Genomic DNA, 288358 nt, shown 5'->3' on the forward strand with positions numbered 1-288358 from the left:
TGGGACTTGCTCCCGGTCTAAACCTTGTTCTCGCTCTAGTGGGTTGTTGATGCCTTTGCCGGTCCCCAGGAGGCCATGGACCCATATTTCAATGGATTTCATCTCTGATATGCCTGTCTCTCAGAGAATAAAGTATAGGAGTAACCCCGGCACACTAATAACATGAAAGTAAAGTCTTCTCAACGACAGTCTTTAATTGTTGTGATTTTATTGATTGTGAAAAAAAAAAAAGGGTGGTGTTACAATCCAAAAAAGGGTGGTGTTACAATCCAACGTTTCAGCTCTACATCTCGAGCTTTCATCAGGGATATGACTAGATCCTTGGTTTTGAGGTGTGTGTATAAGTGGTTTAGGTTTGCCTTTGTAATCCAGCTGCTGGAACGGTACCTATAGTAACCACGATGTGTAGGGTCAGCACGTGACTCCCGTCCTTGTGTCCTAAATCTAGTCAGGTGTGGAGCACTTCCGGCCTCCTCCACACCTGACTAGATTTAGGACACAAGGACGGGAGTCACGTGCTGACCCTACACATCGTGGTTACTATAGGTACCGTTCCAGCAGCTGGATTACAAAGGCAAACCTATACCACTTATACACACACCTCAAAACCAAGGATCTAGTCATATCCCTGATGAAAGCTCGAGATGTAGAGCTGAAACGTTGGATTGTAACACCACCCTTTTTTGGATTGTAACACCACCCTTTTTTTTTTCACAATCAATAAAATCACAACAATTAAAGACTGTCATTGAGAAGACTTTACTTTCATGTTATTAGTGTGCCCGGGTTACTCCTATACTTTAGTCTTGTTTTTTCCCAGAGCACCTAAGTTGGGGTTTGAGCCTGTCATATCTACTTTATATATGTCTCTCAGAGAATGACTGTTATTTGGGTGATTTGTGATAGGTTCTCTAAGATGGTTCATCTTGTACCACTCCCTAAGTTGCCATCTTCCTTTGAGTTGGTGCCCCTGTTTTTGCAACAGGTGGTTCGCTTGCAGGGGATTCCTGAGAACATTGTATCTGACAGAGGAGTTCAGTTTGTGTCTAGATTTTGGAGGACTTTCTGTTCCAAACTGGGAATTCAGTTGTCCTTCTCCTCTGCTTTTCACCCTCAGACCAATGGGCAGACGGAGAGAACAAACCAGACCTTGGAGTCGTATTTGAGATGTTTTATTTCCGCTGATCAGGATGATTGGGTTTCATTTTTGCCCTTGGCCGAATTTGCTTTAAATAATAGATATAGTTCTGCAACTTTGATGTAACCTTTTTTTTGTAACTTTGGTTTTCATCCTCGATTTTCTTCAGGGCAGGTGGAGCCTTCTGCCTGCCCAGGTGTTGACACTGTGGTGGAGAGAATGCACCAGATCTGGGACCAAGTGGTGGATAAGTTATCTCTCTCCCAGTTAAAGGCCCAGCGGTTTTCCAACCGACATAGGACCATTGGTCCCCAGTTTAAGGTTCGTGATATGGTTTGGTTATCATCAAAAAATATCGCTATGAAGGTGGCTTCTCCTAAGTTTAAGCCTAGATTTATTGGACCTTACAAGATTTTGGAGATTATTAATCCAGTCTCTTTTCGTTTGGCTCTTCCTGTCACATTTAAAATCCATAATGTGTTTCATAAGTCCTTGTTGAAGAGGTTTGTTGAACCAGTTGTTCCTGGGGTGGCACCTCCGGACCCTGTATTGGTTGAAGGTAACATGGAATATGAGGTAGAGAAGATACTGGATTCCCGTCTGGCTAGACGGAGACTCCAGTATTTGGGTAAGTGGAAGGGTTATGGTCAGGAGGATAATTATTGGGTCTCTGCCTCTGATATTCATGCCAAAAGATTGGTGCGTGCCTTTCATCGGGCTCACCCTGATCGCCCTGGTGGCGTGGATGAGGGTTCGGTGACCCCTCCTCAAGGGGGAGGTACTGTTGTGAGTTCATTGTCCCCTTCACCATTGAGGTCTCATGAACTCCCTCTTCTGGTGAAGGAAGGTAGTGAGGCTGATTACCAAGCACCTGAGCAGGATGATGATGACTGGGTGACTGGAATTGCTGACTGGATATAAGGCAGCCAACGCCCTTCTGCCTGGCTGGTGATTTCTCTGAGGGATTCTAGGAGGCTAGTCTGATTTCTGCTCCTCAAAAGCTAAGTTTTCTGCTCTGCTTTTTTCATTTGTGTTTTGGTTTTGTTTTGCCTTGTTTTTCTGGATTTCTGCTATTCCCGGCTGGGGTGAGCTGAATTCCTTTTTGCTCTGTCTTCAGAAAATACCTGAGTACTGATATAGTCTTTTTGAAGCCTAGCGTCTTCAGGGCTTTTTTCCCTATCAGTCTGTTGGCTCTTGTTTTGATAGGGTTTTGGTGGATTGCAGACAGCAGCTTTTCTATCCTGTCCTATTTAGTTAGCTTGGGCCCCATCATTTGCTCAGCCTATCTTTCTATCTGTGTGAGTGTTTTTTCATCTTGCTTCACCGTCATTATATGTTGGGGGCTGCCTATTGCTTTGGGGTCTGCTCTGGGGCAGTTTAGATTTCCCTTTCTGTCTTTAGGCTATTTAGTTCTCCGGCTGTGATCGAGGGGTCTAGGGCACCGTAGGAACCCCCCACGGCTACTGCTAGTTGTTGTTGATAGGTTCAGGGGTCTGCAATCCGATAGCTGCCAACTTCTCTGGTTTTCTGGACTTAGCTAGTATTTCTGTTTTTGCCTCCTACGGTGACTCATTCATAACAGTGGACTCTCTTTGCTCTTTAAGTGAACATTTTCTTGTGTTGCTGTTTATGGGGGCACTCTCTTATTCTTATGGCTGTTTATGTGGGCACTCTCTTTTTCCTTTCACTGTTTATGTGGGGACTCTCTTTTTCCTTTCGCTGTTTATGTGGGCACTTTCTTTTTCTGCCTGTTTATGTGGATACTCCCTTCTTCCTGTCACTGAATATGTGAGCACTCACTTCTTTCTGTCACTGATTATGTGGGCATTCTGTTCTTACTGTCTTGTTTATATGAGCACACTCTTCTTCCTGTCACTGTTTACATGACAGTGACTTCTTACTGCTACTGATTATGGGGGAACCCTCTTCTTCCGCTAGCTGTTTATGTGGGCACTCTCTTCATTCTGTGGCTGTTTATGTGGGCACTTTCTTCCTATTGCTGTTTATGTGGGCACTCTCTTCTTTCTGTGGCTGTTTATGTGGGCACTTTCTTCCTATTGCTGTTTATGTGGGCACTCTCTTCTTTCTGTGGCTGTTTATGTGGGCACTTTCTTCCCTATTGCTGTTTATACGGGCACTCTCTTCTTCTGTCCCTGATTATGGGGGCACTCACTATTTATGAAGACATTCTGTGCCTGACACTAATGTCGCCACCCCTGCCTGCCACTCTATGGGGGCAGTTTTTCTGGCACAGTTTAAACTTTACAGGTGCCACCATTGATGAGGTCACTGTCTGGTCCTCACTTGTAGTTGTGGCAGTCCTCTCTGACCTTGAGGCAATCCTACTGGTGACTGTCTCATTTGGTGCGGCACTCTTACTGGTGACTGCAGGGCCGGACTGGATATCTGGCAATTCTGGCAAATGCCATAAGGGCCTGTCTGGTCATGGGCTGCCATGTTTACTAGGTTGTTAGCAGAATCTGTGTTCTCAAGGCACCCATACTGTTAAGAGTTGTGACGTAGAACAAAGTCGCTGATTTTGTCACTTACCCCTGTAGGTATCAAAAGAAATATTGGTCTTGCTTTTCCCCATCCAGGCTAATATTAGTAATACATCCCCATCTGGTGCTTTTGAATGGGGACAGCATGGGCCTGTGTGATTTCAAATGCCAGGGCTGAATTTTAGCCCCAGTCCGTACCTGGGTGACTGTCTCGGTTAACTGGGGCACTGTATTGTGGGCACTCTTGCTGGTGACTGTCTCGGTTAGCTGGGCACTGTAACATGGACACGCTTGCTGGTGACTGTCTTGGTTAGACGGGGCACTGTAACTTGAGCACTCTTACTGGTGACTGTCTCGGTTAGCCGAGGAACTGTAACGTGGGCACTCTTACTGGTGACTGTCTCAGTTATCCGGGGCACTCTTGCTGGTGACTGTCTTGGTCAGCCGGGGCACTCTTACTGGTGACTGTCTCGGTTAGCCGGGGCACTCATACTGGTGATTGTCTCGGTTAGCCGGGGCACTGTAACTTGGGCACTCTTACTGGTGACTGTCTCAGTTATCCGGGGCACTCTTGCTGGTGACTGTCTTGGTCAGCCGGGGCACTCTTACTGGTGACTGTCTCGGTTAGCCGGGGCACTCATACTGGTGATTGTCTCGGTTAGCCGGGGCACTGTAACTTGGGCACTCTTGCTGGTGACTGTCTCGGTTAGCCGGGGCACTGTAACGTGTGCACTCTTACAGGTGACTGTCTCGGCTCTCTGGGGCACTGTAAAGTGGGCACTCTTGCTGGTGACTGTCTTGGTCAGCCGGAGCACTCATACTGGTGACTGTCTCGGTTAGCCGGGGCCTTGTAACTTTGGCACTCTTACTGGTGACTGTCTCGGTTAGCCGAGGCACTGTAACGTGGGCACTCGTCTCTTACTGGTGACGGTCTCGCTTAGCCGGAGCACTCATACTGGTGACTGTCTCGGTTATTTGAGGCACTGTAACGTGGGCACTCTTACTGGTGACTGTATCGTTTAGCCTTCGCACTTTTGCTGGTGAATGTCTCTGTTAGCCTTGGCACTGTAACGTGGGCACTCTTGCTGGTGACTGTCTTGGTCAGCCGGGGCACTCTTACTGGTGACTGTCTCGGTTAGCCGGGGCACTCATACTGGTGATTGTCTCGGTTAGCCGGGGCACTGTAACTTGGGCACTCTTGCTGGTGACTGTCTCGGTTAGCCGGGGCACTGTAACGTGTGCACTCTTACAGGTGACTGTCTCGGCTCTCTGGGGCACTGTAAAGTGGGCACTCTTGCTGGTGACTGTCTTGGTCAGCCGGAGCACTCATACTGGTGACTGTCTCGGTTAGCCGGGGCCTTGTAACTTTGGCACTCTTACTGGTGACTGTCTCGGTTAGCCGAGGCACTGTAACGTGGGCACTCGTCTCTTACTGGTGACGGTCTCGCTTAGCCGGAGCACTCATACTGGTGACTGTCTCGGTTATTTGAGGCACTGTAACGTGGGCACTCTTACTGGTGACTGTATCGTTTAGCCTTCGCACTTTTGCTGGTGAATGTCTCTGTTAGCCTTGGCACTGTAACGTGGGCACTCTTGCTGGTGACTGTCTCGGTTAGCCGGGTCACTCTGGCTGGTGACTGTCTCGGGTAGCCGGGGCACTCTGGCTGGTGACTGTCTTGGTTAGCCGGGGCACTCTTGCTGGTGACTGTCTCGGTTAGCCGGGGCACTCTTGCTGGTGACTGTCTCGGTTAGCCGGGGCACCCTTGCTGGTGACTGTCTCGGTTAGCTGGGGCACTCTTGCTGGTGACTGTCTCGGGTAGCCGGGGCACTCTTGCTGGTGACTGTCTCGGGTAGCCGGGGCACTCTTGCTGGTGACTGTCTCGGGTAGCCGGGGCACTCTTGCTGGTGACTGTCTCGGGTAGCCGGGGCACTCTTGCTGGTGACTGTCTCGGTTAGCCGGGGCGCTCTTGCTGGTGACTGTCTCGGGTAGCCGGGGCACTCATACTGGTGATTGTCTCGGTTAGCCGGGGCACTGTAACTTGGGCACTCTTGCTGGTGACTGTCTCGGTTAGCCGGGGCACTGTAACGTGTGCACTCTTACAGGTGACTGTCTCGGCTCTCTGGGGCACTGTAAAGTGGGCACTCTTGCTGGTGACTGTCTTGGTCAGCCGGAGCACTCATACTGGTGACTGTCTCGGTTAGCCGGGGCCTTGTAACTTTGGCACTCTTACTGGTGACTGTCTCGGTTAGCCGAGGCACTGTAACGTGGGCACTCGTCTCTTACTGGTGACGGTCTCGCTTAGCCAGAGCACTCATACTGGTGACTGTCTCGGTTATTTGGGGCACTGTAACGTGGGCACTCTTACTGGTGACTGTATCGTTTAGCCTTCGCACTTTTGCTGGTGAATGTCTCTGTTAGCCTTGGCACTGTAACGTGGGCACTCTTGCTGGTGACTGTCTCGGTTAGCCGGGTCACTCTGGCTGGTGACTGTCTCGGGTAGCCGGGGCACTCTGGCTGGTGACTGTCTCGGTTAGCCGGGGCACTCTTGCTGGTGACTGTCTCGGTTAGCCAGGGAACTCTTGCTGGTGACTGTCTCGGTTAGCCGGGGCACCCTTGCTGGTGACTGTCTCGGTTAGCTGGGGCACTCTTGCTGGTGACTGTCTCGGGTAGCCGGGGCACTCTTGCTGGTGACTGTCTCGGGTAGTCGGGGCACTCTTGCTGGTGACTGTCTCGGGTAGCCGGGGCACTCTTGCTGGTGACTGTCTCGGTTAGCCGGGGCACTCTTGCTGGTGACTGTCTCGGTTAGCCGGGGCGCTCTTGCTGGTGACTGTCTCGGCTAGCCGGGGCACTCTTGCTGGTGACTGTCTCGGGTAGCTGGGGCACTCTTGCTGGTGACTGTCTCGGGTAGCCGGGGCACTCTGGTGACTGTCTCGGTTAGCCGGGGCACTCTGGCTGATGACTGTCTCGGTTAGTCGGAGCACTCATACTGGTGACTGTCTCGGTTAGCCGGGGCACTCTGGCTGGTGACTGTCTCGGTTAGCCGGGGCATTCTTGCTGGTGACTGTCTCGGTTAGCCGGGGCACTCTGGCAGGTGACTGTCTCGGGTAGCCGGGGCACTCTTGCTGGTGACTGTCTCGGGTAGCCGGGGCACTCTTGCTGGTGACTGTCTCGGGTAGACGGGGCACTCTGGCTGGTGACTGTCTCGGTTAGCCGGGGCACTCTGGCTGGTGACTGTCTCGGTTAGCCGGGGCACTCTGGCTGGTGACTGTCTCGGGTAGCCGGGGCACTCTGGCTGGTGACTGTCTCGGGTAGCCGGGGCACTCTTGCTGGTGACTGTCTCGGGTAGCCGGGGCACTCTTGCTGGTGACTGTCTCGGGTAGCCGGGGCACTCTTGCTGGTGACTGTCTCGGGTAGCCGGGGCACTCTTGCTGGTGACTGTCTCGGGTAGCCGGGGCACTCTGGCTGGTGACTGTCTCGGGTAGCCGGGGCACTCTGGCTGGTGACTGTCTCGGGTAGCCGGGGCACTCTTGCTGGTGACTGTCTCGGGTAGCCGGGGCACTCTGGCTGGTGACTGTCTCGGTTAGCCGGGGCACTCTGGCTGGTGACTGTCTCGGTTAGCCGGGGCACTTTGGCTGGTGACTGTCTCGGTTAGCCGGGGCACTCTGGCTGGTGACTGTCTCGGTTAGCCGGGGCACTCTGGCTGGTGACTGTCTCGGGTAGCCGGGGCACTCTTGCTGGTGACTGTCTCGGGTAGCCGGGGCACTCTGGCTGGTGACTGTCACGGGTAGCCGGGGCACTCTGGCTGGTGACTGTCTCGGGTAGCCGGGGCACTCTGGCTGGTGACCGTCTCGGGTAGCCGGCGCACTCTGGCTGGTGACTGTCTCGGGTAGCCGGGGCACTCTGGCTGGTGACTGTCTCAGGTAGCCGGGGCACTCTTGCTGGTGACTGTCTCGGGTAGTCGGGGCACTCTGGCTGGTGACTGTCTCGGTTAGCCGGGGCACTCTGGCTGGTGACTGTCTCGGGTAGCCGGGGCACTCTGGCTGGTGACTGTCTCGGGTAGCCGGGGCACTCTGGCTGGTGACTGTCTCGGGTAGCCGGGGCACTCTGGCTGGTGACTGTCTCGGGTAGCCGGGGCACTCTGGCTGGTGGTGACTGTCTCGGGTTGCCGGGGCACTCTGGCTGGTGACTGTCTCGGTTAGCCGGGGCACTCTGGCTGGTGACTGTCTCGGGTAGCCGGGGCACTCTGGCTGGTGACTGTCTCGGTTAGCCGGGGCACTCTGGCTGGTGACTGTCTCGGTTAGCCGGGGCACTCTGGCTGGTGACTGTCTCGGTTAGCCGGGGCACTTTGGCTGGTGACTGTCTCGGGTAGCCGGGGCACTCTGGCTGGTGACTGTCTCGAGTAGCCGGGGCACTCTTGCTGGTGACTGTCTCGGGTAGCCGGGGCACTCTGGCTGGTGACTGTCTCGAGTAGCCGGCGCACTCTGGCTGGTGACTGTCTCGGGTAGCCGGGGCACTCTGGCTGGTGACTGTCTCGGTTAGCCGGGGCACTCTGGCTGGTGACTGTCTCGGGTAGCCGGGGCACTCTGGCTGGTGACTGTCTCGGGTAGCCGGGGCACTCTGGCTGGTGACTGTCTCGGGTAGCCGGGGCACTCTGGCTGGTGACTGTCTCGGGTAGCCGGGGCACACTGGCTGGTGACTGTCTCGGGTAGCTGGGGCACTCTGGCTGGTGACTGTCTCGGGTAGCCGGGGCACTCTGGCTGGTGACTGTCTCGGTTAGCCGGGGCACTCTGGCTGGTGACTGTCTCGGTTAGCCGGGGCACTCTGGCTGGTGACTGTCTCGGGTAGCCGGGGCACTCTGGCTGGTGACTGTCTCGGTTAGCCGGGGCACTCTGGCTGGTGACTGTCTCGGTTAGCCGGGTCACTCTGGCTGGTGACTGTCTCGGTTAGCCGGGGCACTCTGGCTGGTGACTGTCTCGGTTAGCCGGGGCACTCTTGCTGGTGACTGTCTCGGTTAGCCGGGGCACTCTTGCTGGTGACTGTCTCGGTTAGCCGGGGCACCCTTGCTGGTGACTGTCTCGGTTAGCCGGGGCACTCTTGCTGGTGACTGTCTCGGGTAGCCGGGGCACTCTTGCTGGTGACTGTCTCGGGTAGCCGGGGCACTCTTGCTGGTGACTGTCTCGGGTAGCCGGGGCACTCTTGCTGGTGACTGTCTCGGTTAGCCGGGGCACTCTTGCTGGTGACTGTCTCGGTTAGCCGGGGCGCTCTTGCTGGTGACTGTCTCGGGTAGCCGGGGCACTCATACTGGTGATTGTCTCGGTTAGCCGGGGCACTGTAACTTGGGCACTCTTGCTGGTGACTGTCTCGGATAGCCGGGGCACTGTAACGTGTGCACTCTTACAGGTGACTGTCTCGGCTCTCTGGGGCACTGTAAAGTGGGCACTCTTGCTGGTGAATGTCTTGGTCAGCCGGAGCACTCATACTGGTGACTGTCTCGGTTAGCCGGGGCCTTGTAACTTTGGCACTCTTACTGGTGACTGTCTCGGTTAGCCGAGGCACTGTAACGTGGGCACTCGTCTCTTACTGGTGACGGTCTCGCTTAGCCGGAGCACTCATACTGGTGACTGTCTCGGTTATTTGGGGAACTGTAACGTGGGCACTCTTACTGGTGACTGTATCGTTTAGCCTTCGCACTTTTGCTGGTGAATGTCTCTGTTAGCCTTGGCACTGTAACGTGGGCACTCTTGCTGGTGACTGTCTCGGTTAGCCGGGTCACTCTGGCTGGTGACTGTCTCGGGTAGCCGGGGCACTCTGGCTGGTGACTGTCTCGGTTAGCCGGGGCACTCTTGCTGGTGACTGTCTCGGTTAGCCAGGGCACTCTGGCCGGTGACTGTCTCGAGTAGCCGGGGCACTCTTGCTGGTGACTGTCTCGGGTAGCCGGGGCACTCTGGCTGGTGACTGTCTCGAGTAGCCGGCGCACTCTGGCTGGTGACTGTCTCGGTTAGCCGGGGAACTCTGGCTGGTGACTGTCTCGGGTAGCCGGGGCACTCTGGCTGGTGACTGTCTCGGGTAGCCGGGGCACTCTGGCTGGTGACTGTTTCGGGTAGCCGGGGCACTCTGGCTGGTGACTGTCTCGAGTAGCCGGGGCACTCTGGCTGGTGACTGTCTCGGGTAGCCGGGGCACTCTGGCTGGTGACTGTCTCGGGTAGCCGGGGCACTCTGGCTGGTGACTGTCTCGGGTAGCCGGGGCACTCTGGCTGGTGACTGTCTCGGGTAGCCGGGGCACTCTGGCTGGTGACTGTCTCGGTTAGCCGGGGCACTCTGGCTGGTGACTGTCTCGGGTAGCCGGGGCACTATGGCTGGTGACTGTCTCGGTTAGCCGGGGCACTCTGGCTGGTGACTGTCTCGGGTAGCCGGGGCACTCTGGCTGGTGACTGTCTCGGGTTGCCGGGGCACTCTGGCTGGTGACTGTCTCGGTTAGCCGGGGCACTCTGGCTGGTGACTGTCTCGGTTAGCCGGGGCACTCTGGCTGGTGACTGTCTCGGTTAGCCGGGGCACTCTGGCTGGTGACTGTCTCGGTTAGCCGGGGCACTCTGGCTGGTGACTGTCTCGGTTAGCCGGGGCACTCTGGCTGGTGACTGTCTCGGTTAGCCGGGGCACTCTGGCTGGTGACTGTCTCGGTTAGCCGGGGCACTCTGGCTGGTGACTGTCTCGGTTAGCCGGGGCACTCTGGCTGGTGACTGTCTCGGTTAGCCGGGGCACTCTGGCTGGTGACTGTCTCGGGTAGCCGGGGCACTCTGGCTGGTGACTGTCTCGGTTAGCCGGGGCACTCTGGCTGGTGACTGTCTCGGGTAGCCGGGGCACTCTGGCTGGTGACTGTCTCGGTTAGCCGGGGCACTCTGGCTGGTGACTGTCTCGGTTAGCCGGGGAACTCTGGCTGGTGACTGTCTCGGGTAGCCGGGGCACTCTGGCTGGTGACTGTCTCGAGTAGCCGGGGCACTCTTGCTGGTGACTGTCTCGGGTAGCCGGGGCACTCTGGCTGGTGACTGTCTCGGGTAGCCGGCGCACTCTGGCTGGTGACTGTCTCGGGTAGCCGGGGCACTCTGGCTGGTGACTGTCTCGGTTAGCCGGGGCACTCTGGCTGGTGACTGTCTCGGGTAGCCGGGGCACTCTGGCTGGTGACTGTCTGGGGTAGCCGGGGCACTCTGGCTGGTGACTGTCTCGGGTAGCCGGGGCACTCTGGCTGGTGACTGTCTCGGTTAGCCGGGGCACACTGGCTGGTGACTGTCTCGGGTAGCCGGGGCACTCTGGCAGGTGACTGTCTCGGGTAGCCGGGGCACTCTGGCTGGTGACTGTCTCGGTTAGCCGGGGCACTCTGGCTGGTGACTGTCTCGGTTAGCCGGGGCACTCTGGCTGGTGACTGTCTCGGGTAGCCGGGGCACTCTGGCTGGTGACTGTCTCGGTTAGCCGGGGCACTCTGGCTGGTGACTGTCTCGGTTAGCCGGGGAACTCTGGCTGGTGACTGTCTCGAGCAGCCGGGGCACTCTGGCTGGTGACTGTCTCGGGTAGCCGGGGCACTCTGGCTGGTGACTGTCTCGGGTAGCCGGGGCACTCTGGCTGGTGACTGTCTCGGGTAGCCGGGGCACTCTGGCTGGTGACTGTCTCGGGTAGCCGGGGCACTCTGGCTGGTGACTGTCTCGGGTAGCCGGGGCACTCTGGCTGGTGACTGTCTCGGGTAGCCGGGGCACTCTGGCTGGTGACTGTCTCGGGTAGCCGGGGCACTCTGGCTGGTGACTGTCTCGGGTAGCCGGGGCACTCTGGCTGGTGACTGTCTCGGGTAGCCGGGGCACTCTGGCTGGTGACTGTCTCGGGTAGCCGGGGCACTCTGGCTGGTGACTGTCTCGGGTAGCCGGGGCACTCTGGCTGGTGACTGTCTCGGGTAGCCGGGGCACTCTGGCTGGTGACTGTCTCGGTTAGCCGGGGCACTCTGGCTGGTGACTGTCTCGAGTAGCCGGGGCACTCTGGCTGGTGACTGTCTCGGGTAGCCGGGGCACTCTGGCTGGTGACTGTCTCGGGTAGCCGGGGCACTCTGGCTGGTGACTGTCTCGGGTAGCCGGGGCACTCTGGCTGGTGACTGTCTCGGGTAGCCGGGGAACTCTGGCTGGTGACTGTCTCGGGTAGTCGGGGAACTCTGGCTGGTGACTGTCTCGGGTAGCCGGGGCACTCTGGCTGGTGACTGTCTCGGGTAGCCGGGGCACTCTGGCTGGTGACTGTCTCGGGTAGCCGGGGCACTCTGGCTGGTGACTGTCTCGGTTAGCCGGGGCACTCTGGCTGGTGACTGTCTCGGTTAGCCGGGGCACTCTGGCTGGTGACTGTCTCGGTTAGCCGGGGCACTCTGGCTGGTGACTGTCTCGGTTAGCCGGGGCACTCTGGCTGGTGACTGTCTCGGTTAGCCGGGGCACTCTGGCTGGTGACTGTCTCGGTTAGCCGGGGCACTCTGGCTGGTGACTGTCTCGGGTAGCCGGGGCACTCTGGCTGGTGACTGTCTCGGTTAGCCGGGGCACTCTGGCTGGTGACTGTCTCGGGTAGCCGGGGCACTCTGGCTGGTGACTGTCTCGGTTAGCCGGGGCACTCTGGCTGGTGACTGTCTCGGTTAGCCGGGGCACTCTGGCTGGTGACTGTCTCGGGTAGCCGGAGCACTCTGGCTGGTGACTGTCTCGAGTAGCCGGGACACTCTTGCTGGTGACTGTCTCGGGTAGCCGGGGCACTCTGGCTGGTGACTGTCTCGGGTAGCCGGCGCACTCTGGCTGGTGACTGTCTCGGGTAGCCGGGGCACTCTGGCTGGTGACTGTCTCGGTTAGCCGGGGCACTCTGGCTGGTGACTGTCTCGGGTAGCCGGGGCACTCTGACTGGTGACTGTCTCGGGTAGCCGGGGCACTCTGGCTGGTGACTGTCTCGGGTAGCCGGGGCACTCTGGCTGGTGACTGTCTCGGTTAGCCGGGGCACACTGGCTGGTGACTGTCTCGGGTAGCCGGGGCACTCTGGCTGGTGACTGTCTCGGGTAGCCGGGGCACTCTGGCTGGTGACTGTCTCGGTTAGCCGGGGCACTCTGGCTGGTGACTGTCTCGGTTAGCCGGGGCACTCTGGCTGGTGACTGTCTCGGGTAGCCGGGGCACTCTGGCTGGTGACTGTCTCGGTTAGCCGGGGCACTCTGGCTGGTGACTGTCTCGGTTAGCCGGGGCACTCTGGCTGGTGACTGTCTCGAGTAGCCGGGGCACTCTGGCTGGTGACTGTCTCGGGTAGCCGGGGCACTCTGGCTGGTGACTGTCTCGGGTAGCCGGGGCACTCTGGCTGGTGACTGTCTCGGGTAGCCGGGGCACTCTGGCTGGTGACTGTCTCGGGTAGCCGGGGCACTCTGGCTGGTGACTGTCTCGGGTAGCCTGGGCACTCTGGCTGGTGACTGTCTCGGGTAGCCGGGGCACTCTGGCTGGTGACTGTCTCGGGTAGCCGGGGCACTCTGGCTGGTGACTGTCTCGGTTAGCCGGGGCACTCTGGCTGGTGACTGTCTCGGGTAGCCGGGGCACTCTGGCTGGTGACTGTCTCGGGTAGCCGGGGCACTCTGGCTGGTGACTGTCTCGGGTAGCCGGGGCACTCTGGCTGGTGACTGTCTCGGGTAGCCGGGGCACTCTGGCTGGTGACTGTCTCGGTTAGCCGGGGCACTCTGGCTGGTGACTGTCTCGGGTAGCCGGGGCACTCTGGCTGGTGACTGTCTCGGGTAGCCGGGGCACTCTGGCTGGTGACTGTCTCGGGTAGCCGGGGCACTCTGGCTGGTGACTGTCTCGGGTAGCCGGGGCACTCTGGCTGGTGACTGTCTCGGGTAGCCGGGGCACTCTGGCTGGTGACTGTCTCGGGTAGCCGGGGAACTCTGGCTGGTGACTGTCTCGGGTAGCCGGGGCACTCTGGCTGGTGACTGTCTCGGGTAGCCGGGGCACTCTGGCTGGTGACTGTCTCGGGTAGCCGGGGCACTCTGGCTGGTGACTGTCTCGGGTAGCCGGGGCACTCTGGCTGGTGACTGTCTCGGTTAGCCGGGGCACTCTGGCTGGTGACTGTCTCGGGTAGCCGGGGCACTCTGGCTGGTGACTGTCTCGGTTAGCCGGGGCACTCTGGCTGGTGACTGTCTCGGGTAGCCGGGGCACTCTGGCTGGTGACTGTCTCGGTTAGAAGGGGGCACTCTGGCTGGTGACTGTCTCGGGTAGCCGGGGCACTCTGGCTGGTGACTGTCTCGGGTAGCCGGGGCACTCTGGCTGGTGACTGTCTCGGGTTGCCGGGGCACTCTGGCTGGTGACTGTCTCGGTTAGCCGGGGCACTCTGGCTGGTGACTGTCTCGGTTAGCCGGGGCACTCTGGCTGGTGACTGTCTCGGGTAGCCGGGGCACTCTGGCTGGTGACTGTCTCGGTTAGCCGGGGCACTCTGGCTGGTGACTGTCTCGTTAGCCGGGGCACTCTGGCTGGTGACTGTCTCGAGTAGCCGGGGCACTCTGGCTGGTGACTGTCTCGGGTAGCCGGGGCACTCTGGCTGGTGACTGTCTCGGGTAGACGGGGCACTCTGGCTGGTGACTGTCTCGGGTAGCCGGGGCACTCTGGCTGGTGACTGTCTCGGGTTGCCGGGGCACTCTGGCTGGTGACTGTCTCGGTTAGCCGGGGCACTCTGGCTGGTGACTGTCTCGGTTAGCCGGGGCACTCTGGCTGGTGACTGTCTCGGTTAGCCGGGGCACTCTGGCTGGTGACTGTCTCGGGTAGCCGGGGCACTCTGGCTGGTGACTGTCTCGGTTAGCCGGGGCACTCTGGCTGGTGACTGTCTCGGGTAGCCGGGGCACTCTGGCTGGTGACTGTCTCGGTTAGCCGGGGCACTCTGGCTGGTGACTGTCTCGGTTAGCCGGGGCACTCTGGCTGGTGAGTCTCGGTTAGCCGGGGCACTCTGGCTGGTGACTGTCTCGGTTAGCCGGGGCACTCTGGCTGGTGACTGTCTCGTTAGCCGGGGCACTCTGGCTGGTGACTGTCTCGAGTAGCCGGGGCACTCTGGCTGGTGACTGTCTCGGGTAGCCGGGGCACTCTGGCTGGTGACTGTCTCGGGTAGCCGGGGCACTCTGGCTGGTGACTGTCTCGGGTAGCCGGGGCACTCTGGCTGGTGACTGTCTCGGGTTGCCGGGGCACTCTGGCTGGTGACTGTCTCGGTTAGCCGGGGCACTCTGGCTGGTGACTGTCTCGGTTAGCCGGGGCACTCTGGCTGGTGACTGTCTCGGTTATCCGGGGCACTCTGGCTGGTGACTGTCTCGGGTAGCCGGGGCACTCTGGCTGGTGACTGTCTCGGGTAGCCGGGGCACTCTGGCTGGTGACTGTCTCATTAGCCGGGGCACTCTGGCTGGTGACTGTCTCGAGTAGCCGGGGCACTCTGGCTGGTGACTGTCTCGGGTAGCCGGGGCACTCTGGCTGGTGACTGTCTCGGGTAGCCGGGGCACTCTGGCTGGTGACTGTCTCGGGTAGCCGGGGCACTCTGGTTGGTGACTGTCTCGGGTAGCCGGGGCACTCTGGCTGGTGACTGTCTCGGGTAGCCGGGGCACTCTGGCTGGTGACTGTCTCGGGTAGCCGGGGAACTCTGGCTGGTGACTGTCTCGGGTAGCCGGGGCACTCTGGCTGGTGACTGTCTCGGGTAGCCGGGGCACTCTGGCTGGTGACTGTCTCGGGTAGCCGGGGCACTGGCTGGTGACTGTCTCGGGTAGCCGGGGCACTCTGGCTGGTGACTGTCTCGAGTAGCCGGGGCACTCTGGCTGGTGACTGTCTCGGGTAGCCGGGGCACTCTGGCTGGTGACTGTCTCGGGTAGCCGGGGCACTCTGGCTGGTGACTGTCTCGGGTAGCCGGGGCACTCTGGCTGGTGACTGTCTCGGGTAGCCGGAGCACTCTGGCTGGTGTCGGGATCCCTCAGATTACTCTTTCATCTGAAGGACCGATGTTCTTGGGTGTGAAGCATCATATGTCTCTAATTAAATCAGCTCCGTGGAGAAGAACTACACAGACACCAGCTGTATGGTACAACTCAGGATGCCTCCAAGACGCCTCTGGCTTATCAGTTAGGCTTCCGTCTTTTATAGTAAAGAATTTAAACATTTTACAGACATGCGCAGTACAAATGATTTTACAACTTGTTTTAGACAAAGAAAGTCATTTAGGCGAAAAAGCAGAGGTATTTGACCTTGGTTCACAAGGGAGATGTCTGAGACATCTCCTCGAAGAACAGATAAGGTTTTAAACAAGAGAATGCAACATAGACAGAACTCAATTTAACTCCTTCAGTTCCTATCATTCCCCCCTTTGACATCTTCATTTTCCACAATCTGGAACACTGGATCCTGCAACAACAGCGGATAGTGGCTCGTTCACCAGGTACTATCCCAGGCCGACGGGTTGCCTGAGGGAGACAGGTCTTCTACCTTCTCCATCCCCCAGATACTGAAGCCACGTCCATCATTGCAAGAGTACGCTCCTTCATGCCAGAAATGAGATGTCAATCTAGGACTCAAAGGAATAATAGTTAAATTCTTGTTGTTTACAGTCAAACTTCCTTATCTATTTCTACATCTTTTCTTGCATACAGAGATACACCAAAAAACAAGTTTCAATAGCACATATATTACGAAGATACAAACAACAATGATTTTGGACAGCAACGGTGGTGTTCAATATCTCCAATATATCCCATATTTGGTCATCTAAGTAATCTGTAGCCCTGACTAATTTATCCCACATTTGAGTAATCATAGGATAAATAAAAATAGAGCTGACAATTTTATTAGCCACACTCATCTGCACTATATGTGGTCTCCCAGAGAGGCGAGGTGTATTGTCAGCAGCTCTTTTGTACAACGTGTGTTTAGGTATGCTCTGAGTATTCAACTGGTCATTCGGAATAACAAAGGTAGCTGGAGTCAAACGACCCAGAGTACAAGCACCTTTTACCCCTACTGGCAACCATTTATATGCATTGTCTCCACATACCCAGTACATGTCACTAGGTAGGTCCCATAGGGCTGAATGTTGTAATACCAGTCCATGAACTAAATCTATGAACGCAGATACATTCTGAAGCATACACCAATTTGGAAGTTGTCCTAAAGGGCTACAATACCCTACATCGGGATTTCCACAGGTGGGAGTTCCTTTCTCATATCCAGATGACTCGTTGCAAGGTATATTACCTGAAATATTAAAACAAGTTTCATTATTGCCCTGGGGAAATAAATTGGAATACTCCCAGGACGTGTTATGCAACCTTCTTTCTAGCAGTATTGGTTTGAAGGCATCAGTAGAGTGGGAAGTTACATTAAAACTAACTTGTAGGCCATACATTGGAATTTGCCCCAGGTAGGTTAATCGAGTTCTATTCCTGGGTACCCAAGCCCCCCCTTTATATGCCAGATATTGAAGGTATGTATTACTTCCTGAAAGATTACCCTGCCACCAAGGGTATCCTACCCATCCCACAATAGGTATACCAACAGTTGTGTTCCATAACTTCACATTATTTGTGGCATTATTAGCAAGTGTATCAGAACAACTGGTCCAGGCAAATAATTCCTCGGGTGGCATAGGAATAACAAGGAACGGAATACTAGTGGCTGATACTGGTGAATGTGTGCAGATCCAGCAAATGATTTGACCAATCATTCAGTAATTTTTCATGATGTTGTATAAACTTATTATTCAAGGACATTGGAGAATTTAGATTGTCCCACGCAGCTACCATTATTACAGATAATGCAACAAAACCAAACCAAAACATTATGCACTCTTATGCTTTGTTAATTCCTGTGGCTAGTTTGCAATGCGATGCGTGGATCCAGGTTGGTCGTCCTTCCAACTTAACAGAAGTAGGCGTTGTTAGGAGTACTTGATAAGGTCCTTGATATCGGGGTTCAAGGGTCTTTCTGGAGTGTTTCTTGACATATACGTAATCACCAGGTTGTAGACAGTGATTCCTTCCACACTATCTGGATCTGGAATGGAAGAGAAAACTAGAGAATGCATTTGAGTTAAATGCTTTTGCAACTGGATTACATAACTTGTCAAATTATCCACATTGAGTGTTAAGACCTGTGGGTAGTACAACCCTGTGTTCGGTGGTCTTCCAAACAGTATCTCGAAGGGTGACAGTTTAGTTTTCCCCGTGGGTGTGTACCTTACTGAGAATAATGCTAATGGGAGACACTCTGGCCATGGTCTATGGGTCTGCTCCATGGTTTTCTGTATTTTCAATTTCAGTGTCCCTTTCATTCTTTCTACCTTCCCTGAACTCTGTGGGTGGTAGGGTGTATGAAATGCCTGTTCTACACCTATCATTTGCATGACATTTTGCATTACCTCAGCAGTAAAGTGTGTACCTCTGTCTGATTCAATTGTTTCAGGGACACCGAATCGTGGTACTAGTTCCATCACCAGTTTCTTTGCAGTGGCTCGAGCTGTAGCCGTTTTCACCGGGTAGGCCTCTGGCCATCCAGAGAAGAGATCTACACATACTAGGATATTTGCATACACTCCTACCTTGGTAGCTGTATGTCGTCAATCTGCCGTCTCTGAAACGGGTAGAGAGGCCTAGGTGTCGCTTTCTTAGGGACTTTTACTGTTTTACCTGGGTTGTGCTGTGCACAGATGAGGCATGATTGTACAAGTTTCGCGGCTGCGCAACTGAAGCCAGGAGCGATCCAGAAGGCATCTACCATGGCACACATGTGACTTTTTGAGGTGTGATTGGGGCCATGTGCTGCTTGCGCCATGATTGGGAACAGGGACTTTGGTGGGCACATTTTATCCTTATTCTCCCATACTCCATTTGAGTTCAGCTCAACTCCCAGTCTCCCCCGGTGTACCTTCTCTGTTTGGGCAGCCTTTTGCTGGAGGGATTTCAGGACATCTAGACCCAATGTGGCTGGAATACGCTGACTCCCCGCCACCGTCCACTGCTCTCTCTAGGCCGCCTTGTGCTATTTTAGCAGCCTCGTTCGCCCTTCTATTGCCCTCTACCTCCACGGAGTCACCTTTGTGTGTGCTTTTACCTTGACAATGCCAACCTGGACTGGTAACATCAATGCCTCCATCAATTGTTTCACCAGCTCTGCATTTTTAATGGGCTTCGAATCTGTGAAAATATTAGCGACTTTACCTGCAGCGGCTCTACACGCCTCAGTGAGTGCCTTCAACTCTGCCTCCTGCGCCGACATGTGAGGAGAGAGTGGTTCCGCTCGGATTACCTCATGTGAGGATACTACTGCATACCCAGTGTAGAATCGTCCATCCTGGTGGTATCTGGGGCCATCTACAAAAAAGAAACTCAAAGTCTGCATTAGGAACAGGTTTTTCATGAATGTGTGCAAACCCAACTGTCTCCTGACTCATCAGTTCTATGCAGACATGTTCATGCGTCATGTCAAAGTATCCTTCCTCACTTGCCAATACGGTCACCAATTCCCCCTTTTCTGAATCCATAGGCAGGAGGGTGGCTGGATTCAGAACGTTACATCTTTTGAGGAGTGACATACTCAGGAATTAGTAGAGCACACTCAAGTCGGAGCTGTCTGGCCCTAGACAGATGTTTTGGTTGAACTTGTAGGAGTATGGCATGGATGTCATGTGGGGAATAGATTGTCAAAAGAAACGTCAGTGTCATCTCACATGCCTTTCCTATTACGTCTCCACTTTTTTCCTTGTGCTCCAGCATACATGACAGGTCGTTTTATTATCCTTGTTTGCTCAATTTCTTTAGCTACCTTAAGGAGGTCTTTCGGATCTACATGTCTCCATTCAGGTCTGGCTGTCTGTACTGCGTCTCGTAAGTCTTTGTTCATACCGTCAATGAATGCATTCACCAGTATTCTAACATCAAGTGGGTTTATGCAAATGTACCCCATGTCTGCCCATTTCAGCTGTAACCGTCCAAGGTATATCTCTACCCTCTCTCCTCTTTGCTGTGTCACATTAGTCAGGAGTACAGACTGCTCTGATTGTTCCACTGCAGCCCATTGTCTTAGTGACTCACAGTACGTCTCCCCAGATCGTGCAGATTTATCATCCATGCCCCAAGCCTGATTCTTTGTCACATCTGTGTGTCTTAATTATATGATCTAGTGCGTCACCTGCCTTTAAACTCATCAACCTCTCTAGGTCTGCCCAGGTACACTTATATGTCTGCTGTACTTCCTTTATGTGTCTGTAAAACGGGAATGGTTGGTCTTCAGGGGCAGGCAGCTGCTTCAGCAAAGCTAGCTGGTCAGAGGGGCTCCAGGGATAATACACCTGTATCTTTCTTATTCTAGTCACACTTCTAGGTCCTCATGGGGTTGGCCGTCTGATGTCTACTGTCAGCTTACTCCTCAAGGGCCAATGTCCCTACTACCCACTATCCACACTATTATGTCAGCTTCTTATGATCTTGTCTGGATAGGATTTAGTGCAATTCTCTTAGGTCAGTAGCACAGGTCACACAAGTAGCTATTCAGTCTGGGTTTGTCTGAGTCTGACCACAGTGTTTACAAGTCCATCTGTTTTGTCTGGGTCTCTGGTTACACTTTGTCAATCAAACATTCATAATACACCTTCCATACTACTGCACATTCTCAAGCATCATTTATTCACTTGCTATTTTCTTCCCTTGTCTGTGCCTTTTTGTACATCCAAACATTCACACTCTGGTATTTTTGCCTTTTTCAATATTTGTCCCACTTGTTTTACTGCTTCCTTCCTTCTCTGTCTCTTGTAATTTGACACAATTTGCTATACAAATCAATCACACAACTAGAAGCAGGTTCAAACACATTAATGACCAAGCAATCACTTACAATTCCCTTCTAAATTAGGCACCAAATCTTACTTTTAACTTCCAATCTTCAATTAAGTACTGTTGCTTTAAAATGCACAAATCTTTCAGCGTGTACCTTACGGATAGAATTACAGAGAATTTTGAGCACAGCTCACACTCAGCAGAGATAAGAGCGAAGGGAGAAGAAAAACTACGCAGCGGTATCCTTCACCCCTCCCGTCAGAATGCAGCGTCGTCCTTCACAGAATTCTGTAGTTCTTTAGACTTATCAAAATCAATTTCTACAAAGAAACTCAAAATCACGGGATTTCACTGTAAGGGCAGATAACTGTATAATGAGATTAACCATGTCTTGCCCTTTTTCTGGCCAAATGCATTCAGGAAACTTTACAATGTAATGCCACATATAACACGAACTATATCATTACTCAATTCATTCAGTCTCAGATGTAGATTTGAAATATCTATAACGCATCTGTCCGGGATTCCACCACAACTAGAAAGGTCACAAATCTCTTGACACAAAAATGATGTGTGATGATTCATTCATACGTGCTCATTCACTGATTTTTTTTTTTTTTTTTTTTACTCAATTACTCATCTCTCATCTTATTCAGAGGTTCTCATAGACATATATACAAGGATTCACACAGCCTGCCTATCTTGCACTTTGGATTTGATTAATACTTTTTCCAGGTTCTTTGCTGCACTACTTCCATATCTATCCTCAATTATATCACATAACCGATTTCCTTCTTCAGGTGTCTTTCCCTGACTGTTCCCCATCTTATCTTTTATTCTTATCCTGTCTCTCTTGTTGTCTTCCTGTTAGTCCCCTGCCTTAGGTGGTGTATTGGGTAAGCTCAAGACTAGGCTCTACTATACCTCGTTACCTTCTTCCTAAGGTGCTAACAGGCTAAATGGAGTGTCTGTTCCTCGGTGTACTACGTGTTTCGTGTACTTATATGCTATGTAGCATCCGAACAGAAATACTCCCACAACACACAGGATTGTAAATAAAGTGTCCATCTACTGGGGTTCTTCAGTCATATCCTGTCACAGGCTCATTTCACGGTCCTGTGCTCATTCGGTCACACTCTTATCTGTCACAAGGTTTATTCGTAAAGGGTGTTGATTTAAGCTTAGGCGGTGACCTCCCCGAAAGGACGCTGTCACATGACCCAGTTAGGCAATATCACCACTCTTTGAACGAATACCTACTGTGCAGCTTATTTGTCTACTTTCCACAACCTTTCAAATCAAAGTAGCCATTCAACAACCTCCTCTATTCCTAGTGCGGAACCGTCTATTGTGAAAAACTTGTCCGTCCGGGCTGCGCAGTATGAACTGTTCACCCAGCCTTATATTCCATAATGTCAGACCTCTCCCATTTTGATTTGCATCAGCTCTTTTTCTAAAAATAGCTGTGCACACACAGAACCTACAGTAACCTCTCATTCGAGCAGAAATTACATATGCGTGTCACACCCGATTTCCTCAGAGTTCTTATATGGACCTGATTTTACGGCCCCCTCCTCTACTAGATTCCCCTTTATACGGACCTTAGTTATAATGATAGATTATGAAGAGCAGAGAAGAGAAAAATTGATCTCTTACCTGGCCAGGTGTTTAGGTCTGCTGTTCACAATTTCATCAGTAACTGGTGTGGTCTGTAGATCGGGTAGTCTTGGAGAGGTGCCTATATCAGGTCCCTGTTTCGGGCGCCAGGAAACTGTCGGGATCCCTCAGATTACTCTTTCATCTGAAGGACCGATGTTCTTGGGTGTGAAGCATCATATGTCTCTAATTAAATCAGCTCCGTGGAGAAGAACTACACAGACACCAGCTGTATGGTACAACTCAGGATGCCTCCAAGACGCCTCTGGCTTATCAGTTAGGCTTCCGTCTTTTATAGTAAAGAATTTAAACATTTTACAGACATGCGCAGTACAAATGATTTTACAACTTGTTTTAGACAAAGAAAGTCATTTAGGCGAAAAAGCAGAGGTATTTGACCTTGGTTCACAAGGGAGATGTCTGAGACATCTCCTCGAAGAACAGATAAGGTTTTAAACAAGAGAATGCAACATAGACAGAACTCAATTTAACTCCTTCAGTTCCTATCACTGGTGACTGTCTCGGGTAGCCGGGGCACTCTGGCTGGTGACTGTCTCGGGTAGCCGGGGCACTCTGGCTGGTGACTGTCTCGGGTAGCCGGGGCACTCTGGCTGGTGACTGTCTCGAGTAGCCGGGGCACTCTGGCTGGTGACTGTCTCGGGTAGCCGGGGCACTCTGGCTGGTGACTGTCTCGGGTAGCCGGGGCACTCTGGCTGGTGACTGTCTCGGGTAGCCGGGGCACTCTGGCTGGTGACTGTCTCGGGTAGCCGGGGCACTCTGGCTGGTGACTGTCTCGGTTAGCCGGGGCACTCTGGCTGGTGACTGTCTCGGGTAGCCGGGGCACTATGGCTGGTGACTGTCTCGGTTAGCCGGGGCACTCTGGCTGGTGACTGTCTCGGGTAGCCGGGGCACTCTGGCTGGTGACTGTCTCGGGTTGCCGGGGCACTCTGGCTGGTGACTGTCTCGGTTAGCCGGGGCACTCTGGCTGGTGACTGTCTCGGTTAGCCGGGGCACTCTGGCTGGTGACTGTCTCGGTTAGCCGGGGCACTCTGGCTGGTGACTGTCTCGGTTAGCCGGGGCACTCTGGCTGGTGACTGTCTCGGTTAGCCGGGGCACTCTGGCTGGTGACTGTCTCGGTTAGCCGGGGCACTCTGGCTGGTGACTGTCTCGGTTAGCCGGGGCACTCTGGCTGGTGACTGTCTCGGTTAGCCGGGGCACTCTGGCTGGTGACTGTCTCGGTTAGCCGGGGCACTCTGGCTGGTGACTGTCTCGGGTAGCCGGGGCACTCTGGCTGGTGACTGTCTCGGTTAGCCGGGGCACTCTGGCTGGTGACTGTCTCGGGTAGCCGGGGCACTCTGGCTGGTGACTGTCTCGGTTAGCCGGGGCACTCTGGCTGGTGACTGTCTCGGTTAGCCGGGGAACTCTGGCTGGTGACTGTCTCGGGTAGCCGGGGCACTCTGGCTGGTGACTGTCTCGAGTAGCCGGGGCACTCTTGCTGGTGACTGTCTCGGGTAGCCGGGGCACTCTGGCTGGTGACTGTCTCGGGTAGCCGGCGCACTCTGGCTGGTGACTGTCTCGGGTAGCCGGGGCACTCTGGCTGGTGACTGTCTCGGTTAGCCGGGGCACTCTGGCTGGTGACTGTCTCGGGTAGCCGGGGCACTCTGGCTGGTGACTGTCTGGGGTAGCCGGGGCACTCTGGCTGGTGACTGTCTCGGGTAGCCGGGGCACTCTGGCTGGTGACTGTCTCGGTTAGCCGGGGCACACTGGCTGGTGACTGTCTCGGGTAGCCGGGGCACTCTGGCAGGTGACTGTCTCGGGTAGCCGGGGCACTCTGGCTGGTGACTGTCTCGGTTAGCCGGGGCACTCTGGCTGGTGACTGTCTCGGTTAGCCGGGGCACTCTGGCTGGTGACTGTCTCGGGTAGCCGGGGCACTCTGGCTGGTGACTGTCTCGGTTAGCCGGGGCACTCTGGCTGGTGACTGTCTCGGTTAGCCGGGGAACTCTGGCTGGTGACTGTCTCGAGCAGCCGGGGCACTCTGGCTGGTGACTGTCTCGGGTAGCCGGGGCACTCTGGCTGGTGACTGTCTCGGGTAGCCGGGGCACTCTGGCTGGTGACTGTCTCGGGTAGCCGGGGCACTCTGGCTGGTGACTGTCTCGGGTAGCCGGGGCACTCTGGCTGGTGACTGTCTCGGGTAGCCGGGGCACTCTGGCTGGTGACTGTCTCGGGTAGCCGGGGCACTCTGGCTGGTGACTGTCTCGGGTAGCCGGGGCACTCTGGCTGGTGACTGTCTCGGGTAGCCGGGGCACTCTGGCTGGTGACTGTCTCGGGTAGCCGGGGCACTCTGGCTGGTGACTGTCTCGGGTAGCCGGGGCACTCTGGCTGGTGACTGTCTCGGGTAGCCGGGGCACTCTGGCTGGTAACTGTCTCGGGTAGCCGGGGCACTCTGGCTGGTGACTGTCTCGGGTAGCCGGGGCACTCTGGCTGGTGACTGTCTCGGTTAGCCGGGGCACTCTGGCTGGTGACTGTCTCGAGTAGCCGGGGCACTCTGGCTGGTGACTGTCTCGGGTAGCCGGGGCACTCTGGCTGGTGACTGTCTCGGGTAGCCGGGGCACTCTGGCTGGTGACTGTCTCGGGTAGCCGGGGCACTCTGGCTGGTGACTGTCTCGGGTAGCCGGGGAACTCTGGCTGGTGACTGTCTCGGGTAGCCGGGGAACTCTGGCTGGTGACTGTCTCGGGTAGCCGGGGCACTCTGGCTGGTGACTGTCTCGGGTAGCCGGGGCACTCTGGCTGGTGACTGTCTCGGGTAGCCGGGGCACTCTGGCTGGTGACTGTCTCGGTTAGCCGGGGCACTCTGGCTGGTGACTGTCTCGGTTAGCCGGGGCACTCTGGCTGGTGACTGTCTCGGTTAGCCGGGGCACTCTGGCTGGTGACTGTCTCGGTTAGCCGGGGCACTCTGGCTGGTGACTGTCTCGGTTAGCCGGGGCACTCTGGCTGGTGACTGTCTCGGTTAGCCGGGGCACTCTGGCTGGTGACTGTCTCGGGTAGCCGGGGCACTCTGGCTGGTGACTGTCTCGGTTAGCCGGGGCACTCTGGCTGGTGACTGTCTCGGGTAGCCGGGGCACTCTGGCTGGTGACTGTCTCGGTTAGCCGGGGCACTCTGGCTGGTGACTGTCTCGGTTAGCCGGGGCACTCTGGCTGGTGACTGTCTCGGGTAGCCGGAGCACTCTGGCTGGTGACTGTCTCGAGTAGCCGGGGCACTCTTGCTGGTGACTGTCTCGGGTAGCCGGGGCACTCTGGCTGGTGACTGTCTCGGGTAGCCGGCGCACTATGGCTGGTGACTGTCTCGGGTAGCCGGGGCACTCTGGCTGGTGACTGTCTCGGGTAGCCGGGGCACTCTGGCTGGTGACTGTCTCGGGTAGCCGGGGCACTCTGACTGGTGACTGTCTCGGGTAGCCGGGGCACTCTGGCTGGTGACTGTCTCGGGTAGCCGGGGCACTCTGGCTGGTGACTGTCTCGGTTAGCCGGGGCACACTGGCTGGTGACTGTCTCGGGTAGCCGGGGCACTCTGGCTGGTGACTGTCTCGGGTAGCCGGGGCACTCTGGCTGGTGACTGTCTCGGTTAGCCGGGGCACTCTGGCTGGTGACTGTCTCGGTTAGCCGGGGCACTCTGGCTGGTGACTGTCTCGGGTAGCCGGGGCACTCTGGCTGGTGACTGTCTCGGTTAGCCGGGGCACTCTGGCTGGTGACTGTCTCGGTTAGCCGGGGCACTCTGGCTGGTGACTGTCTCGAGTAGCCGGGGCACTCTGGCTGGTGACTGTCTCGGGTAGCCGGGGCACTCTGGCTGGTGACTGTCTCGGGTAGCCGGGGCACTCTGGCTGGTGACTGTCTCGGGTAGCCGGGGCACTCTGGCTGGTGACTGTCTCGGGTAGCCTGGGCACTCTGGCTGGTGACTGTCTCGGGTAGCCGGGGCACTCTGGCTGGTGACTGTCTCAGGTAGCCGGGGCACTCTGGCTGGTGACTGTCTCGGTTAGCCGGGGCACTCTGGCTGGTGACTGTCTCGGGTAGCCGGGGCACTCTGGCTGGTGACTGTCTCGGGTAGCCGGGGCACTCTGGCTGGTGACTGTCTCGGGTAGCCGGGGCACTCTGGCTGGTGACTGTCTCGGGTAGCCGGGGCACTCTGGCTGGTGACTGTCTCGGTTAGCCGGGGCACTCTGGCTGGTGACTGTCTCGGGTAGCCGGGGCACTCTGGCTGGTGACTGTCTCGGGTAGCCGGGGCACTCTGGCTGGTGACTGTCTCGGGTAGCCGGGGCACTCTGGCTGGTGACTGTCTCGGGTAGCCGGGGCACTCTGGCTGGTGACTGTCTCGGGTAGCCGGGGCACTCTGGCTGGTGACTGTCTCGGGTAGCCGGGGAACTCTGGCTGGTGACTGTCTCGGGTAGCCGGGGCACTCTGGCTGGTGACTGTCTCGGGTAGCCGGGGCACTCTGGCTGGTGACTGTCACGGGTAGCCGGGGCACTCTGGCTGGTGACTGTCTCGGGTAGCCGGGGCACTCTGGCTGGTGACTGTCTCGGTTAGCCGGGGCACTCTGGCTGGTGACTGTCTCGGGTAGCCGGGGCACTCTGGCTGGTGACTGTCTCGGTTAGCCGGGGCACTCTGGCTGGTGACTGTCTCGGGTAGCCGGGGCACTCTGGCTGGTGACTGTCTCGGTTAGCCGGGGCACTCTGGCTGGTGACTGTCTCGGGTAGCCGGGGCACTCTGGCTGGTGACTGTCTCGGGTAGCCGGGGCACTCTGGCTGGTGACTGTCTCGGGTTGCCGGGGCACTCTGGCTGGTGACTGTCTCGGTTAGCCGGGGCACTCTGGCTGGTGACTGTCTCGGTTAGCCGGGGCACTCTGGCTGGTGACTGTCTCGGGTAGCCGGGGCACTCTGGCTGGTGACTGTCTCGGTTAGCCGGGGCACTCTGGCTGGTGACTGTCTCGTTAGCCGGGGCACTCTGGCTGGTGACTGTCTCGAGTAGCCGGGGCACTCTGGCTGGTGACTGTCTCGGGTAGCCGGGGCACTCTGGCTGGTGACTGTCTCGGGTAGACGGGGCACTCTGGCTGGTGACTGTCTCGGGTAGCCGGGGCACTCTGGCTGGTGACTGTCTCGGGTTGCCGGGGCACTCTGGCTGGTGACTGTCTCGGTTAGCCGGGGCACTCTGGCTGGTGACTGTCTCGGTTAGCCGGGGCACTCTGGCTGGTGACTGTCTCGGTTAGCCGGGGCACTCTGGCTGGTGACTGTCTCGGGTAGCCGGGGCACTCTGGCTGGTGACTGTCTCGGTTAGCCGGGGCACTCTGGCTGGTGACTGTCTCGGGTAGCCGGGGCACTCTGGCTGGTGACTGTCTCGGTTAGCCGGGGCACTCTGGCTGGTGACTGTCTCGGTTAGCCGGGGCACTCTGGCTGGTGAGTCTCGGTTAGCCGGGGCACTCTGGCTGGTGACTGTCTCGGTTAGCCGGGGCACTCTGGCTGGTGACTGTCTCGTTAGCCGGGGCACTCTGGCTGGTGACTGTCTCGAGTAGCCGGGGCACTCTGGCTGGTGACTGTCTCGGGTAGCCGGGGCACTCTGGCTGGTGACTGTCTCGGGTAGCCGGGGCACTCTGGCTGGTGACTGTCTCGGGTAGCCGGGGCACTCTGGCTGGTGACTGTCTCGGGTTGCCGGGGCACTCTGGCTGGTGACTGTCTCGGTTAGCCGGGGCACTCTGGCTGGTGACTGTCTCGGTTAGCCGGGGCACTCTGGCTGGTGACTGTCTCGGTTATCCGGGGCACTCTGGCTGGTGACTGTCTCGGGTAGCCGGGGCACTCTGGCTGGTGACTGTCTCGGGTAGCCGGGGCACTCTGGCTGGTGACTGTCTCATTAGCCGGGGCACTCTGGCTGGTGACTGTCTCGAGTAGCCGGGGCACTCTGGCTGGTGACTGTCTCGGGTAGCCGGGGCACTCTGGCTGGTGACTGTCTCGGGTAGCCGGGGCACTCTGGCTGGTGACTGTCTCGGGTAGCCGGGGCACTCTGGTTGGTGACTGTCTCGGGTAGCCGGGGCACTCTGGCTGGTGACTGTCTCGGGTAGCCGGGGCACTCTGGCTGGTGACTGTCTCGGGTAGCCGGGGAACTCTGGCTGGTGACTGTCTCGGGTAGCCGGGGCACTCTGGCTGGTGACTGTCTCGGGTAGCCGGGGCACTCTGGCTGGTGACTGTCTCGGGTAGCCGGGGCACTGGCTGGTGACTGTCTCGGGTAGCCGGGGCACTCTGGCTGGTGACTGTCTCGAGTAGCCGGGGCACTCTGGCTGGTGACTGTCTCGGGTAGCCGGGGCACTCTGGCTGGTGACTGTCTCGGGTAGCCGGGGCACTCTGGCTGGTGACTGTCTCGGGTAGCCGGGGCACTCTGGCTGGTGACTGTCTCGGGTAGCCGGAGCACTCTGGCTGGTGTCGGGATCCCTCAGATTACTCTTTCATCTGAAGGACCGATGTTCTTGGGTGTGAAGCATCATATGTCTCTAATTAAATCAGCTCCGTGGAGAAGAACTACACAGACACCAGCTGTATGGTACAACTCAGGATGCCTCCAAGACGCCTCTGGCTTATCAGTTAGGCTTCCGTCTTTTATAGTAAAGAATTTAAACATTTTACAGACATGCGCAGTACAAATGATTTTACAACTTGTTTTAGACAAAGAAAGTCATTTAGGCGAAAAAGCAGAGGTATTTGACCTTGGTTCACAAGGGAGATGTCTGAGACATCTCCTCGAAGAACAGATAAGGTTTTAAACAAGAGAATGCAACATAGACAGAACTCAATTTAACTCCTTCAGTTCCTATCATTCCCCCCTTTGACATCTTCATTTTCCACAATCTGGAATACTGGATCCTGCAACAACAGCGGATAGTGGCTCGTTCACCAGGTACTATCCCAGGCCGACGGGTTGCCTGAGGGAGACAGGTCTTCTACCTTCTCCATCCCCCAGATACTGAAGCCACGTCCATCATTGCAAGAGTACGCTCCTTCATGCCAGAAATGAGATGTCAATCTAGGACTCAAAGGAATAATAGTTAAATTCTTGTTGTTTACAGTCAAACTTCCTTATCTATTTCTACATCTTTTCTTGCATACAGAGATACACCAAAAAACAAGTTTCAATAGCACATATATTACGAAGATACAAACAACAATGATTTTGGACAGCAACGGTGGTGTTCAATATCTCCAATATATCCCATATTTGGTCATCTAAGTAATCTGTAGCCCTGACTAATTTATCCCACATTTGAGTAATCATAGGATAAATAAAAATAGAGCTGACAATTTTATTAGCCACACTCATCTGCACTATATGTGGTCTCCCAGAGAGGCGAGGTGTATTGTCAGCAGCTCTTTTGTACAACGTGTGTTTAGGTATGCTCTGAGTATTCAACTGGTCATTCGGAATAACAAAGGTAGCTGGAGTCAAACGACCCAGAGTACAAGCACCTTTTACCCCTACTGGCAACCATTTATATGCATTGTCTCCACATACCCAGTACATGTCACTAGGTAGGTCCCATAGGGCTGAATGTTGTAATACCAGTCTATGAACTAAATCTATGAACGCAGATACATTCTGAAGCATACACCAATTTGGAAGTTGTCCTAAAGGGCTACAATACCCTACATCGGGATTTCCACAGGTGGGAGTTCCTTTCTCATATCCAGATGACTCGTTGCAAGGTATATTACCTGAAATATTAAAACAAGTTTCATTATTGCCCTGGGGAAATAAATTGGAATACTCCCAGGACGTGTTATGCAACCTTCTTTCTAGCAGTATTGGTTTGAAGGCATCAGTAGAGTGGGAAGTTACATTAAAACTAACTTGTAGGCCATACATTGGAATTTGCCCCAGGTAGGTTAATCGAGTTCTATTCCTGGGTACCCAAGCCCCCCCTTTATATGCCAGATATTGAAGGTATGTATTACTTCCTGAAAGATTACCCTGCCACCAAGGGTATCCTACCCATCCCACAATAGGTATACCAACAGTTGTGTTCCATAACTTCACATTATTTGTGGCATTATTAGCAAGTGTATCAGAACAACTGGTCCAGGCAAATAATTCCTCGGGTGGCATAGGAATAACAAGGAACGGAATACTAGTGGCTGATACTGGTGAATGTGTGCAGATCCAGCAAATGATTTGACCAATCATTCAGTAATTTTTCATGATGTTGTATAAACTTATTATTCAAGGACATTGGAGAATTTAGATTGTCCCACGCAGCTACCATTATTACAGATAATGCAACAAAACCAAACCAAAACATTATGCACTCTTATGCTTTGTTAATTCCTGTGGCTAGTTTGCAATGCGATGCGTGGATCCAGGTTGGTCGTCCTTCCAACTTAACAGAAGTAGGCGTTGTTAGGAGTACTTGATAAGGTCCTTGATATCGGGGTTCAAGGGTCTTTCTGGAGTGTTTCTTGACATATACGTAATCACCAGGTTGTAGACAGTGATTCCTTCCACACTATCTGGATCTGGAATGGAAGAGAAAACTAGAGAATGCATTTGAGTTAAATGCTTTTGCAACTGGATTACATAACTTGTCAAATTATCCACATTGAGTGTTAAGACCTGTGGGTAGTACAACCCTGTGTTCGGTGGTCTTCCAAACAGTATCTCGAAGGGTGACAGTTTAGTTTTCCCCGTGGGTGTGTACCTTACTGAGAATAATGCTAATGGGAGACACTCTGGCCATGGTCTATGGGTCTGCTCCATGGTTTTCTGTATTTTCAATTTCAGTGTCCCTTTCATTCTTTCTACCTTCCCTGAACTCTGTGGGTGGTAGGGTGTATGAAATGCCTGTTCTACACCTATCATTTGCATGACATTTTGCATTACCTCAGCAGTAAAGTGTGTACCTCTGTCTGATTCAATTGTTTCAGGGACACCGAATCGTGGTACTAGTTCCATCACCAGTTTCTTTGCAGTGGCTCGAGCTGTAGCCGTTTTCACCGGGTAGGCCTCTGGCCATCCAGAGAAGAGATCTACACATACTAGGATATTTGCATACACTCCTACCTTGGTAGCTGTATGTCGTCAATCTGCCGTCTCTGAAACGGGTAGAGAGGCCTAGGTGTCGCTTTCTTAGGGACTTTTACTGTTTTACCTGGGTTGTGCTGTGCACAGATGAGGCATGATTGTACAAGTTTCGCGGCTGCGCAACTGAAGCCAGGAGCGATCCAGAAGGCATCTACCATGGCACACATGTGACTTTTTGAGGTGTGATTGGGGCCATGTGCTGCTTGCGCCATGATTGGGAACAGGGACTTTGGTGGGCACATTTTATCCTTATTCTCCCATACTCCATTTGAGTTCAGCTCAACTCCCAGTCTCCCCCGGTGTACCTTCTCTGTTTGGGCAGCCTTTTGCTGGAGGGATTTCAGGACATCTAGACCCAATGTGGCTGGAATACGCTGACTCCCCGCCACCGTCCACTGCTCTCTCTAGGCCGCCTTGTGCTATTTTAGCAGCCTCGTTCGCCCTTCTATTGCCCTCTACCTCCACGGAGTCACCTTTGTGTGTGCTTTTACCTTGACAATGCCAACCTGGACTGGTAACATCAATGCCTCCATCAATTGTTTCACCAGCTCTGCATTTTTAATGGGCTTCGAATCTGTGAAAATATTAGCGACTTTACCTGCAGCGGCTCTACACGCCTCAGTGAGTGCCTTCAACTCTGCCTCCTGCGCCGACATGTGAGGAGAGAGTGGTTCCGCTCGGATTACCTCATGTGAGGATACTACTGCATACCCAGTGTAGAATCGTCCATCCTGGTGGTATCTGGGGCCATCTACAAAAAAGAAACTCAAAGTCTGCATTAGGAACAGGTTTTTCATGAATGTGTGCAAACCCAACTGTCTCCTGACTCATCAGTTCTATGCAGACATGTTCATGCGTCATGTCAAAGTATCCTTCCTCACTTGCCAATACGGTCACCAATTCCCCCTTTTCTGAATCCATAGGCAGGAGGGTGGCTGGATTCAGAACGTTACATCTTTTGAGGAGTGACATACTCAGGAATTAGTAGAGCACACTCAAGTCGGAGCTGTCTGGCCCTAGACAGATGTTTTGGTTGAACTTGTAGGAGTATGGCATGGATGTCATGTGGGGAATAGATTGTCAAAAGAAACGTCAGTGTCATCTCACATGCCTTTCCTATTACGTCTCCACTTTTTTCCTTGTGCTCCAGCATACATGACAGGTCGTTTTATTATCCTTGTTTGCTCAATTTCTTTAGCTACCTTAAGGAGGTCTTTCGGATCTACATGTCTCCATTCAGGTCTGGCTGTCTGTACTGCGTCTCGTAAGTCTTTGTTCATACCGTCAATGAATGCATTCACCAGTATTCTAACATCAAGTGGGTTTATGCAAATGTACCCCATGTCTGCCCATTTCAGCTGTAACCGTCCAAGGTATATCTCTACCCTCTCTCCTCTTTGCTGTGTCACATTAGTCAGGAGTACAGACTGCTCTGATTGTTCCACTGCAGCCCATTGTCTTAGTGACTCACAGTACGTCTCCCCAGATCGTGCAGATTTATCATCCATGCCCCAAGCCTGATTCTTTGTCACATCTGTGTGTCTTAATTATATGATCTAGTGCGTCACCTGCCTTTAAACTCATCAACCTCTCTAGGTCTGCCCAGGTACACTTATATGTCTGCTGTACTTCCTTTATGTGTCTGTAAAACGGGAATGGTTGGTCTTCAGGGGCAGGCAGCTGCTTCAGCAAAGCTAGCTGGTCAGAGGGGCTCCAGGGATAATACACCTGTATCTTTCTTATTCTAGTCACACTTCTAGGTCCTCATGGGGTTGGCCGTCTGATGTCTACTGTCAGCTTACTCCTCAAGGGCCAATGTCCCTACTACCCACTATCCACACTATTATGTCAGCTTCTTATGATCTTGTCTGGATAGGATTTAGTGCAATTCTCTTAGGTCAGTAGCACAGGTCACACAAGTAGCTATTCAGTCTGGGTTTGTCTGAGTCTGACCACAGTGTTTACAAGTCCATCTGTTTTGTCTGGGTCTCTGGTTACACTTTGTCAATCAAACATTCATAATACACCTTCCATACTACTGCACATTCTCAAGCATCATTTATTCACTTGCTATTTTCTTCCCTTGTCTGTGCCTTTTTGTACATCCAAACATTCACACTCTGGTATTTTTGCCTTTTTCAATATTTGTCCCACTTGTTTTACTGCTTCCTTCCTTCTCTGTCTCTTGTAATTTGACACAATTTGCTATACAAATCAATCACACAACTAGAAGCAGGTTCAAACACATTAATGACCAAGCAATCACTTACAATTCCCTTCTAAATTAGGCACCAAATCTTACTTTTAACTTCCAATCTTCAATTAAGTACTGTTGCTTTAAAATGCACAAATCTTTCAGCGTGTACCTTACGGATAGAATTACAGAGAATTTTGAGCACAGCTCACACTCAGCAGAGATAAGAGCGAAGGGAGAAGAAAAACTACGCAGCGGTATCCTTCACCCCTCCCGTCAGAATGCAGCGTCGTCCTTCACAGAATTCTGTAGTTCTTTAGACTTATCAAAATCAATTTCTACAAAGAAACTCAAAATCACGGGATTTCACTGTAAGGGCAGATAACTGTATAATGAGATTAACCATGTCTTGCCCTTTTTCTGGCCAAATGCATTCAGGAAACTTTACAATGTAATGCCACATATAACACGAACTATATCATTACTCAATTCATTCAGTCTCAGATGTAGATTTGAAATATCTATAACGCATCTGTCCGGGATTCCACCACAACTAGAAAGGTCACAAATCTCTTGACACAAAAATGATGTGTGATGATTCATTCATACGTGCTCATTCACTGATTTTTTTTTTTTTTTTTTTTTACTCAGTTACTCATCTCTCATCTTATTCAGAGGTTCTCATAGACATATATACAAGGATTCACACAGCCTGCCTATCTTGCACTTTGGATTTGATTAATACTTTTTCCAGGTTCTTTGCTGCACTACTTCCATATCTATCCTCAATTATATCACATAACCGATTTCCTTCTTCAGGTGTCTTTCCCTGACTGTTCCCCATCTTATCTTTTATTCTTATCCTGTCTCTCTTGTTGTCTTCCTGTTAGTCCCCTGCCTTAGGTGGTGTATTGGGTAAGCTCAAGACTAGGCTCTACTATACCTCGTTACCTTCTTCCTAAGGTGCTAACAGGCTAAATGGAGTGTCTGTTCCTCGGTGTACTACGTGTTTCGTGTACTTATATGCTATGTAGCATCCGAACAGAAATACTCCCACAACACACAGGATTGTAAATAAAGTGTCCATCTACTGGGGTTCTTCAGTCATATCCTGTCACAGGCTCATTTCACGGTCCTGTGCTCATTCGGTCACACTCTTATCTGTCACAAGGTTTATTCGTAAAGGGTGTTGATTTAAGCTTAGGCGGTGACCTCCCCGAAAGGACGCTGTCACATGACCCAGTTAGGCAATATCACCACTCTTTGAACGAATACCTACTGTGCAGCTTATTTGTCTACTTTCCACAACCTTTCAAATCAAAGTAGCCATTCAACAACCTCCTCTATTCCTAGTGCGGAACCGTCTATTGTGAAAAACTTGTCCGTCCGGGCTGCGCAGTATGAACTGTTCACCCAGCCTTATATTCCATAATGTCAGACCTCTCCCATTTTGATTTGCATCAGCTCTTTTTCTAAAAATAGCTGTGCACACACAGAACCTACAGTAACCTCTCATTCGAGCAGAAATTACATATGCGTGTCACACCCGATTTCCTCAGAGTTCTTATATGGACCTGATTTTACGGCCCCCTCCTCTACTAGATTCCCCTTTATACGGACCTTAGTTATAATGATAGATTATGAAGAGCAGAGAAGAGAAAAATTGATCTCTTACCTGGCCAGGTGTTTAGGTCTGCTGTTCACAATTTCATCAGTAACTGGTGTGGTCTGTAGATCGGGTAGTCTTGGAGAGGTGCCTATATCAGGTCCCTGTTTCGGGCGCCAGGAAACTGTCGGGATCCCTCAGATTACTCTTTCATCTGAAGGACCGATGTTCTTGGGTGTGAAGCATCATATGTCTCTAATTAAATCAGCTCCGTGGAGAAGAACTACACAGACACCAGCTGTATGGTACAACTCAGGATGCCTCCAAGACGCCTCTGGCTTATCAGTTAGGCTTCCGTCTTTTATAGTAAAGAATTTAAACATTTTACAGACATGCGCAGTACAAATGATTTTACAACTTGTTTTAGACAAAGAAAGTCATTTAGGCGAAAAAGCAGAGGTATTTGACCTTGGTTCACAAGGGAGATGTCTGAGACATCTCCTCGAAGAACAGATAAGGTTTTAAACAAGAGAATGCAACATAGACAGAACTCAATTTAACTCCTTCAGTTCCTATCACTGGTGACTGTCTCGGGTAGCCGGGGCACTCTGGCTGGTGACTGTCTCGGGTAGCCGGGGCACTCTGGCTGGTGACTGTCTCGGTTAGCCGGGGCACTCTGGCTTGTGACTGTCTCGGGTAGCCGGGGCACTCTGGCTGGTGACTGTCTCGGTTAGCCGGGGCACTCTGGCTGGTGACTGTCTCGGGTAGCCGGGGCACTCTGGCTGGTGACTGTCTCGGTTAGCCGGGGCACTCTGGCTGGTGACTGTCTCGGGTAGCCGGGGCACTCTGGCTGGTGACTGTCTCGGGTAGCCGGGGCACTCTGGCTGGTGACTGTCTCGGGTAGCCGGGGCACTCTGGCTGGTGACTGTCTCGGGTTGCCGGGGCACTCTGGCTGGTGACTGTCTCGGTTAGCCGGGGCACTCTGGCTGGTGACTGTCTCGGTTAGCCGGGGCACTCTGGCTGGTGACTGTCTCGGTTAGCCGGGGCACTCTGGCTGGTGACTGTCTCGGTTAGCCGGGGCACTCTGGCTGGTGACTGTCTCGGTTAGCCGGGGCACTCTGGCTGGTGACTGTCTCGGGTAGCCGGGGCACTCTGGCTGGTGACTGTCTCGGTTAGCCGGGGCACTCTGGCTGGTGACTGTCTCGGGTAGCCGGGGCACTCTGGCTGGTGACTGTCTCGGTTAGCCGGGGCACTCTGGCTGGTGACTGTCTCGGTTAGCCGGGGCACTCTGGCTGGTGACTGTCTCGGGTAGCCGGGGCACTCTGGCTGGTGACTGTCTCGAGTAGCCGGGGCACTCCTGCTGGTGACTGTCTCGGGTAGCCGAAGCACTCTGGCTGGTGACTGTCTCGGGTAGCCGGCGCACTCTGGCTGGTGACTGTCTCGGGTAGCCGGGGCACTCTGGCTGGTGACTGTCTCGGTTAGCTGGGGCACTCTGGCTGGTGACTGTCTCGGGTAGCCGGGGCACTCTGGCTGGTGACTGTCTCGGGTAGCCGGGGCACTCTGGCTGGTGACTGTCTCGGGTAGCCGGGGCACTCTGGCTGGTGACTGTCTCGGTTAGCCGGGGCACACTGGCTGGTGACTGTCTCGGGTAGCCGGGGCACTCTGGCTGGTGACTGTCTCGGGTAGCCGGGGCACTCTGGCTGGTGACTGTCTCGGTTAGCCGGGGCACTCTGGCTGGTGACTGTCTCGGTTAGCCGGGGCACTCTGGCTGGTGACTGTCTCGGTTAGCCGGGGCACTCTGGCTGGTGACTGTCTCGGGTAGCCGGGGCACTCTGGCTGGTGACTGTCTCGGTTAGCCGGGGCACTCTGGCTGGTGACTGTCTCGGGTAGCCGGGGCACTCTGGCTGGTGACTGTCTCGGTTAGCCGGGGCACTCCGGCTGGTGACTGTCTCGGTTAGCCGGGGCACTCTGGCTGGTGACTGTCTCGGGTAGCCGGGGCACTCTGGCTGGTGACTGTCTCGAGTAGCCGGGGCACTCCTGCTGGTGACTGTCTCGGGTAGCCGGGGCACTCTGGCTGGTGACTGTCTCGGGTAGCCGGCGCACTCTGGCTGGTGACTGTCTCGGGTAGCCGGGGCACTCTGGCTGGTGACTGTCTCGGTTAGCTGGGGCACTCTGGCTGGTGACTGTCTCGGGTAGCCGGGGCACTCTGGCTGGTGACTGTCTCGGGTAGCTGGGGCACTCTGGCTGGTGACTGTCTCGGGTAGCCGGGGCACTCTGGCTGGTGACTGTCTCGGTTAGCCGGGGCACACTGGCTGGTGACTGTCTCGGGTAGCCGGGGCACTCTGGCTGGTGACTGTCTCGGGTAGCCGGGGCACTCTGGCTGGTGACTGTCTCGGTTAGCCGGGGCACTCTGGCTGGTGACTGTCTCGGTTAGCCGGGGCACTCTGGCTGGTGACTGTCTCGGGTAGCCGGGGCACCCTGGCTGGTGACTGTCTCGGTTAGCCGGGGCACTCTGGCTGGTGACTGTCTCGGTTAGCCGGGGCACTCTGGCTGGTGACTGTCTCAAGTAGCCGGGGCACTCTGGCTGGTGACTGTCTCGGGTAGCCGGGGCAGTCTGGCTGGTGACTGTCTCGGGTAGCCGGGGCACTCTGGCTGGTGACTTTCTCGGGTAGCCGGGGCACTCTGGCTGGTGACTGTCTCGGGTAGCCGGGGCACTCTGGCTGGTGACTGTCTCGGGTAGCCGGGGCACTCTGGCTGGTGACTGTCTCGGGTAGCCGGGGCACTCTGGCTGGTGACTGTCTCGGGTAGCCGGGGCACTCTGGCTGGTGACTGTCTCGGGTAGCCAGGGCACTCTGGCTGGCGACTGTCTCGGTTAGCCGGGGCACTCTGGCTGGCGACTGTCTCGGGTAGCCGGGGCACTCTGGCTGGCGACTGTCTCGGTTAGCCGGGGCACTCTGGTTGGCGACTGTCTCGGTTAGCCGGGGCACTCTGGCTGGCGACTGTCTCGGTTAGCCGGGGCACTCTGGCTGGCGACTGTCTCGGGTAGCCGGGGCACTCTGGCTGGTGACTGTCTCGGGTAGCCGGGGCACTCTGGCTGGTGACTGTCTCGGTTAGCCGGGGCACTCTGGCTGGTGACTGTCTCGGTTAGCCGGGGCACTCTGGCTGGTGAGTCTCGGTTAGCCGGGGCACTCTGGCTGGTGACTGTCTCGGGTAGCCGGGGCACTCTGGCTGGTGACTGTCTCGGTTAGCCGGGGCACTCTGGCTGGTGACTGTCTCGTTAGCCGGGGCACTCTGGCTGGTGACTGTCTCGTTAGCCGGGGCACTCTGGCTGGTGACTGTCTCGAGTAGCCGGGCACTCTGGCTGGTGACTGTCTCAGGTAGCCGGGGCACTCTGGCTGGCGACTGTCTCGGGTAGCCGGGGCACTCTGGCTGGCGACTGTCTCGGTTAGCCGGGGCACTCTGGTTGGTGACTGTCTCGGTTAGCCGGGGCACTCTGGCTGGCGACTGTCTCGGTTAGCCGGGGCACTCTGGCTGGTGACTGTCTCGGTTAGCCGGGGCACTCTGGCTGGTGAGTCTCGGTTAGCCGGGGCACTCTGGCTGGTGACTGTCTCGGTTAGCCGGGGCACTCTGGCTGGTGTCTGTCTCGGTTAGCCGGGGCACTCTGGCTGGTGACTGTCTCGGTTAGCCGGGGCACTCTGGCTGGTGACTGTCTCGGGTAGCCGGGGCACTCTGGCTGGTGACTGTCTCGGGTAGCCGGGGCACTCTGGCTGGTGACTGTCTCGGGTAGCCGGGGCACTCTGGCTGGTGACTGTCTCGGTTAGCCGGGGCACTCTGGCTGGTGACTGTCTCGGTTAGCCGGGGCACTCTGGCTGGTGAGTCTCGGTTAGCCGGGGCACTCTGGCTGGTGACTGTCTCGGGTAGCCGGGGCACTCTGGCTGGTGACTGTCTCGGTTAGCCGGGGCACTCTGGCTGGTGACTGTCTCGTTAGCCGGGGCACTCTGGCTGGTGACTGTCTCGGGTAGCCGGGGCACTCTGGCTGGTGACTGTCTCGTTAGCCGGGGCACTCTGGCTGGTGACTGTCTCGAGTAGCCGGGGCACTCTGGCTGGTGACTGTCTCGGGTAGCCGGGGCACTCTGGCTGGCGACTGTCTCGGGTAGCCGGGGCACTCTGGCTGGCGACTGTCTCGGTTAGCCGGGGCACTCTGGTTGGCGACTGTCTCGGTTAGCCGGGGCACTCTGGCTGGCGACTGTCTCGGTTAGCCGGGGCACTCTGGCTGGTGACTGTCTCGGTTAGCCGGGGCACTCTGGCTGGTGACTGTCTCGGGTAGCCGGGGCACTCTGGCTGGTGACTGTCTCGGGTAGCCGGGGCACTCTGGCTGGTGACTGTCTCGGTTAGCCGGGGCACTCTGGCTGGTGAGTCTCGGTTAGCCGGGGCACTCTGGCTGGTGACTGTCTCGGGTAGCCGGGGCACTCTGGCTGGTGACTGTCTCGGTTAGCCGGGGCACTCTGGCTGGTGACTGTCTCGTTAGCCGGGGCACTCTGGCTGGTGACTGTCTCGGGTAGCCGGGGCACTCTGGCTGGTGACTGTCTCGTTAGCCGGGGCACTCTGGCTGGTGACTGTCTCGAGTAGCCGGGGCACTCTGGCTGGTGACTGTCTCGGGTAGCCGGGGCACTCTGGCTGGCGACTGTCTCGGGTAGCCGGGGCACTCTGGCTGGCGACTGTCTCGGTTAGCCGGGGCACTCTGGTTGGTGACTGTCTCGGGTAGCCGGGGCACTCTGGCTGGTGACTGTCTCGGTTAGCCGGGGCACTCTGGTTGGTGACTGTCTCGGGTAGCCGGGGCACTCTGGCTGGTGACTGTCTCGGTTAGCCGGGGCACTCTGGTTGGTGACTGTCTCGGGTAGCCGGGGCACTCTGGCTGGTGACTGTCTCGGGTAGCCGGGGCACTCTGGTTGGTGACTGTCTCGGGTAGCCGGGGCACTCTGGTTGGTGACTGTCTCGGGTAGCCGGGGCACTCTGGCTGGTGACTGTCTCGGGTAGCCGGGGCACTCTGGCTGGTGACTGTCTCGGGTAGCCGGGGCACTCTGGCTGGTGACTGTCTCGGTTAGCCGGGGCACTCTGGCTGGTGAGTCTCGGTTAGCCGGGGCACTCTGGCTGGTGACTGTCTCGGGTTGCCGGGGCACTCTGGCTGGTGACTGTCTCGGTTAGCCGGGGCACTCTGGCTGGTGACTGTCTCGTTAGCCGGGGCACTCTGGCTGGTGACTGTCTCGGGTAGCCGGGGCACTCTGGCTGGTGACTGTCTCGTTAGCCGGGGCACTCTGGCTGGTGACTGTCTCGAGTAGCCGGGGCACTCTGGCTGGCGACTGTCTCGGGTAGCCGGGGCACTCTGGCTGGCGACTGTCTCGGGTAGCTGGGGCACTCTGGCTGGCGACTGTCTCGGTTAGCCGGGGCACTCTGGTTGGTGACTGTCTCGGGTAGCCGGGGCACTCTGGCTGGTGACTGTCTCGGTTAGCCGGGGCACTCTGGTTGGTGACTGTCTCGGGTAGCCGGGGCACTCTGGCTGGTGACTGTCTCGGTTAGCCGGGGCACTCTGGTTGGTGACTGTCTCGGGTAGCCGGGGCACTCTGGCTGGTGACTGTCTCGGGTAGCCGGGGCACTCTGGTTGGTGACTGTCTCGGGTAGCCGGGGCACTCTGGTTGGTGACTGTCTCGGGTAGCCGGGGCACTCTGGCTGGTGACTGTCTCGGGTAGCCGGGGCACTCTGGTTGGTGACTGTCTCGGGTAGCCGGGGCACTCTGGCTGGTGACTGTCTCGGGTAGCCGGGGCACTCTGGTTGGTGACTGTCTCGGGTAGCCGGGGCACTCTGGCTGGTGACTGTCTCGGGTAGCCGGGGCACTCTGGCTGGTGACTGTCTCGGGTAGCCGGGGCACTCTGGCTGGTGACTGTCTCGGGTAGCCGGGGCACTCTGGTTGGTGACTGTCTCGGGTAGCCGGGGCACTCTGGCTGGTGACTGTCTCGGGTAGCCGGGGCACTCTGGTTGGTGACTGTCTCGGGTAGCCGGGGCACTCTGGCTGGTGACTGTCTCGGGTAGCCGGGGCACTCTGGCTGGTGACTGTCTCGGGTAGCCGGGGCACTCTGGTTGGTGACTGTCTCGGGTAGCCGGGGCACTCTGGCTGGTGACTGTCTCGGGTAGCCGGGGCACTCTGGTTGGTGACTGTCTCGGGTAGCCGGGGCACTCTGGCTGGTGACTGTCTCGGGTAGCCGGGGCACTCTGGTTGGTGACTGTCTCGGTTAGCCGGGGCACTCTGGCTGGTGAGTCTCGGTTAGCCGGGGCACTCTGGCTGGTGACTGTCTCGGGTAGCCGGGGCACTCTGGCTGGTGACTGTCTCGGGTAGCCGGGGCACTCTGGTTGGTGACTGTCTCGGGTAGCCGGGGCACTCTGGCTGGTGACTGTCTCGGGTAGCCGGGGCACTCTGGTTGGTGACTGTCTCGGGTAGCCGGGGCACTCTGGCTGGTGACTGTCTCGGGTAGCCGGGGCACTCTGGCTGGTGACTGTCTCGGGTAGCCGGGGCACTCTGGTTGGTGACTGTCTCGGGTAGCCGGGGCACTCTGGCTGGTGACTGTCTCGGGTAGCCGGGGCACTCTGGTTGGTGACTGTCTCGGGTAGCCGGGGCACTCTGGCTGGTGACTGTCTCGGGTAGCCGGGGCACTCTGGCTGGTGACTGTCTCGGGTAGCCGGGGCACTCTGGCTGGTGACTGTCTCGGGTAGCCGGGGCACTCTGGCTGGTGACTGTCTCGGGTAGCCGGGGCACTCTCTGGCACATGAGGTAGACCCTGTGCACGTTGTGTCACTCCTGCCCGTGTGACTGTCATGGAGGAGGGAAGGAGGGTGCAGCTGCTCTCTGCTGTCCCTGTGCTGTACAGGGAGTGACCGCGCCGCCATACAGCAGGTGTCTGTCCCCTCCCCCGGAGAGAGGAGTTATCCCCGCCCTGTCCCGGAGCTCTGCCAGCCCCGCCCGGGAGCTCGTCCTGCAGGTGACCGTGAGGGGACAGCGCGGAGAGGAGCCGAGTGGCCGGTGAGTTCTGGGCCTCTTGTCGGCCCGTCCTGTCAGCTGGCACCACGCTGTGCTGATAACACGGGGAGGACATGGCACGAAGTCCCCGTGACAAGCCCCCGGCAGCACCCTGTGGAGGTCGGAGGCACAGCTGACACTTGGCGACAATGTTTATGGCCGCGACACTGGTAACTTCTGGGGCTGCAGGGATCTGCGCCATTCACGGGGGCTGCAGGCTTGGGAAGACCACCACCTCAGTCCTGCACCGCTTAATGACCTTTTTTGTGTTTTATTTTATTATTTTCAGTTTGTGTTTATTTGTTTTTTACTTTTGTTTGTAGCAAGTTTTGTTACATGGAGCGTCCACGAGAGGTTTTACCAGGACGCGCACGTTATCCTGTTAGGGTATGTGCACACGCTGCGGATTCTGCTGCGTTTCCGCAGCGTTTTTGGCTCTGCAGAAACGCTGCAGATTCTGCTGCGTTGTACAGTACCTTTATTTCCTATGGAAATAAAAAAAAGCTGTGCACATGCTGCGTTTTTTTCCGCGCGGTTTTGCTGCGGTTTACAATACGCAGCATGTCAATTGTTTGGTGCAGAAACGCTGCGGTTTTACACCTCATCCATTATGAGGTGTAAAACCGCAGGGCAAAACCGCAGAAAAAACGCAGATAATCCGCAGATAAACCGCAGAAAAACCGCAGCACTTTGTCCTGCGGATTTCCTGCGGTTTTCTCTACAAAATCCGCAGAGACTAAAAACTACGTGTGCACATACCCTTATAGTAGCTTTATATTGGCGCTGACCTGTGACCTCTAGTCACTGGAAGAGATGAGTTGGGTTTACTAAGACCAAGCAACTCTGCCATGCCAGCAGGCGCCAGCAATCAGGAGGTGCTGCACCTATAGCGAAGACCGCAGCGATGTGATCGGCTCCTCTGCTCTCCAGTCCTGTGTTTCTGACAGCCGGGCATCCCACCTGCTACATTGTATGGTGGACGGTTTGGGGTACGTGCCCCGATCAGGGGTAGCAGCGTTTTGGACTCAGTGCGCTTGCGCTACTTTCAAATTGCTGCATTGTACAGTACAAGCACAGTGGATGGGATTTATAGAAATACGCTCCTATGTACCGCGCCACTACAGTTGCGGAGAGATTATGCTCTGCTACAGACATTTCCACAATAGAAGGTATTGGATGCGGTAAAACTGCACGGTTCAGTGAACACAAGTGGCTTTACCTGCGTGATTAGAACGCAACGCTTTGGACACAGTGAAAATATTCTGCGTCCAAAGCGCTGCTGCTGCATGATCATTTTGACGCGCCCGCCGACCGCACGGGAACACAAGATGTTGCGTTCCCGTGTGGTCGGTGGGCGCGTCAAAACGACGCAACAGCATACATCCGCATGTCCTGCGTACCCAGTGTTAAAGATAGTACACAGGACACATGCAGAAGTAGGCGGGGCTTAATGGAGGAAGTACGCAGCCCTCCGCAGAGCCCCCAAACGCTGATGTGAACTTAGCCTTACATATTGCGCCAACCATTCGCTAGTTCTCACTGGTCTTACATCAGAGCTCCAATGATTTATCATCCAGCCAAATAATGGAGACAGATAACAGAGGCGGAGTTGGTGACAGCCGACCTCTGTGGCCTAGGATTGATCACCATGTGGAGAGAAACAGCCGGTGACCATGACCATTGTGCAACCGTAATGTTTCTTTATAGTGAAAACAGTCACAACTGGGAAATATTTAGGTTGTCGTATGGTAAACTGCTTTTACTTTGGTCACGAGACCAAGAAGTCACCATAGTCTTAATAATTCATACAATAATGCACCTGAACATCATATTAAGAGATATGGGCACCTATAGGCCACAGTTCCAAAAATTTTCTGCAATCATGCAGTCAAGTGTCGCCATAGAGGCACCGCCTTAAAGGGAACCTGTCACCAGAAAAAAATGCTATTAACCTGCAGATATGGGGTTAATCTGCAGCTTAATAACGTTATTATGCTGCCTGGAGAAAATGAACTTCATTCTCTATGGCAGCGTTCCCGTTTCAGTCACAGGGGCGACACTGGCACTGGTTCAGTCACCACTCTGAGACTACAGAGCATCTGTAACTGCGCCCCTGGCCCTGACTTACAGCCAGTCCTATTGCCGGGGGTGTAGTTACAGCCACTCTGTAATCTCAGAATGAAACTGAACTAGCGCTGGTGCCGTCCCTCCGTGATTGAAACCACACCCCCGACCCTGACTGACACTCCCTCTGCATTGGGGCAGCTGTCCGTCAGGGCCGGGGGTGCTCTGTATTGTCAGAGCGGTGACTAAACTTGCTCTGGCGCCACCCTTGTGACTGAGCCCGCACTGGTGCAGTACCTGTGAGACTTAAACCTGAACGCTACCGGGGAGAATAAAGATCATTTTCTCCCCGTAGGGTTCGGCTACATGCAGGCGCCAGGCAGTATTATAACGCTATTAGCCTGCAGATAATCCCCATATCTGTAGGTTAATAGCGTTTTTTCTGGTGACAGGTTCTCTTTAAATCTTTTTCGAATATGAGCTGTCGGCACCGACATCAGGGGCTTAGCTACAGCATTCTGTAATGCTGTAGATAAGCCCCCGATGTAACCTGAAAGATAAGAAAAAAGAGTTAGATTATACTCACCCTGGCGTTCAGTCTGGTCCGATGGGTGTCGCAGTCCGATCCGGCGCCTCCCATCTTCATACGATGCCGTCCTCTTCTTTCCTGTTGTGGCTCCTGCGCAGGCGCACTGCTCTGCCCTGCTGAGGGCAGAGCAGAGTCCTGCAGTGCGCAAGCGTCGGGAGAGGTCCGGAGCCACGACGGTCAGGAATGAAGAGGACGTCATCGCTGCAAGATGGGAGGGGCCGGACCGCGACTCCGTCCGGACCCGAACTGACCCGGAACGCCCCTGGGTGAGTATAATATAACTCATTTTTCTTATCTTTCAGGTTACATCGGGGGCTTATCTGCAGCATTACAGAATGCTGTAGCTAAGCCCCTGATGGCGGTGCCGGCAGCTCATATTCGAAAAAAGGGTGAAAAAAAGGATGACAGATTCCCTTTAAATACAGTACTGTGTAGTCAACTGGCCATAGAAATGAGATTTGTCTCCTCACACACGGCCTCCTTGTCAGGACTCCATACTATCCTATTGTTTATCCTTTGATTGCACCTTCATCATAGAACGTACGTGCATGTTCCGCTGATCCAGACGGTCCGTTTGTGGGGAAAGTGAATGTGTTCACGAATGAGCACCTTGGTACAATTTGTATTACAAGATCAGCATATGCCGATAATGGGAATTGAAAGTTAATAAGAAGCTATTTCTTCAGACCTATCGGCCCACCTAAACAGACCTGCAAACATCTGACGAACAAGCAAAAAGCTCCTTTGTCGGATGCAAATATTTTTAAGCAGGTTTAAATCTTTTTTTTTGCTTTTGCCATCAGCACATTGTCAGTCACTTGTACACAGGTGATGTGCCTCCGATAACATGCCATTCTATGGGCACAGAACGATCAATGATCATTATGTGCACAAAGTTTCAAAGTATTAAGGTTGAAGGTAGACAAAGTCCATCCAGTACAATACAACCTATAACTTAAGATGCTGATCCAGATGAAGGAAAAAAACCCATGAAGAAGATGCTAGTTGGCCCATGTTTTGGAAGTGTGGTCAGCCAGTCTACCGGCTATTAAACCACCATAGAACGGCTTTAGAAATAGCTACTAAAACGCTTAGCTTTTACTGATCCTGAGATGCAACCTATGTTATATTGCATAATTCTGCTTGTTATTAAAGGAAATAGTCACAAATAGTGTTATCTCTACGGCTTAGCTGAGCTCTTGCAACACACAAGATCAAATAGAGAAGGCAGTTTTCTTACCTGCTGCTCCCCTGAGTAATTCTATATCAGAGATATGGGTCCTTTGTTTTCTCCTAATCTTTACGGTCTTTACCAAGGAGGCATCATTGCTCATAGGATTCTCTGTGGTCTGCTCTGCATAACTCCACCATTGAGCAACACCCCCTTAGTAAAGACCACAAAAATCAGCAACTTGTATGTTGCCGTCTTGCATTATATCGCCCGTCTAAATGGACTTTTAGTTTCCTGGGGTAAAGTGCAAAATTGTCACAGCTAGCTCTGCATGGGAAAACATGGAAAAATAATTCTGGGAGATTTCAGCTCTGAGGTGTACAGACTTCCGAATCTCTGGGCTATAATACATGATGTAACTCAAAGGATCTCTCATGGTAACATTTTTCCCGGGGTTTCAGAGCTCAAGTTTAAAAACACCCTGAATTTTTAATAATATTCTCAAAGTTTGATATAGAACTTAATGCCATACGCAGAACAAACACAGTTTCGAGAAAAATCCCACTGACCCCAAAACCCAAAGTGTTGTATGTGGAAGAACTAGTACTTGGCTCCAAATTTTTTGGCTACTTACAATCCCATTCCCTCCAAAAAAGAAACAAAAAATAATCACATAAAAAATAGCATATGTAGATTACAGAAGTTTGTATAGGTGGCCTAACGCAGGTGTCCTAAGGCGAGCTTAGGGAGGCCAGAAATCTCCCATGGAGTTCTGCTTGAATTTAGACTGATTTGTATAGATTCATTTTTGTAGCAGCACCAGTGATAGTTATTTATGTCATGCATCCATATTATTATATATGATGTTTGGCCAATTATGCGACGAGCGCAGACCAATAATGCTTATAGGGTACGTCTCCACGGGCCGTATTGTTGACGCTTTGAAGGAGTGGAAACCCCGTTCCGCCCAAGGCACCGCCCCCTTCTGTACACGCGGTGATTCCGGATGTGTTCATTGAACACATCCGGATTTGTCACACCCAATACATAGGACTGTGTTATTTACCTTGTGGAGACGGAGCGTCGCCGCAAGGTAAACAGACACGCTGCGGTCTAAAAAGACGCACCGCGTGTCCGGAAACGCAGGGCCACCTGATGCGTGTTTGCATGCATAGTGGAGACGGGATTTCATAAAATCCCCTCCACTATGCTGTAACATATGGACGCTGCGGGTTGAACTCTGCGGCTGTACGCAGCGTCAATTCGCAGCTAATCCGGATGTAATCCGGCCCGTGGAAACATACCCATAATGATTTACAGACTCTGTAGACCCAGAATACCGGCTGCGATCTGACGAGGGCATGCAAATTCAGCTTAGAATGGCTGTTGACCCAGAATACCGTACATAGTGCATATATTGTTTATCAGTGCTGTCGCTCATTTATGGCATTTGAGTCACTGTCTAAGTCGTCATTCAGGGTGATATAGAGGGATCACTGATGTACTTTGTGCCTTACACTGTTGTGCATTCTGCTGTTTCCAAAGATTACATTATTACTGTGTTGTAGTTATAGATTGTCTGATCAGATTGTTTATTAGTGGTTGGTGCAAATATTGTGAACTTCAGGGGTTTTCCAGATTTCGAATATTGAGGGTCCTTAGGCAAGGTCATCAATATCAAATTAATGGGGATCGACACCAGTACCCCCACCGATCAGTTGGTTCCAGCAGTAGCCTTATTTAAATAGTATATGAAGCTGCTCACTATTTAGTGGTCATTTCCAGGCTCAGATCCTTTAACACTTTAACTGTATCTCTATGTCAGAATTAGGGCCAGTGGTAGCCCAGTGGTTAGCACTGTAGCCCTGGGGCCTTGATTCAAATCTTATCAAAGACAACATCTATATGGCGTTTATATTCAGGGGGGTTTCCTCTAGGTACCCTTCTATACCTCATGCAAAACATTTTTCAACTGATAACCCGTTTCCTAGACTTGGTTGAAGCTCAAAGGAAAGGCTGAATATTCTCATTGGAAGACATGCTGGCCCAGTTCTGCACCATTTCAATGTGGGTCATCATAATCCATAGTTACAGAGAGAGAAAGATTGGAAACTTGCTGTTCAGATAGTAAACCTCTGGGACTTGTAGTTCGCTGTGCATTGTGCAGTCATCTTGGCACTTGCGCTATACCTGCCCGGTTTTGCCACAAGTAGAAACAAAATCATACATTAGGATTTTTACATGTTTGGGTTGAAACCCTTTAATAGGGGTCATGCCACAATAGATATTTATCACCTGTCCTTAGTCTTGACTCTAGAGCCCCCTCCCCAAATACACGTGTGCCTCATAGATTGAGTCGATCATGCTCTGTGCTGCTCTATTCAGTGTCTATGGGACTGATGGAAGCTGTGGAGTGCAAGGCTCTGCGGACCAAAGGTGTTCAATAAAGTAGCAGACTATTCTACTGTATATACGGTGTATTTATCACTATACAAAATATAGAACAGTAAAATGTGGCCACTGGGCAGTTATTGTAATAAAGTGACTCTCAAGCATAATAACTGCCCAAGGAAATGATCTAATAGACCAATAGTAATTATTTCTTTCTGTGCTGATTTGCATACATTAGATTGTGCCAAGCTGAGAATTATTAGCTTTGGCAGCGCATAGTGATATGTACAATACATGTGCCAGCCGAGTGCATTGATCTCTCAAAGGCAAATGTGCCAATCAGAGGAATAATACAATGTAATAGCAGTTGTGTAATTATCCGGAAGATTATGACACAGTAGAGTGTATGAGACACTGTAACATGATGCAATGAGTATTATGGCCTGCTGGTGCCTTCAGTCATTGCTCTTTATGGAGTCAGTGCGGCCTCCCTGCAGGGAAGCTTTCAGTGTACAGGTACGGAGCAGATTTTACTGGTATAGTAAGTTATTTCAAGCTTCGCTTTGTACTGATGCATTGTTATAGTGAGTTGGTATACCCTCCTCCATGCTGCTGTCTCAGATTATATTAAACGATACTCAATGCTCTGCTCAATTCAGCGCTTGGTAACTCCATTCTATAGCAACATCATAGGGGCAGAATAATGAAACTAACAGAAAAGACGGACACCAGCGCCGCTCGATGGAACCCTTTGACTATAATTGGGCCTATCCCAAAGCCACCAATTCTCATGTAAAAATAGCCTTAGCTAGGTTCCTCCCAACCACCCAAAACACCTTTATGCGCAGTTTCATGGAGTGTGCATGTGTGTGTGCAATAGAAGAGAAGGCAGGGGATAGGATAGCGGATATTGATCAAGTGGGACCCCCACAAAATAGGACAGAGATTGAGCATGCGCTCCTCCTCTCCATTCATCCTATATGGGACTGACAGCGATTACATACAAATGAGAGGTAGCTGCTCATCTATAATACAGTTCTCTGTAGTGCCTCCTGTGAACTTTTTTCTCTAACCCTGTGTATTTGCGCATGTACTGTAGTGTCAGTGTGGTAATATACTCACCTACTGCTGTCTTCTCCGAGATCCAGCGACGTCCCGCTCCTCTTCTGAGTGATGTCACCGCACTTCAGTCTCTGCAGATAACTCTCTCTGTGGACCTTTAAATCTGCAGCTTGGCATATGGCAGTAAGTCTGGACTAGTCCGGCGAGGCATCACTTGCCCTAAACATGTCCTGCCTCCCGGTCATGGATGGATCGCCCACAGGGAAGATGTTGCACACATGTGCAAGATTTCCAACAGTCCTATCATCATTCTGGTGATTTTGGCATGCTGATTTCTGCCCCTATGTAACAAGTGATCCTGCTCTCGCTCACTGGCTGGTTTATACATGGTGATGAACAATGATGCTGCATCACGTTATTGGCAGCACGTGTATACTGTATGATGTGATGATTTTTGCTGGTATAAACTATCTGATCACCTGACAAACAAGAGCTTTATTTGTCTGTCGGGGGCTCGCTGACATTTTTACATGGACGAATAATTGGGAATGCTTATTCCCCAATTATGTACCAGTATAAATGCATCATAATTCTTGATAATCTGCCGAGTGTGTGTTACAAAAAGTAGGATCCATTATTAACATTATATTTTCTGGTTAAACAGCACAGCTTTCATCTTTGGAGTCAATGGAAATTTGCATTTCCAGCTCCAGGGTTACATGTAGGCACCACACTAGTGTAGTAAAGCCTCCCCTGTACACTTACTACAGAAGGCGCAGAATGGGAATACACGAGTCTGCTGCTTCTCATGCAGACGCATACTGTATGTTAATTACATGTGCTCTTCATCATGTGCTAACATGTTTTACCTAAAGCATATGTAAGAACAGCATTAATTGGCTTAACCCAAGAACGTGGAAGAGAAAGCCAGTTATCGTCATATCATGTACCTCCCAAACATTGCGGTTATCATTATGTGGATGAAGCTTTACAGGACCTGACCATAGAGTGACTAGCCTGTGCTAGATCATACAGGTCACAACCACTAACAGAGTGTATGTGGAGAAGCCGGCGAAGTTGTAGTTATGCCATGACTTCACCTGGACGGTCTTCACCCCTGGCTGCAGGCTTTACACATGGTGACATTGACTAAACATTATCTGTATACATACATGGCAATAGGTGAAATCCGTGCTGACAGTCACTGCATAAGGTCTAAATCCTCAGCGCCAGCCAATTTATATGGTAGATTCTCTCTGCAGCGTGAAAACGTGATTTTGTGAAATCTAATTCACAATGCTGCTACTGTAATACAAAGCAGCTTTTCCGCTTGTAAGCCGGCATCGGAAAATCCTCTGCATATTTCTCCCGTGGGAGCTAAGCCAAAAAGTTCTGGACAATTACTTTAATTAAAGCAGGTTGACAAGAGATATGGCTCAGATTACAGCTCTAACATTGGTTGTCATTCACGCTTTCTCAGTCCTAAATATCAAAGTTATACATATAGAGTAACGATTTCCTTCAGATGATCATGCTATACAGCAGTGTTCAGGATTTCCCTTAAAATTGCACAGGTGAGATCTGCTCACCTGCACAGGCAATAATTCTGCCATCTGGGCGATACTAAGGCTATGTGCACACGTAATTTTAGGTGCTGCAGATTTTTCAGCGCAGATTTGGAAAAATCCGCAGGTAAATCCACGGGTCAAAAGACCTGCGGATTAGCCTGCGGTTTCACACCTCTACAATGGAGAAGGTGTGAAACCGCTGCAGATTCCGCACAAAGAATTGACATGCTGCAGATTTGAACCCGCAGCAAATCCGCGTGGAAAAATCTGCAGCATGTGCACAGCGTTTTTCAGTTTAGCATTGAAAATAATGGTACTGTACAACGCACATAAATCGGCTGCGGACCCGCAGAGCATGAAACTCTGCGGATCCGCAGCAGAATCCGCAACGTGTGCACATGGCCTAAGGATATCCTTAAAACCTACCCTGTTGGTGGCTCTTGAGGACGGGAGTTGGAGAACACTGCTATACAGTGTGCTGTCCCCAGTTACCGTATATTGGACAGCACACTGACCAATGTTATTCAATAGGGGTGTGAAGATGAATACGAACCAAGTGTCTGTGAGAAAAATTGGCAGCATGCTGCACTCTTTTCTGTATTTTGAATGATAAATCAATGGGTGACAAATAAAACGGATCCCATATGCATTAAGCATATAGCATCCGATATATGGATACATTGCTGTTATTAACAAGGGAAACTGTATTTGATCATGTGGAAAATAAGGGGCGATGCTGCGGGCCCCAGGCTGGTAGGACGGATGTTCGGCGGTGCGGGGGCTTGCTGACATTTTGTGAAAGCCCGGAGCCCCGCACCTTCCAAACGTTTTAATGCACGGGACTCCGGAAAAATGGCGAAGGTGGCGCATGCGCGACCTAGATCTCGGGAGCCCAGATGTCAGGAGACAAGATCTCGGTGCCGAGATCTCAATCAGCGAACGGGCCGCCTCTGGCAGCCATTTTCCCACCACATTGAAGAGTATGGCAAGTTCGGGGTTGCGAGCTTTCACAAAATGTCGGTGGTGCTGAACACCCTGTCCTACCAGCCTGTGGCCTGCAGCATCGCCCCACTCCTGCCTCCACTACCCACTACCACCAGAAGCTTTTGGCAGCAGCGATCCTGGGACCCCGCTCCATCTGAATAATCTACAGAGACTAAAAAACTCTTTACATTTTGTTAATCTGTGGCATCTACAGTACATTCTTTGTGCAGATTCTGCAATTAAAATAGATTTGCTAATAGATATTCAATGTCTCTAAGCCGTGGGAGAATGAGTATAGATTTACAAATTGGCTACAAATTGGCTATGGTGGAATGGAAAATGATCACACTGAGTTTTTCATCTGGCAGTCAAAAACTAGCGGAAACTGCTTCAATCCATCAGTCTTGTCCAATTGAAAACCTCACATGAGAAAACTGGTTTTCTATTGGAGGAGACTGATGGGCAGGTCTGGTCACATGCTCTTCCACAAGTGGCCATTGTATGGACTGGAGAGTTGTGCAGTCTTTGAAGAAAGCTGCACTAACAAGAGCAAGACGAGAAGCGGTCATATCTATATTATAGTAAGTGCCACAAATCATGTCCCCAACACATCGGTTGAAATAAAGTTAAGGTGGCCAACCTCACTGGCTTATTCTGCAGCCAGCAATAGACAATGTATTACAGAGGCTATAGTAAGTGAACTGTGCAAAATGTTTAATGAACTCCAATTGAAAAACTATTTCTAGCCCCAATTGCATGCATATAAGTAAGACAATAAAGTTAGCACTGTGTTTAATAAAGGAACTCAAATGCAGGAAGGAAACTTCCCAAATGCCTGATATTGTAATGAAGTCATGGGTGTCCCAACTTCCACATGGAATAGAAGGAGGGTGTGCTGCGTGTCCTCTCAACATTCCTCTGTAGGGAGATCCTTGCCAAAAGTGATGTAATGTCCAGCATCTAATTAGATTACACTTCTGTATGATCAACATGAATGCTGGGAGAGAAAAATAATTAGATGTAATAAAAAAAAATATATTAATAGTTAAAATATATAAAGCAAAAATTATAGAAGCTTAATAAGTAATAAGTGTTAGTTACTGAATAGAGAAACCATGTTCATTATAACTGCAAATAGCAGAATATATTTATACAGCTCTGGCAAAAAATTAAGAGACCACTGCACAGATTTATAAAAATCGGCTTCTCTACATGTCTGACAGCCATTCCATTCTGATGTCAGTTGAATTCCAACGAGAGTACACCTCATTCTACTTAATGTACTTCTGATTAGTTGATCACCTGAACCACATCTTATTTAACGAAGGAAAGTATAAAAAACCCTGCTGTGGTGTTCACAATCCTCTTGCAATAGGACAAGCTGGATGGCAAAACAAGTGCTTGTAATATCCCAAAAGTAATAGGAATGAAAAAATAACTTTTATCCATGTCAAAGGAGTTGAAAAGTCTTGATAGAGGAAAAGAACGGCTCAATTCTGGATTTACTAGCAGAGGGATACAGTGAACGTCATGTTGCCTCCATCCTTAACATTTCTAAGACGGCAGGCCATTACAACAAGGTAAAGCAGCAGTCATTGGGGACAACAAAGCTACAGACTGACAGAGCGCGAAAACGATTCTCCACTGACCGGTATGACAGTCATCTTATTCGTAGGTCATGTCATGATACCAGTGCTGGTGGACCGGCACTTCTGGGGTTAATGGTTTGATCTCAGTGCAGACTCTTACCTGCACACCTGGGACTTATTATGGTGGCCTCTCATTGGTTCTGGGAAAGCGTCTTATAGCCTCAGGAAGCTCCCATCCCCCGTCAGTTATACTTTCGCCCTTGGCATTGTGTGGTGACCCCTGAGTGTGTTTGTGCTGTGTTCTGGTTTCTGTCTCATCCCTCGTTCTTTACTGCTATCTCTGTGTATGACCTCCGTTTTGCCTGACTCTGAGTATTTCTGTATAGTGTCCTGCCACCTCTGAAAGCAGGATGCTAAGCCCCGCCCCTTTGCAGCCACATGACCGTAGGTCCTTCACTGCTTGCTAAACTTAAGCGTCTCCAGGTCCTGTGTATCTGTACTTCCTGGCTGTACCTGACCCCGGGCCCCCCTACAGTGCGGGTGAGTCCCTGCTCAGCTGAGGCTGCACGCCGGCGCTGGCAGGATCCTGACATGTCACTCAGCAACCGCAGTATGACATCAAGTGACCTACAAAAGGAATGGCAAATGGCAGCTGGGGTGAAGTGCATGGCAAGAACAGTTCGTAACAGGCTCTTAGAGGCAGGGCTCAAGTCATGTAAAGCTAGAAAAAAGCCTTTCATCAATGAGAAGCAAAGGAGAGTCAAGCAGGAAGTTTGCCAAAGTATTGGACCATAGAGGACTGGAGTAAGGTAATCTTCTCTGAGTCTAATTTTCTGCTTTGCCAACACCTAGTCGTCTAATGGTTAGATGGAGACCTGGAGAGGCATACAAGCCACAGTGTCTTGCACCCACTGTGAAATTTAGTGGCGGATCGGTGATGATCTGGGGATGCTTCAGCAAGGCTGGAATTGGGCAGGTTATTCTTTGCGAAGGACGTATGAATCAAGCCGCATACAAGGTTATCCTGGAAAAACAGTAAATTCTTTCTGCTCAGGCAATGTTCCCCAACTCTGAGGACAGGTTTTTCCAGCAGGACAATGCGCCATGCCACACAGCTAGAGTAATCAATGTATGGATGAAGGACCACCACATCAAATCCCTGTCATGGCCAGCCCAATCTCCAGACCTGAACCCCATGGAAAACCTCTGGAATGAAATCAAGAGGAAGATGGATAGTCACAAGCCATCAAAGAAGAACTGCTTACATTTTTGTACCAGGAGTGGCATAAGGTCACCCAAAAGCAGTCTGAAAGACTGGTGGAAAACAGCCAAGACACATGATATCTGTGAGTAAAAATCATGGTTATTCCACAAAATATTGATTTCTGAACTCTTCCTGAGTAAAAACATTAGTATTGTTGTTGCTAAATGATTATGAACTTGTTTTCTTAGCATTATTTCAGGTCTGCAAGCACTGCATTTTTTTTGTTATTTTGACCATTTCTCATTTTCTGAAAATGAATACAAAATTTAGTGCTTGGAAATTCGAACACATGTTGTCAGTAGTTTATAGAATAAAAGAACAATTTACATTTTACTCAAAAATATACCTATAAAGAGAAAAATCAGACTAACTGAAAATTTTGCAGTGGTCTCTTAATTTTTGCCAGACCACTTCCAAATGTTGTTTGTCTGATTTTTCTCTTTATAGGTATATTTTTGAGTAATAAGTAAATTGTTCTTTTAGTCTACAAACTTTTGACAACATGTCTCTGAATTTCCAAGCAATAAATGTTGTTTTTTTTTTCTGAAAAGGAGAAATGGTCAAAAATAATTAAAAAAAACCCCAGTGCTTTCATACCTCAAATAATGCTAAGAAAACAAGTTCATAATCATTTAGAAACAACAATACTAATGTTTTAACTCAGGAAGAGTTCTGAAATCAATATTTTGTGGAATAACCATCATTTTTTAAAACAGCTCTCATGTGTCTCGGCATGCTTTCCACCAGTCTTTCACACTGCTTCTGGCGCAAAAATTTAAGCAGTTCTTTGTTTGATGGCTTGTTACTATCCATCATCCTCTTGATTACATTACAGAGGTTTTCAATGGGGTTCAGGTCTGGAGAATGGGCTGCCTGTGACAGGGTTTTGATGTGGTGGTCTCTTAATTTTTGCCAGCGCTGTATATTAGATTTATTTTTATATTCGATGCCTGTAAAATACAGTCTGACTGTTTGATGCTAGAAATATATATTTTGTTTGGAATCTACCTAAATATCTGCATTAAAACTAATTTAATGTACAAATTCCATTGACATGGGTGCAGTGATTTGGTTTTCACCCTTACGTCTCTACGGCTGCCAATGACATGTGCGTTACTCTGCTTTTCTGTATATTCAGCTGCTCCATATGACAGGACACATAAACAACAGATGTCAATGTAACTCTGTAGCTGTTTGGAGTCAGGTTCCTGCGTCTGCTCTGCAGGAATCCAGATCCTTACATTCTGCGGTCTCTTGCTCTTTATCTACCGCAGAGGAGATTGCCTTGCAGCAAATCTCTCCGGGGGCTAAGTCCCTCTGTCCTCCTACTGAGCATGCTCATCAGACGATTTCCCATTGGAGATCGGGAGTCATGTGCTCAGGTCCTGCTCCAGATCTCATTGGTCCATCTCGGAGATCTGGAAGCTTCCGGAAGGTCCCGGCTGCTATAAAAAGCGCGCATGGCCGTTCCGCCATGCGCTAGTATAGACTATACTGCTATGTGTGAATGGTGACAGATGTATGATTCTCGTGACTGACTTATTATGAAACCCCTTCCCTCTGATATTACGTATGTGGTTAGGGAATTAGTTCAGCAGTCTGCGCCAGTCTGTGGCAAGCCTTAGGCTATATGCACACGTTGCAGATTCACCTGCGTTTTTTTCCGCGCGGATCCGCAGGTAAAACTGCAGGTAAAGTGACCTGCGGTTTTCCTGCAGATTATCCTGTAGTTTTGCCCTGCGGTTTCACACCTCTACTATATTAAAGGTGTGAAACCGCTGCGGAATCCGCCCAAACAATTGACATGCTGCGGTTTGTAAACCGCAGCAAGACCGCGCGGAAAAAACCGTAGCGTTAGCACAGCGGATTAGAAAGTCCATAGGGTAACATGGTACTGTACCATATCTGCAGAACTGCTGCGTTTCCGCAGGGCCAAAACCGCTGCGGAAACGCAGCAGAATCTGCAACGTGTGCACATAGCCTTAGGCCACTGTGCACACCGCACCTCTGCGCTAGCGTCCCACTTAGCGCCTCCACTGGCTTCCGAGCTGGAGTGGTCTGACAAAGCCCTCATCCCTGTGTTTTGGAGAGGTTTAGCTGAGCATGTTAAGGATGCTCTTTCTACCAGAGAGGTTCCTGCAAGTCTGGAGGAGCTGATTGCCATTGCCACCCATATTGATCTCCGTTTTTCAGAGCGCAGGCTGGAGCGTGCTCAATCCAAACGGAAGGTTACTCCGGCTTCCAACCTCTTTGAACCTCTGGAATCAGCCAAGCCAGTGTTCACTCCCAGAGCCCATGGAGGTGTCTCATGCCAGTCTCGAGGCGCGTCCGACACTAAGTTCCACTTGCGGCTGCCACTGTCAGCACTCTGTTCACTAGGATAACGGGGCCCCGCAATGGCCAAACTCTGTGCCGCCGGGCAAGACCTTTGTCCCCCCTCGCCTTCGGCCGAAGGTCCTCGCGTGGGCACACGCGTGCAGGGCGGGTGGTCACTGTGGCTACATGCAGACCACAAAACTCCTGGCAGGGTCGTTTTGGTGGCTGCACAGGGCTCGGGACATTAAGAAATATATTCAGGCATGCGCCTTGTGTGCTCGGGTAAGCTTCCTTAAAAAGAGAGTGGAGACGTTCGCCGACACACCGCGGCATCCCACTTCAACTTATGCTCCGGGCGGTTTTGCCGCTCCCGTTGTCTCCCATGTGTCCCTTCTTAAGCCTGGCGATCTTGCCGCCTCTGATACCTTCCACGTGTCCCGGTTTTCCGTGTCACCTACCGGGACATCAGACTGGCCTTCGGACGAGTCTGATGCCTATGCCTCTGATAGGCACAGGGTGGTGGATTGGAAGGCTCAGAGAGGAGGGGGCCCTAGGAGGGGGGGTAATGTTAGGAGTCAGGTTCCTGCATCTGCTCTGCAGGAATCCAGATCCTTACATTCTGCGGTCTCTTGCTCTTTATCTACCACAGAGGAGATTGCCTTGCAGCAAATCTCTCCATGGGCTAAGTCCCTCTGTCCTCCTACTGAGCATGCTCATGAGACGGTTTGCCATTGGAGATCGGGAGTCATGTGCTCAGGTCCTGCTTCAGATCTCATTGGTCCATCTCGGAGATCTGGAAGCTTCCGGAAGGTCCCGGCTGCTATAAAAAGCACGCATGGCCGTTCCGCCATGCGCTAGTATGGACTACACTGCTGTGTGTGAATGGTGACGGATGTATGATTCTGGTGACTGACTTATTATGAAACCCCTTCCCTTTGATATTACGCATGTGGTTAGGGAATTAGTTCAGTAGTCTGCGCCAGTCTGTGGCAAGCCTTAGGCCACTGTGCACACCACACTTCTGCGCTAATGTCCGACATAGCTCCTGCTTTGTAGCTGTGTCATCCAGTGGCAGTGTCCTGCGCCGCTCTGCAGTTGCAGCCCTTCTTGGTGTTCGCAGTAGCGACGCCGCGCACACGGTAGGTCTAGATGGATGCAGCCCCTCTGTCTTAGTTCCTGCTCCTGTGACCTTATACCGTGTGTGCATTTACCTGAGGCCTGTGACTCTAACAGGCTCAGCCTTTTGTATGTTTTTGTTGTGGTGCCTCTGTGTGTGAACAAAGCCCGCTCTGCGCACTTCGGGTGAAGTTGAACCCGTGCGCATTATATCACCATATTGCTCGTCTGCCGTTACTCAGCAGCGGTTGTAACACCTACTGCACTGTGGACCCCGAGCGGCGAACGCACTTTATTATTTTTATTTAGTGCGTTCCGCCGTTCCTAACAGTAGCGAACTGCAGACATTTGCATGTTGGCCAGCAGAATATTAAAAAAAAAACCCTAACAAGTTTTAACCCTTGGTTACCACCAATCATCCTTTTTACATAAGTCATCTTTTCTACATAGAATAATTGCTGCGCGGGTGTCCATTATGTATTATCTAAGAGACTGTCTATATCCAACAGTTTGAAACAATAATCAAATAGCACAGTTTATGTAATAGGGCTGAGAACATGTTAAAGTACTGCGTTCCCTACATATAAGAGGGTACAAGCAAGTAGTGGAGTACTCCCAAAAACATTACAAAACCAGAGAGAAAATGGAGTAAGCCATGAACCACCGCAAGGAGGGTTACAGAAGTCTAGACTTATTATGGGTAAACAGATGTGACTTTATGGCAGCTCTTGCATTTGGTGCCACGGTGCACTCTATAGCTAGCTGAGACCTAGTGTTAGGCGTCAGGTTCCTGCAGCTGCACAGTGGGAATCTAGAGCCTTGCATTCGGCGGTCTCCCATTCTCCATCGACCGCAGAGGAGCCTGCTCAGACCAGCTCTGTGGGTCTGGCTGTTGCTGCCACCTCTGGGCCAGTAATAGCAACGCAGGCTGCTCATCAGCAAGCCACTCCAGAGGCTAAGTCCTTCCGTCGCTCCACTGAGCATGCTCACGAGACGATCTCCCATTGGACATCGGGAGTCACATGCACAGGTCCTTCTCCAGATCTGATTGGTCCATCTCAGGGATCTGGAAGCTTCCGGAAGGTCCCGGCTATAAAAGGTTTGCATGGCCACTCGGCCATGTGCTAGTATAGACGCTAGTTGCCACCTGTGTGAATGATGGCGGATGCATGGACTTGCAAATGACTCATTAAGTAAGATTCCCCTCCCTCTGAAATTACGTGTGTGGATAGTGAACTAGTGATAGAGTCAGCGTCAGTCAGTGGCAAGCTACAGGCCACAGTGCATATCATCCACGGTACTAGCGTCCGACAGTATGCCTGCTACTGGGCATTGTGGTACAGCGGCAGTGTCTGCCGCCGCGCTGCAGTCAGCAGTACTTATTGGCGTCCGCGGTTGCGACGCCGCACGCAAGGTAGGTCTAGAGGGACGCTGACCCTGTGTCTTGGGCCAGAGTCCTGTGACCATATACCGTGTGTGCATTCCGCTGAGCTCTGTGAGTTCAACAGGCTCAGCATTTGTGTTTAACGCTTCGGCGTCTCTGTGAAGTAACAGAGTCCGCCCAACGCACTCCGGGTGACGTTCAACCCGCGTGCACAATACCGCCATATTGAGCGTCTGCCATTACGTAGTAGCAGCGTAACACCTCTGCACGGTGGACCCCGGGTGGCGAGCGCACTTACTATTATTTATTATTTAGTGCCTTCTGCCGTCCCTAACACCTAGTAATGTTCTGGGCAAATTCACTCTTCACTATTTAGGTGCTGCCCTCATATGTCCTGGTGACTCTCTTGATTTTGGTTTGCCATGTCCTATTGAACCGCTATCCTCTCCTTGCCTACTTACATGCCTCCTCCACAGTTTCTGATTTTTGTCATTTATTTGTATTCAGTATATTTTTAATGTAAAGTTCCAATAAAATTTATCTTTTTATATACCATTTTCTGGTGGTTCATGGCTTACTCCATTTTCTCTTTGGTGTTGTATCTTCAACAGTTGTATACACAGTGCATGGGGTGATGTAATGAATGGGCAGACACCACTCCATTTTAAGAGGCATTTCAGTGGCTTGTTCCCGAGATTAGTGGGGGTCCCAGGATTCGGAACTCCACTGTTATCACCACTCCTATAGATAACGTACCAAACTGGAACAGTCTCTTTAGGCAGCCATATACTTGATGTGATTGGGCAAATGTGACTTCAGTGTCTGTCCAGCTTTTGACAGAAGAGGTCATAATACTGAATATAAATATCCTGCATTGTTGATGAGTATTAACTCTTCATATGAATATACAAATCACAGCAGTTGTTCATGAACTTGGCGTCTCCTAGAAAAGACATCAGATAATGCAGGAGGTATCAGCGGGGCAAATAGGGTTGGTAGGTTTGCACCCGATAGATCAGGACACTTCACAGAAAAAGGAACGCCTGGCCTAATGATTACTTAGTATCTACCGTAGTTCATTTTCTCAGGTAAGCTTGGTTCATTATATCACATGTGGATATTTACCCCCTCAGTATCAAACAGAGCTCACTACAGGTTTGTATGTGAGGCCTAATATTGCAATGAGCTGGTGACATTGCCCCCTGACCAACCAGGCATGTGTAATCAAGGTAAAGGGCTATTAGAATCAAATAGGTGAGATTATCACTGCAGCCGCAATCTTAATAGTTTGTGTCCTGCTGCGCTGACATCTGTAATGTGAACCCTGCATATAAATAAATCATTTAGCCTTTAATGAACGGTATAAAAATGGTTTTCACAATACCACAAATGACAGCAATTATAGGCAACATATAATTTATCGTAATTGCTACAAACAGCACTGTAATTTCTACTAATAATGCCCTGACATTGCCGGCCGCTCACATGTAGGTTCATACTTTTCAATATGTAATTAATCTCGAGGAATAATTAGTGTAAGGCTGTGTGCCCACGTAGCGTTTTTAAGCGTTTCCGCTGCGTTTTAAACGCGCGATTCTGCCGTGGAAACGCTTTAAAAAAGCATTCCATGCATTTGTAATAGAAAACGAACATGTTGTGCCAATGGTGCGTTTTTTACCGCTGCGGAATCGCTTAGCGGTAAAAAACGCAGCATGTTCATTAATTTTGCTGAATCGCCCGCGATTCCGCATACCATCAATTATATGGGCAAAAACGCATGGGAAAATGCATGTCAAAACGCTTGACAATCGCGTCAAAAACGCGTGTCAAAAAGCGCATGCGTTTTCCCTGGCAAGGGCATGCGTTTCTGCTCAGGAAAAAATCGCTTGAAAAACGCTACGTGGGCACATAGCCTAAACCTATGTTTAGTAGAATGAAAAGTTATGACAATGATTTGTATAAAGAGCTCATTTATAGGTGATGCATTTACTTTATCTGAAGCTTACACATAGTGCAAGATATACAGTATATCGAGAGTACACATATTTGTTGGAAATCGGAAATATTGTGTAAAATTTTAGCAGCAATTCCACCAGATAATACAGGCACCTTAGCAAATTCATAACAAATTGTGCAAATTTTGGAGAACATTTGACTGCACTTTTGCTGCTTTGTTTGTGGTAAGATTACAATAAAATACCAAAATTACTTCTCCTACAACCGGGCCTCCCATGATGACGACTTGTCCCACATGGCCATGGCAGTATGTAACTGGGGTGAGACATCCCCAGAGGACCAGGCAAAGGTGCCACGGAAATGCCAGGTAAGATGAGTACCGGTATATAGGTTTTTTATTTTATTTTTTTAATTTTAAACTTTGTGCGTTTTTTTTCCCCTGGAGTTGCAGATTTTGCTGTGGCAGGTAATCTGCAGTAATATTCATAACTGATAGGCTGAGTTCACACGTGGCGTTTTTTTTCGCGTTTCCGCAGTGGTTTTAACAGCGCAATTTTGCCTCATAAACGCGAAAAATAAGCATCCCATGCATTCCTATGGGATTCCGCAATGCTGTGCTAATTCTGCGTTTTTTTACCGCGGCGGAATTGCTTCGCGGTAAAAACAGCAGCATGCTCATTAATTTCGCGGAATCACGGCGAACCCGCACCCATAGGAATGCATTGTTCTGCTTACTTTCCGCATGTGGCTGTGCACACCATGCGAAAAGTAAGCAGAACATTTGCAGATGGTACCCACGGCCTGGAGGAGAGGAGACTGTCCTCCGGGCTTTGGGTACCATATCCCTGTAAAAAAATAGAATTTAAAATAAAAAATATTGTTATTCTCACCTTCCGACGTCCCGCGCAGCCTTCCTGCCTCTCGCCACGCTCCCGGTCCCAGTAAGCCTTTGCGAGTGATGACGTCTGTTCTCGCGGGATCGCGAAGTCTCGCGGTCATTCGCGCGACAGCATCGCGAATGACCGCGAGACTTCGCGATCCCGCGAGAACGGACGTCATCGCAGTAATTCGCGCAAAAGACTACTGGGACCGGGAGCGTGGAGAGAGGCAGGAAGGCAGCGCGGGACGTCGGAAGGTGAGAATAGCAATATATATTTTTTTATTATTATTATTTTTTACATCCTATCTTTTACTATTGATGCCGCACAGGCGGCCTCAATAGTAAAAAGTAGGTCAAACACTATGTTTGACGAGTGTGACCAACCTGTCAATCAGTTCTCCAAGCGATGCTCCAGTTCGCTTGGAAAACGCTAGCAATTCTGCAAGCTAATTACGCTTGCAAAATGCTAGTTTTTCAGCCGGAAAATCGCGGGAATTTAAAATACGATTTTCCCGCGGAATGAAATTCCGGAATTCTCGCGGTAATTTCCGCGAGAGTTCCGTTACGTGTGAACCCAGCCTTAGAGTATGTTGCAGATTGTGAGTAGTCATTAAAGGGAAACACAGGCAACATGAATCAGACTGCCAGATCTAATGCAGCCATGTACATGTGCTTCTCACAAAATTAGAATATCATCAAAAAGTTAATTTATTTCAGTTCTTCAATACAAAAAGTGAAACGCATATATTGTATAGAGTCATTACAAACAGAGTGATCTATTTCACGTGTTTATTTCTGTTAATGTTTATGATTATGGCTTACAGCCACTGAAAACCCAAAAGTCATTATCTCAGTAAATTAGAATAATTAACAAAAAACACCTGCAAAGGCTTCCTAAGCATTTAAAAAGGTCCCTTAGTCTGTTTCAGTAGGCTCCACAATCATGGGGAAGACTGCTGACTTGACAGATGTCCAGAAGGCAGTCATTGACACACTCCACAAGGAAAGTACATTTTGCATTTCATTTGGAAATCAAGGTCTCAGAGTCTGTAGGAAGGGTGGAGAGGCCACAATCCAAGCTGCTTGAGGTCTAGGGTGAAGTTTCCACCATCAGTGATGGTTTGGGGAGCTATGTCATCTGCTGGTGTAGGTCCACTGTGTTTTATCAAGACCAAAGTCAGCGCAGCAGTCTACCAGGAAATTTTGGAGCACTTCATGCTTCCCTCTGCCGACAAGCTTTTTGGAGATGGAAATTTAATTCTCCAGCTGGACTTAGCACCTGTCCACTCTGGCAAAAGTACCGTATTTTTCAGATTATAAGACACTCCTAATCGCACCCCAAATTTTGAGGCAAAAAATAGGAAATTATTTTTTTTTAATAAAATGGTGCTTCTTATAATTTATGCGTCCAGGGGTGTTGGCTGCTGTCAAGCGGGGTCCCAGGGTTGCTGCTGAAGGAGGCAGGAGTGGGGTGATGCTGCAGGCCGCAGGCTGGGATGAGGGGGTGTCCAATGTGCAGTGCGCCACTGCGGGTGTCCCCGGCGCTGCTACCTAAGGTGTCCGGTGCTGTGGGGGGCTCTGCCGACATTTCATGAAAGGCCAGAGCCCGCCACAGTTCCGTGGTTTTCTGTACAGTGAACTCCGGGAAAATTGCCACCGGGGGCCGTGCATGCACAGATGGAGATCTCGGCATCAAGATCTCGGGAGATGAGATTGCAGCGCTGAAATCTAAGAGGTTGGAAAGGGGAGAAACAACCAATTCACAACTGATCTTCAACATAAATTAACATATTTGTATTTAAATCTGAAGCGCAGTCAATTTCCATGCAGATTCTGTTTGAATTTTGTGCAAAAATAGATACGGCACACCCAATTCAGATGCAGAAAAATAGAAATAATTTTAGTGGTATAGGTACATCCACTGCTTGAAAATGTTTGGCGCCTTATCCTTTGCACAGTAGTGCGTGTCCCTAGCGCTCTATTCAGCTCCTCTATGACTCCTCTGCTCAGGTGTACCTGATCTTTTTTTCACCCTCAAGAGTGGAAGATAATTTCTGATGAAGGCTTAGTTCTGGCCGAGACGTCAAACATTTTCAAGCAGTGAATGAACCTATACCAGTAAAATTATTTCTGTTTTTCTCCATCTGAATTAGGTGTGCCAAATCTATTTTTGCACAATATTGGAGTAGTATCCTATTCGTGCATCCCTGAATATTGGAGTGCCGCACAGCCTTGTTTTGTCTGTTTGGATTTTGTCTTTGCTGATATTGTAACACTGCCAATTTTTCACTTGTAAAATGTGGATGTAAAGTCCACAGCTTAACCACCCTGTGTGAACATGACCTGATGTATACTGATACACTACAAGTTGTTTTTTTCCTATCAATCATGTTCAAATGTATATTGAACGTAGAGCATCCTGCTGTGTTCTATGGGTGACACATGCCAAAATGTGTCATATTGGCATATTTTTGTGCCAATCTTTTATGCTTGGTGCACGACTTACAGATTTTCACTAAAAAACATAAATGTTTAAGATGTATAAATATTTTAGAATAAACATTGATGAGGTTATTTACATACAGTGCTGTGGTAGAAAACCCAGTTTTTGAAGGGAAGTAAGTAATATTTGTTCTGTACAAGCAGCTCATTATATAGCTGTTGATAAAGTCGTCGACTCTTATAACTTGGTAACTGATGAGACAGTTAAATCCTCTGGTGCTGTTAGACGTCTTCATTGGTTACACCACATGGACTATTCGACAGATTGTCCCTGTGTAGGGTCGAGCAGGTCCTCAGGATGCAGTGACGAGACACCAGACAGGGTATGACTTGTATAATAAACTTTTATAAATTGGAGCCACTAGGGCTATGCTGAACAGGCAAAAAGGGGTAACACAAATCTGTCCTCGCAGGGACTCAATAAAATAAACAATACTTTTCTCAGTAACTGGAAGTAACCTGGCTAGTCCAGGTGTCGAAGGTCGGAATATGGCCAAACTATGGTACTTATTGCTATAGTCCACTTATCCCTCCATGCGTCACTCGGGATCGCAGATGCGGCCGCTTAGAGATCGTTGATGCGGCAGCCTTGACGCCTCGATATTCCGGGAAGATTTAGGCTCGACAGACCCTGAAGAAACGGTGCCGGTGGGGTGCAATAGGCCCTGAAGAAACGATGGCGGTGGGGCGCGACAGGCCCTGAAGAAATTATGCCGGTGGGCCGCAACAGGCCCTGAAGAAGTGATGCCGGTGGGGCGCAACAGGCCCTGAAGAAGTGATGCCGGTGGGGCGCAACAGGCCCTGAAGAAACGGTGCCGGTGGGGCGCAACAGGCCCTGAAGAAACGGTGCCGGTGGGGCGTAACAGACCCTGAAGAAGCGTTGTCGGTGGGGCACAACAGGCCCTGAAGAAACGATGCTGTTGGGGCGCGGTAATGACGCAGTTCCCCCAAATGACCGATGGCCGTCCTCCGCTAAGGGTCCCTCTGTAACCGGGACATGCGCCTCTAACGTCGCCTATGGCGAAGTGGCGTCCCCTGAGGCCGGTGATGACGGGGTCGCCGCGGTGGGAGCAGGCTGGGGGACAGTGTCCAGGCCTCTGTGGCCGTTTTATGTGTAGTCGCAGCCGCGACCCGAGGTAAAGGATCTGTCCCACAAGGGCGGGGGACGGCGGGCGTGACTCTCTGGGAAAGTGGGCAGGAAGCGGCCTCCGGTAAAAGTCTCTCACGTCTCACTTGTCGGTGAGTGCGCAGTATCCTCCTTACAGGCTCCTGTCGGTGTCCCCTCAGGTCACCCAGCTTCCTGCCTCCTGTCACACTCTCTCCCAAAAGCCAACTGAGCGCGCCCCCTGCTCCTTTTAGCCTCGCCCTGCCCCCTGTTTCCCTGACAACTTCGGTCATGTCTCTCCCTTTACTGTTCTCCCAGTATTGTTCCCTCAGGAACCCTGATGGCGGCCCCCTGGGTACCGGCCCGGTCACTGTCTGGGAGTCCTCCTCCCCACACCTGCAAATGGCATGACTGGACATTTTTATGGTTTGTACATTGTAAAGAATGTTTTAAGTTCCTTTCACCTGACAGTGGCACCATAGCAAATGCATGTATCCATCACGTATTGTATATACTTGACTTTATTGTGTTACTTGGCCTTTGAAACAACTGCACTTCGAAAGGAGACTTATCTAAAGCATACATTTTCACAGTCCATTGGCAGCGGGAAGTAACAGTTCCTGTGACAGATGGGTGCGCACAGCAGCTCAGGTGGAATTTAACACTAAGAACTTAGAGATGATGTACTCAAACATCTGGGAAGACTGAACATTGCTTTAGGCATCAGCAATGAACACAGGATGCCTGTGTATAACAGGGGCAATAAGAATGAACTTTACAAAATACAAGCCTGTTACTGATTGCCTGTCGTAGCACCAATGTTTGTATCTGGCACAAAAAGACTATTCAAAGCAAGCACGGTCGCTCGGTGTACCCTTGGCTAAACAGTTCAATACACCTTCCCACCTACTTGTTTTCTATCTATCTTGATCCTGCACGGTCTCCTGTAAAGTCAGACCTGTCAAGTGAAGGAAGAATTAGATACATAACGAGTAGAGGGTATGGTTCACTAAACTGTTTGGTCAAGCCAATGATGCACCAAGCGCCTGTGCTTGGTTTGAACAGTCATTTTGTGCAGACAAACCCCTTTAATATGGTTGTACATATTCCATTTAAATTTTCTTTTCAAAAAGGCAGAGAATGTTAAAGCAAGGTATACAACCCAACTCTCACCCCCATCGCTGCAGTGCAGACCGTTCTAGGGATCTCTGGGACATATAGTGATGACGATCCTTTCTTTGGTCACCTGACCACTGTAGCTTCTGATTGGTGCCACAATCAGGTGACTAACATTACGTGAATCGCCATTAATGCCATAGCATATCATAAACACACTTTCGACAGTTATTGTTCCATATCCATAGAAGATGTACACAATATTCTGACATTAAATTCTGTAATATTAAATGCTCTTATGTTATCTTCTAGGAGTGACAAGCAGTATCCTGAACCATGCCAGTCCCTCCACCACCTCCGGCACCGCCGCCACCTGCACCCCCTCCACCATTTGCTTCCTCCCAGGTATTGCTTTTCCATCAAATGTAGACTATATTCACATTCCTGTGATATTATTAGAGGGGTTTTCTCAATAAGCTAGTTTCTGTCAGCCTCATGAACATTGATTGGAACAGGGGGACGCATGGGTGAACACGAGCCCATTAAAGCTCTTTCTAGGGCTTGGACCCTTGTTGTAGTGATCAGTGGATAGGTGATAAATGCTCTTTGTGGGACAACAACTTCAAAATCGTTACCAATGTATAAATGTAGAATACAGGCAATATTACATAGTTCTAAAAATGTAAGATATTAGAACACAATCTATTTTTTATTAGCCAGTCTACTGTCCAAAGCAGTAGTTTAGATGGCTGTGATACATACAAGTGGACAACACCTGGTTCTACATTTTATTTGCCAGTTTCTTTGCTCCTGAACTACGATTACTAGAAATAAGATGTTCCTTGAGCTGTAATTGATCCTACAATGACAGAGTAGCATTACATATTTGTGGCTGGTCTTTCTAGTTGAGAGAAGTTTGTTATAATGTCTAATGGAGGGATAACCCTTTCTGTGATATACACAGGCTCTAGTGTCTCTACAGGACAGCACTCTTATGTGGATATCTTTCTTATGCAAATGTTACTACATGATGGTGCAAATGACTTATGACGCTTACCATACACATGAAATGGCTATTGGCAGACTGCTATCTATTATGAATGACCGTATATACATTCAAACACGAGAAATGCCTCACCTTCACCCATCTGGTCCCTGTACAGACTAGAAAGGCTCTAGCCACCAGGGCTGTCTAGTCGGGAGTCATGGATTCAGAGTCGGTGCCCATGTTGTTGGAGTTTGTGTCGGTATAAAATAAACCAACTCCGACTCCTAAAATATATAATAAATTGGGTACAGTAGTACAATGCACGATGTGCTGTAAATGTTTTCATAATAATTTGTGAAAGTTAAAAAATTTCCTATAAATGTCTGTTTTATTCCTGATCTATGGATCTAGGCTTTTAATTGAGATGAATCTGTGCTGCACTTTATGTACATGCTCAGTAGTGAGACAGTGCTGTGGAGTCGGAGTCGTGGAGTTGCAGTTGGGGTCAGAAGTCGGAGTCGGTGGTTTGGCTTACCGAATCCACAGCCCTGCTAGCCACACAACTAAAAACATTACCTCAGAACTAACTCCCTAAAATCCTAAAAGGTCGTAGAGGGGCTTCTCGTACCTCCTGAGGAACCAGAGGGGAGACTGCAACATACTGACAACCAGTTGAAAGGAAAGTGTGAAGAAAGATACTAAAACCCAAAAAACATATAGGGTAGCAAGGGAACATTAAGGACAATCAAACATAAAAGGAACAAGCATAACCTCCCAGAAACCCAAACAGACTCACTGCAAGAATACAACTGGAGTTTACCAAGCAAGGTAAACCCTTTAGCTGAAGAGCTGGAACTCCTGAACACACATCCATCAAGAGGTATAGCCAGCAAGGAAGTGCAGTGAGGGTGAGCATATAAAATCTAGAATGTGATAAGGCAAACCAAAAATGGAAAAATGAGAAACACCGTGAGAGGATCAAACCAAGAAATAAAAACAAAGACAGAGGAACCGACCAAGCAGCAACAGGCAACGGGATCAAATCCCCAAACCGAACCATGACACTATCTTTCCGTACTCCTTCATACACATAAGCGCTTGAGTGTTCATGTGTTTTCAGTGGGGAGGGAGAAAAAAAGCCACTGATAGAGCTCATCTTACCCTGAAAACAAAAGAGTGGAATCGAAAGTGCAGCTGGCCGATCCTTCCTCCCCCAGTCACCATACTTATGCCTATTGTGCTCAGGGCAATTTGTAATCGCTCTGCACTGAGATCAGAGCAGAAATATCCCACAACAGACAGGCTGTTCTTATGTGATATAATGACAGCTCCAATCTCTCTGCAGAGCAACTACAAGATGCTTGAGCTCAACAGATATGTGTGATTACACCTCACATACTGAGAAACCTGCATCTATTGTGGGAGCATGCTCTTTTTCTGTTGTATGTTTGTGCCTGCTTATGATAAGTAAGCTCAAATAAGAAGTGCACGCCACCAGTGAACACTGTCTGATAACACCTACCTGAACGTTAAAAGTTAACTCATTGGGTGCCAAATACTTTGATTGCTAAAAACCCTGCAACAGAGAGGCGGAAAAAACTCCCCCCCCCAAAAAAAAACCCAACATTTTATTCCACTGTACAGCCACTATTACATCGTGTGTCCAGTTAAACATGGAAAATTTAGTGGAAAGTCCTCTTTAATTGAAAGGGAACAGCTTCTTGAAATAGCACTGAAAAATAACATGCGACCTTTCATGATCTTGGAAATTACTTTTCCATCAGAGGCAGTTGCTGCAGTTAGTAAAAACAATGACTTTAGCACAGGGCGTCTTCTCATGTAACAGAGGAATGTGACAGCTGGGTACATTTGTTCCTGGTCCAGTTGTCTTGTGCTGTGATGGCCTCAGAGCAGATTTACTACTTCTTGCTGTAGTATTGGTGCATAAAGTGCACAGCTGTCCACAAGACAATATGGAAGACTGATTTAGACCATGTCTCCTTACGGCATTTAGATCTAATGGATTGTAAATGAGAGTGACATTTGGCACTTCCAGTTCACTGATAATAATATCATTTCTACTTGGGTCCATCTTAGAAAATGTACAAGAAAAGAAGAAAACTAGCTTTCATTTTGAAAACTGGACCAATAAAAAGTTCTTCTTAGTTGATCTGATGTAGTGTAAAATCCTTCATTGTAAAGTTTTGTTAATGTTCCCTTCAGCTCACTACCAATCTAATGTGCGTCAGTGTCAATCTGTAGCATCATGTGTTTTAGTTTATGATATGATTATTGCTGCGATTTTACGTTACACTCCAGACAAAAAGAACCAAACTGAAATTTAGAATTTAGCCTTACATTTATGGCATACAGTTACAAATATTTATTTTTAAAATCGCATATACTCCCGTGCAGTCCGTCCTGTGGTCCTCTGCCTGTATCTGTGCATTACTGCAGTAATGACAGCAATTACCTTACATGCCCTAAAACCTAGCTTCACCACTGTAGCTAGTGATTGGTTTCAGTGGTCAGATAGAAGAAAAGTGGGTTGGTTATCCGTCTTCAGGCCACACCTGTGGAAGTCTGTGCCGCCTCCTAACTGCTCCCATGGAGTTCCTTATTGGCAGGGCTGCAGCAGTAACTTCCCATATACTACACGTGACCGCCGCAGCCGATCCCTAAGTCTTGTGGTGTCTTTCTCTGCATCATCACCAATTTGGCCTAAAGATAGGCAGCCCATCTAACTCCCGTAGAGTTGTCTCATTATGGCAGCCTTTATCTGGATGTCTTATTATGGCATCTGAATATCATTGGTTATTTGTCAAAATGGACAGCTGCTCGATTTCATTTTAGAGGAGCTTGGCTTTTAAATTAGCACATCTATAGACTTATTTACTACTGCTTTTTGTTTTACATTGACTAGGATGTCATGAGATAAACTAAGTACACCATCTTTGAATTCAATTGTTTTTGCGAATCAGGACGTAATAAAAAAAACATCTAGTCGTTATAAGGTCTTAAAATAAGAACTAAAAACAATCTCAGATGAACAACACAAGAGAAATTTTACTGTCATTTATCAAAAAGTAGGACAAAATATAGAAACAGTGGGTGAAAAATTAATTACACCCCATGAATCAATAGTCTGTAGAGCCACTATTAGCAGCAATACGTAGAAGTAATCATTGTCTTTGTGATTTTACCAGTTTCTGGGGGATTCTCAGTTATTCTAGGGTATTTCTTGCAACTCTTCTTTAGAATGTTGCTTGAGTTTACCGAGGTTTATGGGCGTTTGTCAATGCACAGCTTCCCCTACTGCAGCATTTTAATTGGGCTAAGGTCTGGGCTGGACCATTGCAACACCTTTATTCTGCATCTTCCTGATGGCTGTAAATCCCAAGCGTTCTAACTTTCAGCTTCTTAGATAATTGTATAAAGGCCCCGTCACACTAAACGATGGACCAGCGATCCCGACAACGATACGACCTTGTCAGGATCGCTGGTGCATCGCTACATGATCGCTGTGACCTGTCAAACAGGCAGACTCACCAGCGATCAGGACCAGCGAAGACGCTGGTATCCAAGGTAAATATCGGATAACTAAGCGAGCGCGTCGCTTAGTTACCCGCTGTGTACCTTAGATACCTGTGTACTGGAGCTGGTACACAGCGGTAACTAAGCACGCGTGTCACCTAGTTACCCGCCGTGTACCTTGGTTACCAGCTCCCTGCGCGAGCACGCAGGTATCTATGGTACACAACGGGTCGCTTAGTTACCCGATATTTACCTTAGATACCAGCTCCCAGCATCTACTTACAGTGCTGGGAGCTTGCTGATCGTTGCTCTCCCGCTGCCACATGCAGCGATGCGTGCTGACCAGCAGGAGACTAACGATCAAAAAACGGCCCAGGACATTCGTGCACGATCAGCGATACCCGGTGGGGGGCCGGTCGCTGATGCGTGTCACACACAGCGAGATCGCTAGCAAGATCGCTGATGCATCACAAGATCAGCAATCTCGCTAGCGATCTCGCTGTGTGTGACGGGGCCTTTGCTCAAACTCACACCACCAGGTGTCCGCAGATAGTTTAACTACACCGGCAATGCAACTGTAGAAAGACAAGAAGAAACTATGCTGTTTTCTTCCAAAATCTTGTATTAGTTACAATGAACAGTAGGTAAAAAGGAGTAATCTGTACAGGGCAGTACACATGTGTCTAGAGTAATGGCTGCTGTAGACTAAACTGAAGAAGAAGGGAGAAGCAACCTAATACACAGCCCAATTACGGGAGGCACATAGGGACAATCTTCACACAGTCAAATTCTACCTAGCAACAACAGGGAATTTTGCTGATTGGAGGAAAAACTCAACACAGAGAATATATTACGGGTTGTTCCCATTTGTGGGACACAACAACCTTGATTCTGTTCTTTTTTAGTCATTCTGATACCGATTTGCTGTTGGCTTGCAATCATTGTCCAGTTGCATTACCCATTTTCAAATAAGCCTTAGCTTTTGGAAAGATGGCCTTACTTTTGAATCTGGAATGCTTTGGTATACAGAAGAGTTCATCGCCGACTCAAAACTGCAAGGTGCCCAGGTCCTGTGGCTACAAAACAAGTTCAAATCATCTTCCCTCAACCACGCTAAGCATTTGGTATGAGGTGTTTGTGCCGATATTCCATATTTGGTTTTTATACCAATTGTGGTGCAGATCGTTGTGGCCAAACATCTCCACTTTGATCTCATGTGTCCACAGGACATTGTTCTATAAGTTTTGTGGTTTGTTCAGATTAAATTTTGCAAGTTTTAACCATGCTGCCATTTTTATTTTAGACAGAAAAGATTTTGTACTAACAACCCTTCCAAACAAGCCATAATTGTTAAGATTTTTTTTAATTATACTGCCATGAACTGTAGCATTTTCCATGCTAATTGAGGCCTTTTGAGTCTGAGCTGTACCTCTTGAGTATTTTGCAATTACTCTCAGCATTGCTGGATGCCATTCTGGGGTAAATTTGCTGGGACGTCCACTCCTGAGAAAATGATCAACTGTCTTAAAGGGGTTATCGATTACTAAGTTAACCCCGTCTAAATGTTTGGCCCCGATAAAATAATAAAGTCTATACTCACCTCTCGTGCCGGCGCTGTTCACGCGGTGTCGCCCTCCCCGGGCTGTGATGCGATGTTGTGACACATGACACTGGCCCCCAATCAGCGCTGACATCACTGTCTCTACCTTTGGACAAAACTGAACATGAAGCGGAAGCTGGCACCACTGGAACAGAGCTGGCATGGGAGGTGAGTATAGGCTGTATTATTGTATCGGGGCAGATCATTTAGTTTAAGAAGGAGTTGTCCTAGTAGTGGACAACCCCTTTAAATGTTTTCTACTTTCTTGCTGTAGAATGATAGACTCCAAATAGTTCGGAAATGGCTTTATTAGCCTTGTCAGATCGTTGGCCAGGAACAATTGCTTCTCTAAGATCATTGCTGGTGATTTTCCTCATTGGCAGTGTGTTAGCGCATATCTAGTGGCTCCAGACCAGCATTCTGCATTTTGGCCTAGTTTTTGTTAAATAATGACCTAATGTACAGTGGGGCAAAAAAGTATTTAGTCAGTCAGCAATAGTGCAAGTTCCACCACTTAAAAAGATGAGAGGCGTCTGTAATTTACATCATAGGTAGACCTCAACTATGGGAGACAAACTGAGAAAAAAAAATCCAGAAAATCACATTGTCTGTTTTTTTTTCATTTTATTTGCATATTATGGTGGAAAATAAGTATTTGGTCAGAAACAAGCAATCAAGATTTCTGGCTCTCACAGTCCTGTAACTTCTTCTTTAAGAGTCTCCTCTTTCCTCCACTCATTACCTGTAGTAATGGCACCTGTTTAAACTTGTTATCAGTATAAAAAGACACCTGTGCACACCCTCAAACAGTCTGACTCCAAACTCCACTATGGTGAAGACCAAAGAGCTGTCAAAGGACACCAGAAACAAAATTGTAGCCCTGCACCAGGCTGGGAAGACTGAATCTGCAATAGCCAACCAGCTTGGAGTGAAGAAATCAACTGTGGGAGCAATAATTAGAAAATGGAAGACATACAAGACCACTGATAATCTCCCTCGATCTGGTGCTCCATGCAAAATCCCACCCCGTGGGGTCAGAATGATCACAAGAACGGTGAGCAAAAATCCCAGAACCACGCGGGGGGACCTAGTGAATGAACTGCAGAGAGCTGGGACCAATGTAACAAGGCCTACCATAAGTAACACACTACGCCACCATGGACTCAGATCCTTCAGTGCCAGACGTGTCCCACTGCTGAAGCCTGTACATGTCCGGGCCCGTCTGAAGTTTGCTAGAGAGCATTTGGATGATCCAGAGGAGTTTTGGGAGAATGTCCTATGGTCTGATGAAACCAAACTGGAACTGTTTGGTAGAAACACAACTTGTCGTGTTTGGAGGAAAAAGAATACTGAGTTGCATCCATCAAACACCATACCTACTGTAAAGCATGGTGGTGGAAACATCATGCTTTGGGGCTGTTTCTCTGCAAAGGGGCCAGGACGACTGATCCGGGTACATGAAAGAATGAATGGGGCCATGTATCGTGAGATTTTGAGTGCAAACCTCCTTCCATCAGCAAGGGCATTGATGATGAAACGTGGCTGGGTCTTTCAACATGATAATGATCCAAAGCACACCGCCAGGGCAACGAAGGAGTGGCTTCGTAAGAAGCATTTCAAGGTCCTGGAGTGGCCTAGCCAGTCTCCAGATCTCAACCCTATAGAAAACCTTTGGAGGGAGTTGAAAGTCCGTGTTGCCAAGCGAAAAGCCAAAAACATCACTGCTCTAGAGGAGATCTGCATGGAGGAATGGGCCAACATACCAACAACAGTGTGTGGCAACCTTGTGAAGACTTACAGATAACGTTTGACCTCTGTCATTGCCAACAAAGGATATATCACAAAGTATTGAGATGAAATTTTGTTTCTGACCAAATACTTATTTTCCACCATAATATGCAAATAAAATGAAAAAAAAACAGACAATGTGATTTTCTGGATTTTTTTTTCTCAGTTTGTCTCCCATAGTTGAGGTCTACCTATGATGTAAATTACAGACGCCTCTCATCTTTTTAAGTGGTGGAACTTGCACTATTGCTGACTGACTAAATACTTTTTTGCCCCACTGTAATTTATCTTGTTGTTCATCAGAGGGTGCATTTACCTGTGGTAATTTTAGGATTTTTTAAATTATGTCCTGATAAGTAAAATCCATAGAATTTTACGTTTTAGGTTATAGGTGTGAATCATGATTACACCAGTCCTGGATTCGGCGCAATCAAGCTTTGGTTTAGTAATCCTGTTTTTGCAGGAGAAGCTTCTGATTTTATAGGCAATAAACATCACCTCATTTCTCATTTTTTCCCTTACTGATCAATAACAAGCATTGATTTATCTTAGGTCTCTATTAGGAGATGCACTTGCTTTACAGTGAAGACAACAGTGCTATTTTTGGAACAAAAACTCCTGGCAAAGGCTTTGTCCTATGATAGCCATGCAGAGCTTATCTCTGCAGAAGCAGCAAGGGAAGAGGAAGAGTGACTGTAGTGGAATCTATTGCTCTGAGCAGTATGCTCACAAAGAAGGGACTATGGGGAAGTCCAAAGTGTGAAAAGGTCAAATCCTGATGTTTTTTCCATGCTTATTTTCCGCATATCATTTATCTGTACACAATATAACAATACCGGTTCAGAGTTTACTCTCTCATTATGTTGTCAGCATATCTGTAACAATAAAACACACCTTAGTATTCAGTGGTAGTTATTCCTTTATCTGCAGGCTTGAGTTCTCTCTAAGGGTACCGTTACACTAAGCGATGCACCAGCGATCCCGACAACGATATGGATCGCTGGTGCATCGCTAAGTGGTCGCTAGTGAGCTGCCACACAGGCAGATCTCACCAGCGACATAGCAGCGGTCGGGGGTTGCTACTTACCTGTCAGACGCGGCAATCCTGACGTCCTCCCGCCCGCGTCCACGCGTCGCTCGTCGGCGCCACAGGAAGCCCAGCAGGAAGCGCCCAACGAGAAATGGTCCAGGATGTTCTCGCGCGATCAGCGATAGCCAGCGGGGGAGCCGGTCGGAAGTAAGTATCACACATAGCGATATCGCTAGCAATATCGCTGCTACGTCACAAAACCAGTGACGTTACAGCGATATTGCTAGCGATATCGCTATGTGTAACGGGCTCTTAAGGCTGGAGTCACACATAACGTATAAAAATACAGTCCGTTTTTCAATGACCAGAATCGCGCAAAAGTTTAATGAACAGTGATCCGTATGTCATTCGACTGTCATGCGAGGATGTGATTTTCTCGCATCTAAGCATCCGTGTGACATCCGTATGGCATTCGTATGACGAGATTTTCTCGCCGCCTTGCAAAATCGACATATAATGGATCCCAATGACAGTTTAAATCCCAAACAAAAGAATAGATATATACACATAGAATATATATATATATATATATATATATACATATATACATATATATATATATACACATGTCATTGTGACATATATATATATATATATATATATATATAGATTTATATTTCATAGAGTTTCACATAGCATAATAGCCGCTAAATCAATTGCCGGCTTCTGTAAAATCATTACAATACCCAACATGAAATGACACATGGTTTACATACAGTAAACCATTTCATTTCATTTAGTTTTTTATATGTCTTTGACTAATAATTAGATTAGGGTATGTGTGTAAAATTTTGGACATGTAGGTGTTAAATTAACAGTTACATTCGTTGAAAAAAATTTTATGGGCTCCCACGATAATTTCTCCGCCAGAGAGGGAAAGCCAGTGAGTGAGGGCAGATATTAATAGCATAGAGAGGGACCATTGTTTTTAGCACCCCCTCGGCTAAAAAAATCTGCCCCCAGACACCCCAGAAAAGGCACATCTATAAGATGCGCCTTTTCTGGCCTGACACTTAGCCTCTCTATTCCCATTGTTTTTAGTGGTGGCTCATGGGTTAATAATAATGGGTTAATGTCACCTTGCTATTGAAAGGTGACATTAAGCCAGGTTAATAATGGAGAGGTGGTAAGCTGGTAAGATTTTGTCAATATCCACAATGAAACGAGTGCTGTATCAACATGGGTTGAAAGGCCACTATGCCAGAGAGAAGCCATTACTCCAAAAGAAACATAAAAAAGCCAGATTAATGTGTAAAAATGCACACGTTAACAAAGACCTTTATTTTTGGAGACATGTCCTGTGGTGTGATGAAACTAAAATTGCACTTTTTGGGCATAATGAGCATCATTACTTTTGGAGGAAAAAGGGAGGAACTTGGAAGCCTAAGAACACCATCCCAACTGTGAAATATGAGGGTGGCAACATCATGTTGTTGGGTTGTTTTGCTGCAGGAGGGACTGGGGCACTGACATCATGAGAAAAGATTGTGGCAATACTGGAGCAACATTTCAAGACATCAGCCATGAAGTTAAAGCTTGGTTAGAAATGGGTCATCCAAATCGACAATGACCCAAAGCATCCTGCCAAAATGGTAACAGCGCGGCTTAAGAATAACAAAGTCAATGTTTTGGAGTGGCCATCACTAAACCCTGATCTCAATCCTATTGAAAATGCATGGGCAAAGCTGAAAAGGCCGATGCAAGCAAGGCGACCTACAAACCTGGATCAGCGTGGAAGGATATCCCAAATGTTTGGCCCAAGTCATTCAGTTTAAGGGCGATGGTACCAAATACTAATGAAATGTTTGTAATAAAAATGCCTTAAAACATTCTCTCTCTGATTATTCTGGCATTTGGCAAATATTAATAATTATGGTAATCCTAATTGACTTAAAATAGGAAAGGTTTATCCTGTTTTCTATCAGATATTGAGAAAAACATGCATATGTGTATTTTTATATAGCGTATGTAAACTTCTGCTTTCAAAAATATAAGAAAAAACAAGAGCAGCACTAGTATATGCTATTTGGGTGCCAACCACCCCCAGGTATCCACCAAACCTTCAATATGTATCCAGAAATTAGGGGCAGCAACCATACAAAGTGAAAAAAGCTTCCATTTAATGGCCCATCATGGTGACGTTTCGGTTCTTTAGTGATAACCTTTCTCAAACACCTTTTATGCAATTGAATTGGAGTGCTGCTTTAATTTTCTATTTTTATCTTATAGGACCTATGGGTCCATTTTCTACTGTGTGTTCCTTTTATGGTGCAAAATAAGACTACTGTTTTCTGTAAGGTATTAAAAAAGACATGTTGAGGTGGCACGACAAATTTTGTCATTACACAGATCGTGTGGTCAAAGATTATATTGCAGCAAGGTGCAAGTGACTGGTATCGCATTGTTACCCACAGGGTGCTGCAACATGCAAGTCACAAAAAATCAAATATGTTCCAACATTTTGCAACTTGCATATTGCATGATTTTGCCAGTTCCAATGCAACCACATTCACTTGCAGCATGCTGCAATGTAGCTATGGCCACGACAAGCTGTATGACCTGTGTCGTGGCCAAAGTCGCTGTGTAGCCGCAGCCTAATTCAGCAGTGGCCATCTTCATAGTGCACTATGGGTATATTCAGTGTATACAACAGATTGATTTTTTTTTTAAAGTGACCACAGCATAAATTACATGTGTAATTTATTTAGGGCACGTTCAGTATTAGGTTAGTATTTTACCTCAGTATTTGTAAGCCAAAACCCGGAGTGGGTGATAAATACAGAAGTGGTGACGTGTTTCTATTATACTTTTCCTCTGATTGTCCCACTCCAGGTTTTGGTTTACAAATATTGAGGTAAAATGCTGACCAAATACTGAGCGTGGTCAAAATTACTGTTATTGTGAACAGTTAAGCAAGTTGAAGATGAAATGATCTCCAATAGGGATAACATTGAAGATGACACATTTACTTTGTATTTTAGGCAACAAAAAAATATATTGTCATTTTTTACATTTTAAAAATTACAAAAAGGAAAATGGGCGGATACAAACGTTTAGGCACCCTTAGTGATTTGTGTACTCAGATAACTTTGACCAAGGTTTCAGACCTTAATTAGTCTGTCAGGATTATGGCTTGTTCACTATCATCGTTAGGAAAGGCCGGCTGATGTTAATTTAGCAGCTTTATAAAAACCCAGTCTCCACTTATATTGTGCCAAAAAACAGCAGCCATGGGTCCTTCTAAGCAGCTACCTAGCACTCTAGCACTCTGAAAATGGTGGATGGCCACCAGGAGAGGACTGTAAGAAGATATAAAAGAGTTTTCAAGTTGCCCTTTCCTTAGTTCGAATTGTAATTAAGAAATGGCAGTTAACAGTAACAGTGGAGGTCAAGATAAGGTCTGGTAGATCAAGCAAAATTTAAGTGAGCGCTTCTAGTAGGATTGCTAGAGATGCAAACCAGAAACCTACTTAACTGCAAAACACCTTCAGAAAGATTTATCAGACTCTGGACTTGTGGTACATTGTTCCAAGACACCTGCACAGATATGCTCTTCATGGAAAAGTCATCAAAAGAAAACCTCTCTTCTAATTCTCACCATAAAATTCAGCATCAAAAGTATGCACAAGAACATTTAAATAAGCCTGATGCATTTTGGAAACAAGTCCTGTGGACCGATGGGGTTACAATAGAACTCTTTGGCCCCAATGATCAAAGGTATGTGTGGAGGAAAAAGGGCACAGAATTTCAGGAAAAGAACATGTCGCCAACCATTAAGCATGAGGGTGGATCAATCATGCTTTGGTGTTATGTTGCAGCCAATGGCATGGGGAACATTTCATGGGTAGAGGGATGAATTGATTCAATGAAATTTCAAGAAATTCTTGATGCAAACATAACAGCATCTGTAAAAAAGCTGAAGTTTAAAAGAGGATGGCTTCTACAAATGGATAATGATCCTAAACACACGTCAAAATTCACAATAGACTACCTCAAAAGGCGCAAGCTGAAGCTTACACAATGGCCCTCACAGTCCCCTGATCTGAACATCATTGAAAATCTGCGTCTAGACCTCAAAATAGCAGTACATGCAAGACGACCCAGAAATCTCACAGAACTGGAAGAATTTTCCAAGGAAGAAAGGATGAAAAGCCCTCAAACAAGAATTGAAAGTCCCTTAATTGGCTACAAAAAGCATTTACAAGCTGTGATACTTGCAAAAAAAGGGGATGCTACAAGGTACTAATGATTCACGGTGCCTAAACTTTTGCATTTGCCCATTTTCCTTTTTGTAATTTTTAAACTGCAAAAAATGTCTACTTGTATTTTTTTTTTTTTACCTAAAATACAAAGTAAATGTGTCATCCTTAACTTTAGGCCTTTTAGAGATCATTTCATCTTAAACTTGCTTAACTGTTCACAATAACAGTCATTTTGACCTAAACTTTTGCATGCCACTGTATATTTTTGCAACTTTTTTTTCTCCCTGGTGTAAATAATACAACCACTGCTCAGGCCATGCATTTAGCCCCTTCTCTGTACCGCAGGAGGTCACTTTGCTGCTAGCAGTAATAGTACAAATACATATGACAAGGTGGTGTGTGACTGTACAGAGTGTACGGAGGTAAAAGAGGGAGGCAATGTACAGGCTGAGCTGCGTGTGCATTGGCGGCAGCCCAGCAGATCATAAAGACAGAAGCCTAGACCTCTCCTTTAAGTGTGTATCTTATTGGTAGCACAGCCATTATGTACCACCACCCATCTGAATCATAAGCCGTCGTCTTCACCTTTGCTCCCTGCTGCAGGTTAGTTACATTAGTCACCTCCTCGTCTGTACAGTGCTGCACATATCCCAGGAGATACAGCAGGGAACATGGATTATTTATTTGTGGATCTGTTTCCGCGCAGAACATGAGCTGTGTAATCAGACTGTTCTTCTCCTTCCTCCCACCGTTCTCAGTTGACATTCCTTGTCATGCCCCCACTCTTTGTCAGCGGAAATGTGCTGGCACCGTCCCTCATAACACATACATGCTGCCATGAAAACCGCCAGTCCTTAAAGGAGAATGTACTCCTATCCTCACATTACTGGATGTCTGCAAGCCTCAGCAAATGATAACAATAATATAGTACACAGAGAAGATGGTTATCGCCACTAAAATTGCTAGTCTCTACTCTGGTACTTGTAGTTCCACATTACACAGTTTTTTTTCCCAGTAAGTTTTTATAATTTTATACATCCTGATATGAGGTACCTATGTACACACACTAGTCTGTATATTGTTCCCAAGAGATGTCAGGCCACAGGTTGTATTTGGTAACATCGGGCGTGTATGCATACGTGGAAGGCAGGTTCCATGTCTGTGACCACAGGACATCCTCTTGTGCTGTGCACAGTCCCATTTACATTTTCAGATTTCTGAATATTAATAATTTAATTGGTCAACCATTGATCATTTAAAGGGAATCTATCAGCAGGCTTCTGCTATGTAATCTGAGGGCAGAATGAGACACAGATATCAGGGATGTGTCACTTATTAGTCTGTGCGCTGTTGTTTCCATACAATTAATGTTTTATCATCTGGAGATTATCGTTTCAGGACTAGGTGCCCGAGTGCCAAGTGGTTTTTTCTCTGATATATTATTTTTTTTCTATAAAGCATGTTTTAGTTATGTAAAAGTAAAAAACTTAACTCATAATCGTTATCGTTATTTTGTATTTTAAAAATCAATAGTACACATGAAAATAAGCAATTATGTAATATATCTTATCAGAGAAATCTGCATCTTTCTCTGCCAGAATTGATCAGTTATCAAAATTCTCAATGTTTGTGTAAAGTCTGTATTCAGTGAAGACTTTCCCATTACTGAGAGAGGAGATGGCGGCTGCTACTGATGACAGTCTATGTCATGGAGGAGGAGGGGGACCTAGAGGCAAATTTTACACAAGAATTGAGAATTTTGATAATGACTGATCAAAAACAGTTACTAATTTTCACGTGTACTATGGATTTCCATAATAAAAATGTAAAACAACATTAACACTTTTAAAAATTAGAAAACTCAGTAAATGGTAAAATAAAAATGCTGGGCACAGTGGGTGAATCGTGGGTTATTATTGCATTAAAAATATTAATAAAAGCTAATAATGCTAAAAATGCTGCTATTAAAAAATATTAATCATCCCACAAGGCAAAACTATTTTCAGTGAAGTGAGTGACAGAAGACATACCGTAGTAGATAACGGAAAAACTGTACAGTCATGGCCAAAAGTTTTGAGAATTACACAAATATTAATTTTTACAAAGTCTACTGCTTCATTTTTTCTAATGGCAAATTGCATATACTAAAGAGTGATCAGCTTAACAGCAATTACTTGCAAAGTCAATATTTGCCTAGAAAATGAACTTTATCCCCCAAAACACATTTCAACATCATTGCAGCCCTGCCTTAAAAGGACCAGCTAACATCATTCCAGTGATTGCTCCATTAACACAGGTGTGGGTGTTGATGAGGACAGGGCTGGAGATCAATCTGTCATGATTAAGTAAGAATGACACCACTGGACACTTTAAAAGGAGGCTGGTGCTTGGCATCATTGTTTCTCTTCTGTTAACCATGGTTATCTCTAAAGAAACACGTGCAGTCATCATTGCACTGCACAAAAATGGCCTAACAGGGAAGAGTATCGCAGCTAGAAAGATTGCACCTCAGTCAACAATCTATCGTATCATCAAGAACTTCAAGGAGAGAGGTTCCCTTGTTGCCAAAAAGGCTCCAGGGCGCCCAAAAAGACCAGCAAGCGCCAGGACTGTCTCTTAAAAGTGTTTCAGCTGCGGGATCAGCCACCAGCAGTGCAGAGCTTGCTCAGGAATGGCAGCAGGCAGGTGTGAGTGCATCTGCGCGCACTGTGAGGCGGAGACTCTTAGAGCAAGGCCTGGTCTCAAGGAGGACAGCAAAGAAGGCACTTCTCTCCAGGAAAAACTTCATGGACAGACTGATATTCTGTAAGAGGTACAGGGAGTGGACTGCTGAGGACTGGGGTAAAGTCATTTTCTCTGATGAATCCCCTTTTCGATTGTTTGGGACATCTGGAAAACGGCTTATTCGGAGAAGACCAGGTGAGCGCTACCACCAGTCTTGTCTCATGCCAACTGTCAAGCATCCTGAAACCATTCATGTGTGGGGTTGCTTCTCAGCCAAGGGAATGGGCTCTCTCTCAGTCTTGCCTAAAAACACAGCCATGAATAAAGAATGGTACCAGAATGTCCTCCAAGAGCAACTTCTCCCAACCGTCCAAGAGCAATTTGGCGATCAACAATGCCTTTTTCAACATGATGGAGCACCTTGCCATAAAGCAAAGGTGATAACCAAATGGCTCAGGGAACAAAACAGAGATTTTGGGACCATGGCCTGGAAAGTCCCCAGATCTTAATCCCATTGAGAACTTGTGGTCAATCATCAAGAGACGGGTGGACAAACAAAAACCTTCAAATTCAGACAAAATAAAAGCATTGATTTTGCAAGAATGGACTGCTATCAGTCCGGATTTAATCCAGAAGTTGATTGAGAGCATGCCAGGGAGAATTGCTGAGGTCCTGAAGAAGAAGGGTCCACACTGCAAATATTGACTTGCTGCATTAACTCATTCTAACTGTCAATATAACCTTTTGTTACTCATAATATGATTGCAGTTATATTTCTGTATGTGATAAAAACATCTGACAAACACACATAAAAAACAGAGGCCAGCAGATCATGTGAAAATATAATATTTGTGTCATTCTCAAAACTTTTGGCCATGACTGTACTATTAAAATTATGGAATATATTGCCTGTACCAAAAATGGTATTTCTGGTAAGGTCCAGACTAGGGACATTGTGAAGATCCTGAGTTACAAAGAAAAAGGTAAAATGGAGTCTAACTTATGCAAATGAGGGGGCTTTGGTGCACCCTTAGCGTGGCCACGAGCACGCTGCACCATTACACCATCCTCCATTTTGGTGTACAATGACTGTGATGGCCAAGTGAGTGCTGTCAGAGCAAGCACTGCCTGAACCCTAACTGCGGTGGTGCGTGTGCACACTGACAATGAGTCAGCGGTGCGCTCACAGTACGGGGGGGCAGGTCAGCCCTTTCTTCATTGCGTCCTCTTGTGGCACCCAGAAGTGTAGCAAACAGCTTCAGAGATGAGGAGAGGTCAGTTACATGGTCCTTCTACCTTCCGTGCGGACCTACTGTGTCACTTATGGCCAAGCGTGCGCTGTCAATCAGAGTCGGTAAACTGCTCAATGAGCAAATTGAGGGTGGCGTAACGGTGCACCGAGCTCGTGGCCACGCCAAGGCAGCACCAAAGCCCCTTCATTTGCATATGGGATTTAAAACATTTTCAAACTAATGACAACAATTAAATGTATACTGCTAGTATGAATTTTATAGGGGCTAAGTCCCCAACATAACTGTTTAATTAGTTCACTTTGCATTTCGGGGGTGACAGACTCATTCACACTATCATATAGTACTATCTATGAAGCATCTTCCATTGTGGTCAGTACTGCCATCTTGTGGATGAATTAAGTTATGTAGTAAATATAATTTTGGTCAATTTATTTATCTCATGTATTTCTGTGTGTTTTAGATTATTCCACAATTTGGCTTTCCATATCTTTTTAGTAGCTCATTGAGGCCATATTAAAAATAATCCAGTCAGTAGGTACTCACCCTCCCTAGTTCTGCACATCTACTCCAGTGATTGGCTGCAGTGCTGTTGCTGGTAAACAATCACTGGGCTGTGTAATAAATGACACAAAACGCTGAGCTCAATGACTGGCTGCAGCACTGTTGATGTGATGTCATTGCTAGAGCCAGTAAGCAATCACTTGAGAGGCGGTAAATAAAAATAGCATTATATTCTGAACTACTTAATGCCAAACTAAGGCATTTCTGGATCTCTCAGGATGTGTCTGAAATAGGTTTTTATTAGCCAGGATGGTAGCAAATACTTGTCGTATTAAAGAGGTTAAAAAAAACAGTCCTGCAGGTCTTTGTGACATGTCCTGCAGGAATGATGTCCAGTCCATGTGTATGTGACTGCTGCAGCCAATCACTGGTCATGTTCTGGCCATGCCATGATAACCACTGAGGCTAGTGATTAGCTGCAGCGGTCATGTGGTAAACATGGTAAACACACAGGGCCTGATTCATTAAGACTGGTTTTGGCTCACCAGTCTTAAAGGGTAGCAAAGTATCTAAAAACACCACTCAAAAAGAGATAGTAAAGATATAGATAAAAGAATCAATTTTTATTCAAAAAATAATACACCTTAAAAAAAGACATGAATCAAAAGTAGACGTGATACATGTAGGAGGGATCAAAAAATGGAGGAAGTAATCAAGTCAACATAGGTGGTGAAGCGGAGTAAGGTCAAGCTGCAAGTACTAATGGTAGTGCTACAGATAAACCCATATCGCCCAGAATACAAAAAGTTATAAGCAAGTGCATAAAGTAAAAAAACATTTTAAACCAACCACATGGAGAAAGGTGAAGTGTAGAGCTTACCCATAATGCTGTAAACCACCCGTCCGTGACATCACAGACACCCCGACGCGTGTTTCGCGGATGTGCTTTCTCAAGGGGAGTCTGTCTGAACTTAGCTCATATCATCCATATATACCATATTTCATTAAAATCAGCGAATCGCAAGTAGTGCATGCCAGCAACACCACCAGGTCACATCTGCTTATTACTTTTTGTGTTCCGGGCCATATGGGTTTATCTGTAGCACTACTATTACTACTTGCAGCCTGACCTTACTCCGCTTCACCACCTATGTTAATTTGATTACTTCCTCCATTTTTTGATCCCTCTTACATGTATCCTGTTTACTTTTGATTCATGTCTTTTTTGTTTTAATGTGTATTATTTTTTTTAATAAAAATTGATTATGTTAGCTATATCTTTACTATCTCTTTTTGAGTGGTGTTTGCTATCCTTTTTTTGGTTATATATGCTTATAAAGCACCCTCTTACTTTTTCTATTGATTATGATGGGCATACTGATTTTTATGTTCTAAAGCCATCTTACATTTAGGATATGTTTTTGGATATTTTTATGGTCACCAGTTTTAATGTAGGAAGCACTGGTGTAAGATGCACTGAAATCATTAGGCGGCACTCACCACTTAGACACATGTTACATCTGCCGTACTCCACTATGTTATTTCAGAAAGAGGCTGGCGTTTATTTCTGGCATAATTTGTGCCATTAGAATGGCGTAAAATGTGATGAATTTGAAGTGCCCCTGCTCCATTACACTCCTGTGAATGGGAGAGGTGGCTGGTGGCGGAATGGTTGGTCGAAGCACGTTTGCCTGACAGCCATCTACTGTGTATGGCCACCATTAAACTTCTTAAAAATATGATAAAAAACATTTTCACTCACTCCCTTCCATTTTAGGGACTTACTAGGGTTCCGTCAAATAGTTTTGGATTTGGTTTCCCACTGTAAACAAAGCAGAGATTCACAGATATGCTCAGACCAACATCTCTAGTGCCAGTCTAAATAAAAAGATACTGATGTGTTACAAATTTAATAAAAGTCACACACTCCTCCTAATGTGGAAAATCACATTTACACCTGCTCTGAGCTTCTGTATTATTTCACCATTTTCAGTCTTTCCCTTAATAAATGCGACTAAAACTTCATCTTACCGACCTCGCCGCTTTTCAGTTTTGTCAAGTGCAGAGAAGAGCTGCCAGTTTGTTTCAGATAATCATTTGTGACTTATGAGCATCGTTGATGCCAAAAATGAATATGAACTGCTTGAATGGTTTGTGTAAGCTGTGGGCAGGGAAAACTGGAGTGGATTACAATATGGGTCAGAACCGAACCTGACAAGAGGACATCAGATACTTCTGTCCCATTTAATGGTCTAAACTACTGAAAAGAAGATAGAATAAGTTAATTTTTCAATGTTAATAAAAATAAGCACAATTGTATATTTTACATCTCTGATTTGATTTTTTTTTTTATATAACAGGACCGATCAGCACCTCCAAAACTGAAACAGGAGACCGGAGGAGGAGGGAGATCCGCATTACTATCAGACATTCAGAAAGGAGCGCGCTTAAAGAAAGTCACGGAAGTCAATGACCGGAGTGCTCCAGTAATAGAGAGTGAGTGCTTTCCTCCCAACTCCATTATGGCAGAGGATTTCAGTTTTTATGCATCTCTAATGCACACTCCTATCAGATCAGCACAATGTGCCACTTATCTGGCCAAAATTAGCTAATACACTTTGCTAAAAGCTGCTTTACTTGAAAATCTGGATTTCAGCTACAGAGGGCAGGGTTTACAGCATGGCTGAGCAAATACAACTGATCTGTAAAATACCGCATTTACTTTTGTTTATTATGATGGGAAAGAACAAATAAAAACCTAAAACTTTTATTATAGTTGTGAATAAAAAAGCTGTCTGACTAAAGTGAAAACATGATGGTGGTTAGGACAGGAATACAGGCATGGGGAAAATACAGGGAGATTCTGTCTGGTCCGAACGAGGAAATTCTTTCTATAAAATCAGAATTCAGAAATTTGAAAACGGGTCTATTAAACTGCACAATACCTTCTTTATCTTATGTCAAAGGAGTGGTCCGAAACTAACATTGATTACGGTAATCCTAAATTATCTAAATAATGTAATAATCTAATAGCTTTTAATATACTTTAATTAAAAAGTTCCTGCCGTTCCATCTCTGCTCTATGTAACTGCTTTATTTTTTATTTACTTACGGTATGATGACATTTCATTTAAGAATCCCCAGTGGATGCTGGAACACTCAAATAAGACGTCATCGCGTCTGTTCCCACCTGAAATGAAGTATGACAGTGACATACGTTTCAGGGGCTGGGCTAGTCCCAGTTCTACTCAGCATGCATTGCTTGTCAATTCTGACGTAAGCTTAGTACAAGCTCCTTTTTCACGTTGAGTTATCCTTTTCAAGGCACAGGGACGGAGCTCTCACTCGCTGGCGCTGCTGAAAAGTAATAAGAATTGCAAAGGGAGAACGAGGCATGCAAGGAGAGGAGAAACCAGCCAAGCACCCAAAAGTGTTTCAGGGGAAGGATTGGTCTTTGCTTTTCCTTGTCGCTGGATTCTCTTCCGCACACTGACAAAGGAGCTTGTACTGCACATACATTGGAATTCAACGCATGCTCAGTAGAGCTGGGACTAGCCCAGCCACTGATGATGCTTCATTTCAGGATGGGGACTGTAACGCACAGTGTGGGAAGACTAAGTGCAACACGAGGAGAAGGAAGCCCAAACACTAAGGAAAGGGGAAGTGGAGACCACTAGGCAGATCTAATAGCACCCTGCCTCCCCTACCATTCCTATATCGTCTCCACACCAATCGCCAAGCAGGAACATAAGCCCTGTATACCCCTAGAGCTAGACAATGAATAGGGAAGGGTGGGATGAGTATTGGTCAGTCTCCACTGTACACTATAGAGAAGAAGGGAGACAAACAAGGGGGAAGCAACTTAGCTTGAGCAGACTCAGAGAGGTAACACCAAATATCCCCCAACAGTACCAGAAAGGAAGTAAGCCGACTTCTACAGCTTCAAGCCTTCACAAGGGAAAAATCTGAATATCTCTGACGACTCCCTGAAGCAGACTGGGAGTCTATATACACCGAGGTCCAGGTGTGTCAACTAGAGCAGGAGGGAGGTTGCCACTGGGTCCAAAAGTCAGAAGGATTAAGAAGGTGTCTGCAGTGCCAAGAGCAGAGACCTTCTGCATCCAGATGCAGAGCGACTGTAGCATCTGACACACCCATGACAAGGACAGAGGCTGAGATTATTACATTAAACTGCCACTACTTTACAAGTCCCTTTCATGTGAGCCACCATAGATAAGCTCTTTTACAAATATGTAGCTTTCCCAAATCCTTCTGTAACCTGGTCACATGATCTCTTGCTGAAAACAACTGACTTCCAGTGATGTCGCATCAGATTTTCCCTGACTTCCTGGTTTTGGAATCTGACATGACATTAGTGTCATGTGACTTTCATGCTATGTTTGGGCAGAGCTTTTTTCAGCAGAGCTCACTCATTGCTTCTCTACCTAAGGCTACAGACACAGCTCTGCCATCTCTGCACTTTTCTCCCACCAAAGCTCTCTTTTGTATCTTGTACAGCACATTATACTGAAGCTGTGTGTGATGCTGCTGAGGTATGGGAGGTGTTCAGGCACAATTACACTGGTGTGCTCACCGGTGACTTGTAGCCCTGCACAAGGAATGATGGGACTTGTAGTCAGAAAAGAGAAGAGGACTCTGAAAAGCAAGTGATAGATGTAAATATCAGTACTGAAGCCAGGGCAGAGGAAGTGAAGCAGAAAAGTATAAAACATACAAATTGTCAGAAAAGGTATACGGCGAACGTTATGGTATTATCCTTAGGCATGTATGGCAAGACCGGTAATTGAGTTAGAGTGGCGGACATCTTCTTAAATATGCACAACAAAGTCCAGAATACATATAGGACTGGCTCTTCAAATCAACAATGTAAGCAACACTTCTGATGACTGTCATCAACAGAAAAGAGAAGAGATCCAGAAAGTGTAAAATATATAATATTCATTAATAATAGTTTAAAAAATATGATCAAGAAAAAGTTAAAAAAGCAGAAAATGTCTCACATGAGAGATGCCACTAAATGATATAAGCGTAGTAAATCATGACCTAAAACCAGGTTTTAAGCCTGTTGGCAACAATGTTATATATGTATATCAAAATGAAGTGCAAATGGATCAGGTAATCCCCTATTGCTAAATGTTCATAAAAAACTTCACAGAGAAGAGGAAAAAAACTGCAGCCAAATAGAATGAGAAAGAAACTACCTGGAGATCAAGTGAGTGGCGACTCCCCACCCCGACGCGCGTTTCACCGCTGGCTTTTTCCGGGCGCGTGTGTATTTATCAAAGACTTTGTGTACAGTATGGAGAAAGTGTCTTTGTCATGAAGAAGTGTATATTAATGGATAGAAAAGTTGAAGGAAGGTCTCAAAGATGTCAGCAGTGAAGAAGGAGCCAGACTCCCATCCACTTCCACCACTTATGACAGCATTGAACTGATTCTGTTGGATACACGAGTTACAGTGGATTATGTCGCAAATCATTTCCAAATCAGTTTCATGTCTGATAAAGAGGTGAAGACAACGGTGCATTTGTGGCTCGCAGCTCAACCAAAAATATCCTTTAATGAGGGAATACAAAAGCTTGATGACACATGGACAAAATGTATTGAAAAGCAGGGAGATTATGTTGAAAATTATGACTTTTCTGAAAGCTGAATAAAATAAATTCCACAGCGAGGGTACAGATAATTTTTGACTCACCTTTGGATTTTTGAAATTGCATTTTTCAATATCGAGTGATCTGGTATAATGATCTAACAAACACTGCACGAGGGCAATATTATCTGCTTGGGAATAATCTAATTCACATAGTGTGGTTATGAATATTTCATTGTATTTTCTATATTGCTTTGTTGTACAGGTGCCAAGAAAAATGGTGGCACAGGAAATAGTAGGAGTGCAGTGGCTCCACCTGCTGGCGGTCTTTTTGCTGGAGGATTTCCAGTTCTTAAGCCTACAAACCAAAGGGATCCAACAGGTAACAATACAAATATATAATATTAACTTAACTTAAGTCTTTGAAAAATATTCACTTCATTAAAGGAAATTTGTCACCAGCTTTTCACTAAACTAAAAGCACTACCTTTAAGCCCTATAACATAGCAGTCCAACAACAGGTATATAAATCTACAGCTACCCTGCACGTCAAAGAAGAAACCTTATATAATTCCCATGTGTCTTATGGATTTCAGTCCTATGGACGTAGCTGGTATGTTCTCGGTGCCTCCTCTGTCGCCATAATAGCTGGCCTTCCTGCTTTTAGTTCATGTTAGGAAAACATGCTGACAGGTTCCCTTTAAGGGCTATGACCATATATTCACTGAAAATGTTTTTTTGTTTACATTTCCTGCTTATATGTAAGCTTAAGGACCTTTCTTATTAATCTCTATTAACAATTAACTACAATTTTTCCACTGTGGACTCTGTACAACCCTTTCACATAAATGGTTATCCTGCTACTTGTGACATAGATTTAGTATTCAAGACATCACCAGGGAGAAGGAGGAGGTTGTAAATGACAGAGAGGGAAAGCATGGAAAAAGTTCAGGGGTAACAGATCACACAAACTGAACTTTAGAGATCTAGATAGGAAGTCTGCAGTGGTAACTCTACAGGCTATCAGGAGTGTACTTGACTTTGCCAAAAAGGGAGAGGGAATCATATAGCAGTACTAAGCATCATTGCTTTTTAGTATAAGGAAATCCCTTATGGGACATAGAAGCAAAAATCAATATGAAGTTGTACTTATGATAGCTATTTTGCAGCATCTTGGACACTGAGACCTTATATGTAGCATATCTTATTAGGAGGGATACATCCAGACAAGAAAAGTTAATTAGGAGCAGGTTGCAGACATCATATCTTGGGGTCTGTGTGTAAATAAAGAAAGTGAATTGCAGCCATTGTAGCTGCATTTACAATACAATGGTGTATCGTTCTTTGTAAATATTGCACTTCCGAGAACTATGGCAGCCTATGCACATTGAGCGACCTAGTATAGATTGCTCTGTGCACATCGTTTCATTTGGTCTGCTTGTGTAAACAGGCATGTAAACGACCTCCAATCGGTAAAAATTACCGATCAACTGTTGTAAACGGACCTTAAAAGGGTATTCCCATGTCCAATGTCCTATCCCGATATGTAGTAGGTATAATAATATTAGCAAATACTCCTAATTAGGAATCATAGAATCATAAAGTTGGAAGGGACCTCCTTGGCCATCTGGTCCAACCCCCTGCTCAAAGCAGGATTCGCTAAATCATCCCAGTCAGATGTCTGTCCAGCCTCTGTTTGAAGACTTCCATTGAAGGACAACTCACAACTTCTCGTGGCAGCCTGTTCCACTCATTGATCACTCTAACTGTCAAAAAGTTTTTTCTAATATCTAATCTGTGTCTCCTCCCATTCAGTTTCATCCCATTGCTTTTAGTCTTTCCTTGTGCAAATGAGAATAAAGATGATCCTTCTACAATGTGACAGCCCTTTAGATATTTGTAGATATCTATTAAGTCTCCTCTCAGTCTTCTCTTTTGCAAACTAAACATTCCCAAATCCTGCAACCTTTCCTCATAAGACAGGGTTTGCAGACCGGTCACCATTCTGGTCGCTCTTTTCTGAACTTGCTCCAGTTTGTTGATGTATTTTTTAAAATGTGGTGCCCAAAACTGGACACAGTATTCCAGATGAGGTCTGACCAAAGAGGCGTAGAGGGAAATAATGACTTCACGTGATCTAGACTGTATGCTTCTGTTAATACATCCTAGAATTGCATTTGCCTTTTTTGCTGCTGCATCACACTGTTGACTCATATTCAGTCTGTGATCTATTAGTATACCCAAGTCTTTTTCACATGTGCTGTTGCTTAGCCCTATTCCTCCCATTCTATAAATGCTTTTTTCATTTTTATTGCCCAGATGTAATACTTTGCATTTTTCCCTGTTAAAAACCATTCTGTTAGTTGCTGCCCACTGCTCCAGTTTATTTATATCTTTTTGAATCCTCTGTCTTTAGTATTAGCTATTCATCCTAGCTTTGTGTCATCAGCAAATTTAATCAGTTTACCCTCAATTCCTTCATCTAAATCGTTGATAAAGATGTTGAACAATACAGGGCCCAGGACAGAGCCCTGTGGTACCCCACTTGAGACATTCTTCCAACTGGATGTACAGCCATTTACGACCACTCTTTGGGTCCGATCACTAAGCCAGTTATGAATCCACCTAACAGTTGCCTTGTCCATTCCATACCTAGTCATTTTTTCAATAAGGATTGTGTGAGATACTTTGTCAAATTCTTTGCTGAAGTCAAGATATACTATATCTACAGCATTTCCTTGATCCACCCAATCAGTGATTCCGTCATAGAAGAAAATTAAGTTAGTCTGACATGACTTATTAGTTACAAACCCATGCTGACTCTGTTTAATCCCTTCATTCTTATCCAGGTACTGACATGCATGTTGTTTAATAATTTTTTCAAAGATCTTTCCTGGTATAGAAGTCAGATTCACCGGCCTATAGTTGCCTGGGTCCACCTTCTTCCCCTTTTTGAAGCTAGGAACAACATTTGCTCTTCTCCTGTCTTCTGGGACTTCTCCTGTTCTCCAAGAATTTTCAAAGATTATGGAGAGGGGTTCAAAAATGTCTTCTGCTATCTCCTTCAGTACTCTGGGGTGTAATTCATCTGGACCTGGAGACTTGAATTCATTTAGGTTAGCTAAGTGTTTCCTCACTATCTTTCTGTTTATAGATATCCTGGATTCTTCTATTCCCTTAATAGGACAGTGAAGAACAGTTGATGTTACATTTCCTTTCTGAGAGAAAACAGATGCAAAATAGGAATTTAAAAGTTCGGCCTTCTAAACATCCTGTCTTACCATTTCATCATTTTCATCCTGTAAAAATCCTATAGCATCTGTGACTTTTCTTTTACTTTTGACATATCCCCAAAATCCTTTATTATTGCTTTTGATGTCTCTTGCAAGCCTCAATTCATTGTCAGCTGTAGCTAATCTGATTTGTGCCCTTCAGGTTCTGCAGACAGCATTATATTCTTCTTTAGAAATGCCTCCCTCTTTTCATTTTATAAACATTTTTTTCTTCCTTTTTAGCATGTGCTTAAGTTCTGTGTTCATCCATCCTGGTTTCCTTAAATGCTTCCTATTCTTCCCTCTTTTCGGAATTGTTAACAATTGTACTTTGAGAATTTCATTTTTCAAGATTTCCCATCCTTCCTGGACATTTTTGTCTTTAAGGATATCCAGCCATTGGATCCCTCCAAATCTCTTTCTGAATCCCTTAAAATCTGCCTTTCTGAAATCTAACCTTGACGTCTGAGTCTTCACAGGTCTTCCTCCTCTAGTTATCCAAAATTCTAAAATAGCATGGTCGCTACCTCCTAGGGTCCCAGCCACTTTTACCTCCTCAACCATTTCCTCCCTGTTTATAAGGATTAGATCCAAGGTAGCAGATCCCTTTGTTTTCTCCCCTACCTTTTGGAAGATAAAGTTGTCAGCAAGAGAGGATAAGAATTTCCTTGACCTGTTAGTTTTGCCCGAGAGAGATTCCCAACAAATGTCTGGATAGTTGAAATCTCCCATGAAAACTATGTCATATTTTTTGGAGAACTTGGCCATTTGATGCATAAAGAGTTCATCCATATCTTCAGCTTGCACAGGCGGCCTGTAGTAAATGCCTACAATGGTGTCCTTTCCATTGTTCTGTCCTTGTATTCTTACCCAAACAGTTTCCACAGAACTCCCAGTCTCTGAAGCTTCAATCTCTATGCAGATATACGCGTTACTAACATACAATGCGACACCTCCTCCTCGTTTATCAAGTCTGTTTCTTGCAAATAAGTTGTATCCTTCTAGTCTTGTATTCCAATCATGTGTATGGTCCCACCAAGTTTCAGTGATTCCAATGACATCATATTTCTTTTCCTGTGTTAGTAGTTCCAATTCTCCTTGTTTGTTGCCCACGCTTTGTGCATTAGTATAGAAACATTTTTTTTTTTAATCAGATAGTTTTTATTAAAAGTTTTAGAAATGACAGGCATGTACAACTTACAACATGTTGTCAAACATTCCCTTCCCCAATAACACCCCCCTCCCTTTGTCCGATGGCATATGGACTGGTACAAAGCGAATAAACCCAATTCCATCACACAACCATATCATATGAGAAATGACGATTAACAACCGACAGGAGACCACCTCCAGGGCCCACTCATTAATCTAGGAGATTTGAGGCAGCCAGGCCGGGAACCTTCAACCATCCCTCCCATATTTTCCCAAAAATATGCGGCACACCCCTCCTGAGGTACACAAACTTCTCCCTATATAATATTTGGTTCAACCTATTAATGTATTCTTTTCTTGAGGGGATTTTGGCAGAAATCCAGTGATAAGCTATCAGCTTTCGGGCCACAAATAGCATTCTGGCCACAGTAATTTTAAGGTATTGATCCCCTCCCACCTCATCAACATAACCCAAAACACAAATCGTGGGGTCCCTGGGAATATCCTGTCCCGTGACCAAGTGTATAAGGCTAAGGACCACGATCCAGAATATTTGCAGGCAAGAGCATGTCCACATCATATGTAAAATGTCCGCATTATCTATCGTGCACCTGGGGCATCTCGAATCCAACCGTAACCCTCTACTGAACAACCACTCGGGAGACCTGTATGCCCTATAGAGGATATATAGCTGAGACAGGCGGCCAGGCTCACTAAGAGATAATCTGGGAATCATCTGTAGAATCGAGTCCCACTGTTCCGCTGATATTGTACCCAGCTGTTGTTCCCACTTTGTCAGTGCACCAATAGGATGCCTTGACAGGACCTGTCCAAGTAAGCCACCATACACCATCAAAATCATCCCCCTGGTGGACCCCTGCATACCAAGCCTATGGACAATGACGTCGTGGTGTACGGTTAGGTCAACTTTTTTGCTCTGCACCATATACGCGTGACGCAGCTGCAAATATTGATAAAACATGGAGCGTTGGAGGGGAAATTCCCGTCCCAATTGCTCAAAAGTTTTAAAAACCCCTCCCTCCACCAGCTGCGACACCCACCATATGCCAATCCGCCTCCAGTGAGCAAAGCCTCTGAGCGTTTTCATGCATGGCAAATGCTGATTGTCCCATATGGGGGAGTACTTTGTAAGACCGCGTATTCCTCTCAGCTGCCTCAGCTTATCCCATACCCTAACCATTAGAAGCACCGTAGGGAACCTGAGTGCAAGGGATCGAAATCTACCCGACTCCAGACTCGACACCAGTGATCCTCGCCCCACTAGGAATTGAAGGATCTTCTGACCTCCCACCAAATCCACCAACTCGCCCTCCATTCCTCCCGCTACATGCTGGCATTGGGAAGACAGAAAATAAAGCCATGGGTTGGGCAACGCAAGTCCCCCCTCTTCTTTAGGTTTTTGCAAGTGTTCAAGTTTAATTCTCGCGCCTTGTTTTAGCCAGATGAGCTCTCTAAAAATCATATTAATTTTATGGAACCTGTTCTGGGGAAGCCAGACAGGGGAATTATGGAGGACATATAAGAGTTGCGGCATAACTACCATCTTCAACAGATTCACTCTTCCCACAACAGAGAGGTGTAGCTTTGCCCAGGCCTTAACCTTCTGTTTGATCCTGTCCAACAGCGGAACAAGATTTAGGCTCTCATAGTCTGTCAGCTTATTGGATATTCTTATGCCCAAATATTGGAGGGACGTTGCAACCGGCACACCTACCACACTGCAGGAGCTTGAGTCCAGTGGGAGGAGCGCAGACTTCTTCCAGTTAATAACCAGACCCGAGACCTCCCCAAACGCCCCAAGAAGTGTCATCGTATTTTGTAATGATCTGTCCGCGTCCGCTAAAAATAGTATAGAAACATTTTAGTTTGTGATTGGTTTCTCTTTCTCCAATATTTTAATTATTTAGATTCTTTTGTCTTTGTTCTTCATTTCCACTTCTAATAGCAGAGTTCTCAATAGCATTTGTCAGGTGTATGGCTTTTTCTGGCCTTTTGCTTCCCTTCCCGCATTGTTCTAGTTTAAAGCTCTCCTGATGAGTGTAGCAAGGTGACTTCCAAATACATGTTTTCCAATTTTTGTAAGGTGCACCCCATCTCTAGCAAGTAGTCCATCGTATAGGTAATTCACTCCGTGATCCAGAAATCCAAATCCTTACTGACGGCACCATCGACGTAGCCAGTTGTTCACCTGCAGAATCTTATTCCACCTCCTTGTTCCATGGCAATCCAGTGGGAGGATGGAAGAGAAGACCACCTGCGCTCCCAGTTCTTTCACTTTCTTGCCTAAGTTTTCAAAGTCTCTGCAGATGGTTTCCAGGTCGTTTCTTGCCGTGTCATTTGTCCCCACATGTAGTAGCAGGAATGGGTAGTCATCTGTAGGTCTGAAGAGTCCTGATATCCTGTCAGACTCATCTTTAATTTTTTCACCTGGAAGACAGCACATTTCTCTTGAAGTTATATCCGGCCTGCAGATAGCAGCCTCTGTTCCTCTCAACAAGGAATCCCCCATGACCACCACTCTCCGTTTCTTCTTCACAACATTTTTCTTTCTCCATCCAGGAGGACTCTGAAGGTGTACAAGGTTGCTGTTTGTGGGCAAAGTCTTATCCTGATGTATTTCTTCATCGTTTTCCTGCATGAGAGCCTGGTACTGGTTCCTTAGCAGTATGGGTGCTGACTGCCTCCCGATCCTCCTGCTTCTCTGGGTCACATGCTTCCATTCCTCTGTTTCTTCAGGTGCACTTCAAATTTCTTCTCTTTCTATAACATGAAGAGATAATTCTGCGCTGTCTAGGAACTCTTCACCTTCCTTAATGATCTTCAGCGTAGCTAACCTCTCCGAGATTTTGCAACTTTTCTTCCAACAGGGACACAAGCTTGCATTTGTGGCATGTGATGTTTGGCTTTTCCACTGGTAAGTCTGTGAACATGTAGCAAGAAATGCAGCTCACCAAATGGCTCGTGGCCTCTTCCATATTGAGATTTCTTAAAAACGATGAAAGATGAGCCAAAATTCGCGCGCCGATCGGCGCACGGTTTACCGATTTCCTCTTTTCAGCTGCAACGGCCAAAACCCAGTGATCGTTGCGCTCGAGGAGACTCCTCACTTATCCCAGAAGGCACTGTGAATATGCATATGATCTCCTCAGGACTCTTCCCCTGGTCAGAATGTAGTATAGTTTTTCTGATTCGCTATGTCTTTTTCCTCATGTGCAGGCATTGCAGGACCTTAGGTATCCATGGATGCGACCACTAGCAACTAAATAACTAACTGTCACTATATCAGTCGTCATAAACATGCGTACCTAAGGTCCTGCAATGCCTGTACTTGAGGAAAGAGGCATAGCAAATCAGAAAAACCTCTGCTACATTTCTAATAGGAGGTGTTCATTAATATTATTATTATACCTACTACATATTGGGATATATCTTGGAGATGGGAATACCCCTTTAAGTGCAATTTATTTACTAGAATAGCTCAGCTATTTACACTGTTTATATTGTACTTTCAGGTAACAAAAGCGCTCCACAGCTTCCAGGAATTAAAGGAAGTGTTCCTAAACTACCAGATCAAGTACCCACTAAAACTGATCACCCAAAGCCTATTCCACACACAGTGGCAGCTAGACCTCCACCACCACGTCCAACTATCCTGGGCCGTTTATCACCAGTGCCTCCTCCAATACTACAAGTACCTCCTCCAATACCACAAGTGCCTCCTCCAATACCACCATCAAGCAGCAAACCTCAGCTGATGCCATCTTCACCTATTCCCTCTACTTTTAAAGAGAGACCCGCAAAACCAACAGGAGGATCAAGTGGTCCACCATCGCCGGTGAATTCTCAAGACAAGTCTAAACTTCAAAGACCTCAATCCCAGTTTTTTCCATCTACTCCACCACCACTTCCTCCTTATCCTCCACCTACATTACCACCAGGGTATCCTGGTAGGAGAAGCCCTTCCCCTTCAGTACCAGATGGCAGGGATCATTCAGGACTTCCACCCCCTCCTTTACCATCTGTGCCATCTCGGTTAGAAGACTTCATCCCACCACCACCTGATATAAGGGATCTTCCTCCACCTCCACCACCTCCTCTTCTTCATCCAATGTCAATGTCTACCAAGCGTAGATTATCTGAGCCATTGCCACCTCCACCTGTATTTGTTAATGAATACAATAATGTTCCACCGCGACCACCAAAGGGGCCTTCTGGACGAGCTGCGGTTCCACCACTACCTGTACATGGAAGGCCTAACAAACCTGCTGGTAAGATTTGATTTGCAAGACAAGCTTTGGTTGAAATAATACACCGGCTATCATAGTCAATATTCCTTTTTTTTATAAATATCCCTCAATTATAAATGATGCTTTGTCATGTGTTTACTCTCCTATATTATGTGAATCCGCAATGTCTTAAGTCCTCTCTGCAGGGAATGATAAAAGGTGCCATTTATTCTTTTATAATTACATTAAGTTTGCAAAATGTGATGTTTATTTTTTTGCCCAAGAGTGCAAGACTTCTGACAACATTCCGACTAGACATGTCCAGGTCTAGCTCAGTTCAGTTGTCTAGTTGGCACGTGACTGCATGTATGCAAATCACATACTCGCGATCACAAGCCCGCCGTCTTCTGGTACCAGAAAATCATGACAGCGTGCACTGTGATGATTCACAAGTCTGCAGTCACAAGAAGTGACTGCAGACTTGAGCCCAAAACCTGGAAAACCCCTTTAACCAGGGGGTTCACATCATGCTCCAGAGTAATTATACTGTTCCTATGAACCCCAAGCCTGGACAACCCCTTTAAAAGTATCAATTAAGAATGAAAACGATTTTAATTAAAAACAAATTTAACGAAGATTAACTTTTTTTTTCACCCAGGGAACAATGGAGGCCGATTGGCTCCTCCACCGCCGCCTCCTGCACGATCTCCATCTACAGAGCTTTCCAGCAGGCAGCAGGGTAATCAGCAAGCTCCAAACCGAAGCCCAGCACAGCCGGGATATCGCCCTCCTAGTCCCAGAAATGTGCATGCATTAGGTAATGTTTATATAAGGCCTAACTTATCAAAACTGTATAACAGAAAATGTGTCCTTGTTGGCCATAACAACCAATCAAAACGCAGTTTACATTTTTCCAATGCATTTTAGAAAATGAAAGCTGAGCTCTGATTGGTTGTTGTGGGCAACATAACCAAACGTTCCTACTAGACAGTTTTGGTAAATTAGGCCTTTACTCTTCATATAAAAAACAATTACTGCCACTCCACACTCTACACCAAGAGAACAAGTGGACAGATGAAACACAAGAACCATAAACATTTTTTTTAATAAATTGCAATTTTTTTAATCTAATATATAACCCTCAAGTGTGTGTATGTATGTACTGTATGTATGTATGTATGTCCGGGATTGGCATCCGCACCGTCGCAGCTACAGCCACAAAATTTGTCACACGTCTGGACCCCGAGAGCATCCTAGGCTATGTTGTGAGGCGAAATTTTAACACCGCGCGTTACAATTCACTAAACAATTTTGCCCCTATCTACATAATGGGGGGAAATGTGTGTATCAAGCCCCGCCCCTCATTATGATGTCATAATGGTTGCCATGGCGACGCTGATGTCATCATAGGTTGACGGGTATATGGGCACGGGACTATGGGATGGCGGATGTGTGATGGGTATATGGGCACTGGACTATGGGATGGAGGATATGTATGACGGGTATATGGGCACGGGACTATGGGATGGCGGATATGTATGATGGGTATATGGGCACTCGACTATGGGATGGCGAATATGTATGATGGGTATATGGGCACGGGACAATGGGATGGAGGATGTGTGATGGGTATATGGGCATGGGACTATGGGATGGAGGATGTGTGTGATGGGTATATGGGCATGGGACTATGGGATGGAGGATGTGTGATGGGTATATGGGCACTCGACTATGGGATGGAGGATATGTATGATGGGTATATGGGCACGGGCCTATGGGATGGAGGATGTGTGATGGGTATATGGGCACGGGACTATGGGATGGCGGATATGTATGATGGGTATATGGGCACTCGACTATGGGATGGCGAATATGTATGATGGGTATATGGGCACGGGACAATGGGATGGAGGATGTGTGATGGGTATATGGGCATGGGACTATGGGATGGAGGATGTGTGTGATGGGTATATGGGCATGGGACTATGGGATGGAGGATGTGTGATGGGTATATGGGCACTCGACTATGGGATGGAGGATATGTATGATGGGTATATGGGCACGGGCCTATGGGATCGTGGATATGTATGATGGGTATATAGGCTCGGGACTATGGGATGGAGGATAATTATAATTTGCTATAACTAACCACAGTTAGTTACTATGCCCGGGCAGCGCCGGGCTCTTCAGCTAGTCTAATATATAAAGCTCAAGTGTGTGAATGTATGTATGTATGTGTGTATGTCCGGGATTGGCATATGCACCGTCGCAGCTACAGCCACAAAATTTGGCACAGACATACGTCTGGACCCCGAGAGTGTCCTAGGCTATGTTGTGAGGCGAAATTTTAACCCCGCGCGTTCCAATTCACCACACAATTTTGCCCCTATCTACATAATGGGGAAAAAGTGTGTGTGTATCAAGCCCCGCCCCTCATTATGATGTCATAATGGTTGCCATGGCGACGCTGATGTCATCATAGGTTGCAAGCACCGCCGCTCATTATGATGTCATAATGGTTGACTATGGGATGGAGGATGTGTGATGGGTATATGGGCACTGGACTATGGGATGGAGGATATGTATGACGGGTATATGGGCACGGGACTATGGGATGGAGGATGTGTGATGGGTATATGGGCACTGGACTATGGGATGGAGGATATGTATGACGGGTATATGGGCACGGGACTATGGGATGGCGGATATGTATGATGGGTATATGGGCACGGGACTATGGGATGAAGGATGTGTGATGGGTATATGGGCACTCGACTATGGGATGGCGAATATGTATGGGCATGGGACTATGGGATGGAGGATGTGTGATGGGTATATGGGCATGGGACTATGGGATGGAAGATGTGTGATGGGTATATGGGCACTCGACTATGGGATGGAGGATATGTATGATGGGTATATGGGCACAGGCTTATGGGATCGTGGATATGTATGATGGGTATATGGGCACGGGACTATGGGATGGAGGATAATTATAATTTGCTATAACTAACCACAGTCAGTTACTGTGCCCGGGCAGCGCCGGGCTCTTCAGCTAGTATACAATAATAATTAAAAAGTATTTTACAATGCCTTATTTAATTAACAGGAACACTGATGGCTTAAGGACATCATTAAACACACCTCCAAATATCAAATAATGTGCTCATTGTATACATAGGAGCCCTAATTTAAATACCAATACAAGGCGCTAGTAATGAATCACACCTACATGCGACTTAATGAACTGACGTCTGTTATCCAGAAATCGTGCTGCTAATATAATGGCCTCAATGATTACAATAAGAATAAGAATCTCACCCAGCGTGTGAAGTCCAAGCCGTGTTCCTTTACCCTGACGCGCGTTTCTTCCACACTTCCTCAGGGGGCGTGTCGGGGCAGAGGGACACCGGACATTATATACCTATGCATGTCCAATCAGCTAATTAAATGTCCATCACCTGCTTTGCTGACACTGCTACGGAGGATGATGCGGCGCGCCATATTCTTCCGCCATAATGACGTGTCATCTCCGGTCTATGGATCGCAAGCATTCAGGCGTCATGATAACAGGCGCAGTGCGTGCCAGCCAATCCATGTCTTTGCCGGAGAGACGGGTCAAATTGCAGCAAGGAGAAGATAACGCGCACAACTCCCAGCAATACAGCAGTGCAATTCTAGTGTAAACCTATAACAATCCTCATCCTTCATTTTTATAGACCATGACCATATTAATAAAATAAAAAACTGACTAATGATGGTAAAGAAATGCCTGGCAGTAGAAATAAATAGAAATAAGTAGAGGCAACAAATTGCTTTAATAAGAAAGGCCTTTATTAATTAATTAAATTTGGCCACACAACAACATACAAAAAAATATATAAAAATAATAAAATTCAAGCTAGAGGCAAAAAAACCCGCTGTAATATATTTAATAAATATAGCAATATATGAAATTGATCCAAAATATAAGCAAATAATTGTCATCTCCCTACCACAAAAACAGGTAGAAAATTAATTGAGCCCATTTTTAAAATTCATGTAATAGTAGTGTAAAAATAGTGCTAAAAAATGGTGTAAAAATTAAACACACAAAAAAATAAAAAATAAATTGATGAAAAAAAAAAAATAATATATGTGAATTAAGCACAAATAACCAAAGATGATCTTAGGGATATATCAATTAAATATACACCAAGAATAAAATGTGCAAAAAAATTCCACAGTGAAAATGTGCATTATTTGAATAAAAGTGGTAATAAAAAATCTCCATTCTAGTAATCTTACATTGCAGGATGGAAGAAATTTTATAAACCCCTATCATCTTGCGCAATTTTCGTGTGAAATTAATTATCCCTCCTTGGAAGAATTAATGAAGACTATGGACAATTCATACATGTTGGAAAATTCATCGTTGTGGACCATAATTAATTGGTTAATTTATATGCACTTTCACTTTAATAATTAGCACATAGTAATTTATTTAATATAAATTAATATTGTTCACTATTATATTATTATTATTATTATGCATTTATATAGCGCCATTTATTCCATGGCGCTTTACATGTGAAAAGTGGAAATATAGACAAGTATAAAAAACGTGTAAGACAAGGGACACACAAATACATAAGGAGAGGGGACCCTGCCCGCGAGGGCTCACAGTCTACAGTGATGGGTGAGGATACAGTAGGAGAGGGTAGAGCAGGTCGTGCAGTGGTTCAGTAGACCGAGGATCATGGCAGGCTGTAGGCTTGTCGGAACAGGTGGGTCTTCAGGTTCTTCTTGAAGGTTTCCGTTGATGGTGAGAGTCTGATGTGTTGCGGCAGAGAGTTCCAGAGTATGGGGGAAGCACGGGAGAAGTCTTGTTTGCGGTTGTGGGAAGAAGAGATAAGGGGGGAGTAGAGAAGGAGATCTTGAGATGATCGAAGGTTGCGTGCGGGTAGGTACCTAGAGACCATGTCACAGATGTATGGAGGAGACAGGTTGTGGACGGCTTTGTATGTCATGGTTAGGGTTTTGAATTGGAGCCTCTGGGCAATAGGAAGCCAGTGAAGGGCCTGGCATAGGGGGGAGGCTGGGGAATAGCGGGGAGACAGGTCGATTAGTCGGGCAGCAGAGTGTAGGATGGACTGGAGCGGAGCCAGAGTGCTAGAGGGGAGGCCAGAGAGTAGGAGGTTGCAGTAGTCGAGGTGGGAGATGATAAGAGCATGCACTAGTGTTTTTGTGGTTTCGTGGTTGAGGAATGAGCGGATCCGGGAAATATTTTTGAGTTTGATGCGGCAGGAGGAGGCGAGGGCTTGGATATGTGGTTTGAAAGAGAGTGCAGAGTCGAGGATCACCCCCATGGCACCTAGCGTGCGGGACTGGGGAAAGAGAGCAGCCATTGACATTGATGGATAGGTCTGGTGGAGGGGTAGAGTGAGATGGGAGAAAGATGATGAATTCTGTTTTGTCCATGTTCAGTTTGAGAAAGCGAGCAGAGAAGAAGGCTGAGATAGCAGACAGACATTGTGGGATTTCAGTCAGTAAGGAGGCGAGGTTGGGTCCAGATAGGTAGATCTGCGTGTCATCGGCATAGAGGTGATACTGCAAACCGTGGGATTCTTTGAGCTGTGCCAAGCAAGGTGTTGATGGAGAACAGTAGGGGTCCTAGGACAGAGCCTATATTTATTATTATGATTATTATTATTATTATTAATAAATACTTTAATTAATTTATGATTGATAATGACATTGTTAATATATATATAGGATGTACTTAATATTCAAATTATATTGTTCACCAATTTATTATAAGCAGTTTAATATTGTTATTTATGAGAATCATTATATGTATTTGATATTTATTAGCACTAAGCACTTTTATTATTAATATTGTCATGGTCTATAATAATGAAGGATGAGGATTGTTATAGGTTTACACTAGAATTGCACTGCTGTATTGCTGGGAGTTGTGCGTGCTATCTTCTTGCTGCAATTTGACCCGTCTCTCCGGCAAAGACATGGATTGGCTGGCACACACTGCATCTGTTAAGGTCTCATTACATTTAGCGATGCACTAGCGATCCCGACAACGATACGACCCGGTCAGGATCGCTGGTGCATCGCTAAATGGTCGCTAGTGAGCTGCCACACAGGCAGATCTCAGCAGCAACGCAAAGATGCTCGGCGGTCGTTACTTACCTGTCAGACGGCAGCGATGATGACGTCTTCCGCCTGCGTCCATGCGTCGCTCGTCGGCGCCAGCGGGACTCCAGTGAGAAGGAAACGGCCCAGGACGTTCTCGCGCGATCAGCGATATCCAGTGGGGGGGGGGGCGGTCAGAGGTAAGTGTCACAAAATCTGTGACGCTTTAGCGATATCGCAATGTGTAAAAGGAAGAGAGAAGGAAGATCCGGCACTGGAGACTTAATAAAATCCACGATAAGTTTTATTCACATAATTTCATGATAAAACCATAAAGGGGAAAACAGACCCCCCACGCCTGACGCGTTTCGAACCTTACACCAGGAAGAACCTGGTGTAAGGTTCGAAACGCGTCAGGCGTGGGGGGTCTGTTTTCCCCTTTATGGTTTTATCATGAAATTATGTGAATAAAACTTATCGTGGATTTTATTAAGTCTCCAGTGCCGGATCTTCCTTCTCTCTTCATGTTTGCAACACATGGTGGTCAGACATTTGATCCCTAGGCACGACCGGCTTACAGGACTATTTTGGTGAGCACAAATTTCCCTTTCCCCTTCCTAATTTTCTAAATGTGTAAAAGGCCCTTTACCATGACGCCTGAATGCTTGCGATCCATAGACCGGAGATGACGCGTCATTTCCGGTATTGCGGTGGAAGAATATGGCGCGCGGCATCATCCTCCGTAGCAGTGTCAGCAAAGCAGGTGATGGGCATTTAATTAGCTGATTGGACATGCATAGGTATATAATGTCCGGTGTCCCTCTGCCACGACACGCCCCCTGAGGAAGTGTGGGCGAAACGCGCGTCTGGGTAAAGGAACACGGCTTGAACATCACACACTGGGTGAGATTCTTTTTCTTACTGTAATCATTGAGGCCATTATATTAGTAGCACGATTTCTGGATAACAGACACCAGTTCATTAAGTCGCATGTAGGTGTGATTCATTACTACTGTAGCGCCTTGTATTGGTATTTAAATTAGGGCTCCTATGTATACAATGAGCACATTATTTGATATTTGGAGGTGTGTTTAATGATGTCCTTAAGTCATCAGTGTTCCTGTTAATAAGGCATTGTAAAATACTTTTTAATTATTATTGTATACTAGCTTAAGAGCCCGGCGCTGCCCGGGCATAGTAACTAGCTGTGGTTATAGCAAATTATAATTATCCTCCATCCCATAGTTCTGTGCCCATATACCCATCATACATATCCACGATCCCATAGGCCCATGCCCATATACCCATCACACATCCTCCATCCCATAGTCCCATGCCCATATACCCATCATACATATCTTCCATCCCATAGTTGAGTGCCCATATACCCATCACACATCCTTCATCTCATAGTCCCTTGCCCATATACCCATCATACATATCCTCCATCCCATAGTCCCGTGCCCATATGCCCATCATACATATCCGCCATCCCATAGTCCCGTGCCCATATACCCGTCATACATATCCTCCATCCCATAGTCCAGTGCCCATATACCCATCACACATCTTCTATCCCATAGTCCCATGCCCATATACCCATCATACATATTCGCCATCCCATAGTTGAGTGCCCATATACCCATCACACATCCTTCATCTCATAGTCCCATGCCCATATACCCATCATACATATCCTCTTTCCCATAGTCCTGTGCCCATATACCCATCATACATATCCTTCATCCCATAGTCCCGTGCCCATATACCCATCATACATATCCTCTTTCCCATAGTCCTGTGCCCATATACCCATCATACATATCCGCCATCCCATAGTCCCGTGCCCATATACCCGTCATACATATCCTCCATCCCATAGTCCAGTGCCCATACACCCATCACACATCCTCCATCCCATAGCCAACCATTATGACATGATAATGAGCGGCGGGGCTTGCAACCTATGATGACATCAGCGTCGCCATGGCAACCATTATGACATCATAATGAGGGGAGGGGCATGATGCACACACACTTTTTCCCCATTATGTAGATACGGGCAAAATTGTTTGGTGAATTGGAATGCGCGGGGTTAAAATTTCGCCTCACAACATAGCCTAGGACGCTCTCGGGGTCCAGACGTGTGACTGTGCCAAATTTTGTGGCTGTAGCTGCGACGGTGCGGATGCCAATCCCGGACATACACACACATACATACATACACACACATACAGTACATACATACACACACACTTGAGCTTTATATATTAGATTAATAAAATTGCAATTTATTAAAAAAAAATTTTATGGTTCTTGTGTTTCATCTGTTCACGCGTTCTCTTGGTGTAGAGTGTGGAGTGGCAGTAATTGGTTTTTAGATTTTCATATAGCACAAGCTATTTTTTGGATCTGGTTCTTGGATTTAATTCTTTACTCTTCATATGTATAAAATATTCATGGCAGCCACAAAACTGTGTTTTCTGGACCCAGATTGTTATTGGTTACTTAAAGAAAACAACAATCAACCGAAAATAGACAATTGTATTGGTGATTAGTTGTTTTATTGGGGCATTTACATGGTTGAGCAGGTTCATGATTTGAACCTGACCTATGAGAGTAATGTGCCATGTGAGCTCCCCACAGCTTGAGGATTTTTTCCTGAATTTGACATTGATGGTCTATAGACCCTTAGGTTCTGTGGGGTCTATGGCAGTGTCCGCCATAGTGCTGTGTATCTGTGCCTGGTACTGCAGCCATATTATAGCGACCAGACACCGCCACATAGACAAGAGCGGTGCTCTAATAACAGTCGTTCTTAGGTCAGTAATGACAAATATTAAAGCTTACTTTCTGCAATACCTGACTCGTCTTCTCTTTTTTGCAGATGACTTTGAATCTAAATTCCCCTTTCATCCAGTGGAAGACTTGCCTCCGCCAGAAGTGTATGAACCATTTGAAAGGGTTTACCCCAGCAAATGCCATTACGGTACGTCATTCACTGTAAATACACATTGAAGAATAGAGACAATTATTTATGTCTTACTACTTATGGACCAGTGCACATCCGATTTCTAGTTTGGGGCTAGTCAAAATGAAACTTCATGTGTCTTGCATGTTGTGTCTGTATTGAAGCTTATTGCATCCTCCTTATAAGTCCCTGTTCACACCTTTGTTGTTGAATTCAGTTTCCAAGTCCCGTTTTAGGAACATAAGAAATGGAATTAATGCAGAGGAACGATTCATTACATAGCGGATGCCAACTGCACTCGGACCCCAGTTATGGCCATTATTTTACCGAAACAAAAAGTGCAACATTGTGATGATGCCTTGCTGTAGTTTGGTCACCATATATTTTAAAGGAAACCAGTCAGGTCATCCAATCCTCTTTATATATTGTTTTTATTAGTTTCATACTATGGTAAGATGGCTGTAGATTCTCTCATTTGAGAATTGTAGCACACCCTGAGGAGAAAATGGAGAACAACATTTCTCCATCTGTGAGTTCACAGAAATCAGACTGCAATCGGATGTCATCTGAGTGCAGTTCGATATTTTCCACGCACCTATAGACTTGAGTGGGTGAGTGGCATCCGATTTCACTTTGTAGCACGCTGCGATTTTTTTTCACTGACAGATTCTGAAAAATAGATAGAATTCGCATAGCCCTCGTCTGATGTATATCCTAGTGCGAACGAACTCTTAAGTGGAGTTTGTTCTCCCTCTAAATGCAAAATAAGCTAATTAAACAGTTAGCTCCTAAACAAATCGTATATACAGTATATATTTCATTGTAATTTCTTTTAAAACTCGTTTTATACCATACAGTATGCAAACTAGGCTTTTCAGTGCACCCTTGGCGTGCAACCTTTACTCTCCCTCGCTTTGCATACTGAGCAATACCCTGACTCTGATTGTGCTCGCTTGGTCAGAGCATGCACTAACCGAACCCGAACCACGGTGCTGCGCGTGCACACTGACTGTGAGGGGGGTCACCGTACAGGGGCAGCCCCCCTTTCATCATTGCCTCTTGACTGCGACCACTGTGTCCTACACCCTGAAGTGTAGCGAGTGGCTTCAGAAGAGGAGAGGATTAGTGATGTGCTTCAATACAATCAGTCGATATCAGCACTGATTCATGCAAGTGATTCACAAATACAATCTTCTACAATCCAATCATTTTTCTGTGTAATTGGATGTACCCTTAACACAGAATGAAAACGGCTTTTGTTACAAATTTGTACAAACTTTTTGTGTAAGATTGCAAAAGCGGTACTATTGTATATGGCATGTGTCTTGCGTTTTCATATAATCCCTTTAAGTGTTAATGTTCCATTTTCTATCTTGTTAGCACCCTCAGCACCAAAGCTCCAGTTTCCACAGATGAGATGAGAAAATCTTCATTATAATTGAAGCACAAAGAGACTTACTGAAGATTGAAGCTTTCCTGAAAATAAATGCTATAAATGTACATAAAGCACAGAGTAGACAATATTTATGTATTTTTGAAAGCTACGGTGAAGAAATCTGGATAGACTGGAGGAAAATGTATCCGCCAGACCCTTGGAATGGGGCATCGACATCACTGTAACGCTGCCTATATCATATATATCATATGGATGCCGCTAGAGCTTTATCTGTGCAGCGAGGGTTAATGCCGAGACGAGTGCCTTGTTAATGGTTTCACTGTGAATGCTTTGGGCCAGACTCAAAGCTTATAGTGTAACTTGGTTTGAAAAATTACAAAGTTTTTGCACAACACTGAGTTACCCAAAAAATGTAGTAATTTTTTACGCTAAGTTTTGCCCAAAGTGTGACAGCACCCCCTTATGAAATTCATGATGAGCAGCAGCATTCACTACGTCACAACTCTCTCTTCAGTTCCTGAATTAAGTAAGATTATGGCGAGGCACACACCACTTGGCGCCTCGCCTTATTCATTGAAAGGTGTGCGCCTCTTAATGAATCAGGAGCCTCGCACTCCACCACGTTCCCTTGTCAAGTCCGGAGTGAAAGACGCTCCGCTTGACTAATCGCGGCATTTGTCTTCTATGTATGATTACTATATTCTTGCTCGTTGAGAAGGAAAAAGAGCTGAGGCTGCTCCAGGTAATATGAGCGGATATCCTGCGTTTGCTGACCTTCCTATATATACCTCTGTTAAGCTAGGGTCACAAGATCATTTTTCTCTCATCCGAGAAAAAAGGTCCGATTATGCTCACCACACTTTGATAAAACTTTGATCAGAGTGACATCCGATGTTTTGGGAGGTAGATAATAGAAAAAAATTCTCCACCTCCTCCTTTCTGTGAGTCCTTGAAAATTGGACCGCACTAAAGTCGGTTTTACACGTCCTGATATTTCCGGTACTGGAAAAAACGGTACCAGAGATGTCAGTGCCCGTGTGTGTAAGGCTACTTTCACACATCAGTTTTTGTGCATCAGGCGCGATGCGGCGCCGTGCCGCATTGCCGGATCCGGCATAACATATGAAAAAACTGATGCACCGGTTCTGGTTTTTTACCGGATCCGGTCAACGGATTATGCCGGATCCGGCAAAAAACCGGAACCGGTGCATCAGTTTTTATCAGTTTTGTCCGTTTTTTTGCCGGATCCGGTTTTTAAAAAAACGCCCAAAAGCCACCATTGGCTACTGGCATTTACAGAAAATCCTATATATACCTTGGTATACACCCTGTTGAGAGGTTGTTGTTTTGGAGCAAGATGGAAGCCATTATTGGGAACATCGCTCAGGCTTACATTGATTTCACTTTTGAGGCCAATTCTTTGGCAGCAATTGTCATGGCGAAGGAGCGACAAAGGCAGCGTATCATGCGTCTGCGCCGACGTCGTTTCTGGATTCACCCTATAACTGCACAGAGGCTGACAATGGGAGTGTTTGCAACGTTATATCTGTCGTTGCGAGGAAATCCAGAGAAGTTTTTTCAGTATACGAGGATGAAAGTGGAAACTTTTGATTTTTTGCTGGACAGGGTTGGAGAACTGATCCGGAGACGTGACACCTACTGCCGCTTCTCCATCTCACCACCGGAGCGTTTGATGGTCACTCTCCGGTAAGCAATTGTTATTGTTTGTCCTTCAAAGCAGACTTCAGTATACTGGAAATGTGTCTCCTCCTGTTGTTGCAGTTATTTTGCATTAATTATTTTTTTAACTTTTCCCACAGATTCCTTGCAACAGGCGAATCGCTTTCGTCGCTACAGTACCAGTATAGGATTGGGATTTCAACATTATCAGGTATCATCAAGTACACATGCCGCGCATTGTGGGACAGTCTACATGAAGAGTTTATCCCACAGCCCACAACAGAGAGGTGGCTCGAAATATCTGACCAATTTTACAGCATCTGTCAGTTTCCGAATTGCCTGGGTGCAGTTGATGGCAAGCACATCAGGATCACTAAACCAGCAGGATCGGGATCTGAGTTTTTTAATTATAAAAAATATTTCTCAATAGTCCTAATGGCGATTGCAGACGCAAAGTACAAATTCATTGCGGTGGATATTGGGGCCTATGGCCGCTCCAATGACTCACAAGTTTTTAAAATTTCAGGAATGGGACGTAATTTGTACGGAAACACATTCCAATTCCCACCTCCAAGACCGCTTCCTCAAACTTCTGGGCCACCACTGCCATTTGTCTGCGTAGGTGATTAAGCGTTTCAGCTGTCAGAACACCTGCTGAAGCCGTACGCAAGCAGAGACTTGACACCAACAAAAAGAGTGTTCAACTATCGCCTGACACGAGCACGGCGGATGGTGGAGTGTTCGTTTGGAATTCCTACCGCTAAATGGAGAGTACTGTTGACCGCAATTAACTTGAAAACAGAAAATGTGGATGAGGTGGTAAAAGCATGTGTTGTGCTACACAATTTGGTTATTAGTAAGGAACAGATTGCCATCGAAGACAATGATGTTGAAACCACATTGCATGATTATCGCAGTGTTAATGTGCGAAGTACTCTAGCAGTGTCCAGAATGAGGGACACATTTGCCGAGTACTTTATGTCACCTGAAGGTAGAGTTGAATGGCAGGATGACATGGTTTGAGATGTTAAAACCAATTTTTAACCTTGTTGTACCAAACCATTTCTGTGGTTTAAGTTACTGTACCTTGTTAGCTTCAATTTTGGTAAAGTATTAGTACCTTTGTATCAGTATTCTATATTGTTTTACTACCTATTTTTTGTACCAAAATATTCCCATTTTTTAAATTCCTGACAAAGCTCTTTTAAAATTGAACAAAAATTATCATTTAGTAAAAAACTTTCTACTAAATCATGTAGTGTGGTGTGTAGAAAATAATATAGGGGCTATAAAGCGGTATCCAAGGACCTTCCACAGTACTGCCCACCAGCAGGCCTCCCCCCACCGCCACACACGTACGTAATTACTCATGCATGTTCTTGTACACACACTCCCATACATTCACATACTCACACACACCAACTCTCGCACAATCACTCACACACACACACTCATTGAGTTTTATACATCGACATGTTATATTAACAGTAAAACAAACAAAAACATTTGACAGACTGAAAATTTTTTTTTATTTTTATCAGCTTTAGCTGGAATTTTTTCTTTTATATTTTTGTAATAAAACTTTTTTATTGGTAACAACAAAACACATTAAAGATTGGTGTAATGTGTAGCGGAAATAGTATTGGAGGGGCTCTCAGTTTGGACCACTTCAACAGGGGTGTTGTGGGAGGATGTAGTTTGTGAGGGGTCAGATAGCAAAGGACAAGGTATAGGAATGGAGAAAGAAGGTGAAGGGGTGGATAAAGCCGATGAAGGGGTGGAGAAAACAATAGACGGGGGGAAACTAAACTGTGGGTGAAGGACGCTTGAATTTGGGATGTGGAAGGAGACTGGATGTATTGGGAAGGGAGTGTAGGTTGGGAAGGGAGTGTAGGTTGGGAAGGGAGTGTAGGCACGGATGCAGTTGGGAACTGGTACGGGGAAGCAGACTGGAAAGGGGCAGGAGGTTGGTACTGGGTAAAATGGTATGGTACAGGAGGGGTAGGAAGGACCGGGCCTGGAGCAACTACTGGGCCTGTTGGAGGGGCTGCTGATGTCACCTGTGCTAAGGCCACCTGGCAGGCTTGCATTACATGTAGCTGCTCTTCAGGAGTTAGGTTGTCCAGCCGCTCAATCACAGCTTTGAAAAAAGAATGATGCGGCGCTTTATTTGCATCTAGATGCATCCTTTCAACACGCGTGCCTAAATCAAGCACCTCTCTAGTAACAAGATTGAACCCAGCAGACATTTGCTGGGTCATGACTTTCATAGTGTTTTGAAAGGATGCATGTAGATTCATAAACTCTGCAGAAAACTGCCTTTCCTGACCCCGCTGACGCAGCCGCCCAGAACTCAAAGGTGTTCTATAGAGGGCAGCTGTGTCAGAGGGGTGAGGTAAAGGAAAGCCTACCTCGTCAACAGCAGCTTCATGTAATGAAGCCTGCACAGATGCTCCAGCAGAGGTGGATGGGGCTGAGGGATCACACACAAGGGAAGGCAGGGAGGGTGCAGAGGGGTTGGGTATGTTGTGGTCCATGGTGACGGCCTCCTGGGGGATCGCTCCAGAAGGGTTCAATGCAGGCTCCCGCGTGCTGCTGAAGGTGCTGTTGAAAAAAGTAGAAAAAAATAGACATTAATATCATGATATTCATTAGCCCTGGCTGCCAAAAAAAAGATTACACATTTGACCATTTTTTATTTAGTCACTTCTGGTAGGAATGTTTACCTTCTTGTCACCATAGTTGATCTCAGGAATGACAGGGCCTCAGAATACTTATAGCGGCTCCTGCGTCCTCTTGATCCGCTGGGAGCCTGCATCTCTTTGTTGAACTCCTTCTTGAAGCGATCCCGCATTGACCGCCACCGCAACTGAACTCTTTCCCCTGAAAATTGAAAACACAGAATGATTAGGATCAAGCACAATACATCCGGAAACATTACTGAAATGTGAATACTTACGCTGTTCTTTCTGTGCCCGAGAATGGAGTTCCTCCCAGTTAGATAGCACAGCCTGGCACACTTCCTCCCAGAGTCGTCTAGTAACACAAGCATCTGCATGGAAGCGGTCCGCCATATTCCAGAGCGGCTCACGATCTCTCACCATATCAATCAAGAGGTCCACATCAATAGCCACATCCTCACTGTCGGAATCGTGAGCACGCTGTGAAGCCTGTTTAAAGACAAAAAAGGTAAACATAACAATCACAGCATTATGTACAAACCTTATAAAAGTCCTAAAAAAAAAAAACCTTACTCTATGGCGACCGCCCCGGCGTGGTTGCCGACGACTCTGGGAGGCACTTTGAGGAACTCTCGGACGAGCCACAGATTCAGAAGCCTATAATGAAAAAAAAAGAAGAAAAGGAAAATTAAATGCTGTTATGTTGATCTTGTTTTTAGGTCCAGTGATGTGTAAGAACATGTTTTAGTGCAATTAATGCAAAGATACTTACATGCGGGGAGCCCACTCCAGGCATTTCTCCGCTACGCCCGTCTCCTTCTGAGAGACCCTCTGGTTCAGCTTCCTATTAAACAAGAATGCATATATAGGGTTATGTGTACCAAGAATGTTCTGGCAATAATAAAAAAAAAAAAAATACCTCATTTCGCTGGCGATGTGAGGGAGGGCTCCCAGAAGAAGACATGTCTGGCTGAAATTCTGTAATGAAAACAATTGTTACCTACAACACTAACCATATTCAAAGCTTTCAGGCCTGTATACTTACAATATGGGTTGCAAATTAGGATTTTGCAGTAGTGTCCTGGGCAAGTTCCTGCATGAAAAAAGCACGATGTAGTTTAGATTTGTGCTGTGTGCAACATTTATTTTTACAATCAAACAAAACAACAAAAATAGTAAAAAATAAGATTTTTTGAATTCCACTCTCACCACGCTATAAAATGCAGCTTGGACAACAAACCATCGCAAAATTACTATGTATATACTCGTGTATAAGCTGCACCGGCCCAAAAATTGGGAACACATAAGCCCAGTGTGTAACCCATACACTATGGCCCCATATGCTGTTCCATAGAATATGCCCCCATATGCCAAAAAAAAAAAAAAAACCTATTGTGGGTCCATCGCCCCTGTCTGCCACTTCTTGTGTCAGTGACTGTTCATCCAGCAGAGGGGGACACGCACTTCTCACATCAACGCACCCACTGAGGATGCAGCAGAGACCGCAGTGAGCAGCAATGGACCCAGGAAAGGTGGATATCACTATGCTTGCAACGCACAGATTCAGGAATGGTAACGTTACCACTGAAGACAGGAAGGGAGACAGTGGAGAAGCAAGCAAGGCTACAGATATGACAGCAGGATGATCTGTGACACCCCTGCTCCCCCTCTGACCCACAGGGAGATGACCCGTGTATAAGCCAAGAGGGGGACTTTTAGCACCAAAAATGGGCCTAACATCTTGGCATATACATGAGTATATACAGTACCTCCCCCTACAGTATTTACACATAAATTCACACACCCACCCACGCAAACTACTTCACACTGTCCTTCATAATTAGAATCCCCCCCACACTGATGACCACACCTGAAACTTTTTAAAAACAATAGTACAATGTATGAACAACATACATGTGTGTGTGTATATATACATATACATGCTGGGCAGGCAGCAGCAGGTACAGCATGGGACTCCAGCGTGGTGGCTAGCAGTGATGGGGGTTCTGCGGCAGAGGGTTCAAGTGGCGGTTGTGGGGGTCATGGTGGTGACAAGTTTATCTGGGAAGGCGGCAAGACAGTCGCTGGCTGTGACGGGGATGGGTGCGCAGGTATCGGCAGTCACACAGACAAAACGAAAACCTATGCTTGCAAGAAAATTTTTATACTCACACTCAAACTCCTGCTCGCTGGAGGTCCAACAGTGGATGGCTGTCAAAAATCCAGTTGGTTGCTGGATGTCTGTCTGGCTGGTGTATATGTGGCAGAATCCAGTGGCTGTGTGTGTCTCCAGTAGCTCTTTCTCCTCTGTATTAAGGGTGATTAATGCCCTGCCCTCTCTCTACCTTTCCTATAGGGTGGGTGGAGATTGGCAGGTGTTTTTCCCCAAATTTGATACTTTTTGGAGCATGCTCAGTGCAAAAACCGGATCCGGCGCCGGAATCAGGCAAAAACCGGATGCCACCGGATCCGGCGAACATAGACTACCATTATAAAAAAAAACGTATGTCGCCGGATCCGGCGTCTTCCGGTTTTTTACCGCAGACAAAAAACGTTACATGTAACGTTTTTTCCAGACGCCGGACCGGCTGTTTTTGCCGGATCCAGCAAAAACCGGATACGCCGCATAGGCATCCGGCGCAATGCGGCAATAATGAAACTATGGGGAAAAAGCCGGATCCGGTGGCAACAGGCGCCGGATCCGGTTTTCACACTTTTCGCCGCATCGCGCCTGATGCACAAAAACTGATGTGTGAAAGTAGCCTAATACTTGCGGCACACGTGTGCCACATCAGTACCACACGGACAGGTGCCAGGGAAGCAGCGGTACAGTAAGCGATGTTCCCCGGCGCCGGGTGCAGAACATGGCTCTCATCATTCTCCCCTGCTCTGCCGGCGATCAGCGCTCACAGGGGAGAATGATGAGAGCCATGCTCAGCACCCGGCACCAGGGAATAGCACTTACTGTACCGCTGCTTCTCAGGTGCCAGGTTATGTTACACGGATGACATCCCAGTGTGTCATCCATGTGCACTTGTGCGGGACTTTTGCAGTCCGTGCTGACGGTAAAAAACCGACATGTCTATGTGTGGGTCACACGGTCCGTGGAAACACACTGACATGTTCACAGACCCATTCACTTGAAAGGGTCTACGTGTGTAATTGTCTCCGATACTTGTGAAAACTCACCACACGTACCGGAGACACCGACATATGAAACAGCCCTAAGATGTCATCCGAGTGCAGTATGATTTTTTTCTACGGACATGAGTGGCCAAGTGTGATCCGATCAGATGCAACTCTTGCATGCGGCAATTTTTTTCCTCGGACCACTCAGTCATAGCAAAAAATTGGACATGTGCCTCGGCTCCATAGCATAGACATCTGTCAAAACAACGGATCGCACTCGTCTGATTTTTCCAGTCGTCTGCATGAGCCTATGCTCTGTTATATCGGGGAGAACTTACACATATGTACAAAATGTACAATATAGGAAATGTCAGGATCAAGTAGCAAAATGTAACACAAAATGTATCAAACAGATAAAAGGTTTAAAACCATTTTAGCTCTGCCTCTAAAAAGTAGATTCAAAGATCTCTGCCTACCTTCCCTATATTGTAAATATAGAAACAGTGCCATGACTGTGCATGGTTGGGTCAGGTATTGCAGGTCATCTCATTTCAAGTAAATGGAGCCAAACCGCAATTATTATTTTGGAAAACCCCATTATTATGGTGGCAGTCACCAGGGCATCATCTGCATGGAGGTTGTTTTTGACATTGTCATATTTTTCCCCAAAAAATAATGTTTGTTATTTATTGCTGTAGATTTGTGTCTATGATCAGATTTATCAGAGAAATATTATTATGATTGTAGCAAAAATCATCCGTTTAATCCCCTTTATTTCCTAGTAATTGATATCTGATAATGTAATTAATATAGGTTCCAAATATACAGTGACATCAATCAGCTTGAACCCTGTTCACATTATGTTATGGATCCACACTTAGGGGACAATTCATCATTTGCATTTTTTTTAAGTCACTTTTCTTTTTTAACTTGTGGTTTTGGCTGACTTTTTTCTGCCAAATTCATAAAAATGGAGCATGTGATTCATGAATTTTGCAGAAAACACCAATTTGTCTTTTTTTCCTGTCTTTAACCGGTTTGTTCTGCAAACTTTTAGCTGGAAAAGTCGCATGTAAAGCAAAATATGGAAAAAAAATGCGCCAAAAAATTTGCCGTACATAAAATAACTCCAGGAGGACTGGAGAATAGTTGCATCAAATTTTGTAACTTTTTTGATTAAAAAGTTGCATTTCATGTATCTGTCTAAATCATCTGGAAAAGTCACACTTAGGCTGGTTTCACATTAGCGTTTTTTGCGCAGCACATCATGCGCGTCATGCGTACCTATGTTTAACATGGGGGGGCACATGGTCTTGCGTTTGCACGCGTGCGCATGTGTTTTTTCAAGGTGTGCGCCTAAGCGCGCCAGACACAACCTGTTGCATTTTTGGGTCCGCCGAAAGGCGTAAAAAAAACGCTTGCGCACGGAATGCGATAAAATAATGCATTACAGTCTATGGGAACGCAGGCGTGCGCATGGACATGCGTTTGTCTGCGTTTTAGTGCGCATGCGTTTTTGCCGTAAAAATGTGTAGACACTGGTTTTAACCCCTAGAGAACGAATGCGCATAAAAAATGCAAAAACGCATGCAAAAACGCATGATGCGTTTTTTGCATGCATTTCTATTCTGCACGATGCGCTGCGCAAAAAAACGCTAATGTGAAAATAGCCTAACATAAAAATCAGAAAACTAACTAAATCACAAAAGACAACTTGGGAAAAAGACACAGATTGTTTGATGTATTTGTCGCAGATCAAAAAGTCACTGATAGAGAGCTATTCACACTAAAAAACTGGTGGAAATGCAATGAAGAATAGGGACCCTTAGGTTGTATGTCAGGGGGATCCATCCATAGGGCTCAATGCACCCAACAGATCTGCAGGAATAGTGGGCTGTGCTACGTCATTCATATGCAGCAATATTTGTACTGTTATAGGTAACCCTAAGGCTGTGTTTACACACTGTGGGTTTTTTTTCGTTTTTTTTTCGCGGATTTACTAGAAAATCCGTTCAAAAAAATGCTTAAAAGAAGCTTCCCATTCATTTTAATGCATTTTGCACGTATTGATGAGTTTTTTTCCGCAAAAAACGCTTCGCGGTAAAAAATGCAGCATACTCATTAATTTTGCGGAAAACTCCGCATTTCTGGCTATTGTCAATGTGTCTGGGGACGCACGGAAAAAAATCGCAGAAAGAACACACAAAAATCATGGCAAAAACGCGCAAAAATCGCGGCAAAAACGCACAGGAAAAAACGCACGTTTTCTGAGAAGGAATCCTGTTTTTATGCAGAAATTTCCTGCATATGTGTGCACATAGCCTAAAGGTTTTCCCAACATATTCATCAAGCAAAGACTGAAAACATGATGCAGTCATAGCATTAAATACATTTTCTGTCAGTCATGTCTAATTTTTTTTGTCTAAAATCCTTCAGTGCATGATTGACAAGTTTCTCATTAGACTATTCATAAGGAGATAGATATTAATTATCTGCGGTTGGGGCAGGGAAGCCACATCTCGTGGACATAGCCTGTATGAACACACAGTAGAGAGGACTTCAGCATGGTGGCTGATAACTGAAGATGTTATGGAAATGACCGGCAAGAATAAAAGTAAGTAATATAGCGCTGGAATCAGGGTCTATGTCCCTACGTAATGCTCTGCTCATACAGGACAGCATAATCATAGTGACAGATTTCCTTCAAGGTAGCAGATGTATGTCCTCCGATTTTGCTTAGATTGGCTAACGATTTGATGCTGATGGTAGTGTCCCAGCTAGGGTTGATCGAATAGCTTTGGATAAGTGTTTAGACAAATAGCTATAGTGCTGTATCGGTAACCTGGAGCGCTCCCGATAATCAGCTGTTCGGCGCCACAGCTGCATGTGTCGCGTCTGTGCAACAGTCACAACACATGCATGGAGAGCCTGTTGGGCAAAGCTTTGTCACAGGAATCACACTGAGGTAGTATACTTGCATCCAGGAGTTCCCACCTTACCCCCATTAGGTATTCTTGCATCAAGCACTCCCACCACACTATTACATGCAGCCTCAATCACCTTCTCTATCCTGAGTTATCACATCTCCGGATCAGTACTTAATCTCTCCATTCTCAAAATATGCTTATCCAGATCTGCTATCATTTAAGGGCTACTCACAAAAGCCACGATTTGGAGAGCTACTCTTTATAGCTGTGGTAAAATCAAGAAATCCAGCACTCCTTGGTCAGAGTAGGTGCTCGGATAGGATCCCAAACCAAATAGCTAAAGAAATCTGGCACTCGTAGGTATGGTGAAAAAGAGTCAATTTTAATAACGTGGTTCATGGAACAGTGTGATGTTTAGGTGAAAACAGACCTTTATCGAACATACACATGTAGGATAGACCACTTGAGAAAAGGTACAGGAAAGGCTGCGCTTAGGGAGACGGGACTGCGTTGCTCGGCACTTTGCCTCTCAGTGGCGTAGTTGCGTCTCCCCAAGCGTAGCCTGTACCTTTTCTCAGGTGGTCTTTCCTACAGGTCTATGTTTGATAAAGGTCTATTTTCACTGAAGCGCACACTGTTGTGTGGACCACATTAAAATCAACTTTTTTCAACATACTTACCTCTGAGTGCCAAATTTCTTATGCTGTTTGCTCGTCATAGCTGCTTGCTAAACCTGGTGATAATGCACCAAGCTGGAAGACGGCTACGAGCCAAACATCATGGGTTCGCGAGCCACAGGTTGGGGATCCCTAGTCCAGAGACTGGCTAAGGCCTCTTTCACACATCAGGTTTTCGCCGTCAGGCGCGATCCAGCGCTTTTGACAGAAACCGGATCCGGCGAAATGCAATGCCGGATCCGGTTTCACCCCCATTGACTTGCATTTGCGCCAGATCGCGCTGGCTGGCCATGCGTTTCATCCGGTTTTCGCCGGATCCGGCAATGTGTCGCAATGTGTCGCGATCCGGCGTCTGGAAAAAACGTCTACTGTAACGTTTTTTGTCTCCGGCGAAAAAGCCGTACCCGCCGGATCCGGCGCGTCCGGCTTTTTCACACAATGAAAGCCTATGAGCGCCGCAATGCGCCGGATCCGGTTTTTTGGTCTGAGCATGCTCAGTAGCTCTGCCCACAAGACATATATCAAAGCAAGACAGTGGGACCCACAGCCACACCCAACATGCCACCCAAGAAAGCAACCAAGCGAAGCAGGAGAAGGCAGGAGACCACTGCAGCACCATCAGCACCACCACCACCCCAAATGGAGCAGCAAATAGAACATGCTGAGGAGGGGAGGCCAGCAGCAGATGAGAGACGGTAATTATCAAATCCCCCATTCCTCCAAACTAGGGCCATGGAATATCAAGATATTCATTGGCCCTTTGTTTCTCTTTATTCAACAGCCGCCAAAGAGATGCAGCAGCAGCACCATCAGCACCACCCCAAATGGAGCAGCATGCTGAACGGGAGGGGAGTCCAGAAGCAGATGAGAGACGGTAATTATCAAATCCCCCATTCCTCCAAACTAGGGCCATGGAATATCAAGATATTCATTGGCCCTTTGTTTCTCTTTATTCAACAGCCGCCAAAGAGATGCAGCAGCAGCAGCAGCAGAAATGGCATCACTGGCAGCAGCAATACCCACAGCCATGGAGTCTGGCCATCAACAGGACAGCACATCTTCTTCTGGGAGCCCTCCCTCGCATCGTCAGCGTTTGACGGTAAGTTTTTATTTCCAAAATCCATCATCTCTGTAATATATGTCTATTCATTGCCTTTTATTTCAAAACAGGAATCACAAGATGAAGAGGAGCTCCCAGAAGAAGAAGGAAGGGGTGGACAGACGCTTGGAGTGGGCTCACAATTCGTAAGTTTTTTGCATCAAACGCAGAAACACAACATCACACTACACACAACACATAGAAAACAATGTTCTGCAGACCACACACAGCAAACAAATGCCTACATCCAAACTCATAACATTTTTTGTTTTCTTCTCTAGTCTTCCCAATCTGGTGCTCGGCCAAGAGGTCCTCGCAGTGCCTCCCAGGGTCGTCGGCGACAGCAACGCGGCGGTCACCAGCGTGTAAGTATAAATATTTTTGCTTTGTTTTTTTGCACTTTTTATTTCATTTCTTTTGTGGAGGCTAATTATGTTATTTTTGTCTTTTTCTTTAACAGCCTTCACAGCGTGCTCCCGACTCTGACGGTGAGGATGGAGGGATTGATGTGGACCGCCTCAGCGATCTCGTCAGAGAAAGGGAGCCGCTCTGGAATATGGCTGACCGCCGCCACGCTGACCTGATCATTACCCGACGACTCTGGGAGGAAATCTGTTCTCTCCTTGTGGGCCGCTGGGAGGACCTCGAAGCTCGGGACCAGATTAAAGAGCGTAAGTATATACAGTAACGGTTGCTTGATGTAAACCAGTGTTTCCCGAACTCCAGTCCTCGTGGTCCCCACGGATCATGTGTTCAGGATTTCTATTTACTATTGAAATCCTGAAAACATGACCCCTGGGGACCATGAGGACTGGAGTTTGTGAAACACTGATGTTGTATACTAACCACTCCTTTCTCGTTTCAGGGAACAGAATTGTGAATCGGTGGCGGTCTGTGAGGGATCGTTTCAAGAAGGAGTTCAATAAAGAGATGCGGGCACCGAGTGGATCTGGAGGACGCAGGAGCAAGTACAAGTACGCACAAGCCCTGTCGTTCCTCCGGGAAACAATGCTCACCAGAAGGTAAATATTACACACCACATGTGAAAAAAATGTTAGATGTAACTTTTTTTTTTCAGCCAGGGCCATACCATGTCAGTATTTTAATTGTTTTTTTTTCTCTTTATTCCACAGCACGGTGAGCAGCACTCGGGAGCCTGCACGATTGGACCCTTCTGAGGCGATCCCTGAGGAGACCGGCACCGAGGGACACTTCGACCGCCCCGGTACATCTGCACCTTCCCTGCCTTCCCACACATTCGACCCATCTGTCCCATCCACCAGCACAGGAGCATCGTGGCCGCCTACATTACATGAAGCTGCTGGTGAGGAGATCGCTTTCCCTTTACCCCACCATTCTGCCCCTGCCGCCTCTAGTACACCTGCGGGTACTGGGTGACAGCGGCAGAGGGGTCAGGAAAAGAGTTATGCGCAAGAGTTATTGCATCTGAATGCATCTTTCCAGAACTGTCTCAAAGTCTTGTCAGAGCAAATCTCCGCAGGCTTTCAGCAGATCAACTCCAGCATTCTGGAGGTGAAGACACTTCTGCAAACCATGCATTCAGAAGCAAGATCTTCGCCAAACCACACCTTTTTCAGGTCTGTTGTGGAGCGCATGGAAACGCTCTCTCCTGCCCAGCAGATGCATGTAATGCATTCGTGCCACGGTGCTCTACAGCAGGTTACCTCCCAACCTCCACCTCCCACCACTGTAGTTCCTCCACCTGCACCCCCTCCAGCCACTTTCCATCCTCCCCCTCCTATTACATCTGCACCCCCTCCAGCCACTTTTCATCCTCCCCCTCCTACTACATACCAGCAACCTGCCCAGTACCAGCAACCTCCCCAGTACCAGCAACCTCCCCAGTACCAGTCATCTCCCCACTTCCAGCAACCTGCCCCGTACCAAACTCCTTCCCCGTACCAAACTCCTTCCCCGTACCAAACTCCTTCCCCATACAACTTTCCATCAACATCATCTGCTCCTACAGTCCCTGCCCAACCCTCCACTCCACCACCCACCACCTCTTCTGCTTCCCACATGTCCACCCATTCTGTAGTTTTTTCCACACCTTCACCTCTAACTGTTCCTTCCCCACCAAGATCCCAGTCCTCTCTCCACACACCCAGTGTCGAAGTGTCCCGCAGCCCCTCCAGCAGTATTTCCACCCCACAGTACACAGAATTGTAATGTGTGTTTTTTGTAATAAAAATGCCCATTGGGTTTAAAACCTTTCTAAAAAAGTTTTTTTGCACTTTAAAAACATTTTACAAAAAAAAAAAAATTTAAATAAAAGTTAAATTATCGTTTCACAATGGTTGTCTGTCATTTCTTTCTGCGGCGAACTATGTTTTAAAAAAAGGTTAAATACAGGGTATTTCAAAGGTAAAAAGGTATTCAAAACCAGGTATAACTGTGGGTAAATTTTAGCTTTTTGCCACAGTTGTGTTCCTGGTTGTGTTTGAAGCAAAGTATTTCACTTAAAAAGTTGTGTTTATTGTTGGTGATTTCCTACCAATGTACACAACTTTTGTTAAAAGGTGAAATACTTTGCATAAAACACAACCAGGTACACACCTGTGGCCTAAAGGTAAAAATAGTAAGACCATGACAAGATAGCCAACTTTGGTTGGCAAAGGTATATACTGTTGGTCCAGAAGGTACACAAGTTTAGGGCAAAAATCTCTCACACTCTGTCATCCCAGTGTACTCTGCCTTGAGGTGACATAAAGTATAGTGGAAAATTGTCCCTGAAACCGTCACAGAACTTCTAGTGGTAATATTTCCAATGACAACATCCATCTTCGCCAGTAACTTGCTCTTCTCTCCAACCTGCACTTTCTTCTCTACAACCTGTCAAAGAAGGGCTGTAGGAACATGCTATATCTAGTTTTCCAGTAGCCAATCCCGTTCGGAAGGCCACAAGGGTCAATTTTAAAAACCGGATCCGGCGTAATCCGTCGAAAAACGGATAGAAAAACGAATGAACCGGATGAGACGGATCCGGTTTTGTCTGTCAAGAAAAAGACGGATCCGGCAGAAAACCGTATCCGTCACATCCGGTTTTACTAAACATTTGCCGGATCCGGCGTTCCGGCACGACGCCGGATCGCGCATGACGCCGAAAACCTGATGTGTGAAAGTAGCCTAAGGGGGAATGGAGCTTCATGGGAATCTAAACTTTGAAGTGAGAATAGGAGAAACTCTGGGACACAGAGCCTTGTTTTATTGTTGGTTTTCTAGGATGTGAGATGACCACTCTGAAGAGCCAATAATCGAGAACGAGCGCTCACCAATGTGGCTTGTGTGGATTTTCAGGAACTTGTGTAAACATGCAGGCATTCACCCAACAACCAAAACGTTCATCGCGTGATTGGCACATTGATACTGGCATTAAAATAGTTTTCACCTTGACATCGTTCTATCTAACCAGGAGATCTCGCCAGCCTCTCGCTAGTATATAGCTCATAAGTGGTCATTTAACAACCATGGTTGGAAGCAATGATACTGTAGATTTTTTTTTAGTTACTGTCCATTAAATTTTTTACCAGAAGAAATCTTGTATCATCCAACTATTTCTTAAAAAGTACATTTTTGTCTGAGATAATATCTGATGGACAAAAACAATAATAAACTTATCAGGTAAATTGATAAAATCCAGAATCTGGTTACTCCATTGTGTATGGTTTTGTAAATTGTTTTCTAAAAATCTCAATTTCCATTGTCATAAATATGTATGTAACTCTCATTTTTTAATAATAAATTCTAACACTTCAGTACAATGCGCTGTCATGTGCTGCATCATTTAATCCCTCATTTGCTGATCAAATGACTTGAAGGATATATAGCTGACAGAAAAAAGATATGAAGGGTCTATGGTGGAGATTATTATTTTTTTGTTTTTTAGTATTTATCATTGATGTAGCCACAAGGTTAGTAACTAGTGATGAGCGAGTATACTCGTTGCTCGGGTGATCTCCGAGTATTTTGGCGTGCTCGGAGATTTAGTTTTCGTCGTCTCATCTCTATGATTTGCGGCTGCTGGACAGCCTGAATACATGTGTGGAATGCCTGTTTGTTAGGGAATTCCCACATGTATTCAGCCTGTCTACAAGTCGCAAATCATGCAGCTGAGACGACGAAAACTAAATCTCCGAGCACGCCAAAATACTCGATCACCCGAGCATGCTCTGGAAAACCCGAGCAACGATGCTACTCGCCCATCACTATTAGTAACTTGTTCCTAAACAGACTGTACATTGTTGTATACATTTTCAGATAAAAGGCATTGTCCACTACTTATATACTGATGGCTTATTGTTTAGGGTAGAGTTCATGAAGGGCCAACACCCAGCACCCCTCACCAATCAGCAGTTTGCAGCTCTGGCTGGAGGTAAACAGAGTACTGAGCTAGGATACTGTGTAGTTTATGGACGCCTGGCCTGAATTGGCACAATATGCCTTACAGGAGCTCGCTTGCCCTGCTGCTAGTGTGTTATCTGAAAGAGTCTTCAGTGCTGCTGGATCAATCCTGACAGAAAAAAGGACCCGTCTGTCGACCCAAAATGTTGATAATCTAGCCTTCATTAAAATGAACCATGCATGGGTTTCAAAGGATTTTGTCCCACCTTCCCCTGATGACACATAGGTTACCAGAAAAGTGCCTCTGTTTTTTGCTCCTCTTCCTCGGACTTGCCCAATTACGCCCTTTGCAGCAGCTGAATGTCCAGCCAACACATCTACATATGCCAATTTTTAAACCTCCCTAACTGGGCTGCTCACCCCTCCCCCAACGGCTGGGGTCGAGACCTGCCGCACCCGGGCAAGTGCCGTTGCTCTGAACAGGTGGATAGGCCCACTGATAGCCGACGGCAATGGCACAGGGCCCCTCATAGTACAATACAGTGTCTCAGGTGGGAGGGCCCACTCGCTGTCAGACACACCAGCGTACTATGAGGGGCCCTCTGCCAGTACCGTCGACCACGATTGTGCCCCCCCTGCTTGGTCATGGCCACAGCACTTGCAAGTTGCAATACTTACCTCTCCCTAATCCACCGCTGTGTAGTCTGCAGTTAAATCCTTCACAGGAACAGCCACGAGAAATTTGGTGTATTGATCAATGATGGTTAAGATGTAGCTATGGCCTTTCCTGCTGGCCTCTACCTTCAGATGATCAATGGCTACCATTTGAAATGGACGTCAACTTACAAGCGGATGCAGTGGTGGTTTATGATCACCTTTCACAGTTGTGATAGTCACAGACGTGTGAAATTCCTGCCACCATTTTTCAATGTCTCCTCTCATGCCAATCCAATAGAATCGCCTACGGCCTGTGGCTTGTCTTTTCCACTCCAAAATAACCAGACACATCATGATAGGCAGTGAGGACCATGGGTGCATCTCTCCCTGTGATCACAATTTGATGGAGACGAGTAACGGTGATGTAATCCACGCTACTGCGATAAAGCACTTCTTTCTTCACAAAGAACCTTTTTCGCTTTCTCCACAGACACAGTAATTGAGGGTCTGCATCGCCTCTGCAACATCTACCGGGAGGTTTTCCCGCGATGAGTAATTCCAAAATTTCTGCTAACACTCGACTTTGCTTCTATACTTGTATCCATGTAGTTTCCAGTAGCGGAGATTCTTGACTGGCTTACTGAGATTGAAGTATATACGAAGATTTAAAAGTACCACAACACTGTATACTGGTGTACGCTATGAATTCCTTTCCCTTTTTCTACTTTTGTAATTCTGGTGTAATACATAGTGAGCCTGTGAGTGTCTGTGTCCGACTCCGGAAGTATAGACGGAAATTTAACCCTAGACTGGACACACCTGGTATGTGCTCATACAGTACCTTGTTTCAAAAATTTGTATTAAAGTATCATCTGTAGGATAACCAACTGTGGGGGGGGGACCCTCTTCTTGCCGCAGACAAACACGAGACTGAGACAGAGTTTGTGTTGAACAGGTCCGGTTTTAGTGCCCATCCTTCTGTCGACAACAGCAATTCACCACAGCCGTTTCACATTACTCTGTACACAGGCCCCGGTACCTTAACTTCATTTGTAACTATAATCGTGGTGTCCTCTGTGGCTCTTCCACTGTGGCTGGCCTAGGCCCAACCACCACACCACTGCGCCAGTCTGAGCACACCGTCCGTATGATAGCCCCAGGCCATCTTCGTCTGCGGCTACTGTCCTCTGGACCACCCCCCCGTGACCGCCTCAACTGTCAGTCCTCTCTGGAGCCTTTACACTGTCTCTATTTCCTCAGCAGAACTTCCTCTTTACTGTGCTCCCTTCGCTGACTGACTCTTCCAGAACCTTTCCTCAGCCTTTTATACTTCCAGTTCTGGTAACTCCGCCTACCATCACCTAACAGTTTCTCTGACCAATGGCAGTTATTCAGTCCCACTCCTACACTCTCCACTGCCCTCCAATGGGCAAGCTAAAACATTGCACCCTTTCTCTTTATCTTAGTGGTTTCACACCTACACTGCGCTACACCTCTGCTTCTCACTACAGGCTGGTTTGTCTGTCAGTCCACCTTCCCTACATCATCCATAGTGAGTGAGCTTGTGTGGGTTACGGATTCTATATATACGGTGAATCGGAGAAACCAATTTTTATACTATACTCGATACAGCTTGTATCTTGTTATACAGTACCTTTGTTCGACATGTATCATTACGGTCAAATCCATACTGTGTAAGCGTCTGAGAGTGACTACGGGACTATTTATATGGAGATTTCAATTGTACCCTAAAAAATATATACTTGCTATCTTGTTATCCATGACCTTTTTTACAACATTTTTTATTATGGTCAAAACCAAATTGAGTGAGCGTCTGAGGGTGACTACGGAAATATATACCGATATTTTCAATTTGGCCAACACTGTATACAGCAGAACGCTTCTGATACAGTAACCTTTTAAGCTATTTAGATTCTGGTGTAATCCATAATGAGCCTGTAAACGTCTGTCTGTTACTCCGGCAATATATTTGGAACTTTAAGATTACCCCAACACTGTATACAGCTGTATGCTTGTGTTACATAACTCATTTACAGCTTTTCATATTCTTGTGTAATCCATACTGGGCCTGAGAGCGTTTGTGTCTGCCTCCTGAAATGTATACGGAGAATCAGAATGTTTACACTATACTATATATACCTTGTATCTGGTGATACTGTACCCTTTTTCAACTTATTTTATTAGGTAATCCATACTGAGCCTGTGAGCGTCTGTGTATGCCTCATGAAATATATACGGAGATTTACTGTTATCCATAGACTGTATAGAGCTGTACGCTTCTGATACAGTACCATATATCTGCTGTTATTTTGAGTCCATTTTCAAAAACATGAGGAAGTATGGTGGAAGAGGACGCGGATGTGGGCGTGGAGGGCCACCTGGTACTGATAATGGTGGTGGTGGTACATCTGCTGAAGTAGTGCCAAAAACACAATAGCAGCTAAGGCAGGAGGTGTTGAGCCAGCGTCATGGTGTAGCTCTGGAAGGCCTGTAAGGCTCCCTTTTCTGGGAGTAGGTAGACTGCTTTTAAAGCCGGAGTATCAGGAACTGTTTGTGGCTTACATTGCTGAAACAGCCTCCAGCTCTATCGCCTCTGCTTCTGAAGTTGTAAAAAATGCAAGCACTGAGTCGTAACTGCAGGCTTCTGGTCAGGAGCAACCCCTTTCCTTGTGTCCTTCACCCACACCAAAAGTGAAGGATGTGGAAGCACACACCTCAGATTACTCCATGGAGCTCTTTTCACATACCATGCCTGGGTTAATTAAAAATAGGGCCCATCATGTACTGGAGCAATGTAAATGGGGCAGATCAGACACTGGAGCAGCATCTAAGGGGCACATTATACACTGGGGCATTTCAAATGGGGCCCATTATATATGGAGCATTATGTGGAGCTCATCAGACACTGTATGGAACATTATATGTGACTAATTATTTGGTATTGAGAAATATATGGGGCTCATTATTCTGTATGGCGCACAATGTGGTGGCCATAACACTGTATGGAGTAATATACTGTCCTGTTTTTGAGCTATTGTACAATTTAAAATAGATCAGTCATGTTATGTAAGCAGTGAAGTATGTGTCATTATACTATACCTATATTTCTGTGGCGTATCGGAGCAACATGAGTTGTGGTATGTGTTAAAGGGGCGCACTGACACGCTTTGGCCCAGGGCACGTGAAAACCTAGAGCCAGCCCAACCCCCCCCCACAACTTTAGCCAAATAACCCCCAGTTTTCAATGTTTAACTATTATTAGGAAGTAAATTAAGGTTGACAAGCTTCAGTTATAAGAATTGATGTTTTTGGCATCGAAATGGGCATTGTAGGTGTGTTTACTGTCCTCCACTCCCTGCCGACTTTGCATTGGGTTTTGTGTTTCAGTCAGCCTCCGACTTTTCCCTATAGTCGGCCTATTTCGTCCTACCCGACTTTTGCGAAAGTCGGGTTTCATGAAACCCGACTCGACCCGAAAAAAGGCAAAGTCGCTCATCTCTACTCTTAAGATAAGATTTGATATGCGCTATTGTGACCCCGTCACCTTTTTTCTTCCCTTTTCTTTCTTCTCTTTTCCTTCTTCTTCCTCCTTTCTCTCTTTTCCCCTTTCTTTACTTCCATTGTTGTCACCCTTCTTTTCTTATGTTTTTAGGTTTAGACACGTATCAACCTTTGTACATATTAGATTTGCAACTTTCCTGGGACATAATCTATGTTCCTGTTTTATTGTGTATAGATCTTAATTGTCCTGTGTGACCAATAAATGTTAGTTTATATTTTCAAAAACTTAATAAAAGTCAATGCAGCATACATTTTGGATATTTATTGAGTAGAACAAGCTATTGTAAAATGCATGGACTTTCTCAAATTAAATTTGTTCCCTATCTCTTAAAGTAATAGGACATCGCTATGATATACCATCACTTTATTGGTCTGATGCCAATCGATCTTAAAATCTATGAATATGCAGGCGCTGATTTCCTCCCTTGCACATCAGCTCCCTGCCCCTCCGCCTATGCAGGAAGTTTTAGCATGACGCCATTTAAATCATTGTCGCCAGCAGCAGCGTTTTGCACAACTCAGTGGTTGATATCACCATTGTGTAGGGAAAGTTTAGATGGAAATATGACGCTACATCAACATTATGTCCCAGACCCGCGATGTTCATAAAGCGATGGCATATCCTTGTGATTATTTTAATATCATTACTTTCGGAGATGGCAAAATCACCAATATGTCATAGTTATTTTGCAGAGAAAATTGAATAGTTTTACATAAAGAATATCGATAACTATATTAATAAGTGAACTGCACAACAACAGACAACAATAAAACTTGATGTCTATATAGTATTGCGATTTTCTATACCCAATATATAGCTAATGGATTATTTTTAGTTGATGTTGAAATTTACAAACAAATTGAGGATTGTGACAATGGCGAAGGATGTGCTGTGTTTGTTTTGTTTTTTTGCTAAACATGCTAATCTTTAATATTGACTGTGTCTTTTCCTTCAGTGATTGAGTTTCTAGTGGGGTCAGTCAAGTGTATGAAAAAATTTGTATTAAAATCGTACAATTCCATCCATATTGTCATGCCTGTGATTGCTTTTTACATCTGTGTGACATCTGTTTTTATACCTCAACATTTTAAAATATACATGATCAAAAACAGGTTAATAATGGCAATATATCCATAAAAATGAGATGTTACATAATAATCCGTATGGTATCCGTTTTTTTTACGCATCCATAGACTTGTATAGATGATTGTCCTCTGATACTTGACCATTTTTTCACACGGACCATGTGTCAACGGCCTCTGGGCCCGTATAATACGTTTATCTGAATGAGCCCTTAAGAAGGTTGTTGCTTAGTTTCGTAAGGTTTACAATAAGGCTCATAAGACTAGAGGTGCCCATACTCCTTGGAGAGCTGCGGGTGGAAAGCTCATGTGCCCAGCAGCCATCTCTCCTGACTCCTCCATAAACAGAGGAGTAGCCAGAAAAATAGGAAAAAATCAAGGTCACATTAAGTCCATATATTCATATGTTTTCCTTGTTGCAGTAAATGGATGCGTGAGAGGGAGGTTTTGAATACCAATATCAAATATGAAAGAAAAAAAGAAAACGCCTTTAATGTCATAGACAGTCCTAAGTCGAGGCCTTGAAAAATCCAGCACTAAATGCCTGATTCCCAATATCGTGCTTCACTACAGTGTAAAAAGGAACATTTTTCATTCAACATAAAATATTGAAGAAAAAAATAGGATTTGGTGATGAATGTATGGAAAGTCATTTCCTTACTTAATATTGTTTCATTTGCCCATTTACTAAAATATTAGGTCTGCACAATACAAAATATACCACACTTGTTTGACATATACAGTATGTTTAAAGGTGGTGTCCACTAACACTACCAAATGTCAGGTCACGTGACATTGTTGTGTCCTACTTCTGCTCTGGGGGAATAGTAAATGCTGCAGACAGTCAACGGTCGCTGACTGGCTGCAGTGGTCTCCTTATACAAGAATGTCACATGACCAGTAGCACCGACATCACTGGAACAGTGTAGCTGCAGGCGGTGAGTATACATTGTTTTATAAGGTCCTGAATTGATAAAACAGGCATCGTCCAGTAGTGGACAACCCCTTTAAGGAGTTTATCCAGCACCAGTCACTTCTACATTAGGAAGTGAAAATGTGGCGTCTGTCAGCTGCCTGACAAGTACCCTGCACCTGCCCAAGTGATCAGAATTAGACGCATGCACCTGAATCAAAAGTGAGAGGCGCAGGAGAATCCCTTTAAATTTTTCCCAATAAAATTGTCTAGGTGATGGCGTGAGCTAATTCCTTTCTGGATGCCTAATATCATACTAATACTCTACAAGCGTCTGACAATATTCTACTAATCTCATATAAGTTGTTCCTCTGTGTAAATGTTCTAATGGCAGCACCTTTACCCCCTATGATCATTTAATGTGGTCCAATGTATGTTAGTACATGGTCAGTTCTGTTAACCTACATGCGCAGGGCATCTGGAGCCAAATCTGTGCCCTGTACATACATACAACATCACGGCGAAACACAGAGCTAAACAGGGCGCAGAAAATCGGCAGGTAGCCACATGGAGAGGTCTTGACAGCCGCATGCTCTTAGTTCTTGAGAGCAATATTCCTTCCATGGTTTCTAAAAGAAATAAGTTGAAGGGATTTTGTCAGAATTTATTTGGTCATATTGTGCTTTGGAAGATTGTCATCCACACCTTATACAATTCGACTAAAAAAAAAGTTGAAATTCATATGCAAATGAGGCTTAAGTGCTATAGGAGTGGCAAAGCACTTCCCAAATCTCTGCCTATTTCCCACACATCCCCACCACACTCTGCTTGCTGGACTGAGAGCTCGCTGGCTATGTAATGGGCATCTGAAGCTGCAAAACATCCTTAGGCCGAGTGCTATTTGTCCTCTCTGCTTTTACTCCTACATTGAACCTTGGATTGATCATTAAGCTAAGGAGTGATGAGTGCCGTGACTCCTCCTCTGTATTGGACTACTGTGGACTGCCGGTTCAGAGCACCACCATGCCTTTCAGCATCTGCTGCGGTGCACCCCCCTGGAATCCATGATGAGTTGCTGATGCCAGGGAGTAGAGCCCACTAGAGTTGAGCGACTTTGGTCGGATCGGGTTTCATGAAACAAAATTTGTTTCAGATGAAACTGGTCCGACTAGGGCAAAAAAAGTCGGCGTTTTGTCTGAAACCCGACCCCAATGCAAGTCAATGGGGAATAAAAGTCGGCATTGAGTGGATGAATGTCATGGATTGATTGCATTCCTCCAGACTTCGCATTTGCTACGGTTTGGTGAGCTGACACAATATTTTCTTTGTGTAATTGCCGATATATGTATTGCTCCTATAAACCAGTAGCTGAATTTGATTCATAATAATAATTTTTTCTGGAGTGAACAGTTTATTTTCTAAAGATAAAGACTATTTATATAATATGGCTGAAGGTGAAGTGTCCTTTAAAGATTCAGAATTTTTTTCAATAAAAAATGCGGACAGACTTAATAAGGCCGCTGCTGTTTTTTCTAGAACAAATAGAGTGGATTTGAGAGATCATGACAATATTGAAAAATCTATATCAGAATTGGAAAAACAAATGATTATTAGATTAAAAACGTGGTGGGATCTGACGACTTTGCAAAACTATATAGGTCATGAAATGATCCCTATAGGTCTAAGATTGAATAAACGCTCCACAGTTCAATTTGATGTCTCATTTTCTGACAAGTGGAATAACATTTTGTCAGATTGTTCCATAAAATTAATGTCCCTTATTATCCAGTATGAGGAAGAAAAAGTTTCCGTTTTGGATAAAAAAATCAAAGATATTGAAACTGAATTAATACAATTTGAGAAAACGGATTATTTTATTAAATCTAAAAAGAAGATCTTTGATAATCTAAATATGCTGGAAGAGGACATTGTAAAAAGGAAAAAAGAAAAATTTAAAAGAGACACTAGAGATTATGATGAAAATGTGGTCTACAGTTGGAAAACATTCAATAGAAATAATACCCTGAACAGTAGTTTTCTAAAGCGGTATAAATCGCAAAGATATGTGAGTTTTTCGTCTACTGATAATACAGATGGGTGTACTGATCAGTCTGATGTAGACATAGAAGAACAGGCAGCGGCTACTAGTTCTATCCTGACAAAAAACTTGGATTCACAGAAAGGATTGTCATCAAGAAAAAACGGAGGCGGGCAGGGCGAAAATATCGTAAGACGAAATTATTATACCAGGCACTACCAAAAGAGGAGCAAACAGTTCTAAACCTGTCAGCCACAATTTTATCAGATGCCCAGGTGGAAGTTCTGGAGAAAGGACTGGGTTTTGTCCCAAATAAACAGTTTAATCTTTTTGACACAATTCTGGACATGAATAAATTTATCAGAGGTTTAACAATAAAGAAACATTTTTTTGATGAACAAGACTCTATTCATACTGTCCAAGATGAGATTCCACCTGTGAATGAATATTCAGAAAAATCTTTTTCAGACCAGATTATTTTAAAAAATTTGTATGAAATGTCAGAGGAGGAAAAAAAATTTTTGGACATAAATGACCGTCTGTTTGGAAACAGGGTTCCCAATCCTACTTATTACCCAGTGCAGTCACGTAGCACAGTGATGGAGGAATTTCAAATAGTGGTGGAAAGTGAACTTACCAAACTGGCATCGGAAATTAAAAATCAGAATAATAAAAAAAACTTAACAAAAAAACAAAAAAATGCATTGGAGGAATTGAAGAAAAATTCTAACATTGTTATAAAAAATTCAGATAAAGGTGGTCTTTATGAACAAGAAGTGCTCAAGTTGCTTCAAGATAGTGATGTGTACAAGCTGTTAATGAAAGATCCAACAGAGGAGATAAGAGTTCTTTTAATGAAAATTTTGGAAGAAGGACATTTGATGGGTTTTCTTACTAATCAGCAATTGGAATTTATGAATCCACCTTTCCCCAGAATTCCTCTTTTTCATGCCTTGCCCAAGGTTCATAAGGGGGTATTTCCCCCACCTATGCGGCCTATTGTATCTGGAATAGGGTCATTATTGGAGAATTTGGGGGATTGGTTGGATGCACGACTTCAACCACTAGTATTGAGATCACCCAGCTATATTAAGGATAGTAAACATGTGTTACGTGTAATGAAGAACATTAAGTGAAATAGTAATTATACATGGGTTACTGCAGATATTGCTACACTGTATTCATCCATACCTCATCATCTAGCTATTCGTGCACTTCAGGATCAGTTGCTTAAATATACTAAATATAGTGTGGAATTGCAGCAATTTATTTTATCTGTAACTGAATTTTTGTTAAAAAACAACTATTTTATGTTCAAAAGGAAAAGCAATTTGTTCCTTCAATTACAAGGATGTGCGATGGGGGCGAAATTTTCCCCATCGCTTGCAAATATATTTGTTACTTGGTGGGAGGAAGAAAAAATTTATGGTCAGGAAAATATTTTTATGGATCATATAGAATTTTTTGGAAGATTTATTGATGATCTGATAATAATATGGAAGGGTGATCCAGATAATATAAACAAATTCATAAAATTCCTTAATATTAATAATCATAATTTAAAATTTACATATCATATGAATAAGGAACGAATTGCTTTTCTTGATATGATGTTGATTGGAAATGAAGCAGATTTTAGGGTTGAAGTATGTTTATATAGAAAACCGCAATCAGGTAATTCCTTGTTGCATGCTAGCAGCAACCATCCCAAACACGTCATTAATAATCTCCCAGTAGGTGAATTTGTGCGTGCCAAGAGGTGCTGCACAACTGATTCATTTTATAGACAGGAATGTGAAATAATTGACGAACGATTAAGGACTAGAGGTTATCGCAAGCATCAAATTAATAGGGGTAAAATTATGGCAGAAAGAAAAACAAGAGATGATTATTTGGAAATAAAATCAAAATTTAGTAATTTTCAGGAGAAACCAGCTTTTATTACTAAATATAGTGATCAATTTAATCAAATAACGGAAATTATTAAATCAAATCTACCTATTTTACGGGTGGATCCCACTTTGAGAACTATATTGGATAAAGGCTGCAATTTTATTCCTAAAAAAGGAACTACAATTGCGAATATTTTGTCCCCCAGTGATCACACTTTGCGTTTTTCATCAGAAAATAATTCAAGTTGGTTATCTGTCTCTGGTAGCTATCGTTGTGGAACAAGATCATGTGGTTTATGTAAATACATGTATAATACTTCTACATTTAAGTCCACAGTTACAAAAAATGAATATGTTATAAATATGTTTGCTAGCTGTAGTTCCACATATGTTATTTATTTAATAACATGTGAAACATGCTGTATTCAATATGTGGGTAACACCACACGTTCTCTTCGCAAAAGGATTTCTGAACATCTTTATGATTCATGTAATAAAACTACAAGGAGTCCCTCGGGAGCCTCTCAGCATTTTATTTCTGTACATGGAGGAGATGTCAGTACTTGTAGGGTTAATATAATAGAAACTGTCCCAAACCCCAAGAGGGGAGGTGATAGAAAAAAGGAATTGCAGCGTAAAGAAGCAATGTGGATTTTTAAGTTAAAAACACGATACCCTGCAGGCATGAATTTAAAATCTGATCTTTTATATATATATGATTAAGATGATGTGGTGATTTCCTCCATGTTCAGATTCAATGCTTTATGGTATGGTGGAGAAAATCCTCCCTTCCTGCTATTGTGGACCTCCGCCCATTTTTTTTTTTTTCCCTCCCACTTTACTTCAGCCAGCAAGTGTATATAGGTATATGTTTATTTGTAAGATGTTAAGCTATGAGTAAGGACCCTCCAGTCCGAAACGCGTAAGCTTCTGTCATAATGGTGAACCATATGTTTTTTATGTATCTATTCTGTTTTTAATCAAGTTTTTGGAATAAAGTCTTTTGATTTTAACCATCCTTTGGTCGAAGTTGCTGGAACACCTCCTGAGTATTGCCCCTATCCTGGTATGTATGGTCCCCTCATCCCCATCCTGATACATATAGCCCCCTCATCCCTATCCTGGTCTGCATGGCCCCCTTATCCCTATCCTGGTGTGCATGGACCTCATCCCCATCCTGGTATGCATGCCTCCTCATCCCTAGCATATTATGTATGTCCCCTTATCCTTATCCCGGTAGGAATGATCCCCCTCATCCATATCCTGGCAGGAATGATCACCCTCATCCCTATGCTGGTACTGTATGAAGGGCCCCCGTCTCATCCTAGTATGCAGGGCCCCATCCTTAAACTGGTATGATTGGCCCCCATCCCGGCCCTAATATGCATGGTCCCATCCTTATCTGGTATGAGTGGCCCCATCCCGGTCCTTGTATGAGTCACCCCCACCCCCATCCTGGTATGCATGGCCCCATCAGAAAACAAACAAAAAGAAACATTACACTTACTTTCCTGGAGCTCCCTCACAGCTTCCTTTTCCGATGCCAGCAACTGCTTTATGCCTGTCAGCAGCACATGGTAGGGACGTCATGCGCTGCTTGAAAGCCAAAGGGCAGCGGCCGGAATACTCAATGTTCTGCACGCCAGGACTGTGCTCGCAGAGAGCAGTGAGTATTCACTGCTCTCTAGCGAGCAGTGTCAGCCGGAGCCTTCCTGCAGTTGCTGGCGGTCACATGTGTCCTGGTATGAGTCACCCCCACCCCCATCCTGGTATGCATGGCCCCATCAGAAAACAAACAAAAAGAAACATTACACTTACCTTCCTGGAGCTCCCTCACAGCTTCCTTTTCCGATGCCAGCAACTGCTTTATGCCTGTAAGCAGCACATGGTAGGGACGTCATGCGCTGCTTGAAAGCCAAAGGGCAGCGTCCAGAATACTCAATGTTCTGCACACCAGGACTGTGCTCGCAGAGAGCAGTGAGTATTCACTGCTCTCTAGCGAGCACAGTGTCAGACGGAGCCTTCCTGCAGTTGCTGGCGGTCACATGTGCCGATACTTAAGAGAAATGAATATTCATGGAATGGGGTGAATATTCATTTCTCTTAAGTATCAGCACACCTGACAGCCGGCAGCAGCAGGAAGGCTCCAGCTGACACCGTGCTCGCTATAGAGCAATGAATACTCACTGCTTTGCGTGCACACAGTCCCGGCGTGTAGAGCATTGAGTATTCCGGCAGCTTCCCTTTGGCTTGCAAGCAGCGCATGACGTCCCTGCCATGCGCTGCTTACAATCATTAAGCAGCTGCTGGCATCGGAGCAGGATGCTGCGAGGGAGCGCCGGGAAGGTAAGTATAATGGTTTGGGTTTTTTTAATGTTTTCTTCTGGGGCCATGCATACCAGGATGGGGGTGGGGACCAATCATACCAGGATAAGGAAAAGATGGGACCATGTATACCAGGACCGGGATGGGGGCCAATCATACCAGGATGCCATTAAAGAGAAATGATTATTCATTGCCCTCCACCCCCATGGGCATGGAATGCAGTGAATATTCATTTCTCTTTAGCAGCGGGCACAGGAGTTAGCCGCAGCAGCCTGGTGCTGCCTCTGTGACCCACTGCTCCGCCGAAACCACTTCCCCACCTCTCCACCACAACCGATACATCTGGACTATAAGACGCACCCCCCATTTTCCTCCACATTTTAGAGGAAAAAAGTGTGTTGTATAGTCCGAAAAATACGATAAGTATCTTTGTTTTTCCTATTTTCTAGAGCAGTAATGCAATTCATATTTCATGTTTAAATGTTATAGCACTACAGAGAACAACTTTATTTGTTATCTGCTCATATTCTGAGGCAGATTTAATCTGCTTTGAAAACCTGACTCACTTGCATTGTACTGTAAATTGGTGCAGGTCTGCTGGACAGAGTCCTCATCACAAATCCATAGCAAATTCTGAAGGTGTGAATATGTCCCAAGTAACTCATTTCATCGATAGTATGGAAATAATGAGTTCAAGGTTTCCTTCTTGCTCTTGTAATACTGTATATTGCCATTCCTTTTGCATTTTACAAGCATGACAAGGCCAATTTACCTCACTTGTAGAATTTTATTTCAGTGTCAACACAGTCATAGAAAAGGTCCACTACTTCAGCAGGGTCTAGTGGATTTGAGCTACTGAGTAAATCTTCCATAGCATCCAAGCCTTGTTTTTCCAGATCTAATAATATGGTAAGAAGTTGGTCTGCTTCCTCCTACAAAGAAATAGAAAAGAAGAAAAGTGTTATCTCATTCCAGGGAGAATCTGTTTTTGCTGCCCCATCTATGAACGGCATGATGTAAGGGCAGAGACCCTAATGCAGTTTTGATAAAATCACTGATTAATCTGTTGCAGATCTACCATTCTCTGAACCCCGCCCACACCAGTGATTGGCAGCTTTCAGTATACTGTGGTGGGGGTGGGGTTATACACAGCTCATGAATATGGAGGACTACATGGCAGCAGGATTACTAGTCATATAGTGATAATCTCCTGCTGATAAAACTGTGATTTTATCAAAACTACTGCAAGCAGCCCAGTAATTGATTCATCACTGGAATCAAGCCTTCTGCCTCTACGTTATGCTGTTCTCAGATTGGGTGACAAAAATCTGGTGACAGATTTTCTTTTCTTTAAAGGGAATCTCCAGCAGTCAGATGAAATCACCCCTATGACCCCCAAACCTAGGCCACATTATAACTCTCCAAAACCATCTATAACCAGATTTTAGAATAGAATAATCAAATTCATGCCCACCATCCTAACTGCATGTAACCACATGCCCCACTAATCCCTATCTGAGTAAACTCCAAAAGTATGCTGCACTGTTCATTGGCTTCCTGTAAGGCTATGTGCACATGGTGCGGATTCTGCTGAGGAGCCGCAGCGTTTCTGGCCCTGCGGGTCCGCAGCAGTTTCTGCTGCGTTGTACGGTACCATTGTTTGCAATGGTAAAACCAAAAACGCTGTGCACATGCTGCGGATTTTTCCGTGCGGATTTGCTGCGGATTACAATCCGCAGCATATCAATTCTTTGTGCGGATTCCGCTGCGGTTTCACACCTTCACCATTGTAGAGGTGTGAAACCGCAGGGCTAAACCGCAGGCTAATCCACAGGGAAAACGCAGGTCTTTTGACCTGAGATTTTACCTGCAGATTTCTACAAATCCGCGTGCAAAAATCAGCAGGGCCAAAATCTACGTGTGCACATAGCCTTAAGCTGGTCCTTGTCTGTGTGAGTTTTATTTGCAACAGTCACTGATGTAAACACAAAGAATCTCTGTACAGGACTGCAGAACATGTTGGTGATATAAAAGCAGCTTTACATCTTGTATAGGTAACACAAAGCAGCCTCGAGGACACTCAATATGTACAACATATTGTGACCTTTTATTTTTCAAAAATATCTAGGAGACCAATGACATCAGACATTCTGAGTTGAAAAATTTGAAGACCTAAAAAAAAAAAAAAAAAGAAACTCTGTAAACCTGGGTACAAATCAGTGATTTACTTTGCTTGTATTATATTTAACAATATACATCATATTTTCAAAATAAAGGCTTCTAGATCAAGATTAGATAGCTGTTTGACTGATAGGTATCTTTCCTGACTTCCCCATACTCAGGAATGCACAGCTTGGCTTTGAGCCCCTTAGTTCTGTATGAGACTCCTCAGGCAGCCACTTATCACCAAGAGCAAGGATCGTCCGCTGAAATTCAGGATGGAAACTACTCCACCTCAAGACATCATCATCTGTTGGAGAAAGTCAGTAGACCCCATGCACATTAGACTATTGGGCAATATTGATATCGGCTCAGCCAACTTTAATTCAATGTGAATGGGAGCCTTAAAGTGTAATTGTGCAGAAGTGCAGTCCGGCCGCGAATTGGCGCGGAATTCGAACGACGCACGCCACCGCTACCGTCGGGAGATCTGCGGCGCTAGCCGCTGATCACCCGTTGGTTGCCGCGGGTCATCTCCTGCCACACGGAGGTCAGCGGCGAGGCAGCTGGGAGATGACCGGCGCAACGCTCAATGTGCGGATGGTACCCAGGGTCCGGAGGAGAGGAGACTCTCCTCCAGGCCCTGGGTACCATAAACCTGTAAAAAATAGAATTAAAATAAAAAATAGTGATATACTCACCTTACGACGGCCCCCGGACTCTTTCCCTCCTCTCACCACGCGCCCGGCATCTTCCGGTCCGAGTAATACTTTGCGCAAAAGACCGCTGATGACGTTGCGCTCTCGCGAGAGTGACGTCATCTCCGGTCCTTCGCGCTAAGCATTACTGGGACCGGAAGATTCCGGGAGCGTGGAGAGGAGATCGGGGGCCGTCGGAAAGTGAGTATAACCCCCGCTGGCCATATTCCAGAATACCCGATACGTTAGAATCAGGCCACCATCTAGTAGTAAACATAAAAGTAAGAACAGTGGGGAAAAAAGTATTTAGCCAGCCACCAATTGTACAAGTTCTCCCACTTAAAAAGATGAGAGGCCTGTAATTGACATCATAGGTAGACCACAACTATGAGAGTCAAAATGAGAAAACAAATCCAGAAAATCACCTTGTCTGATTTGGCAAGATTTATTTTGCAAATGATGGTGGAAAAGAAGTATTTGATCACCTAAAAACATGCAAGATTTCTGAAAAAAAAAGTTAAATGTTCATTTTTTTTAAAACATTCCAAAAATTCCTATGAAGCACCTGAAGGGTTAATAAACTTCTTGAATGTGGTTTTGAGCACATTGAGGGGTGCAGTTTTTAGAATGGTGTCATTTTTGGGTATTTTCTATCATATACAGTCATGGCCAAAAGTTTTGAGAATGACACAAATACTAATTTTTACAAAGTCTACTGCTTCATTTTTTCTAATGGCAATTTGCATATACTCCAGAATGTTATAAAGAGTGATCAGCTTAACAGCAATTACTTGCAAAGTCAATATTTGCTTAGAAAATTAACTTTATCCCCCCAAAACACATTTCAACATCATTGCAGCCCTGCCTTAAAAGGACCAGCTAACATCGTTTCAGTGATTGCTCCATTAATGCAGGTGTGGGTGTTGATGAGGACAGGGCTGGAGATCAATCTGTCATGATTAAGTAAGAATGACACCACTGGACACTTTAAAAGGAGGCTGGTGCTTGGCATCATTGTTTCTCTTCTGTTAACCATGGTTATCTCTAAAGAAACACGTGCAGTCATCATTGCACTGCACAAAAATGGCCTAACAGGGAAGAGTATTGCAGCTAGAAAGATTGCACCTCAGTCAACAATCTATCGCATCATCAAGAACTTCAAGGAGAGAGGTTCCCTTGTTGCCAAAAAGGCTCCAGGGCGCCCAAGAAAGACCAGCAAGCGCCAGGACCGTCTCTTAAAAGTGTTTCAGCTGCGGGATCGGGCTACCAGCAGTGCAGAGCTTGCTCAGGAATGGCAGCAGGCAGGTGTGAGTGCATCTGCACGCACTGCGAGGCGGAGACTCTTGGAGCAAGGCCTGGTCTCGAGGAGGGCAGCAAAGAAGCCACTTCTCTCCAGAAAAAACATCATGGACAGACTGATATTCTGCAAGAGGTACAGGGAGTGGATTGCTGAGGACTGGGGTAAAGTCATTTTCTCTGATGAATCCCCTTTTCGATTGTTTGGGACATCTGGAAAACGGCTTATTCGGAGAAGACCAGGTGAGCGCTACCACCAGTCTTGTCTCATGCCAACTGTCAAGCATCCTGAAGCCAATCATGTGTGGGGTGGCTTCTCAGCCAAGGGAATGGGCTCTCTCTCAGTCTTGCCTAAAAACACAGCCATGAATAAAGAATGGTACCAGAATGTCCTCCAAGAGCAACTTCTCCCAACCGTCCAAGAGCAGTTTGGCGATCAACAATGCCTTTTTCAACATGATGGAGCACCTTGCCATAAAGCAAAGGTGATAACTAAATGGCTCAGGGAACAAAACATAGAGATTTTGGGACCATGGCCTGGAAACTCCCCAGATCTTAATCCCATTGAGAACTTGTGGTCAATCATCAAGAGACGGGTGGACAAACAAAAACCTTCAAATTCAGACAAAATAAAAGCATTGATTTTGCAAGAATGGACCTCTATCAGTCAGGATTTGATCCAGAAGTTGATTGAGAGCATGCCAGGGAGAATTGCTGAGGTCCTGAAGAAGAAGGGTCAACACTGCAAATATTGACTTGCTGCATTAACTCATTCTAACTGTCAATATAACCTTTTGCTACTCATAATATGATTGCAATTATATTTCTGTATGTGATAAAAAACATCTGACAAACACTCATAAAAACCAGAGGGCAGCATATCATGTGAAAATATAAATATTTGTGTAATTCTCAAAACTTTTGGCCATGACTGTAGACGCATCAAAGTGACTTCAAATGTGATGTGGTCCCTAAAAAAAATGGTGTTGTAAAAATGAGAAATCGCTGGTCAACTTTTAACCCTTATAACTTCTTAACAAAAAAATGTTGGCTCCAAAATTGTGCTGATTTAAAGTAAACATGTGGGAAATGTTACTTGTTAAGTTTTTTGTGTGCCATATATCTGTGATTTAAGGGCATGAAAATTCAAAATTGGAAAATTGCAAAATTTTCAAAATTTTTGCCAAATTTCCGTTTTTTTCATAAATAATCGCAAGTTATATGAATGAAATTTTACCACTAACATGAAGTACAATATGTCACGAGAAAACAATGGCAGAATCACCGGGATCCATGGAAGCTTTTCAGAGTTATTACCTCACAAAGGGACAGTGGTCAGAATTGCAAAAATTGACCTGGTCATTAACATGCAAACCACTCTTGGGGGGTAAAGGGGTTAATTGTAGCAACTCAAAAAATCATGATGAAAAAGGAGAACCAAGAATCCATGCTACCATTAAAAAATTTAAATTTTATTGAAAAGACTTGAAAAACAAAGTCAAGTTGGCAAACTTGCAAGCTCACTGAAAGGATGAAAAATAATGTTGGGGATAGCCAAAGAACATGGTGTCATATATAAGTGCCTCTCGACAAAGTAAATTTATTTCAGTTCTTCAATACAAAAAGTGAAACTCATATATTATATAGAGTCATTACAGAGTGATCTAATTCAAGTGTATATTTCTGTTAGTGTTGATGATTATGGCTTACAGCCAGCGAAACCCAAAAGTCATTATCGCAGTAAATTAGAATACTTTATAACACCAGCTTGAAAAAATGATTTTAGAATCCAAAATGTTGGCCTACTGAAATGTATGTTCAGTAAATGCACTCAATACTTGGTCGGGGCTCCTTTTGCATCAATTACTGCATCAATGCAGCGTGGCATGCAGGCGATCAGTCTGTGGCACTGCTGAGGTGTTATGCAAGCCCAGGTTGCTTTGATAGCAGCCTTCAGCTCGTCTGCATTGCTGGGTCTGGTGTCTCTCATCTTCCTCTTAACAATACCCCATAGATTCTCTATGGGGTTAAGGTCAGGCGAGTTTGCTGGCTAATCAAGCACAGTGATACTGTTTGTAAACCAGGTATTGGTACTTTTGGCAGTGTGAGCAGGTTTCCATCTCCAAAAAGCTTGTCAGCAGAGGGAAGCATGAAGTGCTCTAAAATTTCCTGGTAGACGGCTGCGGTGACTTTGGTCTAGATAAAACACAGTGGACCTACACCAGCAGATGACATGGCTCCCCAAACCATCACTGATTGTGGAAACTTCACACTAAAACTTGGAAATCAAGGTCCCAGAGTCTGGAGGTAGAGTGGAGAGACAAACAATCCAAGCTGCTTGAGGTCTAGTGTAAAGTTTCCACAGTCAGTGATGGTTTGGGGAGCCATGTCATCTGCTGGTGTAGGTCCACTGATGAGGTTAAAATAATAATCATTGGCCACAATGGCCACAATGTTTAAACGTATGTGAACATCTCACCAACCATTAATCATGGCGATGGATCAATCATGCTTTGTGGTTGTGTTGCAGCCAATGGGACGGGAGTTATTTCATGGGCAGAGAGAGGAATGGATTCATTGAAATTTCAACAAATTCTTGATGCGAACATAACACTATCTGTAAAAAAGCTGACGTTGAAAAGAGGATTGCTTCTACAAATGGATGATGAGGATCACATCAAAATTCACAATAGACTACCTCAAAAGGCGCAAGCTGAAGGTGTTACAATGGCCCTCACAGTCCCCTGATCTGAACATCATTGAAATTCTGTGGCTAGGCCTCAAAATAGCAGTGCATGCAAGACGAATCGGGAATATTACAGAACTGGAAGAATTTTCCAAGGAACAAAGGATGAAAATCCCTCATCTAAGAATTGAAAGACACTTGGCTGACTACAGAAAGCTTTTACAAGCTGTTATACTTGCAAAAGGGGGTGCTACTATAGGTAGTAACCATGCAGGGTGCCAAAACTTTTGCATAGGCTTATTTTAATTTTTGCAATTTTTAAAATGTAAAAGCTGAAAAAAAAATATTTTTTCCTAAAATACAAAGGAAATGTGTCATTTTTAACTTTTAGGCTTTTTAGAGATTATTTATTCTTCACCTTGCTTAACTTGGCCAAACTTTTACATGCCACTGTATTAAAAAGTTTAGTATTTTCATGTGTAGTATTGATTTATGAAATAAAATGTAAAATGAAGGTTACTCTTTAAGACTAAACATAATGGGCACTGAAAGATGCCACTCACCTCATCTTTATCCATTAAGGATAGAGCACATTGATGGGCTTCATAGAGCTCATGTTTCCATAGTGAATGATCATGATCACAGGTATTATCTCTTACACAAGACGACTGCACCATAGGGACAGGTTTTATGTCTTCCACAAAGATAAAGGGTTTAAATATAGACCTGAAAAATAAAACAACCAAGTTACAGGAAGGATAAAAAGATAACTGGCCTGCACCATCCATCATCCCAGCCATTGGGTAGACTTATGCTTTGCAGTCAGCATGGTGTAGTTCATGATCTATGCATCATCAGTACTTTAATTACAGCTTCACATTGGTACTATAAAAGTACTGCATGACACCACTATTGGTTTGTATAGGGCCAATTATAGTTTCTATATTTCTCTATTTAGAAGAAAAAAATGGAACCCACATGTTTACCAGGTGACCTTGACAAATTCTGATCTAATCGTGCGCAGAATGTTAAAAAAAATTATTTTAGAGCTAGTATATTGTAGCCTCTCTATGGCCAGTATGACGTTTGTGATGCATGCTAAGTTTAGCACAAAGGCGTGCCAGAGCTTCCCATGTGGATGTTTTTCTTTAGTCAGGGTATGTCCACACGATGTCTTTTTCAGGCGGGCTCCAATTGAAAAAGCATTTCAAATAGTGAAAATAATGCACAGGGACGACAAAATTATATTTAAACCGTGAAGCGGTTTAATGAAGTAGCATAGTTACTCTATGTGCGCCGGTGCCTTAAAGGTGTCACATGCACATACCCTTTTGTTGATTTTGCTCTTATACAGTTGTGGCCAAAAGTATTGACACCCCTGCAATTTTGTCAGATAATACTCAGTTTCTTCCTGAAAATGATTGCAAACACAAATTCTTTGGTATTATCATCTTCATTTAATTTGTCTTAAATGAAAAAACACAAAAGAGAATGAAGCAAAAAGCAAAACATTGATCATTTCACACAAAACTCCAAAAATGGGCCGGACAAAAGTATTGGCACCCTCAGCCTAATACTTGGTTGCACAACCTTTAGCCAAAATAACTGCGACCAACCGCTTCCGGTAACCATCAATGAGTTTCTTACAATGCTCTGCTGGAATTTTAGACCATTCTTCTTTGGCAAACTGCTCCAGGTCCCTGATATTAGAAGGGTGCCTTCTCCAAACTGCCATTTTTAGATCTCTCCACAGGTGTTCTATGGGATTCAGGTCTGGACTCATTGCTGGCCACCTTAGAAGTCTGCAGTGCTTTCTCTCAAACCATTTTCTAGTGCTTTTTGAAGTGTGTTTTGGGTCATTGTCCTGCTGGAAGACCCATGACCTCTGAGGGAGACCCAGCTTTCTCACACTGGGCCCTACATTATGCTGCAAAATTTGTTGGTAGTCTTCAGACTTCATAATGCCATGCACACGGTCAAGCAGTCCAGTGCCAGAGGCAGCAAAGCAACCCCAAAACATCAGGGAACCTCCGCCATGTTTGACTGTAGGGACCGTGTTTTTTTCTTTAAATGCCTCTTTTTTTCTCCTGTAAACTCTTATGTTGAGGCCTTTGCCCAAAAAGCTCTACTTTAGTCTCATCTGACCAGAGAACATTCTTCCAAAACGTTTTAGGCTTTTTCAGGTAAGTTTTGGCAAACTCCAGCCTGGCTTTTTTATGTCTCGGGGTAAGAAGTGGGGTCTTCCTGGGTCTCCTACCATACAGTCCCTTTTCATTCAGACGCCGACGGATAGTACAGGTTGATACTGTTGTACCCTCGGACTGCAGGGCAGCTTGAACTTGTTTGAGTCAGAGGTTGAGTCAACTTTAATCCATGTCAACTGGCTGCAAGTGTGATTTAGTTATTGCCAACACCTGTTAGGTGCCACAGGTAAGTTACAGGTGCTGTTATTTACACAAATTAGAGAAGCATCACATGATTTTTCGAACAGTGTCAATACTTTTGTCCACCCTCTTTTTTATGTTTGGTGTGGAATTATATCCAATTTGGCTTTAGGACAATTCTTTTTGCGTTTTTTCATTTAAGACAAATTAAATGAAGATAATAATACCAAAGAATTTGTGTTTGCAATCATTTTCAGGAAGAAACTGAGTATTATCTGACAGAATTGCAGGGGTGTCAATACTTTTGGCCACAACTGTATCCCCCAATATTGCCTTCTTGAATACAAATATAAAGATTGATTAAAAAAGACTTAATATATTCAGGCTAAAGAGACAACACTAATGCAGGTACGAAAACACTTACCATAGCGCATATTTAACACTGCAGAAAATAAAAATGTGGTTCAGTGATTAGTTGTATTAACATGGATTAGCTTTGTGTTCAAGATCTTTCAAGTACTGAGCTAAAGGTATGTTCACCTGGAGTTTATGATGTGGATTCTGAAGCATGCTTCAATAACTCTTTGAAGAGGCTTCCTACTGATTTCAATGGTAAAACAAGCTGATCGTGTACATGGCGCTGGTTTTTCCCGCATTTCATGTGTAGAAAGAAGCTGCAAGTCAATTTATGAGCTGTTTCAGCTTGAAAAACACTCAAACATTGGCAACTGACTCAAAATAAGCAGGAAAATATATATATATGTGGTGTTTTTAGGGGCATTATCTTTAAGTATTTATGGCAACACCAGTAACTGGTTCAGGGTAGTAGACAACCTCTTTAATCTTTCGGACATATCGGTTTGTTTCATTGATTTTTCCTGCCTAATTTCTTCTTCTTTTCTCCCATGTAGCAAAATAAGATTGTGACACCGGAATATGGCAGCATATAAAACGTGTCTGACCTTGATGGATCTGGCGTGCCTGTGACAAAGTGAATGCAGGGCCATTTCTCATCCTTGGGTAGGACGGACACTGCGCTCGCTGTAGTGAGGAAGCCTTCCGTGTCCACACAGATTCCACTACTTTTATTACGAAGAACATTTATCATTGATTCCACAGCCATGAGTTCTGATAGTGAAGACAGATAAAGAAAGCATGGTTACTGAAATAGTCCAAGTATTACTCAGCCAATTATAGTTATCACCTCTCATAATTCTCTGATATTCTGATATACCCAGCTTTTTTCTTTTATGTACATATATACTTGACTTTTAAATGGATCATGAGGTATAACCCACAATGTAGGACTAGATTAGTTACCTTCCTTATTTTCCACAGTGGATTTCCCCAAGCAATCATTTCCATGATTATGTTCTGAAAAAACGTCAGAGAAGTTAAACTCTTCATCTTGATTCCACCAACCCTGGTCCTGTGCATGACTCCGCAGCTCAGGATGCTCCAGATCTAAGTGTGCCTTCAGTGATAAATGATTACAGATACATCGTATACCACCTGTAGTGAAGGAAAATGTGGAAAGAAAGAAGTTACAAGAAAGTACAGGGTGTGCCATTTATATGGATACACCTGGGTGGGCCATTTAAAAAGTTGGATCCAAAATGGCTGACTTCAAAAATGGCCAACATGGTCACCACCCATCTTGAAAAGTTCCCCCCCCATATACTAATGTGTCACAAACAGGAAGTTGATATCACCAACCATTCCCATTTTATTTAGGTGTATCCATATACATGGCTCACCCTATATTTATACCTTCAGTCTAATGTACACTACCGTGTAAAAGTTTGGGGTCACTTAGAACTTCCTGTTTGTGGCACATTAATATATGGGAGGGGGAAAACTTTTCAAGATGGGTGGTGACCATGGTGGCCATTTTGAAGTCGGCCATTTTGGATCCAACTTTATAAATGGCCCACCCAGGTGTATCCATATAAATGGCCCACCCTGTACACTCAACACTGACAATGCTAAGAATCAAAAGTTGTGGCATTATGTAACTTATGGAATTGATAGACACGTTACGCTAGTTTCACACTAGCGTTCGGCAGAGCTGTGGAGGGATGTGGACTTCATCCGTGAAGCTCCGCCCACTGCCACACCTCCTCCGTTCAGCTCCACCTACGTCGGCATGCCGCCTACGTACCCTATCTTTAGTATTGGGTACGCAGGCCATGCCGATGTATGCGGATGCCTCCGAAAGCGTCGTTTTGATGGTGCGGCGACCGCAACAAAATGCAACGCAATACATTCGGCGCAGGTCGCCACACCATCAAAACAACGCATGCGAAGGCAGCCACATACATCAGCATGGCCTGCGTACCCAATGCTAAAGATAGGGTACGCAGGCCGCATGCCGACGTAGGCGGAGCTGAACGAAGGAGGTGCGGCAGTGGGCAGAGCTTCATGGAGGAAGTCCGCATCCCTCCGCAGCTCTGCCATACCCTAGTGTGAAACTAGCCTTAATAATATAAAAATGATGAAAAAATGGATCAAAGTTTTCAAAACATTTTGATTTATTTAGTAGTGCGTATGAGCCCCATGTGCAGAAATCCTGGCACTTACACACCTTAGCTGTTATAAGTGAGGTTATTAATGATTGGCTGAGGAATATTCTGCCACACTGAATAAACTTGAGCAAATCATCAAGATCCGCTGCTGGCATCTCCCTGCTGGCTGTATACAATTGGCGGAGCTGTGTTGTGCCGCTCCGTAACTTAGCAGTTAAGGTCACGGCCAACACTGAAAACACCTGATCGGCAGTGGGTGTCGTGTGTCGCACCCCCACAGATTATACATTGATGACTTATCCTAAGGATAGGTTATCAATGTTAAATTTGTGGACAACCTTTTTAGTAACCTTATTTATGGAAGCCAAGTCATGTAATTGTATGTATTACAGAGTGTGCCTCTCATATTCAATACTGAACTAATCGGGATGTTTTGAAAATTTTAATTCTATTTTTTAACATTTGCATATCATTAACATGCCTATCCATGCTGTGATTTACATAATTTCATGACTTTTCCTTCCTGGTGTTGTAATTTAATGTTGTGGGGTTAAGCAAGCATTATGTTATATAGCTAGCATTAGCGTTAAGCAAGCATTAAGTTCTGTGAGTCAAATAAGTACATTTAGTACTATCCTAGTGAGGGCCTGTAGAGCACAAGTGGATGTATGAATCGAAAGAGATTACTGGATAATTATATATTTTTTGCTGATTCTGTTGCTCTGTACATAGGTGCATATACAGTATATTCTATATCCCAACCCTAACCCACCTCTTCAACCTGTCACTAACAACTGGTGTTTTCTCCTCAAGCTTTAAATATGCCTCATTCACACCTATCCTCAAAAAGCCCTCTCTTGACCCATTCTCTGTTTCTAGCTATCGCCCTATATCATTTCTCCTCTATGCCTCAAAACTACTGGAACAACACGTCCATCTTGAACTGTCCTCCCACCTCTCTTCTTGCTCCCTCCTTCACCGATTACAATCTGGCTTCCAGCCACACCACTCCACTGAAACTGCCCTAACTAAGGTCACCAAAGAACTACTAGCCGCCAAGGCCAAGCAACACTACTCTGTCCTCCTCCTCCTGGACCTGTCCTCTGCCTCTGATACAGTGGACCATTTGCTATTACGACAGACCCTCTCATCTCTTGGTATCACAGACTGGGCCCTATCTTGGATTACGTCATACATAACAGACTGGACATTCAGTGTCGCCCACTCGCACACCACCTCCTCACCGCGCCCCCTATCCGTCGGAGTCCCGCAAGGTTCAGTCCTAGGGCTCCTGCTCTTCTCCATTTACACGTTCAGCCTCGGACAGCTCATAGAATCTCATGGCTTTCAGTATCCCCTCTATGCTGATGACACACTGATCTACATCTCTGGGCCAGATATCACCTCCCTACTAAACAGAATCCCTCAATGTATGTCCGCTATTTCATCCTTCTTCACTGCTAGATTTCTAAAACTTAATAAGGACAAAACAGAATTAATCATCTTTCCCCCATCTCACGTGACCCCCCAAACGGACCTATCCATTAAAGTAAATGGCTGCCCACTCTCTCCAGTCCCACAAGCTCGCTGCCTCGGGGTTAAACTTGACACTGATCTCTCTTTCAAACCACATATCCAAGCCCTTTCCACTTCCTGCCGACTTCAACTCAAAAATATTTCACGGATCCGTGCATTCCTCAACCAAGAATCTGCAAAAACCCTAGTCCATGCCCTCATCATCTCCCGCCCTGACTATTGCAACCTCCTGCTCTGTGGTCTCCCCTCTAACACCCTCGCACCCCACCAATCTATTCTAAACTCTGCTGCCCGACTAATCCACCTGTCCCCCCGCTATTCCCCAGCCTCTCCCCTCTGTCAATCCCTGCACTGGCTCCCCATTACCCAAAGACTCCAGTTCAAAACCCTAACCATAACAAACAAAGCCATCCACAACCTGAGTCCTCCATACATCTGTAACCTCGTCTCCCAGTTCTTACCTGCACGAAACCTCCGATCCTCACAAGATCTCCTTCTGTACTCCCCGCTTATCTCTTCTTCCCACACTCACATACAAGACTTCTCCCACGCATCACCCCTACTCTGGAATTCTCTACCACAATATATCAGACTCTCGCCCACCATGGAAACCTTCAAAAACAACCTGAAGACCTACCTCTTCCGACAAGCCTACAACCTGCAGTAACCACCGATCCACCAAACCGCTGCACGACCAACTCTACCCTCGCCTACTGTATCCTCACCCATCCCTTGTAGATTGTGAGCCCTCGCGGGCAGGGTCCTCTCTCCTCCTGTACCAGTCGTGACTTGTATTGTTTATGATTATTGTACTTGTATGTATTATGTATACCCCTCCTTACATGTAAAGCACCATGGAATAAATGGCGCTATCATAATAAATAATAATAATATATGTAATTTTAATAGCAATCAGCTGTCATCCAAACTTTAAACCTCTAAGAGTGGTTTTCTAACTTTCCTTTCATTCACTGTGAAGAGCAGGGATTATCTGCTGACTTACACATAAAGCCACTCTAGACAGAGCATTGTGAATAGGGCATACAATGAAGTCAAAGCAGACAAATTTGTGAACCTCTTAAAGAGACTGTATGAAGTATTAGCCAGGTAATGTGGTACTTCAGTGACCCGCCTGATCTGCACTAACCTGTGATTCTTTCAGCGGCCCAGAATTTGCCTACGGTTTCCAGGACCCATGCCTCCACTCTGTCCACTATCAGGAAGGCACTGTGGAAACCCTGACTGACTGTCTGAAAACTGCTCCCTCTTTGGCCATGTTCTTCTAATAACGAGGTGATTACATCAACGGCTTCTTTGGCACTTGCTCCCCGCTCAAGACCAAGTCTGGAAGAACAAAGACCAATGTAAATGGTGGGCTCTAAAAAGAATGAAAGGATCCAAAGCAATGCTACTCATTTATATTACTACATATTATACTAGGATCATACAGGGTCTATGAAAAGTATTTCAACTTTACCCTCCTAGTATTACGGAGGAGAAATGTGTTTAGTCTGAAACGTTGCTCAAAATGACATTATTAGGAAGGTGCAGGGTAGTGTAAGCGATACCCCCTAATAAAGAGCTGCTGAAAGGGGATATGGAGTAGAATACTAAACAGCGTCAAGTCTTACCTGGGATTTTCAAACCATGTTTTCTCTGAAACACCAGAGCGTTACAAAGAAATATATACCTGGCCACATTTGTGCAGCCAGTCTTGGATTCATGTTGCCAGTGATTCCAGCAGCATGATTCCAGTGACTGGATCCCTTTAATATACAATGGCTTAGGCCTCTTTCACACTTCTGTTTTTGACAATCAGTCAAGATCCGCCAATCTTGAAAAAAAAGGATCCGCCATTTTTCTTTGCGGATCCGTTTTTTTCCCCATTGACTTTCATTATTGGCGGATCCTGACTGATTGCCGTCCGTTGCATCCGTTTTTTTGAGGATCCGCCACAATGTTAGTGTCCGTCAACATCTTCAAAGATTTCTAAAGGGACCTTGCAATCTCTCTCTCTCTCTCTCTCTCTCTCTCCCCGGCCAGCGGTTCCTTTAAATTTCCTCATTTTCAGGATCCGTTTTTATCCGTTCACATCAGTTGAGAACGGATCCGCTTGTCTGCCTTTTTGGCGGATTTTAACTGATGCAAATAACTGAAGTGTGAAAGAGGCCTTAGGACAGTGATGGCGAACCTATGGCACGCAGCCTCGCCTCACTGATCCAGAGCTGCAGCTTCCTGCCTCTCACACATTGAGCGGCGCGGCCGCGCCTCTCGATGGGTGAGAGTAAGTGAAAGGAAGGAAGCTGCCGGTGCGTGGAGAGGTGAGTGTGGTCGCTGTGGTGTGTGTGTGGTGAGTGTGGCCGCTGTGGTGTGTGTGTGGTGTGGTTTGTGTTTGTCAATGATGGGGAGAGGGCCAGTGATGTGGAGAGGGCCAGTGATGGGGAGATGGCCAGTGATGGGGAGAGGGCCAGTGGATGGGGAGAGGGCCAGTGGATGGGGAGAGGGCCAGTGATGGGGAGAGGGCCAGTGATGGGGAGAGGGCCAGTGATGGCGGTAATGGGGAGAGGGCCAATGATGGCGGTGATGGGGAGAGGGCCAATGATGGCGGTGATGGGGAGAGGGCCAATGATGGCGGTGATGGGGAGAGGGTCAGTGATGGGAGTCATGGGGAGGAGGAAATGATGGAGGTGGTGGAATGGGCAATTTCTACATGAAGGGGATCATGATGGGGCATATTTCTACATGAAGGGGATCATGATGGGGCATATTTATGCATGAAGGGGATCAAGATGGGGCATATTTCTGCATGAAGGGGATCATGATGGGGCATATTTCTGCATGAAAGGGATCATGATGGGGCATATTTCTATATGAAGGAGATCATGATGGGGCATATTTCTACATGAAGGGGATCATGATGAGGCATATTTCTGCATGAAGGGAATCATAATGGGGCATATTACTACATGTAGGGGATCATGATTGGGCATATTTCTGCATGAAGGGGATCATGATGGGGCATATTTCTGCATGAAGGGGATCATGATGGGGCATATTTCTGCATGAAGGGGATCATGATAGGGCATATTTCTGCATGAAGGGGATCATGATGGGGCATATTTCTGCATGAAGGGGATCATGATGGGGCATATTTCTACATGAAGGGGATCATGATTGGGCATATTTCTACATGAAGGGGATCATGATGGGGCATATTTCTGAATGAAGGGGATCATGATGGGGCATATTAATGCATGAAGGGGATAATGATGGGGTATATTTCTGAATGAAGGGGATCCTGATGGAGCATATTAATGCATGAAGGGGATCATGATGGGGCATATTTCTGCATGAAGGGGATCATGATGGGGCATATTTCTGCATGAAGGGGATCATGATGGGGCATATTTCTGCATGAAGGGGATCATGATGGGGCATATTTCTACATGAAGGGGATCAAGATGGGGCATATTTCTACATGAAGGGGATCAAGATGGGGCATATTTCTACATGAAGGGGATCAAGATGGGGCATATTTCTGCATGAAGGGGATCATGATGGGGCATATTTCTGCATGAAGGGGATCTTGACAGGACATTTTGCACATGTTAGCACTTCGTCATAAATAATTGGGTTTTAGGTTGCAGTTTGGGCACTCAGTCTCAGAAAGGTTCGCCATCACTTGCTTAGGATATAGGAGTTCCTTTACATCAACACAGTAGTAACATATTTAAGGGTTCCCTCACAATAGTTTATAAAAAAAAAAAACAAATTGGTCCCATTCTCATCCAGGATAGTGGGATAATTGTTTCTCACTTGGCACCTGTGTGCTATTCGTGTACAGTCCGTTTTCTTTACTCGGCAACCCTCGCTCTTACAGGGGCATTTACATTTCCTACTACAGAATAGTAATGTATCCGTGCACATCGGATGTCATACTGATAGTCCATATGGCATGAAATTTTTTTCTTGCACTGTCCGATTTCATAGTGAAATTGCAGCAAGCTGCGAGTTTGTTCAAATGCCGAATACAACTGAGAAAGAATACGCAGATCTGCACTGCCTCTTTGAATAACATTGGCATGAGCGCAATCCGATTTTTTTTATTGTATTGCACTCATCCGAGTTATACACCAGTGTGAGCGAGACCTAATAACAATTTTTTGCTAACCCACTTACCTGACAAGATCTGTCCCTAGTAATGAGGTGCCGTCATCAGCAGCTTGCTTTGTAATGATATCCGTGTTACCGATGCACACCCCATACTCATTGGCTCCCATCTCAGCTCCCCACATCCAGGCTGGTTTACTGAGTATCACAGAATGAGTCTTGGCAACTTGGTCAATGGCAAGGTAAGTACACTGTAAAACCATGTGAACATTTCCTGAATTACCGGTATATGGAAGGTAACACTGTGATGAAATAGCAGTTTGTACAGTTTTATGGCTGTGAGGGCAGGAGGGGGCATTAAAGGGAATCTGTCATCTCATTTTTGCTTGTCGCGGTCCGGTGCCTCACATCTTCTAGCAATGACGTCCTCCTCCTTACTTCTGCCGTGGCTCCTGTGCAGGCGTACTATATCTGCACTATTGCGCAGATGACGGACCTCTCTGACCTTTCCTGGCGCCTGCGCACTGCAATACTCTGCTCTGCCCTCAATAGGGCAGATATAGAACGCCTGCGCAGGAGCCGCAGCAGAAGTAAGGAGGAGGACTTCATCGCTAGAAGATGGGAGGCGCCGGACCACGACACCCATCGGACCGGACCGCGACACCCATCGGACCGGACTGGACCCCCGGGTGAGTATAATCTAACGTGTTTTTCTTATCTTTCAGGTTACATCGGGGGCTTATCTACAGCATTACAGAATGATAGCATAATATAATAACAAAGGTATATAGCAGCAGCATCTATATCCCAAAAATGAGTTCAGCTGCTGCAAATCCAGGACCATTATAGGATCAATCGCTATATAATGTATTTATAAGCAGAAATGTGGAAACCACAAAATCCAACCAGAAGATCCTTAATTTAACAAAAATGATATCAATCTTTATTAAACGGGGTAACAATGAAGGAACATGTGCAAAAATAAGCAAAAAAGTGCAATAGTGCAAACGAACGTGCAGACCTAACCATGGCCAAGGGATGCTTTATAGATAATATATGGCACAATTCTGAGTGCAAACAATTATGACTAGCACCCAAAGGTAAACTGCCATGTTGTATTAAGGGAACACATAAAAATCAAAACACCAGCACAATAGTGCATACGAGATTCCCTTAAGGAGCACCTAGGTGGGATAAAAAGTCCCATCCCCCATACATCAATAGTCTGCCGCGGGATAATATTACCTCAGGCAGTGTGATTCCAGCAGACCAGGCGGTCAGCACGTCACCCCGACGCTCGTTTCGGAGGAACACTCCTTCGTCAGCATCCCTTGGCCATGGTTAAGTCTGCACGTCCTTTTGCACTATTGCACTTTTTTGCACATGTTCCTTCATTGTTACCCCGTTCTTGTCACTTTAATAAAGATTGATACCATTTTTGTTAAATTAAGGATCTTCTGGTCATATTTTGTGGTTTCCACATTTCTCATTACAGAATGATGTAGATAAGCCCCTTATAGCGATGGCCGCATATCGGAAAAATGAGGTGACAGATCCCTTTAAACACTGCACTACTGTGTAATGACTTTCACTGGCTACAAACAATTGACTGAAAATCAAAAATAGAACAAGAAAAAGTAACAAAACATTTCTAAAGCAAGAAGCACGCTGTCCTGGACTGTTCTCTGCCCCCTAATTCTGTGTGCTTATTCTCAGTTCAATAGGCTGCAAATGACACAAACGGAGATGGAAATCCGGTATTAACCTTACCTGAACTTTGCTCCCAGCCTCATGACTGCTAGCTGGTGCATGTAGAACTTCTTGAACTTCATCTCTTGGGCGTGCTGAGTTCTTTCCAAAGAATATATGACCTTTCGTGTTTGGGGGTGGCAGGGCAACAAAACAGTAGCTTGGAGGGGCATCCGTCATCCTATGGTAAGAGCAAAACACTACAAGTGGATATCTAATGTGTCTAAGAAGGAATCAATATGCAGTAAGCTACCCTGTGTGCACAATTATTAGGCAATTTGTAATTTTGATGATTAATTTTATTACTGAACAACCACGGTGCTGTTGGTCAATCCAAAAGGTTAATGAACCTGAATATTTAACCTTTTCATCCCCCAAGCCTGTCCTCGCCTTCATGACCAGACCAAATCTTACAATTCATATCAGTGTCACTTTATGTGGTAATATTATATTTCCCACATGTCTACTTTACATCTGCATCATTTTTGAAACATGTTTTTTTGCTAGGAAATTTGAAGGGTTAAAAGTTTATCAGCAATTTCTCCATCAAAATTTACAAAACCATTTTTTTTTAGGGACCACAACACACTTGAAATGACTTTGAGGGGTCTATATGACAGAAAATACCCTAAAGCATCACCATTCTAACAACTGCACCCCTCAAAGTCCTTAAAACCACATTTAAGAATTTTTTTTTAACCCCTCAGGTGCTTCACAGGAATCAATGGAAGTGGGAGTAAAAAAAATTAACATTTTACTTTTTTTGCACAAAAATTTTACTTTAGCACCAAACTTTTTATTGTCAAAAGCATGACAAGAGAAAATGCACTGTACAATTTGTTGCGCAATTTCGAAATCCTGAGTACCCAATATGTGGAGGAAAACTACTGTTTGGGTGCATAAAAGGGCTCGGAAGGGAAGGAGTGCCATTTGACTTTTTGATCACAAATTTTGCTGAAATCATTAGCGGACCCCAAGCCCGCTTGGAAAGCCCCCCATAATTGACCCCATTTTGGAATCTAGACCCCTCAAGGAATGTATCTAGATCTGTGGTGGACTAAAGAGAAATAGACCAAAAGAAAAAATGGTGTGCACACCTGGTACAATACAAAAATTACAACTTTATTGGATATCGAGGACATAAAAAAAACCCAAAACAATAAAAACATCTAAAAACTAATGGATAGCAACATAATCATCCAACACCCCTGAATGATGTATACATAGGGCAGAATGTAACATGTGGCAATACAATAATACCTTGGTGGAGTAAGAGTATCACTAATGAGGAAATATAAGGTCACATATATGTGGACCTGTAAGAAGGTAGCAAAACACCAGCAACAGGATAGTGCCCCTTGGCCAAGGGTAAGCCACTAAATGCATACCTCTATTTTAGAGCTAACATAAGAATATAAGATAATAAAAAATACATAATACAGCCGAAATCCCCCTAAGTCCCTTGTAACAGTCCCCTGCTCAAAGAATGGAAGCCTGTAAAGCTCCTGTTCCTGAGTTGTGAGCCCTAGAAACAAGGTGATCATATCTCACAAGGCCAGATAAAGAAGTGTCCAAAGCATGGTAGAGACATAGAAAACATGGGGATGCATGGTATAAACTGTGTTCCAAATTATTATGCAAAAAGAGTTTAGGAGTGATAAGGTTAGAATTTTTTTGTCATTTAAACTCATTGATGGTGATGTGTGTCAGGGCTCTTTATATCATTGAAAGCAATTGCAGATACCTGTGCACATTAGTTTGGCAGGTGTGTCCAAATAAAGGCAAGACTACTTAAGAAGGCTGTTCCACATTATTAAGCAGCCTACATTTTTTGCCAAAATGGGAAAGAAAAAGGATGTGTCGGCTGCTGAGAAGCAACAAATTGTGGAGTATTTAGGTCAAGGCATGATTACAATCAACATTGCCAAGACACTTCATCGTGATCATCGCACAATCAAGAAGTATGCAGCTGATTCCCAGCACACACGTGTGCGTGCTGATAAGGAAAAATTGAGGACTCTTTCCAACAGGCAATTGCGTCAGGTTAAAAGAGCAGCTGCAAAAATGCCTTGTCATAGCAGCAGACAAGTTTTTGAAGCTGCTGGTGCCTCCAACGTCCCCCCGAACAACAAGATGCAGGGCCCTTCAGAGGTTTGCAGCTGTGCGTAAGCCATCCTGTCGACCACCTCTATCCACTGCACACAAGCAGAATCGGCTCCAGTGGGCCAAACGATACATGAAGACTGACTTCCAAACTGTTTTGTTCACCGATGAGTGCCGTGCAACGCTCGATGGTCCAGATGGATGGAGTGGAGGATGGCTGGTTGATGGACACCCCATGAAAACACGGCTAAGGCGCCAACAAGGAGGAGGTGGAGTAATGTTTTGGGCTGGAATCATGGGGAGATGTTAAATATTAATAATCCGTTAATTTCTTATAAGACCCAGTTCTGTAGAATGCTTTAGCTTACATGACATAGGCTATTTTTAAGCTTGGCTCATGGTAGAAATGTCAGCTCACTACATATTTAAGTTTAGCCTTGAGCTAAATGTCAAACTCCATATATACCGAGATCACGTGTTTCAAGAGACGTATATAATTCATGGCTAACTGTAGAGGGTGCTGTCTTCTTCCCTCACCATCATGAGAGACAGATGCAAGATGACATGACATAACAGCTGGTATATTACTTGACGGCGATGTGAGAAGCCGAACTGAGACACAGCAGCCATTTGCTATTCAGGATCTCGGAGAGAAGAAGGATACATGTTGCTTTTGCCATTTGGGATCTCAGAGCATGATCTAATGGACAATTTCTCTTTCACCTATTTTTATTCACCTGTTTTTCTGTAATAACCTTTCTTTGATGGAAGAAACCAAATAAACCACTATATTTTTATCTGGTAACTAGTCCTGAGTATTTTACAGGATATGCATTATTTTACATTGGAGAGCCAGCCAGATCTGAATTTTTGTACTTTTTTTGCGGATTTTCCTCAACTTGCACACACGGGGGATTGGACTTTGCTAACGTCAAATCATATGTGCAAGTTATCGGGAATTCCACTACTTACAAGAATCACATAGAACCTAGAAGTAAGAAGTACCAGATAGATTGAGAAGTACTACAAGTGCCAAAAGTACCAGACCTAAGCCAGACGTGTGAAGACAGGAACCCAGCGTTGTCCATCAAAGGAGCTGAGACATTTCAAGGTAAGATAAAATGGATGTCATTAATTGTCTTGCTAAGCAGAGTAAATTGAAATTTAAGTCTGTAGACAATTCTAATTCAGAAGTTTTATGGTTAAGTTTATATGCCGAGTGTGAACTCGAGAATCAGAGGTTAGATTCTAAGTTTTTCAATAGAGAAAGAGAGAGATTAAAAAATATTCTACAGATGGTAGATATATTTCATAGATCTGTGTCAGAGAAATCTAAATATGATTGTGTAGAGGATAGTGATATTCCCGAGATTCACTGTAATGTGGAGAAACAGTTACAAGTAGTAGCAGCTATTGAAGGTGACCTTGCAGACGTGGAACAAGATGGAGAAGTAGGAGGAGACTTCAGAACTGACGTAGAGGACGTACAAGGGAAAGACGTACCACTAAAAATAGAAGACTCACAGGCCCAAATCCGAAGTAGCGTGAGGAAGAATTTGATAAAAATATGCCAAATAATTCCTGCTTATGACAACAAAATAGATGTTTATAGAAACTCTGAGATCTTTGAAAGTTGTACTGATAACTTTGATTTATCTAACGAGGAGAAGAATCAGTTGTTCAAAATGTGGATCCCTGTAAATTTTGCTAGGAGATTGTCTTTAAAGTTATCTGGTGAAACACATGAGAATTTAACTGATAAGGACAGATTAAAAATTCTCATTTTTTGTTCATCAAATGAAAATCATCCAGATATTGATATTCTTCAAAAATTAAGGATTGGTCGGAAGGAATGTATTTTTACGTTCATGTCCATATATGAACGTTTGTATAGAATGCTGAGTGAGAATGTCAAAACACCGTCCCTCATAAGGAGTTTTGTAAGCAAATTTTGGTTTCTAAATCCTGCATCTCGTGTTATTGCATCACAAAAAGATTCTTTGTTTGAATGTGCGCAATTTCTTGATTTTGCCAGAAAACACGAGAATCGTGAGAGGAAAGTAAATTGTGCTAATTTTGTAAAGACAGGCAGAGTAAAATCTTATCAGAAGCCGGTATTAGCAAAGCCTTCTAAAATGAGATTTCCCCAAAATCAAATCTACGAAGAAAGAAAAAGAAAATCACATGTTTGTTATAAACCATATGGAATGATGCAAAAGAACACCGAAAAGACACAAATTGAATTAAGAAAAATGATGAGTTCTGATTTTCTTTCTGTAACAAAGATGGCCGAATTTAACAGACAGAAACAGGTGGTGAGTGACATCATGGCCTGTAAACTGAATACTCTGCTCCAAGAATCTATCAGCTTTAAAATGGCAAGAACTTTTCAGGATATTTTTTGCAGAGAAATAAGTATGGGTGTAGGAATTGGCTAGAAAAAGTAATTATATATATATATATTGTGTAACAGTGTTATACAATTAGTGAGTTATATGTAATTATTTTATAGAGTATAATCCTGTAGTTTTATGGTTTGTGGATATATACATAGTCATACAGTATATACAGAGTGTTTGTAGAAGTAGAAATAGTAGAACTGTATTTTTTAATGAAAATTAAAATCTACATCAGTAATAATATTTAGAATTATATGATATTAACCTTATTTTTTATGTTTCCTTAGAATTTTCATTTCAAAGCAGGACTTAATCGAGAAAAATTCTCTTCCAAGGATTTATGCCTTTATTTACACAGGATGTTGCAATAATTGCATGATTTTATATATCTAACCCTTAAAAGGAAATAACCAATTGCTTTTTCAAATGTTCTGGGTGTGTGTTTTTTTTACTGCATGGTTTGAATGACAACCACAGCAGGTGAAAATTTCAACCTTGTTCTAATAATAAGTATACCAGACCAGTATACTATGTCCCTGTTCCTTAGGAAAAGAATTTTAAAGGGGGTCTCAACTTTTGCAAAGCAATGGAATTTTTTTTCCAGGCCTAAATGTCAAGTATAGCTATACATATATTTATGTCATGTGTATTTGGGGAATATTCAAAGAAATATTAAGAGACTAAATTGAAATAGTTTACAATGCATTGATAATTAGGATAATTTGGGTTAAAATACGTGTATTCATCACACTTTCATATGTGAGGTATAAAGTTAATATGTGACACAGTCTGAGTGACAGTGACTGAGTGTATGAGCAGCTGCTGAGCGAGTAATGTGATACGTTTGTGAGACCTCAGGATCCTGAATGCATGAGAGAAAGAAAAAAAAAAAAAAAAAAAAAACCCAAAGCTTTTATCTTTAGGAAATTATTAGAATATTAAGATACATAATGAAATATTATCTATACAAACATATATTTCTATATTTCTATAGTAATTATTATTTCTTGATTTAGTTAATTGTGGATAAGTGCAATCGCACAACAAAATAGAAAATAGTTTAGGAAGAAAATCTATTCTTTCCTTATCAGCTTTAGCTCTTTTAAACAGGCACCAGCACAGAGCCTGGTATTCACCAGCTGCATCTGGGAATAGTGGACCTTCCTTCTCTGTCCAAGTGTGTTAATCTTAAACTACATTTAAATTAATTTTTCCAAAGGATAATTTTATGATATTCAAATTAATTTTGATGGTTACACATCTTCAGACAAATAATGGTATAAGCAAGTATAAATTCACATAATTTATACATTAATTATTTTTAATTTTGGTTTTGATAAATGAATTATTTCATGAAACAATATTTTTTGGTATTAAGGGGGAAATATGTTTTTTATCCTGACTACATAATCACATTTGATTAATACCTCTTCTTCACACATTTTAATAGGAAAAAAAAAAAAAAATATTAATAAGGTACAATGGTATAAGTATTGGGTATAATAACAAGTATTATAAAGAGTCATTTCTTTACACTAAGAGGAATTACATGCAAAGTTGCATGATTTGAATATTTTGATAACACAAGTTTATGACAATTATGAAATAATCCAGATCATGGAAATATTAAGGGTATATGTTACTGAAGACATAACTACACTGCATCAACATAAAGGCCTTATTCTTATTTTTATTTTTATTCTTATTTTTCATTATTTTTAATTCTTTCACCAATATTTAGTAAAGTAATATCTACTGAGAATATTGCTTCATTAAATATAGCAATTATATGGTTCTATTACTAAGAAAATGTTTCACTTCTGAGTTATATGCAACAATTCTTTTATTCATTCATTCGCTCACTCATATATTCTTATTTTGGTTCATGGCTTTACATTCCTACATATTATTAGTATAATGAATATATTCCTTATTAATAAAGATGAAAACACTGGTTACATAAAACACAGTGACACCTATGGGTTGAAAAAGGTAATTACACCTATGACATAAAAATGTTCTATCACATGAAAAATATGGATAATAATGTATTATCACTTATTATTGGTTTATTATTTCAAATATTGAAATCCATATACAGTACAAATTCTGATAATAATTATATGGATATTACTGATTGCTATGGTACGCTGTGATATTATGGGATAGGGAAATTACCAGATTTGGTATAGAATAGGGAATGAAGACTTCAAGCAAGATACTGAAATTATGTTAATAAAGACTTTTCACATTTCTAAACTTCATTGATTTTTATCAGTTGCAAGAAGAAGAATGCCGCGATCCAGAAATCCCAGAAGGTAACAAAGCTATGATTACTGAGTAATAGACTGTGTTAGTCACAAGTGCAGTATCCACCACTGACAGTCACAAGTGCAGTATCCACCACTGACAGTCACAAGTGCAGTATCCACCACCGACAGTCACAATTAAAGTGTCTAACCTGACAACCAGAGGACGATGATCCTATGATGCTGAGATGAACGGTGTTATCACGTTCTTATCAAGTTCCAGAGGTTTTCAATCACCTGAAAAGCTTCGATGAAAGCTGGTGAACAATGAAGGTAATTATCAGGAAGCTACAACCCTGACATATGTCCTGTGCATTAGGACAAGGACTGGTTATGGTGCTATGTTTAGCAAGGAAGAGTCATTTTAACCCTTGCTTTGCTGACCAAAGACGTCACACCTGTTCAAAGACCAGTACCGATGGAGGATTCCAGAATATCCAAGGCGAGCCAATGTAAGCCCAGGTTTTTAAAGATGACACTGCACAGATATTAAAGCTGCATTTCATCTATAGACTTTGTTTCTTATCAACATTTGAATTTATGGACTTTGATTTGATACACCACACAATTCCTACAACATCTATATGCTATAAGAAAACTGTATTTTTAAAAGAACCAAGAAGAAGACATCAAAATGAAGACCAGATGACATCAGATGATGATGACTGGACCTGAGATGCTTCAATTTAGACTTAGGGAAGTATAATTATACATATTTTATATGAATATTGTTCACGACTTACCATAACATGAATTCACATCAATTATGTCATTGAGTACTTATAACGGTAATCTAATATTATTATTATTATTATTATTATTATTATTATTATTGATATTAAATTATTTTGTCAAAGAAGAAGAAAAGAAGAAAAAAGATCGTTATATTTGAGGGTTCCAATTAATGTCTGTCTCCCTCAAAAGGGGGAATTGTTAAATATTAATAATCCGTTAATTTCTTATAAGACCCAGTTCTGTAGAATGCTTTAGCTTACATGACATAGGCTATTTTTAAGCTTGGCTCATGGTAGAAATGTCAGCTCACTACATATTTAAGTTTAGCCTTGAGGTAAATGTCAAACTCCATATATACCGAGATCACGTGTTTCAAGAGACGTATATAATTCATGGCTAACTGTAGAGGGTGCTGTCTTCTTCCCTCACCATCATGAGAGACAGATGCAAGATGACATGACATAACAGCTGGTATATTACTTGACGGCGATGTGAGAAGCCGAACTGAGACACAGCAGCCATTTGCTATTCAGGATCTCGGAGAGAAGAAGGATACATGTTGCTTTTGCCATTTGGGATCTCAGAGCATGATCTAATGGACAATTTCTCTTTCACCTATTTTTATTCACCTGTTTTTCTGTAATAACCTTTCTTTGATGGAAGAAACCAAATAAACCACTATATTTTTATCTGGTAACTAGTCCTGAGTATTTTACAGGATATGCATTATTTTACAGGAGAGAGATTGTGGGCCCCTTTAGGATCCCTGAAGGGGTAAAGATGAACTCCATAATCTATGTGGAGTTTCTAAAACAGCACTTCCTGCCATGGTTCAAGAGGAAGAACTGTGCTTTCCGCAGCAAGATCATTTTCATGCATGATAATGCACCGTCTCAGGCTGCAAATAACACATCTGTATCTCTGGCTGCTATGGGCATAAAAGAGGACAAACTTATGGTGTGGCCACCATCTTCCCCTGACCTCAACCCCATTGAGAACCTCTGGAGCATCATCAAAAGGAGTGTCTATGATGGCGGGAGGCAGTTCACATCTAAGCAACAGCTCTGGGAGGGTATTCTGTCCACATGCAAAACAATTGAAGCACAACTCATCCAAAAACTGACAAATTCAATGGACGAGAGAGTTCAGAAGCTTCTTTCGAACAAGGGGTCCTATGTGCAAATGTAACATCACCTAGAATAAAGTTTTGACTTGAAAACTGTTTGATTTCATTTTGTAATAAGCTGATAATGCTTATAATATCACAATTCACCATTTTTTTGTTCAAAATAAAAATAAAAAGGTTGAAAACTCTGCTGTGCATAATTTGGAACATGCATTTTGAGTGTTTATCATTTTTAAAAATATACTGTTTTCATAGGCAGTTTGTTCCAAAACATTGCAATTATACTAGAATATTAGATGACTGGAAAATAACAATGACTGCAATTCATATAGGTAATTTAGAGAAAATATGAGGAAATATTTTTGGCATAATAATTTGGAACACAGTGTAGAGGTCACAAAGGGAAAAACCAGGAACAGGAGGGCAGTGTGAAAGAGATGATTGCACATAGGGGCAAGAAGCCCTGTGAAGAAAAAAATGATTGATACAAAATAAATGTAAAATGGATCCACAGAGATCCCTGTAGATAAAGCTACCTCATATACTCAGGAACAGCTCCAAGTCACCACATGAGGCCATAATAGGCATAGAAACCCTGATCCCTGGGTTTTCTATGACAATTATGGCATAGCTCTTGTATGCGCAAAATCGTCAAGGCGTTTATTGAGCAACTAAAAATGTAAATTTTCCCATTTCAATTGTCTATTTTCATCTGTTAGGGCAAGGTCAGACGGCCGTATAACTCATGCGAGAATCGCATCGTAATCCTCCTACTGGCTGTCGGCTCTCCTGACCTGAGCTTGACAGCTGCAGAGTAATCCATCATGCCGTCTTGCTCAGGTCAGGAAAGGTGTCGGTCCGGTCTGTGCAGTGTGATGCGATTCTCTCACACGAGTTATACGGCCGTCTGACCTTGGCCTTAAAGTGAGATACTAACCTTACCAAACAACTCAAAATGTACAAAAATAAAGTTCTGACATTTCAAATGTGGTTCCAGGAGGTGTTCCATTTTCCTTCACTGTAAGGGTTTGCTTACACTAGCATATAAATTGGGCGAGTGCAATGTGAGAAAGAAAAGTCTATCTTTAAGGCCGGGATCACACATGCGAGATCGGAGCGTGCGGCTGCATAGAAATACATGCAGCTGAACGCTCCGCTCCCGAGTGCTGGTGGCAGTGCCGGGTATTAAGATGCAAGACTCGTCCGAGTTTCTCGCATGTGTGATCCCGGCCTAAGCCGAAATGGTCCAACTAGCTCATCTTTAATACCAGCCCATTGCAGGACTCCACCTTGCTGGCCACAGAGTAAGAAGTCCCATTACTGATCCAGTCACGGGCCCAACCAATTGGTCCTTCAAGAGTCACTCAACTCAACAGTCCATAAAACCTTTCAATAATGGGTCTTCACTTCAGATATTTCTTGGCCCAGGCATGTCATTTCCACTTGTGTCTTGCTCAGTAGTGGTCGGGTTTCAGCCTTCCTCACCTCCACCATGTCTCTGAGCACTGAACAGCTTATACTTCTGGGCACTCCGGGGAGGATGCAGTTCTGCAATATGACAGCACTGCAGGATCATGGCTTCCTGGCCGCTTCACGTTTGATTCTTCTCAAATCTTTGGTAGTTACTGTGCTTTTTTTTCTCAAAATGTTGTTGTGACCTTGTTGACTAGGTGTAACAAAACTTTTGATGGTTTTGATCACACCCCAATATCTTAGCAATTTCAGCATGGCAAAAGTGGCTTCATTCTGAGTTCCTTGTACTTACACTGTTTTAAACTAGGTCATTTTCCACCTATTCATATCCAGGCATATGTATTTTTTTCATATGTGTGTTTTTAACTTGTATAAAAAATTTTCTCATTCACTTAGGGAAATAATTTTTGCCTCATTTTTTGTGATACATGAGACTTAATTTTTATGTTCATGTAATTATTATTATTATTATTTATTGTTATAGCGCCATTTATTCCATGGCGCTTTACATGTAGGGAGGGGTATACATAAAAACAAGTACAATAATGTTGAACAATACAAGTCATAACTGGTACAGGAGGAGAGAGGACCCTGCCCGCGAAGGCTCACAATCTACAAGGGATGGGTGAAAATACAGTAGGCGAGGGTAGAGCTGGTCATGCAGCGGTCTATGTAATATACGGTATATATTTAATTTTTGCTCATATCACGAGAAAATGTAAATTAAAAAAAAGGAACGATAAGTCTATTTTTCACAAGACCATAAAGGGGCCATTAATTATATTTTAAATTCTGTTGCTCTTTCCGTAATTTTTTTTTATATATATCAGACTTAAAGGGATTGTCCACTACTTGTTAGGAGCGGCGGAACGCACTAAATAAAAATGATAATAAAGTGTGTTCGCCGCTCGGGGTCCACCGTGCAGTAGGTGTTACAACCGCTGCAGAGTGATGGCAGGAGCAATATGGCGGTATAATGCACACGGGTTCAACTTCACCCATAGTGCGCCGAGCGGGCTCTGTTCACACACAGAGATGCCGCAACACAAAAACACAAAGAACACTGAATCTGTTAGTGTCATAGAGTTCAGTTGAAATGCACACACGGTATCTGGTCACAGGAGCAGAGCCAAAGACAGCAGAACTGCATCCGTCTAGACCTACCGTGTGTGCGGCGTCGCTACTGCGGGCGACAAGGGGGGCTACAACTGCAGCGCGGCATAGGACACTGCCGCTCAACAACAAGGCTGGAAGGCAAGCACGATGTCGGACGCTAGCGTAGCGGTGCGGTGAGCACAGTGGCTTAAGGGTATGTGCACATGGTGCAGATTCTGCAGCTGCGGGTCCGCAGCAGATTCTCCTGCGTTGTACAGTACCTTTATTTCCTATGGAAATGTAAAAATCCTCTGCACATGCTGCGGATTTTTCCGCGCGGTTCTGCTGCAGTTTACAATCCGCAGCATGTCAATTCTTTGTGCGGTTCTGCTGCGTTTCTGGACCCATTGACTTCCATTGAGTCCTGCAATTCTGCAGCAAAACCGCAGAGATAAAAATATCTGCGGTTATTGCTGCGGAATTGGGTGAAAAAACGCAGCAGAAGGAAGTGATGTAGGGAGGAAGAGGAAGTGCGGGGGCGGAGTGTAGTGTAGGGAAGAAGAAGGAAGTCGCCATAACGTCATGGAAGGATACCGTCGCATGGGGATCGATGTGGGCTGTCTCATTGATTTGGTATGTATGCATGTATGTATGTGTGTGCGTCAGTATGTTTGTGTCTGTCTGTGTGCTTCAGTCTGTGTGCGTCAGTCCCCATGCGACGGTAAGCCCACAACTGTGCTGTATGGGACTGCTGCTACCATCCGGCTATAGGATGGGAGAGTACTCCCTGCGACGACCGTGCACAATTGTTCAGTTTTAAATGGTTAAAAAAAAAACATACATGACACATACAATACACATAGAACACATGTAACATACAATAAAGGACATACAACATACAGCATTAAATACATACCCATCACATAGCGGTGCTCCTGCCCTTTTTCGCGGAGTTTACCGGTGTTCGGCCGCTCCGAGACCTCGCTTTACGGCACTGTAGCTGCGTGTGACCTTTCCCACACAGCAGTGCCGTAAAGGAGAGTACCGGAGTCAATGAACTCCGGTAAACTCTCTCGCGCATGCGCAGTAACACACTGCAGGAGCTTAGCTCCTGTCAGTGTGTTTCTGCAGCCATGGACGATGGTCACATCTTAGGATGTGACTGTTCTCCATGGCAGATCGTCGTGAGACCCTCGTTTATGGACTGCGTCGGACCAGGGAGTATGAATTTGGTTTTTTTTTTCCTTTTTTCTAGGTGAACGAGGGCGTTGCAAAGGATTGAGTGTATAATAATATTTTTTGTCAAAAACTTCTGTCTTTTTATTTCATTAAATGTTTTTTTTTTGGTGTCTGTGTTTTATTTCCAATATTACTGTTTTGGATTAATAATGGATCGGCGTCTTCTTGACGCCTCTCCATTATTAACCGGGCTTAATGTCACCGATCAAAGGTGACATTAACCCCTTTATTACCCCACATCCCACCACTGCGTGGGAGTGGGAAGAGAGAGGCTAAGTGCCGGAATTGGCGCATCTTATAGATGCGCCATTTCTGGGGCGGCTGTGGGCTGATATTTGTAGCCGGGGGGGGGGCCAAAATCCATGGCCCCTTCCTAGGCTATGAATATCAGCTCGCAGCTGTCTGCATAGCCTTTCTGGCCCTAAAATAAATTTTTTTTTTTGGTGGTACCCCTATTTTTAGAGCCAGAAAGGCTACGCAGACAGCTGTGGGCTGATATTCATAGCAAGGCTGCAAAGTTAACCCTCAGCTGTCTGCTTAGCCTTTCTGGCCCTAAAATGTAGGGGAACCCCACGTACATTTTTTTGGGGGTCCCACCATTTTTTAGAGCCAGAAAGGCTGTGCATACACTACAGCCTGGGTACATATGGTCTACATTAACCCCTCCCAGCCAACACGTAACCCATGACGTATTTTGGATTCTGTTTGGGATATTGATTATGGTAGGGATTGTACTAAGTGTAGGGATTAGTGTAGGGATTATACTAAGTGTAGGGATTATGGTAGGGATTAGTGTAGGGATTGTACTAAATGTAGGGATTAGTGTAGGGATTATGGTAGGGATTAGTGTAGAGATTGTACTAAGTGTAGGGATTATGGTAGGGATTAGTGTAGGGATTATGGCAGGGATTGTACTAAGTGTAGTGATTAGTGTAGTGATTACGGTAGGGATTAGTGTAGGGATTAGTGTAGGGATTGTACTAAGTGTAGAGAATAGTGAAGGGATTAGGGTAGGGATTAGGGTAGGGATTGTACTAAGTGTAGGGATTAGTGTAGGGATTACTGTAGGGATTGTACTAAGTGTAGGGATTAGTGTAGGGATTATGGTAGGGATTAGTGTAAGGATTATGGTAGGGATTGTACTAAGTGTAGTGATTAGTGTAGTGATTATGTTAGGGATTAGTGTAGGGATTAGTGTAGGGATTGTACTAAGTGTAGAGAATAGTGAAGGGATTAGTGTAGGGTTTAGGGTAAGGATTAGGGTAGGGATTGTACTAAGTGTAGGGATTAGTGTAGGGATTGTACTAAGTCTAGGGATTAGTGTAGGGATTATGGTAGGGATTAGGGTAGGGATTGTACTAAGTGTAGGGATTAGTGTAGGGATTATGGTAGGGATTAGGGTAGGGATTGTACTAAGTGTAGTGATTAGTGTAGGGATTATGGTAGGGAATAGTGTAGGGATTAGTGTAGGGATTGTACTAAGTGTAGAGAATAGTGAAGGGATTAGTGTAGGGATTAGGGTAGGGATTGCACTAAGTGTAGGGATTAGTGTAGGGATTAGGGTAAGGATTAGGGTAGGGATTGTACTAAAGGGCATGTCACACTAAGCGATATCGCTAGCAATATCGCTATAACTTGTGACGTTATAGCGATATTGCTAGCGATATCGCTGTGTCTGATACTTACCTCCGACCCACTCCCCCGCTGATTATCGCTGATCGCGCGAGAACGTCCAGGACCGTTTCTCGTCGTCAGCTTCCTGCGGCGCTTCCTGCTGTGACGACGAGCGACGCATGGAGCCGGGCGGGAGGACGCAGGATCGCCTGGTGTGACAGGTAAGTAGCGACCCCCGTCCACAGCGATGTCGCTGGTGAGATCTGCCTGTGTGGCAGCTCACTAGCGACCACTTAGCGATGTACCAGCGATCCTGACCGCGTCATATTGCTGGTCGGGATCGCTGGTACATCGCTAAGTGTGACAGTACCTTAAATGTAGGAATTAGTGTAGGGATTGTACTAAGTGTAGGGATTAGTGTAGGGATTATGGTAGGGATTATGGCAGGGATTAGGGTAGGGATTGTACTAAGTGTAGGGATTAGTGTAGGGATTGTACTAAGTGTAGGGATTAGTGTAGGGATTGTACTAAGTGTAGGGATTATGGTAGGGATTAGGGTAGGGATTGTACTAAGTGTAGGGATTAGTGTAGGGATTAGTGTAGGGATTGTACTAAGTGTAGGGATTAGTGTAGGGATTATGGTAGGGATTAGTGTAGGGATTATGGCAGGGATTAGTGTAGGGATTGTACTAAGTGTAGGGATTAGTGTAGGGATTATGATAGGGATTAGGGTAGGGATTGTACTAAGTGTAGGGATTAGTGTAGGGATTAGTGTAGGGATTATGGTAGGGATTGTACTAAGTGTAGGGATTGTACTAAGTGTAGGGATTCCTGTAGGGATTATGGTAGGGATTAGTGTAGGGATTATGGTAGGGATTAGTGTAGGGATTGTACTAAGTGTAGGGATTAGTGTAGGGATTAGTGTAGGGATTATGGTAGGGATTGTACTAAGTGTAGGGATTAGTGTAGGTATTAGTGTAGGGAATATGGTAGGGATTGTACTAAGTGTAAGGATTAGTGTAGGGATTAGTGTAGGAATTAGTGTAGGGATTATCGTAGGGATTGTACTAAGTGTAGGGATTAGTGTAGGGATTATGGTAGGGATTAGGGTAGGGATTGTACTAAGTGTAGGGATTAGTGTAGGGATTGTACTAAGTGTAGGGATTCCTGTAGGGATTATGGTAGGGATTAGTGTAGGGATTATGGTAGGGATTAGTGTAGGGATTGTACTAAGTGTAGGGATTAGTGTAGGGATTATGGTAGGGATTAGTGTAGGGATTATGGCAGGGATTAGGTTAGGGATTGTACTAAGTGTAGGGATTAGTGTAGGGATTGTACTAAGTGTAGGGATTAGTGTAGGGATTATGATAGGGATTGTACTAAGTGTAGGGATTAGTGTAGGGATTATGGTAGGGATTAGGGTAGGGATTGTACTAAGTGTAGGGATTAGTGTAGGGATTAGTGTAGGGATTATGGTAGGGATTGTACTAAGTGTAGGGATTGTACTAAGTGTAGGGATTCCTGTAGGGATTATGGTAGGGATTAGTGTAGGGATTATGGTAGGGATTAGTGTAGGGATTGTACTAAGTGTAGGGATTAGTGTAGGGATTAGTGTAGGGATTATGGTAGGGATTGTACTAAGTGTAGGGATTAGTGTAGGTATTAGTGTAGGGAATATGGTAGGGATTGTACTAAGTGTAAGGATTAGTGTAGGGATTAGTGTAGGAATTAGTGTAGGGATTATCGTAGGGATTGTACTAAGTGTAGGGATTAGTGTAGGGATTATGGTAGGGATTAGGGTAGGGATTGTACTAAGTGTAGGGATTAGTGTAGGGATTGTACTAAGTGTAGGGATTCCTGTAGGGATTATGGTAGGGATTAGTGTAGGGATTATGGTAGGGATTAGTGTAGGGATTGTACTAAGTGTAGGGATTAGTGTAGGGATTAGTGTAGGGATTATGGTAGGGATTGTACTAAGTGTAGGGATTGTACTAAGTGTAGGGATTCCTGTAGGGATTATGGTAGGGATTAGTGTAGGGATTATGGTAGGGATTAGTGTAGGGATTGTACTAAGTGTAGGGATTAGTGTAGGGATTATGGTAGGGATTGTACTAAGTGTAGGGATTAGTGTAGGTATTAGTGTAGGGAATATGGTAGGGATTGTACTAAGTGTAAGGATTAGTGTAGGGATTAGTGTAGGAATTAGTGTAGGGATTATCGTAGGGATTGTACTAAGTGTAGGGATTAGTGTAGGGATTATGGTAGGGATTAGTGTAGGGATTAGTGTAGGGATTGTACTAAGTGTAGGGAATAGTGTAGGGATTAGTGTAGGGATTATGGTAAGGGAAGAGATTAGGGTAAAGGTTAGGGATAGTGATTCGGGTAAAGGGAAGGGGTAGGGTTAGGGTTATTTATTTTTTGGGTTTTTAGTTTTTGAGGGTTAACATAGTATCTAATGATGCAAATCTCTACATTGTAGGTCCGTGATTTTCCACCCATATGGGACCCTTCTGACGAGGCCTACAAGGACCGCTATTACCGCGATCACTGCTGGACGAAAGTGTTACGCCAGCTGTATCCTGACTGGGATTCTTGTAACAATACAACACAGTTGCAAATTGGTAATTAGAATATTCTTTTTACACTCCAAAAATTGGTGTACCTAAATATTATAATTAATGATTTGTAGCTTTTTTTCTTTTAGAAAAAGATGTAAAGCAGCGATGGAGATCCGTGAAAGACAGATTCCATAAATATGTGGCAAGCTGCAATAAAAGTGGATCCTCTATCACCCGACACTCCTTCCCTTTTTATGAGGAACTGCAATTTTTGGTAACTGGCAGGACATTGCGTAGGTAAATAATTTTTATTTCTAAAAAGTATTTTAAAGCTATCTATCCTCTATTTGTAGGTTGTATAACACAATCGGCAATTGTATTCAACTCTGCATACAACTGCACCGTTATTTTAATTTGTTGTGCCCACATAGAACAGGATAGTAGAGGAGATGTGATGAATTTCCCTCTCCACTATGTGTACAAACAGTGGAGGTTGTAGCGCTGTTCCCGTACAGGTGACACGTGTTTTGTCCCCACTGCATGGCACTTGTCTTGCGTTTGCACTCTGTCTCTGCAAGATAAGTATTGATATTATGCATTTTTTATCTCAAACAGCACTCAAGGCAACACTGACCCTCCGGCAGAGGAAGATTCAGAAGAGGCATCTGGACCTTCAACTGGAGCTGCTGTGAACTGTTCTTCAGCTGGTGAAGTTGGTTCTGGTGGTGCCCCATTGTCATCAGATGCTGGGGCATCGTCGTCCGCTGCTGCTGAAAAATCTGTAGTAGTGGAAACAGTTGGTAGAGGAAGGGCTGGCGGTCCGGTGTCAGGAGAGCCCAACCAAAAAAAAAAAAAAAAACAAGGATAAAACAATAAAAGCGGCAAATGAGTCGCTAGCCTTGATTAAGAAGTCAACCACGGAAGACGAATTCGACTTTTTCGCTTTACAAGGCTCGCTCCCTGCCACCGGATCGCCAGAACATTTTCACAAGCCTGGTCCAGATGTCGCTTACAGCGTTACATGATCCCACACCTATTTTGCCATATGATGACATTTTGATGTCGGTTTTGGGACTATTCCGAAAAAAAAACCAAGGCCAAACACCAATTCAACAATATCAAGCCAGTCGCCCATACACTAGTGAGCTGCTTGGACCACCAACAAATCATACTTACAATCAGGATGCATCATCAAACTATGGGTACTACCCACAGTACCAGAATTTAAACTAAATAATAAAGTTTGTGGTTGACCTTTTTGTTGTTGGCCCAAAATGTTTGTGGCCATATGTTATCTTTCAAATTGAAAAATCAGTTACAATGTTTGTCATAAAGTTTACTGTTTTTCAAATAAATTTTTATTGATACATTTACTTTGTGTTCTTTCTCATAATTAAAGGGGGCTACACTACGGCTACATAAGGCCAGTGTCATGGGAACATCATGACAACACTATTGGGTAGAGTCAAAGAATGGTTATGGTGTAAGTTAATGGGACTATGGGACCTAGATTACAACAAACGTTTCCTTATCCATAGTGGGGGTCGGGTGGTCCTGCTGGTGCCCATAGAAACTATGTTGTTATCAATCCAAAAAAAGAAAAAAAAAGACGGGTCCTTCTTTGCTGCCGCTCAATCTTCTTCTTCTCTGATCTTTCACTGCTGTTCAGGCTTCCCATCACCAGCACAGGAGTATTGCCAGTGCACGGCACCTTCTGGACTCATAAAATAGTCAGTAAAGGTTTCTCTCACACGCACACCCGAGTTGGATGCTCTTCCCACATGGCGCGCTGGATTACATTGTGGCTGCTGGTACTCCACATCTACCTCGGAGCTGTACTCACGAGCGTAGTTGTGGAGTACACAGCATGCTTTAATCACGGCGTCAATGGTGTCTGGATCCAACTGGATGGCAGTGTGAAAGATCCTCCACTGACTAGTCATGATCCCAAAGGTGCATTCCACATATCTTCGTGCACGACTCAGCCGATAATTAAAAATCCTCCGCTGGGCATTCAGTCCCCTTCGTGGGTATGGGCGCAGCAGGGTGGTCATTAATGGAAAGGCCTCATCCGATACCATCACAAAGGGCACTGGATGTGTGGAACCCGGCAAAGATCTTGGGGCTGGGAGTGTTCCGCCATCTCGAAGAATTTGCTGTCCAACATGTGATGTTCGCAACACCCGAGAATCCCCAGTACTGCCATAAGCACCAACGTCGATGGCAACAAATTTGTAATGGGCATCAGCCACCGCCATCAGGACCACCGAAAAATACTTCTTATAATTAAAGAAGCGTGATCCTGATCGTGGTGGCTTCTGCACTCTTACATGTTTACCATCAACTGCACCTATGCAGTCTGGGAAACTGGCCACAGACTGAAAGCCTGCTGCAACCTGCAGCCAAGTCTCCTCGGTCGGGGAAGGCATCACCATGGGCTGCAACTTCTGCCAGATGACGTCACATGTGCACCTCACAATTTGAGAGATGGTGGATTTACCAACTCTAAATTGGAGGTGTAGGGATGTATAGCTCTCTCCTGTGGCCAAATACCTGAAAAGAAAAAAAAAAATTAGAAAAGTCACACAAAAATGTCCTGTAACCTGTCAGCATGTATGGCCGCTATAGATGCCTAAACCGCCTTTCATGTCTTCTATGAAGTATTCTATGTTGTCGCTAACAACACGGTGTAAAAATAAAGCTGGAAAGAAACACAGTGACATGTACATAGACCCATTAATTAGAGTGTGTCTACCTGTGTCAGTGTCTCCGTTACATGTTCAAAATTTAATAACCCGTGCCCGATACACTGATGTGTGAAAGGAGCGTAATGACATTCAAACCGAAAATTAGTTACTTACCGCAAGGTGATGAGCAGCCTTTCCTCAGCAGTGATGGCCATCCTCATGACCGTATCAGCAAATGTAATATGAGGACCCAAGATTTCAAGCAGATGATCAAAGGCGGTGATTGCAAGCCGGCAGAAGGACACAAACTTGTCCGGATATCTGGAAAGTAAACAAAAAAAAATGGTTAGTTAATGATTATAGACATTTTACATTGTAAAATTGCTTGCCATATTTGGCAACTTACCTCCTCAAATCATTATAAAGAACGTTAAAATGCCCTTTGTGGGTTCTGTCCACTAAGAGTGGGTGCACCCAAAATTTACGCCCTTGCTTTCTCCTTCTGCGCTGAGCCTGAAATAAAAATATACTTTTAGTACACAGCACACTCAAAAAACAAAGACATGTGAACAATTTTATGATTCATAACCCTAATCCCCAAAATAGTCTTAATCAAAAACATATTCTAAAATCTGATTTCCCAAAAAACACCAATCCGAAATCTATTCATAATCCAAACAATAATAACAAACCTAACCAAACCACAACCATTATCCAAAACCCAACCATAACCCTAATCCCATACGCAATCCATAATCCCATACCCAATCCAAAATCTATTAATAATCAAAACAATAATCAATAACCTAACCCAATCACAACCCTCCAAAACCCAACCATAACCTAATCCCATACGCAATCCATAATCCCATACCCAATTCAAAGTCTATTAATAAACAAAACAATAATCAATAACCTAACCCAATCACAACCCTCCAAAACCCAACCATAACCTAATCCCATACCCGATCCATAATACCATACCCAATCCCAAGTCTATATTATCCAAACACTAATCAATAACCTAACCCAATCACAAGCCTAATCCAAATGCAAACCAACCCTATTCCCAACAAACCCCAATCCTCTCTATTATCTAATCCCAAACATAATCACGGTCCTTATCCAAAAAAATAGCAACCCTAACGTTATCAAACCCAAATCTATTACCTGCTCTCTGTGCTGCATCAGGATTTGCAGCAAACACCTCAGCATGAGGATTTTGAAGGGCCTGCGGACCGTTTGGCGCTGCACGCTGTAATCTTCATCCTGCTGGGCACTCTGCTGCTCATTTCTGTCACTCATCATTCTTTTTTTGCTAAAAGCAAAATGGAGGCTGGGGGCTTGGAGCAGGAAATGACATCACCTTTTTTTTTCCTTGAGTATAGTTTGTCAAACTTTATTTATATTCTTCTTTGAGAAAACCGCAGACAATTCTGCAAAAAAAAAACGCAGTAAAAACCGCAGCAAAACCGCACTTGCGGTTTCTGCCAAGAGGTGCGGTTTTTGCAAAACCAAAAACGCAGAAAAAATTCCTATGTGTGCACATAGCCTAAGGCTTGCCACTGACAGGCAATGACTACTAAACTAATTCCCTATCACCATGCGTAATATCAGAGGGAAGGGGTTTCAAATGAGTCAGTCACCAGAGTCATACATCCGTCACCATTCACACATAGCAGTATAGTCTATACTAGCACATGGCGGAACGGCCATGCGCGCTTTTTATAGCTGTGCGGGACCTTCCAGATCTCCGAGATGGACCAATGAGATCTGGAACAGGACCTGGGCACATGACTCCCGATCTCCAATGGGAGATCGTCCCGTGAGCATGCCCAGTAGGAGCACAGAGGGACTTAGTCTCTGGAGCGGTCTGCTGCAAAGTAATCTCCTCTGTAGTAGAAAGACAGCAGGAGACCGCAGAATGTGAGGCTCTAGATTCCTGCAGAGCAGACGCAGAAACCTGACGCCTAACACTACTAGGACAACCTCTTCTCGATCTGAATGTTTGACGCCGATAAAATAAAAGCACTTACACTCCCCTCCCGTGCCAGTGCCGTTCCAGCAGTGTCTGCACTCGTGGTCCCGGGGCACTCGTGCGGTTGTTAGAACACATGAGCCTGGCACCCAATCAGCACTGGTGTCACTGTTTCTGCCTTCGGACAAATCGAACATCAAGAGGAAGTCAGAGATCAGCTGCAGCCCTGACTTCCTGTTGATGTTCAATTCTTCTGAAGGCGGGAACAGTGACGCCAGCGCTGATTGGGCGCAAGGGTCATAACAAACGCACGAGAGTCCCAAAACCTTGAGCGCCGTCAAACCTGAAACAACGTCGACACAAGAGGTGAAGATAGGTGTTTTTATTTTATTTAATTTTCCTAGTAGTGGACTACCCCTTTAAGGATTTTTTTTTTGCCTGGAGAGCAATTCAGACATTGGGTTTCTTTTTTTAAACTATTCATTTTTTTCTTGCTTCTTCTCGCTTTTGCTCTTTTTATTTATTTTACACATTATGCCTTTAGAGGCATTTCAACATATAAATACATTTAATTTCTTAATTCTCCTGTATAAGCGACGGGAATATCAGCCACATTTATAAAGCAAATTCAGCCCCCTGCCTGCACTTCAGAAACATAAAGCAACCAATGTCCCTGCAAAGTATTCATGGAAAGGGCAAATGGATGAAGCCTAGTACTGTAACACAGCGCTGTCTGTGCATGGAACAATAAGCCTGTGAGCAGCAGATGGGATGGAGGGCTGTACATGAGAATGGATGGGGAGCGCAGCCCTAGAGGTTTAGAGTCTGTACCTTTTTTGTCTCAAATCTCATACAGGGGCACACAGGTTACCTTTGTGCAATTCTGTACGAATCCAACACAAATAAATTATTGTATGATACATTAGAATGATGTTGTATTATAAAAGGTATTCTCCCGTAATAGCAATGCTTCCAGAGAAAATCGAAGTGAATTTGGCCAGCAGGTTACTTATTCTGAAGCATTGCTTCTAGGTAAAAATATCTCCACAATACAGTGCTCTACGTAGGCACCAAGCAAGGGCACCTGAAGCTCCAAGCGCTACGAACAGAGCAAACGGAACCATACACCCACACATAATATTTTACTCCCTGGCCCTAAGAGTCCCTTCTTAATAAATGTTAATCATGAAAAGAATATGCCCAGAGACCACAACGTTCTCCTAATGTCACCTAATGTCTACTAAAACATGGTCTTTCAGATACACCAAATGGACATTTACATATACAGCGGGGAAAATAAGTATTTGATACATTGCCGATTTTGCAAGTTTTCCCACCTATAAAGAATGGAGAGGTCTGTAATTTCTATCGTAGGTGCACTTCAACTGTGAGAGACAGAAGCTAAAAAATAAAAAAACTGAAAATCACATTGTATGATTTTTACATAATTAGCATTTTATTGCATGAAATAATTATTTGATACAATGGAGAAACAGAACTTAATATTTGGTCCAGAAACCTTTGTTTGAAATTACAGAGGTCAGACATTTCCTGTAGTTCTTGACCAAGTTTGCACACACTGCAATACAGATCTTCTCCAGATCTTTGAGGTTTCAGGGCTGTCGCTGGGCAACGTTGAGTTTCAGCTCCATCCAAAGATTTTCTATTGGGTTCAGGTCTGGAGACTTTCTAGGCCACTCCAGGACCTTGAAATGCTGGTTACGAAGCCACTACTTAGTTGCCCTGCTGTGTGTTTTGGGTGAGAAGACCCAGCCACAACCCATCTTAAATGCTCTTACTGAGAGAAAGAGGTTGCTAAAATCTCATGATACATGATCCCATCCATCCTCCCTTCAATACGATGCAGTAGTCCGGATTACTTTGCAGAAAAGCACCCCAAAAGTATGAGGATTCCCCCACCATGCTTCACAGTTGGGACGTTGTTCTTGGGGTTGTACTCATTCTTCTTCTTTCTCCAAACACAGCGAGTGGAGTTGATACCAAAACATTCTATTTTGGTCTCATCTGACCACAAGACCTTCTCCCATGCCTCCTCTGGATCATACAGATGGTCAATGGCGAACTTCAAATGGGCCTGGACATGTGCTGGTGTGAGCAGAGGGACCTTGCGTGCCTTGCAGGATTTTAATCCATGATGTATTGTGTTACTAACGGTAATGTTTGAGACTGTTGTCTCAGCTCTCTTCAGTCTTCAGGTCATTGACCAGGTCCTCCCGTGTAGTTCTGGGATGATTTCTGACCGTTCTCAGAATCATCCTTACCCCACAATGCGAGATTTTGAAGCCCCAGATTGAGGAAGATTGACAGTAATCTTGAGTTTCTTCTATTTTCTAATAATTGCGCCAACAGTTGTTGCCTTCTCACCAAGCTGTTTGCTTATTGTCTTGTAGCCCATCCCAGCCTTGTGCAGGTCTACAATTTTGTCCCTGGTGTCCTTACACAGTTCTTTGGTCTTGGCCATGGTGGATAGGTTGGCTTGTGATTGTGTGGACAGGTGTCTATAATACAGTTAACGATTTCAAACAGGTGCAGCTAATACTGGTAATGAGTGCAGAGTAGGAAGGCTTCTTAAAGAAAAACTAACAGGTCTGTGAGAGCCAGAATCCTTGCATACTGCATATTGGTAGGTGATCAAATACTTATTTCAAGCAATAAAATGCAATTTAATCATTTAAAAATTATACAATGTGATTATCTGGTTCTTATTTTTAGATTCTGGCTCTCACAGTTGAAGTGTACCTACGATAAAAATTACAGACCTCTCCATTCTTTATAGAGGTGGGAAAATGTTCAAAATTGGCAGTGTATCAAATACTTATTTTCTCCAGTGTAGTGCTTGCTGGATTTGAGTAAACTCTATCCAGATATAACAAAAGCAGCACCATGGATAATATTTTTCTAAATCTCATCCAAAGGAATAATCTGCAGCATAAATTGACCTGTCAATTTAGGCAGCAAATTTTCACCGTAGATTACACCTTATGCAAACAGTAACATTTGCAGCTTTTCCGGATCAAAAATAACATAATTTTGGGTGGTTTTGTACACTGATTATTTTGCTGCGGATGTCCCGTGTGTAAATACACTTACTTTTGAAGGGTCTTTACAGGTCAGACATGGCAGTGACAGTGGTTTATAGGTGACAGGGTCAATAAATCACCTTGTGACCATACACCTTAGATCGCTGTCAGCCAGATTACCTTCCGGCTGATAGCCATCTCTCCTGACTCTACCATACACTTGAATGCTAGAAACAAATGTTACTTTTAGATTCATTTACAACAGTTTACAGATGAAAATACATCAATCTGGATCCAGATCCATCATTAATGGCATCTTGCAATCCTGATGAAGAGTCTGAGGGGTGCACCAAATCCATTGTGAGGCATGTGCCAGAGTAAGAAATACGCTCCGGTCATGGATTGGAGTACGTTCCTGTTGGAGCTGACCAGACGTGTCGTAAAAACGTCAAAAGGCACAAAATATTTACACGACTATGATTGACACAAACATTCTGCGACATTTCAAATGAATTTATGCCAGAATTCTGGAGAAAACTAATGAATTATGGCCATTGTGTTTAGGTTTTATGGAGCCAATTGCTGACCTTTATCGGACACGTCTGAATCAGGGTTCACAACTTGATTTTTTTTTCCTGGACCACTTATGAAAAAACACACTGAAAAACCATAACACATAAAGAGGTCAGTTGCTAGAAGTCTACGGCCCATCATTCTGATAAGAAGACATGTTCTCCATTCACCGGGAACAGAAAAATGATAATAAAAGATTGTGCACAGAATGATTTTAAAACTATGAGCGCTATCCGTGGTTTTCAGTCAGCACTTGTACCCATCATATTCTATGGGGCCGTGCACATGTCCGATTTTTTTCTTCGGACCGATGAAAAAATCTGAGACATGTCCAATTTTGAGTGTCGGATGAAAATAGGCAATAAAGTCTATGGGTCGATGAAAATCGGACTGCACTCGGATCACATCTGTCTGGACCGGCGCTGGCTGAGCGGGGCCGACGTTGGTGCCGCTCCGGATACTTGCTGACGTACAACCAGCGTTATTTCCTAAACTCTTAATAGAAAATATGAATAAACTTTTTCTTTCTTTTGGAAGATTATTTTCCACATTTTCCTTGTAACTTGACTTATTCTGCATTATATACCAAGGAATGGTCTCCGACTTCACCGTCACAGGGCAATAATCGCCATATAACCTGGGGGGCTAGTTTTGTGGGGTCTTTTCCTCACAATTTCTAATGACTGACCACAAATATCTACAACATTAAAAAAAATGACAAAACAGAAACAATGAACTAAATGATATAGTAATAATTAATGATAAACCGGAAAACACAGGCTGGCTATAATGGCGCTATGTGCCCTGTAATGTGCGGTCAGGGCCTGCTTATTACTGCAGATTATGGGATTACTGTGCACTGCTGTATATAGAGGTGTATACAGTCTGAGAGGCATGGAGGACACACGGAGGGCGAGCCACCCACACCCCCCTCACAGCCGCCTGTAGTGGTACACGACCGGGCAGCAGTCATATATGCACACATACATTCCCGGATGTACCATCTGTCACCGGGGGAGCGCACCTGCTGCCCGCAAGCCTCGGTCACACATCCATCCCGAGCTGCGTGCAATGTATCACGTAGGGTCCCCCCGCACAGTGACTTTCCCGCGTCCTGCCCCTCACAGCCGGTACTCACCTGCATCCAGGCCGGACACCGAGCGCACAGCGCAGGGATGGAGAGACTCCAGTGACCGAGCTGCAGGCGCCGCCCCGCAGTCAGAGCTGTGTGGAGCACTGGCGGCCGGGCCGTGTAATGCACGTACTGGAGCGGCCACTGGAGTCACGTCCTGGTGCTGTGCAGATGTGCTCCGTGGGGCTTAGCCCTGGAAGAGAGTGTCGACCCCATAACACAGACACCGAATGGAGCTCGGTGTATATCAGGGAGATCTATACTGAAGGGACATGGCCCCTATAGAAATGATACCAGTAATATACATTGTAGTGGCTGTGTAATAGACATTTAATCCTTATGCAAATGAGGGGGCAGCTAGCTCTATGTACCAGTACACCGTGCCTGTAATGAAGAAAAATACAATGCACATTCAAGTACTGAAAATTCTCCTATACGTCACAGTAGCTATTGCTGCTGCCTTCAGTGCTAAAGATTGGGAGTTCAAATCCCAGAAAGACCAGACTTTAACAAAAGAGAAGAATAGGGTCATTCAACAAATGTACGTCTGTACAGAGCAGAGAGATGCATAGCATTATAGCTACAGGAAGCCTTTTTCGGCGCTTTCTCCACAACTCAAGTGACATGATGACATCATTGTGCCAAATTTTTTCATTTTAAAGTAGGTGCACATGGTCAGGAATCGGCAACGCTTTGGACGCACCACATGTACGCTGATGTGGAATCACCTGTGTTCATTGAACCGTGCAGATTCACCGCGTCCAATATATTGTATGGGTGACATTTATCTTGTGGGGACTCACATCCCCGCCAGATAGACATGTTACAGTCTGGAAAGACGCGCCGCATGTCCGTCTCCGCGGGTGAGCCGCGTGCGTCTGTGCATGCATAGAATCATAGAATGGTAGAGTTGGAAGGGACCTCCTGGGCCATCTGGTCCAACCCCCTGCTCAAAGCAGGATTCGCTAAATCATCCCAGTTAGATGTCTGTCCAGCCTCTTTCTTGAAATCCCATACACTATGCTGTAACATCTGAACGCTGCGGAAGGGCAGTTTCACACGTCAGTATCTCTGGTACGTGTAGTGAGTTTTCTCACGTACCGGAGACACTGACACACGTAGACACATTCAAATGAATGTGTCTATGCAGATGTCAGTGTGTTTTCACGGACCGTGAGTCCGTGTGCAAAACACACTGCCATGTCTGTTTTTGTGCAACAGCACGGATCACACAGACCCATACAAGTCAATGGGTCCGTGTGCGATCCATGTGCATTTTTAAAAGTCAAAGGGTTAACATTGAAAATAATTTTTCAAAAACACAGACAGCATACGGATGGTACACATGGACATACGGATAGCACACAGATGTCATACGTATGCACACGGACAGCTCCAGTACCGGTTTTTCCGGTACCGGAATTATCTGCACGTGTGAAACTGCCGGAAGTACGCAACGTCCAACCCGTAGGATTTACTGACCGTGTGCATCTACCCTAACAGGCAATGCTGTTGAGGAAAGTGGAGCTGCAGAAGATCTTCTGGACAATAGAGTATTTTTTTATACAGTGAAGAGAGCATCATGGGGTGGGTTTGGGAGAAAAATAACACACAGGACAGGAACTTGCAATGAATTGGGAAAATGACACAGGACAGGGACTGATAATGAGTTGGGGATGAGGTGCACAATGTCTAATTAATTTATATTTTTATTCGGTTGGGGAAATGTTGGTGCTTATAATTAATAGGAGTCCACAGTGCTGAAGTAATTTACTATTTTGAGTGATAATGTCTGCAAAGTGCTACAGAATATGATGGCGCTATATAAAGTGGTCTGAAAAAGGGTTTGCCCTCTCCTGATTTCCTATTGTTTTGCATGTTTATTACACTTAAATGTTTTGGGTGATCAAACAAATTTAAATACTAGACAAAGCTAACACAAGTAAACACAAAATGTTTTTAAATGAAGGCCTTTATCATTAATGGAAAAAATAAATCCAAATCTACAGGGCCTGTGGGAAAAAGTGATTGCCCCCCATTTAAAACATAAATTAACTGTAGTTTATCACCTCTTTGGGAAGCCGAGTCAAAATTCCCTTGGCACACTCAGGCCTGATTATTGCCACTCCTGTTCTCAATCAAAAAATCACTTACATAGGACCTGCCTGACAAAGTGAAGTAGACCAAAAGATTCTCAAGGGCTAGACATCTATGTACTGAAATGATAGTAACCAGAACACGGAATATAAATAGACATTTTCAAACTATTCCCAGCTCTTGAAAAAAAAAAGTGAGTATGAAAGGAAGGAATACATTTCCAGGCAGCTACTCCTTTATCAGAGCCAATCTAATTCCATCCTTAAATTTTAAAAGGCTCAACAAATTTAACATCTGCAAGTTTGAGCATTGCTCACTCCATAGCTCAGCATGGAAAAGCTCTCAGTGAGGGAGAATTTATTAAGATGTTTATCAGTTCTATTTCACGATATGCAGAATAAAGATGCAATTAAGAGAATATCTTACATTGGGAATCTTGTGTCACTCAACTGTTTGTCATCACGTGACGACTTGTATGTGATTTGCGTAACAGTCACGTGTCAACTTATTTCTCTTCCTGTTTCTCTCACTTATCCATTACATACTGTTAGGATTACCAATATTAGATTATCTGCCTAATTTAACATTTACTTGTAGGAGAAGCTGTCCAAATTATCCCCAGAAACTCAAAACTTGGCAAAAACTTGAAGCTTCCACTTAAAAAACGACTGACGATTAATCAAAGTGTTTTAGGGAGAAAACTAAAGTAAAACACTTTGTGCAACGAGGAGTTGTGCAAAAAAAGTGGTGTCTTTTGATGGTTTCATGCCAGTTTGAAGCAGCTCTTCATGATTAGGTGGAGCTGGGGAGGAGTCAGAGAGTAAAAGGCAGAGCTACTCCAAATTCAGCAAAATTGTCAGCATCCAGAGACAAACATTATTGAGAAGATGCAACAAATTCATTAACTGGTGTGTGTCTCTTAATGAATTTGCGAGCCCTTCATGAAGCTGACAGTCCATTGATGTACGAGGCCAGATGACCTGATTGTCCCAACCTGGATTCTGGGTTCAGTGGTCAATGAAGCAGTTCTGTATTTCTTCAGTTGGAGCCATGATGCCATGTCTTCTGTAAGACCAGGGTCACACATGCGAGAAACTCACACGAGTCTCGTATTTCAATAACCCGGCAAGTAGAAATACAGGCAGCTGAGCGATCCGGTCCCAAATACCGGCAGCAGTGCCGGGTATTGAGATGCGAAACTCGTGCGAGTTTCTCGCTTGTGTGACCCCGACCTAATGTAGAGTCCCTCTAAACACAGGCAGATCCTCCTTTCTTATAGGTCACAACTTCTCATTCAGGCATTCCTCCACAGGCTTGGGGGAAGGAGACCATTCCTCACTGCTGGAGTGTTCAAGCAACATGAATTGATTGTCCTTCATATTTGCAGAGCATCAATGGGTCATCAATATATTAACAAACGTTGCGGTTTTGCTTCCCAAAAGGTAGAACAATTCTAGGACTGCAATACTCTGGGGGGGGGGGGCTGCATTGTACCTTAGGAAGGGGTACATTATTCTATGGGGGGTTGCATTATACTCTGAGGGGGCTACATTATATTCTGTGGAGAGCTGCATTTTACCCTATGAGGTGGCTGCTTTATATTGTGTGGGGGGGCTGCATTATATTCTATGGGTGGTTGTACTATACCCTATGAGGGGGCCAACATTATACTCTGTGATGGGGGCTACATTATATTCTTTAGGGGGCTGCATTATATACTATGAGGGGGGCTACCCCATCCCCTGCTATTTCATTAAGGCTACTTGCACACTTGCGTTATCAGGCGCAGCGCTCGGCCGCCGCTAAGCTCTGCCCGGCTGCGCCCCCTCCGGTCAGCTCCTCCTATGGGCCCATGACGCTGCATGCGACCAGCGTACCCTATATTTAGCGTTGGGTACGCTGGCATGGTTTTGCCGGAGCATATGCCCTTTTTGCGCTGCGCCGATGTGCACCAAACGCACCATGTTGCATTTTTGTGCGTTTGGCTCAGCGCAAAAAGGGCGTATGCTCCGGCAAAACCATACCAGTGCACGACCAGCGTACCCAATGGTAAATATAGGGTACGCTGGTCGCACGCAGCATCATGCGCCCATAGGAGGAGCTAACCGGAAGGGGCGCGGCCGGGGGCGGAGTTTAGCGGCGGCCGAGCGCTGAGCCTGATAGCGCAAGTGTGCAAGTAGCCCAAGATGTGTACTACCTTATATTACACCCTGATATTAGCGTGTTTTACCGCACAATTGGTCTTGTATTTATTTATATGTAGCTACATAGTGGGCCCCAAAAATGATTTTCTCTGGTAGGCCCAAGGTGCTCCAGTCCAAAGTTGGACATCAGTGCACATGCCACACTCTGATTTACATATCGAGCACTTTTCTAGCGGGAGCGCTGTCTGAACTAAATGTTCCTAGGTGTGCAACTGACACTGGGGGGCGCGAGTAAGGCAGATACTGTGTATGGGGGCACTTTGAACCATGCACATGTCTGCTCAGCGTGACTTCGGGCACACTCTGACCCCTGGGCTTCCTTTACGCACTCGCTCACATCAGTGTATAAATCGAACAAGTGCAATGACAGGAAAAAAATGCACGTTGCAAACTGACCAATGTTATTCAGTGAGGCAGTGCTCATCTGAGAGTTCTAACTGTGCTCTAATTGGGCTGAGAAAAATATTGCTTATTTTCATTGCCCTCATCCAACATTTCAGGATGAACATCGCAACGATTTTATATACGCTAATGTGAGTGACCCCTTAGACTGCAGTCAGACGGCCGTATGGTCTCATGTGAGAGAATTGGCCAGATTGAGCAGAGTTTCATCAGCATAAATTGTTAGCGTCATCTGAGTGCTCCGATTCACTCATGAGAGAAACAGATCACAGGTGCGGAGAAGACAGAATTTTATTTCTCCATCTTCTCTGTCCGAGTAAACCAGACTGCACTCAGATGACATCCATGTGCAGTTCGATGTTTCACAGGCACCCATAGACTTGTATGGGTGCACATTGTTCAATTACCAAATACGACCACTGAATGCAGTGATTAATTTTCTCATCCCAATTCTGCATGAGAAAATAATCAGAGATCTGCACTGCCCCATAGTATAACACTGGGCTGAGTGCTATCCGATAAAACATCCGTTTTATCAGATCGCACTCGGCCATGTAATATGCTTGTGTGAGCGATCTCTTACTCACAGTATTGGTACGGGCACGCTCTGACCCGTTCCCCTGTCTGCTCACAGTGTGGGTATGAGCATGCTCGGATACTTTCCGACTCCTGTTTGCAAACAGTATAGGTGCGGGAACACTGATCCTTAGCTCTTTTTTCCCCCTCACAGTGTGGGTGCCGGCACGCTCTGATCCCCGGTGAGCAGACAGGAGCCAGTGCTGTGCGTAATGTCAGTGCACACAGGAAAGACCAGAGCAAGAGCAGAGTACGGGGGAATGGGAGCAAGGGGATTTTTTTTTTTTTTTTTTTAAATGTATGAATGTGTGGGCTTATAGTGTATATAGGTGCCTGTGTGCGAGATCACTGTTTAGAGGGGGCTCATACTGTGTATAGAGGGTGCTGTTTGTGGAATCATATCGTATACAGGGGGCTGTGTGGAGTCATACTGTATATAAGTGGCTCAAAATGATAGGGTGGCGCTGTATGTCAGCTCACTGTATATAGGGGCAGTGTGTGCTCATACTGTATATAGTGGGTGCTCTGTGTGGAAGCTCGTGCTGTATACAGTAGGGCTGTGCATGGGGCTCATACTGTACATACAGGGAGCTATTTCTAAGTTCATACAGTATATAGTGGGTGTCAGCATACTTAATTCTACATAATACAACTAGAATATGTGATCAGTTGAGTGCAGACATTAATGCTCAAGATTTATTTGGAGTTGGAAACAAAGTATTAAAAAAACAAAGCAAAAAAAAAAAAATATCAGTGACACATACAAGACAACTTACACTAAATACAACTTTTGAGATAGTGTAAGAACTTGGACATGACTACTACACAATTCCTGAAAAAAAAAAAAAAAAAATGCTCTCCCTATAAACTTATTCTCAAGTGCCCAATGTGGGCTATGAAGTATGGATTTGGTTTTTTGTTTCTTTTACAAGAAATCAACATGGCTACCAGAGTAGCAGGGAACAGGGAATTCAGCCTTATATATAGGAGATGGTCCATACCCGCTGTCAGTGTCTGGAGTCCACTGAGCATTAGTGCAGCTTTCTGGAAGTACACTAAATCTCGGATTAATCTGAAATGTAACCATCGCAGTTCTGCCATAAATGCAAGCTAAACAGTTAAAGAACATCCGTGTAGTCTCTACTTGTCTCCCTTTGAATTAATCAGCCATATTCGTAACAAGAGCAGAGGAGATTTAAAAAAGGAGAAAACAAACAAACAAAAAAAAAAGCTTCAACCCCCAATATAAGATGTGAAATGTTTTCTTTAACCATATACCGTGCATTTGTAACAAACAATCACTGAGAATTGCACTTTAGAGCTCGTCGTGTATATATGTAAATTCTCTGGCAGAAATATATCCATCACTGTCTTCGTCTTCTTTTTCAAATATGCTGGAAACGAGGACATCATGATGACTTTCATTCACGGTGTTACCGTGCTTCTCAAACTCCGCCTTAAGATAAGCTCTTACCTGGATTTTAAAGAGGGAAAAAAAATAATGTATCAACAGTGTAAAGTTAGTAGCAAGAGGAGCAAAAACAAATCAGACATAGAATACCATCACGGCAACAAACATTTTATAATACAAAATGTTCAGCACTTATAGGAATTACTGCAACAGTTCACAAATGCAGGAATTGCACAAACAGTATTATTAGGGATTACTATTTTTTATGGACTTCTGTATGAGGGATGAGTCAGGCGGCTGTACAAGTCAGACGAGGATCGCAATGCAATGTTCGGACTGGTCGTCAGCTCTCCCAACCCAAGAGTAACAGCTACATAGAAATACATGCTGGCATGCTCGGGATGGGAGAGCCGAAAGGCAGTTCGAGCATTGCAATCCTCATCCGAGTTATATGGCTGCCTGACTCCTTCTCTAAGAAAAAGAAACACATACAAAACAAGCACCAAAAAAGCAACTTAATTAAAAAAAAAAAAAACAACACGGGATGGGCTGTTGGGGTTGATTTGTTCTATTGCTTTCATGCAATACTGAAGTTGGTTTCTTATTCATCCAGTTTCTTATTCAGAACTGAAGCTGGTTTCTTATTCAGCAATTTCTTTTTGTCACTTTTTTTTTACAAGTATAAAAGACAAAAAATATACAAATACAATAAAATACAACGCAGCAAGGTGCCCTTATGTGAATACGCTTAAAACGAGGTACAAAAGTTATAAAACTGGCACAAAAACGGGCATCAAAGTGGCCAAGGAAGGGCGTTATTAAAAGAGTTAAACGACTATGGTCCATTGATTTCACACCAGCATTACATACACAGTGATGGCCTACGTCAAATTCAGGTCACTCTAGCCTGGCCCAAATGTGTTCTGGGCATTAAAACGGGCATCAAAGTGCGCAATTAGCCAATGTTAACAGATTTGAATAAGTACCATATATACTCGTGTATAAGCCGAGATATTCAGCCCATTTTTGGGCGGCTGAAAGTCCCCCCCCCTAGCTTATACTCAAGTCATATACCGGGGGGGTGAGCGGGGGGAGGGGGAGCGGGGAGGGTCAGAGACCATACTCACCTCTCCTGGCACTTCTCTGCAGCCCCTGCGTCTCCCTCTGCTGTCTGCTTCCTGCATTCAGCGGTCACGTGGTACCGCTCATTAAACTCATGGATATGCGCATATTTATGAGTCTAATGAGCGGTACCACGTGACCAGCTGAATGCAGGAAGCAGACCGCAGAGGGAGAAGCATTGGCTGCTGCTGCAGAGAAGACCTTGCGGCTAGGAGCGGTGAGTATGACGGGGACAGAGTGATATTCACCTGTCCCCGTTCCAAGCTGTGCACCGCTGTGTCTCTGGGTCCTCCTGCTGTGACGGCAGAGGGCGCAATGACGTAGTCAGTGCGCGCCTTCTGCTGTCAATGCAGAGATCCGGGAGACACAGCGGTGCACGGCTTGGAACGGGGACAGGTGAATATCGCCACTGACAGGGGCTCAGGACACCGGCACCTGTCCCCCAGCGACGGAGAGGTGAGTATGTCATTTTTTTTTTTATTGCAGCAGCAGCAAATAAGGGGTATTTATGGAGCATCATACGGGGGGTATTTATGGGGCACCATTAACCCTTGTGGAGCAGCATATGGGGGGTATTTATGGGGCAGCATTAACCCTTGTGGAGCAGCATATGGGGGGTATTTATGGAGCATCTTCTTGGGCCAGCATTAACCCTTGTGCAGAAGCATATGGGGGGGTTTTAGCTATGGAGCATCTTTTTGGACCACCATTTAATCCCAGGCTTATACGCGAGTCAATAGGGGGGGGGGGGAAATCGCTTTATACACGAGTATATACGGCAAATGTTTTTTTTTTTTAGAAGGTCAATGACTTTGGCCCACTGATCTCACACCACCATTATATACACAGTGACGGCCCCATAAAATTAGTCCCTTCAGCCTGGCCCAAATGTGTTCTGGGCATGAGGACTGTCCACTTTGATGCCAGTTCTTATGCCCAGAGCATATTTGGGCCAGGTTGTAGGGACCTGAATTCAATGCGTGCCATCACGGTCTATGTAATGGTGGTGTGAGATCAGTGGCCCAAAGTCATTTAACCCCAGAATAACACCAGTTACTTATTAAAATCTGTGAAAAATGGCTATTTTCCCTCTTTGATGCCAGTTCTAAATGTCGAGAACACATTTGGGCCAGGGTGGAGTGACCGAAATTTGATGTGGGACACCCTGATCTATGTGTCTGCAGTGTGAGATCAGTGGCCCAAAGTCATTTAACTCTTTCAAAGACATTAAGTGTCCACTTTAATGCCCATTTTTTGTGCCAGTTTTCTAACTTATGTAGCCGTTTTTAAGCGTATTCACATCAGGGCACCTCGCTGCATTGTATTTTAGTATTGTAATTTTTTATTTGTGTCGTTAAATAGAAAAAAAAAAATTCCATAATAAGAAACCAGCTTCAGCATCGCTGCTTTCTTATCCTAGCAAAACTAGTATAAAAAGTTAATTCCAGCTCACCCAGTTGCTCTATGCTCATCCACCTGGGGCTTAGACACCAGCCTCACATCAAGGATAAGGCTGGGGTCAGACTTGCGAAAAACTCGGACGAGTCTCGCACCTAAATACATGGCACTGCCGCCGGCACTCGGATCAAAGTGCTCAGCTGCATGTATTTCTATGCAGTTGAGCACTCCGGTCCTGAGTGGCGGCGGCAGTACTGTGTATTGATGTGCGAGACTCGTCCGAGTTTCTCGCAAGTCTGACCCCGGCCAAATAGTAAAAATTGGGAGTCCGGCTCCAGGAGTAAGACTGCAAATTGAAAAGTTGCAGATTTCAAAAATTGCACCACCAGTCAATTTATGCAAAGTAGAAAAAAAAAATCATAGTGGGTATGAGATTTCTAAGAATTCCATCCACTTTGCTGTAACTGTGATAACGCCGTGTTACTTGTGCAGTGAAAATACCCAGCGCTAAAAACTCATCATCCTAAATTCAGAATATATATTCAACTCAATTCAAAGGAGTCGTACGCTTCCATGCGAAGCAAAACAGGCCCTGGAGACCATTTTTCCCCCTTTAGTTTACCTCTTCTTTAGATAGTTTCCAGTCATCATTCAGATCCATTTCTTGGAATGACTCATGGGACCTCGGACCATTTCGGATATCCATCAGGCTAATGTTGAAGATTAATGTACTGTCTGGGGAAATTTTTCCTAGAACAAAAAACCTTATTCAGAGAAGACATGAAAAATGCTACTGCGCTAACAGATTAGTAAAAACGGCACAGTCATGCAAATATAGAAAACCTGGCCATAAATCCAGCTTTTGCCAAGAATGCAGGCCCCCAACCCTCCTCCAAAGGGTCAGCTGTTCGGGGACGTGGAAAGACATGCCTTCCCTGAGCTCTCGCAGCACTCAACCTGGACGGACCATTTAGGGGCAGATTTTACGGTAGCATCGTGAAAACGATGGGAAGTGTGTAACTCTGCTGACATTTTGTGAAAGCCTGTGGCCCGCCGCAGTCTCAGACTGCCGAACACCCCCACCTCCCAGACCCCGTAGCATCGCCAAAATTGTGCTGATGTAAAGTAGACATGTGGGAAATATTATTTATTAACTATTTTTTGTCACATAAACTCTCTGGTTTAACAGAATAAAAATTCAATTTTTTTTGACAAATAAACGCAACAATTAGGCTGGGTTCACACGAAGCGGAACTCTCGTGGAAATTACCGCGAGAATTCCGGAATTCCATGGGAAAATCGCATTTTAAATTCCCGCGATTTTCCCGCGGAAAAACTAGCATTTTGCAAACGTAATTAGCTTGCAGAATTGCTAGCGTTTTCCAAGCGATCTGGAGCATCGCTTGGAGAACTGATTGACAGGTTGGTCACACTCGTCAAACAGTGTTTGATGAGTGTGACCAACTTTTACTATTGAGGCCGCCTATGCGGCATCAGTAGTAAAAGATAGAATGTAAAAAATAAAAAAAATATTGTTATTCTCACCTTCCGATGTCCCGCGCAGCCTTCCCGCCTCTCTCCACGCTCCCGATCCCAGTAATCCTTTGCGACAATTACCGCGATGATGTCTGTTCTCGCGGGATCGCGACGCCTCGCGGTCATTCGCGATGACGTCGCGCGAATGACCGCGAGACTTCGCGATCCCGCGAGAACGGACGTCATCGCTCGCAAAGGCTTACTGGGACCGGGAGCGTGGAGAGAGGCGGGAAGACTGCGCGGGACATCGGAAGGTGAGAATAACAATATTTTTTATTTTAAATTCTATTTTTTACAGGGATATGGTGCCCAAAGCCCGGAGGACAGTCTCCTCTCCTCCGGACAGTGGGTACCATCTGCAAATGTTCTGCTTACATTTCGCATGGTGGGCACAGTCACATGCGGGAAGTAAGCGGAACAATGCATTCCTATGGGTGCGGGATCGCCGCGATTCCGCGAAATTAATGAGCATGCTGCGGTTTTACCGCAAAGCAATTCCGCCGCAGTAAAAACCGCAGCATTAGCACAGCATTGCGGAATCCCATAGGAATGCATGGGATGCTTATTTTTCGCGGTTAAAACCGCCGTGGAAACGCAAAAAAAACGCCACGTGTGAACTCAGCCTTATCGACCTAAATATACCACTAACATGAAGCCCAATATGTCCCGAAAAAACACCTCTCAGAATCGCTAGGATCCGTTGAAGCGTTCCTGAGCTATTACCTCATAAAGGGACACTGGTCAGAATTGCAAAAAATGGCCAGGTCATTAAGGTCAAAATAGGCTGGGTCATGAAGGGGTTAAAAAACATACATCCTTAAGAAAATTTCCGTGAAACCATATTAAAAGGAATAGGCCATCAGAAAGATCTGAAAAGGACATTCAAATCAGATTTTGTGCTAAATTAAAAAAATAAATAAAAATACCATAAAGTGAGAAATCTTCCAATTGTCATGTTGGCCACTGAGGTTTTTTTTTTTTTTTTTTTTTTTTAAAGATTCCTACTTCGCATTCCAGTAAGTCCACGTGTGTACATTAGCCACAGTGAACAGACTATATTTTGTATTGAAGCATCTGATGAGAGTGTGCAAAAGCAACTGTGAAGGGAGGGGGAGCAGGTCAGCTGTGATGCACTTGTTGCGATTGTTGGATTCTGTGTCATCAGATATGTATACAGCTGTTATCTGCCAGAGTAATCCTGCCCCTGAAGGTAATGAGTCTGCTGAAACACTGGTACAGTGGAGTGTTCACATCATGCCGTGTGACTGGCTTACCGGTTATAGTAAAGGCATTGGCAAAAGGGAGGAGGATCCACATGCATTAGTTCTGTGAGGACAAAGATGTTTTCCAAAGGAGAATATTCATGCAAAACCAGACCACACTTTGGATCAAGTACTACACAAACAGAATAGGTTAGTAAATGTTAAAAAACAGTGAGCATAGAATAGATAAAACATACGCAATTGTAAGCTTTGAATAATAATAATAAAAGATAGATCGATATCTCTCTTCATTAAAGGGGTATTCCCATCTCCAAGATCGTATTATCCTATTATGTAGTATTTGCCAATATTATTATTGCACTTACCTCCAATTAGAAATGTAGCATAGTTCTTCTGATTGGCCAAGTTGCTTTCCCCATGTGTAGGGCATTGCAGTAGCTTTGGAATCCATGGTTACGACCACTCATATAGTGACAGTGAGTTAACTGTTAGTGGTTGTAACCATGGATACTGAAGCTACTGCAATGCCCTGCACATGGGGTAAGGAGCATAGAGAATCAGAAGAACTATACTACATTTCTAATTGGAAGTATTTCCTAACATTATTATTATTACACCTGCTACATATTGGGATAGGATCTTGGAGATGGAACATCCTTTCAATGTGAGTATATTCTACATAAACTAAAAGGTGAGCGACTACAAACCAGTGACTAGCTACAGCTACAAGACCGCGCTTGTTGATTACAATGTAGCCCTGTGAACAGTCACTTTCAAATACCATTTCTCAGCTTAATGTACAAAGAGTAATTGAACAGAAGTGCTAAATTACACTTGTACTGTTCCTGGGTACCTGCCAAAATGACAGGTCGGGAGCTGGAATTACAACTCATCAGTCTTCAGAGCTAAGATCTCCCAGAATTCCTTGCAAGTCTCAGCACCTGCACAGAATTTGCATTTTGAAAAATTTAATCTTAAATGAGGTTTTTTGCTTTCAGAAATCCCTCGTCACCCAAAACAGGTTTTTTTTTTTTTTTGTTTGTTTTTAAATCCATCCTCCCCTGGGTCTACCACGGAGTCTCAGTGCCTGTTATTGCCGCAGCTCAGCTCTTTCATCGGCTGCAGTGCTGTTGCCCTGAAATGAGTGCTACAGACAATAACAGACACCGGGAGCTTGAGCGTAAGACCCAGGGAGTGCGGGCGAAAAAATATTATATATACATAGGCAATTTATTTTTTTGTTGCAGCCAGGAAACAGATGTTACCCAAAACCGGAACGCCAGGTTTTAACACAATTGTGGATCTGTGATCTACAAGATTTGAAAAATTCTGCTCACCCTCTACTAAACCTATAGTAATGTAATTGAGGGGGTCTTCCACCATGAAGCCTGTGAGCCAGAAAAATACAATATGGATCTATACCAAAATCAACTGTTCACCGGGAGTGGAAATCTGGGCAATCGGACCACCGTAATAGGCGTGGACTGATGGGACGACCCCTTACGGGGTCAGAAGGTCTGTTGCAGGCATTTTGACATACTGCAGTGGAAAAGTCAGTACACCCAGTTAGTGTCTACTATTGAATGAAGACTGTGCCTCCGCAGTAATGCTAGAAAGTCTGGAAAATTTACCTTTCCCTTCCTTCCCATAGGCCAGAGCAGGAGGGACAGTGATCTGCCGCTTTTCTCCCACGCACATATCTTGGAGGCCCGTGTCCCAGCCTTTAATAACTTCTCGAATACCAAGTGTAAACCATACAGGCTGCCCGTTGTTCTCCACATACCTGCAAATTAGAGAAATACAAGTCAGCACACAGGCCCCTCTGCTGGACAGCGGCCATTACACAGCACACGAGGGAGCGGGCTCAGCTCCTGAGCCCGTTCCATAATCACACACCTCAACTGGGACGTGTTTTTATTACAAGATCTATTGATTAAAATGTAAATTTTCATGGAAAAATAACTTTAAGTTGAAAAAAAAACAAAAAAAAAAAAAACACGTTGCTGAAAATGGGCAGCACCTTTAACCTCTTCACGACCTTGGAGGTATCCACACGTCCAGGTCAATAGGTACAAACGAGGCTGCAAAAGGCGAAAGTCACAAAGGAGATAAGAAAATCTCTCTCCCATCACTGAGTGTTTCCCTGGTATGCAGGCGTCGCAGGCCCTGAGGTGGCCATGGTTACAGCCACACAGCGATGTGGGGACAGCGGTCCTCCTGCCAGGCCGGCACATGTCTGAGCGCACTCACGTGGAATAGAACCGCGTCCCGTTCCCCTGCAGGAAGCCCTCGGAGTGCACCAGCAGCATGTCCCCGTTCTTGGTCTTCCTCTTGCACAGGAAGGGTTTCTCCAGGACCTGGATCTGCACCTCGGGCTCGGGGATGAGCGCAGCGCCCGCACAGGCCAGCAGAGCGGCCACCAGCAGCCACATCCTCGCCCCGACCCCGGCTCAGTCGGCCCCGCTCTCCCCCCCCCCGCAGACGTGGCACAACTTTCTGCCGCGATACGTTCAACCACACAGCGACCCAGGCGATAGGCTGAGAGTGGGCGCGGCCACAGCGGGAATACCTCATTGGTCAATAGTAGAAGTCAGCTGGTCTGGATGTGAGCGGTGATTGGTGAAGAGCTCTTCCAGGAAGCTGCGGATGGGTGCGAACAATGGCATGTTTGTGCTCTGCTGATGGGGCCGTAGAGGGGCGGGGCCGTGACGCCTGCGCTGTCCTGTCTGCGCCGGAGCCGCCGCCGCTTGTTGCTATTCACAACGGAAATGCGCTGCGGCCGCCTGTCAGTGTGCGCCGTGTGACCAGCGCCTATCCCGGGGGAGAGATGCCAGAGTCCGGCTCATGTGCGCCCCCCAGCGACATGGAAGGGATCCTGTACAAGTGGACGAATTACCTGAGCGGTAGGTGCTGTGACCCGGAGCGGCTCCGCCCTGCCTGGTGTGTGAGGTGATCCTCGGTTACCCCTCCTGTCAGTGAGCACACTGCCCCCTCCTCTCCAGAGTCCCTGCCTGGATAGAGACCATGGAAGGGCGCCCCCAGCTGGTGAGAACCCCAGTGTGCACCAATAATGGCCCAACACCGAGGCTTACCAGCTGCAGTTTATTATAAAGAAAACCGAAAGCCTTACTCCCCCTCCCCGGGTCCAGGTAGCGCTGACGTCATGTAGACATTGCATTAGCCTATTACTGAGTTTAGCAGGTCTGCCCGCGTACAGGAAGCCCCCCTCAGGGCCGCCGAGGTCACAGATTGGCTGCGGAGCTGGGAGTGGGATCAGAGACTAGTGCTGGACCTGGGGAGGGTGAGTATAACACAGTTTATGCTTTCATAATAATCTAAAGCTGGGGGCAATCCCTTCTGGGGTAAGTCCAAAGCTTGTGTACTGGTGTGGATTTTAGAGCAACTTTCTAGACTGAGATCAGACGAGTTTCTGCTTCTAAAATCCGCACGTCCTTTCTGCACTGATTACGGTTCTGATTGGATGAAGTCCGCACCATAAAGGTTTGTTTCTACGGCAGAAGTCGACAAGCTGCGGCTTTGAACCCACAACAGCTGGACCCTGTGAAGTGCTGCCGGTGTATGTGTGTGGAAAATCTCCACCGACCGCACCGTGTGTGAACACAGCCTTACAGAAAGCTATGCCAGGATTGGTTTAATATGATGAATGTAAGGATCTATGGAAACAGACATGGAAGGAGAGGGTTGGGGTCTCTGTAATGCCGATCCCAGTAGACACAGGGGGTCCCCGAACCTGATGAGGCAATAGTGGAGGCAGTGGTGTAATTTTGGTATCGCGGCCCCCAACCAGCAGGAGACTTTAAGGCCGGAGTCACACTAGCGAAAAAATCGGACGAATGCAATGTGATAAAAAATCGCATTGCATTCGTCCCAGTGTTATTCTATGGGGCAGCTCCCATCATCCGATTTTTTTTTTTTTTTTTTTTTTTTTTTTTTTTTTTTTTTTTTTATCGGAACGTTTCCTCGGACCGGGACAATTGCAGCATGCTGCGATTGTCACCGATTCTCGGATCGGACTCGCCAATGCAAGTCTATGGGTGCGATTAAAAATCGGATTACAAACGGACCACACGTGTGACTTGCGATAAAATTGCAAGACTTCTCCAGGTCAACAGGAAAGAGCATCAGGCATTGGATGTCAATTTGATGCTTAGATGCGAATAAAATCGGTTCATCGCCGGAAATTCTGATGACAGACGGATCCCTGGACAAGAAATCTTTGTGCGATTTCGTACCGTAAAAATCGGATCAATTTTTTAATGGTTGTGTGTGACTCCAGCCTAATAGTATTCACCTTCTCATATTCACAAAAGGAACTTTTTGCTCCCCTCCCACCCCTCATCCAGGCTCCATGGCCCAGTGTGATTGTCCCCATGCAATGCTATAGTTACGCCCCCAAGTGGAGGTGTAAATGGCGCAGGTTCAGGTGCTTTTACATCAAACATCCGATGATCATCGGCTACATACATGTTGGTTGGCTCTTATTTAATGTCTTATTTATACAGTCTAACCGCACTTCTGATGTGCACAGAATGTCAGTAATAGACTGTTTCCTGCACATAGACTAACTGTTCTCGGCAGCACATTGCGCTCATTGTGCTGCCGAGAACAATTATTTTTTTTTTTTTTTTTAAGTAAGTTTAAAGATCATTTCACCAAGTAACATTGGCATAGACCCCCTGGTACGAACCTTTAGGATCTCTATTTGACACCAGCTATTTTTGTTGGGGAAACTGTTCATCAACGTACCAGAATAGATGGTCACTCTGGCCACACTGCAATCGCCCTGGCCCTTTCCAGGTCGCTCTGGCCACACTGCAGTCACCCTGGCCGTATCGAGGTCGCCCTGGCCACACTGCAGTCACCCTGGCCGTATCGAGGTCGCCCTGGCCACACTGCAGTCACCCTGGCCGTATTGAGGTCACTCTGGCCACACTGCAGTCACCCTGGCCGTATTGAGGTCACTCTGGCCACACTGCAATCGCCCTGGCCCTTTCCAGGTCGCTCTGGCCACACTGCAGTCACCCTGGCCGTATCGAGGTCGCCCTGGCCACACTGCAGTCACCCTGGCCGTATTGAGGTCACTCTGGCCACACTGCAGTCACCCTGGCCGTATTGAGGTCACTCTGGCCACACTGCAGTCACCCTGGCCGTATTGAGGTCACTCTGGCCACACCGCGGTCACCCTGGCCGTATTGAGGTCACTCTGGCCACACCGCGGTCACCCTGGCCGTATTGAGGTCACTCTGGTCACACCGCGGTCACCCTGGCCGTATTGAGGTCGCTCTGGCCACACCGCGGTCACTCGGGCATACACTGCATAGTATTCAGCTGTTGACAAATGCTCCCTGAGACTGTAAAGCTTGGAGTAACCTGTCGGTCTGGCTGCGTGTTCTCCCCGGAGGGTGGTGCTGTCTGTCCTCACCCTTTTTCCATTGTAGCTGGGTTTCATCAGGTTATTGCTAAGGTTTTCGGGCAGGCACTTGTAAGTTGTTCTCATTGCCTGACGTAAGCCTGTGAGTAAGCCGTCAGCCATGCCGCACTGCGAGCAAACAGCAGCCAATGGCAGAGACTTCTTTTTTCTTCCTTTGCCGTTTAAACAAACATTGATACAAAATAATAAATACATCAAGCAGAAGCTGTGGAAATGCCACACAGTCTACAGCAGCGAGATACAGAGCAGATTGCTGTACGGGTGGCGGGGGTAAACCATCACTGTGTTTTGGGCATTGTTCACACAAGTGTTCTCTGCCGTACATAAATCCATCTGCATTTCCCAGGAACATGATTCGGAGTTTGCTCGATGTAGTTATTGACTTCAGTGAAGCAAACAAAAGTCCAAAATATCAAACTCCGATCTCCGTATCGCTGTCTTTCTGGTGATGTCCATCTCAGTCAGACACAACAGTGTAGTCTCCGGTAGAAACCTAGAGATTTGGGGCATTATGTCTTCGATTCGTGCCCTACATTGTGGTGGTCTGTCCCTGGGGTATAACGCAGTCCTGCTCCCTCTTCTCTGTAGGGCTGAACTATATGCAAAGATGTAAAATATTCTTATTTTCTATTATTCTCAAATGATTTTTATATTCAATTTAACAAGGAGAAAATACTTTTTGTGAAATGTCATGTGCCATTTCCTAGTCTCTATGTCTTGTGCTGGGCTTGGTGCGGAATCTGTTGGACAGATCGGCCCTGCGTGCTGCTCATGGCTGCAGTTATTGAAAAAACATTAAGAAAGGGTTTTTCAGAAAGCTCCTCCGTTCCACTTTACTATGTTGATGACAATCATTGGGAATCATTGGATATCCACAAGTAAAGTGTATATAACAACTTATTCTCCATATGATGAATTCTGTTGCCGGTACCGCCAGAAATCCACTGCCAACGCCAGGGGGCTCTGTCAGCACAATCACGGGTATCGGGATAAGGCTTTGTTCAGACGTCCAGTTTTTACGTGTGTGTTCTATTCAGGTTTTGCAAGAACCAATTGTAGGCAATGGGCACATTCACATGTCTATAAATTTATTTATTTTTTTTTAATTTCAATTTGGCACAAAAAAGTAGATGTGTATTTTTATTAATTTTTTTAATTAAAAAATTGTGGTCTTTTTTTATTTTTTTTGGGGGGAGGTGTATGTGTTCTAATGGGTCAGAAAAAGGAAAACTTACAATAATGGCCAAAGCCACAAAGCCAAAGGTGATTACAGTACAGGAGGGAGTAGTCATTAAAGGGAATCTGTCACCTCATTTTTGGCCTATAAAATGCGGCCACCGCCTTCTAGTAATATTTCATCGATATTATGTTTGTAACTTTCTTTTCTCCTTATCGGCTAATGTAAGGGAAGCAATCTTCTGATTGGGGACCACTTGTTCATGGATACGTAGGGATCTGAATATGAATCATATATAATCCCCACCCCACACTCTTGCTGCTATGGTTCCTGAGCTGCATTCTTTTAGTGATTTATGCCTAGGATATTATTTTATAGTTTGGTTACTTTTATATTTTATTGCCATGTCTTTCTCGTGATTCTCGCAGGGTGGCAGCCAAGATGGTTTCTTCTGTGCGGTGGAATTCTTTCCTATTATGACTCAAGGGAAGACGCCTGGAAGGGCTGTAAGGGAAGCATCCAGATGGCGGTCTGCGAAATTCAAGGTGTGTTTCTGGAAATGAACAATAACGTAAAATGACTTTTACCTGGGAAAGCCGCAGCAAGTCAACCGGAAAACATTCATGTAATACACGAAGGGCGTGTGTCCTCCGGAGCAGGAGCCATGGTTGCAGAGCAGGTCTCCATTCTGGCTCGTTGGTGGAAGAGCCCTCTCTATTGTCCATATGTCCCAAACAGGGTTTGGCTTCGCAAATCTTTAATACTTCTATCGCTAGGCTTATTCTACAGTCAAGGAGACCGGAGACTCCACATTCAGCTATTCAAGATAGCGTTACGTAGGAGAGGGGAACAGTCTGCTGTCAGACACTCTTGGTGGCAGATTACCTCCCATGAGAGGAGAAGGATTGGGAATATTTTAATTCATCTGCTCGACATCTAGTATCGGGAGGCCCCATCAGCCTATGGGTGTGACTATTTAATAATCTATAGTAGCCTTTAATTCCAGAAGAATGCTGCCATTTTATGCTTCTCTCACCACTTTTCAAAATCGATGAGATAAGTAGGCAGGGTGGGTTTAGGGAGAGCTGCGGAGCATCCCTTGAATAGTTAAGTTTGCAATAAATTATTAAAAAAATTGGAGTAAATTATACCATTACGTGCATTTCTGCTCATGTCGTCATAAGGGGTAAACCACAGCAACCACTGCAGAGGAAACATTACTTAACTGTTATCCAGATGGGTGGTCAGTATGCGTTCCCCGCAGCGAAAGCTGCTCCTGCAGATCAGGTCTCCAGTCTAATCTGTTATCTCACAAGTATTACTAGCTAAAATAAAAGCATCATGAATATAGTGGCAAGGAACACTCTAGTCCTTACTGGAGTCTCCTCTATTTCCTACACTTTGTAAGGCACATCTGATGAGTTAGACGATGTGCGCATGGAGTCTTTTTGCAGAGTTTTCCGAGTAGAAACTGAAAAGTTTTGCGATTTGGAGATTTTCTGCTCAGTTTATTCTCGCAATAACCTCTTGGACACATCCTTATACAGTAATTCTACCTAACCCCACGGTATAACCTGGGACATCTGTTGGTCAGGTCTGTAGGGGATCTGAATAACATTCCCTACACCCATAGCGGACAGCTTCACAGTCGAGTCAGGTCATGTCTAGTGTGATTTTTATTTTATATAGTCTTCACAATGTCTTCATTATATATGATGTATGCACACATTATCCTCTGTACATTATATTATACATTTTGCATTGACAGTACACGCCACGGATAACACTCGGATGGACCTAGCAATTCCAGGGGAGCAGTACTTCTACCTGAAAGCCAGATCGGCAGCAGAACGACAGCAGTGGCTTGTTGCATTGGGTTCTGCTAAAGCCTGTATAACAGACATCAGAACCAAGAAAGAGAAAGGTATGAGTTTCCTGTAATCTATTGTTATTAAAATATACCGTATTTTTCGGACTATAAGACGCACTTTTTTTCCTCCAAAAATGTGGAGGAAAATGGGATGGGGGGGGGTGTGCTAATAGTCCGATGTACCTGCTCTGGCTGAGGTGGGGGAGCGGTTTCGGCGGAGCAGCGGGTCACAGAGGCAGGAGCCGGATGCTGCAGCTAACTCCTGTGCCCACTTCTAAAGAGAAATGAATATTCACTGCATTCCACTCCCATGGGCATGCAGGGCAATGAATATTCATTTCTCTTTAGTGGCATCCTAGTGTGATTGGACCCATCCTCTCCTTTTCCTGGTATGATTGGCCCCCACCCCCATCCTGGTATGCATGGCCCCATCAGCAAATCCAAACTTATGTTTCAAATGTATACTTTTTTTTGGCATCTAGACAGCCCATTAACTTTTAGCTAATGAGTGACTGGTTTAGGGCAGTCGGACGTTGTATTACTCGTGCAAGCATCGCATCCCATTCCCCTGACTGGCCGTCGGCTATCTTGACCTGAACATGATGGCTGCGTAGAAATACATGCTGTCAGGCTCAGGTCAGGAGAACAGAGTGTGACTGCTCTCTTAATCATATAACCTCCTGCTCTTCCTGGGATTTCCGGTCCTGTGGGCGGTCCTATTAGTGACTGACAGCTTTCCTTGTATAAGTGTGCATAGAGAGATCGCTGCCGGTCACTGATAGGACCGCCCACAGGACCACAAAAGAGCAGAGGTTTGTATGATGAAAAAACAGGTGTACTGAATCTTTTCTCACAAATCTATGTATCAATCTCCTCCGCTCACCCTGCTCTATTACATGGTGCCTGCAGATTGGACTACACTTTCAAGATGACAGGTTTCCTTTGAAAGAATAAAAAAAGCCCTCAAAAGGGTCGAAATATCTTGACTTGGGCCACAGTCATACAAGTGATTTATTCTCTCTTCTGAGAGAATCAAATCAATTATGATAATGACACTCTGATCCGCGTGTCATTTTACTGTGATCTGATTCTCTCGGCTGAGAGACTCGTATCACAGGAGAAGCGAGATCTGAATGTCTCCATTGTCTTTGTGCACGTAAATGGGACTGTACTCCGATGACATCCAAGGGCAGTCCGATTGTTTTACCTGCACTCATAGGCTTGAATGGGTGCTCGTGATCCGATTTGAGGAGCCATTCGCAGCATGTTGCGACTTTTATTTTTTATATTCTTTTTTTTTTTTACACAGACTGATTTGGCGCTACACTGCCCCATAGTATAAGATTGGTCTGAGTGCTATCCGATAAAACATCGGACAGGACTCGTCCTAGTAATATGAGCGAGCCGCTACTAGGCAATATTGCAGCTTTTCAGCAAATACAGCATAACTTTAAAAAGATTCGGGCACAAAGGGAGTTGTCTGCTGCACGTCACCACTTTTTTTTTTTTTTTTTTTCTTCCCACAACCTGATTTACCAGTTGTTCACTATTTCTAAGCCTTGGTCTAAAGTATTTTGACATACTGGCACTGTGAGGATTCTCTGTTGCTGGCGCCAGGAGCGGGCGAGTGGTTTGCATACTTCGGCCACATTCCAACTAGATGTGTCCGGGAGCAACGGCTGCACACGTCTAGTCAGCACATGACTGCATGTAGGCAAATCACCTACTTGCAGTCACCAGAGAATCCTCACGGCACACAGTGCACGCGGTGTTAAGATTCACAAGTCTGCAGTAACATAGAAAGACTTCAGACTTGCAGCCTAAGGCCGGACAGCCCCTTTAAATGATAAATACATTAAACTAGTAATCATTTCATAGTTTTTCTTTTGTTTTACATTTCACACAGGGGAAGAGCAGGTTTCCTCTTGTCTGCTGTATATGTCCACTGTCACATCTGTTGAACTGCAGATTATACATTTTAATCAGAAGCTTAAATCTCTGTATTGGTGACCTGCCACCTCCTCAAATCCTGTGATTCAGACAGGATAATAAACTGCAGTAACACATCATTCTGTAGCCGCTTGTGTTGTATTTGATTCTGTTGTCTCCACTTTTCATGATGTACAATAAAACATTTAATTATGGTCCTGGGTTAGCCAGAAAATCTATGTAACTACTATAAAGTTAAATAATAATCTTTATTTTTATATAGCGCTACCATATTCCGCAGCGCTTTACAGTTGGCACACATTATCATCACTGTCCCTGATGGGGCTCACAATCTAGATTCCCTATCAGCATGTATTTGGAATGTGGGAGGAAACCCACGTAAACACGGGGAGAACATACAAACTCCTTGCAGATGTTGTCCTTGGTGGGATTTGAACCCAGGACCCCAGCGCTGCAAGGCAAAAGATAATAGTATTCTGGGTGTGATAAAATTATTCTGGTTGGCCAATAGCACTCTTTCCAGTCTTTCGAGCCCAGAGGCCCCCTCAACAGGGCAATTTACTAATGAATGACTGTGTCAAATATGTTACGGCAAGACATTTGTACATGTAGAAAAAAAGGGGGGTAGGGAGCACCACTAAAGGGCAAAATGATCAATTTTCAAAAATACGCAAGGGGTGCTGCATAATTCAGAAAGGAGAACAAAGAGCCCAGCATATTAGGCGCACACCCAAGACAATGGAGGTATATGAAAAAATGTATATAAATTTTATTGAAAGACAGAAAAAAAAAAAAAACACAATAAAAGCATTTAAAAGGCAAAGCACACCCCCAAATGTCCCAAGTAAGTCTAACAATAAGTACTAATAGACAGCAACCACATGGTTGAAAAAACAAGATGTTAGCCTAAATGTACATAATAATACATAACCCAATGACCCCAAATCTGGGCATCCCCAGAAAAACAATAACATACAAACGCTCACTCAAAGCGGCCTCAGAAAAAACCAGGGGGCCCTGTAAGTGGCCCTGTAAGGGAGGGAGTGAGATGAACATCCACTATAGAGATAAGAGAAAATAATATACCAACACTCACTCCAAGAGGCCTAATGAAGGCCAGAGGGCACTGTAGGTAACCCTGGTAGAGAGGGAGCAAAAAACCATCCACTCTAAGGATAAGGAAGCGGGCTGAACTGGAGGAAAATGCAGGAGGCAGAAATTATATGCCAAAATATATAAATGGGAAAAGTGGAATCGCCATAGAGAGCGGTCCAGCATGGAGCGTCAGGGGTCAGGCCGTCAGAGGAAGATAGTCCCGGGACAAGGGCAGTGTGGGGAGGTATTTGTGATACTGTGTCTCTTCAGTGCTGTGGTTCCTGTATGGTCTGCAGTCTGATGGCAGGTAACAACTCCCAGCATCTTCTACCATTGTTAAGGACATACTGGGAATTGTAGGTTCGAGCAATACAATTATATATGGGTCTGACCTGACATTACAATTGATCACTGTACTAAGCTTGGTGTTGTATACATTTACTGTGTTTGGTTCTGGCTCTGCATTCATGTACTGATGGTGGTTCTTGTACCGCATACATGTGCTGACAGTGGTTCTGATCTTGTACATGCTACTGAGCCCCATCTGGGACAGTGCCAATAATGTCTGTAAAGCGCTGTGGAATTAATGGTGCTATATAAATGCGTAAAATAAATAAATAGCTATGTTAAAACTTAAAAAAAAAAAAGCAAAAATAGAAAGCGCACATAGGGTGTATCGTTTAAAACCGCAGTAGTACGCCCAATTTGTTAGACTCACCTGCTAAAGTTGTGCGAGTTGTGCAACAAACTGGGAATCGCTCAAGAATATCCAATAGTCGCTGGTATCCCGCTAATGATAAGGAAATCCAAAGGAGTAAAAAGAGCTGGGCTTTCAAAACCGCGCTGACCAGAAACACACCTTCCGTGGTAGATATCGTAAAAAACTTCTTTGGATTTCCCTATGTTAAAACTTAAAACTCCTCAAAAGTTAGAGATGTGAGATTATGAGGAGGATTTGGAGGAGGATTTGGTGAGATTCTGCTGCAAAAACTCAGTTTAAGTTAGTGTCTATTCATACTGAATTTTTTTGGAGCAGAAACTCTCCAAATCCTCCTCAAATAATGAAAACTTGGATCTGGTGATGTAGTGATGTATTCATGTAAGTACCCCTTTACATTTTTTTTGCGGCTTTTGAGATTGTTTCAGTATGGCAATGTGGCCCTTGGACAATAAAAATGTTGTGCACCCCTGATATAGATGATCAATATCAGATCATTAGTGTCCGACACTCACACCAAACATCTACCGTATATACTCGAATATAAGCCGAGATTTTCAGCCCATTTTTTTGGGCTGAAAGTCCCCCTCTCGGCTTATATTCGAGTCATATACACCAGGGGGTCGGTGGGGGGGGTCAGGTCATACTTACCCGTCCTGGCGCTGTCTCTGCAGCCCCCAGCTTCTCCGCGATCTCCCTTCCTTCCTTCAGCGGTCACATGGTACCGCTCATTAAACTCAAGAATATGAGCATATTCATGAGTTTAATGAGCGGTACCGTGACCGCTGAAGGCAGGAAGGGAGATCACGGAGAAGCTGGGGGCTGCGGGGACAGCGCCAGGACGGGTAAGTATAGCGATATTCTCCTGTCCGGGGACAATAGCTGCTTGCTGCTGTCTGGCACGTCATCTGTCAGTGACGTTCAGACAGCAGAGGGCGCGGTGACGTGGTTAGTGCACGCTGCGCCCCCTGCAGTCTGAGCGTCACTGATAGATGATGTGCCAGACAGCAGCAAGCAGTGATGGACCAGGGGACAGGTGAATATCTCAGGTGCCAGCAGTGACACCGGCACCTGGCCCCCAGCGACGGAGAGGTGAGTATGTCTTTTTTTTTTTATTTTTAAATGCAGCGGCAGCACATGGGGGAATAATCTATGGAGCATCTTATGGGGCAGCATATAGGGGCATAATCTATGGAGCATCTTATGGGGGCAGCATATGGGGGCATAATCTATGGAACATCTTATGGGGCCATAACCTTTATGGAGCAGCATATGGGGCATATTATTCTATGGAGCATCTTATGGGGCCATTATTAACCTTTGTGCAGCATTATATGGGGTATATTTTATATGGAGCATCTTATGGGGCCCATCATGAACTGTATGGAGCATTATGTGAGGCTCCTGATTCAATATAGATATTCAAAATGCATTTAGCCTACTGATGTCTCAATTAATTTTACTTTTATTGGTATCTGTTTTTAATTTTTAAATTCACCAGTAGCTGCTGCATTTTTGCACCCTAGGCTTATACGCGAGTCAATACGTTTTTCCAGTTTTTTGTGGCAAAATTAGGGGGGTCGGCTTATACTCGAATATATACAGTATCTGCTGGAACACCACAGCGCCCTACCTTGTGTAGTGGCCAAACTTTAGTACTGCATCTTTTCTGTCATTTACTTTTTTTTTTTAACATACATAGAGTTTAATGACAGCACGGAAACTCTTAAAACGAAGATGTCTGAATTAAGGCTGTTCTGTGACATATTGGTCCAGCAAGTGAATAAGACGAAAGACACAGCTAGTATTGGTACATCTGAATCTCAGGTAGGTGAATCTGGGTCAAGCTTATTTTATTTGCTCATGAAAACTGAGTAGAGGAAGTTTACCATCTGACTCATAATAGGGCAGTGGTGAATGTGTGCTGTTAATAAGTAACTGCTGCTGTAAGAGAGAGCTCAAAAACCTGTGTCTCAGATACGTCTCGGCAGTGCTGTGATCCAAGTGGGTGAGCAGGATGCAACTTTTCCCCAGTTTCTTCATTGGAGATATTCTCAATCTCCATGTGAAGAGAACAGATCATTCATCAGTTGCCATGAAGCTCCTCATTCCTTGTCTTAAAGAGGTTCTGCATCAGCTTGAGTAATTAAAGCATAATTAATTTATTGTAAGAGACAATCTATATAAAGCTGAGTGTGTGTGTGTATTTATCAAGCCACGCCCACTCCACATAGCTCCACCCATTCCGCATAGCTACAGGGAAAGAGCCCCTGATGCAAGGACACCCTACAACAGTTGTGACACACAGCTTGGCCTCACATACATTACACACACAGCTTTGCTGCAAGGACCCTCTGATCCCATGTATACGGGGTTACTATACTTCCCCCAGTGATGTGATATAAGACCCTGCTCTGTGACATAAGCTCACACTTCTACTCCAGCACCAGTACAGCTCTGCGTCTGACTCCTCCTCCCAAGCACATGACTGGTCACATGGTCGTGACATCATCACAGGTCCTTTAGTTGCCCAGGATCTCGCATCTACCGACAGTTCGGCAAGGGAAGAGTGCTGGCATGGAGGGGACGGGGCACTAGTGCTGCCATGGAGGGGACGGGGCAGCGCTGACTGCCCGGTGACACTGCCTGCCACTGTGTATATTAAAGCTGTGCTGCAGAAAAATGCTGTGTACAAAGGAGGCGAGTGAGGTGCAGGAGGAGGCTGTGTAAAAAGGAGCATGAGGGGCAGAAGGGAAAAGGCCCCCTCACTTCGGCCGTTATTTGCTATAACTATCCACAGTTAGTTACTATGCCCGGGCAACGCCGGGCTCTTCAGCTAGTCGCTAATAATGACAAGGCGCCGGAGTGTTCCTGTATCTTCTTACTACTTCTTCATTGCTCACGTTTAAAGTCTTTTTGTAAGTGACCTTATGATATCTGAAGACCTCACGAGCTATAATGACATTGTGGCATACACCTCTTTAGGAAGAGCCACTCTGTAACGGGAGATGTGCTTTTGCTGTTCTATTAGGATGAACTTGATATGGGCGCTCTTTTGAAGTCGACATGCAATACGTTCCTGAAAACCCTGGAGGAGTGTATGCAGATTGCAAATACCACCTTCACGTCTCGCCCGCTGTACGCCACTCCCCCAGGATCCCCACATCTCTCTGCCCTTAGACCGAACAAGGTACTGTCTGACAGCTAGCACACCTGCATTAGAGATCTGCTGCGGGGATGACGTCTTGTGAAGTGCTTCAAAGGCACGGTCATCAGCGTCCCACTGTGTACATTGCTGTAGTGTGTGTGATTGCACGTCATTCCCCTGTGCGTAGAAAAACCTTAACTCACCACACCAGAGGTGTTTTGTTTTTTTTGTTTGTTTGTTTCTTATCCGAACATTCCGGTAAGATCCGAAGATGGCGACTGGTAAATTTTTTGCTTCGGACAGGAAACATGCATTAGTAATACTACTCGGATATGAAATTTAAAAAACAAAAACACAAATGCAGAATAGGTGTTTAAAGGGAATCTGTCAGCAGGTTGTTTGGTATGTAATCTGTCAGCAGCATGAGGTAGGGACAGAAACTCTAATTTCAGCGATGTATCACTTAGTTTACTGGGTGCGGCAGTTGTGATAGAATCACAGTTTTCTCTGCTGCCGACCTATGCTGAGCTGTGTATAACCTGCCCACACCACTGATTGTCAGCTTTCTGTGTACAGTGATAGAAAGCTGCTAATCAAAGGTGGGAGCGTGGTTGGACAAGCAGGCTTGAAACAGTTTGTCCTGTAATGATCATCTCCTGCTGATAAAACACTGATTATATTGAAACAACAAAACACAGCTGTTATCAGGGGGCTCAGCCGCTACATCATGGCGCTCTTTGATTCCATAGCAAAAAACCTGCTGACAGATTCCCTATTAGTATTTCTTGTCAGGATAACACTGCTCTAAAAGAAAAGCCTCAGGTGATGTCCATAATGTCTAAGGTGGAGTATGAACAAATCGGAGATGTGGGTAACCTGTGCTGCTGGTAATTTGTCAACAAATCATTCCAATATGTGGTAGATGGTGACCGTGAGGTTTATTCTTAACCAGTTTCGAAGTTCTCAAACGTCTTCAGGAAACCATTACGTGAGAACTTTCAAAATGTGTTGAGATAAACTTCACCGTAACCTCCTATTGTATATTGGAATTATTTGTGGACACGCTAGCAGCAGCACAGGTTACTCACGTCTCCAATTGCCTGTTATTCGGTGTGGGGTCTCAGGGATTTCTCCCAGTGCCGCAGATAGCTGGTAAATGCCAGTTGGGGGAATACTCTTTAATATTTTCTGTACATGTAACTTTGGCACTTTGATTCATCATGCTAGCCATTGTAGAAATAGAGGTTACCGGGTTCATAACACTGACCAAACACGGTTTTGTTTTTTATTTACACAAATTTTTCATTTTAGATTTTTTTTCCATAATATTAGGTACGCCGATCTATCCTGTCCAGTCAGAATTCAGCACAAAGGTAAGTGCGCATATAATAATCTCGAGCATTGATAGCTTAATATATTTTTGGCTTTGTTTCTCATTTTCAAATTCATTAAATGGTCCAGATGTAAAAGTGACCAGATGTTACTCCTTCATGGCCTCCAATGCCCCCTCTCAGTCTCCAAAGGGGGAGTCAGTGTTAGCCGAGGCGTCCCCCCCTCTTCTCTGTAGTCCTGGCATGTCCTTACGATATCTGTAAGGGGCAAATACCATGTCATATGACACTATTTGTTTTTCCCTCATGGAGCTCTTCTATATTATAGTAGCTGAAAAGCCCGGCGTTGCCCGGCATAGTAACTAACTGTGAGTCCCGCTCTCTCCCTTAACAGCCCCGCTTTCCACCCGCCATCACACTCTCTCTTTCCGTAGCCCTGCTCTTCACCTGCCGTCCCACTCTCTTCTTCTACAGTCTTTCTCCATGCCCCATCCCGTTCTATCCCTCTGCAGCCCCACTCTCCATCCGTGTCCCTCTCTTCCTCCGCAGCCCCGCTCTCTTCCTCCGCAGCCCCGCTCTCCAAGAAACTAGTGGGCGGGGCTATGTGGAGTGGGTGTAGCTTGATACACACACACACACACTCTCTCAGATAGATAGATATATTTACACTTGTTTTATCGTCATGTAGCAATACATTGTTGCCATATAATCTTTTCAAATCCTTTAGGAAAATGGAGCTAAATAATAACCTTGAAAACGAGGAGACCATTAACTCCGATCATTCCAGAGTCGAAAATGTTCGTGTTCTTGGTATGGAAATTTCCAAGACTGTCCCTGTACCTTCCCAGGAGAAAGAAAAATCAATCGATTCAGGAGGTAAAGAGACATCTGCTCAAACTACCTTTTAGGAAGGCAAAAGTGTGCTTCATTACTTCCTTATCGCATTTCCACTGGGGTCTCACTGCTATGTCCTCCACCAGTCTCAAGAGCAGGGCTCTCAAATACATTGACTGCCACCGCCCTATTCATTCATTGGCTGTGGTACTGCCATCGATGGGACCCCCAGCGATCAGTGCAGTGATAACTTTCCATATAGCGAATTAGAAAACATGGCCGCTTTCTTTTAGAAACAGCTCAACCACTGACCAAAGATTGTGCATGGCAGTGCAGCTCCTGTCATCTCGGGGATGGCACTGTTTCTGAAAGCGTTTCTAATTCTGGACATCCCCCATTTTGTATGGCACTAAGAGCTTGTACTCCCTGCTAAGACAAAGCTCTAGTTTGCTTGTGATGCCATAATAACATAAAAGAAACAATGAAAAGTGTTAAAAAAATTAATAAAATACGGAATAAACAATTTATTTTTAAAGGAGGTTTCCATTTTTAGAAAACCTCTGTCACCCGAATATATTTGGTTTAAAAAAATAAATAATTGTTCTTTACTCACCCTCCCCAGGTTGACGTCTGAGTCTCTGCCACCACTCTCGGCGCCTGTACCGTATGTCTGCAGCACTAACATCATGTGTAGAGTGCCACAGACCGTAACTGGGGTAAGAAGCTCTGCTTCAGGTGATGGACCAAGTTGCTGAATCCAGTTATTGGCTGCAGCACTGTTGATGTTACATCTGCACTGCAGAACATAATGGGCACCAGGAGCAGTGGTTGGGACCTGGGGAGGGTGAGTAAAGCCACATTTAAAAAATAAAAAAATGCTTGTGGTGTCCAGAGTTTTCTAAAACTGGAAAACCACCTTCAATTTTTTTTATTTCATTTAGAAGTTATGAAACGTAAAACATACATATATTTGTTATTCTATTATTTATTACAACCTGTATAGAAAATGTAAAACCGTTTTCCTAGACATCATAAATTATATCCAGAAAAACCGAATCACTTGCAGAGGAGGAAGAGAGTCGGGCTGTGGATGAAGAGAGCGGGGCTGTGGAGGAAGAGAGGGACACGGAGAGTGGGGCTGCAGAGGGATAGAACGGGATGGCGCATGGAGAAAGGCTGTAGGAGAGATGTATAATTATGTGCTTAATTGTAAAACACTGGGCAAAACTGTCAGTGAAAAAGACCTGGGTGTATGGGTGGACAACAAACTCACATTTAGTGGCCAGTGTCAGGCAGCTGCTGCAAAGGCAAATAAAATAATGGGATGCATTAAAAGAGGCATAGATGCTCAGGAGGAGAACATAATTTTACCTCTATATAAGTCACTAGTGCGACCACACTTAGAATACTGTGTACAGTTCTGGTCTCCGGTGTATAAGAAAGACATAGCTGAGCTGGAGCGGGTGCAGAGAAGAGCAACCAAGGTTATTAGGGAACTAGGGGGTCTGCAATACCAAGACAGGTTATTACACTTGGGGTTATTTAGTGTGGAAAATCGAAGGCTTAGGGATGATCTTATTACAATGTATAAATATATGCGGGGACAATACAAAGACCTTTCTAATGATCTTTTTACTCTTAGACCTGTGACGGGGACAAGGGGGAATCCTCTACGTCTGGAGGAAAGAAGGTTTAAGCATAATCATAGACGTGGATTCTTTACTGTAAGAGCAGTGAGACTATGGAACTCTCTGCCATATGATGTTGTAATGAGTGATTTCCTAATAAAATTTAAGAAGGGACTGGATGCCTTTCTTGAAAAGTATAATATTACAGGGTATATACACTAGTTTCCTTAATATTGCGTTGATCCAGGGAGCTAGTCTGATTGCCGTATGTGGAGTCGGGAAGGAATTTTTTTCCCCCGATGTGAAGCTTACTGTTTGCCACATGGGTTTTTTTTTTGCCTTCCTCTGGATCAACATGTTAGGGCAAGTTAGGATAGGATATGGGTTGAACTAGATGGACTTAAAGTCTTCCTTCAACCTTAATAACTATGTAAGTCCGGTTTCACATTTGCGTTTCAGGGCGCAGCGACGGCCTGCGCACGGCCGCCGCGAAGCCCCGCCCCCTGCCGCGCCTCCGCCGGTAGCTCCGCCCATCGGCGCATGACGCTGCATGCGTCCCCTATCTTTATCACTGGGGACGCAGGCTGTGCGCAGTATGCGTTTGGCGGCGCATGCGTCCTTTTGACGGTGCGCCGAGCGCAACCAAATTGCAACAGGTTGCATTTGGCGCTGGTTGGCGCACCGTCAAAAGGACGCATGATCCGCCAAACGCATACTGCACACGGCCTGCGTCCCCAGTGATAGGGGATGCAGGATGCATGCAGCGTCATGCGCCGATAGGCGGAGCTACCGGCGGAGGCATGTCAGGTGGCGGGGCTTAGCGGCAGCCGTGCGCAGGCCGTCGCTGCGCCCTGAAACGCAGGTGTGAAACCGGCTTTACTATGTTACTTTTTTTGCATGCTTTTGCTTAAAAATAAAATCAAAATATTGCATACAAAAAACAAGAGACACAGAAGGTAAAAGGTTTAATAGTGTGCTACTTCAAAAACAAATATCATTTTAGAGTCAAAACAAAATCACTGATGCGTATACTGCAAGGTTTATGGCAATAAATGTATCTGCTTTTTCATGCGAGTACAGATTCTAATGAAATGGCGCTTCCACGTTACAGTGCGCAGTACGTGCTGCTGGGATGCTAATGGTGGCTGCTGCCACGTAAATGGTTTTTGTAAGTGATCTATCACTGTAAGGACGCTTGAAGGACATTTAGCTAGCGGTTATCTGAAACTGGAGAATGTTTTTATTACTTTGATGTTTATATCTGCTGGCGATTATTTCCTTACAGGAGCTGAAAGTGATATTGACATAGTGCCACCAAATACACGTGACGGCGACCTACACGATGATGTGAATGACACCGGCGAAGATTTACAGGCAGCGATCTTACAGCAAGACGAAGGAGGAGGGAGTGTGGAGGACAGAGGGGGCAACTCTAGAGATCTGCCCCAAACGTTTTTCAGCACAATGACTCATAGGTATGAATGATTCTATTAGGCCACTTTTAGAGGAATAATGTTTCATATGCCGTACATCATATTGTTGGAGGCTTTCCCTATGTATACATCTGACAGAGAACTCCATTATATACCCCGTTATACTGTATATAATGTACAGTGCTGTGAAAATTAATTGGGACAAAGCATTTTTTGAAGTAAAATCGTAAGTTGGTTACCAGTCAGTGATTCCAACCAGTTTTAACTGCTTTGTACGGGCACTCACACCTGCTCAAAGCAGTTATAACTGGTTTGAATCACTGACTGGTAACCAACTTACGATTTTAATTAAAAAAATGCTTTGTCCCAATTAATTTGCACAGCACTGTATAATATATATCTTTCCATATCTGTACAGTGCTGGGGAATTGATGACGCCTTATAAGTGAGTACAATAAATAAATGTGACTTGAGCTTTTCCAGCTCCTGCACCGATCACATGCACAGCGAGCTGTGAGAAGAGCCTACAGATGGCCTACATGTTTGTAGGAATTTACACTAATTTCTATAGTCATTTACAATCCTCTCAAATCCCCATTAGTGAGTGAAAATTGTCCATGTTGCCCATTGCAGCCAATAAAGACACATTTTTTTTAATCCCAAAACTTTTCTTTGAAATCCAAAAACTGAACTCGAGCTAGATACAAGGTGTAACATTTAATCACAATGGAGCAGGTTATAAGGCAAACGTCCGATTCCTAAGACCGGTGTGATATGGACCATTAGGTGTCTGGATTCAGAAAACCAGAGAATTAAATATTTATTCTAATTGTCATGAAATATGAATATGCATCCAAATATTAATCATCTGATCTATGCGTATAATGGTGGATCATTTGTCTTCTCAGATTTAGCGATCTTGTGTATGAAGAAGAAGAAGGCATACCCTCCGAATATTTCTTGGATTCCTGCTATGCAATAGTGCCAGTTTTGGGTATGTTCTCTGTGTAGTTTATTGGTTGCTGTGTTGCCTGTACAGATCAGGGCTTACTTTGCGAAAAAGGAGACAAAATATGAAGGCAACATTCATTCATTCATTGATTGATACAAATGGATAAAAGTGTGAAAGTGTGATACTGCCCCTTTCCCTGTCTTGGTGACATGTCAGAAGACATTTAAAAAGAATCTCCTCAGATTTTTACTACCTAATCTGAGAGCAGCATAATGTAGAGACAGAGACCCTGATTCCTGTGATGTCACTTACTGGGCTGCTTGCTGTAGTTTTAATAAAATCACTGTTTATCAGCAGCGTATTATCACTAGAAGACTAGTAAACCTGCTGCCAGGTAGTCGTCTGAGCTCTGTATAACCCTGTCCCCATCACGAATTGCAGTTTTTTGCCTATACGCAGTGCACACCGAAAGCTGCCAATCAGTAGTGTGGGCGGATTATACATGGCTCAGCATTCAAAGAACTGCTATATCTGCAGCGGATAATAGTGATTGTATCACAATGAGAGCAAGTAGCCCAACAAGTGGCTCAACGCCGGAATCAGGATCTCTGCCCCTGTATCATGCAGCTCTCAGATGGGGAAGTAAAATCCTGGTGTTAGATTCCCTTTTAAAAGTGCTCGTTCCTTTTAATATCATCTAAGGTACAAGAGCAGTTTATAAGACCACCGCCAAGAAGAGGTGTCCCTGCTCAGTTGCACTGTTGCGTGTAGCGCACAATTTTATTCTCCGTATTCTCTCTACCTTCATTTAGGCCAAACACTGTTAGAATTAATCTGCTACCTCTCTGTGGTAGGAAGGATAAGACTTTATTCACATCCGATGCACCTAATCCTGCTCTACTATAGGCTGTGGACACAGGCAGGGTGTCCGGAGAACATGCACCGCACTCCATTGTGGTGTAAACAGAACCTTACACTTTTGTGTATGGGTAGATACTTATCATTTGGTTAAAATAAAGATGGTTTTAAAAGGCTATCCAGACAAATAAAATTACTGGCTTAACCCTTTGATAGCTAGATCGCACACATTTTAAAAGGCTGGATAACCCCTTTAAGGTTTTGGTTATTGAACTGCTGGTGGGGATTTCGACAAAATTGTTAATCTCATTCTTTCTATCTCCATAGACAAGCTTGGACCGACTGTATTTGCACCGGTAAAAATGGATTTTGTAGGGAACATAAAGGTGAGCTATAACAGAATCTTCAGAAATCATCACTATCCTTAGTTACGGTTGTAGCATTACCAACATTTGTCAGCAATTAATCTTTTCCCAGATGTTGTAATAAGAAGTAATTTTAGTACAGTGGTGAATATTGTGGATGGTCAGAGGTGTGGGCCCGGATGGCACGTGGCTGCAGTAACCGGCACAACCCTGTGTACTCGGGAGCCACTGTGAAATGATGAGCATGCAGCAGTCTCAGGATTGCCCTGCTCTCTTCATTGTGCCGGTCCTTGGGCTCCCATGGATTTTGCATTAATAAATCTGTCTTAAAGTTATAGACCACGGCCGCAGCTGGTAAACCACAGTTAACTTTTTTTTTTACCTCTTCTCAAAATTGGCAGATGCCAAGAAAATCATAATTTTTACTCTAGTAGTGTAAACTAAAAAATAAATGTGGTCCTTTCTGTTTCTCCCTAATGGATGGGAGGGTGTTCCCCTGCATTATTGTTGCTGAGGTCTGCTCACTTTTTTTATTTTAATTTTTCAGAAAATAAATCAAAAATTCATAACCAATAAGGAAGAATTGACAACCCTCCAGAAGATTGTTCTCCATGAAATTAACAATAATCTGGCTCAAGTTCGCAATTCTGCAACTGAAGCCCTTCTGTGGCTGAAAAGGTAACAAGTGTGTGGAGCTGATACTGGTGATGGCAGAATGGGATAGTCTAGATTTTATACCTTCTGTGTATGAGATCCCAGAAGCTGCGACTAAGATGGTAACACATGCATATAAGTATAGTGGACTCGATGCTGTTACAGCATGCAGTCTACCTGCACATTAATATTATACTGTGCAATCTACCTGCACGTTAACACTGCAGCGTGCGGTCTACCTGCACATTAACATTATAGTGTGCAACCTACAAGCACATTAACATTATAGTGTGCAATCTACCTGCACATTAACACTGCAGCATGGGGTCTACCTGCACATTAATATTATACTGTGCAATCTACCTGCACATTAACACTGCAGCATGGGGTCTACCTGCACATTAATATTATACTGTGCAATCTACCTGCACATTAACACTGCAGCATGCGGTCTACCTGCACATTAACATTATAGTGTGCAATCTACCTGCACATTAACACTGCAGCATGGGGTCTACCTGCACATTAATATTATACTGTGCAATCTACCTGCACATTGACATACTGTGCAATCTACCTGCACATTAACATTATACTGTGCAATCTACCTGCACATTAACATTATAGTGTGCAATCTACCTGCACATTAACACTGCAGCATGCGGTCTACCTGCACATTAACATAGCGTGCGGTCTACCTGCACGTTAACATTATAGCGTGCGGCCTACTTGCACATTAGCATTATAGTGTGCTGTCTACCTTCACATTAATATTATAGCATGCTGTCTACCTTCACATTAACATTATAGCGTGCGGCAAACCTGCTCATTAACATTATAATGTGCGGTCTACACTCACATTAACATTATAGCGTGCAACCTACCTGCACATTAACGTTATATTGTGCAGTCTACCTGCACATTAACATTATAGCCTGTGGCTTTGGCACATTAACATTATAGCGTGCTTTCTACCTGCACATTAGAATCATAGAATGGTAGAGTTGGAAGGGACCTCCTGGGCCATCTGGTCCAACCCCCTGCTCAAAGCAGGATTCGCTAAATCATCCCAGTCAGATGTCTGTCCAGCCTCTGTTTGAAGACATCCATTGAAGGAGAACTCACCACTTCTCGTGGCAGCTTGTTCCACTCATTGATCACTCTAACTGTCAAAAAGTTTTTTCTAATATCTAATCTGTGTCTCCTCCCATTCAGTTTCATCCCATTGCTTCTAGTCTTTCCTTGTGCAAATGAGAAAAAAGTTGATCCTTCTACAATGTGACAGCCCTTTAGATATTTGTAGACAGCTATTAAGTCTCCTCTCAGTCTTCTCTTTTGCAAACTAAACAATCCCAAATCCTGCAACCTTTCCTCATAAGACAGGGTTTGCAGACCGGTCACCATTCTGGTTGCTCTTTTCTGAACTTGCTCCAGTTTGTTGATGTCTTTTTTAAAATGTGGTGCCCAAAACTGGACACAATATTCCAGATGAGGTCTGACCAAAGAGGAGTAGAGAGAAATAATGACTTCACGTGATCTAGACTGTATGCTTCTGTGAATACATCCTAGAATTGCCTTTGCTTTTTTTGCTGCTGCATCACACTGTTGACTCATATTCAGTCTGTGATCTATTAGTATACCCAAGTCTTTTTCACATGTGCTGTTGCTTAGGCCTATTCCTCCCATTCTGTATATGCTTTTTTCATTTTTATTTCCCAGATGTAGTACTTTGCATTTTTCCCTGTTAAAAAGCATTCTGTTAGTTGCTGCCCACTTCTCCAGTTTATTTATATCTTTTTGAATCCTCTCTCTCCTCTAGTATTAGCTATCCCTCCTAGCTTCGTGTCATCAGCAAATTTAATGAGTTTACCCTCAATTCCTTCATCTAAATCGTTGATAAAGATGTTGAACAATACAGGGCCCAGGACAGAGCCCTGTGGTACCCCACTTGAGACATTCTTCCAACTGGATGTGCAGCCATTTACGACCACTCTTTGGGTCCGATCACTAAGCCAGTTATGAATCCACCTAACAGTTGCCTTGTCCATTCCATACTTAGTCATTTTTTCAATAAGGATTGTATGAGATACTTTGTCAAATGCTTTTCTGAAGTCAAGATATACTATATCTACAGCATTTCCTTGATCCACCCAATCAGTGATTCCGTCATAGAAGGAAATTAAGTTAGTCTGACATGACTTACTAGTTACAAACCCATGCTGGCTCTGTTTAATCACTTCATTCTTATCCAGGTACTGACATACATGTTGTTTAATAATTTGTTCAAAGATCTTTCCTGGTATAGCAGTCAGACTCACCGGCCTATAGTTGCCTGGGTCCACCTTCTTCCCCTTTTTGAAGATAGGAACAACATTTGCTCTTCTCCAGTCTTCTGGGACTTCTCCTGTTCTCCAAGAATTTTCAAAGATTATGGAGAGGGGTTCAAAAATTTCTTCTGCTATCTCCTTCAGTACTCTGGGGTGTAATTCATCTGGACCTGGAGACTTGAATTCATTTAGGTTAGCTAAGTGTTTCCTCACTATCTTTCTGTTTATAGATATCCTGGATTCTTCTATTCCCTTAATAGGACAGTGAAGAACAGTTGATGTCACATTTCCTTTCTGAGAGAAAACAGATGCAAAATGGGAATTTAAAAGTTCGGCCTTCTCAACATCCTGTCTTACCATTTCATCATTTTCATCCTGTAAAAATCCTATAGCATCCTTGACTTTTCTTTTACTTTTGACATATCCCCAAAATCCTTTATTATTGCTTTTGACATCTCTTGCAAGCCTCAATTCATTGTCAGCTTTAGCTAATCTGATTTGTGCCCTGCAGGTTCTGCAGACAGCATTGCGACGGGGTCCATTGGTCCCCGTCGCAACCACCAGCAAGTGAAACTGACGTGGTCATGTGTTGACTCACATCACGAAGGTCCTGTATACCTGGAGCAGCTCACAGACGCCGGGAGCACGAGAGGCCGCTCACGTCTGCTCCACAGCTGGAGGTACACTGACAGGAGGCTGCCACCGGCCTGGGCAGGCCCTGTAACTCGTCTATACCCCAGTGTACAAACCCCCCCCCTCCTTTTCCAAGCGTTGGAGCAAAAAGCGCTATTTTAACTTGCACCGCTTACTGGAGTAAGGACTTTGCATCGCATTATCTTTACAGGTACCGCTCTCTGACTTGTGCATTTACTATTGCGGCTACTCTGCACAGCCGTTCACAGGCTGCAATTTGACTTTGACTTTTTTTTTTAAGCTACTATCAGGGAGAATTACCCTGCAGTCTATAACCTGTTCAGTGATTTCAGGCTTTTACCCTCACTCATGCCTTTTTAGTTTGTGATTGTTCAGGTTGGAACTAAGATTGCCACCAGCATCTATATATATTCTTTTTCCCTTAAGCACTTCTGAGGTCTTACAATTGACTATTACTAATTGCTATTTTCTCGCTATTATCCAGCTACATAAAGAGCACTTAAGAGGTTTTTTTTTTTTCTTCTATAACCACCCAATTTAGATTTCCCTCTTCTTTGAGTGTTCCAAGCGCACACTAATATTAGTTATTTTACCTTATTTCTTTGACACCCTTGTGACAGGTGTCTTAGTGTTTGCTGCTGGAATTACACTCGTACACAAGCGCCACTGAAACTCCATTAGCATTATATTCTTCTTTAGATATGCCTCCCTCTTTCCATTTTATAAACATTTTTTTCTTCCATTTTAGCATGTGCTTAAGTTCTGTGTTCATCCATCCTGGTTTCCTTAAATGCTTCCTATTCTTCCCACTTTTCGGAATTGTTAACAATTGTGCTTTGAGAATTTCATTTTTCAAGATTTCCCATCCTTCCTGGACATTTTTGTCTTTAAGGATATCCAGCCATTGGATCCCTCCAATTCTCTTTCTGAATCCCTTAAAATCTGCCTTTCTGAAATCTAACCTTGACGTCTGAGTCTTCACAGGTCTTCCTCCTCTAGTTATCCAAAATTCTAAAATAGCATGGTCGCTACCTCCTAGGGTCCCAGCCACTTTTACCTCCTCAACCATTTCCTCCCTGTTTATAATGATTAGATCCAAGGTAGAAGTTCCCCTTGTTTTGTCCCCTACCTTTTGGAAGATAAAGTTGTCAGCAAGAGAGGATAAGAATTTCCTTGACCTGTTAGTTTTGCCTGAGAGAGATTCCCAACAAATGTCTGGATAGTTGAAATCTCCCATGACAACTATGTCATATTTTTTGGAGAACTTGGCCATTTGATGCATAAAGAGTTCATCCATATCTTCAGCTTGCACAGGCGGACTGTAGTAAATGCCTACAATGGTGTCCTTTCCATTGTTCTGTCCTTGTATTCTTACCCAAACAGTTTCCACAGAACTCCCAGTCTCTGAAGCTTCAATCTCTGTGCAGATATACGCGTTTCTAACATACAATGTGACACCCCCTCCTCGTTTATCAAGTCTGTTTCTTGCAAATAAGTTGTATCCTTCTAGCCTTGTATTCCAATCATATGTATCGTCCCACCAAGTTTCAGTGATTCCAATGACATCATATTTCTTTTCCTGTGTTAGTAGTTCCAATTCTCCTTGTTTGTTGCCCATGCTTTGTGCATTAGTATAGAAACATTTTAGTTTGTGATTGGTTTCTCTTTCTCCAATATTTTTATTAATTAGATTCTTTTGTCTTTGTTCTTCCTTTCCACTTTCAATAGCAGAGTTCTCAATAGCATTTGTCAGGTGTATGGCTTTTTCTGGTCTTTTGCTTCCCTTCCCATGTTGTTCTAGTTTAAAGCTCTCCTTACAAGTGTAGCAAGACGACTTCCAAATACATGCTTACCAGTCTTCGTAAGGTGCACCCCATCTCTAGCAAGTAGTCCATCGTAAAGGTAACTCACTCCGTGATCCAGAAATCCAAATCGTTGCTGACGGCACCATCGACGTAGCCAGTTGTTCACCTGCAGAATCTTATTCCACCTCCTTGTTCCTTGGCCATCCACTGGGAGGATGGAAGAGAAGACCACCTGCGCTCCCAGTTCTTTCACTTTCTTGCCTAAGTCTTCAAAGTCTCTGCAGATGGTTTCCAGGTCGTTTCTTGCTGTGTCATTTGTCCCCACATGTAGTAGCAGGAATGGGTAGTCATCTGTAGGTCTGAAGAGTCCTGATATCCTGTCAGACACATCTTTAATTTTTGCACCTGGAAGACAGCACATTTCTCTTGAAGTTATATCTGGTCTGCAGATAGCAGCCTCTGTTCCTCTCAACAGGGAATCCCCCATGACCACCACTCTCCGTTTCTTCTTCACAACATTTTTCTTTCTCCATCCAGGAGGACTCTGAAGGCGTACAAGGTTGCTGTTTGTTGGCAAAGTCTTATCCTGATGTATTTCTTCATTGGTTTCCTGCGTGAGAGCCTGGTACTGGTTCCTGAGGAGTATGGGAGCTGACTGCCTCCTGATCCTCCTGCTTCTCTGTGTCACACGTTTCCATTTCTCTGCTTCTTCAGGTGCACTTCGAATTTCTTCTTTCTGTAACATGAAGAGATAATTCTGCTCTGTCCAAGAACTCTTCACCTTCCTTAATGATCTTCAACGTAGCTAACCTCTCTTCAAGACTTTGCAACTTTTCCTCCAACAGGGACACAAGCTTGCATTTGTGGCATGTGAAGTTTGGCTTTTCCACTGGTAAGTCTGTGAACATGTAGCAAGAAATGCAGCTCACCAAATGGCTCCTGGCCTCTTCCATATTGAGATTTCTTAAAAACGATGAAAGATGAGCCAAAATATCGGCGCGCGGCTTTCCGATTTCCTCTTTTCAGCTGCAACAGCCAAAACCCAGTGATCGTTGAGCTTGCGGAGACTCTTCACTTATCCCAGAAGGCACTGGGAATATGCAAATGATCTCCTCAAGACTCTTCCCCTGGTTTTCCGATTTCCTCTTTTCAACTGCAACAGCCAAAACCCAGTGATCGTTGAGCTCGCGGAGACTCTTCACTTATCCCAGAAGGCACTGGGAATATGCAAATGATCTCCTCAAGACTCTTCCCCTTGAGGAAGCGTGTGGTCTACTTAAACATTAACATTATAGCGTGCGTTCAACCTGCTCATTAACATAGCGCGTGGCCTACGCACTCATTAACATTATAGCATGCTGTCTACCTGCTCCCTAACATTATAGCTTGCAGTCTACGCGCTCATTGACATTATAGCATGCTGTCTACCTGCACATTAACATTATAGCGTGCGGTCTACCTGCTCATTAACATTATAGCTGGCAGTCTACGCGCACATTGACATTATAGCGTGTGGTCTACCTGCACATTAACATTATAGCGTGCTGTCTACCTGCTCATTAACATTATAGCGTGCTGTCTACCTGCTCATTAACATTATAGCTGGCAGTCTACGCGCACATTGACATTATAGCGTGTGGTCTACCTGCTCATTAACATTATAGCGTGCTGTCTACCTGCTCATTAACATTATAGCGTGCTGTCTACCTGCTCATTAACATTATAGCGTGCTGTCTACCTGCTCATTAACATTATAGCGTGCTGTCTACCTGCTCATTAACATTATAGCGTGCTGTCTACCTGCTCATTAACATTATAGCGTGCTGTCTACCTGCTCATTAACATTATAGCGTGCTGTCTACCTGCTCATTAACATTATAGCGTGCTGTCTACCTGCTCATTAACATTATAGCGTGCTGTCTACCTGCTCATTAACATTATAGCTGGCAGTCTACGCGCACATTGACATTATAGCGTGTGGTCTACCTGCACATTAACATTATAGCGTGCTGTCTACCTGCTCATTAACATTATAGCGTGCGGTCTACCTGCTCATTAACATTATAGCTGGCAGTCTACGCGCACATTGACATTATAGCGTGTGGTCTACCTGCTCATTAACATTATAGCGTGCGGTCTACCTGCTCATTAACATTATAGCGTGCTGTCTACCTGCACATTAACATTATAGCGTGCTGTCTACCTGCTCATTAACATTATAGCGTGCTGTCTACCTGCTCATTAACATTATAGCGTGCTGTCTACCTGCTCATTAACATTATAGCGTGCTGTCTACCTGCTCATTAACATTATAGCGTGCGGTCTACCTGCTCATTAACATTATAGCGTGCGGTCTACCTGCTCATTAACATTATAGCGTGCGGTCTACCTGCTCATTAACATTATAGCGTGCGGTCTACCTGCTCATTAACATTATAGCGTGCGGTCTACCTGCTCATTAACATTATAGCGTGCTGTCTACCTGCTCATTAACATTATAGCGTGCTGTCTACCTGCTCATTAACATTATAGCGTGCTGTCTACCTGCTCATTAACATTATAGCGTGCTGTCTACCTGCTCATTAACATTATAGCGTGCTGTCTACCTGCTCATTAACATTATAGCGTGCTGTCTACCTGCTCATTAACATTATAGCTGGCAGTCTACGCGCACATTGACATTATAGCGTGTGGTCTACCTGCATATTAACATTATAGCGTGCTGTCTACCTGCTCATTAACATTATAGCGTGCGGTCTACCTGCTCATTAACATTATAGCTGGCAGTCTACGCGCACATTGACATTATAGCGTGTGGTCTACCTGCTCATTAACATTATAGCGTGCTGTCTACCTGCTCATTAACATTATAGCGTGCTGTCTACCTGCTCATTAACATTATAGCGTGCGGTCTACCTGCTCATTAACATTATAGCGTGCTGTCTACCTGCACATTAACATTATAGCGTGCTGTCTACCTGCTCATTAACATTATAGCGTGCGGTCTACCTGCTCATTAACATTATAGCGTGCGGTCTACCTGCTCATTAACATTATAGCGTGCTGTCTACCTGCTCATTAACATTATAGCGTGCTGTCTACCTGCTCATTAACATTATAGCGTGCGGTCTACCTGCTCATTAACATTATAGCGTGCTGTCTACCTGCTCATTAACATTATAGCGTGCTGTCTACCTGCTCATTAACATTATAGCGTGCGGTCTACCTGCTCATTAACATTATAGCGTGCTGTCTACCTGCACATTAACATTATAGCGTGCTGTCTACCTGCACATTAACATTATAGCGTGCTGTCTACCTGCTCATTAACATTATAGCGTGCGGCCTACCTGCTCATTAACATTATAGCGTGCGGTCTACCTGCTCATTAACATTATAGCGTGCTGTCTACCTGCTCATTAACATTATAGCGTGCGGTCTACCTGCTCATTAACATTATAGCGTGCGGTCTACCTGCTCATTAACATTATAGCGTGCTGTCTACCTGCACATTAACATTATAGCGTGCTGTCTACCTGCTCATTAACATTATAGCGTGCGGTCTACCTGCTCATTAACATTATAGCGTGCGGTCTACCTGCTCATTAACATTATAGCGTGCTGTCTACCTGCTCATTAACATTATAGCGTGCGGTCTACCTGCTCATTAACATTATAGCGTGCGGTCTACCTGCTCATTAACATTATAGCGTGCTGTCTACCTGCTCATTAACATTATAGCGTGCTGTCTACCTGCTCATTAACATTATAGCGTGCGGTCTACCTGCTCATTAACATTATAGCGTGCGGTCTACCTGCTCATTAACATTATAGCGTGCGGTCTACCTGCTCATTAACATTATAGCGTGCGGTCTACGCACACATTAATTCTTGAGTGTGCGGTCTACCTGCATTAAACCATGCTCTATAAGAAGCTGTTATACTATGGAGATCTGTAGTGACTCTGGGGAATGTATGTACAGCTGGTTCATGAGAGAGGCTCACCCTACAAGCTGATGTACGCTGTGGCTTCTGCCGTAGTAGTACACACTATGGTAGAACCTTTTGTACTTTTGAGAAACATTTCATGCACATAACACATTACGCACTTTGCAAAAATGAATTTGCTGATGGGAGGAAAAGTACATTAAGTATTAGTCTCCTGGCTTCTCACTCTTATTACCCTGGAAAGGAGAATAACGGCCAGTGATCACCATTTTAATGTTTACAATAGATGTACGATAATCACAGAATAAAGCTATGAGGTTTTTCTTAGCCATAAGCAGAAAAGCCACCAAATCCTACCTTTCGTTTTCTCCCTGCAGAGGGTTGAAGTTCCTGTTTCAATTTCTCACTGAAGTGAAAAATGGTGAAAATAACATGCAGACTGCATTAAGTAAGTGCAAAACCTTAGACGTATGTGATGTGACTTATGAGGTACTAGATTTCCACAGTGTGTGATTCTCGTGATGGGGTAATCTGGGGAGAGACACTCATGGCGTACACCTAGGCTGTGCCACAATGGTCTGACATGGTGTCCCCCTTCTGTTACAGGATCCTGTAGTAAGATGTATCCTTTCAGCCCAACCCATAATGGTCTATGTGCGATGATGAATGCCATTGTATGTTTTCCTTTAAATGAGTGCCATTTTATAATGCTATTTTGTCCTATGGATGACGTGCCTGTGACATTTGCCAACGATGGCTTCGTCACCCGTAGATTGTCATGGTATCTGTTTAACGTACAACTTTTAATAGCTGATGGCGCCCACTGTTGGGCATCTGTCACAGCCTCTTTTAATATATATGTCTGGAGTTTTTCCAGCGTACAGTTAAGCAGGGGCTCGTAACGGGGTATTCCGGTTGCAAGAAGTAATCCTCTGTCCATGATGTGCACTTTTGGATTGGTGGTAGTCCTACCAGTGAGAATCTACCTATCAGGAAAACTGGGCACTTTTATCCCCATTTAAAATGGAGCAGCAGTGTGTAGAATTGACCGCCACTCCATGCATTACCTGTGGGGATGCCGGAACATTGCACTTAGCTTTGTCCTGCACCCTCATAGATTGAATCTGTTCTAAGGCTGTGTGTATACCAAGCTTCTAAAAAATCGTCAGGCTCATCCAGAAAACTCTACCAATATTTTTTTTTTCACTAGCCATCCTAATTAGAGATGAGCGAAGAATGTGCGCGGATAAGGTGTTTTCTCGTTCGCCTTATTGGGGGACACAGAGACCATGGGTGTATGCTGCTGCCACTAGGAGGCTGACACTATGCACAAAAAAAGGTTAGCTCCTCCTCTGCAGTGTACACCCCACCGACCGGCAGGGAATTCCTCAGTTTAGCTTAGTGTCAGTAGGAGGTGGACACGGGTCTTTCATTAGACCCATATCTTCCTCGATGTGCGTCGTTCCTTTTCAGGTTTCTCCGGAGGGATACGGGGTGAATAGTCACCTCTGTAGTCCCACGAAGAGGCTGCGAGTACGGCGCGTACTGCCGCCCCGTATCCTCGCAGCTCTCTGCACCAGGACCAGCAGCCTTCCGGCGGACACCAACATGTATACGTGTCGGCTTTTCTGAGAGTCCTGGTCGTCCGTCTCCCACCCACTCGCCTGCCAGAGCCTGTCGGTCGGACGAGACGCAGACAAGCTTCAATCAGAAGGTACCTTTATTTTCAGGGTTCGGGCCCGGGACAGGGTGAGTATTAGATCCCCACTCGTCTCTGGACTTGGTCAGGAGAGATTCCCTTGGAGCTAGGATGCGGTAGCACTGCGGGTCTCCGTGGCCGTCCCGCGCCTCCAGGCAGCCTTTTTTGGGGTCAGCCGCTGTCCCTATCCCGGACAGGGGTCTTTTCCCCGGCAGCGCTCATGTTGCGGTTCCTCCGCGCCGCCCCTGTGCTGACAGGCGGCCGCCGCGATTAATTTAGGCCCCGGCTTCAGTTCGGGCCTACTCCTGTATCGCGGCCACGCCCGCCGCCCCTTTCTACTAAGCGGGCTTCTCTCCCGCCCGTTCCAGGCCCTCCCACCGCTCTTGTCAGCCTGTTCCTGGCCAGGGGCGGTGCCGGATTCAGCAGGCGGTTAGCCCTCCTTCTTCCCCTGGGAGCGCGTTTTTTCCCTGATTCCTCTCAGGCGGTCGCCATCTTGCAGCCGCACAGCCGGACGTCCCTGTCAGCCGGATATCGCTCCCTGGGCCTGTCAGCCGGATATCGCTCTGACCTGCAGCTGCAGAGAGGTGGATACCTTCTTCTCTGGGGTCACCGGACCGTGAGTAGCTCTGCATCTGCAGGCTGACACCCTTCTCTGCACCCTGTCCCCCAACCTTCCGGCACTACCTCAGATTTCACTATGTCTAACTCCAAATCTGACCGTAACCGCCCTGCGGCCTCCTCCTGCACTCTCGTCAAGTTCTTTGCATGCTCTTCTTGTAATCGCAAACTTCCCTCAGGTCAGTCCACTTCCCTCTGCCTGGACTGTAGCAATCCTATTCAACTTGATGCCGCCCAGGAGCCATCTAGGGCCCCAGGCGAGAGTGAACCCCCCCATGCCTGGCTGGGCCTCGTCTCTATCACAGTCAGTGGCAGACCTCACCAGGGTGTCTCAGTCCCTAGTAGCCGTCCTGGATAAGTTGCCCCTGGACACCTCTACAGGGTCCAGCAGGCCTCAAGAGGTTCCATCTGAGTCGGCCAGCGTTAGTCGCAAAAGACCCAGGCAGGATCTCCAGCCGGAATCCTCTCCTCGCCCCATGTCACCACATAGTCCTTCTCGGCAGCCTCCCTCCTGGGCCTCCTCTCCCGAGTCAGGTGAAGCGCTCTCGGACAGGTCATCTGAGGGGATCTTAGAGCTGGATTCGGACCAGGATGCGAACATGAGGGTTACTGTGCAGAACCTCATTGCAGCAATCCATCAGACCTTCGACATTGCTGACCCCCCTGCGAAATCCTCAGATCAGGAGGTTTCGTTCAGACGGGAGGAAACACCCTCCAGGGTATTCCCTTTACATTCCGAGTTTGGAAAGATTTTTACCAGGGAAAGAGGGGATCCGACCAGACGCTTTCAACGAGGGAAGCGTCTCGGCGTTCTGTACCAGTTTGCTAAAGAGCTCACGGACAACTGGTCTGCCTCTCCCTCGGTCGATCCGCCCGTGTCCAGGCTTTCTAATAACACGGTTCTCCCGCTTTCAGGCGTGGCGTCTCTTAAGGATTCTAATGATAGGATCATAGAATCCCTAGCGAAGTCTGCCTTCGAAGCGGCTTCGACGGCGGTATGCCCAATTTTTGCTTCATCTTGGGCAGCAAAAGCCATAGCCACTTGGGCAGAGGATCTTCGTCAGGGCATCCTAGAGAAAGCACAACCAGATCGATTGGCCGATCTTGCCAATCAGATTTCCCATGCGGGGGATTATCTGCTTTCTGCTTCTTTGGATGCCGCATCCTGCGCAGTTCAGGCGTCAAGTAACGTTGTGGCTCAAGGCCTGGCAGGCGGACCTGTCATCTAAAAAGTCTCTTACTAATCTGCCTTTTCAGGGAGGGCGCCTCTTTGGATCCCAATTGGACCAAATTATTAAGGACGCCACCGGAGGCACGAGTTCTCTCCTGCCTCAGTCCAAGCGTCGCAGACCCCCACTGAGGCGTCAGTTTCGACCCTTTCGGGCTTACCGCCGTTTCAATACGGCGGAGACCTCCTCCAACCAACAAAGACCGCAGGCACGCCAAGATAGGAAGAAAGTTTCCTTCAGACCCACTCCCTCCTGGCGCTCCCACTCTTCGCAGGGCAGACCATCCAGATCCGGATCTGGACGGCCCACATCAGCATGACTATCCTCGGACTCCCGAGGGTCCATTCCAATTGGAAGGTCGACTCCTGTTCTTCAAGGACGTCTGGCTGGCCTCCGTAGAGGACGCTTGGGTCAGGGAGGTTGTATCGTCAGGATACAAGATAGAGTTCGTCTCTCTTCCACGGGATCGTTTCTTCGAATCCCGTCCTCCAAAAGATCCAGCTTTGATCCCGGGGTTCTTTACGGCCATCGACTCTCTCCTCAGTTCCGGGGTGATTGTGCCCGTTCCAAAATCTGAGCGGTTTACAGGGTTTTATTCAAACCTGTTTGTCGTGCCGAGAAAAGACGGGGAGGTCCGACCCATCTTGGATCTCAAGCTGCTCAACAAGAGAGTTCGTCTTCGCCACTTCCGGATGGAGTCGGTTCGTTCGGTAATCGCTTCCATGGAGGAGCAGGAATTCATGTGTTCGATAGGCATCTTGGATGTCTATCTACATGTTCCCATATTCTCCGGACATCAGAAGTTCCTGCGTTTTGCGGTTCGCCAGGAACATTACCAGTTCGTCGCGCTGCCCTTCGGTCTCGCCACCACTCCCAGAGTCTTCACGAAGATCATGGCTGCGTTGATGGCCTTGTTGAGGATCAGAGGTCTCATTCTTTTTCCGTACCTCGACGATATTCTGATCAAAGCTCCCTCTTTCCAACAGGCACGCCTAAGTTTGACGATCGTCCTGGACACTCTTTCCGATTTCGGGTGGATCGTCAACAGGAAAAAGTCCTGTCTGGTCCCTACTCAACGTCTTGTGTTTCTGGGCCTACTGTTCGACACTCGTCGGTCAAGGGTCTTTCTCCCTCAAGAGAAGATTCTCTCCCTGCAGCAGGCTGTACGATCGCTGCAGACCACATGATTTCCGTCCCTCCGAACAGCTATGAGGGTCCTGGGAAAGATGGTGGCGGCGATAGAGGCAGTTCCCTTTGCCCAATTTCACGCCAGACCTCTCCAATATGCCATTCTGTCGAGGTGGAACAGGTCGGCTCTGTCCCTGGATCGCCCTGTTCGTCTTTCATGCCGGATCAAGCGGTCACTCAACTGGTGGTTGATGTCACCTCTCATCCTCTTGGGGCGGTCTTTTCTTCCTGTTCACTGGCAGATTGTAACAACGGATGCCAGCCTCCTCGGCTGGGGTGCAGTGTTCCGCAATCACACTGTTCAGGGTCGTTGGTCGACTCAAGAATCTGCTCTGCCGATCAACGTCCTAGAGATACGAGCAATCCATCTGGCTCTCGTCCACTGGGAGAGGCTCCTCAGGGGCCTGCCTGTCCGGATTCAGACAGACAATGCCACAGCGGTGGCATATGTCAACCGCCAAGGAGGGACACGGAGTGTCTCAGCCCTGGCAGAAGTGTCCAAGATCCTTCAGTGGGCAGAGATTTCGGTACCGACAATCTCCGCGGTACACATTCCCGGCGTAGACAACTGGGCCGCCGACCTTCTCAGCCGCGAGGGTCTCGCGGCAGGAGAGTGGTCCCTACATCCGGAGGTATTTCTTCAGCTCTGCAGTCGTTGGGGAACCCCGGACGTAGATCTGCTAGCTTCTCGCCTCAACAGGAAGGTCCCACAGTTTGTATCCAGAGCTCGAGATCCTCTCGCATTGGGCGCCGACGCTCTGGCCATTCCTTGGTCACAGTTCGAGCTCCCCTACCTGTTTCCTCCCCTGCCTCTTCTTCCCAAGCTGTTTAAGAAGATCAAAGCAGAAGGAATTCCAGTCATTCTCATCGCCCCGAATTGGCCCAGAAGGTCTTGGTTCGTGGACATTGTCAACCTTCTCGCGGACGCCCCCTGGAAGCTTCCAGACAGGGCAGATCTGCTGTCTCAAGGTCCGATTTGCCACCCCAATTCTCGGCCGCTCAATTTAACGGCGTGGCTGTTGAGACCGAGGTTTTGAAACGAGCAGGATTCTCCGGTCGAGTAATTCATACCATGATCCGAGCCAGGAAGCCATCATCTTCCAAAATTTACTACCGTACTTGGAAGGCCTATATCACTTGGTGTGAGGCCAATAACATCGCGCCTATGTGCTTTTCGCTCCCTTCCGTTCTGGTGTTTCTTCAGGCAGGGCTGGATGCGGGGCTTGCTCTCAGTTCCTTGAAGGGTCAAGTTTCGGCACTATCCATTTTATTTCAGAAGACTTTGGCCTCCCGTCCTCAGGTCAAAACCTTTCTTCAGGGCGTGGCTCACACGGCTCCTCCGTATCGAGCGCCCGTGGATCCATGGGACCTTTATCTGGTTCTTGAGGTTCTGCAAGGTTCTCCCTTTGAACCTCTCAGAGAAGTCTCCCTTTCCCTTCTCTCCTGGAAGGTAGCATTTCTGGTGGCCATCACCTCCATCCGGCGCGTATCGGAATTGGCGGCTCTTTCTTGCCGCTCTCCTTTCCTGGTACTTCACCAGGACAAGGTAGTTCTGCGGCCTCCGCCCTTTTTTCTTCCGAAGGTGGCGTCCTTTCACCTCAATGAGGATATTGTTCTGCCGTCCTTCTGTCCGAGTCCAACTCACCCTCGGGAGCGGTTCCTGAACAAGCTGGATATGGTCAGGGCGATGAGAGTATCTGTCTAGGACGTCTTCCTTGCAAAAGACAGACTCTCTTTTCGTCATTCCAGATGGGGCGCTGAAAGGTCACCCAGCTTCCAAAGCTACTATTGCTCGCTGGATCAGATCGGCAATTTTGGAGGCCTACCGGGTTAAGCATCGAGTGGCCCCTCCGGGGATCAGAGCGCACTCTACCCGGGCAGTGGGTGCTTCCTGGGCGGTACGCCACAGAGCCTCCGCGCTGCAGCTTTGCAAAGCTGCAACCTGGTCTTCGGTTCACACGTTTGTGAAATTCTACAGGGTCCACACCTACGCTTCGGTGGACGCCAGCCTAGGTAGAAGGATTCTGCAGGCAGCGGTGGTGAGTCCACTGGCCTGATGGAAGTTTGTTTCCCACCCCAGAGACTGCTTTGGGACGTCCCATGGTCTCTGTGCCCCCCAATAAGGCGAACGAGAAAACAGGATTTTTGGGTTGCTTACCGTAAAATCTGTTTCTCGGAGCCTTGATTGGGGGACACAGCACCCTCCCATGTTCTACAACTCCTGTTCTTACTTTGGTTGATTGGTTACAGTTGAGTTGTTTGTTCTGTTTTTAATCTACTCTGTTACTTCTCCTACTGCTTTCTCACTAACTGAGGAATTCCCTGCCGGTCGGTGGGGTGTACACTGCGGAGGAGGAGCTAACCTTTTTTTGTGCATAGTGTCAGCCTCCTAGTGGCAGCAGCATACACCCATGGTCTCTGTGTCCCCCAATGAAGGCTCAGAGAAACAGATTTTACGGTAAGCAATCCAAAAATTCTGTTATCTGAGCATGCGTGAGTTCTAGCCAAGTGTCTTTGGCGTGTTCGAATAATATGTTCGAGTCCCGCGGCTGCATGTCTCGCAGCTGTTCGACAACAGAGACATGCAGCTGCAGGGACGCAAACATATTTTTCGAGTATGTCAAAGACTCTCGGTTAGCACACGAGTATGCTTGGATAACACCTTATCCGTGCACGTTCACTCATCACTAATCCTAATGCATCTGTCTTTTCTACAGCATTTATTACAAGACTAAATACAGTTCATATACTATGGCTCTCTTTTTAATGCGATTTTTGCACACCTAGACTTGAATGAGACCAAGTCTCATCCAACACACAGAAGAAACTCATGCATGCTGTGATTTTTTTTGTTTGTTTATTTTACACACCAATTCGGTCAGTGGAAAAACAAAAAATAAAACCGCCCATCTCCACTGCCCCATAGAATAACATTGGTCTTATTTCTATCTGTTTGTCACGGACATCACAAAGACGGAAATGACACTCGTGTGAACCTCCACTGATGGGGATAAAAATGCCCTGTGCTGCTGATCAGTGGCCTCCACCCATCTAGAAGATGATTAATTCTAGTTGACCTTTTTAACCTTGTTTTTTACAAGATCAGGGTGGCCTATTGGTGGGGCTCCCCGGGTGGGCTGTTGGTGGGGCTCCCCGGGTGGGCTGTTGGTGGGGCTCCCCGGGTGGACTATTGGTCAGATTCCCCAGGTGCGCTATTGGTGGGGCTCCCCGGGTGCGCTATTGGTGGGGCTCACCAAGTGGGCTATTGGTGGGGTTCCCCTGGTGAGCTATTGGTTGGGGTCCCTGGGTGGGCTATTGGTGGGGCTCCCCAGGTCGGCCTCCCACCTGTTTGAAAGTTGTCACCTATTCTCTGGGTAGATAGCACAATGTGAGCCTCGCTTTAGAGAGACATTGATCCTGATGTATGAAGGAATGTTTTTCTTGCACTACAGGAGCTTTTATATGCTGCGTTAGTTTGGTCTGTCTCCTGTGAGAGTACACTGAGCCTAAGGCTATGTGCACACACTGTGGATTTGGCCTCTGCGGATCCGCAGCAGTTCTGCAGACAGTGTACAGTACCATGTAAGTCTATGGGGTTTACAATCTGCAGTGCACATGCTGCGGTTTTTTCACTGCGGAAAAGCTGCGGTTTTAAATCCGCAGAAAGAATTGACATGTCAATTCTTTCTGTGGATTCCGCTGCGGTTTGCCACCTATTCCATTGTCCAGGTGTCAAACCGCAGGGGAAAACCGCTGGCCAATCCACAAGTAAAACCGCAGGTCACTTTACCTGCGGTTTTACCTGCGGATCTGCACGGAAAAATCCGCTGGTGAATCCGCAGCGTGTGCACATAGCCTTATAGTGGGTGCAGTACACAAAAATTCAGTGACAAGTCCAAACTCTATAACATCTGTGATCTTAGCAAAATCTAGTTTGGTGACATTCCTACACGTCGCTATTCACTGTCACCATTTGTTACATTCTGCGTCCTTTTGCTTTTCTGTCTTTTGTAGTTTTTAGCAAACTGCTGCCATCTTACCCTGCATCCGGGGAAATGGTAATATTCTGTAACTGTATATTTCTGCTGTTTTCAGGTAACGCGTACGGTAAAACACTCCGGCAGTATCATGGCTGGGTGGTTAGAGGGGTATTTGCGGTAAGTGTGTTTTCTGTGTAATCTGTTAAGAATATATATTAGTATACATTGTCTACCAGTTATTCGTTGTCATCTCGGATTTCTCATGTGCCAGGGATTGGACGCAAACAACCTAGTCCAAGAGGGGGATATACTGTTTCCAGCCTGTAGATGTCAGCGTAGATCTAGGGTTTTTTGTTTGTTTATTTTAATTATTCCTGTGATGCTGGTGATTCATTAACCCCTTAGTGACAGTGAATTTTCCCCTTCCCGACCAGGCCAAATTTTTCAAATCTGACCACTGTCACTTTATGAGGTTATAGCTCTGGAACGCTTCAACAGATCCCACTGATTCTGAGACTGGTTTTCCCAGGACATATTGTACTACATGTGGTCAATTTTGGACAATGTGATTTGTGTATATTTATGTAAATATCAAAAATTTGAAAATTTCCCAATTTTTAAGCTTTAAATTTGTATGCCCTTAAATCAGATAGTTATACCTCACAAAATAACATTTCCCACATGTCTACTTTACATCAGCACAATTTTGGAAACATAATTTTTTTTTTTGTTAGGAAGTAATAAAATAAGGGTTAAAAGTTGTCCAACGATTTCTCAATTTTCCATCAAAATTTAAAAAACCATTTCTTTTAGGGACCTATATGACAGAAAATACCCATAAGTGACACCATTCTAAAAACTGCACCCCCCAAGGTCCTCCAAAACCACATTCAAGAAGTTTACTAACCCTTCAGATGCTTCACAAGAATTAATGGATTGTGGAAGGAAAAAATGAATATTACCATAGTTTTTTCACAACAATTTTGCTTTAGACCCACAATTTTTACTTTCTTAAGGATAACCGGAGAAAATGGACCCAAAATTTGTTGTGAAATTTCTCCTGAGTACGCTGATACCCCTGTATGTGGGGAAAACTACTGTTTGGGTGCATGGCAGGGAACGAAAGGGAAGTTGCGCTGTTTGACTTTTTGAAAGCTAAAATTGATAGGGGACACCATGTCGCATATGCAGAGCCCCTGATGTGCCTAAACAGTGGAAATCCTCCACAAGTGACCCCATTTTGGAAACTACACCCCTCAAGGATTTTATGCAGGGGTTTAGTGACGATTTGTAACCAAAAGGTACTACAGAGAATTTAATAACATTAGGTCGTCATATTGAACATGTTGTCATCCGTGTTGAGCGCAAGCGCTAGCATCTGGTGCTCCGGTATTTGGTGTGGGTGTTTGAGTAACCCCGATGCCAACTCAAGTAGCAAGCACTTGCGCTCAACACTAGTGTGTGTGTGTGTGTATATTATTTATATATATATATATATATATATATATATATATATATACACACACACACATACATACATTATATAAATTTCATTCATATCTTTCGTTCTTTGCCTTTAGGGTTGGTTTAGGGTTTTTTTCAAAAGTAAAAAAAAAAGTTATATAATGACAGAGGGGAGGATGACATACTAATTATTGGCTTTTGTTCACTGTAATAGGATGATGGGATCTATCACGGTGATCAAAGTGAACCAATAAGAAAAATCTCTGTTGCTGCCATGTGCTGGCCAACAGGCACCCTGCGTCCGCCATTTTTTTTGGGGGGGAAGTGGAAGACCGGGGAATGGTGGAGGTACCCCAGGGTGGGTTGGGGACCTAAATTCTTTCTCCTCTGTGTATATCATGTCAGAAGCGAGAGAGACGTTTTTAATAGCTGGCACACTTTTTTTTTTTTTTTTTTTTTATACGAGATAGGTGTTATTCATTGAATAACGTTGACCGGGGACCGTAAAAACTGTCCCTGATCATGTTTTCCAGGGTCTCGGCTACCCCTGTTAACTGAAACCTCGGAGGTTTTCTGTGGCTGGGGGGTGCTATAACCTTATTCCCGATCGCCTTTTTAACAAAAGGCCACTTAATGGTCGCCATTTTATTGCGTATCAGTGGTGGTTAAGGGGTTAAATACCAAGTTAGTCTGTGTCCTTAAGAGGTTAAAAATGAGGCCACTTCTGCTAGTTCATGAGCAGTCACATTTTTTTTTTTCATACGTGCTGTAAAAAAAAAGTTCCCATTTCAATCTCAAAATAATTTTGGTCTCCATTTTTTTTTTGTGATACGTGGGGCCTAAATGTTGTTTTTTATATTAACCTTTATTATAAATTCACCATAGAAATTATTGTTATATGTTTGACATATGATGTTATTGGGTTTTTTTTTTCCTTAATGGGGTGGGGCTGGAAATTGCAATTTGTCCTGCTGGTGGTCATTTTATTTTTTGGGGTTGAGTGGGGTGTTTGCACCCCCAGCGATTGGAAAGCTACTCCCTGTCCAAAGGATAAGGGATAACATCTAAACTTGAGAATACCCCTAAGATAAATTAGTAAACTGGATATTTGTTCACCAAGGTTGTTTAATTGTTAAAGTAAATGAGGAATAAACTTCTGATTCTTAATTCTTGCTTATTTCTTACAGCTGGCCTTAAGAGCAGCCCCAACGTATGAGGGATTCGTGGCTGCACTGGCCGTTCAGGAAGGAGATCAGAAGGATGAATTGTTCACTGACGCCATGATGAGGGATCTTAACATTTATCTGCCAGCTATGGAGAAACAGCTAAATATTTTGGACACTTTGTATGATGAGCATGGTCTAGAGTCAGATGAAGTTGTATGACCAGTCACATCGGAGTCCAGGGATATGACCTGCTCCCCAGCACTAGATGGCAGGTGAATGGATGGTGTCCTGGGCGACTATATTTCTACATGGACAGAAGTTGCCTCCAGAACTCACTCTTCTACAATTCACAATCACGTTTTGTATTTATGAATGGTCTAATGTTGGAGGTGCAGGAGATGCCACCACCGTTCACCATTGTGCGTCAGGATCTCTTCATTGTTATCTTGAAACTTTTTATTTATGGACTTAATACTGACTAACAAGGTGCAACTTTTTCTAATGATGTTTTTAAGTACATAAAAATGTTTGTGTAACGGATCACACATGGACTTGTCACTATAGACTATTGGATTATGGTGCAAATTGTGGCTCATCTTAGAGACCGCTTCAGCGATTCTCTGCCACCTGCAAGTTTTACTTTGGCTTGCCTACCTCTTATGGAAACTTGCCTCAACAAGTTCTTCAATGTAATCACAACTCTCAGGACATTCCAGCATTGTCGGCTGTAGCGCTTTGCTTTTATAAAGGGTATTTAATGAACGGGAATATAGAATTTTTTAATTGTCACCACGCCTATTGCTATTTTCTGATTCTTTTCTTGTAGCCTTTTCAGTCTTGTTATTGTCATTTTAAATGAGTTGTCTCAACATTACAAACCCTTTTATACATTGAAGCCAACCTGGCAGATCTGACTACATCAGTGTTTCTCAAAGTCTCATCCTCATGGCCCCCAACAGCTCATTTTTTGAGGATTTCCTTAGTATTGCACAGGTGCGAGAACCTGTGGCAATTTCTGATGCCTTGATGATAATTCCATCATCTGTGCAATACTAAGGAGATCCTGAAACCATGATGTGTTGGGAGCCGTGAGGGCTGGAGTTTGGGAAATATTGGACTACATGAACCTGGGTTGAAAAGCAGCCATTACATATTTTTCTTCGGCAATGGTTACTACATGGCTGACATGGTGATCATTCTGGTTAATAGCAAAGTGTTCTGAGCAGTATGCCCTGATGGGTAAATGGGTTGGGGTTGCTGTAAGGGTGTGTGCACACGCTACGGATTTTGCTGCGGTGTACAGTACCATGATTCCCTATGGGAATCAAAAACCGCAGTGCAGACGGTGCGGAATTTTCCGCGCGGATTATCTGCGGTTTTCAATCCGCAGAAAGAATTGACATGTCAATTCTTTCTGCGGATTCTGCTGCGGTTTGCCATCTCCTCCATTGAGGAGATGAAAAACCGCAGGGCAAAACCGCAGAGCAATCCGCAGGTAAAACCGCAGGTCTTTTGACCTGCAGATTTACCTGCGGATTTATCCGCAGTGTGTGCACGTACCCTAAGGCAGAGGTTTCAAACTGCATTCCTCAAGGGCCGCAAACAGGTCATGTTTTCAGGATTTTCTTGTATTGCACAGGTGATATTTGCATCACCTGGACAGGCAAGAATTCAAACACCTGTGCAATACTGAGGAAATCCTGAAAACATGACCTGTTTGCGGCCCTTGAGGAATGCAGTTTGAGACCTCTGCTGTAAGGGATGGTCTGGCGTCACTTATTTTCACTTTCTAATGAGCATGTCATGTGCACAATACCTGCCGATCATGCGCTGGTCCCAGGATGAATGTAGGATTGGAATGTCAACCTGGATGCAGAATGCCAAGGCCAATTTGCTAGGAAAGAAAAATCGGGCTTCATGCAGTGCCCATCATCTTTGCCATAGTGCCTTGTGGTATTCTGTGTATATATGATTAATCTTCCTTATTTTTACCTCTTGTCAAACAACTCCTTCAGGCTTTTCAGCTTCCACATGATGCCTGGGAGAGGCTGTAAATCAAGTTTAGCAGGGTGTTGTATACTTACACTGGTAGGCCAATATCGGGTTACTGTAGAGGGATTGTACGTGAGCTGCTGAGAAGACCGTGCAGGCCTCAGCCAGACGACGAACCACTTCTCAGTTGCAGGAAGGAGTCCGGGTACCAGCTGTTGAGCAAAACCAAGTGGAAAACTATGACCTATAGGAAACTATGTACGGTATGTCTACTCTAGGAGGCCTAGAGACGAGCTGATAATATTAACACCAGGGGAACAGATGCTAAATTAGTTGAAATAATTTAAGATGAAATTCATACCCGTCACTGGTTTTTCACAAAGACCAAACATCAATGATGGCTTTTGTTGTTTTTTTATGGTTCTCGTTACGTCTCTCATTAGACAGAATATCTCCAAGTAAATAATATTTCTATTATTTCTATCAGACCCTGACGATTGTGCAAATCTCTGTACGGCACAAAACAAAAATGTCAGAAGCAATAACGCCTGTTGTCCTATTCCATAATTGTTCTGTATCAGTACAGTATAAAATATGATGCTTATACAGCATAAACTAGCCGTACAGATCTATTTACTGTACCCAGACCTGCTTTTTCAGGTTCTCGAGGGATTTATGTCCTGGCAAAAAAAAACATGAAAAATGTAAAATATATGCAATTACACTAGAGGTCTGTGGAAAACACCATCAGATAATGTTCGTGCTATATTATAAATTTACACAAAATTGGTTCGTTGCGGTGTCATTTGTCCATCCATCCGTTCACATTGGGTATACAAAGTCTACACACCCCTGTTAAAAAAAAAAAAAAAAAAAACCCCCGCCTATCAAGAAGAATCACTTCAGAACTTTTTCTATCTTTCATATTACCCATAATCTCCACAAATCTATTGAGAAACAATTGTGATGGGGGAAATAAAAATAATCTGGATGCATAAGTGTAAACACCCTCTTATAATTGGAGATGTGGTTGTTTTCAGAATTGGCCAAACGCATGTAAACTCACGTGAAATATTCGGTACACCGCTGCCATCATTTACTGTTATTCTGAGTAACCCCATATAAAGTTTAGTTAAAGTCTAGAAGAATTTTCCTGCCGTTTTCTTGGTTGCATGTTACAGCAAAATCCAGGAACACTTTAAAATACAGCAATGGGATCTCATTTGGAAAGTTATCAGAAGGGTACAAAAAACATTTCCAAGACTTTTGCTATACCATGGAACGCGGTGAAGACTGTCACCAAGAAGTGGCTTAAATTTGGCACAAGAGTGAAGTTAGCTAGAACTGGGCGTCCCTCAAAAATTGATGAGAAGATAGGAAACAAATTGGTCTGTGAGGCTGCCAGGAGGACTACAACAACATTAAAGGAGCTGCAGGAATAGCTGGCAGGTGCTGCTAGTGTACTGCATGTGACAATAATCTCCGGTGTTCTTCATATATTTGGCCTTTGGGGTACGGTGGAAAGATAGAAGCCTTTTCTTACAAACAAAAACATCCAGGCCCAACTATATTTTGCTAAAACCTGCATTGGCTACAGCTTTTGGGCTGTTTTTTCTAGCTGGAACCTGAGGTTGTAGTCAAGGTGGAGGGAATTATGAACAGTTCCAAATATCAGTCAATTTTGCATCAAAATCTTCAAGCCTCTGCTAAAAAGCTGAAGGTACAGAGGAAGTTCACCTTTCAGCACGACAACGATCCTAAGCATATCTCCAAATCAACAAAATAAGGGTTTTGCCAGAAGATGGTCAAAGTTTTGAAATGGCCCAGACTTGAATCCAATTGAAAATCTGTGAGTGACCTGAAGAGGGCGCTTTACACAGAAAATGCCATCACAATTGGACAGATTTGTTTAGCTACTACAAGGAAGAGTGGGAAAAGACTGCCAGTTCTAGATGTGCCATGCTGATAGACTGAATGCTGTTATAAATTCAAAAGATACTTCATCAAAGTATTAGTGTAAGGGTGTGCATATTTATGCAACCACAATATCTTAGTTATTTTTCTTTTTCAGCCTAAAAAGATTTCACTATGGTAGGCGTACCTGTGTGTAACAGTCTATTTTCTGGATGTTCACCCAGTCCACTTATGGTTGTTCTGAAGTCGACTGGTATCAGTGATACTGTCACAATACACCCATCCGAATGAGACTTAACCCTACAATTACTATATTAATCTTTGTCCTACTCCATGGCCCCAATTCATCATCACAATTTCTCAACTTTTCTGGAATAATTTGCTCTTCTTTAGTGACTTTATTATTATTATTTGCACCTTATTCTCTAACTTTTGTGCCACTTTTTAAGTTTGCATTTTTTTTTTTTTTTTTTTTTTTCTTGACAACTTTGCTTATCCAGATCTTTTTGACAGATTCATCAAATTTGACTTTTACCAATATGTTGTTTCGCGCATAGGTCACTGTTGTCCCTGCCCTGAGTACGTTTTCATGTAAGTTCATAATCTGGCGCATTTTTAAATGCACATATGAGTTTTTGCACCAAAAAGTCCCCAAAACAACAAATACAAAAATAAAGAGCGCTTTGTATTTTGTGGCAAATTCATGAACCCGATGTGCCATTTTGAAGAATTTGGCGCACAGCATGTCAGCGAATATAAGACGAAAAAAAAAGTAAAGTGACTGCAATAAATGGCAAATGATGAATTTATTTCATCCAGCAGAGGGCGCATACATTCTGGGTAAGATAGTAAGAGGGAGGTTAGAAAAACATTAGTGAGTTTAATCCTGAATCTTCCCCTGTGGAAAAGGATTTGTAAGTAAGTACTAAAAATAGTATGTAGGAAATTTAATAAAGTAAGCCAGTTGTGTTATAACTCCAGATAAGTCAAGATTTATGTACGGCTCTTAACTACAATCCAACACTGGCCGAGTGTAGCCTAATCCTGGTGATCATGACATGGCCTATGCTGCAAAATTATCCGTATTAACGTGCCAAACATCTGATTTATCCTACATGTCATGTGGGCAGGGACAGTTTTAGACAAAGTGGGGTTCTGAGCAAAATGCTCATGGATTATTTACATACTGAATTCATTGCATCAATCTGAGTGTCACGTTTTCATCTACATACATATGTCAGCAGCACATCTCCATAGCTTTCTATGTACATTGTCTATTGACAGCTACTAATCCGAGGAGTGGATGTGGTCAAACCAGGGCTCGTGCACTGTGGTCCCAGCAGTGATAATCTGGTGAAAAAGCCTTCATTGTATGTAAACAGCACACCGCTAAATAAATGTCACATCACTAAAATCTGTCTCAACCTCTAAATTACCCTGTCCTCAAATTACATAGCAAAAACTTAATGATAGATTCCCTTTAAGGCCACGATCAGACTTGCAAGAAACTCGCACGAGTCTGACATAATACCCGGCACTCGGGACTGTAGTACGCGGCTGCATGTATTTCTATTCAGCTGAGTATTAAGGGTATTAAGATGTGAGACTCGTACGAGTTTCTCGCAGGTGGGACGCCAGCATAAGAGGCGCAAACCACTTACTGAATTAGACATAGAATTGTAGAGTTGGAATGGACCTCCTGGGCCATCTGGTCCAACCCCCTGCTCAAAGCAGGATTCGCTAAATCATCCCAGTCAGATGTCTGTCCAGCCTCTGTTGGAAGACTTCTATTGAAGGAGAACTCACCAGCTCTCGTGGCAGCCTGTTCCACTCATTGATCACTGTGTCAAAAAGTTTTCTCGTTCGCCTTATTGGGGGACACAGAGACCTTGGGTGTATGCTGCTGCCACTAGGAGGCTGACACTATGCACAAAAAAAGGTTAGCTCCTCCTCCGCAGTGTACACCCCACCGACCGGCAGAGAATTCCTCAGTTTAGCTTAGTGTCAGTAGGAGGTGGACACGGGTCTTTTATTAGACCCATATCTACCTCGTCGTGCGTCGTTCCTTTTCAGGTTCTACGGAGGGATACAGAGTGAAAAGTCACATCTGTACTCCCACATGGAGTCTGCAAGTACGGCGTGTACTGCCACCCCGTATCCTTGCAGTTCTCCGCGGCAGGACCAGCCAGACGGACGCCGACACCAAGACGTGCCAGCGACTCCAGGGGTCCTTGTCGCCAGTCTCCCTCCCACTCGCCTACCAGAGCCTGTCGGTTGGATGAGACACAAGACTTCTTCAGACAGGTAACGGATCGTGGATGGGTGAGTATTTTATTTATTTACCTGGCTGCCCATTCCCGACGGTCGCCTCTTCAATGGTCACAGGGGAACCCCGGTTGTAGGCGCTGCGGTCGCTCGCAGTCGCCACAAGGCTATAGGCAGCTCAATGTTGCTGGGCATCCCCCCCTTCCCTCCCCCCTTTCTGGGGACAGGGAGCACAGGGTTTTTTCCCATTGGGAGCGGCTTGCGACTGCGGCGTCCCACTTTTTCGGACCTCCGCCCCGACCCCCTGCTGACAGGCGGCCGCCGCAACTAATTTAGGCCCCGGCTTCAGTTCGGGCCTACTCCTGCGTCGCGGCCACGCCCCCCGCCCCTTTCTTCTAAGCGGGCTTCTCTCCCGCTCTTCCCAGGCCCTCCCACCGCCTGTCCTTCACCTGCCCAGCCTGTTATTGGCTAGAGGGCGGTGAATTGTTAACCCTGCGTGGTGCTCCGCCCTCCCTCTCCTGAACGCGCGCTTTTTCTCAGGAAGGCACCATTTTCCCAGCCTGTTAGCCGGGCACTAGCTCCTCACTGGATAGCATCTTCTCCAGCTGGTTTTTTTCAGGAGGTCTGTCGGCCGGATTTCGCTCTGACCTGCATCCACTGACAGGTCGCAGAGCATCGCTTCTGGGGACACCGGACCGTGAGTAGCTCTGCACTGCAGACTGACCCTTCTCCGCCCTCTGTCCCCCAACCTTCTGGCATTACCTCAGCTTTTCACTATGTCTAACTCTAAGTCTGATCGTACCCGCTCTACCGCCCCCCCCCGCACTTTAGTCAAGTACGTTGCATGTTCTTCGTGCAATCACAAACTTCCCTCAGGCCAGTCCACTCCCCTCTGCCTGGATTGTAGCAATCCAATTCAGCCTGACGCCGTCCAGGAGCCATCTGCGGCCCCAGGTGAGAGTGAGCCCCCCATGCCTGGCTGGGCCTCCTCGCTATCTCAATCAGTGGCAGACCTCACCAGGGTGTCTCAGTCCCTGGTGGCCATTCTTGATAAGTTGCCCCTGGACTCATCAGCAGGGCCAAGCAGGTCCCAAATTGTTCCATCTGAATCAGCCAGCGGTAGTCGCAAAAGACCCAGGCAAGATTCCCAGCCGGAATCCTCTCCTAGTCCCATCTCACCGCATAGCCCTTCTCACCAGCCTCCCTCTCGGGCCTCCTCTCCCGAGTCAGGGGAAGCGCTTTCGGACAGGTCATCTGAGGGGATTTTAGAGCTGGATTCAGACCAGGATGCAAGCATGAAGGTCACAGTGCAGGACCTCATTGCTGCGATCCATCATACCTTTGATATTGCTGACTCCCCTGCGAAATCCTCAGATCAGGAGGTTTCGTTCAGACGGGCAGAAACTCCCTCCAGGGTTTTTCCTTTCCATTCCGAGTTTGGGAAAATTTTTACCAAGGAAAGAGAGGATCCGACCAGACGCTTTCAAAGAGGAAAACGTCTCGGCATACTCTACCCATTTGCTAAGGAGCTCACGGACAACTGGTCGGCCTCTCCCTCGGTCGATCCGCCCGTGTCCAGGCTATCCAATAACACTGTTCTCCCGCTTTCAGGCGTGGCGTCCCTAAAGGATTCTAATGACAGGATTATAGAATCCCTGGCGAAGTCTGCCTTTGAAGCGGCTTCAGTGGCGGTGTGTCCAATCTTTGCTTCATCCTGGGCAGCAAAGGCCATAGCCACGTGGGCAGACGACCTTCGTCAGGGCATCTTAGATAAGGCGCAACCGGAGCATTTGGCCGATCTCGCCAATCAGATCTCCCATGCTGGGGACTATCTTCTCTCCGCTTCCTTGGATGCTGCATCCTGTGCAGTTCAGGCGTCAAGCAACGTTGTTGCAATTCGACGTACAATTTGGCTAAAGGCATGGCAAGCGGACTTGTCTTCTAAAAAGTCCCTCACTAACCTGCCTTTTCAGGGGGTGCGCCTCTTTGGGTCCCAATTGGACCAGATTATTAAGGACGCCACCGGAGGCACGAGTTCACTCCTCCCTCAGTCCAAGCCTCGCAGACCCCCACTAAGGCGTCAGTTTCGACCCTTTCGGACTTTCCGCCGTTTCAATACGGCGGACAACTCCTCCAGCCAACAGAGACCGCAGGCTCGCCAGGAGAGAAAGAAAGTTTCCTTCAGACCCACTCCTTCCTGGCGACCCCACTCCTCCCAGGGCAGACCGTCCAGATCTAGATCTGGACGGTCTACTTCAGCATGACTATCATCGGGCACGCGAGGGGCCTTTCCAATTGGGAGGTCGACTTCTTTCCTTCAGGGACGCTTGGCTGGCCGCCGTGGAGGACGCCTGGGTCAGGGAGGTCGTATCCTCAGGATACAAGATAGAGTTCGTCTCTCTCCCACGGGATCGTTTCTTCGAATCCCGGCCTCCAAAGGATCCAGCCTTGATCCCGGGGTTCTCTACGGCTATCGACGCTCTCCTCAGTTCCGGGGTGATTGTGCCCGTTCCCGAATCGGAGCGCTTCACGGGGTTCTACTCGAACCTGTTTGTAGTGCCGAAAAAAGACAGCGCAGTTCGACCCATCTTGGATCTCAAGCTGCTCAACAAGAGGGTCCGCCTTCGCCACTTCCGCATGGAGTCGCTTCGCTCGGTCATCGCCTCCATGGAGGAGCAGGAATTCATGTGCTCAATAGACATCCAAGATGCCTATTTACATGTTCCAATTTTCTCCGGACATCAGAAGTTCCTGCGCTTTGCGATTCGACAGCACCACTACCAGTTTGTCGCACTGCCCTTCGGTCTTGCCACCGCTCCCAGAGTCTTCACGAAGATCATGGCTGCGTTGATGGCTTTGTTGAGAGTCAGAGGCCTCGTTCTTTTCCCGTACCTAGATGATATTCTGATCAAGGCTCCCTCATTCCAACAGGCTCACCAAAGTTTGTCAATCGTCCTGGACACTCTTTCCAATTTCGGGTGGATCGTCAACAGGAAAAAGTCCTGTCTGGTTCCTACCCAACGCCTGGTCTTTCTAGGTCTTCTGTTCGACACTCGTCGGTCAAGGGTCTTTCTCCCACAAGAAAAGATTCTCTCTCTGCAGCAGGAAGTACGATCGCTGCAGACCTCGCGATTCTCATCCCTCCGTACAGCCATGAGGGTCCTAGGAAAGATGGTGGCGGCGATAGAGGCAGTTCCCTTTGCCCAATTTCACGCCAGGCCTCTCCAGCAGGCCATTCTGTCGAAGTGGAGCAGGTCGCCTCGGTCCCTGGATCGCCCTGTCCATCTTTCTTACCGGATCAAGCGGTCTCTCAACTGGTGGTTGTCGTCACCTCTCATTCTATCGGGTCGATCCTTCCTTCCCATTCACTGGCAGATAGTAACCACAGATGCCAGTCTCCTCGGTTGGGGTGCTGTGTTCCGCAACCACACTGTTCAGGGTCGATGGTCGGATCGGGAATCAGCGCTGCCGATCAACGTTCTGGAGATTCGAGCGATCCATCTTGCTCTGGTCCACTGGGAAAGGCTCCTCAAGGGACTGCCGGTACGGATTCAGACAGACAACGCCACAGCGGTGGCATATGTCAACCGCCAAGGGGGAACACGGAGTGTCTCAGCCCTGGCGGAGGTGTCCAAGATTCTTCGTTGGGCGGAGATTTCCGTTCCGACAATTTCCGCGGTTCACATTCCCGGCGTAGACAACTGGGCCGCCGATTTTCTCAGCCGCGAGAGTCTCGCGGCGGGAGAATGGTCCCTACATCCGGAAGTGTTTCATCTGCTCTGCCTTCGGTGGGGAACCCCAGATGTAGACCTCATGGCGTCTCGCCTCAACAGGAAAGTCCCACAATTCGTGTCCAGGTCTCGGGACCCTCTGGCAGTGGGCGCCGACGCCCTGGCCGTTCCTTGGTCCCAGTTCGAGCTTCCCTACCTGTTCCCTCCTCTGCCTCTTCTTCCCAAGCTGTTGAAGAAGATCAAGGCAGAAGGACTTCCGGTCATTCTCATCGCCCCGAATTGGCCCAGAAGGTCTTGGTTCGCGGACATTGTCAACCTTCTCGCGGACGCCCCCTGGAAGCTTCCAGACAGAACAGATCTGCTGTCTCAGGGTCCGATTTGCCACCCCAATTCTCGGCCGCTCAATTTAACGGCGTGGCTGTTGAGACCGAGGTTCTGAAACGAGCAGGATTTTCCGACCACGTAATTCAGACCATGATCCGAGCCAGAATGCCATCTTCCAAGATTTACTACCGTACTTGGAAGGCCTATTTCACTTGGTGTGAGACCAATGACGTCGCGCCCATGTCCTTTCCGCTCCCTTCAGTCCTAGCGTTTCTTCAGGCAGGATTGGATGCGGGGCTTGCCCTCAGTTCCCTGAAGGGTCAAGTTTCGGCGCTGTCCATTCTGTTTCAGAAAACGTTGGCTTCCCGTCCTCAGGTTAAGACCTTTCTTCAGGGCGTGGCTCACACGGTCCCGCCGTACCGGGCGCCCGTGGATCCATGGGATCTTAATCTGGTTCTTGAGGTTCTGCAAGGTCCGCCCTTTGAACCCCTCAGGGATATTTCCCTTTCTCTCCTTTCTTGGAAGGTAGCTTTTCTGGTGGCCATCACCTCCGTCCGGCGCGTGTCGGAATTGGCAGCTCTTTCGTGCCGCTCTCCCTTTCTGGTTCTCCACCAGGATAAGGTAGTTCTGCGGCCTCCGCCCTCATTCCTTCCGAAGGTGGTGTCCTCGTTTCACCTCAACGAGGATATCGTGCTACCGTCCTTTTGTCCGAATCCAACTCATCCCCGAGAGCGGTCCTTGAACAAGCTGGACCTGGTTAGGGCGGTAAGAGTCTATCTGTCTAGGACGACTTCCTTGCGAAAGACAGAGTCTCTTTTCATTATCCCTGATGGAGCGCGGAAAGGTCACCCGGCGTCAAAGGCCACCATTGCTCGCTGGATCAGATTGGCTATCCTGGAAGCCTACCGTGTTAAGCGTCGCGGAGCCCCTCCAGGCATCAGGGCCCACTCTACTCGGGCAGTGGGTGCCTCCTGGGCGGTGCACCACAGAGCTTCCGCACTGCAGCTTTGCAAAGCTGCAACATGGTCATCGGTTCACACGTTTGTGAAATTCTACAGAGTCCACACCTACGCTTCGGCGGACGCCAGCCTAGGTAGATGGATTCTGCAGGCCGCGGTGGTGAGTCCGCTGGCTTGATGGAAGTTTGTTTCCCACCCCAGGGACTACTTTGGGACGTCCCAAGGTCTCTGTGTCCCCCAATAAGGTGAACGAGAAAACAGGATTTTTGGGTTGCTTACCGTAAAATCTGTTTCTCGGAGCCTTCATTGGGGGACACAGCACCCTTCCATGTTTTACAGCTCCTGTTCTTACTTTGGTTGAATGGTTACAGTTGAGTTGTTTATGTTGTCAATCTATTCTGTTACTTCTCCTACTGCTTTCTCACTAACTGAGGAATTCTCTGCCGGTCGGTGGGGTGTACACTGCGGAGGAGGAGCTAACCTTTTTTTGTGCATAGTGTCAGCCTCCTAGTGGCAGCAGCATACACCCAAGGTCTCTGTGTCCCCCAATGAAGGCTCCGAGAAACAGATTTTACGGTAAGCAACCCAAAAATCCTGTTTTTTCTAATATCTAATCTGTGTCTCCTCCCATTCAGTTTCATCCCATTGATAGAATGTTACAAGTAGTGATGAGTACAAGTGCTCGTTACTTTAGTTTGCCTAGGATGCACGGGTATGCACCAAGTATTGTGGGTGCTCAAGTTACATGTTTGAGTCCATGCCACCATATGTTTTGCGACTGTTGGACAGCCACAAAACTTGCGGGGATTGCCTGCCAAACACGGGCAATCCCCACGTTTTGTGGCTGTCTAACAGCCGCGAAACATGCAGTGACGTGGACTCAAATGTGTCACTCGAGCACCCATAATACTCGGTGCAAACTCGAGTATCGAGCACTTGTGCTCATTCACTAGTTACAAGTGCCGTGTGGCTCTGGCAGTAATTTACTCCAATCAAGGACCGGAAAACATTTCTGGAGTAAGTTACACCACTAAGTGGTATAACTTTTCATGAATTTAACAGGATGGTTTAGCCACACCCTGTCCCGCCAAATTGGCGTAATCAGCTGATACTGTTGTGAAATCTCCATGCTTGGGCTTTCAATAGAAGAAGCAGCAGTGTTCTGGAAGGATGAGAGTATTGAGTATGGAAGTATTGCTCATGTTCTCAACCAATCCTGTCTCCTTCCTATTCAAAACCTCTCATAGGTGCTTGGAACGGCCCCCAAGCAAGCAGTGCAACCATCAGTTACCCGTACTTATGACAGCTGCTTCTGAACTGGCCATGAAAAAGATTGCAGTGGTTTCCCAATAAAACCCCATGGGTTGGTAGGTAGCTACACGGGTTGATTAATATATTAGCCAATGTGAACATCGGTCCGTCACCTATCAAAGATAAGGAGAGGTGGTGGATGCACTGACTGCTCGGAGGCTGTTCCAAACAGCTGTAAGAGGTTGGAAGGACACAGGATTGGCCGAGAATTTGAGATCTGGTCAGCAGGTTTGATGGACAGCCAGAAGACCACCAGTAGGAAACAGAGGCTGGACACCCTCCAGAGGAATAACACATGTAAGGAAGCATACATATTCTTATCTGTGTCTGTAGAAGCATACTTGTGTGCATCTGTGTGTATGTGTACCTGTGAATACAGTGTCTGGGCCACTGTTGTGTCTTTTAGTGGTGTAGGTGTTTCAATGTCTAATTAATACAGAACTGCCCTACTCTCTGTGAATGGTACAGTGACAAGCCCCGCTACTTGAACTTGAATATCTGCTTCCAATGTGTCATCTGCCCAATTATTTAGTCCCATCCGTGACACTGTAGACCACACAATCCGTGAACCAATCCTACATTTTATTGCCGCTTCCCCTGTAACCACTCCGTCACCAACTCATACCCAATCATCCCAGCCCGACACCCCCCATATCCACAATATCACACCATCAGACAGACCCCGAACCTAAACCCGATTGTAATTTATCGGTTAAATTAATGTATGTAAAAAAAATGTTTTCTTTAATTGAAAACACGTGTGTATTGTATTGTTGAGTGAAGTAGTAATGGGTATTCCAGTGGAGGTGTTATTATTATTATTAAAGTCAGCAAACATTACAGGTACATTTACTTACAAGTGGATTAAACCATTTCGTCTTGCCATGCCACACGTCCAATATCCGAAACAAAATAAGCAGCAAAGTTATCCCTCATTTGGACAACTTCCACTGTAGTTCTCAGAGGGTGAGCTTGGTAATCCTGAAACGTGCTAGCAACAGGTTCCTCAAGTTCTAATTGGTGTCGCTCTCTCACAAGGATGTAATTGTGCAGAACAAAACACGCTTTGACAATTTCATCAATTGTCTCAGTTTTTTGATTGATGGCTGTTCCCAAAATGTGCCATTTAGATGCCAGAAAACCAAAGGCACACTCCACAGTTCTTCGTGCCCTTGTCAGTCGGTAGTTGTAAATCCTTTTGGTGTGATTCAAGTCCCGACTCGAGTACAGTTTTAGGAGGTTGGCACACATTTGAAACACCTCATCCCCAAACACAACAAGCGGCATTGGCGGTCCTTCAGTGTTCGGAAGTGGTCATGCCATTGAAAAATTGAAATTATTCCTATACAAACGTTGGCCCATGTCAGAGTTTTTGAAAGTCTGAGAGTCATTTCCTCATCCAAATGAGCCAACGTCCACGGCAACAAATCGACAGCATCTGAAATCACCATGACAACAATCAAAAAGTATTTTTTGTAATTGAAATACTCGAATCCACTTCCAGCGGGTTTCATAATCCGAATGTGTTTGTTGGCCACAGCCCCCAAACAGTTTGGAAAATTACAAATGTCCTGGAATTTAGCAGCATTTTCCAGCCAGAGTTCAGATGTGGGTTGGGGGGAGGCATTCTTTACGCAGAACACCACATAAAGCATAGAAGGTGCAGAGGCATAGCTAGGGTTTTGGTTCAGGGGGGTGAAACTTCTGAGTGGGCCCCCTAACCAGGTAAATTTAATTACAACTTGGCAAAGCAGCCTAAGAGTGGATGTAGGAGATCACTGCACTGTTACTGAAAATAATCTCTATATAAAGACCAACATGGATATTACCGCCATATGGTCAGTGGTAAATATCAGTCCTACAAAACATATAAGTGATTACTGCACAGTTATAGTTGGTGCCTTACCGCTGATGTTCTTTCTGATGGAATGGTTCACTTTTCACGTCTTTTCCGTCTGGCCCAGACCAACAATGACAACGTCTCCAACTAGGACTCGGCTACAGAGAATATAAGAAAGACACATTTCACTTCTCATATTCCAGCTCCTTCACCATGTATCCCCAACCTGCACAAACCCCTCATCCTGCTGTTGCCCCAGTGCTGAGCCGCTGCTGCTGTATGTGTCCCTATTACTTCACCTATTGTATAGTTCTGTGTGCCCTCTAAATTCTAAAGCAACCCTCTATAATATAGTAATGCCGGGTGCAAGTGCCCTAGAAAACAGTGACCACATTTTGTCCCCTAGAAAGTAATATTGCCCTGTGTGTGCCCCGTTTGACAGTCACAGTAACCTGAGATCCCCTATAACAATAAGTGCCCACTTTACATTTAATAATGTCCTGAGTCTCCCCCCTGTACAGCTCCTCTATACACAGTATAATGCGCCCTTACTTTATACATACTGACCCCTTAGTGTCCACCAATGATGGCTCCAACACTGTATGATGGCCCCTCTACTGTAATCTCCACATTGCAACAAAAAGAGAGATGAGCCAGCACTGCCAGTGGTCAGAACGCATAACATGAGGTGCATATGCACATATCTTACTGCATTCAAAATGAGACATTTAGCAAAATATTGATAAATATATTGAGCCACCCCGCCACGCCAAGGCAATCTCATATGGGGGGTCCTACTCTACATTTTTGCTTATTCACTGTGCCATTGCGGCCTCCTAAATGTTTTAAAAGCAAGACCATATCAAATGCAATCCATACCTGAAGCATATCTGCATCACTCCCGTGCAGCCAGATGGAGCAGGTGCAGATGAAGGCCAACCAGGTCTGAACACAGACATCTCAGGTTTGACCTCCACACACTGCCTGACCAGCAAACACAGATGAAGGGCAATGCAGGATCAGACATGGATGCAAAAATAAATAAAGCCTGGGGCAGGGCGGGGCTGCCGTGAGTGTGCACAGCAGCCTAGATCAATCACAATAAACACAGAAAAGATGGCGAACATGACCCAGCGTGCACGGCAACAATGGTGGTCAGCCACAAAAACCAATTTGCAACAAAAAGAGAGAAGAGCCAGCACTGTCAATGGTCAGAACGCATAACATGAGGTGCATATGCACATATCTTACTGCATTCAAAATGAGACATTTAGCAAAATATTGATCAATATATTGAGCCACCCCGCCACGCCAAGGCAATCTCATATGGGGGGTCCTACTCTACATTTTTGTTTATTCACTGTGCCATTGCGGCCTCCTAAATGTTTTAAAAGCAAGTCCATATCAAATGCAATCCATACCTGAAGCATATCTGCATCACTCCCGTGCAGCCAGATGGAGCAGGTGCAGATGAAGGCCAACCAGGTCTGAACACAGACATCTCAGGTTTGACCTCCACACACTGCCTGACCAGCAAACACAGATGAAGGGCAATGCAGGATCAGACATGGATGCAAAAATAAATAAAGCCTGGGGCAGGGCGGGGCTGCTGTGAGTGTGCACAGCAGCCTAGATCAATCACAATAAACACAGAAAAGATGGCGAACATGACCCAGCATGCACGGCAACAGTGGTGGTCAGCCACAAAACCAATTTGCAACAAAAAGAGAGAAGAGCCAGCACTGCCAGTGGTCAGAACGCATAACATGAGGTGCATATGCACATATCTTACTGCATTCAAAATGAGACATTTAGCAAAATATTGATCAATATATTGAGCCACCCCGCCACGCCAAGGCAATCTCATATGGGGGGTCCTACTCTACATTTTTGTTTATTCACTGTGCCATTGCGGCCTCCTAAATGTTTTAAAAGCAAGACCATATCAAATGCAATCCATACCTGAAGCATATCTGCATCACTCCCGTGCAGCCAGATGGAGTAGGTGCAGATGAAGGCCAACCAGGTCTGAACACAGACATCTCAGGTTTGACCTCCACACACTGCCTGACCAGCAAACACAGATGAAGGGCAATGCAGGCTCAGACATGGATGCAAAAATAAATAAAGCCTGGGGCAGGGCGGGGCTGCTGTGAGTGTGCACAGCAGCCTAGATCAATCACAATAAACACAGAAAAGATGGCGAACATGACCCAGCGTGCACGGCAACAGTGGTGGTCAGCCACAAAACCAATTTGCAACAAAAAGAGAGAAGAGCCAGCACTGTCAGTGGTCAGAACGCATAACATGAGGTGCATATGCACATATCTTACTGCATTCAAAATGAGACATTTAGCAAAATATTGATCAATATATTGAGCCACTCCGCCACGCCAAGGCAATCTCATATGGGGGGTCCTACTCTACATTTTTGTTTATTCACTGTGCCATTGCGGCCTCCTAAATGTTTTAAAAGCAAGACCATATCAAATGCAATCCATACCTGAAGCATATCTGCATCACTCCCGTGCAGCCAGATGGAGCAGGTGCAGATGAAGTCCAACCAGGTCTAAACACAGACATCTCAGGTTTGACCTCCACACACTGCCTGACCAGCAAACACAGATGAAGGGCAATGCAGGCTCAGACATGGATGCAAAAATAAATAAAGCCTGGGGCAGGGCGGGGCTGACGTGCGTGTGCACAGCAGCCTAGATCAATCACAATAAACACAGAAAAGATGGCGAACATGACCCAGCGTGCACGGCAACAGTGGTGGTCAGCCACAAAACCAATTTGCACCTCATGTTATGCGTTCTGACCACTGGCAGTGCTGGCTCTTCCCTTTTTTTATTGCAAATTGGTTTTGTGGCTGACCACCACTGTTGCCGTGCACGCTGGGTCATGTTCGCCATCTTTTCTGTGTTTATTGTGATTGATCTAGGCTGCTGTGCACACTCACGGCAGCCCCGCCCTGCCCCAGGATTTATTTATTTTTGCATCCATGTCTGAGCCTGCATTGCCCTTCATCTGTGTTTGCTGGTCAGGCAGTGTGTGGAGGTCAAACCTGAGATGTCTGTGTTCAGACCTGGTTGGCCTTCATCTGCACCTGCTCCATCTGGCTGCACGGGAGTGATGCACATATGCTTCAGGTATGGATTGCATTTGATATGGTCTTGCTTTTAAAACATTTAGGAGGCCGCAATGGCACAGTGAATAAATAAAAATGTAGAGTAGGACCCCCCATATGAGATTGCCTTGGCATGGCGGGGTGGCTCAATATATTGATCAATATTTTGCTAAATGTCTCATTTTGAATGCAGTAAGATATGTGCATATGCACCTCATGTTATGCGTTCTGACCACTGGCAGTGCTGGCTCTTCTCTTTTTTTTTTATTGCAAATTGGTTTTGTGGCTGACCACCACTGTTGCCGTGCACGCTGGGTCATGTTCGCCATCTTTTCTGTGTTTATTGTGATTGATCTAGGCTGCTGTGCACACTCACGGCAGCCCCGCCCTGCCCCAGGCTTTATTTATTTTTGCATCCATGTCTGAGCCTGCATTGCCCTTCATCTGTGTTTGCTGGTCAGGCAGTGTGTGGAGGTCAAACCTGAGATGTCTGTGTTCAGACCTGGTTGGCCTTCATCTGCACCTGCTCCATCTGGCTGCACGGGAGTGATGCAGATATGCTTCAGGTATGGATTGCATTTGATATGGTCTTGCTTTTAAAACATTTAGGAGGCCGCAATGGCACAGTGAATAAATAAAAATGTAGAGTAGGACCCCCCCATATGAGATTGCCTTGGCATGGCGGGGTGGCTCAATATATTGATCAATATTTTGCTAAATGTCTCATTTTGAATGCAGTAAGATATGTGCATATGCACCTCATGTTATGCGTTCTGACCACTGGCAGTGCTGGCTCCTCTCTTTTTTTTATTGCAAATTGGTTTTGTGGCTGACCACCACTGTTGCCGTGCACGCTGGGTCATGTTCGCCATCTTTTCTGTGTTTATTGTGATTGATCTAGGCTGCTGTGCACACTCACGGCAGCCCCGCCCTGCCCCAGGCTTTATTTTTGCATCCATGTCTGAGCCTGCATTGCCCTTCATCTGTGTTTGCTGGTCAGGCAGTGTGTGGAGGTCAAACCTGAGATGTCTGTGTTCAGACCTGGTTGGCCTTCATCTGCACCTGCTCCATCTGGCTGCACGGGAGTGATGCAGATATGCTTCAGGTATGGATTGCATTTGATATGGTCTTGCTTTTAAAACATTTAGGAGGCCGCAATGGCACAGTGAATAAACAAAAATGTAGAGTAGGACCCCCCATATGAGATTGCCTTGGCGTGGCGGGGTGGCTCAATATATTGATCAATATTTTGCTAATTGTCTCATTTTGAATGCAGTAAGATATGTGCATATGCACCTCATGTTATGCGTTCTGACCACTGGCAGTGCTGGCTCTTCTCTTTTTTTTATTGTAATCTCCACATTGTATGATTGCCCCCTAGATAGCATCCATATAGTATAATACACCAGATAGTCCAGATAGTATAATGTAGCCCCCGCAATAGGCAGACTCAATTGTATATTGCAGCCCCCCATAAGCAGACTGTAATGTAAGGCAGCACTCCCCCCATAGGCAGACTGTAATATCATGCAGCCGCCCATCCCCTATAGGCAGACTGTAGTATTAGGCAGCCCCCCATGGCCTATAGGTAGACTATAGTATAAGGCAGCCTCCCCATCCCCTATAGGCAGACTGTAGTATAATGCAGCCGCCCATCCCCTATAGGCAGACTGTAGTATAAGGCAGTCCCCCATCCCCTATAGGCAGACTGTAGTATAAGGCAGCCCCCTATAGGCAGACTGTAGTATAATGCACCCCCATAAAAATAAATAAATCCAATATTCACCTCTCTTGCTCCCGGCTCCTGTGCTGCTCACTGCTCCAGCTCATTTCCTGAGAGCAGGCGCCAGGCAGTGACGTCATCGCACCCGCTGTCAGCGAGAGGGGGATGATGGGAGGTCAGCTTTATCAGCAGCTGATCCTGCGATCGATGACAGGTGGGGGACCCACTGCTGGCACCGGGCCCCCCTACCTGCTCAGGGGCCTATAGTGGCCGGGCAGCGGAGCAGGGAGATCGATACAGTTACAGTAGCATAGCTCCGGGTGGACCCCTCAGAACGCGGGGCCCGGGGCCACTGCCCCCTCTGCCCCCCCCCGGTAGCTATGCTACTGCTATTAACAACTGCTGGATCAATTTACTCTCATTTTGTAATCACTGTATTGCAATGACCGATGCAATATACCAGTCTAATATTTTGATAAGCTACCTGAAAAATTATTCCTAGTTTTTACAGCAATTCAATTTCACTCCATTTTTACATTCAAAATCAGGTTGTTTCAGCCATTCTTAATTTAATTTAGAGACCTCCAGTATGTGAATAGAAGTGGATTCCTAGAACTTTTAACCTTGTAAGTCCATGGGGAAATGTACAATTAGATGGGGAGAAAATTACTAGCCACTGAAAAAAACAGTATAAAGATGACAATAATATATATAAACCTGGGGCTGTAGAGGAAAACAGTGCAGTATTTTTGCATGATCTTTTCGAAAGTTCAATATTATTTTGTTGATTTAGACTTATATTACTATCCTCTTTGTTTCCTTTGCTGCCTTTATAGAGATTCATAAAAGTATATCTCGTGTGTGTTGTAATGGACCTTGTTCACTTAGTATGTTATAAATGCTACGTGTGATTTATCATCTTAGGGTATGTGCACATGCTGCGGATTCTGCTGCGTTTCCGCAGCGTTTTTGGCTCTGCAGAAACGCAGCAGATTCTGCTGTGTTGTACAGTACCTTTATTTCCTATGGAAATAAAAAAAAGCTGTGCACATGCTGCGTTTTTTTCCGCGCGGTTTTGCTGCGGTTTACAATCCGCAGCATGTCAATTGTTTGGTGCAGAAACGCTGCAGTTTTACACCTCATCCATTATGAGGTGCAAAAACGCAGAAAAAACGCAGATAAACCGCAGCACTTTGTCCTGCGGTTTTCTCTACAAAATCCGCAGAGACAAAAAACTGTGTGCACATACCCTTAGGCTATGTGCACACGGTGCGGTTTCTGCTGCGTTTCCGCAGCGGTTTTGCCGCTGCGGAAACGCAGCAGTTCCGCTGACCAAGTACAGTACAATGAAACCCTATGGGGTTTCAAAAACGCTGTGCTGACGGTGCGGTTTTTTCCGCGCGGTTTTGCTGCGGTTTACAAACCGCAGCATGTCAATTGTTTGTGCGGTTTCCGCAGCGGTTTCATACCTCTACCATAGTAGAGGTGTGAAACCGCAGGGCAAAACCGCAGACCAAAACGCAGGAAAACCGCAGGTCACTTTACCTGCGTTTCCGCGCGGAAAAAACCGCAGCGGAATCCGCAACGTGTGCACATAGCCGAAGGTGTGTGTATGTGTATGAAATAAATATTGAATATGTCTCCATTTTCTAAGTAAACATATTTCTAAACATATATTTGTCGACAACAACCCATTCAACCCACAAGGGCAAAGAAATCAAACCATAGATATCCATAAATTAAGTGTAGTAATTAGAGTTGAGCGATACCGTCCGATACTTCAAAGTATCGTATCGGATGGTATCGGCCGATCTTTAAAAAAAGTATCGGTATCGCCGATTCCGATACCGGAAGTCCCATTCAAGTCTATGGGACTTCCGGTATCGGAATAAGAAAAACCCTTTCCTGCCCTTGTACAGCCTCTCTGGGGTCTGTACGGGCCTTTCGGGGGGCTGTGCCGGCCTGCCAGGGGGTCTGTGCAGGCTCCGGGGGGCTGTGCCGGCCTGCCGGGGGGCTGTGCCGGCCTGCCGGGGGGCTGTGCCGGCCTGCCGGGGGGCTGTGCAGGCTCCGGGGGGCTGTGCCGGCCTGCCGGGGGGCTGTGCCGGCCTGCCGGTGGTCTGTGCAGGCTCCGGGGGTCTGTGCAGGCATAGTCCCATCGGGCGATGCCTGTTACCATGACAGTGATTGACACATTAGCCAATGATGGGACAGTAGTAGTCCCATCATCCGGCTAATGTGTTAAATGTAAAAAAAAAAAAAAAAAAATTACATGCTACATACATACAACATGCATACTACATACATGCTACATTCATACTACATACTACATACATGCTACATTCATACTACATAAATACTACATGCAACATACATACTACATATATACTACATGCATGCTACATACATACTGCATGCTACATACATACCACATATATACTACATACATACTACATGCATGCTACATGCATGCTACATGCTACATACATACTACATGCTACATACTACATATATACTACATGCATGCTACATACATACTACATGCTACATACTACATATATACTACATGCATGCTACATACATACTACATGCTACATACATACTACATATATACTACATGCATGCTACATACATACTACATGCTACATACATACTACATATATACTACATGCATGCTACATGCATGCTACATACATACCACATATATACTACATGCATGCTACATACATACTACATGCTACATACATACCATATACATACTACATGCATGCTACATACATACTACATGCATGCTACATACATACTACATGCTACATACATACTACATATATACTACATGCATGCTACATACATACTACATGCTACATACATACTACATATATACTACATGCATGCTACATACTACATGCTACATACATACTACATACATACTACATGCATGCTACATACATACTACATGCATGCTACATACATACTACATGCTACATACATACCACATACATACTACATATATACTACATGCATGCTACATACATACTGCATGCTACATGCATGCTACATACATACCACATACATGCTACATACATACCACATATATACTACATACATACAATACATTCATACAATACATACATAGACATACAGTACATATAACATAGAGTAACATACTTACCAATACTTGTCACATTGTTCCCCGAAGCCATTGTCTTTTCTGGAATAAATATTAACATAACAAACCACAAAAATACTCACCCACGATCCGAAGCAGTCCACGAGTGTGTCCCACGACGATCTTGGGTAGAGAACGGCAGCATCAGATGATGCTGCCGTTCTCTACGGGCTGCAGGAATCCAATGACGGAAGGTAGGTATCCTTCCGCACTGTATTCCTCCGCCACTTAAAAAAAAAAAAAAGTCCCTAGTCTCACTTTATGCCATTGCTGTGTGGGAATTTCCCACGCAGCAATGGCATAAAGTGAGACTAGGGACTTTTTTTTTTTTTTAAGTGGCGGAGGAATACAGTGCGGAAGGATACCTACCTTCCGTCATTGGATTCCTGCAGCCCGTAGAGAACGGCAGCATCATCTGATGCTGCCGTTCTCTACCCAAGATCGTCGTGGGACACACTCGTGGACTGCTTCGGATCGTGGGTGAGTATTTTTGTGGTTTGTTATGTTAATATTTATTCCGGAAAAGACAATGGCTTTGGGGAACAATGTGACAAGTATTGGTAAGTATGTTACTCTATGTTATATGTACTGTATGTCTATGTATGTATTGTATGAATGTATTGTATGTATGTAGTATATATGTGGTATGTATGTAGCATGTATGTAGCATGCATGTAGCATGTAGTATGTATGTAGCATGCATGTAGTATATGTAGTATGTATGTAGCATGCAGTATGTATGTAGTATGTATGTGGTATGTATGTAGCATGTAGTATGTATGTAGCATGCATGTAGTATATATGTAGTATGTATGTAGCATGTAGTATGTATGTAGCATGTAGTATGTATGTAGTATGTATGTAGTATGTATGTAGTATGTATGTAGTATGTATGTAGCATGTATGTAGTATGTATGTGGTATGCATGTAGTATATATGTAGCATGCATGTAGTATATATGTAGTATGTAGTATGTATGTAGCATGTAGTATGTAGTATGTATGTAGTATGTATGTAGTATGTATGTAGTATATATGTAGTATGTATGTAGCATGTAGTATGTATGTAGCATGCATGTAGTATGTAGCATGTATGTAGCATGTATGTAGTATATATGTAGTATGTATGTAGCATGTAGTATGTATGTAGCATGCATGTAGTATGTATGTAGTATTTTTTTTTTTTTTTTTTTTTTTTTTTTAACATTTAACACATTAGCCGGATGATGGGACTACTACTGTCCCATCATTGGCTAATGTGTCAATCACTGTCATGGTAGCAGGCATCGCCCGATGGGACTTGTAGTCCCATCGGACGATGCTTGCACAGCCCCCCGGACATCAGCACAGCCCCCCGGCAGGCCGGCACAGCCCCCCCGGCAGGCCGGTACAGACCCCCACAGGGTGCACAGACCACCGGCAGGCCGGCACAGCCCCCCGGCAGGCCGGTACAGACCCCTACAGGGTGCACAGACCACCGGCAGGCCGGCACAGCCCCCCGGCAGGCCGGTACAGACCCCCACAGGGTGCACAGACCACCGGCAGGCCGGCACAGCCCCCCGGCAGGCCGGTACAGACCCCGGGCAGTCCACACAGCCCCCCGGCAGGCCGGCACAGCCCCCCGGCAGGCCGGCAGAGACCCCCGGAAGGCCCGAAATGACGGCGCATCATGATGCGCACACACCGCGCATCATGATGACGTCAGTCTGTCAATCAACTTTGAATTCCGATTCCGATGCCGAATTCCGATATTGAAAAAATATCGGAAGTCGGTATCGGAATTCCGATACAGCAAGTATCGGCCGATACCCGATACTTGCGGTATCGGAATGCTCAACACTAGTAGTAATGTAAAAATTACACAGAAAAAATATTGAACATAGGAAGAAAGAGAGGTGCAAAAAGCCATGGAAAGCCACAACACCAGCTAAAATCTATCAGTAATTAAAAAGAAATCCTGCTAGTGAAAAATAAAATCAGCTGGTTCATCTGATTGCCTAAAAAAAGTGTCTCATTACCAAGAAATATCTCATAATCGGTAAAACAAGTGCGCTGTCTCAAGACCTTCACAACTTTATTGTTGCAAAACCTACTGATCGCATTGACAGAAGACTTCCTAAACTACTGAATGCTCCAGTAAACACTTTTGGGGTCATAATCTGTAAATGGAAAGTATATAATTTCACTATAAACCAGGCATGAACAGGTGCTCCTTGCAGGATTTCAGACAGAGTAGTGAAAAGAATTATCAGAAGAGTTGTTCAAGAGCAGTGGAAAGCTACAAAAAGGACTTGAATCAGCAGGTACAATTATTTCAAATAAAATAATAAGTAGTGCACTGTGCCTCCATGGCCTCTATGCACGCTCACTACACAAGACTCCATTGCTGAATAAAAAGCATGTTCAAGCATGTTTAAAGTTTCCTCAACAACACTTAGACAATCATGTGAAATACTGAGAAATACAAAAGACATATGTATGTTCGATAAGATATAGAATGCATTGTAAGTGAAATGAGCATGCAACGTAAAGCATGTAGAAATTAATGGCACTATATCAGCGAATTAAACAAATGAAGAGAATAATAAGTATGACAGGTATATATTACCAAAGCATACAGTGGGTACGGAAAGTATTCAGACCCCTTTAAATTTTTCACTCTTTGTTTCATTGCAGCCATTTGGTCAATTCAAAAAAGTTCATTTTTTTCTCATTTATCTCAATTTATTAAAAAAGAAAAACTGAAATATGACATGGTCATAAGTATTCCTACCCTTTGCTCAGTATTGAGTAGAAGCACCCTTTTGAGCTAGTACAGCCATGAGTCTTCTTGGGAATGATGCAACAAGTTTTTCACACCTGGATTTGGGGATTCTCTGCCATTCTTCCTTGCAGATCCTCTCCATTTCCGTCAGATTGCATTGTGAACATTGGTGGACAGCCATTTTCAGGTCTCTCCAGAGATGCTTGGCCAGTCAAGAATGGTCACAGAGGTTTTCTGAAGCCAGTCCTTTGTTATTTTAGCTGTGTACTTAGGGTCATTGTCTTGTTGGAAGGGGAACCTTCTGCCAAGTCTGAGGTCCAGGGCACTCTGGAAGAGGTTTTCATCCAGGATATCTCTGTACTTGGCTGCATTCATTTTTTCTCCAATTGCAACCAGTCATCCTGTCCCTGCAGCTGAAAAACATCCCCATAGCATGATGCTGCCACCACCATGTTTCACTGTTGGGATTGTATTCGGCAGGTGATGAGCAGTGCCTGGTTTTCTCCACACATACCCCTTAGAATTATCACTAAAAAGTTCTATCTTCATCTCATCAGATCAGAGAATCTTATTTCTCATCGTCTGGGAATCTTTCATGTGTTTTTTTAGCAAACTCTATGCGGGCTTTCATATGTATTGCACTGAAGAGAGGCTTCCATCGGGCCACTCTGCTGTAAAGGCCCAACTGGTAGAGAGCTGCAGCGATAGATGACTTTGTGGAACTTTCTCCCATCTCCCTACTGCATTTCTGGAGCTCAGCCACAGTGATCTTGGAGTTCTTCTTTACTTCTCTCACCAAGGCTCTTCTCCCAAGATTGCTCAGTTTGACTGGATGGCTAGGTCTAGGAAGATTTCTGTTGGTCCCAAACTTCCTCTATTTAAGGATTATGGAGGCCACTGTGCACTTAGGAACCTTGAGTACTGCAAAAATTCATTCGTAACCATGGCCAGATGTGTGCCTTGCCACAATCCTGTATCTGAGCTCCTTGGCCAGTTCCTTTGACCTCATGATTCTCATTTGGTCTGACATGCGCTGTGAGGTCTTGTATAGACAGGTGTGCGCCTTTCCAAATCAAATCCTTTCAGTTTTATTAAACACAGCTGGACTCCAATGAAGGAGTAGAACCATCTCAAGGAGGATCACAAGGAAATGGACAGCATGTGACTTAAATATGAGTGTCTGAGCAAAGGGTCTGAATACTTATGACCATGTGATATTTCAGTTTTTCTTTTTTAATAATTTGTAAAAATGTCTACATTTTTGTTTTTTTAGTCAAGATGGGGTGCAGAGTGTGCATTAAAGAGAAAAAAATGAACTATTACCGTAACAAAACTTTCAAGTAATTTCCCTAAAAAACAAAAACTCAACATAACACAACACTTTTGTACACCTCCTCCCGTGCTTCTTCCACCTACACTGCCACATCCTTCTCCACCTCTTCCACTTTCTCCTCCACCTGGACCTTTGCCTCCTGGTTCAAGATAATTATTATATTTTTTTCTTCTCTGTAATTTTAAGTCAAATTGCTATCCACATTTGTATGCAGAGCAGCCGTCCTGCTTCTACCCCAATTTTGCTTCCTTTTGCAACCCCCAACCACTTTCAACAGTCATTTTACAGCACAAAAGTTCGGGCCTAAACTGGCTTATATTGCAACTGAGCTGGTTTTATTATGCTCGGAAGGGCCCAATAACCATGGAGCTTCACAGCCTATTAATTTCAGCTCACAGTTGTCAATTTTGCCTTTGCTAGTTACTACAAATAAGGTGGGACCCTAAAATAAAAATGACATGGGGTCCCCCATATTTTTAATATCCAGCCAAGGGAAAGCAGACAGCAGTGAGATGGTATTATAATGCTGGTAAAGGGCCACTATCCATGGACCTTCCCAGCATGTTAATATAATCACCCAGCTCTCTGCTTTGCCTTAGCTGGTTATTAAAAATAGGGGGGACCCCACATCATTTTTATTAGGGTCCTCCCATTTTTAATAACTAGTAAAGACAAAGCAGTCAGCTGGAGGCGGGTGATAGGGTGATACTAATAAGCTGGGTTGGTCCATAGTTATTGGCCCTTTCCCAGCATCATTAGACCAGCTCACAGCTGTCTGCGTTCCATTTGCTGGTTATTAAAAATACAGCAATCCACTCCTCAACTTGGACTTCCGCCTTTTGGTTTAAGAATTGTTTTTAATATTTTGTTATTTTCAGAAATTTCTCGATCTACATTTGTTTGCAGAGCAATTGTCCTGCTCTTACCCCCATTTTGCTTCCTTTTGTGAACCTGTAGCCCTTACTACGACCATTTTACAGCACCAAAGTTCAGGTCCCCTTTGACTAATGAGGCCCTCACTTCTCCTGTAAGTGCTTAACTGTCTTACCTTGTGTTGAATTTATTATCTATATATGTCACCACTTAATGTTAAAGTGCTATGTTGGCACTATATAAATAAAATTATCATTATTAATAAATATTGACATGATAGAGTGTAAGAATAATACAGACCAAGTGAGCATGCCACAAATCCAACACGCGTTTCGCTTCCGCTTTGACAGGAAGTGTGGTAGAGGGGTATCAGCTGGCTAATATAGTGCGAATACAGCTGCTGCAAATGGGTAATCAGGGAAAACATCACGTTATTGAGCGCAGCTGCGTGTGCATGGACATGACATCTGCTGCCGGCCAGCAGCAAGATGTGCATCAATGAAGTGCAACAATATCATGGTTCATGATGTGGGACAAGCTAGCCAGTCAGGACAGTGCACAACAATCATGGCAGCCATCTTTAAAATTGGAAAAAGAGTTGGTGAAGGTATTTTGTGATAATATGGCGGTTGATCACTATGCACAAAGGGCCATAGTGATATTTAATGGGAAGGGGAATTGGGATAGAGATATTGTGGAAAAAAAAAGAAAAATGTGAATGTAAGTGATAATGATAGTGAAAAAAAACCTAGTAAAAAGGAAGAAAGGAGAAAAGTTTCCATGTGAATATGAACCATATGTGCAAATGAATAAAAATGCAAATAAAGTGGAAAACAAAATAATGAAATGAAAAAAAATGTGTAAATTAATGTTAAAAAAAAGTCAACGGCTGAATGTGAGAATGATTATTCTCCCAAATGGGAACACATATTTGTTGTATAAAAGCTCATAAAATATAATAAATGCGAGTATGTGAAAAATAAGTGTTCTTTCCTGTTTGAGTTATTTATTTTTCTTCTTTCCTTTTCTTTCTTTTGTAAAATTATGATATACATTGGGAACATTTAGTGGTTGAGCCCCAATTATGACATCACTCATGTGTAGACCCGCCCACCATGATGTCAGAATTGGATTCCAGTTGTGATGTCACGGACTCCTTGGTTGTATCCAGCGATTTTGCAGTGAGATCCTTTGTCTGGAGAAGCTGATTATGCCGTACACAGTAAGCGATATTCCTCCAGGCTCCATTGCTGTTTGGACTACTTCCAGTTCTCAGCGTGCTATTAGCATCAGCCAATTTTTGGTTTTGCACTTTTTTTTTCTCCTCCACTTCTTCCAAAAGCCATAACCTTTTTTCCATTCATATGGCCGTATGACGACTTGTTTATCTTTTTTGCAGGACAAGTTGTAGTTTTGAATTAAATTATTCATTTTACCATTTAATGTGAAATTGGGGGAAAAAAATACAGTTTGGGTTCCAGTTTCCAGTCTAATAGCACATAGATGAGACACTGAGCATTAATATTGCTCTCTCCTTACTGGATGCAGTGACTACTACATGTAGCAGAAGGTGCCCACAAGAGACAGGCAATAAGCAGCTCAGAAATCAGATCTGTCCTTCACATGTAACATTTCACATCCGACCCCAGAAACTATTAGGATCCATTTTTAGGGCCCAGTTTATGAGTGTCAGGCTCCGTGTCATTAGGGGTTCTGTAACTTTTCTTCTGTGACTGGAGATTTATATGATGTCACATAATACATTGTATTTTTCATGTGTTACTTGTAATTTCAGGTGTCATCTCCCATCATATGTTTGTTCCCTATTCCAGGAATATAAAAGAACAGATCTCTGTATTGTCCATTATGAAAAATAATCCATCATTTTTTTTCAAACTAAATTCCCCTCTTTGTAATAGTCATACTTGGCTCCTCAGTCCTCCCAGTCCATGTATTTGGTTTCCACTTCTGAACACATTCCAGCTCTGGTTACCTGATCACTACGTTCTTTCTCTTTTTAGAGATTATCACCATCCCTCCAAAAACATCTGAGGATACAGTCTATAAGATTGTCATGGCTGCTGCCGCCATTCTCTTCGTCCTTGCAGTAATCATTCGTGCCATTGCTATCATCTATTGGTAAGTATAGTAAGTAATGATTTATGGGCTACACAGGAGTCTGTAGAGGAAATGTCAAGTCTTCAGGTTACTCCAGTAATGGGAATATTTTAGTGTAGGCCTCTTGTGGCTCACACATGTCACCCTGGAGCTTTGCCCTGTGGGTAACTGATGGGTATATATTAGATTTTGTAGGGATTCACTCTCCCAGGTAAGCATTAGGTACCGTTCACACATTCAATGCGGTTTGGTCCAAACCGATGCAGTTTTATTGCTTTCACAAAATTCCAAGGGATTCCAAACCAAAAATATCCTCTTCTAGGCACAAAGGTATCACAGCAAAGTTCATTTAGCAGAGCCCATATGTCAATGTTGGCTCAACTGAACAGATTACAGTCCTTTCTCCAGAAGTAAACTTCATACATAGAAGAGGCACGATCCCACCAGTCTCGGTATACCCTTCAGTACGAGCTCCAATAGCCTCCAATGCCAAACAAAAGTATTCAACTCCCGGGCATGGTTCATACTAAACAGGCTGCAGTTGACACACGGTTCTCTGCTGCTCCTGCTCACAGACTGCTCAGCTTTCATAGCTGACCCATGCTGTCTCCATTCACAGAGAGATCCCGGCACATCTCCCTCTCAGCTACAGCTCAAATGTTGGCTAAACACTCACTAGCTCCAGTACACTTGACTCTGCTTCATCTAGCAGACTGACACAAATAGTGAAAACAGGTCCTGGCTGTAGTTAAAAAAAAAAAAAAAAAAAAAGCTGGGCGGGTGCATCTAATCAAATCATGCAAAGCTCAGACTAAACCCTGTCCTACCTGGCTTTGCTACAACTTGTATATACTTTTTTAAAATAACTTGTTGATTGTCCTAAACACCAAAATGACTGACTGGTGATCTCTCTACAGATAGGACGAGATAATATGTTTCATTCTTACATTCTGCAGAATACAGACATGTTTTACTTTGTCATTTACAATGTGATTTTTATTTTTGCATTTTTATAGTTGTCTGAAAAAGAAGAAACCAATGAAAGTTGCTGAAAACCAAAATTGTGCCGACGACTTTAGAGACCACAGCACCAAACTAAATGGTAACTGCAGCCTAACAAATCTGAAAAACTGATTCAGATGGATAGGGGCCAAAAAAATTACAACTTAAACTAAAAAAGACCCTTCTACTATATATAAAATTTTTATTTAAAATTATAAGAAGGGGGGACTTATAGATATAATAAAGTCACAGGGGGGAAGGGGACCTGGCCCTAAAGCATTCTAAAAAAATGCCCCTACCTTTCTGTGGAGGTTCACACCCTAATATTGCGATATGGTGCCCCCGCTCCTTGTTGGCCCTCCCTCCCAAACCCTATTATGTACCAGAAAAGTGTGATGAGGTGACAGTAATAATGAAAACAGTAACAATGTAATTTTCACGTAGCAAAAAAAGAGGCAATTAATAAGATGGTTTATGAGCATCAGCACAAAAATTTGTATTTGGTCACGGTTACAAAAGAGGACCAATTAGCTCAAATAGATGAAAATACTAAAGGGTCATAATCCCAAAAGATGGTATTAGAATACTTACTGGTATAGCGATACATAGATCAATATGGTTGCTATTACTAGATAGTAAATTTTCATGAAATACCCTGAGGATAGGGAATATAAAGGGGACAGCGCCACGCAGGATGTAAGCGCAATATTAAAAATATCACAAATAAAAGTGCAAAGCTGATGCGCTCACCAGATTTAGGTTGAAGGAACAGAGTATTGACCCTGGGGGGAATCCCAACCAAAGTCCTTGTTACTCAGTCTGCTGCACAGCTTCTGGTCCACGAGGCGATCCTCAATCATCCGCAGGTGAAAGTAAAAAAGATGCAGAAAACCAGTCTGGTGCCGGCGCTCCAGAAAATTATATCATTTGTTAAAATGGCTTATTAAAAAAGTTTTTTGTTCTACTTATACCAAGTATAATTTACCTGATGAAGGCTTTTGCTCTTTTCAAGCCGAAACGCATTGTTTTTATACTTGGTATATGTAGAATAAAAAACTTTTTCAAAAAGCCATTTTAGCACATGATATAATTTTCGGGAGCGCCGGCACCAGACTAGTTTTCTGCATCTTTTTTAGATAGTTTAAATGGCAGTGGTAAATCTGGTACAAACATCAAACAGACCACTTCAATCAGGTCAGATGGTACAGATACATCCTATATATTCAGCCAGAAAAATACATAGTAACCAAAGGATATTCCAGGACACAAAATGGACAGAAAGCAGGATTTAGTATATGTAGTATACTCCCATATCCAATCTAAATATTAAACAGGGAGTCAAATGCACCATCATTTAGGATGTAATAAAAGTAAATCCGTTACTCATATACCTAAAGAATATTAGTAAGTATCCAGTGTAGAGGTTTGCACTCAGCTACAGTTGAGGTATTGATGAAATGTCCAGGCAGGTTTATTTAAACTGCATAAACCACTGAGGATAGCAAAACAAAAGAACAGCCTTTGCCGGCATAAAGTGAAAACATAAAGTAAAAAGTCCATACAACATGTAGCGGGTCCACCCGCTCAGGATAGTGTCCGGTTATTTAGGCTTTAGCACAGCCCAATACACAGGAGAGCCACACATCTGAATGAAACTTTCATCCTCCATTTTATCTGCAAAACCACGCCCCTGGGATGAGGATATGTGAGTGGTCATTCCCACCCTTCTCTTGTGAGTGCTTATAAAACCCGGCCCTGGAATAGCCTAATAACTCTCTCAGCACTATATGTGCTAGAGCATGCTTCCGAGGTCACATTACTATGGCTACGAACCACGAAGACATATATCTCCCCTCAAGGACCCGTCCGGCGGCCATTTAACACCAGATGCAAATACAAAAAGAGACAAAGGGATAATATTCCCTAAACCTCAGATTAATGATCACTGGTTTTATGCACAACATGAGTAATCAAAAAACAGTGGTGCATAATATATATAATTTGTCTACACATTATATATATATATATATATATATATATATATATATATATATATATATATATATATATATAAGCATTATACCTGTTGTTTTTTCAAAACATGATAAACCGCAGCTCCCACCGTGTTTCCCCCTCTATTTCAAGGGTTTCATCAGGGGAAAAGGTTCTAAATTAGTTGACCAAAACGATCAGAACATAGCTTTGCTTCCACTGGATTCCACTGGAAATCAGTGTCACTTAATAGTCCAATAGACATGCCCCATGCTGAAGGACATGTTTTTATGATAATTTTTTGTAAAAGTTTTGTATATACTGGGAGGGTCTTTTCTAGTTTAAGTTGTTGTAGCTTAACAAATCTGACATTACAGAAGCTCTCTAGCTACATATGTATTGTCTAATCCCTTCTAGATATATCAGTGGTTTAGTGTACATGTGATAAAATGCTATTTGCAATCTACTCTGTTTTCCAGCGCCATTTTAGTCGTCTTCTGAACCATATGACCGCAATTCAGTTTTGTCGGCTGACAAAAGGTCTTAAGTGTGGTGCGGTAGCGGTTTCTCCAATGTCAGCCTATGAGACTCAGGGTGAGGTTCCATAGACTTATAATGAGAAAGCAACTTCCAGTCCACACATAAGAAAAACATTGTGATAGCCCTAGACATAGAGACATGATGGAAGCTTTTATTTTAGAAATGTTGATTTCTATGTTCTGTGTTGCAGGAAAATATGAGGACTACATCACAATTACCATTGATGATTCGCCTCATGGACCCGGGAATGAACAGAGAGATGTCCTCACAGGCAACAAGATCTCAGTGCCTGGACCCCCTGATGTAATAATCAATATAAGCCCAGATGAGGATGAGGTTACCTCGTCTGACAGTAAGTTCTCAGGGCATTCACGAGAATCATGATGGAAGCTTTTATTTTAGAAATGTTGATTTCTATGTTCTGTGTTACAGGAAAACATGAGGACTACATCACAATTACCATTGATGACTCTCCTCATGGACCCAGGAATGAAAAGAGAGATGTCCTCACAGGCAACAAGATCTCAGTGCCTGGACCCCCTGATGTAATCATCAATATCAGCCCAGATGAGGATGAGGTTACCTCGTCTGACAGTAAGTTCTCAGGGCATTCACAAAATAGATTTAATAGAAAAGCAACCTAATATATAAATGAAAAAATGGTCTCCTATAGAAACTTGTCAGTGAATGAGCCGTTAATATATTGGTAGCTATAGAGGCTCAACCCCTCTGTTGTCATAGTTCGATATATCATTCTAAGGGTGATATCAGATATCTGTAGAAACCATATTTTGCAGAGCTGACCAGTGACCACATGGAGAGACTTGACAAATTTGGCTCTGTCCCCAGCTGGCATCGCCTAGAAATCCCATGAAAAATAAAAGCAAAGGGAAAAAGGTTTCCTTTCAAGAATCGGATGATCGATATGTTTATATATACGATTCTGAGTCCTCACAACCTGGACATCAAATGAGATATTTCTGAAACAAACAAGGATTCCGTAAAAAGAAGTACCGTATTTTCCGCTTTGTAAGACGCACTTTTTTTCCCCAAAATTTGGGGGGAAAACAGGGGTGCGTCTTACAAAGCGGACATGCCTTACCTAGGCTGTGATCGGGGGAGTCCGGCGGTTGCTGGCCGCTGCTGCGGGTGTGTCCGGTGCCACGTTGTGTGCCCGTCGATGCCCGGGGCTCTGCCAACATTGTGCGACAGGCCAGAGCCCCAGCATTTCCTCGGTTCCCTGTGTGCCGGTAAAAAGATGGCCACCGGCGCGTGCGCAGATGGGATCTCGGGACCCAGTTCTCGAGAGATGAGATCTGAAATCTCATCTCTCGAGAGCTGGGTCCCGAGATCCCATCTGCGCACGCGCCGGCGGCCATTTTCCCTGGGTTCCCTGTGTGCGCGCGGTGGTGCCTGTAAAAAAATGGCCGCCGCGCGTGCGCAGATGGGATCTCGGGACCCAGCTCTCGAGAGATGAGATTTCAGATCTCATCTCTCGAGAACTGGGTCCCGAGATCCCATCTGCGCACGCGCCAGCGGCCATTTTTTTTTTTTTTACCGGCACTTCAGCGCACGTATACAGGGAACCGAGGAAATGCTGGGGCTCTGGTCTGTCGAACAATGTCGGCAGAGCCCCGGGCATCGATGGGCACACAACGCCGCACCGGAGGCACCGGCCTGCAACAGCCGGACAAGTGGAGAAACCTGACACCAGCACAAGACTCTGCAGCAGCAACGGCACACATCGGAGCCCCCCCTCATCCCTGGATGCGGCCTGCAGCATCACTCCACGCCTGCCTCCTCCAGCAGCGAGCCTGGGACCCCGCTACACCGCAGCCACCAACCCCGGTAAGCAATAAGATGCAAGGATTATAAGAGGCACCACCATTTTATTAAAAAATATTTTTTTCTTATTTTTCTCCTCAAAAATTGTGGTGCGTCTTATAATCCGGAGCGTCTTATAAAGCGAAAAATACGGTAAGTGTTTTACTATCTCAGCTCAAAGTTTATCAGAAGATCATCTTTCATTCCTTTCAAAAGGATTTAAGGCCCTGATTTATTAACTCATTTACACCAGTATTCTGACATTAAAAAGCTTTGAAATGTCACAAGATTTTGGTGAAACTCCAGGCTGCACTAAAATATTGTGGCTTTTGGCATTCTTCCGCCATTTTCGCCCAGTTCTGATAAAGTGCCAGAGCTTGGGTAGGATGGGTGGCGTGGCAGCCTCAGCTCGTCAAATTTATGATGATCGACAGCATTTGTTAAGCCACGAAACACGCTCCCACCGTTGTGGTGGGAATAGGTTCATTGACTAAAAGACTGGGGTCTTGGGTGAGGAATTATTACAGCCACTAACGTGGGAGATTTTATGGTATTTAAGGTGCAGTATACATGTTCTGCAAATACTGTCTCTTGTTAAATGGTTGACATGCAATGTTTCATCGCTGTATTCCAGCAGTCAACAGGATTTAACTATTGACGCCCTGTCCCATTATTTGGATGATTACACTTGATACAGTAAAGAAATGTGTTTATAATTTCTTCAGTACTTTATCTATCGTTCTTAATTCTATTTTTTTTATTTTGAAAAGGAATCCAGCAGGAGGGGACAACTCCACTACAACTCCTTTACATGGTGGCTATCATGTGAGGATCAGGGAACCTTTGATGAAGCAAAAAATACACAGATTCCAGGATTGGTCTCTGCTTTCACCCATGGATATGACACTTACAAGAGTTTCTGCAGCCAGACATGTTCACGGACAAGTGACTTACCTGCTGCACAACGAGGTAGATTCTGGGATCGGTCTCTGTTCTCACCCATGGATATGACATTTACCGGACTTTCCGCAGTCAGATGTGTTCACAGACAAGTGACATAGCTGCTGCATGAAGAGGCAGATTCCAGGATTGGACTGCTCTCACCTATGGATATGACACTTACCGGACTTTCCGCAGTCAGACGTGTTCACGGACAAGTGAATTACCTGCTGCATGAAGAGGCAGATTCCAGGATTGGACTGCTCTCATCCAATCATATGACATTTACCAGCTTTCAGCAGCCAAGTGTACCAATGACACAGGTGAGGTACCGGCTGTAAGGAGAGGCAGATTCCGTGCTCGGTCTCTGTTTTCACCTATCCACAGCCCAAGGGAAGGGCACTCCTTTAATCATGGTTCCCTAGAGGTTTCCTCCACTGGGGGTTTTTCCTCTCCTGTTAAAGGATGACTCTTCAGGAGTCAAGGGCCCATCATCATCAGGGCCACATTTAAGACTGCTGTCCTAACTTCTAATGGAAACTTCCACATTATCCAACTTGAATAAAGTAATTAATGAAGTCAGCGTATATCATGTGTATCTGAGCTTTCTTTTATGGATCATTACAATACAGCAGAATATACATAGAACTGGACTACTTTGTATAGTCATTACCATTACACATGGCTGCTGATCATCCCGTTTTCTCGCACACATGTAAACTAGGGTACAAGTAGTGTTATGCTTAAAAACAATATATTCCCTTCTTGACATGCGATCTACATGTATGTCACATGTCTAATGCACTTCTGTGGAGAGAGTTCTGGAGCATGGCCCAATTCATATACTTTGGCATGTAAATGTTTGGGCACTCCTGGTCAAAATTACTGTTATAGGGAACAGTTAAGTAAGTTGAAGATGAGATGATATCTAAAAGGCCTAAAATTACACATGAAACATTTTCTTTGCATGTTAGGCAAAAAAATATATGTTTTCATCATTTACATTTTAAAAATTACAAAATGGAAAATGGTAAAATGCAAAAGTTTGGGCATCCTGCATGGTGAGATCCTAGATTAAAAACACATGTGACATGCACAAATGTAAACAAGTCTGTTGGACAATGTTCACACCATCCACTGACCAAAACACAAACAAAAAGCACAGAATGACAAATGTGCAGAAATACCTTGCAGTAAGACATATGACAGTAGTCAGCAAGTGCTGATAAAAGGTAACAAATACAGGGTATTTAGTTGATACTTTTTTTGCAAAAAAATGTATGCCAAGCTGCTCCACCTCGTCAAGGTAACCCGTATTGAAGCAGTCCCTATCTAATGTATTTAAAACCTGAACATATGAACAGTATCTAAATGAGCAGGATTAAGACAGGCGCTTTCTAGTATGGGCACGTGATGTAAGACAGCTCCTTATGTGCATGTCACACAAGAGAGGGGTAGGGTCTCTCAAATCAAATGGTGAGATCCTAGTATCAATCCTTTTTGAAAGTATCAGAGCTTGTCAACACTTTTTGTAGCCAAACAAGTCTTTCACTTCTTGTTTGGAGGATTTTCATAAATTCTTCCTTGGAAAATTCTTCCAGCTCTGTGAGATTCCTGGGTTGTCTTGAATGCACTGCTATTTTGAGGTCTTGCCACAGATTTTCAATAATGTTCAGATCAGGGGACTGTGAGGGTCATTGTAAAACTTTCAGCTTCTGCCTTTTGAGGTAGTCTATTTTTTATTTTGACATGTGTTTAGAATCATTATCCATTAGTAGAAGCCATCCCCTTTTAACTTCATCTTTTTTACAGATGGTGTTATGTTTCCATCAAGAATTTGTTGAAAATTCATTGAATCCATTCATCCCTTTACTCGCGAAATCTTCCCCATGCCATTGGCTGCAACACAGCCCCAAAGCTTGATTAATCCACTCACATGCTTAATGTTTGGCAAGATGTTCTTTGCCTGAAATTCTGTGCCCTTTTTCCTCTACAAATTCTTTTGATGTTTGTGGCTAAAAAGTTTTATTTTAACCTCATCAGTCCACAGGACTTGTTTCCGAAATGCATCAGGCTTGTTTAGATGTTCTTTTGAATACTTCTGATGCTGAAATTTGTGTTATGGACACAGGAGAGGTTTTCTTCTGATGACTCAGCTGCTTAGAAAAAACCCATGGCTGTTGTTTTTTTGGGACAACGTTAGAGGAGGCTGGGTTTTTATAAAGCTGTGAAATTTGCATCACCTGGCCTTTCCTAATGATAGTGAGCAAGCATCACTCTTACAGGCTAATTAATGTCCGAAACCTTGGTAAATTTTATCTTAGTATCTTTAGCACGGTGGCTCAGTGGATAGCACTGCAGCCTTGCAGCGCTGGAGTCCTGGGTTCGAATCCCACCAAGGACAACATCTGCAAGGAGTTTGTATGTTTTCCCCGTGTTTGCGTGGGTTTCCTCCGGGTACTCCGATTTCCTCCCACATTCCAAAGACATACTGATAGGGAATTTGATTGTGAGCCCCACCTGGGACAGTGATGATGTGTGCAAACTGTAAAGCGCTGCGGAATTTGTTAGCGCTATATAAAAATAAAGATTATTATTATTCTTAGCACACAAAGCTTCAAGGGTGCCTAAACTCTTGCATCTAATCATTTTCCTTTTTAAAATGTAAAAAATGACAACTTTTTTTTGCCTAAAATAAAAGGAAATGTCATCTTTAACTTTACGTAGACCTATTTAGAGACCATTTAATCTTATAATACATAAATAATCTTTATTTTTATATAGCACTAACATATTCCGTAGCGCTTTACAGTTTTCACACATTATCATCGCTGTCTTCGATGGGGCTCACAATCTAAATTCCCTATCAGTATGTCTTATGAACATAATTCCTCCAATGAAATTAGTGCAATGCTATTTGATTTTCATCTGCCATCCTCAGTAATTGGATCACCTACACATTTTGCTACATATTAACCAGAGACATAGCTGGGTTTTGGTTCAGGGGGGCGAAACTTCTGAGTGGGCCCCTAACCAGGTAAATTTGATTACAACTCGGCGACGCACCCTAATAGTGGATGTAGGAGATGACCACGCTGTTACTGAAAATAATCTCTATATAAAGACCAACATGGATATTGCCGCCATATGGTCAGTGGTAAATACCAGGCCTACAAAGCATATAAGTGATCAGGGCTGCCACTAGGAATTTCGGGGCCCCATACTGGCAACATTTTCGGGGCCCCCTTGAGACTCCGCCCAGGCTCCACCCCTCAAACTGTCCACAGTCCCACCGCTCTCTCTTGGAAAAACTCCACTTCTCACCTATCACACATTAACAGTTTCCATCACCAGATCACACATATCGCTGGCAGCTTTTGCTCTGGACAAAAGATTTTTTTTCAAGCCGCCACCATAACAGGGTAGACACTTTTGGCCGGGCTATACTTTACTGTAACTTAGAAATTAAAACAGTGAGGGTAATATCCTGAATTAATTTAAAAATTAATAAAATGATATAATAAAAAATAGATTAAAACAACCCCTCTGAGACAATGGATGGCAGACCATCCGGGAAAAGACCACTGTACACACTGGATATGGTGGAAGAAAGAACTGGCAAGGTAACATATAAATGTAATATATGCAGCTACACACAAAATAGATAAAATACCCTTTATTAAAATATTAATGGGTGTACACATTAAACAAATAGAAAAAAAGGCGTCCCAAATATATACATGGTATAGTAAATTAATGCGCTTTAACATAGAGCTTTATAAATGGCCATGTAAGGCAGGCTCAATAATAAACAGGTAAATAGGTAGTAATCGTTATATATTTATTAAGGCCCCCCAAAAAATAATTAATATAATAATGTGCAATGTGAAGCAAAAGGAGAGGAATATTGGCAAAAGCCAAACAGGAGAGATGAAGTGCACAAGTGATATAACAATAAATGTCAGTGCATAAACAAAAATGGGGTGCACAAATAATATGGACAATAAATGCCAGTGCGTGACCAAAAAAGACCGCCACTAAATGTACAAAAACCACTAAAAGTGGGGAGCCAAAAATAAAGCAATTACCTGGTGAGCCCTTAATAGGTGCCTGTAATGCGCCCCGACGCGCGTTTCGGAGTAAGTCTCCTTCGTCCACCCCCTGACGAAGGAGACTTACTCCGAAACGCGCGTCGGGGTGCATTACAGGCACCAATTAAGGGCTCACCAGGTAATTGCTTTATTTTTGGCTCCCCACTTTTAGTGGTTTTTGTACATTTAGTGGCGGTCTTTTTTGGTCACTCACTGGCATTTATTGTCCATATTATTTGTGCACCCCATTTTTGTTTATGCACTGACATTTATTGTTATATCACTTGTGCACTTCATCTCTCCTGTTTGGCTTTTGCCAATATTCCTCTCCTTTTGCGTCACGTTGCACATTATTATATTAATTATTTTTTGGGGGGGCCTTAATAAATATATAACGATTACTACCTATTTACCTGTTTATTATTGAGCCTGCCTTACATGGCTATTTATAAAGCTCTATGTTAAAGCGCATTAATTTACTATACCATGTATATATTTGGGACGCCTTTTTTCTATTTGTTTAATGTGTACACCCATTAATATTTTAATAAAGGGTATTTTATTTATTTTGTGTGTTGCTGCATATATTACATTTATATGTTACCTTGCCGGTTCTTTCTTCCACCATATCCAGTGTGTACAGTGGTCTTTACTGTAACTTATTAAATATTTGTTAAAATAAGCAATACACTTTAGGTATATTTTTATTTATTTTTCAATTTTTAAAATGACCAATAATATCACATACAAGGAACAAATACCGCTACACCATGTCCAGACCACATATTACCACCACATAGTGACCTATAATACCACATACAAGGAACAAATACCGCCACACCATGACCAGACCTCATATTACTATCATAGTGACTGAATAATATCACATACAAGGAACAAATACCACCGCACCATGCCCAGACCACATATTACCACCACATGGTGACTGAATACTACAATACTGATCATTAATAAAAAAACATAATACTATCACCATAAGTGCCATTATACACAGGAGATCTGTACTTAGTATGCAGTGTCTGTGTACAGGTAATACAGTGATCAATGACATTACACACAGGAGCTCTGTATATAATGTACAGGTAACACAGTGATCACTGGTGACATTGCTGCTGTAATGCTCTTTGCTGCTGTAATGCTCTGAATTTCCCCATGGTGGGACGATTAAAGGATTATCTTATCTTATCTAATCTTATTATACCTCTGTATATAGTTTACAATGTATATTGTCAGTGTACAGGTAACACACTAACTCACCAGTGACATCGCTAGGTGAAGTCCTTCATCCTTGCTTTTCATTCATCCGGCACAGACCGCCATCACGTCTTCCAGCTAGGGCTCATCTCTGCAGGAAATAACAGTTATCTAGAGCTCCGCTTGCAGAACACATTACTTATTTTTTCCCCAACTTCTACATTACACCACATGAAGATAAAAAGGCGACATAGTGTCGCTCTGCACAGTAACAGGACCGCCCCCCCATTTAAAACAGTATCCTCAAAAAATTAAATACATCACTGCAGTAATAATATCCCTTAATTAGCCCCTATGGTAATAATATCCCCCATCCTGACCCCCGTGTGTCTCATTCCTGGCTTTAGCCATATGTTCTCCCATCCCACCCTCATGAGTATCCATTCTTCCCCATATAATCTCCATGGTATCCATCCTGCCCCATGATCCTGTGCGCTCTGTCTCCAACCCTGCCCCATCTGTCTCCAATCAAGCCCCGTGTCCAGCATTCTGCCCCGTGTCCAGCATTCTGCCCCGTGTCCAGCATTCTGCCCCGTGTCCAGCATTCTGCCCCCATGTCCAGCATTCTGCCCCCATGTCCAGCATTCTGCCCCCATGTCCAGCATTCTGCCCCCATGTCCAGCATTCTGCCCCCATGTCCAGCATTCTGCCCCCATGTCCAGCATTCTGCCCCCATGTCCAGCATTCTGCCCCCATGTCCAGCATTCTGCCCCCATGTCCAGCATTCTGCCCCCATGTCCAGCATTCTGCCCCCATGTCCAGCATTCTGCCCCCATGTCCAGCATTCTGCCCCCATGTCCAGCATTCTGCCCCCAGTCCAGCATTCTGCCCCAGTCTCCTGCATTCTGCCCCAGTCTCCTGCATTCTGCCCCATGTCCAGCATTCTGCCCCAGTCTCCTGCATTCTGCCCCAGTCTCCTGCATTCTGCCCCATGTTCAGCATTCTGCCCCATGTTCAGCATTCTGCCCCATGTTCAGCATTCTGCCCCCGGGCCCCCCAGATCGCCGCTGTAAAAAAAAAAAAACAAGTTCTCCTTACGTGACCGCGCTCTGATGCAGGCCCCCTCTGCCCACCGGGCCCCATACGCCAGTGGTGGCCCTGTAAGTGATTACTGAACAGTTATAGTTGGTGACTTACCGCTGAGGTTCTTTCTGATGGAATCGTTCACTTTTCACGTCTTTTCCATCTGGCCCAGACTGACAATGACAACATCTTCAACCAGGACTTGGCTACAGAGAATACAACAAAGACACATTTCACTTCTCATATTCCAGCCCCATCACCATGTATCCCCAACCTGCACAGACCCATCATCCTGCTGATACCCTAATGCTGAGCTGCTGCTGCCGTATGTGTCCCCATTACTGCACCTGATACCCCAATGCTGAGCCGCTGCTGCCCTATGTGCCCCTATTACTTCTCCTATTGTGTGGTTCTGTGTGCCATCTAAATTCTAAAGCATCCCTCTATAATATAGTAATGGTGGGTGTAAGTGCCCTAGAAAACAGTGCCCACATTTTGTCCCGTAGAATGTAATATTGCCCTGTGTGTGCCCCGTTTGACAGTCACAGTAACCTGAGTTCCCATATAACAATAAGTGCCCACTTTACATTTAATAGTATCTTGAGTCTCCCCCCTGTACAGCTCCCCTATAAACAGTATATTGCTCCCTCACTGTATACATACTGACCCCTTAGTATCCCTCAGTGATGGCTCTAACACGGTATGATGGCCCCCTCACTGTAATCTCCACATTGTATGATGGCCCCCTTACTGTAATCTCCACATTGTATGCTGGCCCCTTTACTGTAATCTCCACACTGTATGATGGCCCCCTAGATAGCCTCCATATAGTATAATACACCAGATAGTCCTCAATATAGTATAATGCAGCCCCCATAGGCAGACTCTACAGTATAATGCAGACCCCACAATAGGCAGACTCAATAGTATATTGCAGCTCCCATAAGCAGACTGTAATGTAAGGCAGCACCCCCCTATAGGCAGACTGTAATATAAGGCAGCACTCCCCCCATAGGCAGACTGTAATTTAAGGCAGCACCCCCCTATAGGCAGACTGTAGTATAATGCAGCCCCCTCATCCCCCATAGACAGACTGTAGTATAAGGCAGCACCCTCCATTCCCTATAGGCAGACTGTAGTACAAGGCAGCTCCCCATCCCCTATAGGCAGACTGTAGTATAAGGCAGCACCCCCCATTCCCTATAGGCAGACTGTAGTACAAGGCAGCTCCCCATCCCCTATAGGTAGACTGTAGTATAAGGTAGCCCCCATCCCCTATAGGTAGACTGTAGCATAAGGCAGCCCCCCTATAGGCATGCTGTAGGATAATGCACCCCCATAAAAAAATAAATAAATCCAATACTCGCCTCTCTTGCTCCCGACTCCTGCGCTGCTCACTGCTCCCGCTCATCTCCTGACAGTGGGCGTCGGGCAGTGAAGTCATAGCATCCGCTGTCAGCAAGAGGGGGATAATGGGAGGTCAGCTGTATCGGCAGCTTAATCTGCTATCGATGACAGGTGGGGGACCCACTGCTGACACCGGGCCCCCATGCCTGCTCAGGGGCCCATAGAGGCCAGGTGGCACAGCAGGGAGATAGATTCTCACTGCTTTACTGCAGAATGTAACTGTATCGATGCACTGCGCACGCCGATACAGCTACAGTAGCGTAGCTCCAGGTGGGTTCCTCAGAGCACGGGGCCCAGAGCCACCACCCCCTCTGCCCTCCCGGTAGCTAGGCTACTGGGCAGGTGTCTCCAACAATCCCAGAAAGTGTGGACACTCCAATCCGGAATTGAAAATGTAGAACAGAAAATGGAAAAAAAAATCAGTACATGGCTTTTATAACAATAATACTAATGACATGTGTTTCTTTTTCAAAATTTCGTACCTCATGGTCACAACAGACGTTCCTCAGTAGGAATTGCTTGACGTAGTTGTGTGTCCTGCCTGTTGATGCATCCTCGAACATGTAGCAGCAAGTCATTGAAGCTCTGTTCCGACATCCTTGTGTCATTCTAGAGAAGAGAGAGAGGATTCAAAAAGATATAAATAAACTGAAGCAGTGGGCAGCAACTAACAGAATGGTTTTTAACAGGGAAAAATGCAAAGTACTACATCTGGGCAATAAAAATGAAAAAAAAATATACAGAATGGGAGGATTAGGGCTAAGCAACAGCACATGTTAAAAAGACTTGGGTATACTCTTAGATCATAAACTAAACATTAATCAACAGTGTGATGCAGCAGCAAAAAAGGAAAATGCAATTCTGGGATGTATTAATAGAAGCATACAGTCTAGATCACATGAAGTCATTATTGCCTTGTACTCATCTTTGGTCAGACATCATCTGGAATACTGTGTCCAGTTTCAGACACCACATTTTAAAAAAAACATCAATAAACTGGAGCAAGTCCAGAGACGAGCGACCAGAATGCTGACCGGTCTGCAAACTATGTCCTATGAGGAACAGTTACAGGATTTGGGAATGTTTAGCTTGCAAAAAAGAAGACTGAGAGGAGACTTAATAGCTGTCTACAAATATCTCAAGGGCTGTCACATTGTAGAAGGATCATCTTTATTCTCATTTGCACAAGGAAAGACTAGAAGCAATGGAATGAAACTGAATGGGAAGAGAGACAGATTAGATATTAGAAAAAACTTTTTGACAGTGAGGGTGATCAATGAATGGAACAGGCTGCCAAGAAGTGGTGAGTTCTCCTTCAATGGAAGTCTTCAACAGAGGTTGGAAAGACATCTGTCTTGGATTATTTATTGAATCCTGCTTTGAGCAGGGGGTTGGACCAGAAGACCCAGGAGGTCCCTTCCAACGCTACCATTCTATGATTCTATGACTCAAGGCTGTACTAACTCAAAAGGGTGCTTCTACTCAATACTAAGCAAACGGTCTGAATACTTATGACCATGTGATAATTCAGTATTTCTTTTTTAATGAATTTGCAAAAATTTCTACATTTCTGTTTTTTTTTTCAGTCAAGATGAGGTGCAGAGTGTACATTAATGAGAAAAAAAATGAACTTTTTTGAATTTACCAAATGGTTGCAATGAAACAAAGAGTGAAAAATTTAAAGGGGTCTGAATAATTTTACACACACATATATACATATATACATACATACACTGTACAATCAGGTATGTACATTATGATGGAGATATATAGGTGTCTTTGTGTGTGTTTTAGAAGATGGACATACTACCCACGTTTCCTCTTGAAGACCTTGTGGGCAGGGTCCTCTCTCCTGTACTTGTTTGTGCCTTGTTTTGCTCATGTTTATTGTACTTGTCTATATTTGCCCCATTCACATGTAGAGCCATGGAATAAATGGCGCTATAAAAATGTAAAATAATAATAATAATAATAATAAAATACACTTGTCTTGCAGTGTATTCTAATGTGTATTGTAACATGCATTATTGGTGATAGTGTTGTGCTCTGCCTAACAACAGGGAGTGTTAGGGCTCATACTCACTTGCGAGAGACTCACACGATTCTCGGGCGAGTCTCACATGAAAACCTGGCACTGCCGCCGGCACTCGGACTGGAGCATGCGGCTACATGTATTTCTATGCTGCCGCACGCTCCGGTCCGAGTGCCGGCGGCAGTGCCAGGTTTCCATGCGAGAGACTCGCCCGAGAATCGTGTGAGTCTCTCGCAAGTGAGTATGAGCCCTTAGGGTTCCTGTCAGAAAGTTAGTTACGGCCCAGTGTGCAGTAAAAGTGGACTAATGGCCTAACTAGTGAGTCGAGTCGTTTGATCTGGTTATCTGTGACGTGAGTGGGAGCGATGCAGTGGATAGCATGGTCCTGAGTAAAGAGAGAGAGAGGAAAAGAGAGAAGTGACCCAAGGAAGGAGCGATACACTGAAGATGGGTCCTGGGACAAGACACCTAGCAGTTATGCCTAAAATTATAACTCAGAGTGGTTACAGGCTAGGATGGGACTGAGAAAATGAGATGAAGATAGCTTTCCTGCTTCTGACACCTTGGACCTCCTGCCTTGATGCTATGTATCGGCCATATTAGCAAACTACCGTATATACTCGTGTATAAGCCGAGATTTTCAGCCCATTTTTTGGGTGTCAGAGACCATACTCATGTCTCCTGGCACTTCTCTGCAGCCCCTGCGTCTACCTCTGCTGTCTGCTTCCTGCATTCAGCGGTCACGCAGTACCGCTCATTAAACTCATTAATATGCGCATATTTATGAGTTTAATGAGCCGTACCACGTGACCAGCTGAATGCAGGAAGCAGACGGCAGAGAGAGGAGCAGGAGCTGCTGCTGCAGAGAAGACCTTGCGCTAGGAGGGGTGAGTATGACGGGGGCAGAGTAATATTCACCTGTCCTCGTTCCAAGCCGTGCCTGTTGTGAGTTCATTTTCCCCTTCATTACTGAGGCCCGGGGAACTCCCTCTTCTGGTAAAGAAAGGTAGTGAGCCTGATTGTCAAACACCTGAGGTTGATGATGAGGACTGGCTGAGTGGAGTTACGGACTGGATATAAGACTGCCGACGCCCTTATGCCCTGCGGGTGATTTCTCTGTGGGATCCTTGGAGACCAGTCTGAATTCCTGCTCCTCCAAAGCTAAGTTTGCTGCTCGGCCTTTTGCTTTTGTGCTTTGACTTTGTTTTGCTTTGTTTTTCTGGCTTTCTGCCATTCCCTGCTGGGGTGTGCTGAATTCATTTAGCTCTGTCTTCTGAATATACCTGAGTGCTGAATCAGTTTTTGAAGCCTAGCTGCTTCAGGGCCTTTTTCATATCAGCTGGTTGGCTTATGTCTTTGATAGGGTTTTGGCAGATTGCAGACAGCAGCCTTCCTGTCCTTTCCTATCTAGGTAGTTTTGGGGCCCCGTCTTTGCTCAGTCTATCTTTCTGTCTGTGTTAGTATTTTCATCTTGCTTCACCGTCATTATATGTTGGGGGCTGCCTATTGCTTTGGGGTTTGCTCTGGGGCAGTTTAGATTTCCCCTTTCTTTCTTTAGGCCTATGCATTTCTCCGGCTGTGATCGAGGGGTCTAGGGCATCGTAGGAACCCCCCACGGCTACTGCTAGTTGTGTTGATAGGTTCAGGGGTCTGCAATCTGATAGTTGCCAACTTCTCTGGTTTTCTGGACTTAGCTTGTATTTCTGCTTTTGCCTCCTACGCTGACTCATTCATAACACGTGCCACTGTGTCTTCGGGTCCTCCTGTTGTGACGGCAGGGGGCGCGATGATGTAGTCAGTGCGTGCCCTCTGCTGTCAATGCAGAGATCTGGGAGACACAGCGGTGCATGGCTTGGAACGGGGACAGGTGTATCGCCACTGCCAGGGGCTCAGGACACTGGCACCTGGCCCCCAGCGACGGAGAGGTGAGTATGTCATTTTATTTTATTGCAGCAGCAAATAAGGGGTATTTATGGAGCATCTTATGGGGCAGCATTAACCTTTGTGGAGCAGCATATAGAGGGTATTTATGGGGCAGCATTATCTCTTGTGCAGTAGCATATGAGGGGTATTTATGGGGCAGCATTAACCCTTGTGCAGCAGCATATGAGGGGTATTTATGGGGCAGCATTAACCCTTGTGGAGCAGCATATGAGGGGTATTTATGGGGCAGCAGTAACCCTTGTGGAACAGCATGAGGGGTATTTATGGGGCAGCATTAACCCTTGTGCAGCAGCATATGAGGGGTATTTATGGGGTAGCATTAACCCTTGTGGAGCAGCATATGAGGGGTATTTACGGGGCAGCATTATCCCTTGTGCAGCAGCATATGAGGGGTATTTATGGGGCAGCATTAACCCTTGTGGAGCAGCATATGAGGGGTATTTATGGGGCAGCATTAACCCTTGTGGAGCAGCATATAGGGGGTATTTATGGGGCAGCATTAACCATTGTGCAGCAGCATATTATGGGGGTATTTATGGAGCATCTTATGGGGCAGCATTAACCCTTGTGCAGCAGCATATGGGGGTATTTATGGAGCATCTTCTTGGGCCAGCATTAACCCTTGTACAGCAGCATATGGGGGGGTTTATCTATGGAGCATCTTCTTGGACCACCATTTAACCCTAGGCTTACACGCGAGTCAATAATATTTCTCAGTTTTTTGTGGCAAAATTAGTGGGGTCAGCTTATACACTGGTCGGCTTATACACGAGTATATACGGTAGTTATTTTCAAGTGTGAAGAGGATGGGGAACCGTACCTTGAGGACTGGACTCTCACTTACTGTACTGTAGTACTGTGCTGGGTAGTGAGAAGATATTGGACTGAATGAGGCAGAATCGATCCATTCTGAGAAGGACACAAAAAATGTATGTGCAGATGTTGAAGATGCTCTATATGTTAAAGGAAATGTTTGTGAGGAATTGCACCCGCTATCTACTGCATATAGTTCCCTGATTCTTTATGAAGCATTGTATGGGGTCCATTATTTTGTATGGTGTATTATATGTTGTCCATCCTGTATGGATCATTATATGGGGTCCATTATTCTGTATTGAGCATTATGAGGTCCATTATTCTGTATGGAGCAATATATGGGGCCCATTATTCTGTATGGAGCATTGTGAGGCCCATTATTCTGTTTGAAGCATTATATAAGGCCTATTATTCTGTATGGATTATTGTATGGGGTCCAATATTCTGTATGGAGCATTATATTAAGCTCATTATTCTGTACCTAGCACTATATGGGGCGAATTATTCTGTATGGAGCATTATATAGAGTCCATTATTCTGTATGGAGCATTATATGAGGCTCATTAATCTGTATGAAGCACTATATGAGGCCAATTATTATGTATGAAGCAATATATGGGGCCCATTATTCTGTATGGAGCATTATATGAGACAT

General features: G+C 45.3%; 5 protein-coding genes and 1 long non-coding RNA gene across 12 annotated transcripts; 3 read left to right on the plus strand and 3 right to left on the minus strand.

Annotated features, from left to right (window-relative positions):
- The first annotated feature begins 41957 nt into the window (after positions 1–41957).
- Positions 41958–110007, plus strand: WIPF3 (WAS/WASL interacting protein family member 3). Of its 3 annotated transcripts, none has more exons than XM_073550708.1 (8): positions 41958–42098; positions 67465–67557; positions 87193–87328; positions 90712–90828; positions 98404–99159; positions 99776–99934; positions 108134–108235; positions 109598–110007. In XM_073550708.1, exons 2-8 carry the CDS (start codon positions 67489–67491, stop codon positions 109636–109638), a joined length of 1380 nt encoding a protein of 459 aa, XP_073406809.1. In that variant the 5' UTR covers positions 41958–42098; positions 67465–67488; the 3' UTR covers positions 109639–110007. The 3 variants fall into 3 exon arrangements, with proteins under 3 accessions (XP_073406809.1, XP_073406810.1, XP_073406811.1); XM_073550709.1 differs by lacking the exon at positions 41958–42098 and adding an exon at positions 42125–42265; XM_073550710.1 differs by lacking the exon at positions 41958–42098 and adding an exon at positions 66440–66462.
- Positions 110008–111997: 1990 nt separating this feature from the next.
- LOC141053704 (uncharacterized) lies at positions 111998–115713 on the minus strand. The gene is made up of 6 exons (XM_073550739.1): positions 114894–115713; positions 114747–114818; positions 114253–114631; positions 114020–114176; positions 113623–113897; positions 111998–112053 (listed from the first exon to the last, which is right to left on the minus strand). The coding sequence occupies exons 1-6, from the start codon at positions 114936–114938 to the stop codon at positions 111998–112000; spliced, it is 984 nt and encodes a 327-aa protein (XP_073406840.1). The 5' UTR covers positions 114939–115713.
- A 6317-nt stretch (positions 115714–122030) lies between these two features.
- On the plus strand, positions 122031–125588 carry LOC141053682 (uncharacterized). Its single transcript, XR_012221253.1, has 2 exons — positions 122031–122477; positions 122672–125588. It is a non-coding gene; the product is annotated as an uncharacterized lncRNA (long non-coding RNA).
- Positions 125589–130654: 5066 nt separating this feature from the next.
- On the minus strand, positions 130655–184065 carry SCRN1 (secernin 1). 2 transcript variants are annotated; one of them, XM_073550712.1, is made up of 9 exons: positions 183871–184065; positions 157824–158002; positions 156123–156304; positions 153091–153287; positions 149203–149394; positions 148845–149010; positions 146062–146224; positions 139431–139590; positions 130655–133032 (listed from the first exon to the last, which is right to left on the minus strand). In XM_073550712.1, exons 2-8 carry the CDS (start codon positions 157980–157982, stop codon positions 139432–139434), a joined length of 1218 nt encoding a protein of 405 aa, XP_073406813.1. In that variant the 5' UTR covers positions 157983–158002; positions 183871–184065; the 3' UTR covers positions 130655–133032; position 139431. The 2 variants fall into 2 exon arrangements, with proteins under 2 accessions (XP_073406813.1, XP_073406812.1); XM_073550711.1 differs by having other exon boundaries at positions 157824–157983; positions 183871–184062.
- Positions 184066–190389: 6324 nt separating this feature from the next.
- On the minus strand, positions 190390–198345 carry FKBP14 (FKBP prolyl isomerase 14). Its single transcript, XM_073550717.1, has 4 exons — positions 198084–198345; positions 197465–197616; positions 193697–193824; positions 190390–190617 (listed from the first exon to the last, which is right to left on the minus strand). Exons 1-4 carry the CDS (start codon positions 198263–198265, stop codon positions 190459–190461), a joined length of 621 nt encoding a protein of 206 aa, XP_073406818.1. The 5' UTR covers positions 198266–198345; the 3' UTR covers positions 190390–190458.
- Positions 198346–198466: 121 nt separating this feature from the next.
- PLEKHA8 (pleckstrin homology domain containing A8) lies at positions 198467–240165 on the plus strand. 4 transcript variants are annotated; one of them, XM_073550713.1, is made up of 14 exons: positions 198468–198736; positions 202891–203007; positions 204231–204386; positions 209798–209922; positions 211127–211285; positions 212576–212616; positions 213302–213450; positions 216322–216511; positions 217378–217463; positions 218607–218665; positions 219192–219322; positions 228410–228480; positions 236862–236923; positions 239398–240165. In XM_073550713.1, exons 1-14 carry the CDS (start codon positions 198493–198495, stop codon positions 239593–239595), a joined length of 1788 nt encoding a protein of 595 aa, XP_073406814.1. In that variant the 5' UTR covers positions 198468–198492; the 3' UTR covers positions 239596–240165. The 4 variants fall into 4 exon arrangements, with proteins under 4 accessions (XP_073406815.1, XP_073406814.1, XP_073406816.1 ...); XM_073550715.1 differs by lacking the exon at positions 198468–198736 and adding an exon at positions 198754–198878; XM_073550716.1 differs by lacking the exon at positions 198468–198736 and adding an exon at positions 198994–199134.
- Positions 240166–288358: the final 48193 nt, after the last annotated feature.

The sequence above is a fragment of the Dendrobates tinctorius genome, unplaced genomic scaffold (genome assembly GCF_039654945.1).
Source record: "Dendrobates tinctorius isolate UK_male_01 unplaced genomic scaffold, ASM3965494v1 ptg000167l, whole genome shotgun sequence".
Taxonomy (NCBI): Eukaryota; Metazoa; Chordata; class Amphibia; order Anura; family Dendrobatidae; genus Dendrobates; species Dendrobates tinctorius.

What these genes read in the sequence shown, in the direction of transcription:
- WIPF3 (XM_073550708.1), top strand. Translation starts at nt 67,489, where the DNA reads ATGCCAGTCCCTCCACCACCTCCGGCACCGCCGCCACCTGCACCCCCT. An exon ending in AAACCAAAGGGATCCAACAG is followed by an intron (nt 90,829 to 98,403) that starts GTAACAATACAA and finishes TTGTACTTTCAG; the next exon opens with GTAACAAAAGCGCTCCACAG. An exon ending in AAGGCCTAACAAACCTGCTG is followed by an intron (nt 99,160 to 99,775) that starts GTAAGATTTGAT and finishes TTTTTCACCCAG; the next exon opens with GGAACAATGGAGGCCGATTG.
- LOC141053704 (XM_073550739.1), bottom strand. Translation starts at nt 114,938, where the DNA reads ATGTCTTCTTCTGGGAGCCCTCCCTCACATCGCCAGCGAAATGAG. An exon ending in CACATCGCCAGCGAAATGAG is followed by an intron (nt 114,819 to 114,893) that starts GTATTTTTTTTT and finishes CTTGTTTAATAG; the next exon opens with GAAGCTGAACCAGAGGGTCT. An exon ending in TGGGCGGCTGCGTCAGCGGG is followed by an intron (nt 112,054 to 113,622) that starts GTCAGGAAAGGC and finishes CTCTCCATTTAG; the next exon opens with CGGTAGGAATTCCAAACGAA.
- SCRN1 (XM_073550712.1), bottom strand. Translation starts at nt 157,982, where the DNA reads ATGACGGATGCCCCTCCAAGCTACTGTTTTGTTGCCCTGCCACCCCCA. An exon ending in CACTGTGGAAAATAAGGAAG is followed by an intron (nt 149,011 to 149,202) that starts GTAACTAATCTA and finishes CTTCACTATCAG; the next exon opens with AACTCATGGCTGTGGAATCA. An exon ending in CCTTAATGGATAAAGATGAG is followed by an intron (nt 139,591 to 146,061) that starts GTGAGTGGCATC and finishes ATTTCTTTGTAG; the next exon opens with GAGGAAGCAGACCAACTTCT.
- FKBP14 (XM_073550717.1), bottom strand. Translation starts at nt 198,265, where the DNA reads ATGTGGCTGCTGGTGGCCGCTCTGCTGGCCTGTGCGGGCGCTGCGCTC. An exon ending in GGGACGCGGTTCTATTCCAC is followed by an intron (nt 197,617 to 198,083) that starts GTGAGTGCGCTC and finishes TCTAATTTGCAG; the next exon opens with GTATGTGGAGAACAACGGGC. An exon ending in CTATGGGAAGGAAGGGAAAG is followed by an intron (nt 193,825 to 197,464) that starts GTAAATTTTCCA and finishes TTTTTGTTCTAG; the next exon opens with GAAAAATTTCCCCAGACAGT.
- PLEKHA8 (XM_073550713.1), top strand. Translation starts at nt 198,493, where the DNA reads ATGGCATGTTTGTGCTCTGCTGATGGGGCCGTAGAGGGGCGGGGCCGT. An exon ending in TTCAGCACAATGACTCATAG is followed by an intron (nt 216,512 to 217,377) that starts GTATGAATGATT and finishes TTGTCTTCTCAG; the next exon opens with ATTTAGCGATCTTGTGTATG. An exon ending in TAACATGCAGACTGCATTAA is followed by an intron (nt 228,481 to 236,861) that starts GTAAGTGCAAAA and finishes TGCTGTTTTCAG; the next exon opens with GTAACGCGTACGGTAAAACA.